The 277,109-nt window shown below is 63.0% G+C and overlaps 3 protein-coding genes and 1 long non-coding RNA gene across 4 annotated transcripts; 2 read left to right on the forward strand and 2 right to left on the reverse strand.

Annotated features, from left to right (window-relative positions):
• Nucleotides 1–2,076: 2,076 nt before the first annotated feature.
• Nucleotides 2,077–6,460, forward strand: LOC124960310 (uncharacterized). The gene is made up of 3 exons (XR_007104057.1): nucleotides 2,077–2,852; nucleotides 3,262–4,480; nucleotides 5,100–6,460. It is a non-coding gene; the product is annotated as an uncharacterized LOC124960310 (long non-coding RNA).
• A 7,256-nt stretch (nucleotides 6,461–13,716) lies between these two features.
• Nucleotides 13,717–20,721, reverse strand: Fadd (Fas associated via death domain). The gene is made up of 2 exons (XM_047519326.1): nucleotides 20,370–20,721; nucleotides 13,717–17,725 (listed from the first exon to the last, which is right to left on the reverse strand). Exons 1-2 carry the CDS (start codon nucleotides 20,653–20,655, stop codon nucleotides 17,385–17,387), a joined length of 627 nt encoding a protein of 208 aa, XP_047375282.1. The 5' UTR covers nucleotides 20,656–20,721; the 3' UTR covers nucleotides 13,717–17,384.
• A 4,919-nt stretch (nucleotides 20,722–25,640) lies between these two features.
• Nucleotides 25,641–154,024, reverse strand: Ano1 (anoctamin 1). The gene is given in 29 exon segments (XM_047516857.1): nucleotides 25,641–27,233; nucleotides 28,692–28,797; nucleotides 31,879–32,063; nucleotides 33,528–33,580; nucleotides 38,389–38,541; nucleotides 40,979–41,124; nucleotides 41,618–41,718; nucleotides 43,212–43,269; nucleotides 43,840–43,951; nucleotides 44,151–44,352; nucleotides 46,858–46,932; nucleotides 47,701–47,778; nucleotides 49,543–49,614; nucleotides 50,155–50,166; nucleotides 51,990–52,072; nucleotides 62,070–62,230; nucleotides 65,914–66,048; nucleotides 66,774–66,838; nucleotides 72,379–72,420; nucleotides 75,694–75,749; nucleotides 76,229–76,294; nucleotides 78,542–78,593; nucleotides 81,183–81,237; nucleotides 82,436–82,587; nucleotides 83,312–83,394; nucleotides 83,397–83,409; nucleotides 92,948–93,280; nucleotides 101,095–101,267; nucleotides 153,553–154,024. Coding segments are annotated over 29 exon segments (3,195 nt in total). The 5' UTR covers nucleotides 153,611–154,024; the 3' UTR covers nucleotides 25,641–26,918.
• Nucleotides 154,025–257,575: 103,551 nt separating this feature from the next.
• Fgf3 (fibroblast growth factor 3) lies at nucleotides 257,576–266,947 on the forward strand. The gene is made up of 5 exons (XM_047516447.1): nucleotides 257,576–257,795; nucleotides 259,687–259,790; nucleotides 263,987–264,474; nucleotides 264,590–264,700; nucleotides 266,716–266,947. The coding sequence occupies exons 1-5, from the start codon at nucleotides 257,576–257,578 to the stop codon at nucleotides 266,945–266,947; spliced, it is 1,155 nt and encodes a 384-aa protein (XP_047372403.1).
• Nucleotides 266,948–277,109: the final 10,162 nt, after the last annotated feature.

Here is a 277,109-nt window from a genome sequence, read left to right on the forward strand (position 1 = left end):
TGAGAAGCTCCTCCCTCCCACCCCTTCTCCTGAGGGGCAGCCTGAGGCCCCGGGGACACCCAGGAGACAGCAGAGAAGAGCCCAGCCGCTGGCACGCTGCAGGACAGCCACTCCCTGGGCGTGGGTGGGATGACAGCTCCCTCCTCCCCCTTTCCCACGGCCTGACCTGTAGCCTCTCAGCTCCCTGTGCGTCAGCTCAGGAGGGGGCTGCGTGGGAGCAGGGCTGGCAGGCCCCTCGCTGGCCTCGCAGGGACTTGCCCAGAATAATAGGCTTCCGTCACCCTGAGAAAGATAACGAAGACCTCTAATAAAAACGAAGAAACAAACAGCGGGACCCCAGCACCGCAGGCAGGGCTGGGCGTGGCCTCCCTGGTGGAGTGGGGCATGCCTGGGGACAGGAAGGGCAGCGGGCAGGCGGGCGGTGGTCATTCCAGAGGGGAACCTCCTGGCCCTCTGGCCCAGGGGCTCAGGCCACACTTGTTCTGTCCCTGAAAGCAAAAGGCAGAGCTGCCCAGGCACCAGGCAGGGCCAGCCACGGGCAAGAGCAGGGAGCCCAGGGGCAGAGGCCCAGGTCCAGCCTGAGCTCCAGCTGGTGCTGCCGGAACCCATTCAGCAACAAGCAGGGGTCCTCGGTCAGTCCGCAGCGTGTGCTCTGTGGGCACCGAGGTCTCTGGGGCCACCCACCAGGCCTGACCCTGGCTCCAACTCCTGAGCCTCGGGTTTTCTCACCTTGACATGGGTGTGACTGCAGGATGCAGCGTGCTGGCCGTGGGCTGTGGAACTGGACCAGCGGGTACGTGCGCCGGCCACGGAAGGCCTGCAGGCCGGGAGGGGCAGAGCCGCCCGCTGAACTCCTTACTGCTGCAAGGACCCTGCTGGCACAGTGGAGGCTGAACCTGGGCAGACGCAGGAAGGCGGCCAGGCAGAGCACAGCACCCTGGCAGGCCTAGAGCCCAGAGTCCAGCTCAGCACCTCTGTTACGCGGCCCACGGCACCAGACCTCTGAAGGCCCCTACCCTCTGGGGACCCTTAACATTGCTGAGGGCTGCAACCCAGCCCTCTTCTCCTCCCCATCTGCTCTTTCTGGTCAATCATATCCTTTCCCGAAACTGCAATTACCACTTAGATGCCGCTGGCCCCACGTTGGGGTGAATAGTGTGTCCCCCAAGTGCAGTGTCCACCTGGAAAATCAGATTTGGAGAGACAGCTTTTGCTGATGGAATTGTTCAATTGATTGTGGCCATGCTGCGGAAGGGTGGTCCTAACTCAGCGACTGGTGGCCTGGTAAGAGGCCAGGTGAACACGCAGGGGCGAGGCCACAGGCCACTATGATGGAGGGGGGTTGTAGAGGGGCAGCTGTAACCACGATGCTCCAGGACAAGGTGGCGGGACCCCAGCCTCTGCAGGGAGCTTGGTGCCGGCTCCTCCTCCATTTGGACTTCCAGTCTGCCGGACGGGCAAGAGCAGATTTCTGCTGCGAGCCTCCTGGCGAGTGGCCATGTTTCGGCAGCACAGAAGGCCAGCAGGCCCCTCACTCTGCCCCTCTGCCGCTGCCTCCTGAGCAGCCCACCCACACCTCCTCCCGCCTGTCAGACACTGCCTCCCGCAGCCCTTGCAGAACAGCCCTGCACCAGGTCTCTGCTCCTGGAGGCTGCACCGCCGGGGCCCAAGCTGAACCACCCGAGCCGCCCTCCACCCGAGCGTGGAGCCTGCTCATCCTCCTCCCCAGTCTGAGCTGGAGACCAGAGACCTCCCCCAAGGTGAACGCGGGGCTGGGAGCTCCAGGGACGCCTGGTTTCCAGCACAACGCCCAGCCCGAGACACACAGCCGCAGCAACCGGGACGTGGAACTCAGCCTGGATGGCAGATGCCACAGGGTGGCAGTGACAGTGCCGGTGGCTAGGAGGGGAATGTCCCCATTCCCGGGCGATGCCGCAGAGGCACCGGGGGACCAAGGGCTGCCGCGACTGCGCTGACCTTCGAATGGCTCAGAAACAGGAACCCGAGGCCTGGCTACCTGCTGGACGGCTTCCGACCCGCCCCTGACCACAGTGTGCCCCAGCTGGCTTCCTGCAGTCCTGAGCACAAGGCCGCCACTGCCGCGGTCCTCCAGCGGAACGTGCCCAGTTCCTTCCGCCTGCTCTCGGGAGGCCGAGTTCAGATTTCCTCTGTGACCGGTAGGGTCCTCCCGCCTCCCCAGCCCCTCACTGCACTGCGCCAGACTCCAGGCCGGCTGGGCGCCTCCACCGGTCACTCTGGCTCCGCCCATGGGCAGCGGGCCCCGCCCTCCTCCTCCAGGCCTCAACCTGGGCATCCAGTCCCTTGGCGCCCGCATGTGTGGCGTGAAGACTTTCCGATGGCGACGGAGCCCCAGTCCCCCTGGTCAGGGTGCTCAGCACTGTGACCAGAAGACCTGACCAGAGCGGCTTTAGAGGAGGGTATGTTTCCTGGACTCTCTGGGTTTCAGAGGGCTCAGTCCACGGACGGCCAGCTCCAGTGCTCTGGGCCCAAGGGAGGCAGGACGTCAGGGCAGAATAGTGTGGCGGGGATCAGCTCAGGCTATGGCCACCAGGAAGCAGAGAGAGCTCCCCTCAGCAGGGACAAAATGACCCCTGGTCCCCCCTCCTCCAGCCACACGGCCTGCCCAGTCACCGCCCAGCCATCCCTATGGGGTCAAGGCACCGACCAGGTTACGGCTCTCATAACCCAGTCACTTCGCCTCTGGACTCTCTTGCACTATCACACACGAGCTTTGGGGGACACCCGACATCTGAACCACAGCACCACCTACAAGAAATCTCCACAAAGTGACCGTCTGGACTGTCTGATCATCACCCCTCACCTGGCACATTGTAGGTGCACAACAGGCGGCCGACGGGGCAGCCGAAGGGGTGGGTGACGGATGGGGGAGGGACAGTGACGAATGGGGAAGGGCGGAGGGCAGAGGAAGGATGGATGATGGGAGGGTGGTGGGAGGGCCAAGGAGGGACGGTGACGGATGGGGGAGGGCAGAGGGAGGATGCGGGAAGGGCAGACGGGCCAGTGGGTGACCTGGTGCCCTGCACCTGCCTCAGCATTCCAGGAGGCGAGGCGGCTGGCCCGGGGGCAGCGCAGGTGCCCGCCGCAGGACGGCAGTCTGCTGAGGCTTAGCGAGCACTTCCTCCTTGCTGGGCACCAGCCCTGGCCCTTGGTCCTCGGGGCTGGGGGGGAAGCTGCGTGGCATCGGCAGCCGTCCCCTCACGCATGCCGCGACACTCACAGGTACGAAAGCGCGGACAGTGGTACACGGTGTTCCCGCCGCACATCCAAGGACCCTCGCAGACACAGCAGGCGCTCCCTGAACTCGGGCTGAACTGGAGGCCACTGTACCGGAAGTCAAGGAGGCTGGGAGTTGCCCGATGCCTCAGGAACCAACGTGTCAATAAAGTCACGCCCGCCGCCGTCCCAGTGCAGCGGGAGCAGAGGGCGAGGAGGGCAGCCCTCGGCGGAGGGTCCTGGGCCAGGGCCCAGGGGCGGGCAAACCACGGCACGTCTGAGGCCAGGGCAGACCTGGCTGGAGCCGAGGGCTTGCCTCGGGGAGGAGGGATGACCTGAGGCTGGCAGAGACGCCGCTGGCACTGGGACGGGCAGTCAGGGAAGAGCGCAGGGCAAGGGGCAGCCCTGAGGCGGGAGGCCTGCGAGACAGGGAGGCTGAGCCCCACCCGGACGGCTGGACCCAGTTCTACCTGCTGGTCCTCCTGCAGGGTGCTGAGTCATCCCCTGGCCCGAGGAGGGAACACGCCATCCTGCCACACAGCCGGCCAGGCAGCAGGGAGGGCCCGGCACGCCACCTCCCAGCTGGGGCACAGCACAGGTGCCCAGCCTGGTTTGACTCGCAGGAGCCCTGAGGGGGTGGGGCAGTGTCCCGGCCCCTCTGTCCTTCCTCCTGGCTTAGAATCAGGAGGCCTCGCTCCTGTCGGGGCTCCGAGCCTCCGTCCTCCCCTGTGTGAGAGGAAGGTGCCGCCGGTGCGCAGGATGCCAGGAGCAGGAAGCCACCTGCACAGCCCGGGCACCGCGAGCGCTGGCCCCGGCCTCTCTCCTCCCCGAGCCCGCGCCTGCACGCCTCGGAGATGAGGCTGTGGCTGAGGACGGAGGGAGGGCTGGGGTCCCCGCGGAGCCCACGCCAAGGCTGGCGAGCGCGGGGGGCACCCCACCACCTCTGCACAGGCCATCTGCTCCCCGGAGGACGGCGGTGGGAGGGGTCCTCTTGGGGTGTCCAGGCCCCGCCTCAGGAGACCTTTGCTGCTGGCTGCTGCCAAGCCCTGGACACCAAGGAGCAGTGCTCACGTGGCCAGGTGGCCCTGCAGGCCCGGGGGGCGTGGGCGCCAGATGACCAGAGGTCCCTCTCAGGAGGGCAAAGCGCTCTGGAGGCCGCCGTGGAGGTGCACTGGGGTCCTGGCACCGTCCAGCCAGCGGATGGGCTGGAGCCCTGCCCAGTGAGGTGAGGCCCAGGAGGGCCAGGGCACCCACTCCCCAGCGGCCTGGGTGGGCAGCAGACCCACGGGGTGGGGTGCGACCGGGCTGCGGGGCCAGCGGGAGTTGGCAGGCCACGTGGGGGACCACCAAGCACTGGGGTGGGTGCAGACGCGACAGGGGGCAGGCCTGGGCCCCGCGCCTGCCCTGCAGGGGTTGAGGTGGGAGGAGGAGGTCGTGCACCGTAGTTCAGGGAAGGGCAGGTGGCCGCTGGGCTGGGGAGGCCGCGCTGCGCCTGGCAGCACCGCCCACCCAGAGCCTTAGCGAGCTCCCCAACATGAGCGCCACGGTGCTGTTACGCACGAGTAGACAGTTGGCACTCCACTCTGCTTCTCAGGAGAGGGAGCGAGGCTGGGAGCAGGAAGAGGACCGGGCAGCAGGGCCAGCCCAGGCTGTGGACCTCAGGGCTTCGACTCCTGCTGCCCCCAGGCTGTCCACAGCTGCCTGTGATGTTGCCTGTGCCTGTGGGGAGGTCCCCTGTGGCCCCTCCCAGAGGGGACAGCACTGGCCCGGGCCAGGGAGCCACCTGGGCACCTGCTGCTCTGGTGCCGGGCCGCCTGCCCTCAGCCTGGCCTCCTTGCCTTCAGGAGCCTCACGTGGTCTTCTCCGTAAGGCCTGTTTCCTGAGCTCAGCTGGGCCCAGCTCCCAGCTGGGGCGCAGAAGCAGAGGTGAATCTGTGGGTCCCTGGTCCCCGAGGAAGACAGGCCAGTGACAGCCGGCCAGCATCCCACCACCCGCAAGGACAGGCTGGACGACGCGGGCGAGGTGAGGCCCCGTCTCGGCAGTGGCAGGAGGCCAGCTTCTGCCCCGGCAGCCCCTTGCCATCCTCCGGAGCCCCAGACCCCCTTGAGGGAGGTGCCTGTTCCCCCTCGGCAGGCAAGGAGGACCCAGGACCCAGGCCAAGGCGCTCGAGCAGCCCAGGCCCTCCTGGCCAGCTGACGTGGGGTGGCCCCCAGGCACGCGAGGGCCGGTACGCGTCTGCGTGCTAGACAGACAGACGTCCTCCAGTGGAGGCTGGGTGACACGGAAGAGCATGGCAGGACGAAGTCGGACGTGGAGCCCAGGCTGAGAGCGGCAACACCGCCTGCTGGACGCTGGACGCTGGGCACTGGACGCTCTCTGCGGCCTGGGAGGGCAGGCCCAGGGCAGGGGCGGGAGGTGGTGGAGGGCCTGGCAGCTCGGGATCCGGCCATGGGCCGTGCTCCCGCCAGGCAGGCCAGCTGGTGGTGAGGTGAGAGGCCTGGCGTGGGTCACAGGCACGTGGCGGGAATGTCCTTCCCGTTCCGTGCCAGGTGCCCCTCAGAACAGACCGAGGAGGCGCCATCCGGTGGATGACGGCTGCTGCCACCTGGAGCCAGCTAACAGCCCTGCTCCAGAGCCTGGATGGGCGTCCTGGACGGGCGTCCCATTCCACTCTCCCAGCACAGTCAGTTATTTTTATACCTGCTCCCAGGGAGCCCGGGTTTCGGTCAGGATCAGCTCTGGCAAGTGTCTGAAATCTGCGAAGGGCAGCGTCTTTCGGAAGAGAACTGCCCTTCCCTGGCAGAGTGGTCCCGATGGGCCCCGCGAGGGCTGGCGGGAGGCTTGGTCCTCAGGGAGTCTGGCTCCGCCTCCTCGTTACCCACATAACTGCCTGTGCCCCAGCTTTCATGCTTGCATCCCAGGGAAAGGAAAAAAGAACAGGGTATGGAAGGGCGCCCCTGCCTTTGAGGACACTTCTAGGAAGCCCCACACTCCGCCGGCTCAACTCCACGGGTAGAATTTGGTCAGGTGGCTCGGTTTCGGGGCCTGTCTGCTCCACATAGCCCCGGGGACCTGCAGGAGAGCAGGAAGCCGTGGACAGGGCCGGGACACGGGCTCTCTGGCCAGACTGCCTTCCTTCTGAGATGGAGACACTGAGCTGCTTTTCTAACCTAAACCTACCGAGGGCCAGCGTGGGGCCCAGCAGCACGGCACAGGCCAGCACGGGCCAGGCCCTGGGTTCCAGCCCAGCGTCTCGAAAGCCTGCATTAAACCAAGCTAACACGATCAAGGAAGAGGGCCACGCAAGCCAAGGCCTGGGTGGGACCTGGTTGGGGCCCAAGGCACCTGTGGACCGTCCACTCACTGGGCTTTGGGAAGCACAGGGGTGGTCACCTCAGTGGGGGCAGCTCGGGGTCATTTGTAGCTCTCTGGTCCCCAGGAGACAGGGGTCTGGGCAGGAGAGACAACAAGCAGGAGCCCAGGCGGAAGCAGGGATTGTTCTAGAAGGGAGGCCCTGGCCACAGCAGGGAGCCGGGAGGGAGAAGGCTGGGGGCACCTTGCTCTTGGGAAGGACACAGGGACAGGCCACACCAGGAAAGCTGCTAGGGTCAGGCGGGCACAGAGGGGGTCCTCCCTGCAGGACTGGTGGGGTGCAGGTTGCGGGGGATCCGAGGCTGCGGAAGGTGGGAAGCAGGTGGGGGCGTAGTGGGGCCTCCGGGGGTCCAGGCGTCTGTGGGCCAAGCCCTGTGAGCCCTGTGAGCCTGAGTGAGCCTTGTGGACGGTCGGAGGCGCCCCTCCCCGTGATGTCGGGAGAGCGTCCCCTGTCCCCACAGCTCAGTAAGCCACCACCACTCTTCCCTCTAGGAGGGACGCTGCTCCCTGCCCCACGCCGATGCCAACAGCAGCGCCCGGCACACGGGCGAGGGAGTGAGGCGAGAGGGGAGGCTGGCCTCCTGGTCCCACCAGCCACCTCCGGCTCAGCGAGGGGACGTCCTAGATGAAGGGGTGCTGGGCACACAAGCTGCAGCCAGCTCTCAGGCTGCTCCTGCGCCTCCTTGGAGGGGCCAGGTTGCACCCACCGCCTGATGCCTCGCGGTCTTGGTGCCCTGGCCATCTGGAGGGGACATGGAGCCGGCCTGAGGGACAGCGCCAGGCCCCGCCAGCTGACACGAGAGGCGAGCCCCCCAGAACTCTGGGGAGCAAACAAAACCAGGAGACTGCCGCGCCAGTGACCGCAGGCTCCCCGGGGAGCGGGAGCGCAGACCCAGGAAGCTGGCCGCTTGGGTTCCGCATTTTCTAAAGCCCAAGACGTCAGGCTGGGCTGCGGCTCAGCGGCAGAGCGCTTGCTAGCCCGTGGGGGCGCTGGTTTCAGCCCTCAGCACCACAAAAACCCACAGATAAAGGTACCCTGTCCGTCTACAGCTGAAGAGAAAGTTTCAAAAAAGAACAAACACACACACTGATTGTTAACAAAGGGGGCGCACTTAGCGTCCTGGTCCTGTTTGAAATTCTTTTCTGACTCTTTTTGTCTAAGAGGTGAGATCCAGGCCCTCCCTTCCCTCCAGGCTCCAGGTCCTCTCCTGGGCTTGCTGGAGCCCTTCCCACTAAATTGCTGGCTGCCCAGGGCCTTTGCACTTCCTTGCTGCTTTCTGTCCTGACCTGCTGGCAGGCGGGAAAACTCCTACCTATACTGCCAAACCCCACTCCAGAGGCCCTCCATGAAAAGGCAGCTTGGTGTCCTGGAGACAGTCTGGGACTCGGGATCAGGGGCTCCACCTGAGACTGGACAGACCCCTGCAGCTCTCAGGACTCCCTCTTGGCTGGCCATGATTTCCATGTTGGTCTCTACCAGCAGGAACTTCAGGCCTGGGAGCCACGTTTTGTTTGCCACCCCTGAACATGCACAGAACAGGGACCAGCAGACGTCCCTGGGCTCCTTTCTCTCTGCCCCGCTCTGCACTGGCCTTGTGCCATGGCAGCAGGGCGTGGAGACAGCAGTGCCCGTTTCACCCTGGGAAATGGAGGGAGGGCATCAGCACCAGCAGGCGCTCACCAGCAGGGGGCTGTCCCTCTGCTGGAAGTCCTCCACTCATCCGTGGGGACAGGAAGGCCAGCTAAGGGCCCGGCCTGCTAGGAGCATAGAGGGGGCACATGCCACCCCGGGAGCCATGTGGGATCGCCAGCAGGGACTGGGAAAACGACAACAAATCCACGGCAGAGCCCAGCAGACTAACGCACAGGCAAACCCACCCCACCGCCCGCTCCTGCGGGAAGCCTGCGTGCCTCACGGTCCCTGGAGGAGGAAGCAGGAAAGAAGGGCTCCCTCTTGGGTGCTCAGCACTCCCAGGAGCTGGCTGGCTGGGAGCCACACCTGTGCCCCAGGCCAGGGTGCAGCTGGACGGGAGACCACCCTGTGGCCTAGGCATGACGTGCACATCTCCTCATCTGAGACGGAAGATGTGTGACAGGTGGGTCTGGCCTGAGCAGGTGGTGGGAGGCCAAATAGGACAATTAATTCTAGTGCTCAGCAGGGATGTTGACATGGCCCTCAGCCCCGGGCAGTAGGGGACTGGTCCTGGCTCCAGCCAGGTCTGAGTCACTCTGGAAGAGGGGCTGGGTGTCTCTGAGCACATTTCCAGAAGGTTCTCCACGCGTCTGGCAGGCTGGGTGTGAGTGTTCTGGGGCGGGGCAGGCGAGGGAGCTCTGCTCTCACCCCCACCCCGCCCCCTGGCCTTGCCCCATCCTCACGTCCTCACAGGCCTGCAGCCCTGCCCCAGCTCCTGCTCCTGCCTGGGCCTCCTCCTGTCCAGCCCACTCTCTCGGAAGTGCTCCTGCCCGCCAAGCACTCCTGCGGGAGGCAGGGCCGTCCGAGGTGACCGCAGCCCAGGCGCGCCCTCACCCTGCCACTGCTGCAGAGTCCTGGCCAATGGCCCACACAAGGGCCCAACAAATCAGGTCCAACCCCAACGCCAAGCAGGAAAGGTCCCCGGGGAAGCGCGAGAGGAGCTTTAAGCCCGGGCACCTGGCCTCAGCCCTTCTAGAGGGCAGGGGGCCAGGCCGGGACCTGCGGCAGCCAGCACAGGGGATCCCCCTCAGGTGTGGCCCGCCCCTGGTTATCGCAGGAGGGGTCGCCTGGGGCCTCGCTCCCACAGGAAGGTTGCCATTGCCCCGGGAGGGCAGCTTCCTCCCTACAGTGTGGGATCCCTCGTCATCGGCAGGCCATGGAAGAGGTTCGGTCCTGGTTACAGCACTTCCTGGGGACTGTGGCCCCTTCGAGTATGCCCCACACTCGTGCCGAGCCCCAGGCACCCCTCGCATCTGCCCGAAGGCCCTCTGCACCATCACCCCACCACCCCAGGCACCTCAGACCCCGGGGACCCCTGGGCTCCTCGAGTCACCTGCAGCAGAGGGGCCTGGAGCACACACGCCCACCTCCACCACGCCAGCACGCCAGTGCCCGCTCCGGCTCCCAGGGGGAAAGCCCTGCCGGCGGCCGCTGCCTGGAAGGAAGAGCAGGAGGCTGCCCCGGTTCAGCAGCTCTCAGGGCAAGTTCTGAGAATGGCCCGGGCACTGGCCCCCAAATGCCACGGTGACCTCTGCCGTGCTGCCCTGTGAACGAGCTTCGCGCCCCACCTGGGCACTCCAGCCACAAGGAGGCAGCAAGCAGGCGGCGCATCCCCGGTGGGAAGAGGGCGCCTGTGGGGGCTGCTCGACCCTCAAAGGACTGCGGGAGCCGTGGGCGTGGCCGCGGCCCTGGGCCCTGTGCCCTCCAGCCCCTGCCTGCCTGCCTGAGGGCCCCTGCCTGGGCACCCCTGCTCCACCAGAGACAGCCCCTCCTCACCCCTGCCAGCCCACAGCCCTGCCCAGCAGCTCGGCGCTGTGCGGCCACCGTCTGCCCAGTCCTGGCCAGGTCTCCTGTCCCTGGGCACTGCCCTCCACGTGGCTGTGTGGTTACAGGGTGACGTCCCTCTCTCACACGAAGGGAGAAGCCCGGGGGGAGGACAAGGGGTGGGTCCCCGGGGACCTGCAGCCCTGGCCCCTAGTGGGTGCTCAGTGAGGTCCCTGGAGAAGCGAGGGGCAGTCGTCGGGGCAGCCTGCCTGCCCACCCTGCCTCTTGGCAACGGGACGTCCTGCGGGCAGGAAGGAGACTTCACAAGTGGTCACCTGCCTTGGAAACCGAGTCACGGTAACTTGGTCCAGTGACCTGCTTCTGGTTCTGCTGCTGGGCTGGAACCCACTGGCTGCCCTGCCTCAGCCTTCGAAGCGGCCAGGGGACCGCGTGGCCTCAGCCTGCTCTCCCTCGTTGGAAACCCAGGGCGCCTCTCCCAGGGTCGCGGCTGTGGCCCCACCCTGCCTGTCTCCTGCGCGTCTGGACTTCTGGCGGGGGCCGGGGGCTTTCCACCCGTGTGGGGCTGATCCCGCAAAACACCTTCTCACCACAGCCGCGGTCGCCGGGCCTCACTAGGGAGCCCGCTGCTGACCTCGGACAGCTCGGCCAGGCTGGCTGAAGAACAGAAGGACGGGTCTGCCTGCGCTGGGGCTGCGGGATGGCGGGTCCCCAGCAGGGCGGAGCTCCAGCCAGGCCCGGGGCCCTGCTCACGCTCACCCTGCATGGAACCCCGAGACGGCCTGCGAGGCCGAAGGCACGGCGCTGGGGGCCAGGGCCTGGCGGGGCGCGGGTGCGGTGGCAGTCCACCCTCAGGGCCGCCCCTCCTGCTCCTGCGGGTGCCCAGTGCCAGCCCCGCCCTTCGTCCAGGAGTGCCTCCCTGCCTAGCTCTGCTCGCTCCAAGCCCTCAAGTGCTGGAAGGCCCCAGGGCCCGGCCTGCCCTCCGGGCCTCTCCCCAGGCGCATCCGAGGCCGCTGCGAGCGGAGCCAACACGGCAGTTGGCTGCAGAGCCCAGCCTCTCCCAGGCACAGACCCCGTTAGCCCCACCTGAGCCCCTTTCTGCTGGCCGCCTGGTGTCCCCGCCTGCCATCTAGTTTTTGGCCACGTGAATTCCCACCTGTGCGAGATGAGGTCACTCTAGTTCCCGTTTCCCTAGCCGGCGGTTTGTGATCTGAGCTGCAGGTATCACTGGGGCCACATGCAGAAGGTCCCCATCCCACTGTCCTTTTATAGAGACCGTGGCCAGCAGGTCACGGCTCCCAGGCATCTCCTGCCTCCAGAGACCCTGGGATTTCACACCTGGTTGGTGCAAGGTCAGTTCTAACCCTGTGGCCCCTTGATGACAGGGGGGACCACGCCACAGCTCAGCCCCAGGCCTCTTCACACCCACAACAACCCTGGACAGGGAGGCGGTGACAGGCGAGGACGTGGGGCCACGCGAGGGGCAGTAGCCGCAGGGCCAGGTGGCCATGCACCCTTGGCCAGGAGTTCACTGCAGAATGAGACGGTGGCTGGGCACACGGCCGGGTGCCTAAGGGCCCAGGTGGGCACCTGGCAGCGCCCTGCCTGGGGGTGGCCCTAGGGGAGCCGTGGTGACCGAGAAGGTGGGACTCCTTCCTGGGGAGCCCGGCTGTGCCTCGCTGGGGCTGGGCAGTGTGGAAGCCAATCTCGGACTGGGTCACTGGGATGCTGTGGGCCAAGACACCTGTGGGGACATTCGGGGTCTGCCTGACAGCCTCGGGCTGGTCTTCTGGTCTCCTCTGCCCTCCCGCCCACGGGGAGCTCAGCCCCGGCACACGTGGCTGCAGGTGACTGTGCTACCCCAGCCAGTCTCCAGTCTGGTTCCAAACTCAGCCCACAGAGGGACACGCGGTCAGAAAGCAGTCAGCCCCGTGACTCAGCAGTCATGGTGGAAACAGGATGGGAAACTCGAACGTGCACAGAAAGTCGGTGGCTTCCAGTAGAGGCGGGGGGCTGTGGTCTGGCCACTGCCCGGCGTGAGCTGGAAGTGGGGAGGGCAGAGACTGCAGAATTCAGGAGGTCCCTCCCCAAGATGGTTAAGGAGGGGTGAGGCCCTGTGGGCGGGGCGGTGGGGTCAGGAGAGGCGGGAGGCCACGGAGGGCAGGCCCAGGGGCCCCGCGGCCAAGGGGAAGCGAGTGAGCCCAGGCAGAGGAAGGTGTGGCGGCAGGCCCGCCGGTGTCAGGACAGCCTGGGTGCGAGGGGCGAGGCAGAGTTGGAGGCCTGGTGGCCTCAGGGGTGCCCAGGCTCCAGTCCCCAGGGCCCGTGAGCAGCCCGACGTGGCTGACAGATTCTACACGTGGTTAAGTCGAGGATGGGGAGATTACCCCGGGCCACTCAGACACCCAAGCACCCACAGAGCCACCGTGGCAGGGAAGTCGGGGACCGGAGGACGGGGCGGGGCCGCGAGCTGAACGCAGGCAGAACCACCCAGCACCTGGCCGGCTACGGGGGCTCGGGGGAGGCCCTGCTGCCCATTTTTAAGGTGCCTGAGGAACTAGGCCCACAGATTCTGGGAAGCAACTGCTATTTATTGCCAGGCCCCGCAGGGCCTCTGAGGGCAGAGCCAGACCTGACGGGCGGCGTGCTCCATGGTGCCCACGCACCTGCCCCTCGGGCCGGGCCCCCCCAGTTCTCCACCTGTGGGGAGTGTCCTCTAAAAGCCTTTTTAGTTGTAGATGGACATAAGACCTTTGTTGGTGCACTTTTACGCCAGCCGAGGACCGAGCCCAGTGCCCAGGCCTCAGACGCAAGGCAGGCGCTCCCCATCGAGCCCAGCCCGGCCCATGGGGCAGTTTTTAAAAAATGAAAATGCGTCAGAGAAAACAAGAAGGCAGCATCCCCTCTACCAACGCTCGCCACGTGCTCTCCCCGCAGTGCTGGGGGCGGAACCAGGGCCTCGCAGGCCAGGCCAGCGTCTGCCACTGAGCCACGCCGGCCCTCACGCCTGCCCCTCCTGGGCTACCTTCAGTGGCACCCATGCGGTGGCTGCCTTAAGATGGCCCAAGGTACCGGCGGGCAAGACGGACTCCTGTGTGGCTCCAAGTCACCAAGCTCTCTGGCTCTGCCGCCAGGGGCTGGCCCACCTCCCTGTCCTGGTGGTGTGGACTGCAGCGCGGCCCAGCAGAGGGCTTGAGTGTGGGGACTCATCTCACGCCTCGTCCTGGGTGGAGTTGAGTCACAGGACTGGTCACCAAAGGCCCGGAGGGAGCCCCTGGGGCACAGAGGAGCCCGAGGGCAGGACCTTGGCTAAGATCTCAGCCCTCCAAAGTCAAGGTGGCACAGCAGGGGGCTTCCCCAAAGTTATACCTGGATGGCTGGGACAAAGAATGGCCACTAGGCTTTTTTTTGTTTTTTGCACTAGGGACTGAACCCAGGGGTGTTCCCCAACATTTCAATCTTGATGCAGGGTCTCACTGAATTGCTGAGGCTGGCCTCAGATCTGCTATCCTCCGGCCTCAGCCCCGAACTGGGGGGATTACAGTGTGCACCACCATACCTGGCTCGGCTTTGACTTTGATGCCTGTGTTAGTCAGCTTTTTGTCATGGTGACCAAAATACTTGACATAAACAACTTTGAGAAGGAAGTTTATTTTGCTTTGGTTTCAGAGTTCCAGTCCATCTTCATCTGAAGAAGCATCATGGTGGAGGAAAGGGGCTCAGTCCATGGCAGCTAGGAAGGAGAGCAAGGGAGGGAGGGAGGACAGGTGAGGGACAGCCAGGAGCCAGGGACAACACGCAGCCTCCGAGGGCCAGGCAGAGTGGCGTATGCCTGTCAACCCAGTGACTTGGGAGGCTGAGGCAGGAGGATTCGCAACCTGGTGAGGCCCGAAGCAACAGTGAAACCCAGTCTCAAAAAATCGTAAGGGCTGGGGATGCAGCTCAGTGGTAAAGTGCCCCTGGGTTCAATTCCTAGTACAATAAATAAATAAAAGGAAAAAAAAGCTGAGTCCCTCTTTCCCCACGCCACACCCACCTCCAGCTTCCATCTCCTCCACTAGTCCATCAGTCACAGATCTATCAGATGGAGCGCGCCACCCTGGAGGGCAGAGCTCAGGTGACCCAGTCAGGAGACCACCTCTGAAGGCTGCCGCCCCAGGACCAAGCTTCCAACCCACGAGCTCCTGGGAAGAGTCAGATTCAAGCTCTAACATCCTCCCGCCCATCCCATCCCGCAGGCCACCTCCAGGCCACTCCCTGAACCTAGTCTCTGGGTTCTCCTTTTTCTTTTTAGGACCAGGGATTAATCTAGGGCACTTGGTCACTGAGCCACATCCCCAGCCCTTTAATTTTTGAGACAAGGTCCCATGAAGCTGCTTCCGGCCTCCCTACACTGCCGGGATTACAGGTGTGCACCACCACACCTGGAGAATCCCCAGCCCTAACAACATCCGCACTGCTGAAAAGTCCAAGTCGCCTGAGATTCAAGGCAAACTCAGCTGTGAGCCTGCAAAAACCAGAGAAAACACCTGCTCCAGGAAGGAGGGAGGGCGCAGAAGGAAGGGCTGGGACCTAACGGGAGAAACCAAGCGTGGGTCCTGCGGTTCCAGGTCTGGCGCCTGGTGGCAAGGGGCTCCCAAGGGCACCCGGCCACCTGCAGCTTCCCTCGCAGGCAGCCCAGCCCTGGCAGCTCCGTCTCGGGTCTTCGCTCAGCTCTGGCTTCCCTTCACAGCGTCCCGCGCATCCTCCCGGGAGAAATCCCAGAAGCCTCCTCCCTGACCCCCGCACTCCAGCAACCGCGTGGCTGACGCCAAGGTCTGCCACCATCCTGATCAGCAGTCGAGCGTCCAGGGACCCTGCTGCAGCCACCCGAGTGTCTGGGTGGCTGGGCACGTTGTACAAGTAGGCGCCTCCCTGGTCTCATCTCATCTCTTCGCTCCCCTGATCCTGAGACGGGTGTGACCTTGCCAGTCCTCATGCCAGCGAGCCGTGTTCCCGGTATTTCCAGGTGGGACATTTAGCGTTCAGTGGCTGTATCGTCTTCCAGACACCTCCTTAGCCCCAGTTTTACTTGCAGTTTTCTGGCCAACCAGCAAGTTTTTTCCGAATCTTTCAGCTCTGCTTCTGTCCCTGATTATCACAATAAACTCAACTGGAAGCTGCTGGCAATACTCACGCCACAAAGTGAGTGCTGTGCTGCCTAGAAACTTCTGCCGGACTACAAAGTCCATCACCTTTGAATTCAGCCTCACAAAAAGTCTCAGGATTCAGACAAAACACTGGCATTTTCTTAGCCAGAGCACACGTATGGTCTCTAGACCAACCTCCAGGAGCCTAGTCGGTGCTGCCTGGTTTCTGAGCTCCCACCAGAATCACACATTATGTGATTACAACAACCTAAAACACTCCAGCTTGCATGGCTAAGCTTCTCAAAATTCCTCCCACAAATTCCAAAAGGCTCCAAAAGCTTCTGAACCACATGGTCAAGTAATCACAGCAACAACCCCATTTCTTGGTACCAACTTGTTTTAGTCAAGGCTTTTTGCCGCTGTGATCAAAAGACCTGACAAGAACAACTGCAGAGGAGGAGAAGTTTATCTGGACTCACGGTTTAGGAGGTCTCGATCCACAGACAGCTGACTCCGCTGCTCTGGGCTGGAGAGAAGGCAGGGGATGGTGAAGGGTGTGGTAGAGGAAAGCGGCTCAGGACAGGACAGTCAGGAAGCAGAGTTCTCTCACCAAGGACACAACACATACCCCAAAGGCACAGCTTGAGGAACCACCCGCTCTGGCCACTTGCCTGCTTAGTCGCCACTCAGTTAATCCCTATTGGGGGATCAACGCCCTGACTAGGTTAAACCTGTACAACCCGTCACCTCACCTCTGAACTTTCTTGCATTGTCCCACACGTGAGCTGGGGGGATGCTTCATATCTAAGCCGTAAGAGCCACAAAATGGGTAAATCCACGGGTGAGGCTCAAAGCCCTCGTTCCATCACTGCTTTTTTTGGTGCTGGGGACTGAACTCATGGGTGCCTAAACATTGAGTGGCATTCTTAGCCCTTGTCAGTGTGGGACAGGGCCTGATCACGTTGCTTCGAGCCCTGCCCAGTTGCTGGGACTGGTCTCAAACTTGCAGTCCTGACTTAGCCTCCCAAGCCCTTGGGATTATAGCCTGCACCACCACGCCCGGCTGATCCGTCAATCCTTACAAGCACCACCTCTGGACAGTGCTACAAGCCTTCAATGTGTGAGCTTTGGGGGAACGTTCTGGAACCACAAGAATGTCTCTCAGGAGCAGGCAGTTCCCACGGGTGGCAAACCTGCCTTCTAGCAGATCGCCTCTTGCTTAGCTCAGCACTCTTGCTCCTGGGGAGTGAGCTGTTAGAGAATCCCGCCTCCACTTTCAGCGGCAGGAACCAGGGTAAGCCACAGGGGTGGGGACGTCGGCTGTGCTGAACTTCTCAGAACACGTGAAATGAAGAAGCCACCAACAGGACCGGGGAATTCTCTGTGAGGGGAGTTTTCGGTACAAAGGCACTTGGTTCAGAGGCACTTGGAGGTTTCCAGTTTGAAGACACTCACTTTAATGGAAGGCTCGTTCAACTCCAGATCTCACGCCCCTTCCAGGACAGCGACCCTGACACAACTGGAGAATCACGAGACCCGCTCCTCACGGGAACGGGCCTCTGCGGAGCTGGCTGTGCACCAGTCCCTCGGGAGCGTGTCCAGGCCTCGCGTGGTCAGCCTCGTGGCTCCACCCACTCAGGGCAAGGGCCACTTCAGGTGCCCTGACTCCTAGACCAGGACAGCACCTGAGGCTGGTCTGCCCTGTCACCTCAAAGAATGGGACAAAAGGAGCCTTTTGTCAACTGTGGGGTTGGCAGTGGGACAGGCTGGTGAGAAGCCTGGGTTCTCTGGAGCCAGATGCGCTGCTACGAGTGCCTTCCCTCCAGCCTGGCCCCAGTGCGCACCCTTCCTCACCTGCGGAGTAACAGGTCTGACTGCTGAAGTGCACAAGTGCCTTCCGTGCCCGAAGCTGCGACCTTCCCCTGCTGGCCCTGCGTCAGGGAAGACCTGGAGCCTCTGTCCAAGGTGTGCTGAGGAGCACGTGCAGCTTCTGTGGCGGGTCCAGGGCCCAGCCCGGCGGAGGCAGCGCTCAGGAAACGCAGCTTTTCTCTGCAGCTGGAGCGGCTGAGTGGAGCTCTGCCTGGCTCCTGGGGACGTCACTGCGCTGGCACAACAGAGAAGCACGTCCCACGGTCCCCAAGGAGAGCGCGTGCCCGTCAGGGAGCTCCTGAGGGGTGTGTGTCTGGGTCCCATCGCATTGGGGACACAGCCTCACTCCCGTCTTGGAGCCCCCGGGCCTGCTGCTCCTCCTCCACCAGGTCGGCCACCAGGTTCATCTGGCAGGCCCTCAGCGCCTCGACCAGGCGGGCCACCGTCGCCTTCTCCCTCTCGCTGTTCTTCCACACCCTCAGCGACTCCCTCACCCGCTCCATCAGGTTGCGGGGGTATCTCTCCTCGATTCCATCCATCTTGGCATCAGGAACTCCGAGGCGGCGGGCCAGTCTTTTCCAGTCTTTCCCCACGTTGTCGCATATGATGTTGAATGCCGCATGCAGATCTGGGAGGAAAGAACAGGATGACTTACTTGAGGTTTGGGGAGCACCCCTGACCCCCACGGGCTTCTCAGGGCCAACCTGAGTGCTGGGCAGGCACGCTCGCCTGAACACTGGCCTGCACGGAGGCAAAAGCCAGCAAGCAGCTCAGGGACTGTCAGACCCAGAGCCTGAGAGCAGCCTCAGTTCCCCAGGCAGCCCCATGGGACGCGGGGAGCTGCCTGCTCAGGACAGGGCAAACTGAGGGAAGCCTGGGGAGTCGTGGGAGAAGAAAACACGGCCGTTCCCAGTCCTGCTCTGCTCCGAGGTGAACAGCAGTCTCAGAAGCTATGTAAATGTCAACTTATTTGGAAAAAAGATCCTTACACATGTAGGGGAACTTCTTGAGGAGTTCGCCTGGGTTACCTGGGTGGGCCCTACATCCAGCAAAGGCCATGTGACCACGGAGGCAGAGCTGGAGGGACGCGGTCACTAATCAAGGATGCCAGGAGCCACCAAGAGCGGGGAGAGGCAAGGAGGGATTGTTCCCTACAGTCAGAAGGATGTGGCCCTGGGACACCTGGCCTTCATATTACATGAGTGTAGATTCCTCTTGCTTGACCCCCAAGCTCGTGAGATTTGCCACAGCAGTCCTGGGACCACAGTGCACACCCCGATCCTCATTCTGGAAGCTGCACCGCCTACCACACTCCTCTGCTGCCAAGTCACTACTGAGACCAGGGAGCAGAACACTACAGACCCCCACAAGCAGCTTCGGGACTGTGGGGAGCAGGGGAGCCAACTCCTCCAGCCTGGGCACCCTGAAAGCACTTGTTACTGTGATCATTTGGACAGATGAGGAAAGTAAGCCACAGGGACATTAAGTGAATATTCTGATGTCACACAGCTAGAAATTGGCTGAGCTACGGTTCAAAACCCTGTCACCTGAGCTGGGAGCAGTGGCATATGCCTGTAATCCCAGTAGCTTGGGAGGGTGAAGCAGGATTGTGAGTTCAAAGCCAGCCTCAGAAACGGCGAGGCACTAAGCAACTCAGTGAGACCCTGTCCCTAAACAAAATACAAAATAGCGGATGTGGCTCAGTGGTTGAGTATCCTGGAGTTCAATCCCAAATACCAAAAAAACAAAAACCATAAAAGAGAAAAACACAAAACCCTGTCACCTGGTCTCAGAGTCCACCTTTGAGCTTGACGTTAAACTGCCTTGTGTAGGAAAACATGGATCACCCACCCCAATCTGTTGCCCACCTGGTATGCTTTCCTCCAGCACGCGGTAACGATATGACGAAGTTAAAATTCACACACAGATACACACGTGAGTCTAAAAAATCATTGAGTAGATCTTCCAGACAGCCTTTTATCAACTTTCCTCATTGTTAAACATCCTTGAAAACAGTCTGTCTGTCCATGACCCGGTGTGTATATAAAATTCTGACGGACAGCTCTGGACTGGCTGGTCTGTCTAGCTCACCACTGACAGGCGTCACAGCCACTGTGTCACCTGCCTATGCACTGTCTGGCTGAGGGCTGGAAGGGCCAATTCCAGTGTCTCTGCAGGGTATCCCTGGAGCACTCCTCAACCCCAGAACTGGCTGAGGGACCCCGCACACTGGTCTCTCGTACTCCTGGTATCCCGGCAAGCCACAGGGGAGAATGGAGAGGAGCACTCAGAATGGTCTCCTTCGAGGAGGCAGCGCAGAGCAATCCTCACCTGATTTCTGAACACCTGCCTGAGTGTCAGGAGGTATCCTAGGGAAGACCAAGCCAAGCATGGAACCCCCGTCCTCACATATATGCTTCCTATGTACCCCGGAACATAACACTAGGCAACCGTGCAAAGAATTTTGTGCATGACGTTTTCCATTTGTGGTATCTCAAAACATTCTGGATCTCACAGCACTTCCAGTTTCAGATTTTGGATGCAGGTGCTCAGCCTGCACCTCCCACCCCAGGCCAGACCTGACCTCAGGTCTGCTGTCAGCTGTGCATCTGGGCAAGATTCTTACACTCATGAGTCATGGTCCTCTACTCTGAAAAATAGCAATAAGAATAGGAAATAAAACTATTTAACTCGGGGCTGGGGTTGTGGCTCAGTGGTAGAGCGCTTGCCTGGCATGTGGGAGGCCCTGGGTTCCATCCTCAGGACCACATATAAATAAATAAATAAGTAAATAAATAAATAAAAGGTCCATTGACAACTAAAAAAACAGAAAGCGTATCTAACTCACAAATGAACGTGTCAAGTGTGTATCAGTGGCACATGGGAACGATGGGTCAGAGTTACCAAGGGATGGTCCTGGCCTCCCATGGCCAGGAAGGGCATCAGCTGGGCACAGTCCCAGAGGCTGACGACCCCGTGCAGCTGGCTACCTGACCACTGTCCACTTAGTCCACTTTACCCCACCGGGTCCTTCACGGTCCTTTTCCTTTCGTTGAGTTTTCTACTTTACCGGAGAAAGTGGGGTGGAGAAAACACTGAAGGTCAGAGGTGAGTGTCAGGGCCCTGCAACCTCGGGTGAGCTGACTTTTCTGGGTTTTGTTTTCCCCGTTTGCCACTCGAGGCCCGGAACACCTGGCAAAGATTAGGCGCCACTGGACTTGCAGCGCCCACTGCTGGGCTCACTGGCCCCACCTCCCCGCCCCGGCGCCCACCTGCCTCCTCGAGCGCGGCCCCCGCCGCCGCCCCCGCCTCGAAGTCGTCCAGGCGCCGCAGCAGGTCGTGGCGCCGCAGCGAGGTCAGCAGGCTGCGCAGCAGCTCAGTGTGCTCGGCCTCCAGGTCCTTCTGCTCCAGCAGCACCTCGAAGAGCTCGTGGCCGCGCTGCACGCGCTCCAGCTTCCTCTTGCCCACCAGCCCCTGGCACAGGAACTTGAGCTCGGTCAGCTCGCCGCTGGACAGGTCGGCCGACACCGAGAGCAGCAGCATCCGAAACGGGTCCATGACGGTCTCCCCTCGGCCGCTCGCGGAAGCCGGAAAGCCGTCCGCACCCTGGTTTCGAATCCGAACCAGGAAGTCCCCGCCGGCCTCTTGGCTCAACTTCTCGCGAGAACTCTGGGGTCTGCGCATGCGTGTCGCGCGCGCCGAAGCCGTTTCCTCCCCGACTGGCGGCGCCCTCTGCGCCTGCGCCCTGCGGGTCGCTGCGGGTCCCGGAAACCCTGTGCGAGCAAAGCTGAAGTTCGTGGGTTTGCAAAGCGCTGTGCTGCCCTACCGTGTGCTGGGAGGGCACCCGCGAGCCGTCGCGGTCTACCGTTGCTAGGTCACCAACATTTACGAAGTATTGACAATGCATTCCTTAGTGATCGGGGACACTTTCTGTGTGGGGTAGGGAAAAACACTACTCAGAGATTTCTTTGGTTTTAAGGTGTAAATATTTATTTTTAAAGTGATGGCTATTCGATAAAACACTTATTGAGCGCCTACTGCAGGGGCTGGGGAAGAATTAGTGAGTTCAAATCGCAAGTGCATTGGCTGAGAACAAATAAGAAAATCGTGCTGGTGTTTCATTGCACAGTGGGGTGACTTTATTTTTGAATCGCTAGAAGAGAGGATTTTGAATGTTCTCATGCCGACAACGAGAAGCCAACCACAGTGCTGGAAGTGACGGGCACACATTCGACGAGGTTGTGTTCGCGCATTTTTCTTTCACTTAGCGCGGTGCCAGGAAGGGAAGAGAGGAAGAGGGAGCTCCCTGCGGGCTGTGTGGAGGCAGAGGCCTCTTCTCTGCGGAGACAGCTCGGGGTTCTTTGTCCCCCTGTGCTGCCTCAGCGTCCCCAAGGCGATGCCTTCCTCCCTCCTGCTGAGGAGCTGCATTTTGTTTTTTAAAGAAAGAGCCTCCCACAGTGCGTCGGGACAGAAGAGCCCCCAGGCCCTGAGGCTGACTTGACGCACAGAGACAGATAAAGATGGAGGACTCTGGGACGGGAGGCTGTCTTGTCCTAGCCCAGTGGATCTGGTGGATCCCAAGTCTTCATAAGAGGAGGGACAGGGAGATGCCACCTTGAGGGGGACTCACTGCCAGTGCCTCCTGGAAGTTTTCCAGTCAAGGGCCGCACGTCCTGCGGCTGGGCAAGGCTAGGTGAGGGCTCTGCCCTGGGGCCTTCAGGAGGACCAGCCCTCGAGGCCCACGTGGGACACCCTGCTCCAGAGCTGCCCCGTAATGCTTTTGTGCTGTTTTAAGCCACAGAGTTTGGGGTCCTCTGCTGACCCATCTTGTCCCTCCCCAAGAGCAGCTCCTGAGGCAGCCAGCAGAGGGCGACAGTCACCAGCAGGAATAAGTAGGCAAGGTCATTTCTTCCCTGGACGTCAGTGTGGGGGTCACAGTTGGGTGCAGCAGGTGACCAGGAGGGACACAAAGGGACAGACACCTCTGGAGCCACAGCAGTCTGCTTCAGTCCTGGCTACAGACGCTGCTTTGTGTAGAAGTCAATTGCTGCACTCTCGGGATTGAGGGGGGGAAACAGGAGGGAAGATGGGAGAGAGGGAAGGGGAGAGAGAGGAGGGGAGGAAGGTGGGGAAGGAACAAGAGTCAATTCCTTGGTGGAACCGAGGAGGTCAGACCTGAGCGCCCACAAGGACACAGAGCCTTGTGCTGTGGCTGTGTTCCCGATGAGCCTTGCGCTGTGGCTGTGTTCCTGGCAGGCTCCTGTCAGAGGCAGCAGCACTGTCCCAGCTGGGGAGACCACAAACAAGCCTGTGCTGGCCTAGGCAGGGCTTCCAGGGCTTCCAGGCACACCCTGTCCTCCACAGGCTGTGAGCAAGCAGAGGGCCGTGTGACACAGCGCTGGCCTTCCATGTGCCCTTGTACCCCTCCCATTGGCACATCGGCTAACTTGAGCCTGAGTCCACTCAGCTTAAAGGTAGAAGGTCAAGTTGCCAGTCTATCTGCCTTCCACACGCCCATCCATCCATCCTTCTTCCATCTACCCATCCATCATCCATCCTCCAGCCATGCACCCACCCATCCATCCACCCACCCACCCATCCATTCACTCATCCATCCACCCACCCATCCATCCACCTATCCACCCATCCATCCATCCACCCACCCATCCATCCATCCACCTATCCACCCATCCATCCATCCATCCACCTATCCACCCATCCATCCATCCATCCACCCACCCATCCATCCACTCATCCATCCACCCACCCATCCATCTACCTATCCACCCATCCATCTATCCATCCACCCACCCTATTCATCCACTCATCCATCCACCCATCCATCCACCCATCCATTCATCATTCACCCATCCACCCACCCTATTCATCCACTCATCCATCCACCCATCCATCCACCCATCCATTCATCATTCACCCATCCACCCACCCCCCCACTCATCCACCCATCCATCCATCCATCTATCATTCATCTGGTCCCCATCCACTACTGGTCCATCCACCCATGCACCCACCCATCCATCACCCACCCATTCATCCACCCATCCACCCAACCACCCATCCACATATCCACCCACCCACCCACCCATCCACCCATCCATCCATTCTTCCATTCATCTATCATTCATCTGGTCCCCATCCACTACTGGTCCATCCACCCATGCACCCACCTATCCATCACCCACCCATCCACCCACCCATCCATCCACCCATCCACCCACCCACCCATTCATCCACCCATCCATCCATCCTTCCATTCATCTATCATTCTTCTGGTCCCCATCCACTACTGGTCCATCCACCCATGCACCAACCCATCCATCACCCACCCATCCATCCACCCATCCACCCACCCACCCACCCATCCATCCACCCATTCACCCATCCACCCACCCATCCACCTATCCACCCACCCATCCATTCATCTATCATTCATCTATTCCCCATCCACCCATTCTCCCACCCATCCACCCACCCATCCTTCCACCCACCCATCATTCATCTGTTCCCCACCCACTACTGGTCTGTCCACCACCCACTCGCGCCTTCGCTTCCTCCGTCGGCACTTTCTGGTGCCTCACCTGTGCCAGGCTGTGCCGGGGGCTCTCTCCTGGCCTGACTTCTGGCAAGTGTTAGCTCTTCTTTTTTGCTGTGAGGTCGGGTAAATGAGGGCTGCCCCTGTGGTTCCTGAGACCTGTGGATGAATGTGTGTGTGGGAGCTGGGGACTGGTGCTTTGGGCAGGACTCTGAGCCCAGCCTTGGGTGGACAGGCCTGACTGGGCAGGTGGGGCGGGGCGGCGGGGTGGCTGGAGGATGGCGGGTCGCGCCCTCCTGTCCGATGGAGAGAGACACCATGCTGTTGGGGCGGCTTCACAGTAAACATGCAGCTCTGGACTTGGGATGTATATGTCCCTGGTCTGAAAAACGCATATGGAAAATTAACTACAAAGTTAAAAGCGCTGAGCCCACCTGGGCCAGACGGCACCATCCCTTCTTCTAGGGTGTGTGCGGCTGACACCAGGCCACAGGCCTTGGGACCTGCCTCCCACCCACGTGGCTCCAGGCACCAGCCGAAGAGAACCGCGGTCCCTGGTGCCCTGGGGTCTGGACTGCAGGATCGCTGGGCGAGAGCAGCAGATGGCCGTCTTTGTGCCCATCTGAAATAAGGCGCCTGCTGGAGGAGGCTTTCATCGCCAGGTCCCGGGTCTCTGCAGCAGTATGGCTTTCCTGCACCCTCCGCGGGCCCTCCCGCGAGCCCCAACCCCCTTGCCTGCATTTCTGCTACCCCATTCTCTGGCCTCCCCTCCTGCTGAACTTCCACTCTACAGCTGCCATGCTGGCTCCATGGTTCCTAGCCCAGCCCCTGCTGGCGGACCACCACGCCCTGTCCTGCCCGACTTGGCTCCCCGCCAGCCTCCAGCGCCACCTGCACCTCTCCACACCCAGCACCTACCTCGATGCCACGGGCCTTTGCACAGCAGTTCCTCTGCCGGCCCCGGCCTGCCTTTCCTCCTTGCTCACGTCGAGGGGGCTTCGCTGACCAAGTCGGCTACTTTCTGACCCTCCGAGACCTTGCTGTTTCGTCATCAGCACCCCCTTCCTCACTCTAGGGTTAGTTTTCCGGTTCAGCCTCTGACTCCCTCCGCGGGGTCATCCCCCAGGGAAGGGCCGTGCCTGCTTGCAGCTCCCTTCCCAGCACAGCACCGCAGGTGCCCGGAGGTGTTCCCAAGCGCTGCGTCCCAGGCCTCTGCGTAAGGCGCAGGACACCCTCACCCAGCAAGTGCTGACCCTGGGGCGTCCTCCCCACCTCAGCCTCGCAGCCGCGTCCTCCGCCGCCGCGTGCTAGGGCGTGAGCTCTGCGCCGGCACAAGGGGGTGCTGGAGGCTCCCTGGTCCTGGGTTGAACGTGCCTCTACAAGTCCGTACTGCTTCACCTTCACCCGCGTGATGGCGATCACATGTGGTGGTCAGTGTCCCCGCTTGCCCCCGTGAATACCCTGGCAATCTTAGGTGGCTCCCCAAATGGTGTGGGAGATCTAACTCTATGAGGCCATTGGGTTGTGGGGCCAGGAGTCTGGAAGAGCCTGCTGAGCCGGCGGGACCAAGGCCCCTCCTGCTAGCAGACGCCAGAACATGCAGGTGTGCTCGGCAGGGGCAAATGCACACATTCCACCGTGTGAAGCACACAGAACACGCGCGTGCACACACACACACACACACACACATGAAGCTGCACGAGGGCAGGGAAGCACACACACGAACGTGCAAACACGTACATGCTCGCACACGTGCACACAAACATGCATGTGTGTGCAGACAAGCACGTGCAGCCACACACTCGCACACTCCCACACACTAGTGAAGTCCCAGGAACGCCGAGGACAATTCACCAAGGAAACACTCATTCCTGAGCTGGGGATCCTTCCCAAACGTCGGCCTCGACCCCGGCTTGTCAGGGACTTTGGGGACAGTCCTGCAGTTTCCCAGGGTCAAGGTCATGAAGACAGCATTCAAATAAGGAGAGCATTGTGTTTTCAAATTTATTTAAATGAATGTTCAGCCACAGTCCTCGAGGATTTGTGTACATTCTGGTTTTTTTAAAAAATGTTTTCCATAAAGGAATTTTGATAGTCAACTAATTTTTAATACAATATTTATATACAAAAACCCCATTTGAAACTACTCACTGTACAAGAGAAAATAGAAGCATCAGATTGCATGATTTTAGCAAACAATGAAGACCTGCGCCCTCTGTGGGCTCCGACCGCCAGTCAACGAGAGCAATGTGGGCATCAGGCCCGGACGAGACCTAGACGCACGGTGAAGGTTTTCTCCCTGGCTTCCAGGAAACGTTTCTTTTTGTTTCCTTGGTGCTTGAGAAATTTCAGATAATTGGTTAGTATAACCGCTACACATTGAGATCACTCATATCCTTTAGGAGACTTTTTTCTACAAACTTTTGAAATGATAATTGTCCAGCAGTGACATTCCTGTGAGTACAAATATAGAGAAGTGTTACCAAAATAGAAGCCTTTATTAATAAAAATCTTTGGTAGTAACAGTATTTTAAATTCCTCTCAATGATATTTGGTTAAATAATAAACTCCTTCCACCTTGAACTACAGAAAAAAAATCCTCCAGTCTACCACATCCTCCAGTTTAGTCTTAAAAAACTAAACAAAACCAAGAAGCATTCTTACGCTTCGAGTGGACGTCAGAGCCTCAGGACTTGGTGAGGCCCTTGCACCTCCTTCAGAAAGGCCTTCGAGGGGCTCTTCCCTGCCCAGCTCCCTCCACCTGGTCTCATTTCACAAAAGGGCCATCAACTGAGGTCAGCTCAGCGCCAGGGTGCAGGGGTGCTGCTGGGCTCAGGGACACCTGCGCAGGACCGAGGGGAGCGCGCGCCCCCGTGTGGCCAGCACCCTGAGCGAGAGCATCAGCTTCCGAGTTTGCGGAAGGGACGGAGGGTTCAGGTCCTCTGGCTTCTCCCACACTTGGGCGGCGCCCCCTTCCCCAGCTGCGCCACAGCCTTCTCGGCGCTGCGCTCTCCCGAGACGGGCACCAGCGCTGGCCGGCTGCCACGTGTGTGTGCCACGGTCAGAGGAACCGGAGGCTTTCGGGACCTCTGCTCTCACCCCACCGGCGCCACTGAGCGCTCTGCGGAGCTCCAGCCCTGGCACGGGTGCTGCCCACCACCAGCTATCACGTTGATCCACCTTGAAGACTAAAGATAAAAAAATTCCCTGCATAATGGTTTTGTGCAAAAACAGGAGAAAAACAGAAAGAAGGAAGAAAAATGTCCCATCAGAAAGTGGTCCTCCAGGGTCCCGGGAGCCGCGGGCCCCGGCGGGGGCAGGGTGCCCTCGGCGGGAAGCTACAGCACGCCCCCGCGGTGCCCTTGGTCGCCCTCCCGGCGGGGCTTGGCACCGTGGTGGTTCCTGGGCGCCTCCCCTCGTGGTCCTTCTCCATCCACGTGTCCAGCAGCTGCTGCTTGCCCTGCTCCTCCCTCATGAACAGCTCCACCATGAGCACCTTCTCCTTGTGGACCTGCTGGCTGATGTCCTTGGGGATGTCTGGGATGACCCAGTCCACAAAGTCGCTCATGAACATGACCAGGTTCTGCGGGGGCGAGAGTCAGCGCACAGGGCGGGAAGGGTGCCCTCTCCGCCCGCCCCGCCCACACGCCGCCCCGCCCGCGTGCCTGACCCGGCCTGTCCAGTGCGCTCTGCCTGCGCGCCCGCTCCACCCTCTTGCTCCTGGCCCTGTGCACACCCTTTGATTTCTCTGGGTGTCAGTTTCCCAGAAGGTAAAAGTGAGGCAATAATTACCCAGCAGGCCCTCCAGGAATTCGTGTGGACTTTTTTTTTGGGGGGGGAGGGTGGAGGTTACTGGGAATTGAACCCAGGGGTGCTCTACCACTGAGCCACATCCCCGTCTATTCCTTTTGTTTTGAGAAAGGGCCTCACTTCGTTGCTGAGGCCGACCTCCAACCTGTGACCCTCCTGCCTCAGCCTCCGGAGCTGCTGAGATTACAGGTGTGCGCCACTGTGCCCAGCCCGACTGGACTTTCTTGAATGAATATGGAATGAACTTCCTGAATAACTCTGGTGCCCTGGCTGGAAGCCTTCAGAATCAAAGCAATGGCTCACATGCCACCAAACCTAATGGTGAACATTAGGACCTTAGGGAAGCAGCTCAGCAGCACCAGCCTGCCTGCCGTGCCCTGGCCCCGCACCGCCACTGTGGCCAGCAGGTCACCCTGGTGCTTGCTGCCTCCGACTGGACGTTCTGGAGGCTAGAAGGTGGGATAAATTGGTTTTTATGAAAAACCGGAGATCCCGTTTGGGTTAAATGTCCCTCCAGCTGAAAAAGCGGCTTCCTTCAGGGCTGTGCTGGTCCCCCGATGCTGGTCCCCACCCGCCCCTCTTCTGGTTGGCACCCCCCGTGGTTAAGCCCCCTCCTAGCTCAGCCCCCTCCCAACTATGCCCCATCCCCACAGCCAGGGACCCTCGCCCGGCGCTCTGGCTTGGGAGTCCAGCCGACGGCCTCAGCAGCAACTGCGTGATGGGCTGACCAGGTCACTGAGCTCAGGATGCAAGGACCTGTCCACCCCTCGCATGCGGAGGGCAGAGCAGGCAGAGCCCGGGCCTGGGCTTCCTGACTGTGGGCCCGGGCCACCCCCTTGCTGGCGGGAACGTCCTCCGTGCCGGGACACCTGGCTGGAGCCTCGGCAGGGCCCGCCTGCGCCACGGTACTACGGCTGCTCCTGGCCTGGGCCTGCTCCACCGTCCTGTGGCCTCAGGAGTTTTCCCTGTCCCCCTCCCCAGAGACTGGCCGGGCCAGGTCCCTTTACTGCTGGCTGGGGGTCAGGGTCGCCTGTGAGCCCTTGGTCCCCTGTCCACCCTGCAGAATGTGGCGAGGAAGACGGGACGGAGGTGCGGCTCGTCTCCCTCACGCTCTCAGGAAGACCGCCCCCCTCATGTGCCTGCAGGGGTCTCCAGAGCCCGGGCACTGACCCTGGGCCGAGCGCTCCCCACCTGCCCCTCCTCAAGCCTCCCGGGAACAGGGCCCACACACCTGGAAGACGATGACAAAGGCCAGCCGGGCAGCCAGCACGGCCCAGAAGTCCTTGGAGACGTCGTACTTGTGTTCGGACCAGGGGGGCTCACGGTAATCCTTGTACCTGTGGAGGGAGGGCAGGTCTCAGGGGCGACCCAGGCGACTCGAGAGGGAGGCCTGGGTGGTGGCGCCCACTGAGGGGTGGTCAGGACCCAGGAGCGCCCTGGAGGCCCAGCTGTGGCCTCGCAGGGGGGAGCTCCAGGCCCCTCCGGTACAGAAGGTTCTGGACTTGGAAATAGTGGAGCCCTTTTTCCAAAAAGAAGTTCTCCCAGAACCCCAGGCGTCCCTGTTGAAGTGGGGTGGTCCCCTCCAGTCCATCTGTGGCCTCCTCCAAACTCCAGGAGGCGTCCATGAAACAGTTTGAGAACCACTCTCCATCTGCCCCGGCCTGGGGGGGACGCCCCTGAGGCCAAGGGACTGCAAGTTCATCCCAGCAGCCCCCGACGGGAACCCGGGCCTCTGCCTGGCCCCGGTCACGCCTTGGAGTCCCGCGGGGAGGCCCAAGCCCCACACCAGGTCTCCCCCGAGGCCCCCACCTGCCGACCCTTCCACAGAACGTGACCGCCTTCCCGAGGAACACTGGCCTGACCAGCACAGCGCTCCCTGAACCCGCCAGGCCACAGGAGGGCAGCGTCTCCCTGAGCTTGCGGTTCCCCTGGGCCTTCCTCCCTGCAGAGAGCCCAGCTGCCCGAGTCTGGGGCAGGGGAGGGCCCTCCCCACCCAGGGCTCCTCAGCCCCTGCTGCCCCCAGATCTGCCCAGCCACGCTGCTGGGGCCGGACACTGCCGGTGTCAGGGTTTCCCAAGGCTGGGCAGAGAAGACCAGGCCGGGCCGGGGCTCCCAGTCCAGCAGGGAGGCCGGGAGAGGCGGCCGCTCTGGACCCACAGCCCTGCCGCTGGGCCCACATGGACTCCCTCCTGCTGTCTCTGAGCAGCTGCTTGGTCTTGCTCCAGGGCAGGTGTTGACTGAGCAGCGACTTTGTGCCAGATCCCATTTCAGGGGTGGGACCCAGTGTGGCCTGGTGCCCACGGAGCTGGAGGGCATCTCTGAGGGCCTGCTGCCCCCAAGCTGCCAAGCCCAGAGATAGGATCGGCTGGGAACAGAGGCTGGAGCCACAGCCGGGCCGGGCCAGACGGCACGTCCTGCTCCCCAGGGAGACAGCGGTGGCTGTGCTCCCAGCCTCGGCCGCCGCGGGCACCTGTCCCACTTGGCCAGCTACGGTAGCCAGGACACTGTCAAAGGGTCCGGCTCACCGGCCAGCTCCCTGCTTCCCTCCAAGCCCACCTGCCACCTGTGCTGACCTCTCAGACACGATGCCCTGATGGCCCTGCCCAGCTCAGTCAGCCTGCGGCTCCTGGGAGACATGCTGTCCTGTCTGAGGCACACGGCTCTCAGCCACGCCCTGACCAGGCCGTGCTGTTCCTCTTGCCACTGACTCCTGAGGGAGGTGGCCGGACATGGGCGTGGCTGCGTGGGTGGGAGCTGGCGGTACCGCTCAAGACTGCCCGGGAAGGGGCAGGGGGTCCGGCCAGTCTCTGTGGATCCTAAGAGCCAGGGCTTGGCCTGGGACGGGCGCTGCTTCCCCAGCCAAGGCCTGGGACCCGGCCACCTCCTCTCACACAGCCATGTCCACCTAAGTCTCCAGTGATCAAAAAAGACGCGTATCTGCCGGCACTCTTTTTTCTTAGCTGTTATCTCAATTCTGCTTGAGCTGAGTGTCGGGTTTGCGCAGGTTCTCGGTGGGGACAGTCTTCACAGCACGGAGGCGCTGTGCCTTGTGCCGGGGAGGCCCTGGGCAGTCTCCAGGAGGCTGGCCTTCGCAGCCGGCTGCACACGGGTGCCTGGCGTACCCTCCTGGGCTCCCTGGTGCTGTCCCTTAGGCAGCCAGCAGGTGGCGATCTGGAGCTGTCACTGGGGGCTTTCCCGGGACTGCTGTCCGACAGGCCCCTGCCTTAGTGGGCGGCTCCCTGGACCGTCTCAGCTGTGAGGTGTGAGCACCACATGCACTGGGTGGAAGCAGAACCTGGGATCCCATCCTTCCCCTGCCCCACGGCCTGGGCTCCAGCCTCCCTGGACGCTGAGGGGCGTGGCCGAGCAGCAGCGGGGCGTTACCTGGACTTTGTGCACCCAAGAGCTGCAGCAGGGGGTGGGCTTTTGGAACTGGAGATGGTCCCCTTGCTGGAAGAGCTGGCCAGCGGGGTCCCTGGAGGGCCGCCCTGCCTGGACACAGCGCACGTGGGATAAATGTGTCCTCTTTTTTCTGCTTTTTGTGTCTGCCAGCACCACCGGCCCCACGGCCCTTCCCAGCCCCTTCCACGTGCTCCCGCCTGTGGACGGAGCTGCAGGAGCCGGCCGAGGTCCCTGCGCTCTGGACCTCAGCGGGCGGAGGCCGGGCTACCACAGGACCCTCTTCCCTGCTGCGCGGCCCCCTACGTACCCGCTGCCGGCACCTTTTGTCCGCGTTCCCGCCATCTCCCCTCCGCGCTGAGCTCCCCAGCACAGGTGCTACAGGCTGGGCGGGCTCTGCCGGCACCCGTCCTTCCTGGGCCTCTGCCCGTGAGCCCCAAGCCCTGTCCCCAAAAGGCCACTTTTGTCTGCCCCTCTTCAGTCACACTTCTTCAAGCCGCAAGCGCTCCGGGTTTCCTTGGGATCCCAGGGTTCTGACTGTGACCCCTCAACCCAGACCTGGTCAATAAGTGACCTGGAGCCCTGGCTGTGGCAATTGTTCAGGGACAGGCATATGGCCCAGGCTGGGCTGCAAGGTAACCCCAGGGCTTTTGCTAGGGGAATGGAGACGGTCTAGGTGCTGGAGGTGCAAAGCAGACAGACGGATGCAGAAGCTGCTGGTGGACAGTTTCTGCCCACCAGAAAATGCAGCTGGCAAGAGGAAAGCAAATTTAGGAGGCTGTCCCCAAGTGTGGCCTGACAGCAAACTGTGACTCCTGGATCCAGCCACGCCTGAGGCTGTCACAGACCCCTTGGTTACAGCCACTAGTGTACTGCCCCCTACCAACCTCCCGAGGCGTTTTTTAAAAACAAGTTTGTGTTGTTCTGTGACTCTCTTCTGAAAGAATCCTGGCTCAAATCTGGGTTTCCCAGAAACCCAGTGACCTGGGCTCTTCAAAGAGGGCCGCCGGGCGTGGTACCTGCAGATCTGCACCTCGTAGCCCAGGTCCAGCGGGTCGCTGGGGGCCGTGCCGTTCTGGAAGTCACTGACGTTGAAGAAGGAGAGGGTGTGGTTGACGAAGCCGTGCATGGTCCCATTCTGGCTGTACGTGTAGAGGTACACCAGGCGTGGGATGAAGTCAGACGTGAAGGAGATCACGAAGGCCTGGCCGGGAACAGCGGGTGAGCATGACCCCAGGGGGGACAGTGGGACGAGGATGCAGGGAAGGTGGGGAGAGCAGAGGAGGGGTCAGTGTGCCCGTCAGCTCCTGGCAAGGCGCAGGGAAGGGAATGCTGGCTGCCTTCTGCTGTGTGGCCCTGGGCAAATCCCTCAACCTCTCTGTGCCATCTTTTTGTTCTTATTGAACAAGGGCCCCGAGGACGGCCCTCACCTCCTGGGCTTGCTGTGAAAGGTGTAGCTCTGCCCAGGTCACTCCATCACAGAGCTTGCTCTGGTGGAAACACAAGTAGGACCCGAAGCCCAGCAGCCTCTGACTGGCTGTGAGGCTCTGGGGAAGTCACTTGCCCTCTCTGTGCGCTGGCTATACCACCTATAGGATGAGACCTAACAGTCCCCACCTTCGAGGGCTGTGTGCACACTGGTGGGTTGGCGTGTGGAAAGAGAACAGAGGGTCTGGCACCTTCTAGGAGCCCAACGACAGGTGCCACCAGCACTGGTCCAGGGTTCCTCAGCTGCTCAGAGCAACCCTGCGGCACACGGCCAGACCCGAGGGTCCCAGCCCTGTCACCCGTCAAGAGGAGCCCCCAGGTGGGGCGACAGTCACAAGAAGCACAGGCGAGCCCCCCTCCAACAAGGGCTTCGAGCCACCGTCTGGGGAGCAGCGGCCGGCAGGGGGGCGGCATGGCGGGGCTCCGAGGGGCTCTGAGGCTGCTCCTGCTGAGCGCCCTCGGGCACACACGGGGACCGAGTCCCAGGCCGTGCTGCCACTGTGCTCCGAGACCCACCCCTGCGCCTTTCCAAGGGGCCAGGCTGGCTGGAGGGTGGAGGGACCAGCCCTGGGGTCGTCCCCTGGGACACACAGTGGCTGCCTGGGGCCACGTGCCCAGAATTCAGTCCCGGTTTCGGGACAGCTGGCCAGGGCTAAGCCTGTGGGCAGGAGGACCAGGCCACGGGCAGAGTCAGGGCCACGCAGAATCCACAGGCCTGGCTGTGCACTGGGAAGGCAGCGTCCGCCATGCCCGGGAGGAGGCCGAGGGGCACCTGTCCTCCACAGAGCTGGGGGAGGCTGAGCACGCCCCAGACCTTTAGCAGCAGGCGTGTGCGTGCGTGTGCGTGCGTGTGCGTGCCTGGGTGTGTGGGTTAAGCCCAGAGCAGCAGGGAGCTTGCCAGGGAGGACTCGGCCTCTCTCCAGCGGGCCTCTGCCTCCCTCGCTCCTTCCTTCTCCACTCTGGGGGCTGCGCGAGCACCGGGAGGGCAGGCAGGGGACCCTGCAGCAGGTGTGCAGGAAAGGCTGGGAACTGCTGGACCTGCCAGCTCACGGCCTGGGATCAAGGGACGTTTCTAGAGACTGTCCCGCCCGTGGTTTGGAGCTGCAGCCGCAGGCGGGAGGCCAGCTCCGCCTCCAGGGGGCTCTGGGCTTGGGTTTGCAAGGTCCCCAGCGTCACTTACGTTGATAATGACGGCCAGCTTCCCGACGCCTCGGAGGATGTTGTACCAGATTCCTGGGGGAAAAGGAAGCACAGCTCTCGAGAGCCCTCTGCCCTCAGGCAGCGCCTTCCAGGGACGCGGGAGGGACACGCGTGGGCACGGGGCACTGCCTGGAGGTCGGGGGCCCAGCACCGTCCCTGAGGCCTCGGAAAGAGGTGCGCGTCCCGGCGGCCGGCGGTGACCAGAGCCACACCCGGCCATCCCGAGTCAAGGATCAACAGGGCTGCCGTCCCGCGGGTCACACGCAGAGTCCCGGGTGTCAGGGACGGGCCCCAGGTGGCTGTGGGCTGAGGACCCCAGTGGGGCTCCCGGCAGGGGCCAGACCTCGTCCCCCGAGCAATGACGCGGCGGCATCGCAGCCTGAGCTGTTCCCTGTCTGGTCGCCCCCTTGTTCTGTCACCCCAAATCACAGATGGACCCAAGGACCACAGTGCAATGCAGGGGCCCAGGCTCCCTGTCTCCCACTGAGAGGAGGCCAGGGAGGCCAGGGAGGCCGGGAGGCCCGCTGCTCGGGGCCTCGGCACTGTGCTTCCTGTCCAGGGTGCCCGTGCCCTTGGTGACTCCAGCCCTGTGGGGCCAGGTCCGGCCTGGGCCAGTGCTGCGAGAGAGGACGGTACGAGCCAGCGTCACCGCCCAGCCGTCTGAGAGGGGCGCGCAGGGCGGGCGGCCAGCTCTGCCTGGTGCTCTGACGACGTGGGCTGCAGGAGGGCCGCTCGCAGCCTCTCTGCCCCGGGACTCCCAGCCTGTTTTTGGGGTGCACACTGGCAGTCTGCAGAGACAGCAGAGTTCCGCGCCACGGTTCCCAGAGTCCCGCCGGTTCAGAGCAACGTGTGAGGGGCCCAGTTGGCTCCCTACCAGCCCTGGCCAGGGGCCGGCTGGGAGAGCCGAGCCTCTGATGAACGGGGCGCCAGCAGGCCCCCTTCTGGCCAGCAACCCGGGGACAGATCTCTCACTCCCTGTCTCCGCCGCCAGCCCTCGGGCGCTCCCGACAGACCTGGCAGGAAGTGGACGGAGCCGGGGAAATGTCCTGAGTGAGCTTCCTGATGGCGGCGTGAGGGCAGTCATGGCCACCAGTGCCACGCCCCCTGCGGAAGGCCGTGGGGCCAGTGAGCAGCCAGCGCTGGGGCTGGGCGGGCGGGCCATCCTCCTGACTTTTGACCATCATTTGACCTTTGACCTCCTGACCATCATTCCTGCGCTTTGGTGGCTTTGGTGGCTTTGGCCGAGGGCAGGAACCCAGCTTACACCAGCGTCCGCCACCGAGGGGCCAGGCGGCTGCGCTCTGCGCCTCTGTCTTCTGGGCTCCGCTCCGTGTCCAGCCCACAGGGTCGGCGCCGTCGGTAGATGTTTGCTGAGTGACTCGTGAACGTAGAAAGCCCTTCCCAACAAAGAGAGCAGAGCCCAGGGCACAGAGCAGGGGACCGCCCAGCTGTGAGCTCCGTGGGCCTTGCCGGGACTTGAAAAATGTCGACTGATGTTTAAAAAACGTAGACTTGCTGCTTCTGAAAGGCTCTCAGCTCTGGTCCAGTCGGCTGGCACCACCGTCTCCATGACGACAGGTCCCCATGACAACAGCGGGCAGTGGCCGATGGTGGCACCCCCTACAGGCCGGGCCGAGTACCACAGCGGTTCTCTGCACCAGGGAACCCGCCCCATCCCTTCAGTCCTGTCTGAAGAGCAGAGTATCACCCCAAACCAGATCCCCACAGGCTGGGGGACAGAGCGCTCAGGGGCTGGAAAGTTTCAAGAGACACAGCAACAGGCCTGCTGCCCTGGGCCCAGGAAGAACACTGGCCTCTCGGCTCCAAGTCTGAGGCCCTGTGCAGGCCTCAACTGGGTCCCGGGGTGGCATCCCTGGGCTAGGCTCCCAGGAGGCGGCGCCTGAGCTCGGGGCATCCTCGGGTATGTGAGGGGTCAGCCCAGACAGAAAGCAACAGGAAGCGGAAGGCAGGAGGCCGGGGCGGCACGGTCAGCAGGGGCCACGGCCTCCTAGAGCCCACAGCTACAGGTCCTCGGCACCGGCCGGGCCAAGCTCTTGGGCCTGTGGTGGGCCCAGGAAGCGCTGAGGAAAAGAAAGGCAGCCTCTCCTGGGGAGGCGGGGAAGCCGCCCGACCCTGTTTTCTCACACCTGCTGCAGGTGATTCAGACTCCGGGGTCTCTCAGTGAAGGGGGACCTTCTTCTGGAAGACTCTCGGGCTGCTTTCATGAAGACCCTCAAGGGGAACTGCCGCAGGTCCACCCGCCTTCTTCAAGGTTTCTACCATCCTGGGGACGCTAAGCCCCATTTCCAAGTACCCGACAAGGAAGTCCCTGGGAACCTGGCACCTGCCCTCCCACAGTGCCCAGGAGCTGAGCGCCAGTTGAGTTTCAACCAGCAGGCTCGGGAGAGCAGGAAGTCAGAGCTCAGGGCGGAGCTGGGGCCAGGTTCCCACACAGGCAGGGTCCCTGCGGGACCCGCTGTGCCTCCCTCCCCGTGGCTGAGGCCGGTGACGAAGCCACCTGCACTTTGGGGCATAGCATCCCCTGGCAGCCGGCGCCCGTGGGGTGCAGGTCGCAGGGGCCACTGGGCCCTGCCCCTGAGGATGCTGGCCCGGAGGCCCTGCACGGATCACAGGAGGAATACAAAAGCCTGTTGAGCGGCAGATGGCCGGGGAGAAGCCCAGAGGCCCAGAGTGCACCTCTGACCCAGCCGGGCAGGAACCAGGAAGGAGCTGCTGATCCGTAAGAGCCGGGGAAGAACGGGAGCCCAGGCTGCAGAACCAGGACGCAGGCCGGAGCGCTGCTGTGGAGGGAGGCCAGCGCCCCCAGGGGCTGCAGAAAGGTCTCTGTCACTGTTCACTGCTGTTCACCGGCTGGGTTTCCAGGTTTTTAGATGCCACCGCCTGGGGACAGCCAGAGCCTCTGACGCCAAGGTTGCCAAAGCAAATACACGCCCGCTGAGAGTTAGCCAGGGCCCCAGGGCACTGGGAGGTGGCCTCTGGGAGGGGTGCTGGCCGGGAAGCGCTGGGGGCAGAGCCCAGGCGTCTCCGGCCCGGTCAGGGTGCGCCCGCTGCTCCCTCTCCTGGGCCTCTGGCGTGGGGCTCACGGAGGAGGCGCGGCTCAAGTTCTCCAGCGAAGTCCGGTCATTGCCGGGGCCTCAGCTTCCCCGGCTGGGCAGTGGGACCCAGGATTTGCCCAGGCTTCCTCCTGAGGTTCCTCAGAGGACCCAACGGGCTGGCGGGTCCCAGAAGAGTTCACCCTGGACACCGTTCTCCGGGCTTGGTCTTCAAGCAGAGCGTGGGTGCCGAGGAGCTCCTGGGGCCAGCCCTCCACGCTCCCGACAGGGTGCCGCGGGGCTCACGTCCAGCCTGTTCCTGGCGGGCCCACACGACGGCCTCGGGGAGAAGAGGCGCATCTTCACACTCTGAGTCAAGGACGTTCACTCTTCGGCCTTTCACTGGGAGCAGAAGCAGGGACACGGGCTTGGAGGGTCCCAGGCCGCTTTTAGACAGAGTCTCAGGGCGGCCAGCAGGAGGGTCTGTCTGCCGCGTTCCCACCATCCAGACCAAAGGGACACGGGGGAGCCGTGTCGGGCTCAGGCCGTGCCCCTGGCTGACCTCCCTCCACACAGCCCCCTACAGCCACGCTCCCCACAGATCCCTCAGCACCCGCGAGAGGCTGCGGGTGAGCCGGTGCAGGGGCGGAGCTGGTGGTGCTGGCGCTGAACGTGCACTTCTGGTCCCTTCTGAAATATGGGGACCCCACAGAAGGGGGGGTGACGTTATCCTGGAGGCGGGAGATAGAGGCCCCACAGACCAGGTCGCCACTGTGACACCAGGGCTGGCCACGTCACCAGAGGCCCAAGTGTGGACCGAGGGGCAGAGGCAGAGCCACCCACCACTGCAGTTCAGAACCCCGAGCAGAGGGTGCGCCCTGAGGGTCCTCCGCTGAGAAGGAGCCTGGCCCAGGGCTGGAGAGGCCCGGCCAGGGCTGATGACCTTCCCACGGTGCTGCAAGGCTGGGCTTGGACGACATGCTCCCCAACACGCTGTCACTGCTGTGCCAATTTTGTTTTGGCAGAATGACAAATAACATCCCCGATGGAATTCAATCCTGTTTATTTCAAGAATCAGCAGAGGTGCTATTCTAAATAAAACTGCGTCGAAGACGAGATCATCTGAGCACCTGTTTCCACCAGGAGTCTGGGTTTCGCTTTAGGATGAGGTGCTGGCCAGTGACGGCTCTGGCCGCGGTGGGCATGGGGGGTCTGCAGCCCCGCGCACTGCTTCCCTGGCCCCCCATCGCCTGGACATCTCTCTCCTGGGATGCGCTGGTGACAGGGCACTCACTACTTCACGGGGAAGTCTGTCCACCATGGACGCATCCCTCGGGGCTATTCTCTTGCTCACCTTGGGGAGCACGGCTGCCCCAGCCCGCCACCCTCCTCCATGTGCCGAGGTACGTCCGAGGGACTCGGGTGAAATGCCTGGGTTATTTCACCCTGGCTTGACCTACATGGGGAAGTCATGCAGGGACGTGCGCGGTCCCCCCTCCTCCTCCTCCTTTTTGGGTGACGGTTAAGTGACACAGTGCTACAGGACGCAGGAGGCCCTGCTAGGTCCTCCCCCATGGCCCCTCTGTGCTCCGGGGCCGTGCACACAGCGTGGTAGGTGCCGAGAGCGGGTGTAAATGTGTCCTGGGACCTCCTGAGCACCAGGCGGTGACCACAGATGAGGTTCACGCCTAGGCTTCCCCAGGGGCACACCTTAGGAGGCGAGGAGCCGCCAGCTCCCGAGCCGCCACCCCGGCCAGGCCCCCCGACCTGTCCGGCAGCCCCGCTCACCGATGTCTTTGGCTCTGACGGCCACCGGTCTCCGGAGCTCGGTGACAAACTTCTTGGCATCCAGGCGGATCTCGATGATGTTGTTCAGCAGGGCAAACAGCGGGGCCAGTGGGAAGGACGCAACGAACAGGGTGACGAAGCCGAACTGGATGACTGCAGAGAGCCAGGCATGAGCAGCACGACCCCGCGCGCCCAGCGCTGTCCTCCAGAGCCTCCTGCCCCTCTGCAGCTGCCTGGACCAGCCCTTGTGACAAAACCACACGACCCCAGGACCTCCAGGCCAGGAGGGGACTGACAAGTCCACATGCTGCGCCGACGTCCGTGTTGGACGCTGGATGATGGCAGCGTTCCCAGGGCAGCCTCAGGAAACGGTCACTCACAGGACAAAGCCCCTGCCCCGAAGGCCCAGCCTGCACTCTCTGTGCCTGTGCTGAGGCTCCCTGAGGTCGGGAGGCCTGCCCTCACGCTGTCTTCAAGAGCCCCAAGCGTCCCCTCCCTGAGCCCCCGGCGCAGGGCACGGGCCCTTCTCCCCAGCAGCCTCAGCTCTGCCCACCCACTGCTGGCCACCCCGCTGTGAGCTGGCTCTGGGGCTTCTGGGGCCCTGGAGGACACAGGCGGCAGCAGCGGCCGAGCCCCCAGGGAAGGTCAGGGAAAGGTGGCTGAAAGGAGCCTGGGAGGCAGGGAGGCTCGGGACGGCCAGCAGGACCTGGTTTAAGGTTCTCAGTGCTGGGGGCAAATGAGGAAGCCGGCAGGTGCCACCGCGTGCCAGCCAGTGGAGTGGGCCGTTGTTAACGCTGGGTGGGCAGCACGGGCAGGGGACGGCGCGGGAGCCCTGGTCCCCATGGTCCTGGTGACTCCTGCTCACTCCCAGGGGTGGGCTCTGTGGGACGCCCCTGCCCAGGAGGGGACGAGGGGAGGTGAGCTGTAGCCTGGGCCATGACGCGGGCGAGGCTGCGGGGGCTGTGGCCAGGCCCAGGTGGGTTTCCCTCCGACGATGCTGCCTTCTCCGACTAATGGGAGGCAGGAGGGTGAAGGGGCGGCGAGGCCGCTGGGCGAGGCCAGGGGAGGACAGCCCCCTCTGGGCCTTCTCTTCCCTTCCAGCCGCATCTGCATGCCGGGCACCCAGCCCCGTCTCCCCGAGCACGGGGCGTGGCTGATGTGGTGCAGAGAAAGAAGGGCACAGAAGTGGGATTCAGGGTGGGCGTGGGCGGCCACACCTCTGTGCACACAGGAGAGGGACCCGTCCCTCCAAGCAGAGAGGAGCGTGGGGCATCTGGGCCTCCAGCCCAGTAGGAGGAGGGAAAACCCGGCAGGCCAGGGGTCTTGGCCTGGCCCAGGCTGCGCTTCCCGTCCTCTGGTGTGCCCAGGTCTCCCGCAGCAGCCCGGGCCTGGCCTTGCAGGCAGGGTGGCCCCCACCAGCTGGGGAGGAGCAGCCCAGGAGCTGCCCGCCTGGCCGTCACCCCTCCAGCTCACTCCCCTCCGGGAGCAGAGAGAGAAGGCCCTGGCACCACCTGCAGACCCTCCTCCTGAGTCAGCAGCAGGCGCCCTCCGTGCAGCCAGCTGGGCAGCTGGCAACCTCCGGGGACCACTTGGCCAGGCGAGGAGCACGGAGGAGGTGCTCGTGGGTGCGCGGGTGCTACAACCTGGCCCTGCCCCTCGCAGCCTCCCAGCTGAGGCTCAGAACAGTCCCCCTGTGCCCTGCGCTCACCCCGGCCCTGCCAAGGCTCACGGGGTGCTTGTGCACACTGCAGAGTCCCGGTGGCCCCCTCCTGCACCCACGGACTGGGCACCAGCATTGCTGAGATGCCACCTACGGCCCCAGCACTCTGGGATACCCTCTGAGTCTTCCTGACTGCCTGTGCTCATGGATTCCTTTAGAAACCATGTACTGAGCACCTGCTGTATACCCACGCCTGCTCTAGGGCCAGGGGAATAGGAGTGATGAGCAGTAAAGAGAAGGCCCCCCTCACGGGACTCCCGTCCATGGGAGGAAGACGGAGCAGAAGGGAGGAGGGACGGAAGTGTCTGTTGGAGACCCGCACCAGCGGGAGGGGCGGGGTCCCCCCTGCGCTGTGGGTGCTGCCCCCTACCATGCTCAGGGAAGACCTCTGCGGGGGCACATTCTGGGCAGAGCCCTGGAGGAGGGCCAGGCGTCCGGCAGAGGCACTCCAGCCAGGGCACGGCTGGTGCAAAGGCCCCACGGCAGCCTAGAGCTGGGGTGTGGGGAACCAGGAGGCCAGCGCGGCCAGAGAGAAGGGAGGCCGAGGGAGCGGGAGGAGCTGGGCCGGGAGGCTCCAGGGGTCAGCAGGCCTCACCTGGCCCTTGCCCGTCGCTCTTCTGTGCCCCTCAGAGGAAGAGCACCCTCCCCTGGCACGCTGCCCCAGACATGACATGGCTCAACCTCAGGCCTCCACATGCGGGGAGAAGGGGCAGCTGTGCGGCCTCCGCTAGGCTGCGCTGACGCAGACCTCACCGGGGACTGAGCTGCCTGCCCCCGGCCTTCGGACGACAGGCCCAGTCCAGCCAGCAGAGGGTGGGCAGGGAGGCGAGGCCCACACTCCCAGCCTCCCGCCTCGGCCTCCCCACTCACTCATCTCCATGTACTCGGGGGTGAGGCCGGCGAAGGGCTCCAGGTGGTAGTCGGCCTCGTAGCGCTGCTTCCTCTTCACGTGCTCCTCGTGGGCCGAGGTGCTCTGCCGCCGCAGCTTCAGGTAGCGGATGAACTTCTTCATTTTCCTGGGGAGACAGTGGGCAGCAGCTAGCTTTCGGGAGGGTGGCTGGGCGGGGTCTGTCCAGTGTTCCGTGATTAGCCTGGGGTCACTTGTAGATGGCGCTCGCGGCACTGCGGGCTGCTTGCTCCGCACCTGCCCCCTGCTTGGGGGCTTCATGAGGAGCGTGAGGGGCAGGAGAGCAAAGGGCCACCTAGGGCCAGGGGAGGGCCCAGCGGGCAGTGTGGTCGTGCCCACGTGGACACCGGCTGGGTTGGAGGGCAGCCCAAGGTTAACCCCAGGGAGCTGGCTGCCTCTGGGCAGAAGGGACCGGGACCCTGGTGAGCCAGCACATAGGTTTTGGGGGCACGTGGACAGCCTGGAGGGTCACTGTCCTCCCACTCCCTGGCTGAGAGAGTGACTTGTGCTCCATCTTCCGTCTGCCCTGGCCCCCGCCCTGCTTCTGGTGCCCCACCATGCCTGCCCCTCAGACCGCAGGAGCCCACGCGGGCGGGACTCACGGGATGCCGATCTCGAACAGGTTGTTCTGGATCAACTGCTTCCCCAGCATGATGATGCTCAGCTGGATGCACAGCTCCATCAGGCAGCCGCCCGGGGCACACTGCGGACAGGGTGGCCGTCAACCCTGGACGCCAGGAGAGGTGACCCCCCCCCCCGGGAGGCGCTCCTCCAGCCCCGGCTGGCTTGTGCCCTCCACTAAGCCACGTTCGCCGCCTAGTGCCTGGAAACCGCAGCGGGCAGAGGGTCTGCGCAGGCGCCATTAGCTAGCAAAGACCAGGCCGCCCCGGATCCAATGGCGGGTCCTCAGGAAGGGAGCACGGAGGGTGGAGGCAGACCCTGGAGCCGTGCGGGAGGCTCACCCGCTTCCCCGCAGCCCCCAGACGCTGCAGCAGGCAAGGCAGGGTCCTCCCTGTGCTTTGGGGGGCGCAGCCCTGCCGGCCTCGCTCGACATCCGGCCTCCAGGACTACGGGGCACATTTCTGTTGTCTCGGGCCCTCCCGACTGTGGCCCTCCGCTGGGTCTGCCCTCTGCCTGGGGCCATGGGGCTGGGAGGACACTGGGATGGGGGCACACATAGCCAAGGCCCACGGGGGACCCAGGCTCCTCTGTCTCCCCAGGGTCAGCGCTCCATCCCCTGTACCAGCTGCCCATCCACAGGCCCGGGCAGCACGGCAGGCTGGTGAGGCAGCCAGTCACCTGCTGAGGCCCAGTGCCCCTGCCCTCAGCAGGCCACGCCTCTGCAGGACCCCGGGGCAAAACTTTTCACATAATTAGCAAAAAATGTGTCCTGGATGACCATGAATTTCGTGAAAATCAAATCCTTTATTCTACTCTGTGAACCATCTTTAACCGTGATGGTCGATAAGGTTATCAGGACATAAAGAAAACACCATGCCCAAGGGGAGAGCGCGTCAGGGGCTCTTTTGCAAACACCCATGGCTGCTGAGGCGGCCGCGGGAGGCCCGGGTCTGCACTCAGGTGGCAGAACCTCCAGGCTGCACCCCGACAGCCAGATCGCTCTGCACCTGACGTCCACCAACTCCACACCCTGCGTCACAGGGTCTCTTTTGGGAATCCCACTCCCTTGCTTTCTTGACGAGCTGCATTATTCTGTAGTTAGAAATGTGGGCTGGTGACCCTGAGACCTGACCACTGACAGCCCGGTGTGGTCTGAGGGAGCCACTGGTTGGGGACGCCGTGGGGCAGGCCATGAATCAGCGGCAGCAGGTGGCTAACGCCCAACCCTCTGTGGCCGGCATGGCGTCTGAAGCGAGAGAGGAGGAAACATCTGGCCAAGTTCTGTTCTCCTCAGTAACTCGGCTTAGTCAGAGAGAGAAATATTCAAAGCTTTACCAAAGCGTCAAAGAAAAAAGAAAACAAGAAACCTTGGCGCGATCTGCTTTCTTTAACACCGAGAAGGCTTGCTCCTTTTAGGGTCACTTGGGGTGGACACGCTACCTGAGATCAAAGCCACCAGCCAGGTGGAAAGGGACTGTCCCCACCGCTGGACAGACTGGTGTCGCTTGGTCCCCCTGCCCACTGCGTGGACACACAGTGGCCCCGCGAGAGGCTGCTGGGGTCCGTCTCACTCACCTCTTCCATTCGGAAAGAGCGGAAGATGTACACGTAGTCGCCCGGGCGTCCCACAAACCTGGAACAATCGGGGAGGTCTCAGAGGGCGGACGGGCCTCCTACTTGGGGAGAGACCCCGGGGTGACCGTGCTGAGCTGTGGCTCCCCAGCCAGCCGCCAGCGTGTCTCTGCGGGCTCCCCTCCTGGTGTCCGCCAGGCAGGGCTGGCTGGCCGGCCTGGGCTCTCACTGCCTGGGGTCCCTGCTGCTCAAGGACCTCACTGCCTGGGGTCCCACTGCCTGGGGTCCCTGCTGCTCAAGGACCTCACTGCCTGGGGTCTCACTGCCTGGGGTCCCTGCTGCTCAAGGACCTCACTGCCTGGGGTCCCACTGCCTGGGGTCCCTGCTGCTCAAGGACCTCACTGCCTGGGGTCCCACTGCCTGGGGTCCCTGCTGCTCAAGGACCTCACTGCCTGGGGTCCCGCTGCCTGGGGTCCCACTGCCCTGCTGCTCAGCGGGTGCTGGTCCTTTCCCAAGTGTGTGGCTATGGTTGCCAGACTGCCTGCTGTCCTGGGCGGGCCTCAGTGGCCTCCCGCCCGCCAGGCAGCGGGGTGGGGACGTGGAGGGCAAGCTGGCACGGTGGGAGCCCTACCGGCCCTTGAAGAAGGCCACGTAGAAGATGGGCGTGTAGGAGTTGACGAACTTGAGCAGGAAGGCCTTGAAGGTCAGCCTCTCCTCGAAGCTCTTCTCCGTCTTGGGGACCTCTGGGGAGACGGACGTGCCAGGCTGACGCTGGCCACAGGCCACTGCACCAGTGCCCAGCCCCAGTCCCAGACAGGTGGCAGGGCCAGGGACGGAGGAGGAGCCCAGGGCCCCCCACGGGGCAGCGGCCAGGCTGCCTGGCTCTGGGATCGGCCCTGGACCGCGACCATGTGGCTGGCATGACCCGCATGTGGGCCTCACCGATGGTGGTGAGCCACCTGGCTATGCAGCCATAGACCTCGTCCAGCAGGATGATGACCACCAGGTTGATGATGACCGCAGTGGCCGTGACAGTGACCCGGATGTTGGACCGCACAGAGGGGGAGGAGTTCATGGCCAGGGCCGCAGCTGTGGAGATTCTGTAGATGATGACGCCGAGGACAATGGCGAACGTCACCGCGATCTGCACAGGGGGTGGGATGCACTGGGCTGTGGCCACGCGGGGCTCCCGCGGCCTTGCTGCCTCTGCCGAGCACGGCGCCTTCTGTCCCCCCACTGTCCCCCAGGGGAGCATGGCACTGCGGGGGGGCTTCTCCCTGTGACCTGGGTGACTGTGTGGAAGCAGTGACATTCCTGAAGTGCCACCCCAGGGCCACCGCACCAAGGAGGTGGAGGCCGGGCTTGGCTGGACCCCTCCCAGCCTCCCAGCAGCCTCTGGCTCCTCCAGGAGAGCAAGCCCCAGTGCCGGCCAAGCTCACTGTGGGCAGAGCATTCCAGAGGATGCAGGCTGGCGGTTGCCGGAGCGACGGGGGCGGATTCCTTCTGCCCACCGCTGTCTCTGGGCTCCTTTCCTCACACCCCAACTCCACCCAGCCACCCTGGCCCCGCCCTGTGCGGCGCTGTGGACGCCCCACCCCGAGCGCCCCCTGAGGACAGCACAGCAGGGCCACATGTGGCTCCAGCTGCTGTGTGCGGGCTCTGCGCCCGGGGCCTGGACACGGAGGGCCGGTCCTGCCGCGTGGTCGTGCGTGGCTCCTGAGGTGAGCCCGGACACCTGTGCTGGTCTGTCCCCCCATGACACTCGGGTGGGTGAGGCCCGCTTGTTGGAGGTATTTTAAACTTTGGCCCCTAACTTGCCTCTGCAGACGTCTGCTGGTGACTAAGTGGCGGCCACACCCACCCGGCAGCCCAGGCCGAGCCCTGAGGAGCAGCAGCCCTGCCAGGAGCCTGGGTTCCAATCCCAGGGCAGCTCCGGGAACCAGTTTTCCCTGGAAAACCCCGGTCCCTCCAAGAGGCCCCTCCCTGGCCTGGGGGACAGCCCTGTGTCCACGGGCCTGCGGTGACTCCGAGGGGAGGCCCTGCACCCTGCCCGAGCCAGCATGCCTGCAGCAGGGCAGCCCACGCCTCCCCTCCTGGAGCCACGCCCCTCCGGGACGACAGGACCTGCACTGGTCCTCAGACAGACAGAGTCGGGGACAAAGCTGTGTTCTCGCCGATGCATGAGTGTGACTCAATTGTGGCAGGGGCTTCCCAGGACGCTGGGGACTGGGGAGGAGAGCTGGCTGGTTCCCTGACCCACATGGCTCTGCCCTGGCTCCCGTCCGCCTTTCCTGAGACCACAGTGTGCTCACTGCTCAGCCTCTGCAGACTGGCCACAAGAAAGGGTCTGACTGAGGGGAGCGAGCAGAGGCCGTGGAGGGTCCCCACAGAGGGGCAGCCTCTGCTGCCACTTTATTCCCTCCCCCCAGACCTCCCCTGGCTTCCTGCCAGGAGAGTGGTGGCGATGCTAGAGGTGGAGCAGCCATGTTGTGACCAAGAGGGAGCCCAGCCGCAGGATAGATGGGCAGGGCAGAGAAGTCAGCACCCCTGATGGCACTGGGGAGCCACAGCAAAGCCCAGGGCCACCTTTGGTCCTTCCACAACCCTGCTCCTTCTCCACAGGAGTGGCTGAGCCTTGGGGCTGCCCGGACGTCCTGTTTCCCAGCTCTGGCCCCCACTTGGGGAGGGCAGCCTGGGCTCCTGTCGTTCTCTGCTCCCCCCAGTACCAGGGGGACACGCACCAAGGCCAGGCTGAGCCCACTCCCACCCTGGGAGCACCGCAGCCCCCGGCCCTGCCGGCTGGCTCCCCTCCTCCAGGACAGAGTGGGCGGTCTATGGCAGGGGTCTGGATCTGTCAGCCAAGGACCCCTGGGTGTGAGCGCTGAGGGAAACTGAGTCCTGGCTGCCTCCATGACTCAGTGGGGCGGCTCCCCACGCGACCCAGAGTTGGCACGACGCCGGCTCTCTGGGCAGGCCGCCCACTGCTCCAGTCCTGGTTGGCGTCGGGGCAGAGGCCCCACCTCGGGTCTCAGAGTCCTCAGCAGAAGGGAGGCGTGGGGACTGGTGGACGGGCCTGGCACAGGGACCTCCCCCAAAGCCCTAGGCATGGAGGCCCTGTTGCGGAGGCCAGGGGGCCTGGTCGAGGCTGCACCAGGCTCTGGTGGGGGCTCCCAGGCTGGATAGGATGGGGCCGCCCAGGACAGTGAGCACAGGCTATGTGCAGCCAGGTCCCAGCTGGGACTCCGGTCCCCCAGGGGGCCACGCACACTGGTGTCCACTCAGATCAGCTGGGCAGACGGTTCAGGGCCGGCTGGAGGTCCCTTGCCTGTCTGTGGGGCTTCTTTAGTGGTTTTCCTAAAGACCACTTGGATTTGTCCTACGGGACAGCTGTGCAGCCCTGGTCTGGACAGTAGGCCTTAAACAAAGGCCACCCTCACGTGAGCCATGCGTCACCACCCGAAGTCAGCTCAGCGTCCCTGGCCGTGGGGAGCCCCTGCGGGCCTCCACGGGGCCCTGCACCTTCCCGTCTTAGGGGGTGGTGGGCTCCCCACCTGCCTGCTGCCCCCATGGATGGGCCACTTTGTCCTGGAGGAACCCCCTTGGCGGCTGGATGCCTCCTGCAGGCAGCCAGCTCCCCCCCGGGACTCACCATGAAGATGATGGAGACCAGGTTGGTGAAGTAGGCCGGGAACCGGTCTCTCCAGGTGAGCTTCACCTTGTCTGTCTGCAACAGGGATGGGCTGGTCACTCGCTGGGGACCACAGAGCCGGACAGACACGCGTGCGGGTGGACGATTCCCACAGGAGTGCCTCGCAGAGCCTCAGAAGAGGACACAGCAGTGCCAGTCCAGGGCGCGAGGACGCCGTGGGGCCTGTGCCCGCCAAGCTGTGCACATCCACCCAGGGGCTTCCAAGGGCTCCTGGAAGACCCCAGGGATGGCTGCTCTCGGGGACCCTCCTTCCCCTGTGAGGCTCCCCTGAAGGGCTGCGGGATCTGAGGTACTCGGTCATTTGCCACTGGGCCATAATGGCAACTGCCCCTGGGCAGCAAGTTGAAATAGGCTGCTGGCGTCCCCAGTGGAAATGCAGACTGCCACCCGGCAATGTGGACGCAGGGACACGCGGCCTGAAGAGGCCATCGGGGCCCAGGTCGGCATGGCTGGAGGAACCTCAGGGAGAAGCTGGTCAGTACCCAGGCTGTGTCAGGTGGGGCTCTGAACAGGAAGACACACGGACAGGCCACAGGACAGGGGCACGGACATGGTGGCTGGGCCACTTGTTGAGGACCCCCGTGCTCAAGTGACCCTGGCCAGCACATGCCGGGAGCCCTATGTGAAGCCAGAGTGACCGCGCGCACAGACTGCCACAGCCATGCAGTGATGCAGCGGGCGCGGGCGGAGGCAGCGGATGTGGACGCAGCCGTGGCAGAGGACAGACGCATGGCAGGATCGCCTGCAAACAGTCAAGACTCATGACCCCAAACAGGAAAGTACCAGTATCACCCCTGCCATGGCCGTCTTAACCCTCTGCTTCCATTTGTTTGGTGATTCCTCCGGAACATGCCGGCGCTTCTGAGGGCGGGTGGGGAAAAGAGAGCTGTGCTGCCGGGCAGGTCGAGGGGCCGCTGGCCCAGTCCGGGACCAACCGGCCCGGGCAGCAGCTGGCCCTCTGCCGAGGCCACTGGGGCTCTGGGTGTTTCAAACAGAAGAGGCGCAGAGCCCACTCTACAGGCAAGGCTGCAAGAAAGGCCGGGGCAGCGGAGCTCGAAGCTTCCGAAGACTCTGGCACACCTGCTGAGCCCAGGCCCTGCACGGGCCCAGTGGGGACTGCCAGCCGCTCGTGCCTGGCAAAGGAGGCCACGCCCAGCAGCCCAAGGGAAGGTGCCGATTACTTGGCGATGTTTTCTAATTAACTTAGTGCCACATCTGGGGGAATCAAAGCCACAAAGCAGATGCTGGGAGCCCCACGGATCAGAGAGAGCGTAAAAGGTGTGGCCCTGGGGAGCAGGGCCTGGCCGCCCCCGGAGGGAGGCCGGAGGGTGCGAACACCTTGGGCCGAAACCACGCCCCGGGCAAGACGCGCCTTCCGCTCGGGCTGCCCCACCCAGGGCTGCGGCTTGCCGAGGGCCTGGACTCCCACCGGCCAGGCCACAGCCTCTCCCTTAGGAGGCGACGGAAGCACCATCGCGCTCACTCTGCCAAGCGTTGCCAGAGGCTGCGGGCCGGGGTCTCAGGCTGCGAGCCGACTCCTGGCAGCCAGGGATCGCCCTGGAGGGCCCTGGGAGGCAGGCGGGGCCTGAGGCCCTGCCCGGGTCGCGCACAGGAACACGCGGTCGGCCTGTTATGGACTGTGACCCATCTTCACTCAGGCGACGCTCCTGCCCCTGTGGTTGCTTGGTGCCCCGCCGCCCTGCCTGGGCCCCGGGGTGGTCAGGAGGCACCCCCTGCACTGTGCTGCAGGAGCTGGGGCCTGGCGGGGGCTGAGGGGCCACCTGCAGCACCCACTCCAGTGCCCAGATGGGACGCTGGCCGTGCTGAGCCCAGCCACTCCGCCAGCAAATTCCACGTACACGAGAGGACAAGAACAGACGTGCATATCTGTCCCGAGGGTCCCGGGGGCAGAGAGCACCCGGTGCCGGGAAGGCCTGGGTGCTCAGAAGAGCACGGCCTGTCCCTAATCCCTCCACAGCCACCACCAGCGCTGCCACCTTGAGGAGGTGGACAAGGCCTTGAGCGAGTCCTGCGCCGAGTGGACCCGTCACTCGACTTGGCCGAGACGCTGTGAGCCTGGGCTGCCACACCAGGGGCCGATCTGATGAGAAGTGTGGGCACGAGAAGGGCACTCAGAGACAGGGCCTGAAGCGCATCTCAGGGCGGCTCTGCTGGCACCTCGGCCCGCGGGGAGCAGGGGCCTGGCCACGTGCTCGCACCCACGCAAGGGGAGCAGGGGCCTGGCCACGTGCTCGGGGGTCCTGGACCACAACGCTCCCTCTTCCATCCACAGGGCGCAGGGTGGGCAGGGTTGATGGTGGCGCCGCGGAAGGCCCGGCAGCCACCTGCTCCTGCACTGCAGCCTCTGCTGAAGTTTGAGGTCACCCTCTGGACACATCAGGACGTCAGCTCCATAGCAGGGCCGGACAAACTGTAGCCCTCACCTGAGTCTGGCCCGTCTGCTCCTAAGTAACCTTTCTCTGGAGCCCGGCCAGGCCCATGTTCCACCCCATCTGTAGCTGCTGCCACCCGGGACGGCAGTCAGGAGCCGCCTCGCAGGCCCCGGAGCCTGGAGCCGCACTCTACACGAGGTGGACGTGCGGCAGAGCAGCCGTGGCCGCGTACCTCCTTGTTCTTGGACTCCTTCCTCAGCGACTTCTCCAAGACCCTGGCTTCATACTCGGCTCTGGGATGATCCTGTAAGGAGACAGAGGAGCTGCAGGCTGTGCTCAGTCCAGAGGCCTGTGACACGCGGGCAGCAGTCGGTGGATCTGCTCAGGCGCTGGGGCCAGTTCACGGTGGGCTGCTAGCAACATCTCCAATTCAGAAGTCCCTGTGTTTTGGCCTGGGCGGAGGCCCGGGACGCTCCCCGCGTAGGCACCCCAGTCCCGTGGGAAGGCCACGGGATCTGGCACTGTTCCTGGACGGTGCTAAGGCTGTGCCAGGCCACAGCAAGCATCCAGCCACGAACTGGCCCCAGAACATCCTACAGAGGAGCTGCGGGGACAGAAGAGACGCAGTAAGTACCAGCAAGCGTGGGCAGGCCAGAGGCCCGGGCCCGGGAGCCCAGGCAGGTCAGCAGAGGCACTGGAATGGAGAACAGGTGAGGCGAGGGAGGAAGCAGAGACCCGGGCCAGGCGCAAGAGTGAGAGCCGCAGGCAGAGACGGCGGGGTGGCAGAAGGTCCCTCTCCCGGGAGACAGGCTAGAGGGGGACAGAGATGACAAAAAGTCCAAACCTTGACGGCCTCCTTCAGGGAACCAGACAAGTGGAAACAAAAACAGAAGGTCTCATTACTCAGGATGTTTGTCGGAAACGGGACGCGTTCTTTACAGACGATCTCCTACCAGGGTCTGAACCCAGGGACACTTAACCTCTGGGCCACACCCCCTGTCCTTCTTATTTGGATTTAGAGACAGAGTCTCACTGAGTTTCTAGGGCCTTGTCAAGTTGCCGAGGCTGGCTTTGAACTCACGATCCTCCTCCCTCAGCCTCCCAAGCCCTGGGATTAGCAATATGTCCGGCTAAAGACAATTCTTTTAAGAATCGGAGTGAAGGTGATGGACATGGGGACCAAGGGTGGGGGGCAGGGGCCTGGGAACTGTTAAGTCCTTGCTACTTCAGGACGACCTGTGGACTGTTAACCTCGTGGCTCTATGTTTTTGCAAATTCCCAAGTTTAGTGCCAGACTAATCCCTTGACACAGCCAGGAAGCACGAAGCCACACCCTGGACCCAGCCTCCCGCTGGGTGGGCCCCAGCCTGGCTCTGGACTGTGGATAGCCTTGCACCTGAGACTGCTGCCTCCCGCTGGCCTGGGGCAGCCTGTGGCACAGGGTCGCCACACTGAAGTGACCTTTACAGCCATGTGTCCAGTGGCATAGGGTCACCCCCTGGAATCAAGGTCCCAAGCTGTTGGCACCAGGAGGTCATGGGTAGGGTGAGCGAAGGGGACGGCCCCCCTCCCCACAGTTTTCTCCCAGTCACAGGGATGCCAAAAGAACATTCTAAGCTGACCTCTGAAGAAGGTTCAAGACAGTGGCTGCCCGGCCTTCTATCTGAAGCTCGCTGGGACAGCAGCAAGCATGGACCCACCCAGGGGACAGTGGGCGGGCTGGGGCTGTCCTGGCTCCACCCGGAGGGCACCTCCTGCCGGCCAGGCAGTGCCAACCCCGGCTGGGTTTTGTGGAACAGGATGGTGGACCCGCTGGGAAGAGGGCTGGGACTGCCAGCAGGAGGGCGCTGGTGTGCCAGCCGTAGCCAGCTGGGTGAGCACTAATGAGGCACCTGCTGTGTGCTGGGCCTACTCTGAGCAGGCTGGGTCTACTGATCCGCCGAGACCCTCCCACACCCTATCAAGCGAGGACCACCCCCCAACGTCTGTGTGTCCAGGACACGGGGCACAGAGACGGAGAGCATCCTGCCCAGGTCACACAGTGGGGTCTGCGTCCGTAGAATGGACGCCGAGCAGCCCGGCACACTCTGGTCTGTTACCAACTGCCGGCAGAGCGCGTGCTGCTCCTCCGACTGAGGTCAGCCTAGGAGGGGCAGCTGGGGAGGAAATGCCAGAGGGCGTGCGGGAGGCCAGGGAGCGCCGGGCCGTGTTCTGTGAGACCAGGCGGCACGGCTGCACCCTAAACCTGAGCGCGGGTCGTCCGCTCTGTGCCAACTGCAGGAACTGACCCTGCAGGGCACTCAGGACGCCCAGTCAGTGCTCACGGGGCATGCCACGGCCGCTGGCCACCGCCAGGCCACCCCTTGGAGCAGGACAATGCTCCGCACCGCTCTCCCCTCTGCCGGCTCAGGGTGGGACCCGTTTCTCAGCCACGCCTGGCTGCAGGCGGGGAGCTGGCTCCGCGGGCGGCGGGGGCCCCTGGGGACCCACGGGTGGGACGCTGCCCACGCCCTCCAGCCCTCAGACGGCGCGAGGTCAGCGGCCAGCCTGGCCGTGCGCCCGAGGCATGCTGGTGGGCGGCGTGTGCGTGGGCACGGGGAGCAGAGGTGCTCTGGCACACGCAGAGCGGCCACCCTGGCCACAGGGCCCTGCAGTGCCGGGCTCGGCCCAGTCACTGACCTCCTCCTCCTCGAAGCCCGTGAGGTCCCAGCGGTAGTTGAGCCGCATCTGCTTCCGCTTCCAGTACTCCATGAAGGTGGCGGCTGCGGGAGGGAGGACAGTGGTCAGGGCCTCGCGACCCGGCGAGAGCGCGTCCCCGCAGCAACCCGGGAGCGCCAGGCAAGGACGTCCCGGGCATCCACCATTGGGACCCGTGAGCCGGGCATCGTCCACTTCACGGATGAGGGAGCTGAGGCACGGTCCAGCCCTGGCCAGGTCTGCTGGCAGCCAAGGTGGGCAGCTGGCCTCAGTCCTTGCCCTCAACACTCTGTTCCCCTGCCTTTGGGGACCCCGGCTCACGGGTGGGGGTCTCCAGGCGGGGAGTCTTGTGGCCGCCACGTCCTGCTTCGTACTCCCAACAGGCCAAGAGGTTCAGGTGCTGTCACCTCTAGGGAGTCACCAAAATCCCCCTCAGGGTCAGAAAATAAGAAGCAGCTCCTCACAAGACCTGCGAAGTCTGGGCTTGGCTGGAGGGTCCCTGAGGCGTCACTGGTTGAAATTTTACCCCCACCGCGCGGTGTTAAGTGGGCAGGAACTTGATCCAACAGGTGTTTCGAGGCGGGGCCTCTGGAGGTGGTTAGGGTCAGGGAGGCCATCAGTGGAGGCCCAAGAGGACTCTGAGTGGGAGAGGCCAGACAGACTGACACAGAGTGCCCTGTCTCTCACCACATGAGGCTGAGCACCACCTTGGGGCTGCCATCAACAGGACGTCACCAGGCATAGCCCTTGACCTTGGGCCTCCAGAACCTCAGCTAGAATGAACCTCTTTGCTTTCTAAAGTCACCTGGCCTCAGGCATTTCACTGTAGTATGAAAAACCGACTAATGCAGGCCCCTCCCCATGCTGACCCTGTCCTGCTCCCGTGCTGCCACCTTCTGTTACCACCCCCGTCCCACATGCTTTGGAACTTCTGGCCCTTGGGGCAGGAGTGGGGCCCATTCCTGTGTCTCCAGCACCTACCAATGCCTGGCACACACGGACAGTCACAGTGCTCGCGGGTGAACGAGTGACTGAAGGACACACAAGAGCCTGGATCACTGGTCAGGATACTCCCCACAGAGGGAAACCAGCAGAGGCCCAGGGACCAGTGAGCACGGGGTGGACACAGAATTAGAGCCCAGGAGTCCCGAGCCTGCGTGCCAGGCACGGTCCAACAGTCAGCACACGGACACCAGCCAGGGGCTTGGAGGGTGGGACGCCTCTCTGAGAATTGGTGGGACCAGGGCAGGGATCCAGTGAGATGTGGGACCCGGGACTCCAGTGCGAATTCACAGAGTCCCCGAGGGGAGGCCACGTCCTCTGGAGACGGCCAGGGTGGAGAGGTCAGTCTGCGGGGAGCTCGCCCCCATCCAGGGACGAGAGCGTGCCCCGGGGTCTGCACGTGTTTGTCCTCAAAGGGACGAGGCCCAGGAGAGCTGGAGGCTGGGGACTCTGGTTCCCCGTGGCGGGAACGTGAGTTGGAACAGCCGCCATGCAGGGTGGCTCCAGGGTCCCCAGACGGAAGCCGGGCCACCTGATGCTGCAGTGGCCTCCTCCCAGGGAAGGAAGCGGGTCAGGGGCGCCGCCCGCCGGCACCGGGCACCTGAACCCCATCCACGCAGTGTGGTGTTGCTGACCGCGAGCGGATGGTGAAGACGTGGCGCGTGTTCAGCCACAGGGATGAATCCCGTTGTCTTCAGCTACAGGGCCGAACCCAAGCCGGCCGGGGTAGGAACGGCCCGCACAGAAACGCCACAGGCCTGGCTCAGCGGGAGCTGGAGGGGCGGAGCCGAGGCGGAGGGCGGCCGGGCGCAGCCGCACCGAGGGCGGGAGGGCGCAGGGGCCCTGGCAGATGCCGGCTCTGGGCCTGGTGACCAGCCGGTGACGACAGGGCACCCTGGGTGCCAGTCCCCAGGGCTGGAGAGGGGACTTCCAATTCTCTCTGTGATGAAAAGCCACTTCCGCACCCAGGACAGTGACCACCCAGAATGCACCCAGACCCCCTGGGCCCGCAAGAACGCAGAAGCAACCTGGCCAGCCCTGGGGCCACGCGCAGCAAGGCCTGTGCACCAGGTGACCAAGAGGACCCGGGTCAGCCCCAGGGCCACGCGCAGCAAGGCCTGTGCACCAGGTGACCAAGAGGAGCCGGGTCAGCCCCAGGGCCACACGCAGCAAGGCCTGTGTACCCGGCGACCAAGAGGACCCGGGTCAGCCCCAGGGCCACGCGCAGCAAGGCCTGCGCACCAGGCGACCAAGACCCAATTCATTTCTGCTCGTCACCACGCCCCTTGGCCAATGAGGTGGCTCTGGCATGGGGACCAAGTGGGGACAAGGTAGGGCCAGCCTCCATCTCCCCCCACGCGACAGCCTCTGGGGAGCTGCCTCTCTGCAGCAGCGTGCCCTGCAGGCCGCGGGCTGTCTGAGCACAGAGACCACTCTGCAGGACTGAGAGGCCACTCTGCGGGACTGAGCCTGGCCCCGGGGGCTTGTGCAGGAGCTGGCCTGTCTGCCCCCGCCGTGTGGACCTGTCCAGCTTCAGGACAGCACTTTAGGGCATCGGCTAACCTCTCCTCGAGCTCCGTGTGCAGGAGGAACAGCAGCTCCCACTCGCAAGCAAATCTCAGCGCTGAGACCCAGAGGGCATGTGCTGTGCCCACGGCCAGCCAGAGTGGGATTCCAACCTCGTCCCATTAGTTCCCGGGTGGACACAGAACCACCACTCCGCGTGGACAGGGAACAGCAGTCATGGCCTGATTATAAGTTCAGTTTTTACAGCATTAAAGCATGTCACTTTGTGAATGGGAAAACAGAGGAACAGAGAGGTTGAGGAACTTGCCAAGGTCACAGAGCTAGGTACTGAACCCGAATTCCTGCCCTAGAATTTGCACGGTTCATTGTCTTAGGACACAGGCCCTCTCCTGGAGGTCTCTAGTTTACCGAGACTGGAGCCTAGAACACAATCTGGTGGCTGTGGGTGGAGATGACACATAGACATGCTTGGTCTCACTCAACCAGGTTTACAAAGGTAAAGACGTCTGATAAAACATTTGGCATTTTCTGCTTATTTAAAACCTGAGGTGCTGGCTTCTGTGGCTGGGGCTGAGCCTTGATCTGACTCTTGGCTAGGCCACAGACTGCGGGTCCCCTCACCTGCCTCTGTGGCTCCAAGCTGCTCTGGAGCTGGGCGTGGCTGCCATGGGGAGGCCTGAGGCTGCCCAGCACCAGCAGCTGGACAACCTCCTCCCTGGGCTGCGCGGAGGCGGAGGGAAGCCAGGCACATGCTGGCCGGGGTTCCCGCAGCCGTCCCTCCCGGGGCCTGGTCCCTGCCTGGAGGTGCCAGGCACACCAAGGCCCGCAGCGCCTGCCGCCGCCCTCCGCCCCACTCCCGTCCCCTCAAGGCCAATCACGTGCTCCATCTCAGAGACCCACGCGCCGAGGCTCTGAGGGCTCAGGGACGCGTTCGTGAAGGGCGGACGCCTGGTGCCAGGTCTTGCGATGTCAAGATTGGCCTGAGCCGGGGGCTGGCATCCCACCCACGGGTGAACTGGAGCCCCCATTAGGAGAGACACCAGGGAGCGGCTGCTGTCTCTTTCCAGCTGCCCCGTGAGGTCACTGAGGGAGGGCGGCGGTCTGAAGGCTGGGAAGTGGCCCTGACCAGAAAGCGAGTCCCCCCACGGGGTCCTGGCCTCTCAGTCCCCAGGACTGTGAGGAGGTGTCTGCGGTGGGAGCCGCGGGCCTCAGCTGACAGCAACGCCACATGCGGGGTCTCCCAACAGACTCTCGCGCGTCCTGTCCCCCAAGTCCCTGTGTCCAGGTCCTCGGCCCATGTGGTGCTGCAGGAGGCTGGGCCTCTGGGGTGGCCCTCACGGGTGGTGAGCGCCCCGACACAGGCTGAGGACACAGTGAGAAGGGGCCATCTCTGCGCCAGGGGATGGGCCTCCCCCGCCCTGCTGGGCCCCGCGTGGGTCCTGGACTTGGGGCCTGCAGCCCACTGGCGGAGCGTGATGCTCCACGCCTCTGCACCGGTCAGGGGCCTCGTGCTCAGCACGGACTCCGCCTTCGGGGGCCGAGGGCAGGCAGGGTGTCCCGGGAGCTGCAAAGGCAGAACTCTTGTCCTGCACAGAGCCATGGACACGGGGGCGCTGGCCTCTGCTTCTGCATGGAGTCACCAGCGCCCACCTCTTCATCCCCAGAACTTTCAGCCGGACCTGCCACTGGCCTTTAATCCCTGCAGCTCCCGGTAAGGGCCCCCCGCCTGCACCTGTCTCAGGTGCAGCCGGGAGGGGAGGGGCCGTATCTTCTCTGACGCTTCATTCAGAGATCACCTTGCTCCCGTGTCCAGCAGCTGGGCTGGACTCAAGGCATCCCCTCTGTTCTGCACGCAGTGATGAGCAGCTCAGACCCACTATCATGCTGCAACGATCCGAGCCAAGAGCTAAACGGGGCTCAGAGCTGCCTAACGCCACATCTTATTTGAGGCTCTGAAACGTCACACAAGCCGGCAGGATGGTCGGCTCCGGGGAAGCCCAGCTCCACAGGAGCGCAGGCCAAGCTGCCAGCACGGTTCTGGAGGGACTGTGCTGCCCAAGGATCCCGCTGCCCGCGGGCAGCACGGCCGGCAGGAACAGGTCTGGGGCTCTCTAGCTGTGTGAGTAGCAGCCAGACCAGCCGGAGGGCAGGAGCTGGGAGAAGCCCGGTGGGAGATGGGTCCCCCGGGCCAGTGTGGCTGACGGAGGGAGGGTTCACGCCCCGAGCTCTCTGCTGGTTGCAGGGCCCAGGGCCGGCTGGTCTCTCGCCTGCAGGCGGGCAGGGGGCGCAGCTCCCAGGCTCTGCCCTGCGGCTCGCGTCCGGACGGAAGGAGCTCCTGCTCTGGGGCGCCTGCTTCCTGGGAGTGGTCTGGTCTCTCTGGTGGCTGCTTCTGCGGAATGGGACCCTGCCCGCTGGACTGGCACTGGACTCCCCACTTGACAGAGGGGCTGGGGAGGCCGGGGTCAGCCGAACCCAGGAGGACGGACTCCTACTGGCCACTGTCCTCCCTGGGCCAGGGCTGGCCATTATCTTCGAGAGAAAAAAGTGGCTGGTGCTCAGTAAAGAGCAGTGAGCTGGGCAGGCCAGCATTGTTCCAAGCGTGACGGATTTAATGAATGTGATCTCGTCCCTGAGGGTCCTGGCTGGCTGGGCAGCCTTACTGCCTGGGTCACCCAGGCCCAGGGTCAACATCTGCTCCTCCAAGAGGACACCTAATGGGGACTTGGAGAATGTTTGGATAGAGAGGTGTGACCAGGGCACTCGCCTGGACTTTGGATCCTGATGGGCCAGGCCATAGATCTGTGATCGATCCGTTAGCTGTGTGACCTTGAGCAAGTCACTTAACCATTCTGTGCCTCGGCATCCCCATCAGAGGAAAAGAACCTGCCGGGGCTGCTGTGGGGTCCCTGAGAGCCTGTGCAGAGTGCTCACCGGGACCCGGCACGTGTCCACCCCCAGGGCTCCGTGAAGGAGAAGCAGCAGTTCGCTGGAGATGGACACGGAAGCTGTTTCAGACATAGATTTGAGGTCACTCAGGACATGCCCGTTGCTCAGCACTGGGGCGGGGCAGCGGCCAGGGGTCAGGCATCTGGGGCTCAGGAACCAGGATGGTGGGGTCCAGGTCTTGCCTCTGCCCTCACAGGCTGGCGTAAGCTTAGGAAAAGTGTCTCCATTGGCTCATCTGCTAAATGGGGCCACAGAGCCACTCATCTTGTCCGACCACTAGGGAGGGCTCGGCCCCCTGAGCAGGGGCTCTTCACCGAGATGAGGCCCCGACTCCCCAGCACAAGGGGAGGGTCCATCTGAGCCCTGTGTCCAGCCAGGGCAGCGAGTCCAGGTTCTTGAACCCAGTTCCCACCCGTACTGGTGACAGCAGGGACGACCAGCAGCAGGCACAGGCCAGGCTCAGTGCTGAGGACGTCATTCGACTGTCCCCACGACCCTGTGCGGGGCACCTTGCTGCCTCTCTTTATGAACAGGGAGTGTGGGTGCCTGAGGAGGAAGCAGCTGGCAGTGGACAGGAAGCAGATCTGGACAGAGGGAGGGGTGGGAGGGAGGAGGACGGAGCCATGGGCAGAAGGCACCTCCAGGCACCGGCGGGCACAGGCAACCTGCAGAGCTGCTCAGCAGGCAGCCTCCAGGGCCCCGGGGTGCAGACTCAGCAGGTCAGGCACAGTGCCCAGGAATCTGCATTTTTTGGTGCTGGGTTGAACTCAGGGCCTCATGGATGCTACGAGCTTTGCTCTACCTCTGAGCTGCATCCCCAGTCCTGGAATCTGCCCTCTAGCAAGCTCCTGGGGATCCCGGTACAGCACTCTGCAAAACCCTGGACAGACTGCCCACGGCATGGGGGCCAGGCACGCATGTCCTCCCCACGCAGCTTCCCTGGGTTCCTCCAAGATGAGGCAGACGCACATACAGGAGTCTGTTCCCAATGCCACATGGCTGGCAGGTGACAGAGCTGGGCTCGGAGCCTCTGCCTGCTGACCGTACCAGCTACTCTGCTCTGCAGTGAGTCGGAGATGGGTCCATCTAAACCACTGGGCTGGTGGCCACGCAGGCTGAGCCCACCATGGCTGACCCTTCCAGCTTGGAGCAGGGGCACTGGGAGGCTGGTGTCCAGCCAGGAGGTGTCCTGGCCTGCATGGGCCCAGAGGAGGTAGGCAAGGAGGGGTCTGACCACTGCTGAGGCCCCAGGAGGTCTGGTGGTGAGGAGCGGAGGGTGAAGGGGATGTCAGAGTTGGTTCCTAAAACTCTCAGGGCCCAGAGGGGTGGGCAGTGGACAGAGCACAGCCTTGGGGCACATGGGTGGTTCCTGACCCTGCCAGCGGGCCTCACTGTCCTCGTCTGGGAAACGGGGATGAGGCGTCCGCTGTGGGATGCAAAGGGTGAGGATCCTGTGGCCCAACGCCAGCGCATGCGCTGGGCTTAGTGACTGGGGACAACCCATTCTGCATTTCTAAGACTGAATCCCAATAGCAATGACCAGAGCTGGGTGCGGTGGGTGTCCAGTGCCCCAGCAGGACGCCCGGCCTCGGCTGAACTGCTCCCGGGATAAGCCCCTCTGCAGGGCCCCGCTGGCCCCACGGAAGGGTGCTCTGTGGGCTGAGCTTCGTGTGAGCCTTGCCTGGGGAATGCAGCCTCTGCCCGCTGAGAGGGACGGCGGTGATCCCAAGGCTGTGCTCTTCCCTGCACCTGCCTGTCCCCAGCCGGTGACCGGGGCCCTGTGGCGGAGCCTGGCTGCAGCCCATGGCTGCCGTGGCGTGGTCTGGAGGCAGCTCCCAGCTGAGCACCAGAGCCAGGACCCGAGGTCCACCCGGACCCTCTGCCGCTTGTCTCACGTACTGAGAGGGATGCCAGCTCCGGCCGAAGTTCCGGACCTCAGAGGAGGGACCCCCACCGTCCCGACAGACCCTGCAGGGAAGCCGGGAAGGTCAGGGCGATCGAGGGACCGGTGTCGGTTTGGATGGGGCTGGGCGGGGGAGTCAGGCGTCTGTGCTTGGAGAGTCCCTGAGCCTGGTTCTCAGGGCCGGGCGGCCGTGAGAAGGTCCTGCTGGCGGCCGACCTGGGTGCTCTGCCGGGCACCTCCCTCTCCTGCCGTGTTCTGGTCCGAGGCTCTTGTCTGGGGGGGAGCCCAGCAGAGGCCTGGAGCACCCAGTCTGGGAACCAAGGTGACGACTGGATTTTAAAGGCTTAGCCAGACCCTCTGTCAGACGAGCGGCAGGGCTGTGGGCCTGGTCCTGTCAGCCGGGACCCCCAGGCTGGGGCTCAGGGCGCGGCTGAGCCCAGCATGGAGGGACCGCACCCTCCCAGGCCTTTCTCCAAACCCAGCTTAACTAATCCGTGCCTCTCAGATGCAGCCACGGCCTGCGTCCCTCGGGGGCTGACCATGCAGGAGGGGCCCCCAGGAGAAGGCCATGCCGGGCCCGCGCTGCAGGGGCGCAGCTGCCCGTGTGCATCTGGCGGTTCTTCCTGCAGGTGGCGGGAGGCGATGCGCCAGGTGTGGGAGGTGACCTTGCAGCCGCCGGGATGCAGCAGCGCCCTGGGCTCTGGAGCCCCAGCCCCAGGCTCGTAGCAAAGGCGCACAAAGCTGGGGACACTCACAGCCCAGGTTCTGTCCTTCACCCAGCTCCTGCGGCCCTGCCCTCCCCTCGCAGGGTGGGCGGCGCTGGCCGGGAGAAGGAGAGGACCAGCCAGACACCTCAGGCGTCTCTGCAGCCACAGGAGACCCAGAGCCACACACCTGGACACCACCCAACGGTGGCTGCAGGGTCTGTGGAAGTGGACGAGTCTGCAGGCTGGCATAGCGCCTTCACCAGGGTACCAGCCCCAGGCCCGGCGACAGCCACTTCCTCCCCAGTCCCAAGGCAGAGCCAGGAGGGCACAGAACCTGGGGAGGGGAGACCCCAGTCTGGCTTCCCAGGGCCCTTCGGGAGCCTTTGGTGGCTGGGGCTTAGCTGGGGGCTCCGCAGGGCACTCTGGGAGGACCTAGGTGCCGCACTCCATTGCAGGGCCTCGTGGGCCGGGCCCCACCATGCGCCTGGGCTGGCGGCTGCCAGAGCTCCGCGCAGGAACTGGTGGGACGGTCGGGGTCTCCGGGGCCGCAAGAGGTGGAATAAAGGCAGGGATGAGGTGGTGAGCTGCCAGAGTCCCGAGGGGGACATAAAGCACCTGGCCACCTGGCTGGCCAGGAAAGGAGGCTCTGAGTGACCTAGTGACCTGGGCAGCCAGCACTAGGAGGGTGGCCCGTGTGCCACCAGAGGGTGTCGGCCCAGCAACCATGCAGGCCCAGGGACCCCAAGAGGGGCAGCAGCACTGGCTGGTGACGTGGGTGACGCTGCACTGAGGAGATCAGGGCTGCAGAGCCGTGTCTGACACTGGAGCCCGGTCAACCCTCCTCCTCCATGGCTGGTCAGGGCTTTTGGTCACAGCAACAGGAACGCTAAGGCGTCTGTTCCTACACGTGGCCCCTTGGCCACAACGCGGCCCCGCCACATCCTCAGAGCTCAGTGCGAGGGCCACACATCTCTTCTGGGAAGTTCTCCTGACCTCCCTCCGAGGGCTCCTGACCCTCTTCTCTGTGCTTGGCCCCATGTCCTGTTAGAGATGATGATGGGCCCAGGGACCAGAGTGGGGTCCAGCTGCCTGCCGTACAAATCTGACACCCAGCTGGCCAGGCGGCCATGGATCCTGTCTGCGGAGGAGGGAACGACGGGCGCCCTGCTGACCAAGGAGGTGTGCGGAGCCAACCTCCTACCCCGCAAGGTGAGGCCAAGAGGCAGGCGGGCTGGGACCAGGCCTCGCCGGGAGGAGGAACTCTGCTTGGCCTCTGGTGGCAGTGCAGTCCCGTGGTTAGGGCTCAGGCTTTGGAAGGTAGGTCAACTCCCGTCTTGGCTGCTTGGGAGCTGAGTGACCCCAGAAAGCTCGTGTCCCTCTCGGGGCCTCAGTGCTCTTTCTGTAAGATGGGGCAGGAAGACCACAGGGCCTGCAGGGAGGCCCTGAGGATCCAAGGAGAGCAAATGTCCAGCTGGACAGGTCTGCCTCCCTGACGGGGCAGCCGTGGGCATCAGACAGGGACGCTGCCAGCCCTTGCCAGCCCTCACCAGCCTCACAGCACCCCTCCTAGGCCAGCAGCCCTGGCTCCAGGGCGTCTCAGTGCGATGTGCCCCATGGGGCCTTCCGAGGGGTTCCCGAGGGATCAGAACGGCCCTGGGGCTTTCTGAGGGGCTCCCGACGGGTCAGAACAGACCCCCACCTTCCGAGGGGCTCCCGACGGGTCAGAACAGACCCCCACCTTCCGAGGGGCTCCCGACGGGTCAGAACAGAGCCCCGCATTCTGAGGGGCTCCCTGAGGGTCAGAACAGCCCCCCGCATTCCGAGGGGCTCCCTGAGGGTCAGAACAGAGCCTGCCCCTCTGGCAGAGCAGACCTGGTGCTCTCCTGGCAACCCTGCCTGCCGACGCCCAGAGACCACAGGCAGACGGAAGCGGAGGGGCCCCCGGTGGCGCTGCGGCTGCCCTGCGGCCCCACCTACCCCAGAGGGCCATGAAGACGGAGAAGAAGACGGTGGCCGGGTTGTCGAAGAGGTGGCTGGCGCGGGCGGTGGCGCAGGCCGAGCTCATCCTCCAGTAGCTGCAGGTCCGGTCGCAGAGCGGGCACATGGTGATGTTGTGTCTCTGGTCGCACATCTCCATGCTGCAAGAGAGGCGGCCTTGAGTCCCTGGCCGCACGGACGACACCTCGGGGCCCAGCAGGGTGGGGGACACTGTGAGGGCCATCAGCTGGGGGCAGCCGTGCCCCGGTCCCTCCCTGCCACCCAGGGCCACTTTCGTAGCGTCCACGCTACCAGCCGAACCAGTCAGCAGGGCCCCTGCCTTTACCGTCCTAAAATCCCCAAGGAATTCTGAACAAGGGTCCCACATTTCATTCTGCAAGGGGTCCTGAGACTCTGTCGCTGGCCCTGGATGAGGACCCACCCGGACTTGCTCGGGCAGGAGGGGGCACCAGGATGTTCCCCTCTGGGTGCATCAGCAATTCTGTTGTGAATGGAAGCCAGGCGTTCCCATGGCTAGGCCCTGGAAAGAGAGCCAAGGTGGCTGGGCACGGTGGCCATCCCTGGAAACCCAGTCACTGGGGAGGCTGAGGCAGGAGGACCAAGTTCAAGGTCAGCCTGGGTAACTTAGCAAGATCCTGTCTCAAAAGTGAAAAGGGAAGGGGAAACAGCTGTGCGGGGTAGCGCCCTGGTTCTACCCCTGGAAAGCAGGCTGCGAGTGCTTTCTGAGTCCTGTCCCCGACACCTAGGAAGTGGAGGGAGGGCACCCCAGCACTGCTCTCTGCAAGGCTGGGTTGGAAGGAACATCCCCCAGCTGCCTGGTTAGCAAAGGGGTCCACCTGGGGCGGCGGGTCCTGGTCAGTGCAGGCTGTTCTGCTGAGCAGACAGGCATGGAGGGGCACAGCCAGCAGCTACATGCAGAGGAGAGGGGCCAGCACCCAGGATCTTTCCTAGTCCACTGATACCGAGAGGCCACCAGCTGGTGAGCAGGACCCTCGTCACTGGCCTGCATGTAGTGTCCACCCAGCCGAAATCAGAATTGGAAATTATAGAATCACAGATGGGAAAGGAGCCCAGAGAGGGTAATAACTTTCTCAGGTCACACAGCACAGTGGACTTGAGCTCTGGTCTCTGAATCTTCAGTCTTCTCAGGGGCCATGGCGGGTGGGGCTCCCTGCCAAGGTCGGGCCCCTAGGTTGGGTCCTTGCTCCACAGTCCTATATTCTGAACCCTCGTCAAGCCATTTAGCTTCAGATTCAGGTTTTTTCTGGAAATTCAGGAGTGGGCAAGAATAAGGCCCTCCAGCTGTGGCCTGCCCTGGCCCCTCCTTCCTGTGAACTTGGCCTAGACCCTGATCTATGAATAGCCGCCTGGGCTGGAGCCCTCATCCCCGAGGTGAGTGGTTATCTAGGACAGAGCCCAAGTGGGGGTTTTCTGCTGTTTCACTCTCAGGTTTCTGGAGACACATGGACTTGGGCACAGACTCGCCTGCCCACGGCAGCTGAAGCAAACTTCTGCCACCCGCTCTGGGGACCTCCCTGTGCCAGGCAGGGGGCGTCTGACTCACTTCTGTTCAGTTGCAGTCACCGACAGTCACTTAAAACGGCCCGCGATGCACTGTCTGTGCCAGGCACTGCTGGACACAGAGGTGGGAGGGTGGAGGAGGGACACAGGGCAGATGCCCGCAGCCTCTGGGAAGAGTGCGTGTGCATGCGTGTGCATGCGTGTGCGTGGGGCTAGGCAGGAGGAGCCGACACACAGGCAAGAGGACACCATGTGCCCCGAACAGGCCATTCTGGATTTGCCTCTCTGATCCCAGTGGCCTTGGGCAGGTGGCTTGACCTCCTTGTGCCCAGGGTCCCCAGCTGTGACATGGGGTGCTGAGAATAACCAGCACTCGTGTTGGTGGGCTATTGGGAGGACAAAGCAACCACGGTGCAAGGGCCTCTGCGTCAGGGCTGGCGTGTGTCAGCTGTACCTCACCTAACGTCACCACCACGAGAGTGGCCCGGTGCCCGGGAGCTGCAGAGCCAGGGCCCGCCTCACGGGGTACACCTCTTGCCCCTTACTAAGCTTCCCTCTTCCAGGGCCTCTCCAGGGAGGCAGAGGGGAAGCAGGCATCTCCAGCCGTGCCTGACCTGAGCCCCTGTCCCAGGGAACAGGTGGGTGGAAGGCGCCCCCACGGTCTTCACTGACCCACGGCCACAGTGACCATCCGGACTGAGGGGTGGGCCTGGTCAGGGAGGGTCCTGCCTGCCTAGGCTTGTCTCCTCCCCACCAGCCTCAGCTCCCTGCAAATGCCACCAACCAGACACAAAGCCTGTTCCTGCTGGTCCTGAGCTCAGCCAAAACAAAGGAGCAGGGAGGTCGGAGGTCGAGGGGTGCCTTAGGGAGGTGGGGAGGGCAGGGCTCCCGGCAGCCAGCCAGGGGGCTGCAGCCAGGCCACACACCTCCCCTCCGCGCAGAGCCCCAGCTGAAGCTGGGGTGGGGACAGGCCGGGGCCCTGCTTGCCAATGCCCGAGTCTCTGTGTTCCTGACCTGGTGATGGTGGCCCAGCTGGCACGGTCAAGGGGATCTTGGACCCTTTCCTGGGCAGTCCACACCCCAGCTGGCAGTCTCCGCCCCGCAGGCAGGAAGGAAGGAGACGGAGACTCACCTGGCCTGCTCCAGGGCCTCCAGGAGACTCCCCACCCTCCCCGCTACCACTTCCCTGGGGCTCTGAGCTCCTGTACCCGAGGCCAGCCTCCATCCCCGAGTCTGGGCTTTGGAGATGGTCACCATGGCCAAAACAAGTGCAGGGGCCTCACATCATTCTCGAAAAGAAAGGACAAGCTTCCCCCTGCCCAGGACCAGGACAGCACGGGAGGGCACTGAGCCAGAGCCCCACAGAGCTTTGGTTCTGGGCGGGTGGAATATTTTAGGTGTTATTCATGGATGAAAACATCATCTTTAAACCCAACCGACCGGATACGGCCTATCTGGGCTTCTGAGAACTAGCCTCTTCACAAGCCGGAAGACTCGTTGGCTCTTCACTGACCGGAACTACGGGTGACTCTCCAAACACGGCTGTTTGAGAGGAAGCTGGCAGAGTCGCTGGGAAAACCACCAGCTGACATTAAGACTCTGCTTAGACCACAGGCTCCCAAGAGACCAGGGCAGCTCAGACTCCCAGGGCGGGCCTGAGCCCCTGGCGGAGGGACTGCACACAGAAGGCCCCGAGCACAGAGACCCCTCAGCATGGCACCCCCACAACTCGCGCCCGGACACACCACCACCGAGCTCGGGCTGGCTTTAGCCAACCTGGGCCGATGCAGAGGAGGAGAGGAGGTGCCGTGGGGGCAATGGCACCCCTGCGCCAGGCTGGCTGCCTCTGGGGTCCCGGCCACCTTCTCAGCGCTCCCAGGGTCTGGCATGGTCCTCAGCGACCACAGGGAGGCACGTGGGATCTACACGCAGAGACCTGCGTGTGCTGTGGGTGTGGCTCCTGCAAAATCCCCAGGGTCCTGGGGATGACAGGCGCCACTCGAGGTGGCAGGTGGCCTGAATCACTTCCTGATGGTACAACGAGGAGGGGACTTTCTTGCTGTATCATGGCCCCAAATTAAAAGGAACAAACAAGTGTTTCAAAGCAGGAAAACAGGCCTGGCCTTGACTTTACAGGCCGTTCAGCAGGGTGCCCAGGAGGGGGCCGCACGCTAAGCAGCTGTTCGCCCGCAGAGGGCGACCGCCAGCCTCCCCCAGGGTTCCTGGGGCCCGAGCAGGGGCGGCTGCATGGAGGCCAGCCTCCTACCGGACTCAGCTCCTGGGCAGGAGGGGCTGCGCCTACCTGGGGATGTTCTCGTCCACCGTGGCGCAGCCATAGAGGAAGACGATGACGCCCACCACGGAGGCGGGAATGAGCATCTGGGTGTAGGCGCCCAGCCAGGCGAAGTACAGGCCGATCTTCTCCCCAAAGTACTTCCTGCACCAACGCAGACCAAAGACAAGCCCGTTCTCAATCCACGCCGCCCGGGAGGCAGGCCCGTCCCCCCGCACGGAGGGCTCTGACAGGGCCACTTCTCTTGTCCAAGAAGCGGCCCAGGCTCGGGATGCCTGGTCGGGTGCTCTCTGCTCTTGCTCGGCATCACCTGCCTCTCCCGTGTCCTGGGAAGGTACATTCGGGGTGTGCGGGCCCACGCCAACGGGCACACCTGTGTGTTCCCAGAGGCACGAGCCCTGGATGGACCTGGGCCCGGAGGTGAGAAGACCAGCCACACCTGTCACCTGTGGGCCCCTTGGTGGCTTGAATCCGTTTCCACAGGCCACACTCTGATAAAGTCCCAATGGGACACGCTGCCCAAGCTGGTGGGACCCTCCTTAATGCCTCACGGGGACAGAGTCTTACACATGTTGAGGAATGCAGGAAGCCCCAGCCCAGACCCCCTGGGCCCAGCGGGGTGGTGGAGGCAGCGGAGAGGATGTGACACAGGACGCCCATCCTTCAGCAAAGATAGATGCTGCTTCCACCAGCACTGGCCGGGTGGGTCCAGTGCCTCCTACGCAGCCCTTCAAGTTCCAACAGGTTCCCAGGTAACTGAATGTTCAGAGCGGCTGAGTGGCACAGGGACTTCACAGACTGACATCCAGCCAGGTGTGGCTTCCCGCAGCCTCTGGCCCGAGAGGCCAGGCCCGCCTGAGCCCGCTTACCTGACCAGGTCGATGGGCTGGTACTTATAGAAGACCCCATAGCTCGCCCACTCCTCGTACAGAAGCTGGAGGGAGAAGTGGGAGGGGCAGGTGAGGGTGGCGCCCCAGCCGCCCTCCCCACCCGGGCGGGAGCTGGCCTGGGCCCGCAGGCTCCTCGCCCCGCCGTGAGCTCTCCTGGAGCGAGGCCTGCCTGGGTGAGGCGGGTTGGGAAGGTGCCCCTGGCAGCTCTGGAATCCCACGACCCTGCCCTCTGCTGCGGAACTGATCCATCGTGAGGCCTCTCCAAGCAGGTTCACCTGTCCCCCGCACGCACCGAACCACTCTATAAAAGGCGCAAAACCACCAGGGTTTCGAGCAAAGAAAGATCAATGGCAAATTAAAAAAAAAAAAAAATCTCACGGGTTGCAAAAATAGCTCGAGGTCTGTCTCCCGAGATGGGCCCTCGATTAACCATGTTAAACGCAATAAATGAAATCGACACGCCTGCTCCCCCCAGGCTCAGGGCAGGGACGGTAATGAGCTTGGAGGATTGGAGGCCTCGTGTGAACAGTGGGAAGCTGGCAACGGCGAACGCCCAGCGCGTGGGCGGCTAGCGGTCCCACCTTCGCCCAGCCCGGCTGGCAGGCCGCACCCGCCAGCCGCAGGGCGCATGGCTGGCCCTCTTCTCGGCTCGGGGTCTGTTCCCTAGGCCAAGCCACCTCCCAGATGGAGAGTCCAAGGTCACAGCTGCTGGGTGAGGGGCCCTCTGAAGCCCTGGTGACTTCTCACGGTCCCTGGAAGGCAGGAACTGGGGCGTGAGACCGAGCTGACGTGGCCTGTTGTGTTGGGCTCCTTGCTGGGGCCAATGTCCTACTGAGGCCTGACTGATGAGTGGGCAGAAGACCCCTGGCGCCCCCTGCACCCATCCCTGCCCCTGCCCAACCAGACGTGAAGGGCAGGTTCTGAAACCCAAAATGTGCCCAGAGCTGTGGGCCTCACCTGTGGCCCAGAGGCCAGAGGCCTGGCACGGTGCCCAGCATTACCCAGCTGGCAGGAGGGGAGCCTCTGTACCCCATAGCCACTTCGAGCAGGGCCAGTGGGGTTGGTGAGGGCCAGATTCACCATCAGAAAAGAATGATCGGACCAGAGGAAGGAAAGGGAGGCCCAGGTGTCCTCGGGGGCCACCACGGGCAGCGAGAGGCATCCAGTCTGGGCGAGGTGTGGGGACTTCCCAGGAGCCTTGGAGCCCTCCCAGGTGGGCTGGGACCACCAGCTTCCGGCCACCTCTTCTCTGCCTGTACCAGGTAGGAAGGCGGGGCTGGGGACTCCCTGTAAGTCCCCCAGCGTGACTCTTGTTACCACTTGGCATCTGTCCTCTTCCCCTGACGTTTAAATTTAAAAGCTGGGGCAGAGGGGGCTGTCCTCCCCAGATTCTGCCCTAGAGACGTGGAAACACCACCCCGGCCCTCCACTATGGGCCGAATGTATGGACCCTCAAATTCACACGTGGACGCGGACCCCCTGGAGACGGCACTTGGAGCTGAGACCTTCTGGAGGTCATCGGGGTTAAGTGAGGTCACGAGGACACAGCCCTGATGCTGGAACTAGTGCCCTTACCATAAGAGGGACGGCACCAGAGGTCTTTTGCTACCAGGGGAAGGAGAGGTCAGAGGGCTGGCTGTCTACAAGCCAGGAAGAGGGAGTCCCCACAGGGAACCAAGGGCAGCACCCTGGCCTTGGCCCCCTGGCCTCCAGAACTGTGAGGCAGTAAGTGTCGGCCAGCCCATTGGTGGCTGTGGCCGTGGCATCTCAAGCTAAAAGCTCTTGTCTGCTGACCCGGCAGGTCCAGAGCTGAGGACAAAGATTCTTTCAAGCAAGTCTTTGAGAACTGAAAACAGGTGAGCGGCCCTCAGATCAGGGAGCTGGCTTCCTGGGCATTTCTCCCCGCACCCGGGGCTCTGCAGCCTGAGAGGCGGCCCGCAGGAGAACCTGGCGCACTCCGTCCAGTCGGTGCGCACGCCTGAGCAGCAGGGAGGACAACGGCCTGGCTGAGCGTTTCAGCAGCTCCGGTGAGGCCTGCTGTGCACACTCTGTCAGGGGACGCAGAGAGTGCTCTCAGCTTCCGGGTCCCGAGAACGCGAGTGAGGCTGATCACTGGCTGGCGGTGACCCTGTGGCTATCAGGGGGAGCGGGGACACGCAGCGTCCCTACCCACCAGGCTGCCGGGAGCTGGCTCTGACGTGGCGCGTCAGCTCGGCTGAGCTGAGGCAGTGGGAGGCCTGTCCGTCATACTGAAGGATGAGGGGCGCGGCTCCTCCTCCCAGACCTGCGGGGACCGAGGGGTTCAGGCAGAGGCCTGGTGCACACAGTGGCAAGCCTGTGACGCACCCTAGGACGGGCTGCACAGGCGACCAGGCTCTGCTTCCCCGTGCCGGGGGGCCACGCGGGAGCTGGGCTCTGGGGAGGGAGAGTGACCCGCCCCCCACCGGGCAGCCTCCTCCAGCTCCTGGAACCTGGGCCTGCTTTACAGCAAGGACCACTGCCACCAGGTCACTGGAGGGAGGGAGGGAAGGAAAGAGGAGGGAGCACAGACGGACAGACAGAGATGGGGTTGTGGGAAGGAAAGTGGGGAGGGAGAAAGAGGGACAGAGAGTAGAGTAGGGCAGAGACACAGAGGACAGAGAGCGCAGGGCACAGGTTCTAGGAGGAGAACACCCGAGAGCCGTGGAGAGGGCAGGCCGCGGGCCCGCGCTGTGCACACAGCAGGCTCGCCGCCATGCTCGGATGGCATGTGGAGACCCCACCAGCTTCCCACACAGACCCCCAACCTTAGTGGCCTCTCTTCCTGCCAAGGAGAGAATGTCCATCGCCCTGCAGTGTCACAACAAAGAAATCCAGCAGGGAATTCACTGTTGCCATTGGAAGAAGGGCAGGGGAACATGGTTGCCTCTGTGAGCACCGGGAGGAGCTGGCCAGGCAGGCCGAGGATCAGGCCCAGGGCCCCTGGCTCCTCCATCCAGTGACCAGGACCTTCTAGCTGTGGACCCAGAGGGAGCCTGGCTCCACCCACGGGCATCTCTGTGCCTGGGCCTTCCTCCTGAGCCCAGGGGCCAGAGCTGGCCTCCGCACAGCACTGACACAGGCCTGAATCAGCATGTGTAGATGCCCCTTCTGGGTCCCCTGGAACGGGGACCAGGTATAAGTGATCCTTCTCATCCTCAGTGCCTGCAGCAGGGCTGGGGCCACTGGCAGGTCCGCAAAGAGCAACTGAAGAAGGGAGGATGTCAGGTTGAGCTGCGGCTCCCAGCCCAGCACGGGGTACCGCAGACCTCAACCCACGCCCTGGGAAACCTCCATGGCCCAGTAAGCCCTTCACAGAGGGTTCAGCTGTGCCCTGCTCCTGGGACCCTAGCTGGCCCAGCTTTCCGAGTGCTGGCAGGAGGAGTCAGCACCTGCCCACGGGACACTCTGCTGCACATGCAGACAGGCTTGGGCATCCCCTGGGCAACAAGCGTGGGAATCTGTGGGAGGCCCTGGAGGGAGGTGCACTGGCCTGAGGGCCCCACTGTCCAGGGCCCCAGGATCAGGCCCAAAGGCGGTGCTCACCTCGGTGGGGACTGTGCTTAAACATGACAGCCCCACCCAGCTCAGAGTGCGATTTCTTTTTGTCCTGCAAGGTATCTGGGGTCAGGGCTAATGGGAGCAGTAATGATGGAGAAGCCTCAGAACTGGTCATAGAAACAGCAAACGATTCAGTCAAGTCACTTAAGATGGATCCATCACGGGAGTGTGAGAAGTTCACCAGGGTTCTGAGTTCCAACTCATACGGCCCTTCCTCCTTCCCCATTCTCATCACCATGACCTGTCCATCACCCACCTACCCTCCACTGACCTATCCATCCTCCATTCACCCACCCTCCATCACCCACCCATCCATCCATCCATCCACCCATCCATCCACCCATCCACCCACCCATCCATCCATCCACCCATCCACCCATCCATCCATCCACCCATCCACCCACCCATCCACCCACCCATCCATCCACCCATCCATCCACCCATCCACCCACCCATCCATCCATCCACCCATCCACCCACCCATCCATCCACCCATCCATCCACCCATCCACCCATCCACCCGTCCACACTCTGATGACCCTGTGGACCAGGCCTTGCACTCTCTGCGGTGGCCCGACATTAACTGAGGGTCATTCCGGGCAGAGGAAACATCAGTGCTGGGGAGAACTGGAGCTGCGTCATCTGGGTCGGCGCTGAGAGAGCCCAGGAAGCATTTCTGAAATGGTGTCCTAACTGAGGAGACCATTGCCAAGTGATCCTGACATGGGAAAGCAACTGGAATTTGGAGGATTGGGGTACAGGGGCCTGTGACCCCAAAGACTGAATTCAGCCAGAAGAGGGTGGCAGATGCTCACAGAGGAAGCATTTTTAGGTGGAAGAAGGACCCGGCTATGTGGCAGGGTGCAAGGGAACAGAGGGGGCTGGACTCAGGCCAGAGTTGGTCAGGGCAGGCCTGTGAGGGGACGGCAGGGCTCCAACAGGATTGGACAGGGGTTCTACAAGCCACAGGGTCTCAGACAAATGCCAGATGTTACTCTAAAAATAGCCAAATATGTCATTTTTGTGCTAGATCAGATAGCATCTTCAGCTGGAGTCCTGGGCAGGCAAGTTGCATCAAGTACCAAAGCCTTCAAAACACACAGGGGGCTGGTGGGGGGCTGGAGATGGGGGACATTCCGTCCACAGAGGTTCCCGGGCCTGGGATTTGGGACAACGCCACCATTGTGAGGTTCTCAAGGAAGCATCTCCGCCTACCACCTGCAGAGGGATCAGCCATGGGGCGGGGGACCAGCAGGGTTTGTTTGGGGAACAGAGAGAGGTTGATGTGAGGGAGGCTGGTGCCAGCGAGGGTGAGGGTGAGGGGAGGAGGCGGTGTCCTGGGAAGCCCGGGGAGGGGCGGAGATGTCTGTGCAGAGGGCCTGCAGTGGACGGAGGCCATGGACGGACACCACAGAACAAAGGGTTGCTCGGTGTGTCCCCAAGAGTGTTCCATGGAACACCAGCCCGGCACCGTCGGCACGCAGAAGGGCTGCCGGGGAGGGTAGCCTGACACACGCCAGGCGAAGGCCCCCGGCAGGCTTTCTGGGTGTGCTGCGGGCCTGGCTCGGAGCAGCCGGCCACTCTGCTCCGCAGTTCTGGGCCCAGGGACAGCGTGGGGGAGGCCAAATGCCTCTGTGGCCTGCTGGGGCCCAGGCTTCATTCAGGTGGCAATTCCCAGAAGGCTGAGCCTCAACCCCAGCCAGGTGGGCAGAGGCAGCAGCGGGCGGCAGGGGCAGGCGCTGAGGAGGACGTCCTTCCTCCCACATGTCCCCAGTCACCTGCCAAGGACCGGGCTCAAGGACTTCTCCTGAAAACGTGGGAGGGGAAACGTGGCTTCCCTTACAGGCCTCAGCTCGGCCAGCTTGGCCAGCTCAGCAGGCGCGCTGGAGGGAGCCGCTGAAGCCTGCGCGTCACACGAGCCGCGACCTCCCCGGTCCTGCGCAGCCCGCCCAACACCAGACGCCGCGGCCCCAAAAGCCCATCTGCCGTGCTGGCCTCGACTTACCTTTCTGTCGTTGAGCTGGACACTTTCCCCTTCGTAGTCCCCCTGTAAGAGAGAGGAGAAGACTCAGCACGCGGCGGGGCTTCCCGTAGCCCAGACTCAGAAACTCCACCCAGACACCCCCAAGGCCACCCTGGGACAAAGCCGGGTGCCCAGCACTGCCGCCAAGCAGGCTCCTCTGCACTAAGGGGTGCAGCTGGCCAGCCTCCACCCCCAGGGCCCCAAGCTTCCCCAGGAGGGCACTCCAACCCACGGCCCCTGCCTTGGGCTTGGCAGCACAAGAGAACAGGGGAAAGTCCCCAAAGCCCCGTCCAGTGGGGTCCCCCACTCCTCTCCAGCATCCCCAGGAGATAAGTGATATGAGCACCATCATCTGGACCTGGGAGCCCAGCGCACCCATTTTACAGAGGGAAACACGGAGGCGCTCATTCCTGAGAAGGTAGAGCCACTGTTGCTCAGACCTGGGACTCACATCCAGGCCTCCAAACTCCAAGGAAGAGAAGGGTCTGAAAGTTGAAAGTGGCCCAAACATTGGCGACTGACAAAATGACCACACAGGCAGAGAGGTCTGACGAAGACCAGGAGATGAAGCCCGGGCCTCCTGGCAGTCTGCCTGCCTGCTGTCCCCTCCCTCACCAGCCACCGTCAAGACCTCTGTCCCCCACCAGGCGGGAAGAGGAGGCCCAGGCAAGCAGCCCAGCACTGGGGTCTCTGAGTGGAGCAGAGGGTGCGCCAGGCTCCCTGAACCCGCGGTTGCCCCTCCTGGCCACTCCTGCTTCCTGGGGCGTTTCCCAGCGTCCCTCTCCATGAATGAGCTGGTCACATGGTTCCAGGAGGCCTCGTTTACACCAGAGGCCTGCACACAGGTAACCTCCAGGCAGGAGATGCCAATCAGGAAGGAAGCCAAAGCCACCGAGCAGCCAACGTAAATGTCAACATCCTCTCAGTCGACACTGGTCGACACACTGGTCACTGGAGACTTCCTCGGGTCTCGCTGGGACCCGTGACTCTCACTCCACACCTGGCCCTGCCAGCCAGTTGGACTGGCTGGGAACAGCCCAGCACCTGGCCTGAGGGTCCCGTCGAATGAACAGGTGGATGAATGGGTCCACGCCAGGGGCCAAGGGGTGAGGACGCCGTGGGACAGGACCAGGGGGCAGTGAGCCCTGTTGGGGACCAACGCACTGGGGAGGAAGAGGACCTGGGAACCACAGAGCCAGGCGCGAGCTGGCTTCCCTTCCTGATGCCAGCCCCAGCATCTCTCTGTCTGCACTTTGCCTAAGGGTAGGGTCCACGTGGCTCTGGGGCACGAGCGGCCTCCAGGGTCTGCACCCCAGTTGGTGCAGGTGGGCAGGTGCCCTGTGGTCACAGGGAGAGTTCCTTATTCCCTAAGGACACTGGGAGTCACGCCGGGCCTGGGCTCCACACTTCCTGCATGGGCCCTGGCAGGCTGCCTGAGCTCTGCAAACCTCAGTTTCCCCATCTTTAAGGGGGTTGGACCCCACGTAACAGGCTCCCCCGTGTCTGGGAGGGCACATCAGTGACTGCACGTTGGGCTTCCTGTCCCCTGTGGGTCTGGAGGTGCTCTCTGTGGGGCTGGCGTCCGTCCACAGGCAGGGGTCTGTCTCGGACAGTCCTTTAGCCTGCTGACGGAGTCAGCTTCCAGGGCCAGAAAGGTGGGTGCCCCTAGCCTCCAGGAGGGAAGAGGTGTGGTACTTCCAGGGGACAGAGTAGCAAAGTGACAGCCAGAAAGGCTTTTGTCCCCGTGCCCCCCACAAGGGCTGTGTGGCCTTGGGCAAACTGCTAAACCTCACTGAGTCTCTGTCTGCAACAGATAAAGGATATACAGTCCCTATGCCCACAGCAGGTTCTCAGGGAAATGTCACTTCCTCCCTTTTCCCTTTTAAAGACTTCAAGGGTCTACGCAAAGGAGGCCGGAGGCCTGGAACACTTGGCTCCTGTGTCCCTGCTTCCCGGCAGGGCTGACCAGCTGGGAGGCGGAGGGGCTGGGCTGGCAGGGCTGCATCCCCCAGGCCAGCAGAGAATGGGGCTGACCCCCTGAACAGGCTGGGCCAGAGTCGGAGGCACACAGGGTCTGGGGGGTCTGAGCCCTGCCCTCAAGACACGTGGAGAGCATTGGGCCCCCAGCAAGGTGGCCCGACTCAGTCCCATCCAGAGCCACACCACATGTATTGAGCACCTACTAAGTGCTGTGTGCTGAGCCTCGTGAGTGGGGAACACAACAAAGTGGCCAGGCAGTAGTGTCTGTGGGACTAGGGGCATCGGAAGCCCAGCGTGGGGAGGAAGAAGACAGCGGTGCCAGGGAAGGAGCAAAGCAAGGCTTGGGGTGGATGCCTCTGCCTGCTGGGGAGGGAGGCAGGGAAAAGCATGGCAGGTAGGTGGAACAGCACTGTAAAGGGGCAAGGTGGGAGGCTGGGTCAGGGGACCCCAAGTCCTGGCCTGCAGTGCAGAGAAGGCCTAAGGCCTGGGGGCCGTGGGCGTAGGTTAGTCGAGCACCCTCCTGCCCTGGTCCATCTGCTGGTGCCTGTGCTGGTCCTGTCCAGGGTCCCTTCCTCAAATCCCCCTCGTACCTGTCTCCACTCTAACACCCACTGTGCCCTGGCCAGGAGACCCAGGGGCTGGCTCCACTGGAGACCAAGGAGGGTGAGCAGCCAGGACCGGGGTCTGGCTCTCCTGACGCCCAGGCCTATCCTTCCTCCTGCTTCTGGGCCCCTGGCCTTGGCAGTGATGCATGCTGGGAAAGCTTCAGAGATCCTCTGCCCGGGTTCCCACACTGCTCAGGCCCCACGGCCTGATCCCGGTGCCCTGCTGAACTCCAGCCCCTGTTTCCATAGAGACAATACGAAGACGATCATCCCTCTCCAGCCCAAGCCACGGTCACGGGCTATATTTATCAGGGGGATACCAGTGGGATTTGGAGATTCAGTCCAGGAAGCTGGTCACTGGCTCTGCAGAAATAGACACAGAGGTCTGGTGGTGCTGGAGTCCGGGCAGGGTGGGGGCAGGAGCCTGGCCAGGGAAAACACTCCAAAGACCAGCTGGCCACAAGGTGCAGGTGCGGCTGGCACCGTGTCCGCCACAAATGCCCCTGCTGGGGGGGACTGTTCTGCCAGAGAAGATGCCCTGTGTGTGACTCCTGGGTCCCACACGGGAACAGGGAGGCCTGTATGCGCTGACATTTACGAAGAGAGCCAAGCAGGAAGCCGTGACCACAGGATAATTGGAGCTCCCTGGGGTGCGGCCTCTGGGGCTGGGAGTGAGTGACGCAGAGGCGGACCGCGTGTCAAGGTTACTCACGTCGTGCAGTGGGTACGCGGCCGAGTACACGCCGTTGGCCAGCAGGCTGGTGATGCCTTAAAAACAGAGGCAGAGAGAGCAGGGATCAGGCGGGCCCGGCACCTCGGTGAAGTCGAGCGGCCCCAGGGCCGACGCGGCCACGCAGAAGTCTCAGAGCCCGAGGCGCCCGCCTCCGCAGTCCAGCTGCCTTCCTGGGGCTCCTCCCCAGGGTGGCCGTGGCGGCGGGGTGTCTATCCCTAGGACGTGATAAGGCCATGCTCGATTGGCAGGACCGGGAAGGGAGGAGGCCCCACGAGGAAGCTGAGCCCGGAGGAGAAGGCGCCAGCAGCACCCCTCAGCTCGGGAGCCCCAGGCCCGTGGCTCGCCCGCTCCCCGGCGGAGGGCAAGCCTGCAGACCGCCCGGTGGAGCGGCGTGTTAGAGAAGCTGAATCACGAGGAAACACGGACGCAGCAATTGATGGTGTCAGAAAACACACATACAATTTGGAGTCAGGGTCGAGGCTGATTGGAAAGCGGAAGGGGACCCCACACTTACCGTACTTCCCACATTTCCGCCTTTTACTTAGAAGGGCAGAGTCCTTCTTTCTTCCCTCTCCTTGCCCTGTTTGTACATCGGCTATTAGTTACGTGGAAGGGCCTGGAAGGGTGCAGCTGCACGGGGCGGGGGGGACGTGCTGGTGGCGGGTGGGTAGGCGGGGGGTTCACAGTGGCCCAATGCTGGGGGTCCGGAGGCACAGCCAGGCCCACGTCTGCCAGCCCAGGGCCTGCACCGGGCATGAGGCAAAAACACCACGCCTGCCACGCCTGCCTTGGGAAGAAGGTACTGGAAGGGGGCGAGCGTGGGGAGGGGGCTACCAGGGATCTGATCTTGCCGACACACGCAGGGACCACGCTGCTGAGGAGTTTCCATGAAACCCCTCACTGCGTCCGGACCCCCCTGCTGGCCAGCGGCTCTTGAGGTTAAGTGTGTGTCTGACTTTTCCTGGGCGGCCCACCCGTGGTGACCCCATTAGACCCTGGTGGGAAGAAGATTCCCTGAAATCCCTTAGAAACAGACCATCTCCTTGGTCAGTGATCCAGAATGGCTGGGGACCTGAAAGGCACTTAGGGACCCAAACCAGAGGGCGGCGAGCACGTGAGTGAAAAGATCGCCTGCCACAAAACGTGGAGCGGGGTTGGCTCTGGCCGAGGCCCAGGTTCTTGTTCTTCCTAGGCGGCTCCCGCGGCCCTCACAAGCGCATCCTTCTTCAAGTCTTTCCACAAATGCCCTCCTGCTGCTGAAGCCTTCTCTGACCATGGCTCCTAAACCTCCCCAGTCCTCAGTCCCCTCGCCTTGCAGCACTGTGCTCTGGCTCATCAGCACATTTGATCTGTTTCCTTCCCCTGGAATATAAATCTGCTGGGTAGGGGGCACAGCCCCTGGGACAGAGCCGGACGGGGACAGGAATCGGTCACTACCTGTTGCAAGCTGAATGGAGGAGCTTGGTGGTCAGCAGAGCAGGGAGGGGGTCAATGTGACGTGGGACTGTGGAGAAGGACCCTGACCTGCCTGTCTCCTCCCAGGTTTAGGGACCAGCCCCGCAGGAGGCTGGTGGGAAATCAGATCCTCCATCCTGGACAACCTGAGCCAGACGCCAGCTCTGCTGAGTGGCTCTGACCCCAGGCACTTTAGCGACCTTCGATCCACCACATGTGTTTCTATGGGGCGCCATGGGAAAGGGTCAGGGACCCAGCCCGGGCCTGGAGCCCCATAGCCTTCCTGCCTCTGGTGACCTGGTGGCCTTTCCATGGCTTTGCCCTGGCAGCTCTGTCCTGTGGAAGCTCTGGCGCCCTGGCTCCCGAGGCCACCTTCTTTCCCACCTCTCGGAGCAGGACCCGCCATGCTGAGGTTCCCGGCAAGCCCATGCGGTCCCTTCTCTGGGCTCCTCCTGACAGTGTAGGGCCCCTGTGCTCACTGACAGAGGACGTGGACTTCGAGACGTCAATGCCCCTGTGAGCGACCCTGGACCATGCTGGCCTGAGCCCTGAGAGGCCACCTCCCCGCATCCTGGCCTGTCCCCAGGAGCCCCCCGCTGAGCCCTTCCCTCTTTTGTGGCTCTGTTTTACTTCCTGTGGCATCCCTCCCTTCTCGGGAGGCCCTGGTGACAGAGTCTGGCTCTTCCCAGTTGGCTCTGACCTCTGTGGCCAGCGTCTGGTCCCTGCAGAGGTCTGTGTGACAATGTGGGCCTGGCCAGGAGGAACAGCAGGGAGGCTGGGAAGGGCATCGGGGCTCGGCTCTGGGGCTCATTGGGTTCCGTGATGGGTCCTCGAGGAACCCAGTAGAATCGCGGCATCTGCACATGGTGGCACCTAGTCAGCAGGGCACTGCTTTGCGTGGGCCTGGGGTGGGGTGGGCTGCAACGGGCCCCCTGGGGACTCTGCTACTGGATGCTGTGGACTCGGCCGGCCGCGCCCAGCCAGGCCTGCTGCCTCCAGCAGCCCTGAGGAGTTGCTTGGGCTGTGGGCCCCAGGGGTCTCCCGGCTCCTTCCAGCTGGACCGCAAGGCTCAAGGGAGGCTGGGAACCTGGGTCTGTCTCCATGCCGGCATGTTCCAGCAGGACACCACCCCACTCCCCCGTGGGACTCCACCGCAGGGCCATGACCACGTACAGAGTGGACGGGCCTCATTGTTTAAAAGTGCCAGCCATAAATCTGCCCCGTGGCCCCAGAACGGCCTTCCTCACTGCCGCCCAGCCCTCCTGTCTGCGACGGTCACACAGGCGTAAATCAAAACCCGAGAAAGCCCAGGGGAGGATGGGTGGCAAGGCTGCCTCAGGGGCCCTGACCACTGGTGAGCCCCAGGCCTTACCCATGCCGTACTTGGCCTTGGTACACGTCGTTCTTCTCAGAATTTCATAGACCTGTTGTGAGACAAGGAGGGAGGCGCGGTTACCGCAGGCACCTTGGCCAGCAGCACCGGCTCGCTGGAAGGAACCGGTCAGACACCACCAAGGACAGAGTGTGTCAAGGGAAGACGGCGGCCGAGCTCAGGGTTCCAGAGGGTCGAAGGTCTGAGGCTCCCAGGGACCAAGAGTGAACCTGAAGAGTCCTCATTGGTGGCATCCCAGGGCGGCCATGGCACAGTGCTGGCCACACCACCACAGCTGCCCTGGGGCCCTTTTGGCTGAGAGGTGAGCTGGAGCAGGTGCCCTCCTGGACACAGCCCCAGGTGCCCCTGAAGCCTGGGGCAGGGCCAGGGGTGACAGGCAGGTCTTGGGATTCCACCTCACACTGACGGGCATCACGGCGCCCGGGAAGAACCCTCTTGAAGGGACCCCAGCTCCCTAACTCCCGTGACAAATGAGACTGACTGGTGGCCCCAGGGCCCGGCTGGGGAGTCCGCCTGCCGGATCTGAGTGCGCAGGCCTCCTTGGCAGCTGTGGGACGTCAGGTAACTGGCTTCCTATCCTGCCTGTATCACCACATGCAAAATGGAGAGGGACAAGCAGCCCCGACCTGCGGGGGCAAGCTGGAGTGTGCCCCTCTGCTCCCCTCCCTCAGGTGAGCCAGGGCCCCTCTGATGCCCACCAGCCTGTGCCCTCCGGCCCCATGGCCACCCGGCTCCGAGCTCCGTCACTGAGCCATAGCTTGGGCTCCTGGTGGTTTCTCTCCTGCCCCGCGGGTATCCACATGTCCCTCCAGACCTAAACGGCTCCAGTGCCACACGGGCCTGCTGAGCAGGCCTCCCTCATCGTCCCCTCCCCCTGCCCGCCCCCCACCACCCCAGTGCTAATGCGCTCAACACCCGCCCACCAGCCTCAGGCACACAGTGGGTGCTCAATAAATGCCTGCGGATGAAGGAACCGCTCACGGCTGCTTCCACCGAGTCTCCCTGTTGTCAGACAATCTAACTGACCGCCCTGGCCCTACCTGGCTCTCTTGGGACCACGGTCACAGTGCCCATCACCACCGACTCCGTGACCCCAAGTCAGCCCCTGGAAATCACAGATCGACCACACCCAAGACCTTGCTGCACAACCTCCCAGGGCTCTCTGTACCTTCCGACAGCTCCGAAGACCAGGCCAGAGTGGCTGGCATGCGGGGCCCTCTCACCTCCACAGCACGGCCTGCACTGGTCTCACCCCAGCCTGGCTACAGAGGGCAAAGCCTCCAGCGGTCAGGTTGCTCTGGGCACACAGCAGCCCTGCCCCAGGTGAGGCAAGCAAGCCAGGGCTCAGTGGTATTCACTGTCCTGGAGCAATCGCTCTCTGCGACGTGGTGAGCACGCCGGCCATCACCCCAGGGACCACAGGCTGAACTTGGTTCCACGGCAGATGCTCCAAGGACGATGGCCTTGGAGTTTGCGATTTCAGCCACTTCCTGACGGCCAGGCAGAACGACACATCTGTGCCTGCCCTGTGCTTCCGGGGGTGCTCGGCAGCCCCAGAGGTGGCAACACGTTGGGGTGCACAGACATATTGAAACGTGGGCCCAGGTGACTATTCCACTGTCCCCAAGTCACTGTGAGGCAGAAGTGACCCTGTTGGGGCTGACAGCGTGGTGGCACTCTCAAGTGGCTGACAGCCGGGAGGCGGGCCTGCCCGAGCCCGACGGGCGATAGCGGTGCCTCGGCCCCTTGCTGCTCATTACCACCAGATGTGATTGCAAAGGTCGATCAGCAGCTCCATGAGTGGTGAGCCCAGGGGGCCTCGGCCCAGCGCCACACCCACCTGACGACGGAGGCGTCCATCAGGGAGCAGGCCGGACCCAGGCTGGCTGCAGGGCGCACTGAGGGCGTGCAGCACAGGGTGGACGGGACCCGGATCCGCCCCAGGGTGCCCTGTGCCCTGGTCCTGCTGCTGGCCGCCTGCCAGTCTGGGTATGACAGTGGTGAGGGCCGCTTATCTGTGCCAGGTCAACCTGGCAGCCTCCCCTAGGCCCTTGGCCTCTGCTGGCCCGCAGGCCGGGCGACTGGGCGGGGAGGAGAGGGCCGCCATGACTTGGCTGCGGGGCTGACTTCTTGTTTAGACAGAACCTGGGGCCCCAGCCATGCACAACCCAGCTTGGCCGGTGCACAGTTGGCGGCCGGAGGGTAAACAGAAGGCCAGTGCCTTGGGCAGAGCAGGGTGGCCCGCTCGGCTCAGACCTCGCTCTGCTTTTCTGGCAGAGGCCTAGAAAGAGGTCCCAGCCCATGAGCATGGCCCCCACTGCCGCACCAGGGCCCGGCAGCTGGGCGCCCGCAGACTCCAGGCCACGGGCCCTGCAGCAGAGGGACGGCAGAGGTACCCAGCTCCCTCCCAGCCCTCCTGCTGTGTGGCTCTGCCTCGGGCTCCTCCTCCTGCTGCCCCTCCCCTGGGTCACTCCTGCCCTCTCGGTTCATTATCCTAATTATTTCTGTCACAGACAATTAGAAGCTGCCTCCACCCAGAGGAGTTTCAGTGAAATGAAATGATCTTCGATGTCCCCAGGGCCACCCAGCTGGTGAGGCAATTCCAGAGCGCAAAACTTACTATGGAGCTTCGGGTTTTGCTGTCGAAAAAGGAATCCTTATCAGACAGGTCGAATCTGGAAAGACAGAAAGGAGACAAGGCCGTTCCAGAGACGTGAGACAGTTGGCACACCAGGGATGAGGGACAGGCTCTGCCCTGGACATGGCTCTGAGACCCCAGGGGAAGGTGTGGCCTGAGGCCTCCTGAAGACACCAGCCTGCCCTTGGTGACATCCTGAGCCGGCGGCATTTAAAGTCTCTGCTAAGGGCAGGATCATTCTACCTTGTAGTGTCATTCTACAACAGCTGGGGTCCCCACGTCTTGGACAGCACAGGGACGGTCTGAGGCTTCCTGAGAACAGAGGGGACCTGGGCGGGGGCCAGGGCCTCCCTCTCCATGGACTCTGTAGGCGAGCTCAGCCCTGGCCGGGTAGGGATGGTCCTGGGAAAGGGCCCTCCTGCTGGTGCCCCTGTTTTGGGCTGGTGGAGGGAGCAGGGCTGGGCGGCTTCCTTCCCTCTGGGCCGCCCCCTCCAGGACCAGGTGACACAGCTGAGTACCTGTCCCAGGGCAGCAACCCTAGTGCTGGCCAAGGCACCTGTGTGTGCTCCCTGCCCCTTTGTCCACCCGTGAGGCCAGAGGGGGCCTCTGTCCCCAGATCTCCCCCGCCAACATCCTGTGGGTTCCCAGAGTCTGGGGTTTGTGTTCCTGCCCCTTCCTAAGCTCCTGCTCTGCCCAGCAGGCTTGGTAAGGCTGCACAGTCACTGCGGACCCAGGTGGCTATGCCCCATTGCCCCTTGGGAGCAGGGGAGGATAGAAGGTCCCGGAACGGGCACAGAATTGCCAGGCAACACTGCTGCTGGCTGTGGGTCCCTGGGGCCTCGGGACTCCCACTGGGGAAGCTTTCCGATCTCTTCCTCCCTGGGCTGCTGGGCTTATGGCTGCCCAGGCCACAGGAGAGGCAGTTACTGACTGCTCAGGGCCCCGAGCAGGGCAGGAGGAGGAAGCCAGGGCCCCTGCTCTGGCCCAGGCAAGGAGAGCCTGTGCGGTGTTTTTTAAGCGCCACACTGGACCGTGCACCCCTCCCAGTTTCTCGGCAAGCTTGGAACCCACGTCCACTGCCCCTCTGGCTCAGCAACTCCAAAGCCCTCTCAGGACACAGTCCTCTAGAGGCCGGAGTCCCCCTGTTCCTGGGGGAGGGAGCATCGGTCTGCAGTAGTCACGCTGGAGGGCGGAAGCTACAGAGTGGGGTCCTGTGGGGAGAGGGCCTCACTTACAGGTGCTGCTTCTCCCGAGAGAAGGGGTAGGAGAGTCTCTTCATGGTCTGGGGCCTGTGCTCGGCCACCTTGGGCTGGATGGGGGCCGTGACCTTCTGCAGGACGGAGTTGATGGTTTTCAGGAGGCCGCGGGTCTCGCTTATGTGATACATCTGTAAGGAGACCAAGGCGGGGGCCGCTCACGCTGCAGAACCCCAACCTGGGGCCTATTCTTGAACGCCCCCAAACTGGAACAGTGCATCCTGGGGAGACAGCGTGCTCTGGGCCGGGTTTCTGAACCAACCCTCCATGTTTCAGGAGTGTCTCTCTCAAACTTGTCTTGTTTCAAAAGAGGTGACCGAGTGATTCCCGTGAGCTGAGAAGCCGGAGCTGCCTCCCCTCTGAGCCCAGTGTCGGCACCTGCACGCAGGTCAGTGGGGACTCCGGCCTCAGCCTCTCTGTCCAACAGCCCCCCGACACCAAACGTTCAGAGATTAAAAGGAAACATCCCGGCAAGCGAGAAATGTAATTAAATTGAATTTGATAAATAGCTGAGACCCCCACAAACATTAAAGTACCCAAGTGCAAGTTCAACTGCATTTGAACTTGTGATCCATCCCCACGGTGGGGAGGCAGGTTTCTGTGCCTCGACCTTCTGGTGGGATTTGGTCTGGGGTCTCCAAAGACCACCCAGCGCTGGTCACCCCCTCCATGATCAGGACAGGGACACTCAGGCACTGTAACAGCCGAGCCTCACTGCCCTTCTGGGGTGGCAGCCAAGTCCCCTGGCTTCTCTGAACAACTCAGAGCCCGGTTCATGGTAAAGACATCCTACGGCCAGACGTCTGTGTGACAGTCAGACCCGGTGACGTGCTGGGGAGAAATGTCACCACCAACCTTCTTAGTCGGCATCTTCAGTTTCAAAAACTCAGCCTCCCTGCAGAGCACATTCCAGGGGGCGTGGATTTTCACAAAGCCAACCCATGGATTTTCGTCTAGAAAGAGAAGAGTTCTCGGTCAGGGGGGCCAGGCCCACTGAAAACCCTGTTTACTTCTGGAGGCAGCCAGGACCTACGGAGAGGCTCCCGCACAGGCGGCCCGGGCCTGTCGCCAGCCTCACCCCGAACACACTTGGAGGGCTCCTGGGTCCCCTCCCTGCGGGTGGAAGCACAGGGCGCTAAAGGGACTCCCAGGTCACAGCAGAACGTTTACGAGTCCGGAGGGCCTAGTGTGAGGGGACTGGGGGTCAGAGACTCCCACACCCCAGGGGGAGTTTTCAGGGCAATGTAGTTGAGGTTTCCCAAAGCAGCCGGGCCACCGACCAGGGGCACTCAGGCCACTGGACCTCGGGGCACTCAGGGCCCCTAGTCCCCTGCTCATGCTGTGGCACCTTCCCTCCGTGGGCCAGGGCCACCCCCGGCCTGCTCGGGCCACCCCCAGCCTGCTCGGGCCACCCTCCTGGGAGCCACCTGGTGCAGCGGCTCCAGGGCAGACCCAGGTTCGAGTCCCGCTCCGCGCCCCCACCAAAACCTGGACTAGGGAGTAGCTGCTCCCTGGTCCTGAATGACAGTGACGAATAGCCAAGGTCACTGAGCACTGGTGGTGAGAAGGCAGCCCAGGTGAAGGCGTCAAAGAACTGATCCCAGCCACCTTGCACTTCCAGACGGGAACAGGGAGGCCGGCGAGGTCCCCTCAGCCTGCCGTCCCAGGCTCAGACCCCGCCGGGGGGCTCGCTCCCCAGGATGCCAGTCCCCAGTCTCTGATCCCCCTGGACTTTGCTCTTAGACGGCCCCTCATCCAGGGACTGGCGTTGGTGAGGGACAGCACTGTCCCCTGTGGCACCTGGCAGCCCCAGGCCTTCCACTCCCGGGCCCAGTACAATCGCAGCGGAGCCCGGGGCTCCTGGGGCCGGAGCTGCCTGTGGGCCTCGTGCCTGCAGCTGGGCGATACAGCCTAGGGGACCCCTCCCCTCCCCTCATGGTGCCGGGACTTAGAGGAACCCGTGCATCCACTGGGGCCGCAGAGCGACCACCTGGGGTTTGACGAAGTCTGCCTCACCTCCCACCTAAGGAGGGTGGACAGAGCGGGAGGGGACGGAGACCTGGTGTGTGACGGCTGTGGCAAGAAGCCGCTGAGCCAGGGCCACCGGGGAGGAGCAGGGAATCTGCGGTGTGCAAGATAAATGCACCCCGGGAATGGGGCCTGGGGGGGTGTGTCCCCAGGGGCTGGTCCTGATGAGCCACGCTGCCTTGGCGACCCCACGCCAACCCCACTTGGGGAAAGGACTCGTCCCTGACACCCAGGTCCCTCTCCTGCTTCTCCCATCCCTCCTCCGCTGACTTCCCGCTGGCGGGCAAGAGCTTTGCACAGGAGCCTGTCTGAGTGTAGGGACAGTGTGCAGAAGCGCGGGCCTGGCACGTGGGGCCCGCACTGCTTCAAGGTCGCAGCAGGACCAGGGCCCGCCAGGCCAGGGCTCAGAGGTGTACAGGGTGGGGCACGCTGGGGCCAGAGCCCAGGACTGGGCCGCAGCAAGCGTGGGCTTGGGGTCCCTTTGGGAACCGTGTGTGGCTCTTGGCATGGGCTGGAGGAGGCCTCCAGGGCCACTTAGGGATAGAGGCCCCAGGACTCCAGCTGCCCAGGCGGGGGCAGGGGCCAACTCCGGTTCTGCCCCTGTGTAGCCCCTGGCATGTGACTTGACCTCTCTGTGCTCTCTCCTCCTCTGTAAACGGAGCAATAAAAACCCCGATTCACAGAGGGGGCGCCTGGTGGCCTCAGCAGCGCCTGTGCCGCTGCCTGGCTGAAAGGAGGCTGAGCTAGGAGGCCTCTTCCCGACCACGAGGCAGCGAGACCACGCCCGCCTGCTGAGCAGTTCAAAGTGCTTCCCCAGCCCCGCCTCAGAGGGTCCCCGGTCCTGATGACTCAGACTGACATCACGGGACACCCCTGAGTCAGGAGAGAGGACCGTCCCCAGCCCACATGCGGTGGAATCCGTCTTCCTGTTCCAGACCCGGATTAATTTCTGTGTGCTGCTCACTGGCCAGCAAAGACCCAGACCCTGCCCTTCAGAGCTCACGGAGGCGTCTGTGGAGGTGGCCAGGACCAGGGGCTGCTGCCGGCCCCTCCCCACCCGGGCCATCGCGCTCCCTGCCTGCGCCAGCAGGGGGTCTCTCTAGGGAAACATCTGGCGAGACTTGGGAGGGGGTCCTGGGACGGGTTCAGAGAAAACCCACAGGGGATGTTCTGAGGCGCGGTACCCAGCCTGGCAAGCTCGCCCACCGCCCCCAGCTGAAGGCCCCAGGAGGAGCTTCCCACCTGGCCCCTGGGGTGGGAGTGTTTGAGGGGGTGGGGTGGGGTGCCACCTGGCCAGGTCCCAGGGCTGAGAGGGGACAGGGCCAGGAGCCCGAGTCCCCAGCCCACTGTGTGGGAGCCTGACCGCCCCTCCCCAGAACCGTTCCCAGCACTTTCCTCTCAGAAGAAAGAGGAAAATCACAAACAAAAACTGCAAGGTCCCTGTGGGAGAGTCACGGTGGCGTGGCCAGGGACGCCAAGGCGTCCCTCCATGGGCCCTGTCCCTGTGGGCCTGCACGACTTTCACAGGGTGAGCAGAGCGCTCCACGGCCTGCTCGGTGGCCTGGCATCTGCCTGCCCTTCCCGTTGGCACCAGCGTCCAGCACCTGGGGCAGGTTTGCCCACTTGGTTGTGTCCCTAGGATGGGGACAGGGCCTGGCAGGGCAGGAGCTCACGATATTTGCTGAGCAAGTGAAGGGGGCAGGGGCCCATCTTTACTGAGCACCCACTGTGTGCCAGCTGGTCGCCCTGCTTTCTGCCCTCCTCCCTCCTTCTCCAGCCCCCAGGGCTGGACCCAGGTGACCACTTCAGTCACGGGTGAAGGGCCCCCAGTGGGTGTGACAGGAACTCAGTGGGGGCTGCTCCCACCCTCCCCTTGGTGGCCCTCGACTCTGGACATGGGCCCACATGAGGCAGAGCCACGGCCAACAGGTGAGTCCCACACCTCAGTCACTGCTGACCACTCTACACTGCACAGGGAGACTGGCTTCCCATCTCAAGGCGTGGGACAGAGCTGCAGGGTCGTGTGGCACTTCCCTCAAGGAGCAAAAGCCCCTACCCCCTCTTGACCCTGTGTCCAGACTCAGGTCTCAGGGCCATGGGGACCAGCGGACGTAGCCTCAGGGGGTGGACCAGGTGTGCTGCTTTTCTCCAGGCAGGGACAGGCTGGGACACTTGCACCCTGAGCCCTCGACCTGGGGTCCGGCCCAGGCCTGCCAGACGCAGCTACGGCTACAAGACACGGTCTGTCAATCATAGAGGCCTCCACATTCCTGCCTCACTGCGGGCGGGGTGGCCGGGTCAGCCCCAGGGGAAACAGGACGAGATGCGGATAAAAAGAAGAAGACCAAATGCCGTGACCTTCAAGGCTCTGCAGACCCAGGAAAACAGCAGAGCTCATGGGTGACGTCATGAAGGAGCACCCAGCACCGTATCCTCCTGGGTACGTGGCCACCGGGGCTGGCCTCTGTAGGAGAGCCCAACCACGGAGGGGAGTGAGTTAGGAGACCTTCCCACGTGCAGCTGGGTCCTGGGGGTCACTGTGCGGTGCCTCGCAAAGGAGCAGCATCCTCCTCTAACTCCAGGGGCCCGAGCAGGAGGCAGGCCTGGTGCGGGTCTTGAGATGAACTGCGGCGGTCAGGTTCACCCAGTGGGAACCGGCAAAGTGACCATCAGCTCTGACCCTCCCACACACAGGTGGTCACTCTTGCTTGTCCTGAAGGGCAGAGGGAAGACAAAGGCAGACGAGGAGGGAGAGCAGCCACCGAGAGGGGCCGAGACTTCAGTCACAGCCGCAGTGCCACACTCTGCACAGGGCGCCTGATCCCAGGCCTGGGAGCCCCGCAGGGTCCACAAGGTGGGGGACAAAGCTGGACACAGCCGGGCGGGGCTGGGGGAACCAAGGGTGGAGACGAACCACGCACTCCACCTGGGATCAGGAGTCGGCTCCACTCGTCTCATTTGAAAAAACAAACCTCAAGGCAGAAAAGACAGTGAAGAAGAGGAAACGTCGGAAAGAGGAAAGACGGCACAGCGGCTTGGAAGAGAACCCAGGGAACTTCCGGAAATGGAAACGGAGCTTAAGGAGAACTGAGGACTTCCAGGCCCGGCTGGCAGACCGGCCCCGCCCAGGAAGGCAGGAGGCAGGGCGCTACTGGCAGTGGGGCCAATTCCCAAGGTGTCAGCGCTCCGGGCTGAGCTCGGCTCCGCAGGGTGACAATCAGCCCGCGGAATTCCTGACATAAGAGCTGGCCCGGCCCCCCGCCCCGGCCTGGACACGGACAGGCTCTCAGAACTGCAGCCAGGTGGCAAAGATTTCCCCTCACACCACCTGGGACCCCCCAGGTCAACGGTCCACGGAGAACCTGGAAGATACGGCATAAGAAGAAAAGTCCAGAATTCCCTGCAACAGAAGTGTTTCCACACAATCGAGTCAAGGCAGAGAAATCGCTGGGACAAGAGTCACGCATAGCTCTGGCCCTAGCAGAAGACCCCCGAGTCAAAAGAAGAAGGCCGCTTCCACGGAGATGGCAGGGCGGAGCTGAGTGGAGAAACACCACCAGGACCAGCCTGCTCTCCCCACAAGGGGGCTGTTCGGGGTGGGCTGGGCAGGGGCCCTGAAGGAGCCTGGGGCCAGGGGCCAGGCTTCCGGGCCAGGCCTGGATGGGGGCTCTGCCCCTCAGCACCCCAGTCCAGGGTGGGATCCCTGCCACGCCACTCACTCTGGGCTGGGCAGACTCAACTGGGGCAGCTGGTGCTTCCAGACCCCAAGCCCATAATGGGGCTCACTCTTCTCTGTCCTCAAAAGCCAGAGACCTGGCACCTATGCCATTGAGGCCCAGCCCCACCTCCTCCAGGCTTGGGGCTTCGAGGAGCAACCCCGCCCCAGGGCCAGGGCGACCAAGTCCCAGACCCGCCTCAAAATCTGCTGGAAACAGCAAGAACCAGAGGGTCCCTGCCTTTCCCGGGGCCATGGCCACCCTGCCCCTGCCCTCCCTGGTCACCGGGTGGAGGGTGGGGGGGGTCTCACTCCCGTCCGTCAGAACTGCCGTGCTGCCTGCACCCTGGGAGCAGGCGAGAGACACCTAACCCTGTGGCCTGGCAGTAGGCGGGCAAGGGGGCCGACTGCCCACGGCCAGCTCTTCCCACATGCCAGCCCGGAGCCGGACCAGCCTCTAACCCCGATCGCAGGTCTGGGGCCTCGCCACTCAGCTCCTCTTTACAGACTGGGAACAGGCCTAGAGAGGGCACCTCCTAGCTCAGGAGGCGCTCCCCCGACCCCAGCCACCTCCACAGCCAGGGCTGATTTCCCACCGGACGTGTCCCTCAGCCTGGGGTGAAGGTAGCCCCCTCCTCCACAGAGCCACAGCCACTAGCTTTTCAGGGGCAGCATCCTGAAAGACGGGGAGCACAAGTCCCCAGTGACCGACAGCCGGCTGGCCCACCAGCTACCTGCCGAGAGACCGCAGCAAACCAGCGGGCACAGGGGGTCCTGACAGCCCACCAGAGCAACAGACGCTGAGGGTGCAGGTCCAGGGCCCCAACAGAATCCAAGGAAACCAGGGTCAAGTCCAGCAACAGGGCAGTGTGGGCCCTGGACACCCCCAGCCGCACTGCCGGGATTGCAGCCAGCGGCATTCTCTGCAGTGACCCTGGACATAAATAATGTCCAGTGGGCTTTGAGGCGGACTTCACAAGCATGATGGATTTTCATTGCAAGAAAACACGCTGGCCACAAACCCCTGTTGTCCCTCTAATGGGAACCCTGTAAACTGACCCCACAGGGAGGTGGGGGAGGGGGAGAGGGCAGGAGGGGAGCAGGCGAAGGGATTGAGTGGGAGGGAGAGAGGAGGCAGAGTGGGGGGAGGCCGAGCACGGGAGATGGAGTGAAGGGGGGACGGGAGATGGGGTGAAGGGGGGAGGGGAGGGGAGACCCCTCCGTCCGGCCTCCTGCGTCCCTGCCATCTCCTCTGGGCTCTCCCAGAGGTCCCCAAGCCCTCCAGTGAAGCCAACCTGGAAGGCCACCCTGCGGGTCAGAGCGGCCAGCCCCCTCCTGCCCACCCAGGTCTCTCTTCAAGGCATCTGGGACTACGTCTGGGAGCTGCCACCCCGCCCTCTGCGGGCAGCGGGGGCCTCCAGGCACGGGGCTTTGGTGGACGCTGGCTCCTGGATCAGGGCCTGCACTCGGACGAGCCCTGGGGCCTCTGGTGCACATTCTGGCCCTGCAGCGAAGCCAGCCAGACCACGGCTGGACCAGCTGCTCCCCCGGCTGCCCGCTCACCCCAGCCTCCCTGGCCCAGGGTCTCCCCAGCGCAGCCGCTCAGCTGGTGGGGACTGCACGGTGTCCCCTGAGAGGTGCGCTCAAGCCTGGCCCTGGCACCCGCGACGGTGCCCTAAACTGGAACCAGCGTCTTTGCAGACGCGGCCAAGGTAAGGCAAAGTCATGCAGGACTAGCGTGCCCCAAATAGAATGAGGGCAGGCGCACAGGAGACCCAATAGGGCAGGCCCTGTGAAGACCAGGAGGGGACGGGAGCAATGGGGCCACGAGCCAAGGAACACGAGGCCACCAGGACCCGGCAGGGGTGGGAAGGGCGCCCCCTGTGGCCTGGGGGCCTGCAACACCTTGAGTGTAGACGGCAGAACTCCTGAGCTGGAGAGGATCTGTCACTGCGGACGACCAACAGCTGTCACCTGGTCCCAGGAGCTGCCCCAGGGCCCCTCAGTCAGATCATCTTCCAGCGGTGCCACATCCTTGTCACGGGAGATCTCCCGATGACACCCCTGCTCAGTGCCAAGACAGGCCAGGGCTCCTTCTCTGTGGCCTCTCAGCCCACTGGGCCCAGGGGTAACGGTGCGTCACACACAGGCACCTGCAGAGAGCTGGCCGGGTAGTGCCCGCACGCTGGAGCCCTCCCCGAGGCTGCCGAGCCACCGCCAGCACGGGCTGGGCGCGTGGACAGTTGGGGCGCGGCTGGCACCCCACGCAGGAGACCCTGGCCCCTCTCGGTTCTTTCTCCTTGCTCGCAGGTCCAGCCTTCCAAGTCGGGTGCCTTCAACAGGTGGGGGTGGGATCTGGCTCCCAGGGACACTGGGCAATGTCTGGGGACACTTTTGGCTTTCCAGGCCTGGGAGTTGCAGCTGGTCAGGCAGAGCCCAGGGTGCTGCCAAGTACTGAATGCCAGCAGTGCCAGGGTTGAGACCCCAGCTTTGGGTCTGAACTTGGGGGGTTTTGGGTGTTTGGAAGCCTGACCCATCTGCAGACTCCTCTCTGCAGAAGGGCACAGAGGCCGCAGTTTGCTTTGGAGGGGAGGCTTTGCAGGGGCTCTCCTGGAGGCCCTCTCAATTTCAAAGCCCTGGCTCCCCGTCCTCTGGCACAGCCCGGGAATGGTTCACTAGCAACTCTTCACCCGGAAGCGGATCCCACTGCAGACCACACGCCGCGGTGCAGGGCCCGTGTCCACACAGATCGGGTTCTGGGACAGCAGGCTGCAGCAGCCCCGGGGCCCAGGTCACCTCACAGGAAGCTCTGGGGTTCCAGGGGCCCTGGTGGAACACAGGGGAGCTTTGGAGGACTCCAGCTGGGAGGTGGGACAACTCACTTCAGCCACTTCAAAAGCGTGGTCTCGTCCCCGCCACAATCCCACTTCCACTCTTCAAAGGGTCCAGTCGACCTCCGAAAGGACTTATCTAGCTCTAGAGTCAAAGTATCTGTGAAGTTTCGGGGTCATTTACTGCGTGGCTAGACCTTTGCTTGGTGAGAGTGACCAATGTCCTGACCGTTTTTTATTTCAAAGCAGAAGAAAGAATGTAATATTTTACAAAAGACATTTTTGACACTGCACTCAGTGGGACTCGGAAAGGACCCTCTCTTCGGCACCGCCACCCCACCTGGCAGACGGCACGGAGAGCCTGGCAGGGGCTACCCATAACCACCAGCGTGTGGACACCACTGCCCTCTCCGTTCCACGGCAGGGGACACGGAGGCCTCGCATTCAGCAAGGACGGGAGGAGGCCGGGGACCTGCCAGGCGGTCTGGAGCACCAGACCTTGGAGGATGCTGAGCTGGAGAGCTTAAAGTCGTCATCAGGAAAGGGTGACAGAGGGAGGAGACCCCGGGGGAAAGACCAGTGCGGGTCAGAACCGCAGCTCTCCCACCATGGCAGCGACAGGCCCCGCTGCCTGCGAAGCAGCCAATTTGTTCCTGTTATAAAATGACATGTGAAATAAACTCTGCATAGTGGCTGCATTGTTCCCAAAGCCGCAGGGCGGGCCAGGAGGACAATGAGGAAAGCCAGCAGGAACCGACCTCTCTTCTAGAGAGACTCTGAGACTCCGAGGGACCAGCGCACACCTGTCCCGGCTCAGGTCCTCAGCCTCAGGGAGGAACTCGTTGGGTTTCGTGAGGACCAAATCGGGGCCTCAAGCCATGCAGACCCTTTAAGGTCCGCACAGGCCCGGAACCATCCCTGCGAGGACCGCGCACGTGCCAAACCTGGGCGGAGCGTGACCCAGAGAGACCTGGTGTCCAACAGGTTCCCTGGGTCGGCTCCAGCCCCTTCCTACCAGGTGGGTCCCCAGTGAACAGTTCTGGGTGGAAACGCTCCGCAAGCTTTCTGTCGCCAAACCAAGAGCACTAGTTACCCAAGGACACGGCGGTTCCTGCTGACGACATCCAAACCCGGCCAGCTTTCGCTTAACACCCACCACCCTCAGCCACTGCCCAAGCTTGCCCGGGACTACTGTTCCCCCACAGCCTGGGTTAGAGATTTCTGCTCGTTTCTGGTTAATCTGCACAGCAACAGCTCTGCAGGGCAGGCCTATCCTGCCGCGCTTCATCTTATCCACCCCCACACAGAGACGCAGAGAGGTTAAGACATCAGCCAAGGAGCACACGGCAGTCAGCCATTGAAGGCAGCACCTGCTAAGTCGCTGGCTACACACAGCTGAGCCTCCAGCAGTCAGCTGCCAGGTGTGGGCTTTGCTGGGGGCGGCGGTCCAGCTCACGGCGTTACGGGGTTGTGGATCTCAGAGTGGGCACCCCCACACCTGTCTCCTCATCTTACAGCCTCAAAAACAGAGGCCAGAGAAGGGCCAAGGTCACCCAGGAAAACCTCCAGGACAGTTTCGTCCTCTGTCCCTCTGAATGGGCAAACCTCCCCCCAGCAGGGACTGACGCAGGAAACGCTTTGCCTCTGCAGGTCACGGCTGTGTGGCCAGCGGGGCCAGCCTGGTCGCAGAGCAGATGCAGCCTGGACGGGGCGGGTCCAGGGCGGGCACCCCGGAGCTGCCCAGAGACGCCAGCCCACCTGCCGAGCACAGTGGCACCGACCTCTCGCCCGGGGCCTAGGGACAGGGGAGGGGCCCAGGGACAGGGAGGGACACAGTCCTCTCTTGGACCCAGGGACAGGAGGGGCACCGTGGTCCCAGGCCCAGGGACGCAGGGAAGGGAGCGGCGGGGTAGTTACGTCCTCATGGTGCTCCAGCTCCAAGCCGGCCTCCCGCAGGTTGCCCTCGTACTCCTCCCGGCGGAAGTGCTTGTCGTCCTCGCAGCAGTCCGCGGGCAGCCCGGCCGAGGCCACGTCCACCCGGCCCCCCGTGCCAGGCAGCGGGTGCTCCTGCTTCAGGCTGCGAGCCCCCAGGGCGGTGTCGCTGACCTGGGCCCGCCTGGCCAGCGTCCTGCCGCCCGCGGGCCTCTTGTGGTGGTACACCAGGATGTAGTCCACCTTGCGCCGGCCGTCCCGGAAGTACAGGCCGTACTTGCACTCGGCGTCTGGGTCCACTGACAGGGAGTTCAGTAGCTGCGGGGCAGGAAGGGGACAGCGGTCACTGTGGGGCCGGGCCCTGCGTCCATCCACCCGGTCGCACGCTCGTGGGGTCCGCAGGTCCCAAACCCACAGGCACCCGAAGCATCCGCCAACCTCAGGTGGGAAATACTCGGGAAGAAAACGGCGTCTGTCCCAAACACACACAGGTGTCTGTCGTTCCTTCCAAAAGGACACAGCAGAACAGCCACGCAGGAGGCGTTTTCCTGGTGCTGGGGAGTCCCAGCCATCTAGAGAGGGCCGCGCCTAAGCTGTGTGCCTTTTACCTAAGGGACAAGCATCCGGGGATTTTGGCACCTGGGAGGTGCTGCAGCCCATTCCCCACGGACACAGACAAAACCCCGCTGTGAGCCAGGTGCCGTCCCAGGACCTGCGACACCCAGGACACGGGCCTGTCCTCTAGGAATGACCTTCCAGAAGGCCACTTTTGCTGCTAACCACCCACGAGGAGGCCGAGTCACACACTGCCCCTCTGGTCTCTTAGCCAGAGCAGCCTGGGTGGGAGGGACCCACCTGGTCAGGTGTGAAAGGCTGCAGAACGCAACCTTCTGGGTAGGACCCTGGCACAGTCCAGCAGGGTCGGGGGGCAGGGCGGCCCTTAGGCGTCTGCAGGTGCAAATCTCAGCCTCCGACCCCTAGACCCTCGCATCATCATGGCCGGAGAAGGCTCTGACCGTCTCCACGTGGGCTTTCCCCAAACTGACGCCCCAGCAGGCGGGGAGGGGGCCGGCGGAGAGGACAGGCCTGCAGCGGGCAGCAGCTCCCAGAGGGTGACGCCGGGCCTCACCCACTCCTGGGGCGTCCAGTCCCCACGTGCCCACCTGCCCTGCCCGTGGCCCTCACCTGCCCAGCACAGAGGCTGCCCCTGGTGGAGAAGCAAGGGGCGGGGCTGGCAGTTTGGCTGGGGCTGCAGATGCCCTGGGGGTGACGGTGGCAGCCTCTGGTCTGAAGGCGCCGGGGCTGAGTGAGGAGGCAGCACCATCGGGCTAAAAGCCAGACAGTCGCAGGACTGGGTCGCGGGCAGCGGGAGCCCAGCCTGAGTCCCGGAGCCCCACGGCTGCTGCCGGCCCTCAGGACGGGTCAGTCAGCATGCTGGCTTCAGCCAGGCGGGGGCGCGGCCCGAGCAGCGTCGCCCGCCAGCAGCTGTCTCCAAAGTCGGCCGTGCCAGCTTGGCCACCAGGTACCCCTCCAGGCTCCAGCGGCTGCACAGACACTGAACCGACTCTCAGCCCCGAGGGGCGTCCGGCGGAGGACCAGGTCCTCTCTGTGAAGCCTGGGCAGGCAGGGCTGGAGGCCGGCCTCCACACGGTGACCAGGACTCCTGCTCAGGACGCCTTCCTGACCGCGGGCCCGGAGCGCCCCAAGCCTGTGTGGACCCCACCCTCCCTTCCGTGCTGGACGGTTTCCCCAGTGCACGAGAGGAGCTGGAGGGGAAGGGATAAGACCCCCGCCAAGACGGGCCTGTTGGGCTCTGCTCCCCTCCCTGGGACCACTGGCCCCTGCCCCTTCCCTACGTGCTGCCCACGCTCCCCAGCACAGCCCTCAGCCACCTCTGGCCCTCTGGCCCACCCTGGCTTGTCCCCCATCCCCTCTCAGGCCCCAGCTGCTCCAGGCAGGAGGCTGGGAAGGTCCCACGTTTCCTCCTTACGAAGCTCAGGCTCTGCCACAGCCTAGCAGGCAGCCCCGGGCTGGCCCTGGCCTGGCCACTCAGCAGTTTGGAAACCCTCCTGGGAATGCAGAGGAGTCTTGAGGTACGGGGCCCCCTGGAGCCCCGGAAGGGCCCCCTGCACAGCGAGCGACACCAAAGGGCTGTGCGTCCGGTTGGAGAAGCAGGGGGACCCTGCGGGGCTGTGGGGCTGCGGGGAGGAGGCTGCTCCCATGCACCGTCAGCATGGGGCTGGGGCAGCAGGGACGGGAGGACAGACACCAGGCGGACGTCCTGCCTGCTGGACTGCAGGGTGGGGAGCAGGGGGTCTTGGGTGGGGGGCCAGGTGTCCATGAAGGGGCTCTGGGCCCCTCACTCCTCCGGGGCAGGTGGCCTCGTGTCCCTGGATCTCAACGTCCCTGGCCCAGCTGCTGCCTCCAGGGGCGGCAGGGCCTCGTCAGCAGCTGAAGCAGCAGGAGGCTGGACTATCTGATCAAGTTTGATCTACAATAGCTCAGGGTCCAGCCCATCTTGGTGGCCTTCAGAGGGACCAGGACACAGTGTGGGAGCCCTGCCAGGCTGTTCCCAATGGGCCTCCATTTTGCTCCCTGTGAAGGACCCTCCCAGGTACTCAGGGGCCAGGACCACACCAGTGTGGACAGATGGCTTTAGAGGCTCAGGGGAAGTGGGGAAGGGCTAGCTTTGGAGGACAGGAGATGCAGCCCCCGTCCAGGGAAGGACTGTGTGCACAGGAGACCACACCTGCCACCAGCGAGGGGCATTTGTGTTCATGCTGGGGGACTGAGGTCCAGGGAGGCCAGCAGGCCTCAAGGGGATGAAGCAGGTGGAGGCTGAGCTTGGCCTCAAATCCAGCCCCCACCGGACATTCCAGCCCTTGACGGGAGCAGCGCGTGGGGCACACTTCCTGGGCACGGGCGCGGTGTCCCACCCAGTCCCCCAGCCGCCCCAGGAGGGGCACCCTGACCAGGTCCTTCTGACCCACAGGCACTGAGGCTCACGCAGGAGACACAGTCGGCCAGCTGCACGCCCAGGGGCCAGAAGGCCCGTGGCTGAGTGGGGCAGGAGCCTGGGCAGGCGAGCACAGGCAGGGGACTGAGGCAACCCTGGGTCGCGGGTCCCTCGGGGCAGGGGCAGGCCCAGGCCTGAGTCCAGGCCTGGACTTGGTCCCTCTCCGGCTCTGAGACCTGGGGGAGGCACCGGGCCTCTCTGAGCCTCAGGTCGGCCTCTGTTGGACGGGGAGGGAAGTCTGAGCTGCCTCCCGGCCAGGAGGGTCAGCTGGGTAGTTGACCGTCTGGACGACCCTGCTGAGCTCAGCAGGAGCAGGTCCAAAACGTGCTGGGACAGGCCCTGGGGGCCTTCCCCGTCACCTGCCTCCGTCTCCGCCAAGGGCAGACGTGCCCTCTCAATGTCTCGGGACGGTCGGGGAAGCGCAGAGTCACGGTGGCCAGCGACTGAGGTGCTCTCCTCGCTGCGCCGTGGGCAGGAAGGCCTGGCCCAGAGGCAGACCTAGGGGAGGGAGGCTGTCACACCCGTGGACCTGAGGCGGCCCGCTCAGCTCCCGGGACACTCCAGTGACCCCAGGGGCTCAGCCAGGGCCGGCCGGGGCCTCCCCTGCCCTTCTTCCCACCCTGCCCCAGGCCCTGCCTGCAGGAGGGTCCCGGCCCTCCTGGTCTTTGCTGGCACCATGTGCACCTGCCTTGGGCTCCTCCTTCCTTCCCAGCCCTGTGCAGCCAAGCTGGGCTTTGCAGCCCCACGTCTGGGATCCAGGGGTGCCTGCCAGCAAGGGCCACCTCAGAACCACCAGCTGCAAGTTCCTAACCCACAGAGGCCCCTCAGCCCCTGCCCGGCACACCTGCACCCAGAACGGGTTACCAAGACGGCTCGGTCCTACTGCAAGCCCATGGGACACTCCTGGTTGGCCAGGGTGAAGAGTGACACTGAACTAGTCCAGCAGGTGACCCTCAGAGAAAGGCAGGGAAAAGCAGAGCCATCTCAGCAAGGGCAGGGACAGTGCCAGGGAGCAGCCGAGGCCACTCTATAGTTGGGGCAGGAAAGACTCAGGCTCGACATGAACAGCCACTGCCTGGCCTCGGGAGGAGCAGGCTGCCTGCAGGGGAACTTCCCAGCCTGGGGAGGGAGAGGGAGCCAGAGGCCTGACCAAGGGTGACACTCAAAGACCAGCTCTGTCACTCACCAGCGGTGCTGCCCCAGGCACAGGGGCTCAACCAGTTTGTACCTCCACATTCCTAAGACCATCCACATTTAGTAGGACCCCCCCAGAGGGCTGGAAGGATTCCACATGCTACTTTTCATATTAGAATTACAATTGGCTCTGGCAAAGAGTGAGCCCTCTGCAGAAGTTTACTCTCACTGGGAACCAAGACACATGCCCAGAGAACAAAAGACAGAGGAAAATAATCTCATGGTCAGAGTGGACCACAAGTGAAAAGTGGAGCAGTGACAAATCAGATTAAGTTATGAAAGGAGCTGGGCAGGACCAGCAGGAGGCAGCACCAAGCCCTGGTGGGGATCCCCTGGACGCTGCCCTTGGTTTGTCATGTGGTCCTGGGTAAGCTGCTTTGTCTGTTTAGGTCTTAGTTTTATAGAAAGGGGAGTACGCCTACTTCAGCTAGGGTTAGTGGGCAGCAACCTCTAAAGAGAAAGTGTGGGCTCTCTTGGGGCTGGAAGGCCCCTCAGAGCACCTCCACAGGCAAGGTCCCCCAAGTGGAGCAACCCTGTGGCTGGAGGGCCCTTGGCACAGCAGGGGGGCTCTTCTTGTGCAGAACAGGGACAGACAAAGGCCTGAACTGCAGCCAGGTTGGGCGAGGCTGGGTGTCCGGCAAGCTTCGCGGGGCCAAGGCATCCTTACTTGTCTCTTTCACAGCTGTGGAATGAGGGGTGCGGGAGCCTGAATGGGCGGCAGGTGCTGGGTGGGGGCCCCTTGACTGCAGTGGCCACCAGAGGCAGGGATGTGGAGCTGACGCCCAGCCGGGACACCTCCCACCACCCAGCGCAGCGTCCTGATCTGTGGGTGGGCACAAGAATGTCTCCTGACCTAGGTCCCAGGATGCTCATGGGAATAGGATGTGGAGCCCGGAAGGCATTCCCAAGGCCTCTTCCGGGTATTGGGGGCGGGCAGTGCTCCTGGAAGGAGCTTCCCCAGGGGAGAAGCGCTCTCTAAGGGCCCGGGGACAAAGGTCCCCTTCACAGCAGGCAGGTCCTGACAGCCCCAGCCCCGTCCCAGGCAGCACAAACAGGCAGTGTGTGGCCCACATCTCGGCCACACCTGCCTCTCCTGAATCGTCCCCAACTGGCAGAGAAGACCAGGGAGCCTGTCTGCAGCCTGACCCCCCTGAGGTATCCATGCGTTCCGCTCTTACCTGCAGCCGGAGCCCCGGGGCTGAGCTCACGCAGCCTATGAAAGCCGTGGCCATTCTAAGGGAGGCGCCTGGGTTCTCTTTCTTGGAAAATGGGAGCAATGAACCCCAGAGACCGCAGGCTGCTGCTGGGCATTGAACCCAGGGCCTTGTGCACCCGGACACCGGCAGGCTGCTGCTGGGGACTGACCCCAGGGCCTTGTGCATGTGAGGCAAGCATTCTGTAACTGAGCTGTATCCCCAGTCCTGCTGTTGTTTTTGAGGTTCCTGGAATTGCAGACTGGAGGGGAACGTCCATTTTAAACTTCACTTTTATCTCAAGGACGTCTTTTAAATTGAGTCATCAGACTGTCATGCTTTGGGGCACGCTTGGTAATCTGTGAACAGCCCATCCCCCATGGCAGAAAAGCAGCGAATGCTCTGATCTCAGCAGGTGGGCAGATACCTGCGAGCCAGGTATTTCTGGGTGTCCGGCTCACTGGAGCACGCAGATCGCAGGCTGCTGGTGGCCCTCAGTTGGAAGGTGAAGACATTCAGGATTAATGCAAGGCCAACGTAAGGAAATAGCTGCTTTCCCCTGGCCTCTGGTCCTGGAGCTACTGCTTATTCTTACCACGGCATCGACCCCAGTGCTTTCCACCCTTGAACTTGGGGACGAAGGCAGACAGCCTGGGAAACCTCAGCCCAGAGGGGAGGGGCTTGTTCTGTGGCCGACACGTGCACACGTGGGATGCCCGTGGGGGAGCAGGACAGGAACCCTGGGGAACACAGCCCACGCCCGCTGGCGGAGCATGTACAGAGCCCCCGTGCCGAGTGACGGGGCACCGGCCAGCTGGGGCTGTGCTGGACAACCTGGGAGGCTCTCCCTACCACCCGCCTGCCCTGCACCCACAAGTCCCCAGCCCCAGAGCTGCCGCCGCCAGCCTGTCTCTGGTGACGTCTCCTTCCTGTAGTTGGGGAACCCAGTCCACAGTCCTGCAAGCCCACTGAAGAGAGTAAGCGCAAAGGAAGACTCAGGGGTCTGGCCCAACGCTCCCTCATGTTTCTGGACTGTGAAGACCTGAGCTGCCTCTTTGTGGACTCTGGGGGCCTCACCTGGGTCCGGGGAGGCAGATCTGCTGGGTCTGGATAAGCAACACGTCCCTGAACTGGAACACTGGAGCCCAGGGCCACTACTTCTTATCCACACCCAAGTCCTCCTGGGGCCATGTGGGGTCTGCTCCGCGGTGTCCAGAGCCCCAGTGCCTCCTCTGCTCCATCATCCTGTGCTGGCTGCCTGGAGTCCTCCCACGGACGTCCACGCCCCACCAGCCCTCCTGTGCCACCTGCCTGTCCCAGGGGCCTCCCTCGCTGCCCGCCCAGAGGGAGCGTGAGTAGGTCATCCGCCCCTCTGGGTCTCTGTCCTGGTCCACAGTAACAGCACCTACCCCACACGGTTGTTGTGAGTTACACAAGCCAAGACAGAGTGCTGCCCAGACTACAGAACTGTCCTTTGTCACTGTCACAGGTAACGGGGAACGTTCCCTCTGCAGCTCCTTAGGCTCAGGAAGGGCGGAGCCCAGGGGCCTGCGGCTGCACACGGCTGGGTCGGCTCCTGAGGCCGACCCCACTGATGGCAGGCAGCAGCCTCGCGGCCCACACTCCTGGGGATCGGGCTCCCTGCTGCTCTCTGCAAGCCTAGGTCAGGAGGAGTCCCATTCCTCACCTGGTACCCCAGGTTGGGACTCCAGGAGTGCAGGGTCTGCCCAAAGCCTAAGTCTGGCCTGCCCTGAACACGCAGCTGGGGCCTTGTGCATGCCCCGCCCTGCACCTCGCAGGGAGGCAGGGAGCACCCCTCCTCAAGCTCTCCAGCCCCCAGGCTAGTGGGACAGGTCAGGACAGCCCCCACCTTGGAGCAGCCAGGCTACAGCCTGGGTAAGGTCTGGGGAGGAGCCTTGAGGGGGCTGCAGCGGGCGGGAGGGAATGGGGAATCTGCTCTGGGATCCTAGCGAGCTGCCGCGAGCGCCCCGCCCCCACCCCGGCGGGTCACAGCCCTCTCCCCTTCTGGCAAACTTTGTCCTTTAAGTCAATCTCCTCGTGGGCGAACTGTGCCCCCGGGGAGATCCCTGTGAACTGCTAGGTCCAACCCTGGGGAGTGTAGTGGGATTAGAGAGGAACTCGGGATAGGGTCCCCAAACATGTGACCGGCTCTGCGCCACAGCCCCGATTCCTGCCTCCACCCGACCCGCTCACAGAAAGCAATTTCGACCAACCGGTGCCCGCCGGCTGCTCTGGGCGTTGAGTTCCCGTGGGGGGCTCAGTGCCCTGGGCACGAGGCGCGTCCCAGGCAAGTGGGGCCGGGCAGTGGGGCCTGGCGGCTGCCACCCTCTCCCAAAGTGGCTGCCAACTTGGCCTTCGCCCTTGCCCCCACCCCCACCGCCCCCACAGGGACCCTGGCCCCGGGTCTGGAGGGGAGGGTCCCCGCCACGGCCCGGCCGTGCGCTTTCGATCGGGGCGCGAACGGGGACGCGGGCCCCCGGCGCTGGGTTTCGCCGGGTGGGCGCCGCGCCCGTGCCGCGCGCACTTGGCAGGGGCAGGGGCGCTTTCCGCCGGGCGCACGTGCGCAGGTGGGCGCCCCCCACGCGTAGCGGAGAGGGCGCCCGGGAGCCGCGCAAGGCCCCGCCGCCGCCCGTCTGCCGCCCTGGACGCGCGGCGCAGGTGCGCGGCCCGCCCCGCCCGCCGGCCCGCCCGCGGCCGCCCGCACTCACCGTGCCCTCGGACGGCAGGTAGCCGATGTCCTCGATGGCGCAGATGTTGATGATGTGGACGCTGCGGTCCTCGGCCGGGAGCGTCGAGTACTTCTCGTTGACCCTCATCGTGGCCGCCTGTTCACTGGGACCGCCGGGCGGCGCGCCCTCCCCATCCACGGCCCCGGCGGCCTCTGCAAGCGGAGACGGCAGCGTTCGCGGCGCGCTCGCAGGGGGCCGGGCCTTCCCGTGCCCCGGGCCGCAGGGGACGTGGCCGCCTCCCGCTCCGCCCGCCGCCCTGGGCCCGCCCGGGCCGCGCACCGTGCGGGGTGCGCCCGACCCTCCCCCGGGGCCGACCGCGCCGCCACCTGGCTGCTGGTCCCGAGGGCCGCCCGCGCCTGGCCGGGAACTTGGACGCCCGCCTGGCTCCTTTCCTTAAAGATATAAGCGCACTCCGCCCGCTCATGGCAGGGGCGGCGGCCACGCGGGTCAGATTTTCCGTAGAAATTTAAACACAGGAAGAAGGTATTCCATTCCTGCGGGCCCCTCCAAGTTTTATTTTTATCCGGGGTAAGTGCCCCTTTGGATTTTCTTTCCTTTTTTTTTTTTTTTTTTTTGTATTTTTGAGGGCGGAAAGGGTTTTCAGACCAGCGGGAAACTTCCAGTAGCCCCTACCTTAAATCCAAGTCCCTGAGCAAGCTAGCTGCACACAGCTGGGCAGGGGGAGAAGGTTCTGAGACAGAAGCCAGGAATGTCCTCCCTGCCTCCCCCTCCACCCCTGGCCAACGCCTGCCCTCTGTGGGTTTTCACCTCCACCCTGGTTCCTTCCCACCGCAATCAGCTCTGCCCACTGCACCCCCAGCCGGCGGTACCTGTGACCCCAGCCCCTGATGGAGCGCTTGGTATTCTGTGACCAGGCACATGCAGTCCCTCCCACGGGTGGTGAAAGTGCTGCCAGCTCATGAAACCCAGGCTGCTGGGGCAGAGGGCTGCCTGGCACTGTGCAGAGGGGGACTCAGGCTGCACAGGCCAGGGACAGGCCCCTGACCCTCTGGGGCCGCCAGGGCTCCGCAGGCTGCTGCCTTGTTTGCACAGGGTTCTGCTGCCTCCCTGAGGGAGGGCCGTGGCTTGGCGCTCTCACCCAGGACCTAGCAGGGCCTGCGTGTGCCCAAGCCTCCCTCCCTGCACAAGCAGAAGGGGGCAGAGCCCATGGGCAGCCAGGGCCACACTGGCCACTCCTTCCCTGTTCCTCCAGGCGTCCTGTAGCTCCCGGTATGCTCAGATACCGCCTCCTGCAGGCAGTCGCCTGGATGCCACCCCACAAGCAGTCTGGCCTCCCTGTCTCATTGCTCAGAGCAGTTGCCTGCTGGACTGCCGGACTTCATGGCATCGTTCTGTCTTGCACTGGGGACTCCACCAGGGTTCTGCATCTGATGACCAGTAATGGCTTGTTGAGTGGTCACAAAGGAAGGTGTGTGGCCTGCAGAAGTGATTGTAAAGTTGTCTTTCAAGGTCCCCAGGGTAGAATCTAGGTGACCCGGATGGGGTGGGGCAATGGGTGGGGTCTGGCCTTGCAAGAGCTGCCCTCTCCTGACACAGGCACCAACGCAGGACTGCACCCCGCAGCAGGCTCACTGTGGCTGGGGCTGCTACAACCATGTCACCACTGCCCACTCTGTCACTGAGGCTCCCGTTCACGCACAAGGTTGTGAATTCTTTGCACTTGGAGAGGTACAAGGTGGCCTCGGTCCTCGGGCTGGCCGTGCCAGTGGGTGTTTTGTGGCCCTGAAGGAACCTTTGTTTGAGTCCTGGCCAGCAGGAGCAGGTTTGGAGAATGGCCCGAGCTGGCCAGATCCTACGGGAAGCAGTCCTCTGTGGCCTTCGCCATGCCAGGGGGACTAGCCTGCGGAGTTCAGTGTTCAGGGCGGGGAAGAATTACACACACACACAGGATTATGAAACTGCATCTTCTTAGCCTTGGTGAACAATCAACATTGTATAACTCCAGTGTTCTGTTCTTCTGTTACATTCAGGTGGGGAAACCTGCCAGAAGTCTTTGAGGAGTAATTTTTCAAAAAAGAGTAAAAACATGGTTGGTCAGAGCTGGGGTGATGCACAGTGGTTACTGCTTGTCCAGTTTGCATAAGGCCCTGGGTTCCATCCTTAGCACTGCTAAGCCACAGTGTGTGTGTGTGTGTGTGTGTGTGTGCGCGCGTTTGCAACATATATATAACTGGCCAATTCTGGATGCGATTGTGTTCCCAGTGTTTAGAAAGTGACACTGGACTGCTGACCCTGGGGGAACTCTGGGGCTGGAGTGGCCCTTATGGTGTCATTCCCAGGTCCCCCAGGGGCCGCCAGCTGGGAGCCAGTCTCTCGGGCACATTGCCCCTCCCCAGCCTGTGCCCCTTGGCTTTGCTGAGGAAGCAGTGGCCTCTCACGCCCTGGTCTACCCTGCGGCCAGGATCACACCTGCCCCACCCGGGGCTCCCGCTCCTCTCCCTGCCTCTGCTTCCTCTGACCCCAGGGGGACAGTGGAGTGATGCTTTGACAGTGGAGTGACCTAGGCCTGGGTTCTTGGGGCTTGAAATTTGGGGGATCTATAAAAAGTCACACAATAGCTCCCCCAAATCAGGAGGGGAGAAGAGGTTCCGCCAAGTCCAGCCGCCTCCACTCAACTGGTTTCTGGGGCCCCTCTGCTCCGAGCTGGTCCTCGCCAGGGGCTTCCGCAGGTCGTGGGTTTCTCCCTGCTGTCCGGCTGGCTGCTGGCCGCCAGCCCCGTCCACAGGCTCACGTTGCTGCTGTGCTCTCTACTTTCAGACTCAGGGATTTCATCACTCCGAGTCCAAAGGGACACATTTTGTCCACAGAACTCGTTTCTCACAAACTAGTTAAAAACATAACAGTCTGATCTGTCTGAACGGCACGTTTTACTTATGGGACGCTCTGGCCCCTGCACTCCGCCATTTTGCCACACCGACGTTTGGTGGCATTTGATTTCACGCACCAAGTGACACAGGTCTTTGCTGACATTTTAAGAGTCCCTGTGGGGCAAGCAGGCAGTGACATGGAGTGCCGGAGCGGAGACTGACGGAGCCGCCCTTTCCAATGCTGTGCCTTCCCCTCCTTGGCCCTGCGCTGGTGGAAGGCGCGTCTTCCCGATGCCCGGTCTGTGGCACACGTCTGGACACTCGCCCAGTCCTCAGTGACTCGGGAAAACGTGGAGGAAATCAAGCCGGAGGGAGGCCCTCTGTCTATGGGGTGCGGGGCCCAAGGGAAGACCCCAGCAAGACCCCAGCTCCCTGTTACCCCACGGTGGCCCTGGGTCCTCTTGGGTACAGAGGCATGTGAAGTGCCTCAATTCTGGATGCCTGTCAGGCCCCGGCCACGGTGAGTCCTGGGTCAAGGAGGTGCCAGCGGTCTTCCAAGGAAGTGTGGTAGCCTCAGCCGCGGCCCCGACGCTGGGGGCAGACAGAACGGTGCCCCCCACACACCAGGAGGCCTCTCCCCTCCTCAGGGCGAGAACGGAACTCTCCAGACATTGTCAAATGTTCCCGGGGCGGCGTCACCCCAGCTGAGGATGCCACCTCAGACAGGTCCCTTGGCTAGGGGCTCTCACGAGACCCCAGAGGCTGAGCCTATCTCTGTGCAGGGGTTGGGGCTGCCCCGGGTGGTGCCAGGGCCAGGACTCCGCAGGAGCAGCTCCCCGCCCCAGACAGACCTCTGCCTTAAGGCACTTAAGTGCTGCTGACTCACAGCAGCCAGAGGGTTGGGACAGCAGCACGGGAGAAGTGAGCTGCCCGTGACTCAGGGCCAGAGGGAGCGCCAGGGCCATCTGTCCCAGCTCCCACGCCCGCTCTGGCTGCTGGGCATCCCATGCGGGAGGGAGCCCTGCCAAGCAGGTGGATGACATAAGATGCTAAAAGCAACTTGGGTGTAATGATGTGGGGTTGCCTGGAATTCGTCACTGAGATACGGTGGCCGGAGACTGAGCCACTGTTCTTTCCTTCCCTGTGTGAGGTCAGAGCAGAGGCTGCCCAGCTGCCACTGGACAGGAGACTCTGTAGGCATGGACGCCACCAGCCACCAGGCGAGCTCTGGAACACGGCCAAGGCCTGCAGTTCTGTCGGGGGCGGGGCGGGGGTGGCCACTTCCTCCATAGAATCCAAGTGGGCTTCATTTCCCTGTGCCCAGACCCTCTTGGTGGGTTTGGCCAGCCAAGGCCAGCTCCCTGAGAATTCCCAAGATCATCACAAACACACCCAGGGCAGGTGGGAGCCCAGTCGGTGCCCACTCCCCCCCGGGGAGCCTTCTGCGGGACGCTGGCGGGCTGCCTGCCTGCCAGCCCAGCTCTGGCTCCCGCGGGCGCCTGTGCGCATCTGCCCACCACGTCCATCTTCCGCTGCATGTCTGCACTCCGCCCCTGCTGTCCTTGGCACGTGGTGCATTTTCTGTTTATGTTTATTTATTTAACAAGCATCCGCACAGTGCTGATGACAAGCCAGCTGCGCTAAGCTCTCCACAAATATTAAAGAATGGTGGGGAAGTGCTCGCCGCGGCCCTCCGGCGTGGCCTCGCGCGGCCCTCCAGGGCTGCCCTCGGAGGGCTGAGGAGGGTTCAGAGCGGGAAACGAGGCGCCCGGCCTGGCCGCTCCCCCTCCGCCACGGAGCGCCCTGCTTCTGCCAGGGTCAGACTCTCCCTGGACGGGAAAGGAGAGAACGCTTCCGCTCGCCCTGCCTTCCGCCACCCACTCCCTCCAAGGGAAGGAAGGCTCCCAGGAGGGTCCTGGGCCCTTCGTCCGGGTTTTGGCCTCTCTGGAGAGGCTGTGTGTGCCTGTGCGTGCCCTGAGCCTCCGGCCCCGGCTGGGTGCCACCCCCCGGCTGTGACAGTGCTCACTGCAAGAGCATGTCCCTGTCCCTCCAGGGCCGAGGCTCAAGGCCGTGGGCTGGGACAGGGCTCCGGACTCCAGCACGGTTGAGGGCACGTGAACACGTGAGAGCTGCTGTCACCTGGCCACCTCCCGGCTCCCTGCAGGGGCCGGGTGCACCGCCCTGCTCTGCCCCTTGGGCGGATGGCCAGCGAACACTCAGCTTCTCCAAAGACCATCTCCGGGGCCAACACCACAGGCGCTGGTGGCACGCAGTCTCACTCCCGAGCGAGTCCGACACGTGACCGCATCCCCTGCAAAGGTCAAGCGAAGCCAGAGCTCCCTGCCAGGACTGGGAGGCCCGGTACCCCTGAGGGAGCCCAGCGGTGGGAACGGCCCTCCAGGTATTTGCCAGGCCACATGTGGGCTTCTCACTACACGGCACGTTCACGTGATCTGGGGGACCCTGCCAGGTCTGGGGTCTCTGTCCTGCAGCCAGGTTGCTCTTAGGGGGATGCTGTGTCCGATGGCCCCACGGCTGTGCAGGAAATGAACCGGCAAATGAACCCAGGGCCACCCCACGACACCCAGGACCCAAGGCTGGGGTCAGAACCGGAAGCCCAGGTTCACCCTCCTGACGGAACACACCTGCGCCTGCGGAGCAGCTCTGCCCAACAGCACAGGGCGAACCACGCCAGCTTCCAGAGTCCGGCCTCGTCAGCCAGTGTAAGACAACAGGTCAGGCTGATCGCGCACGTAATGCGAGCTTTATGTGAAAAGAGCGTCTCCACACGCCCTCCACACAGCAGGGAAGACAGGAGGCTTTGATTCTCTGTCCTCCTACAGTCTGAAATCTGCTGTTGTCCCACCCCACGGCACACAGCTGACCAGCACGCGTCCAGGGCCAGAGCCACGAGTGGGCACTGACCACCATTCCCCCGAGCCACGGAGTTGTGGGCCATTGCTGAGGAAAATGATATTGAGGGGCTTCTGATTATTCTGTTTTCTAAGATTTTTGCAACAAACAGGACTGAGGCTGGTCACCAGGGAAGGGCGACTGGGAGCTGGACACTGTCTACTGTGCAACCTGGCGACTTGCAGTCGACCCGCCAGAAAGATGGCCGCCAGATTTTCATCTGCATCGCGCACATTTAGAGGAAGCTGCCTGGCTTAAAGGCCAGCCGGAGGTGCGGCCTAGGACATTTGACGGAATGTACCCAGTTACACAGTGGCCTCACCGACGGTGAAAGGACAGAGCCTCTGCTGCAACCAGGGGAAGTCCCCCTGGACACCAGCGAGCACCCTACAAGCCCCAGCGCAGGATGCTGACCTTCACCTGGCACAAAGGACGTCACCACCTGACCAGTGCCAGCTGTCGGGTGGGGTCAAACAGCCCGCGTCCTGGAGAGGCCAGAGGTCTGGACAAAGTAAGGACCAGGTGGGACCCAGGAGAAGGGGACCTCTCAGGATCATCCCCGGGTGGTCCCCTAGGTGCCCCATTCACTCCGTCAACACCCGCCATTCATGAAGGTGTTGAATCCCCTCGCTCACTCACTCACCCACCCACCCACTCACTCACTCACTCACCCACTCACTCACTCACCCACTCACTCACCCACCCACTCACTCACTCACTCACTCACACACCCACCCACTCACTCACTCACTCACACACCCACCCACTCACTCACTCACCCCCTCACTCGCTCACCCACTGGCTCACTCACTCAGTCACCCACCTTCTCACTCGCTCATCCTCTTAGCCCACCCTGTCCTTCCCCTTCCCCACAAGGGTTTTGCACACTGAACGTGCCCCTTCTCTGCCGGCGCCACTCCTCCGAGCCGGCTGCTGTCCGGGCTACTTCACCATGATTCCATGGCTGCGGATTCTCAGGCCCACAGGCGACAGCAGAAGTGAGCCCAGGACCTGCTCTCTCTCAGCAGGTGCTCAGGACGGCCCCGGAAGTGCCCAGAGCGCGGTGTCTGGAGCCCAGCCTGCGGGAGTCTGGCAGCTGGGCCAGGGTGGCGGGACTCACGGGCCAGGCGGCTGAGGCTGCCCCGCACGCGTCATTGCCGACCTGCCCCAAACCGAAGCCCAGGCCCCGCAGAGTTACTGGGAACAGCTGTGCACATCCCGAGAGCACCCAGCTCGGGCTACAGTGTGAAAAGGGACCCAAAGCCTGTGCCGCCCTGCTCACGTGGTTCCCAGATCCACCCGAGCTCCCCACTGCCAGGGTTGAAGTGTCCTGGTCACTGCCTGGACCCTCCAAGACTCCTGTCACATGCAACTGAGGGCCACAGGCCTTGTGGCTCTGCTGCCGCCACCCCCCCCAGGGCTGCCAAGGGCTCTGCAGAGACCCGGCCTCCCCGTTTCTTGAATACAACCCATTTCGTCTGAAGCCAGACTCTCGGGCAGCCCACGCCCCTGCTCCCCAGCCCCGGGAAGCTGGCTTGTTTCAACGCGGAGGGAGCTTCTCTTACACTGGCGCCTCCTTCCCGGGGACGGAGCGCCTCCCGACCTCCTCTGTCCCTCTGGGGACACAAGCAGGCTCCTCGGAGTCACATTCAGAAGAGGCAGGCCATCCTCCTTGGTCAGGGAGGCCTGGCCCCGTACTTCCCAAGAGGAAGCAAGAGAGAAGGAACCTGAGGGCCCAAGACCCCTGGGCTCCATGTGTCCCTCGGCAGAGGGCTCCCTGGGGCGGCAAGGAGGGCATCCTGCCACCAAAGTGGCCCACGCCAGCAGTCAAACACCACACTGTCCTTGTGAGTGGCGCTGAGAGACGTGGCTGAGCCCCCACCTGGGGCTGGGAAGGGGCCCCCATCTCCATGGGGACCCTGTTCCCTTAAGTCACCGCTGGGGACCTGGCACTCAGCGGGAGCAGTGGCCTGGTGCAGACAAGCGGGCACGCGAGGACAGGCATGCCGCCCCCCGCCTGCCCTCTCCCGCTGTCCCTGAGCTCCTGGGAGCTGGCAATGCCACCCTGGGGGCTCGGCCACTCCAGCCCTCTCTGCTCTGTTACCTGGTCTCCTCCTCCCGGTGCCTGGGAAGCAGGCCTCTCCTTCCCTGCAGGTCAGTCTTTATCTCGCCGACAGCCCTGCACCGCCAGGGAGGCTGTGGCGTCCTCACCCACGGGTTCCCCGGGCAGGCCTGCGATGTTGTCTTAACATTTCAGGCTGGTGGGGCTGCCCGGAAAGCCGTGCGGGCCGCTGGGTGCAGCCGCCACAAAAGTCCCATTGACAGCGGGCGGACGGGGCCTTCCCGTCCGTGGCTCCTGCCAGGGAGGGAGCCGCTGGGCTTCCTGGCAGGACCGTGCCACTCTTGGGGCTACCAGCATGCTTCCTAAGGTCCTACTGCGTGCCACCTCTGAGCTATGAGCCACCACAGACACAGAGGGAAAGACAGACAGCCAGGAAGCCAGAAAACCAACCAGCAGGTCACAGAAATGTGCAGGGAAAGAAGGGAGCCCTGTGCGGGGGAGCGGCTGGCTCCGCGGCTGAGCCCCGCAGGGTCCCGGGAAGCCAGAGGGTCGGGGGCGCGACTGCGGCGGGCAAGTGGGGCACGGGTGGGCGCAAGGCCGCAGGCAGGGCTCCTCCTGCATCCGTGGGGTGCCGCGGGGTGAGGCCCGGGGCCGGCAGCAAGTCACCGCTCCTGAGTACCCCGGAGAGCTGACGCCCAGCGTGGGGCAGGACGTCCACAGACACCAACCAGCCACACACCAGGCGACCCCAGCAGGGAAGAGGGGTCAGAAGTGCCCAAGATGCAGACACGGCGATTTCCCACAGTGACCAGGTCAGGCTCTCTGCCAAGGGGACACGCCCTGCCTCTCAGGACAGAGGACTCGGGACTTTGATATCAGCACTCCCTTGTTACGTGGCTGAGGGTCATCGTGATGTGCAGCGGCCCCTCCTGTCACGAGCAGTGCTGGGGACAGACCCAGGGCCCATTCCCACAGGGCAAGCGCTCCACCAGCCCTGGTGCCCTCCAGTCAACGGCTGGGTCACTCAGGAAGCAACGGCGTCACGTAGGCAGGGGATGGACAGGGTGGGTGCTGCCCGATGTCACCCCCGGCACCAGGGCACTGGCCTCTGTGTTGTCTGCTGCCTCCTTGGGGTGGGGCCCTGGCACCTCTAACAGCACCTGTGGGCTGGCCTGGGCAGAGCCCTCCGAGAGCCAGCTTGTCTCTTGTCCCTCCTGTCCACGGGGGCTGTGCTGGTGGCCTCTGGGGCCTTTTGACCCCCTGTGGAGTGGTGTCACGGAGTGAGTGGGGCGGACGTCTGACCCGACGTGTTCACACTCTGCTGCAGAGAGGAGTCCTTGCTGCGCCCATGGGGGAGTCGGGGAGTCCCGTCAAAGCGGAGGCTGCCACCTCCTGCCCCACGGTCCCCGAGTGCAAGGGGTCGCCGTGCGCTTGTCCCTAGGCACAGCGGCTGCTCAGCAAGTGTGCAGGAGGGGTGCAGCCCGAGGCCTGGTGGGCAGCCCTGCTCTGGCATGATGGAACCTGCCGGAGACACCAAGGACCAGAGCCGGGCACGGGCCGCCTCCCTCTGCATCCCACGTCCCCACAGGGCCACTCTGGAGGAGGTATGGAGGCTCTGGGACCCCACTTCCAACTCAGTCCCAATAGTGGGACAGGCCGTGGGGGTGCTGGTGAGGGGTCAGGGGTGAGTGGGGCAGCAGCCGGGCCGGCTCAGTGCTGGGCAGTCCAGCGCTGGCTCAGCTGTCGGTCAGGGACCCCGAGCCCGCCCCAGACTCAGTCACTCACACCATGGACAGTCCCTTGGTCACCTAATACTTCCCACGCCTGGCCCAGCACAGGGCCAGGCCCGCACAGGGGGCCCACAGACAGGTCCCTGTTCCCAGGCGGCCCACATTCCAGAGGGACTCCGGCCAGAAAGAACCAAAAAGGCAAGTAGGCACATCAGTAAGGGTCATCAGCTGGTGACGATCGCCATGCGCGGGGACCCAGGAGGCAAACCGGCAAGGGTGGGCTGGGTGGGGACCCCAGGTGGGTGGCTGGGAAGGTCATCCTGGGAGGTGACATCCAAAAGAGGACTGGGCGATAAAGGAGGTGGCCCTGGGACAGCCCTGGGAGGAACACCTTCAGTGGAGGCCATAGCCAGGTGGAGGCCTGAGGCTGGGAGGCTAGTTATGTGTGAGGTGGTTATGGAGGCAGTTGTGGGGGAGGGGGAGGACCAGGCCTGCAGGTCCTCGAGGGCAGGCAAGGACTCAGCCCCTGGCGGGCAGGAGGTCCCCACGGCCCCACAGGGCTGAGCTCCACCGCCAGGTGACGGCAGGGGCCTGGATGGGCCGGGGCAGGGCCTGCATTCTAGCTGAGGCCCCCGAGTAAGCATCTGGTCTGGCACAACCCAGCATCGTACACGGCTCCTCTGCCCACGCCTGAGCCCAGGGGCCCTGTCCCCTGTGATGGCGACCTCCCAGGCAGCCACTTAGTCCTGGCCAGCTCTGCCAGGCTCAAAGGAGTCCAGCCCCAGAGCCACGCAGAATTACTCCCTCACGAAGTAAAATAAAATAAAATAAGAAGCCAGGGTTCAGTCTGCTGTCTCACAAGACTCCCCGTGTCTTGCCCTTGTCCAGCAGGCAGGCCCATGCCTGCCACTGCTGCCCTTGGCCAAGCCCCAAGCCACTCCCAACCATGCATTCCCAAAAGTCCTTGTGCTGGAACTTGAGCAGCATGCACACCAAGCGAGTGCTGGGGTAGCAGCTGGCAATCTCCAGGGCTGTCAGGGCTTCAGAGGTCCCCCCAGAACTGCCGCCCCGTCATGCTGTGACTTCCTCAAGCGTCCACCAGGGAGCTCTAAGATGTTCATTCTCCAGTGAGACTTAGGACACAAATGTGCTGAGAAAATCGAGCTCTTGGTCTTATTTATGCTAAAGTGTAAATGACTTCCTGCTCCCAACTGTGCATCCAGCATCAGGCCCATGGATCTCTGGGGATGGGGGAAGTGAAGAGAGGGAAGAACTTCCCACTGCAAAGGGAAAGGGAAGCGGGAAGCGGGAAGCGGTTTGGAGGAAGAGGAACAAAGAAAATCTTTATTTCCCGCTGGTCTGTCCTGGCCTGACCCAGCGCTCTGACCCCTGCCCTGACTACGGAGGCCAGGGCGCCATGCGGGGGCTGGTGCCCATCAGATCAGGAGAGCAGCTTTCAAGTTCACCTCAGTCCAGGTCTGGGACATCCCTCCAAAAGTCTCTCCAGAGCAAAACCAGGGCAGAGAACAAAGGAGAGTGAGGTGAAGGGCCAGGGGCCACACAGGGACTGGGAAACCTGTTTCCAAGATAAGCATCTGGCCTCTGGGGCGGTCACCTTCTCATCTGCGCTGGGGCCAGAGAACCAGCCCTGGGGGGGGCGCGGGGGAGGATGAGGCTGAGCTGGAGCCAGGAGTGGGGGCTGGCCGAAAGGTCCAGGCTTCGGGGGCACAGGCTGTGAGAGCCCGCAGCACGCGGGGACCTGGTGGGGCTGGAAGAGCACCCTGGTGCTCCTGGGCTCCCTCCCTCTGTAAGCCGTAAATCCTCCCCGGGGCCAGAGAAGCCTCCGCACTGGGAAAACAACCTCCGCCTTCCGCCAAGGATGACGCGGGCCGCGCACCCCATGCCCCCCTGTCTGTCCCCAAAGTATGAAGATCCCTTCTCCAGATAAAGGAGCAAGGGAATCAAAGAGAGGGAGCGAGGGAAGAAAGGAACAAAAGACAAAAAACAAAAAAGAAAAGGAGAAAGCTGAGGAGGCAAAGGAGAGGGAGACTCAGACAGCCGAGGCCCCTCCAGGAGAGAGGGGAGGACACGCCAGGCCGGCAGGGCTCTCCCGGCAGAACTGGGTGCGGCGGTGACCTGGTGTTGACTCATCAAAAGAGGAAAGAAAGGCTCGGTGTGCATGACCAGGTTGGATTTCTCCAGAACAAACGGGATTCCGAAGAGGTGAGGGGGCTGGGGAGATAGCTCAGTCGGTAGAGCATCCTAAGGGAGCGCTCAGAGACGGGCGTCGTTCTTATCGCGGGTCACCAGACGCTTGGGCACAGCGCCACTTCCCAGCCGAGGGCAGCGACCATGCGGGAGGACATCACTGATTGTCCAGCGAGGCTGGCACCGCTCTGCTGAGGTGCCTTGACTGCCAGGCCACTGGCCACCAGGCTGCAGGGGCCGGCTCTGCTGCCGTTCCTCAGGTCGCTCCCTGCCCCTCGCTGCTGCTCTGCCCACCCCCTGCCTGCAAAGAAACTCAAGTCCTACCTGGAAGACACGGACACCATTCACAGCAGAGCACACTTGACACACCTAAACGTCACCTGGCAGGTCGGGACGCACAGTCAGATCACAGACGCAAGAGAAACACACGGAAGGATGCAGACATGAGCCACGGCAGGCCCCGCGCAGCAGCGTCCTCCCGCCACCAGGGGCCCGCGAGAGGAGGTGCACCAGAGAACTGGAGTCCACACAGAGGACCCAGCAGAGAGCCTCAGGCCAGAAACGAAGTTCAGAAGCGAGACACGACCGCAGATTAGGTGGTGGACGGGCCAGTAGGACATATGAAGACTGAATCCCAAAGAAGGCGACGTGAGACAGAGCAGACTCCGGGCGGCCAGGTGCAAGCACCTGCTTCAACTGCAGCTGGCGCTCGGGAGAAAGAGGAGACCGAGGACGGGCGCGGCCAGAACTTCCCGCTGACGACAGGCATAGGCCATGCGGAGTCGAGGGCAGGAGAAGCCCCGGGAACCACGCGGAAGCACGTCCCAGCCAGCGTAACGGGAACGAGAGCAAGGCGCGGACTCCACAGGGCGAGAAGAGGCACCGCTTCCAAAAGGCCACGACAGGCGACCTGCTGGCGCTTCAGCAGAAACAGGCAGAGTCAGGGACGTGGTCACGGTGGCTGAAGGGCGCGGACTCGTCTGGAGAAGCGCGTGCAGGTGTCCTTGTCACCGCACGGAGGTCACAGTCACGCAGACGGAGACAGCCACGCCAGGCCCAGGACCTCAGGGGCACTATGTCCCTGTGGGCTTTGGTTAAATCGCCATGCAACAAGAAGCTATTTAAATTGCTGAAGAAAACGACCGCCAACCTCGGGTTCCAGGTCGAGGGGACATCTTCCCAGCACGAAACTGGGACGGGGATGCTTCCAGAGGGACAGACGCCAACAGAAGCCACAGCCAACAGCGAAGGGAGTGCTAAGGCGATTTCAGACCTGAGGAGTTGAAGAGGAGGAGAGGAGGAAGCACACCCGAGCGAAGCCCGTGGTGGCCGGTGAGCGCCAGGGCGTGAGGGCACAATGACATGGCGGGCCTGGAGACACAGGGAATTAATACGACCAACCACACACAAGGCCGGGGAGCAGCAGGTGACAGGGGCAAGGCCCTCGGCCTCCAGCAGTGGCTGAAGCCCTGTTTTAAGAGGCTGAAGAGCCAGACGGGCATGTAATAAGGCCTAGGACAGCATGGAAGCAGAAGACAGGAATGCACAAGCAATCAGATAACAGCGGAGACATGCAGCTCAGGATGCAGCTCACTGATCAAAAGTAAGGAGCTGAGGAGTCATAACACAGGCATAAATACAAACAAGTACTGACGTAGTGGACATGAGCCCAGATGGAGCTGGGATTATAATAGATATAAATGGGCTAAATACTCTGATTAAATGGCAGTGACCACACAAGGTTTTAAAACCTCACCCATACACTATTCAAACTCATCATCAAAGACCCAGAATGAAGCCAGGCACAGTGGTGCAGACCTATAATCCCAGTGGCTCTGGAGGCTGAGATAGGAGGATCGCAAGTTCAAAGCCAGCCTCAGCAACTTAGGTCCTTAGCAACTTTGCAAGACCCTGTCTCTAAAGAAGAAAATTACAAAAGGGCTGGGGATGTGGCTCAGTTGTCCAATCCCCAGTACAAAAAAACAAAACAACAACAATAACAACAACAAAAAAAAAACCCCAAGAATAATGATTAAAAGTTGAAGGAGGGAAAAAAATGTATAAAGAGAAAACTGGTCCAGTTAGACTCATAATGAGTAAAGTAGATTTCAGAATAAGAAGTTTTACAAAAGGTAAAATGGGGCTTTTCATAATTGCACATGATTCAACAGAAAGATGTAACAACTCTAAATTACATACATGCACACTCCCCAGCCTTTGATGGGTCCCGTGGTCGAATGGCAAAAACCAGACTATAACAACAGAATACAACCTCTTCTCAAGCACAGAGACCTTGTTTGCATCAGCCCATGGCGGACCAGCAAGACATCTCAACACATTTCCAGGGAAAATAATGAAATCATGTCATCTGATGACGGAAATATAAAGACCCATCACAAAAAGACGATTATTAAAAACCCTCAATAGTTTGGAAACTAAATGATACTATTCTAAATAATCTACAAATCACAGAAGAGATCCCAGCAGTATTTTGAACTGGCGTGATGGAAACGTGGTGTCCCAAGTCGGATGGTCAGATGGCCGTATGTAGCTAGATCTGCTAGGATGAAGCCGGATCGAGATCTACCCGGATCCCTGGGAGAATTCCTAAACATCCCAGGAAGAGAGAGCAATGACCTGTCAGACTCTCCCAGGAACAGGGAGGGAGCAGGTCCGCCACTGTGATCCTAGCGGGATGTCGAGGAGACTCATCAGCACAGTCAGACCCAAGCAGGAACCTCTGCAAACCAAGCCCAGTAACGGGCAGCGCGCCGCAGCCAATTGGCTCCTCCCAGGAATGGGGGGTTGGCTTAACATTGGCATACAGGGACCCCCTCGACAGGTGTCACAGAAGTATTTGGTAAAACGTGACACCTGCTTATGACGCAGACTCAGGAAGCTAATGAGACACGGACTTGGAAGACACAGCATCCCAAGGGGGTGCAGGGAGCCTCCCCGCGGCTGCAAACGGGTGTCTGCATCTCCACCTCCAGGAACACTGCGCTGGAGCGCCACGCGATCAAGCAAGAAAAACGGTAAAGGCCCCTGGGTCAGGAAGAGGAGCAAACGCCACTCAAGGAAGCAACCGGGGCTCCCCTTCTGATAGACACCAGAATTCACCGACAGATTAGGAAGGCCATCGGATACTCGATCCATGTTCAAAGATCAATTGTCCTATATACGAGGAACAAACGGAATCCTAGACACTTATTCATTTATACTTTTGGTGTTAGGGATGGAACCCAGGGCCTCTCCCGCTAAGCACATGCCCCACATGTTAAATATCTGAGCACAAGCAAGATACACGCGACCTCAACAAAGAAAGCCACCAGACGCCTCATGGACCGTGCCGGGTAATGTTCCCCAGCGTGGCCTGGTGCTGGTGGTCAGGTCAGAGGCACGGGCTTTGTTTGAAGAGCATAGCTCTGTGACATTCTTACGAATGTGCCTTACTCCAGTAAAGACCGTTCCAGTCCCTAGGACGGCAGGAGGGGGCCTCTCACGTGGGTGCCCAGCACGGCTGCTCGGGTGATGCCAGCGTCCAGACACGCCCTCCCTCGGGTTAGGTTTCCCCACAAGCCCCCAGCATCCCATTGTGCAGATGAGGAAATCCAAGTCGGAGATGTGAATGAACTTGTCCCCGGCCACGCGGCCACCCAGCAGGCAAACGGTGGAGCAAGATTCAGACTCCTACCTGCAATGCTCATTCTGACTTTCAAAGTCAACCCCTGTCCCCTGCAGGGGAGACGGAATCGCCACCCTGGAGTACAGATCAAAGCACTGAGCACGGGCGAACCGCCTCCGGGTCCTGCTGTCTGTGTTCCCGAGGACGGAGGAGGAGCCTTGAGCGTGGTGGGGACAGCTAGATGGTCCAGGCCCACAGGCAGGGCAGGGCCGAGGGGTGGGCCCGAGGCCATCAGAGGAAGGGGCGGCCTCCAGGGAGGAGAAACGGCGGCCGGGCGTGGGGCCGACGTGGGCTCCGAGGGAGGGCTCTGGGATGGGGACAAGCAGAGCCACGGCAGCCCTTGTGGGGACGGGCATGGCGGGAGGAAGCTGGGGCGACCACGCAGCTTGGCCAGACTCCTGTGCCCCAGCCAGCACCGCTCCAGCCTCCTGCCAGCGGGACCCAGTCTGGTGGTGACGGGGACGGGGAGCATGCAGGTGGAGGGACGTGACCGGGAGGAAAGTCACCAGCAGAAGCACTTCGGTGCTTCTCGCTGATGCAGTCAGGGGAGGCAGGTCCCTCCTGGCGCCGGCAGGTGAGGCGGGACCTGGCCGGCTCATGGCTCGCTCTGTCCCTCACCGGCCTCCTGGAACAGCCCGCCATTACTCTTCAGGGTCAGTGTGGGCCGGCGACGCCAAGGCCAGTATTTGAGACCCATCCCTAGTACCACACTGTTCCCGGAACACAGTGCACGTTACCACCGCGAGTGAATGAAGCACCTGCCACACATTCCCAAGTGACAGGCCCTGCCCTTGCGCTGGCTCTCCCGGTTGACCCGGAGACACCTTGGGGGCAGGGATCGCCATCCTTTTGACGGGTGAAGAAACTGAGGATAGAGAGGCCAATTACTTGCCCAAGCCAGAATTCCAAAGCTGGTCTGTGGCGGCAGTGCCGGCGCACTTGGCCTTGAGCCCAGGAGCCCAGGGCTCCTGCTGCTTCCGCCGGGTGGCGGGAAGCAGTGACGGGGGCTGGCAGAGGAGCCCAGGTCTGGGTCCCAGCCCTGCCCGCCGAGCCCCGCCTGCCCAGCCGGCCTTTGGCACTTTGCGAACCTCGGGTCTCACCTCCAGACACCACTGCCAGCTCCTCACACTGGCCACCAGGAATCAATTAGAGGCCACCATGGGTGGCCATGGCCATGAGGGACCGCTGTGGACTGTCCGGGAAGCATGTTCCCAGTGTCCACAGGACACACACAAACCCAGAGGGACCAGGCAGAGCCCTTGACATTCGAGAAGAACCTGTTTCTGCTGGCAACGCGGTGCCCGCGATCCTGTCTGTCCACTTTCTGGTGTGTTGGCCCCAGGTCTAGAATTTCCTCACGAGAGAAACCAGCCGCCAGTTTGGCCAGGTGTCCAGCAGGCCAACAGCACCTAGTGGCTGGAGAGGGGACTGCTCATCAGGACCCTCCCGGGAGAGGAGGAGAGGGGAGGAGAGAGAGTCAGAGGCAGAGACGGAGGCAGAGATGGAGACAGAGATGGAGAGAGACAGAGGCAGAAATGGAGTCAGAGACATGACAAAGATGGGATAGAGACAGAGATGGAGATAGAGAGACAGAGACAGAGGCAGAGATGGAGACAGAGACATGACAAAGATGAAGATGGAGGTGGAGACAAAGATGGAGATGGAGATGAAGATGGAGAGAGAGACAGAGGCAGAGATGCAGAAGAGATGAAGATGGAGATGGATACAGAGATGGAGACAAAGTTGGAGAGAGAGACAGGCAGAGATGGAGACAGAGACATGACAAAGATGGGATAGAGACAGAGATGAAGGCAGAGAGACAGAGACAGGCAGAGATGGAGACAGAGACATGCCAGAGATGGAGACAGAGACATGCCAGAGATGAAGATGGAGATGGAGATGGAAACAGAGATGGAGAGAGAGACAGAGGCAGAGATGGAGACAGACAGAGACAGAGGCACAGATGGAGACAGAGAGACAAAGACAGGCAGAGATGGAGACAGAGAGAGACAGAGAGAGACAGAGATAGAGATGGAGATGGAGACAGAGACAAGGACTTAGGGCAAAGTTTATTTAAGGCCTGGGTTTTACGACCTTCAGTCTATCACCTAATCAATAAGCCATGCCTCCTCATTGCCTAACCTACAAACTTGACTAAACACAGCACAGGGAAAGGTTATATCTTCCATAACAATTTTTGAAGCAAAATTGGGAAGAAAAAAAATATAAACTGATCTTTAAAAAATTCTGCATGAACCTTAAACTTTAGTCAACCTTAAAACATCTAATAAATTGATACAGTTTATAAAAACTAGATAGATTATTAAATAGGAGAATGTTTACTATGTTTCAAAACTTCAAATCCACCAGCTCATCCGTTGGGTAAGTGTTTATGTGAAAGCTCAGGGCAAATTTAAACAGTTGGAATAAAATGGAATTAAGCCTTAACATTTTGTTTTACTCTGAGTACAGATGGAAGACAAAAATAATATCTCATAAAATGGAAAGTTTCTATTTTCACCAAAATATTTGGAAAGGGACTTTACCTTTAATTTGGATACCTAGGTTCAGTGTGGCTTCTGCAAGGGAGTTTCTGGAGCCCTGGGAGCCCCAGGCACTTGGAAACCGGCTTTGGTTATTATTTAAAGCATTTGTTCCATAAGACACAATCTGTTGCAAAACAGCATTGCCAGCCAGGAGCTGCCTGTGAATGCAGGACTGTGGGCATCCCAGGCTGGTAGCCGGTGGCTCTCCCTTGGCCTCTCAGGTGGAAGGCCAGCCTCATCTCTGGAGAGCTGCAGGGCTGCCTCACCTATGTGGGCTTATTTATTTATTTTTTATTTTCTCGTGATGATGATGATTGTATTCACACTCATCAGAGTTATTTCAAAGAATGTCATGGAACAGCAAGTGACAAAAAGGAGTCATTATAATCTGAGCAATTGTACAGAAAAGTATATCCTTCATTTTCTGTTGGGAAAGAAAACCTTCAGAGAGCCGAAATATACACAGAGTTGCCCTTAGGGGGGACCCAGGTCTCCGCTGCGCCGGCTGCGGGGGAGCCCCTGGTCTGGCCCCGTCTCCACCCTCCCTCCCCTGGCCTCCCCTGTCATCTTTCAGAGACTCTTCAGGGTGCCCCAACCTGTCACAACCACGCTTCTTTCTCTGCATAGGATGAAAAGCTCTTTTTCTTTTTACAATAGTTTTGGATTCACAGAACACTGAGCAGAGGGGCCACTTTCTCACCACAACTCCCTCCCGTCACTCACGACTGAGGTGGCTAGGGTGGCCTGTCCCTGTGCGTGAGCCCTATTCCGGAGTCGCACACCGCAGTCAGGTTTTCCCAGGTTCGGCCTCAGGTCCTCCTTTCCCGCAGGACCCCACCTGGGATCCCACGAGGCAGCATCTTCTGAGGCTCGGGCAGCATCTCATGCTGAGCTGACCCCGTAAGTTCAAGGACCCAGCCCAGCAGGATACCCTGGGTTCCTTCCGGCTCGCCTGGGACCTGACACCAGCCATCACTTGAAGAGTCCTGTGTGGTCTCATTCACCGTGACCCGGGAGAAGCTTGGACGAGCAGCAAGCGGAGGCGTCCTTCCTTCTTCCGAGCACTTGACCTGCCCTGTGATGTTCTTAGTATCTTCTTCATGTTCTTTTGCCCAGGTAAGTTCTGCTAAGCTCTTGCCCGAGTTCACTGCCTCGGAAGTCCAGAGATCTCAGAACCGTGTTGGTTCTCCGCACGCCCACCCCCGCGAGGACTCTGGACTGATGGAGGACCCTGCAGCTCTGGTCCATACCATCTTTGCCCTGGACGCCGAAGCTTGAACGGAGCAGACAGGGAAAGCGCCAGGCGACTCTGCAGGGGACACACGCTCACTGAGGAGAAGGTGATGCAGCCCCAGGCGCTGGAGCTGCTTTCCACCGTGTTGGGCGCCCTTCTCAGGCACCCCCAGCCTTTCCCATGACCCGGGGCCAGACTTGCCCAAAGCTGGGGTCCTGCTGATCCGGGGGCAGATCGCCCCTCCCTCTCCCTCTCCGTGGCCTGGTCTCTGGACACGGTCCTCCAAATCAACATGACAGGGATGCCAAGCCGGAGAAGACAGAGGTGCAGTCCCTTTCTTCCAAAGGCCAGTCCCCAAATGGACATCTGAGCCTCTCTCAGCCGTACAGCAGGGCGCCTTCTGTTGCCCACGGTGCAGGTCTGCAGCTGGGGGGTGCTCTGCTTCTGGAGGGGTTTGTACCAGAGCGCCCCGTGACACGGGAGCGGGACAGCAAAGGCCTTTCCTTAGAAGTCCTTCTGTCGTGCGATGCAGGGTGAAGTCAGGGGTGTAAGTCACGACCAGGCCAGTGAGAAGCTCCACTGATTGGCGGGGCGTTCGCCCTGGAGGCCTGGCCTGCAAGGCCCCCGGGTTCTTTGGCGGGTGTGAAATCCCGAGGCCAAGAGCTGGGCACTGCTGTCTCTTAGGGTGCAGATGCTTCCTATTGGTGCTCTTTCTTCATAAACAGCTTGCAAACACCCAGAAAGTTCCAGAAAATTTGCTTCCAGGCATGTTCGCCTTGGACTTCCACCAGTGAGAAATGAAGGGCAGGTTCCCGAGGGCTGGAGTCCTAAAACCGCATGTGTCAGGTCGGAGGTCATTGCCATTTTGCTGTGAACTCCAGGTTTGGGAAGGTTCCAGCAGTGCATGGGGGAAGTTGGGGCTCTCGACCTGGCTTCCTGGGTTGACGCTTCTCTCTCCATCTTTACCATGCCCAGTCGTTTCTCTTCTCTTCTTCTCTTCTTTCTAGCTTGTCTTTATGTCTGTCTCTCTAGCTTCTCACACCCCTCCATCTGTAAGCACCTCTGTGTTCTTTCCCCTCTGAACCATGAGAAGAAGCTGGAAACCATTTTCATAGTCACAGGAAAATGATCAAAATCAGGACATTTATATTAATATGATATTATGGCTCAATCTAAGGCTGTATTCAGATTCCATGGTTCGATAGTGTCCTTAGCATGAACTTTCCGGGTCCAGGATTGAGTGTAGGGCTGAGCGTCCATCACACTGGAATGTCTTCTTACTTCAGTCCCACTCCCTCGTTTGTGACCTAACAGGTGCTAAGAATATAGGCCAGCCACTATTTGTGAACTTCGTAATTGATAGCAAGTTTCTGGGGAGGTTCCTTATGACTTTAAGTATTCTGATCCTCATTGAGGGTTCACTGTCAAGAAGAGCTGTAGACTCTACTGAGGATTTCTTTCTGTTGAAGAATGTGTATGGCCACACATTTGGCTTCCGCTCCTGTTGATGTATTTCCATTTGGATTCATGGGTTGCTGTTTTACCCAACGGGTTGCAATCTGTTACTGCCATTATTTATTCTGGTGCTCAAAGAGTTCTAGACGTGGCTCCTGGTAGCACTGGCAAGCTGACGTCTCTGTCCCTTTTGTAGATAGCATACAACTATTGGGCCTTGTCAAACTGATAGTCTCTGCCTTTTAGTTGGAGTGTGTAGATTATTTACATTAGTGTAATTGTTAATAAAGTTGAGCAGAAATATACCATATATTAAGTATTCTTTGTATCGAATGGATATTTTTGATTATTCTGTTTTATCTTCATTTTTGGATCATTAGCTCTGCCTTTCTGTTTTACTTTTATTTGCACTTGCTCTTGAGTTTGCACCAGCCTACTTTCAGTATCACACCACTTCACATACAGTCTGAGAATATCTCAGTGACGTGTTCCCATTTCTCTCTCATCCTTTTGTCGTCATGCGTTTTATTTCAGTGTACACTCTAAAACCTATAATACATGACTATTACTTGGCTACAGTTGTCTCCTATGGTGATTAGACAAGAGAGAAGGTCTTCACATTAGCTTGTGCTTACTATTATTCATTCATTCTGGTGCTTTTCTTTTTCTCTTGTGTCTTGGGCTTTCCATCCTTTGGTGTAGATCCAAATCTCATCTGTTACCATGCTTCCCCTTTCCCAAAGAACTTCCTTTATCATTTCTTACTCTGTAAGTAGGCAGACTCCTGACTTGGTTCCTCTCTACCTGAATATCCTTTTGGACCACGTGATTCTGTTCCATAGGTCACTGCTGTTCTGTGTATTTTTCCCAGTGTGTTCTCTAGTGTCCTCTCTCTCTCTCTTTCTCTCTCTCCCTCCTTCCACTTAACCCCGAAGAGTTTCCATGGCTGTCTTTGACGTCGTTGATCCTCATCTGGCAGAATCCTAGCTATCCTTGACCCCGTTCTGTGATAATTCAACTGTAGGAGCTCTGTTTGGATATCTTCTTAAATATCTCCCATTTCCTCTCTTGTCTGTTCATGATTGCTCTACTTTATGAATGTACGGAGCATGCTTTTAATAATTTTAACCTGCTTCTCTTCTGAGCCCGTCATTTGTCTTATTTCTGGGTCTGTTTTATTAATTGATTTTTCTCCTGGTTATGGGCCATTATTTTCTGGCTTCTTTACCTGCCCAGCAGTTTTGGACTGGATGCCAGAGCTTGTGTTGTCTGCCTTTGGGTGCTGGGTTTTATCGTGTGTTAGACTGCACGCTGGAACGTGGCTAAGTTGCTTGGAATCTGCCAGAGCCTTCCCGGGTTTGCTTCTGTACTTTAAAGCGCAGGTCCCGAGCAGCCTCGCTGCTTGTTTTGGAGGCGCTGGGGATGGAATCCAGGGCCTCTCACAAGTGCTCTACCTTTGAGCCACACCCCAGCCCTGAGGAGCCTCGGACCCAGGTGATGGATTCCTGAGGACCCTGCTGCAGGACACCCACGTGCTATGGGAGCTTCTCCCCCCAGCTGGTCCCAGGCTCTGCTTTCTGAGGCATGTGGAGCATCCGTGGCTACTTGTTTGGAGGACAGGCCCTCAGATGACCACCTGTCAGCCTTTACAAGCTGCTCAAGTCCCTTCTATTGACCAGGCTTCCTGGAACATGCCACATCAATGACCTCTGGCTGAACCCCAAAAGGCAGCCTCCAGGGGTCAATTTCAATCCTTGTCCTCACTCCCACCCTCTTAAACAGAGAAGGAAAATTCCCCACTCTCTGTGGGTCAGGATTTGAGACCCTGCCATGGAACGAACAAGTGACCTTCAGCAAGTTTCCGAACTGCCTCGTTCCCCGTCTGTGGGAGTAACTACGCTCACCAGGGGCACCGAGTGTCAGGTGCCTGTGCAGGAGAGTCTGCACGGAGCCGGCACCTCCTGAGCAGTCGCCAAGTGCCAGCGGGCTCCATGCTTGCTGGCAGCGGTCTCCGGAGGGGCTCTGGAGGGACACAACTGTCCTACACCCATACGAACACACAACCTGGGTGACTCCACGTCATGTTCAACTGCAGGATGGGGATAGAAATTGTAATGGGTTGCACCCCATGTAGGTATAAGGCGTCAAAATGCACCCTGCTGCCAGGTGCATCTAAAGACAACTAATAAAAGCATAAAGTCAGACCATTGTTTGAAATGAGCTCGTTTCAGGTCTTCCATGAAACGTCCCCTGCCTGCACCTGACTCTTCTGAGTCCCTTCATGTTTTGTAGTTGTGCTACGCAACCCACCTCTTGGTCATCCCTGCCCTGCCTTGTTATTCAAAATGTCTCTTCTCATCCGTGTTCCCATTACACGCTCTAGCTTTTTTTGGAATTGAATAATACGGCACGCCTATGTAGCCGGGATGATATCAGCCAGCGTCTTGTGGAAGAGCATGTGCATTCCAGAACGAGCACAGCACTTCGGTCTCCTTGTTAACGACGAGAAATCAGCCCAGAGATGAAGTCGACCGAATTAAAAACGTTCCTTATTGATTATAATAATCTTAAAAGTAAGATGGTAGAATCCACACTACAAGACAATCTAAGAAAAAAATCACGTTTTACCCTTTCTCTCCAACCTCCTCTCCCGCTCCCTCTCCCTCTCGGCAGCTCTGGTGGAGCGAGGCACCCAGGTCTGCACAGGCGGTCTAAAGGGAAGCTCCCACTCATGTTTACATCCTGTCTAGGTAAGATGATTGGCATTCATTTGACCTGCATTTGATGCCTTCTTTACAGATGAAGTTTGACAAACTAATACATAAATAAATATCTCTAGTGAGTACCTAATTAAACCAGGATGCCCATTCAGGAAAAAATCAAAATAAAAGAAATAAAGTTGAAAAAAAAAAGTCTCTTCTAAAAACGGAAACCAAAACCAACCCAGAGGTGCGTTGGGTGTGTTACCTCAAGTCTTCAGACGGCTTTTCCAGAAGTCACAACTGGGAGAGGGTCCCTCCGGACGCACATGCAGGCGTGGCCTGGGGACGCTCTTCCCACCCACCCCTGGCCTCCTGCTTGACTGTGGGGACCCGGCCGGGGAGTCCTCTTCCTAGGTCATCAGTCTTCCCACTGTTCTGAGGCGTCATTATCCCAAATGCAAATCCTACGTCTCCAGAACTCCGGGCCCGTCTCCAGAGACGCCCCCTCCGCCCTAGGCCACCTCCGCCCCAGGGGTGCCCAAGACTCCACAGGCGCCTCTCAGCTGCCCACCTGCCGTGCAGCATGGTCAGGAGCCACCAGGCGCCCAAGCGGGAACGCAGGACGGCATCATGAGCCCTGTCTCCATCTCCAGCTCGGTAAGGGGGCTGGGACTGCGGGCCCACAGGCGGGGGTCGCACAAGCCATTTATATTCATCTCTCCACTGAACACAAGTTGGGGCAGCAGCAGGAGGGTCCCCGCCTTTCTGTCCTCATCCCCCTGAGAGCAAGAGTCCCTGGCTGGGTCTCCCTTACCAGAGGGCTGAGTGGTGGCCCCTGAAGAGCCTGGGCCTGGTCCCAACCCTGGACAGTGGCTGTGAGCTCATTTGGACAAAGGGGGATGGAGTGCGTAGTTAAGGATTCGTGGATGAGACCAACCTGATTATCTTAGGGGGCCCTCAACCAAATGGCAGTGGCCCCCACAGAGGACACAAGGGGAAGAGGGAGAGGCTGGAGGAGGCAGGGAGGAGCTCCCGGGGCTTGTGGAGGGAGCTGGCTCTGCACACGCTCTGGTCTTCCTCCCCGAGAGAGCACACTGCTGCCCTTTCAATCCGTCCAGTTTGTGGCCATTTGTTAGCTGAGCCCCCAGGAAACTCGCAGCAGGACTGGGATGGGACCAGGTCCCAGCAGGCAGCACGCCCCCGGCTCTGCTCTGCCACACGGGCCTCTGGGTGGTCTCTTAACGTGGGGCTGGCCATCAGCGGCTGATGGCTTCATGTGGGACTCAAGCTGCTCACAGACCCAAGACACTTGTCCCGCCCAGTTGCCCGGCAACCACGCAGGGTCAGCCCAGCAGCTGGAAGGCAGCCCTCCTCTGTACCGCCTCCCTCCACCCGCACGGCTTGATGGGCGCTCCCGTGGACACGAAGGGCTCAGCCGGCGGGGGTGCAGCAGGGCCGTGACTAACAGCCCTGGGAACCCGGATCCCTGGCACGAGTCCAGCGGTCGCCCAGAGGAAGGCGTGGCCCCAGATCCTGCTGCTCTGCTCTTCCTGGTCTAGGTTGCGGGGAGAACAATACGTTTATCAACTCGGCAAATATTTACTGAGCAGACAGAGTCCCTGTTGGGCTGCGCCCACTGCTTGGACCCCTGTGCTCTGGCGCCCCTGTCCGGACCTCACCTCCTGCATTCGGGCCCGAGTCCTGCGTGGTAGACACTGTGTGCAGGAACCAGGACTTGGTTCTGCGTAGGGTCTGGGGAGAACATTTCAGCCACCTGCTCAAGAGAAGGCTTTTCTCTTCCAGTGTGTGTCCTTTGTCCACAGCCATCCACAGAAGCAGCACCTTAAACCAGCCGGACCCTGCGGTGGACCAGCTGGCTTGCAGTTCAAAGGCAAAGTCGGGAGTGGACGGGAATCAACGCGTGATTGCTCCTTTCTCCTCCGAGATGAATAATTCACATCAGTTTGGACGCTGTACATGGATCAGGGCAGAAGAGCAGCTGGCCCCCTGCTAGCCTGCTGGTGTCCGCTGACCTCGTGGTCTGTGCATATCGCCTCCCTCCCACCTCTCGAGGTCTCCAGTGCTGAGGCTGCCGCTGGCCTCTTGTCTCTGAAGAGTCCCCAGCCCCCCAGCTATGAGGACTTGTCTGCCCTCTGAGGACCCGAGACGTGGCATCTGCCCCTTCCAGGTTGCATGTGGCACTGTCTTCCTTGAATCTTCCTGAGTCGGGTGCCTGTCCTATTTTCCCAACCAGGCATTGGCCAGTTTTTTCTAAGGGCCAGATAGTAAATGCCTTAGGCTTGTGTCACACAGATGGGCCAGCTGCACAGCAAGGGCTCAGCACAGACAAAAACAGGGTCCTTCTGAAGGAGTTGGTAGGAGGTTCAAGGTGGGAGAGCAGGTGGTCACCACAGAGATGTGGGGATCTCAGTCTGGGACCTATGCGACTGTACAAGGTATGTGCCCAAGAGGCAAACCCAGGTCCGTCTCTGGAGCAAGAACTCAGGTCTACCACACAATCAGTCAAGACCACGCAAATGAGGGTACGTGGTTATATGGAAATAAAACCTTATTTACAAAACAGACCCACAAATGGGAATTTGCCAAGTTGTGCTCTATACAACCTCAGTTGTTTGAAGGCAGGGTATCCCCACCCATGGACCCACCCATCCATCCATCCGTCCATCCACACACCCATCCATCTTTCCATCCACTCATCCACTCACCCACCCATCCATCCATTCATTAATCCATCCGCTCATCCATCCATCCATCCATCCACTCATCTATCCATCCATCCATCCACACACCCATCCATCCATCCATTCATCCATCCATCCATCCATCATCCATCCAACCATCCATCCACTCATCCATCTATTCATTCATTCATCCATCCATCCATCCATAATCCATCCAACCCATCCATCATCCATCCACCCATCCACCCATTCATCCACCCACACACCCACCCACCCATTCACTCATCCATCCATTCATCTGCCCATCCATCCACCTATTCACCCACCTATCCATCCACTCATCCTTCCATTTATAAACCCATCCATCCATTAATCCATCCACTCATCCATCCATCCATCATCTATTCACCCATTCACCCATCCATCCATCCATCCATCCATCCACATACCCACCTATTCATCCATCCACTCATCCACTCATCCATGCATCCATTCATCCAAGAGCTGCTGACCCCCCTACTATGTGCCAGGCACTGGGCTAATGCTGAGGCTACAGGGAGAAGGAAAGGCTGTTCTCTGCCTTCATAGAGGTCTCAAGTTCAAAGAGACAGATAAGCACCTTGCTGCAACACTGTCAGAGATCCCTGGCAGGAGCCTGAGGAGGAGGATGTGTTCTCACTTCCCCAGGTCCTCATGGGCAGGAGTGAGACACGTTGGTGGCCCAGTGAAGACGGAGTGCGAGCATGTTTTGCTGCAGACTCTTGGTCTGGGAGGACCCACAGGCAAGAGGCAGCTCCTCGCTGGCCTGCGCCTCCATGGCTCTGGGCAGATGACAGTCTCTCTAAGGCTCAGTTTCCTTCTCAGGGAGATGGTCTGAGTAGGTCCCTGGCAGGGGTGATGGGAAGAGGGAGTGGGGTGGCCCAAGTAAGATCCCAGAGAAGCAAGGTCTGGCAGCCAGACGGGTTTCCCGAGTCCCCTGCCCAGCACTTGACCCACTGCTTATTTCAGTCTCTTGACTGTGGCATATTTTATCAATTTGAGACGGTAACCAGGTCCTTGAGTAGTAGTGGCAGGAGGGACATTGTCACCCCACTGCCACCACCATCATCATTGTCACCATTGTCCTCAGGTCCTTATCATTACTGCTATCACGTAAATCCCTGTCATCACCATCATCCTCACCTCCACTACCATCACCACCATCACCTTCACCACCACCATCACCAATATCACCATAATCACCACCACCATCATCACCATCACCATCATCCTCACCACCACCATCACCATCATCCTCACCACCACCATCATCACCATCACCTTCACCACCATCACCATCATCACCATCATCGCCTTGACCACCGCCATCGCCAATATCACCATCACCACCCCCACGCTCACATCACCCTTGCGGCAGACACCAACCCCTCCACGTGCCAGGAGTGGCTATGGGCTTAATCCTCAACCACCTCATGGACTGAGATCTGTGCGGGGCCTTGTGTGGAGAAGTCTGAGGCTCAGTGGGGTGAAGCAACTTGCTCAGGAGCCGGCTGTGGTGCTTCAGCTGGGCCCAGTGGGGCTGCAGCAGCCCTCCAGCCTGATGGGCCCCGGGTCAGCCATGCATGGGCTCCCTCTCCCCAGGGAAGGGACGGCCTGCGGGTCTCACCAGCAGGCCGGTGCCCAGTAAGTCCCAGGCCTGGATCACAACAATCGGATGGACGTGGGAAGCACCAAAGAAGCGGGGCCGAGTGGCGGGGGATGCAAACAACGCAGCTGGGCCGCGGACCCGGGTCTGGGGGAGAATCAGAGCAATCCCTGGTTTAGTTAAAAATAGACTTTATTTTCCATTCTGTCTGTTTATCTCCTCTAATAGAGCTAAAAATAACCCTCCTCATTCTAAAAACTGAAACTTATATATAGCTCACAGAAGAGGGAGGGGCTCAGATGTGGGTCAAGACGGCCCTGCCACTGCGTCCTGGCACCGCCTCGGGTCGGGAGGACACCGAGGACAAGCCACGGTGGAGTCGAGCCCGCCTCGGGGAGGCAGCACTGTGCTTGGTGGTAGGCCCTTGCTCTCCCGGCCTTTCTGCAGATCCGTATTTTGTCCCTGGTCAGTGGGCAACTGTGGGGGCCGGGAAGTCGAGGATCGGGATGCCTGCTCTGCCTCGGTGGCTGGACGAGTCTGTTAAGTCATCTTCCTTCTCTGGGAAGTGACCGAGAGCTCCTGCCCTGGTGTCCTGCAGGAAGTGCCCAGCCCTCTGCCTGCATGCATGGCCTTGGCGAGGTGGCGCTGGCCCTCATGGCGGCCTGGTCTGTTTGGCTCGGTCAGCGCTGACTCGTACACGCTGTTTGTGAACCTGGGGAATCCAGGTTCGCTCTGGGTTTATTTCTGGATTTAGGTCTCTGCTCAATGTGGCTCTGTCCAGGGGCTTCCTCTGGTCCCTCCCGAGTGTCCAATGTGGCACCCCATGCCCAGCACGGTCCCCACCGGGATCTGTGTGGTAACAGGCTATCAAGATGCGGGGTTCAGCCTGGTGTCTCAGGGCTGTGGCGGAGGGCTGACCGCCCTCCTGCAGGACTCGTCGGGGACGCGGCCCCACCTCTGGGCTCTGCGAGCGAGCAGTGGAGGCCCCTCCAGGAGGGGTTGTTCAGCAAGGGTGCCTGCCTTTCCCCCACTCTCCTCCTCGCCCGGGCTGGGTGGGGCTCCTGGGTCCCCTCATGGTGTGACGGCTGTGACCGAGTTGGGGTCAGTCTGTGCCACAAAGGCCTGTCCAGCAAGCGCTGGCCGCAGCATCCTGGTCACAGAGTAGGGGTGTGCTGTGCCCCAACAGCAAGGGCAGCAGGTGGGGGTGGAAAGGGCTTCAGAGGGTTTCCTGCCGACTTAGTGGCCACTGTGAGGCGCTGTCAGGAGGGCCGGCCCCCAGCATCTGCCTATCAGCTGAGGTCCTCGGAGTCCCGGTGGATGTTCCCAGTACCCTGGGGCCTCGTGAACCCACGAACACCTTGAAGGACGTCCTGCCCTCCCGCCTCCTGCCCCCAGGCCAGCCCTGGAGGGTGCCAGGGAGGCCTGGGGGAGGTGCAGGGCTCTGCCTGCAGCTGGCGGGGCTGCTGGCAGGGGAAAGATGCTTTCCTCAGATCTCGCGGGGGACCCTGTGCTTTAATTATCCACAGGAGGCCATGTTTCAGAGATTAAAAGTGGCTGGGAAAACTTTTGTTATGAGATGACCAGAAAGTCACGGGGCCTGCCCTGAGTTACCCAAGGCTGGGAACAGACTGGCCGGCAGTGACGGGGGTGGGGACAGGACGGCTCTGGGAGACATGGATCAGACCGGAATTACGCTGCTTGCTGGTGGCCTGCCTACATTCTCCCACCAGGGTCCACTTGAAGCTGCCACTGTGATGTCACCGAATGCAGTCACGAGGGGTTCTCGGGGAGCTGGTGTGACTGTGTGAGCCAGTGTGAACCAAAGAGCTGGTGTGAGCTTGTGTGAGCCAGTGTGAACCAATGAGCTGGTGTGAGCTTGTGTGAGTCAGTGTGAACCAATGAGCTGGTGTGAGCTTGTGTGAGCCAGTGTGAACCAAAGAGCTGGTGTGAGCTTTGTGTGAGTCAGTGTGAACCAATGAGCTGGTGTGAGCTTGTGTGAGCCAGTGTGAACCAATGAGCTTGTGTGAGCTTGTGTGAGCCAGTGTGAACCAATGAGCTGGTGTGAGCTTGTGTGAGTCAGTGTGAACCAATGAGCTGGTGTGAGCTTGTGTGAGTCAGTGTGAACCAATGAGCTGGTGTGAGCTTGTGTGAGCCAGTGTGAACCAAAGAGCTGGTGTGAGCTTTGTGTGAGTCAGTGTGAACCAATGAGCTGTTGTGAGCTTGTGTGAGCCAGTGTGAACCAATGAGCTTGTGTGAGCTTGTGTGAGCCAGTGTGAACCAATGAGCTGGTGTGAGCTTGTGTGAGCCAGTGTGAACCAATGTGAGCTTGTGTGAGCCAGTGTGAACCAATGAGTTGGTGTGAGCTTGTGTGAGTCAGTGTGAACCAATGAGCTGGTGTGAGCTTGTGTGAGCCAGTGTGAACCAATGAGCTGGTGTGAGCTTGTGTGAGCCAGTGTGAACCAATGTGAGCTTGTGTGAGCTAGTGTGAACCAATTAGTTGGTGTGAGCCAGTGTGAACTGGTGTGAACTGGCATGAGCCAGTGTGAACTGGTGTGAGCCAGGTGAGCCACTAGAACTGGTGTGACTCGCACAAGCTGACTCCTGCACACCCAGAGAGCAGGTGAGCGGTAGGTCAGTGCCGGCTCCTGCTGCCCTTCAGGATCCTACTTCCTCAGGGTAGCAACTGCCCTGCTTTGGTTTCCTTAGGACACTCTCTCCAGTTCACACCACGCAAGTGTGTGTGTGTGTGTGTGTGTGTGTGTGCACGTGTATGTGTGTGTGTGCGTGTGTGGGTACGCGTGTGTGTGTAGGGCTGTGAATGGGTGAGGACTCTCCTTTCTGTCCTCTGCACCCCAAGGTGTGTGATAAGAGGCACCTGCTTAGCCCATGGCTACTCTCTCCACCTCCTCTAAGAAGCCCTCCCAGCGCCCAGTGAGGACAGGGCCCCTGCTACATGCTGCCTGGTGCCTACTGCAACAACATTTCCACATCCCCAGGTCCGTCTGTGTGCCCTGGACTTCAGGATCACCTCAGGCCGTGTGTGAGTTGACTTTCTCATTGCACGAGGACCTGCTGAGCCCCTCGACATGCCAGAACGTGTGCAGGAAGCGGGCAGTGGACAGTGCCCGAGCCCAGCCCTGTGGCCTGCACTCCAGTGAGCCGGGCAGGGGCGTGCCTCACAGGCCTTCCAGGAGTCCCGGCCTGGACCCCCAACTCTTCCACCAGCCTGACGCTCTGGGTGGAAATCCTGCAGCAAGGCAAAGGAGGCTGCGGGTCGGGTGGCCTGCCGAGGGCCCGCCACGTCACACTGCTCCATCCCTGGGAGCTCCGTCCTCGGCGTCCAGCCCCGCCTGCAACCTCTGACCGTGACCAAACCGTGGCAGCTGGGCCCAGGGCCTCATGCCTCCCAGCCTCCGGCTCGGGGGTCAGAGCACAGACAAGCCGTCACAGTGGCCCGAGGCTCTGTCCACACCACGACACTCTCAGATTTCACATCACTTTTGATCACAGGCAAACGAGAAAAGCAGGGGAGCAGCGCAGCTCGCCTTCACTCCACGACCATCTGGTCTGCAGAGCCCACGGCTCGGGACGGTTCATCACCTGGCCTGCCACCCCCTGGAAAGGGAGAGGGAGAAGGGGTTGGCGGAAGGTTCCCATGGCCACGCGGATGCTTCCCAGCCTCTCTGCTGGGCTATGTGAACCCCGCCCGGCACCTCTCCCAGGGTGGGACCTGGGCCTCCCGGGGCTCTGGGAGACATGGACCCTGGGAACCGCAAGTGGCTCTTCTCCCTGGATGCCACCGTCTTCTCGGTGACAAGCCGGGGTGGAGGCTGTGAGCTCTAGTCAGTTCAGGGCAGCTCAGCAGGCAGAATGGGGAGCAGGTGCGAGAACCTACGCGGGTGAGTGCTGGCCAGGGGGCGCCATGTGACTCTCGGTCAGGAGCCCAGGACACAGTGAGTGGGTTCTGTCCCTCTTGGCCTCCCTCCTGGTCGCCAGGCAGGCCCTCAGCATGTGGCCCTTCAATGATGCTGAATGAACTTTCTCTGGGCCTCGCCTGGGCCTCCTGTCTAGGAAGCTCATTTCAGTCACCAGAATCACCAAGAAGTGCCCCGCACACAGCAGGTCCTCAGTGAGTCCCTGGGAAGCAGGCCTCAGGAGGACAGGGGACATTGCCAAGAACCGACCTCGCTGGCACGGAACCTGCCGCTCTCATTGGTGCGAGGCTTCCAGGACTTTCAGGAAGCGATCAAGACGACTCTGGGACGGAAGCATGGAAACACGGCCGTGGTGCAGAGAAGCGCAGGGGCTTTGTGAGTCCAAAGCCCAGCGTGGCTGCCATGGAACAGGCACGCAGAACCCAGTGCCAGGCCCCAGACCGTCACGGCCTCGGTGTCTCAACCCTCAGCTACCACCCAGACTGGCCCCTGCCTCCCCAGACCCCCAGAGTGGCCCGCCGTCCAGCCTCCTCTCACCCTCCTCCCGGCTGAGGCCGGAGCAGCGGCTGCTGAGGACGCAGAGCCCGAGGTGAGGGAGCAGCAGGTGCAAGCGCTGCTTTGAGAAGTGGCGCGGGGCAGCTCCCTGGGCCCCGTGGCCCAGCGGGACGCTTCCCAGAGGCACCCAAGACCTGCAGAGCCCTAGCCCTACGCTGTCCCTAGCCCTTGTGACCACGTCTGAGGACAGGACCTCCAGGAGGCGACGAAGGTTACCTGAGGTGGGGAGGGTGACCTGGTGGGACAGGCTGGGGTCCCAGATCCCTTTCTTCCCACCTGTAGAGAAGAGGCCACCTGAAGACACGGAGAAGGCGGCCGTCTGGAAGCGAAGGAAGAGCCTCCCAGACGCCTGCAGGCACCTCCATCCTGGACCTTCCGCTTCCGGCCCCGAGACAGCGGGGTCTGCTGCTGCAGGCTCCGCCGCCTGCTCCAGAGACCAGCACACGCGCACTCCGCCTCTTAGCCTGTGCGACTCCTCCCTCCACACTGGAGCCAGCGGAACCCCAGTCCGTGAGCCTCTCCTGGCCTCTTGTAGCGGGGTCTTGAAGACCTGGCGGAACCCGCCCTGCAGCCTCTCCAGCCTTGGGCCTCTGCTTCCCACCTTCCGGGCCTCTGCCTGAAGCCGTCCTCCATATTTTTGCCTGACAAGCTCCTACGGGTCCTTCAGGCAGAAACGGGACACGTCTTTTTCCTGATTCCAAGCTGAGTCATCCCTTTGCTGTGAACCCTCAGGACACCTGCCTTCTTCCTTCCTTGCAACTGTGCCAGTTGGAAATGGACGCAATATGGTGACCTGTGAAAGCCTCAGCCTTCCCTGTTAGACTATGGACTCCCCGAGGGTAGGGCTGGTCTTGCTCTTCAGTGGGACCTCTGTGCTCATTGCAAAAATGGGATGGATGGAGGGATGAACGGGTGGACAAATGGATGGATGGGTGGATCAATGGGAGGGTGGATGGATGGGTGGATGGATAGAGGATTGATGGGTGGATGAATGGATGGATGAATTCAGAGGCATGGATGGATGGGTGGATATCAGTACTGGTTAGCGTATCTTCAACAGGTAACAATCCTACGGGCAACCGTGTCGTCCCAGCTGTCTCGGGCTTTTAAGGTGTACAGTCACTGCAGGAATGAGTCAGCACTGGGTGCTCTGCTGAATTTTAGGAAATGATCTAAGAATACACTTTTGAGGCTTTCATCGATGAGGCAAATGGTGGACATCTTTAAATATTTATGTCTTTAAAGTGCTAAGGTTTGGAGACACCTTGAAACTAAGCCTAAGGGTAAGCGCTGTCCTGGGCCACCATCCCGAGGCCTGCAGCTGCCGAGAAAGGCGGGAAGGTGTAAGGAATGGCTGAAGGGCGTTCACCAGCACTGGGGTGGGGCATGCGGAGCTCCTGGTCCTCCTGCCCTGGGTGCAGAGCAGCGGCCTGGGCCAGGGAAGTGGCCCACAGGGAGCACCTCTGAAAACGGCAGGCCAGGCAGGAGGAGTCCCATCCACACAGCTCACCAGGGGCCACACCTGCCTCGCTGCTGAAGATGGCCTCCCGCCCTCCACCCCGCCCCAGGCCCTGCACATGCCGTTCCCTCTGCCGCCAGTGCCTTCCCGCAGCTTCCTGCCTGACTCGCTCCTGCTCACCTGGGTGTCAGGTGTGGGCCGCCACCTCTAGGAGGCCCTCCCGGCCTCCTCCCACACCCGGCACTTCCCACTCCACTCAGTCTGCACTCAGAGGCACCTACTGCATGCAGACCCCTACCCAGGTGCAAGGTGGTCGCTGCACCAGGGAGCTACGCCCAGGGAGGAGGCCACCGTGGCCGTCATGAACATGCAGTGCCCTGCTCGGTCGGGTCCAGCAATCAGTAATAAAGCGGGGAGGGACCTGGAGGGACTCGGAGGGGCGGGAGGAGACCCTCAGGCAGGGTGGGCAGTGGGGAGGCTCCTGGGAGGCCCACAGCATGTGGCCAGCTGTGAGCTCCCCAGACGTCCATGTCCCAGGCAGGGGGCTGGAACAGGACCCCAGTGGGAGGGGACCTGGGTGTTGGAGGGCCGGTTGGCAGCCTGTGCCCCTCGTCCTGCGGCTGCCGTCCGGGCACCTCTCCCCTGACGGTGCTGTCTCTCGAGGCCCAGAGCCCCCGGCTCCAGCCAGGCACCCTCCCTGGCAGGCGGGTCCCTGGGCCTTCAGAGGGCGTCTGCGCTTGCTCTGTCCTGCCTCTGCCCTTCGTCCCAGCTGGCCCGGGCCGGGATGGAGAAACCCAGGTCCAGAGGAAGATGCCCCCTGCCGGGGTCAGGACGGACACAGCAGCACTGGGGGCGGCCGGGTGGCAGGCGGACCCCGGGGCAGCAGGTTTCTCCACGCGCGTCCCGAGCCTGCCCAGCTGCTCCGCAGGACCCTGTGCTTCCCCAGGGTGCAGTGCTGCCCCTCACTGCCAGGGAGGCTCCCGCGTCCCTCCCAGGCCCAGCCCTGCGGAGTCCACAGCCAGCTGCCGGGCCGCCAGGCTCCCAGCTGAGACCCCCCTCAGGGGCGTGGGGGCCCCTCCCTGCGCCCTTGTCCTTTGGTTTCCCCGCTGGTGCGTCAGAGAAGGGTTAAAACCAAACCTGCCAAGGACGCGCCCTAATAGGCAGCCCACCCGGGTGCGGTGGGAAACGCCGTGGAGCTGGAGGTCAGGCTGATCTCAGGGGCCGGTTCCCTGTCCAGCTGGGGAGCGTGCTGGGCCACGCTGGCCCTCTGGGTCCTTGTGTCCCCCACCCAGAGGAGCAGGACACAGGGTGGAGAGTGCCGAGCCAGGTGGGCCCCCGGACACAGCTGCTGCCCCAAGAGGAGAGGGAGAGCTTCTCACCGCCACAGATGCGCTCGGGACAGCGAGGCCTCCTGGCCACCTGCCCACTGAGGGGCGTGCGCGTCACTCAGAGCCGGAGGACAAGCTGAAGCGGCTGTAGGCAAGTTTTGCCAGATGACAGCAAACGCCTCGGCCCAGGTCAGAGCCGTGGGGTCAAACCAGGTGGCCGATGGGAGACAGACACCCGCCAAGGGGACGGGTAGGAGCCCAGGGACAAACCCTCGCACACAGTCACGAGAAGGTCCTGGGCGCCCAGGCCACCGTGAGAAAGGCCCGTCCTCCACGGCTGGTGCTGGCCAGTGGCGTCCACGAGCTCACGCCGCACGCGGCATTGAGGAGCGGCTCAAGCTCCCCGGGCGGAGGGCAGCGAGCCGGGCCTCACAGCGGCTCCCGGGCTCCGGCACCCAGGCGCACAGAACGACGGCTCCGGCAAAGCTCAGCGCTTCTGTGCGGCACAGGGGACGCGCGACGGGAGAGCGAGAGGCCGAGGAGGCGTCTGCGGGTGCTGCCCAGGTGGCCTCCAGCACACGCAGGGGATGGGCGGCCGACACAGCTGACCCCGAAGGACTAAGGACTCAGGTGGACAGTTCTCCAAAGGTGCCATGCAAACAGCCAACGGGCACCTGAAGAGACAGACGCTCAATGTCACCGAAGGTCGCAGACTCAGGAACGGAAGCCATGAGCTGTCAGGTGGCACCTGCTGGGAGAACAGCCCGGCAAGCCCTGACCAGGAAGGGGACAGCGGGGCCTGTGCGCGGTTGGCGGTACCAGGCCTTGAACCCAGAGGCACTTGACCACTGAGCCACACCCCAGCCCTATTTTGTGTTTTATTTAGAGACGGGGGCTCACTGAGGTGCTTAGCGCTTAGCTGTTGCTGAGGCTGGCTTTGGACTCAGGATCCTCCTGCCTCAGCCTCCTGAGTTGCTGGGAGTACAGGCGTGCCCCCCACACCGGGCTTGGTCACACACTGTACAACGGCTAAGGAGGCAAATGTCACGTTACATAGCTTTCACCGTAGGGTTACTTTTTTCCTCGGTACTGGGTTCGACCCAGGGCCTCGGGCATGTTCCTGGACCCTCTGCCGCTGAGCTGCACCTGCACCCTGATCCTTTTTACAATGCTCAGTGAAGGCTCCGGAGGGCCCAGTTTGCAGGGCGGGTGCCCTGGGGCAGAGCCGGCAGCGAGGAGGACGAGTAGCTTGTGAGGCCAAGTGGGCATGCGGGCAGCGTCCACCCCAGGTGGTCCCTGACTTGCAAGCTGGCCCTCCAGAGCCAGGCTGGGGAGAGTGGGCAGGCAGGAAGGGCCACGAGGGTTCAGTGATGGCGGGAGGGAGAAGCCGGGCCGTGTGGGAGGGCGCTTGGCCGACCCGTGCAGACCCGCCTGGCACTGGGAAGCCGGCCTCCCCGTGGCTCCAGGACAGAGGAGGTGTGGGCAGAGACTGGCCATCTCCGGGCAGGAAAAGTGCAACGTCAGGTGTCAGCAGTGCCAAACGGGCCCAGCGTGACCTCTGCCCACCAGGTCACACCAGCCAAGAGTGGCCGGTCTCTGGGTGCCCTGGGGCCAGCTGTCCGAGGACCGTGCCTGGCAACGGATGTAGCGGGCCGCCCCGCAGAGCACCGCTGTGGGTTAATAGTGACAGGCCTTCCTGGGTAGCCCCTGCCCAGGGTCACCACCCGAAAGGTCGAAGTCCTCCTCGGAACAGGACGGACAGAGGCTTGCTGCCAACGGGGCATCTAAAGCCACTGCTTCGGTGACCGTGGTGGAGAAGCACGCTGGCCTGCACCGTCCCCGCCGGGCCACTTTCCATGTCGAGTCCTTCGGGACTGTGAGCTCCTCCGATTGGTTGGCTCCCTTGTGAATCGCACACAGGAAGTAAAGGAGGGGGGAGGCCTGGTTTTATTTATAGAAACCTCATTTTGCTATTCATCAAAAAAATAAACACGACCCACCTCACACTAAAAATATGCATCTGAGGATCAACAATGAGGCCATGTTTGGCCGCTCCACAGAGATGTCAAGACGAAGGGATTTCTCAGAGGTGCCCTGGAGTAATGCGGGACGTGTGCCAATGTGCCCTTCTTTTCACTGACATTTTAAGAGACATGTCACCTCTTCCCTGATTATGAAGCTGGCAAAGAAAAGCCTTGTGTTCTCATATACTAGTACAGCTGTGTGACCTCTGCCAAGTTATTCAACCTCTCTGAGCCACACTTGCCTGTAGAATGTGGGAAATGGTACCTCCCTTTCAGCGATGCTACGAGGAATGAATGAAATAGTAAATGCTTATTAAAGCTCTGAACACCGAGCAGATGTGCAAGAAGCAGCAGCGATGGTCACCAAGTCCCCGCGAGAGGAATGTCCGAGTCATCGGTTCTAATTCTGCAAGTCAGGCTATTTGCAGACACGCTGGGGCCGGACACATAGCACTGAAGGCCTGTCTGCTAGCCTGGAGGACCCAGCTGTCAGGAAAGGACATTTCCATCGCTCTGCAATCTTTTCTAGGGTCAGAGCCCGGCAACGCCAACGGCCACAGGCCCAGCGAGACGGCGTCACGTAGGATGGACAGGCGCTCGGAGCCTGGGAGCCCCTCTTCCCAGCCCGGGACCTCGGATGCTTCCTCGTCTGTACAGCGGGCAGCCGCAGCCTTCCCTGCAGGTCAGTGACCAACGGCAAGAGGGTCCCTGGACAGCAGGACAATCAGCAGCTGGCAGTCGCCGCTGAGGAGTGGCCACCGAGACAACACCAGGGGTGGCCTCCCGGGCATGCGTGCTCCCCTGTGTGCTACCCTCCGCCTTATTCACTGCCGTAACCCCCACGTCAGCACACGCAGACGTCAGAAAACACCTGGCCAGCCCTGTGCAGACAAGGGGCAGCGGGGAGCCTGCGAGGCCTCTGCACAGGGAGCCCCACTGGGCCCCAGGCCCCATGAGCTCCTGAGGACAGGAGGGTGTTGGGAGGAGGAGGGGAGGCGCAGGTTCAGCACGGGGGGAAGAGCCTCAGTAGGGCGACTGCCCAGAGGGATGTGCGTGGGGCTCGCAGAGGGCAGGGACACACGGCCTCACACCGGAGGTGTCCACAGGCATCCTGCAGCCCCCGCCAGGAGCGTCTGGGCTGTCTCTGAGTTTTCACTGTTTTATCTAGAACAGTCTTTGTCCACCTGCTCCACTGATTCCTGAAGATGTGCTTCTAGGATGGAAGTGATCGCACCCAGTGTCACTCATTTACTCACTCCATCCCTCATCTGCTCACCACCCACCACCCACCACCATCCACCACCACCCACCATCCACCCATCCATCATCCATCCACCCACCCACCCACCATCCATCCATCCACCCATCATCCATCCACCACCCACCACCATCCACCACCCACCCACCCACCATCCATCCATCCACCCATCATACGTCCATCCATCATCCATCCCTGCATCCATCACCAATCCACCCATCCATCATCCATCCACCCATCCACCCATCACACATTCATCCATCATCCACCCATCCATCCATTATCTATCCACCCAACCATCATCCATCTACATACCCATCATCTACTCATCCATCATTCAGCCCTCCATCTATCGTCAGTCCACCCACCCATCCACCCACCCACACATCCATCATCCATCCATCCATCTACCCATCATGCATCCATGAGCCACCCATTCATGATCCACCCAGCCCTCCATCCATTGTCCATCCACCCATCATCTATCTACTCACTCATCCATTATCCATTCAGCCATCCATCATCTACTATTCACCTATCCATTATCTATCTACCCATCCATCCATCCATCCATCCATCCCTTCATTCCTCCATCCCTCCATCCACCCATCCATCATCCATTCTTCCTTCCACCCACCAACAATTCATGTTGCTCCAGCCCCGTGTAAGCCCCGGAGACAGAGGTGAGATGGTCCCTGACACTGTCCTCCCAGCACAGAGGACCTTCCCTGCAGCCTGTGGAGGATTAGGGGAGGAGGATTCCATACGAGAGTTGCTGCTTGTGGTGGGTTCACAGTAAATCTGTGGGACCCACGGGTCACACACTGCCAAGCTGTCCTGACAGGTGGGGTGCCAGCCAAGAGCTGTCTGTAGGAGCTTGCTTTTGCAGGCCCAGGCTCTATAACTTTGTCAGTTACAGGCAAAGAAGAAAAAAAGGCATCTTGGATATATTTCTGATTACTAGTAGAGCTGTCTTTTCTAGATATTTTGCCTTTCTTGGGGCAAGTTGACTATTTCAGTCTTGTGCCGATTTTCCTATTGTACTGGTTGCTTTAATTGCTCTGTAAATATGTTAACTTTGGAATGACAGAAATAAGCTCCTTTTGGATATTCAGCAAATAATTACCCTCAGCTTGTTGTTTTTCTTTGTATTTTATTTATGGCACTTTTTTCTCTAATCTGCAAAAGTTAATTTTTTTCCCTTTATACTTTTGAGGTTTAATATTGTGCTCAGAAAATCTGTCCTCAATACAGCATAAATGCCTGTGTTAGGGTTTTCTAGAGGAACAGAATCAACAGGAAGTATGATTATAAGAGGGGCATTTCTGAGATTGGCTTACGGGACCAGACAACTGCAAAGGCCGTCTGCAGGCTGGAGAGCTGGAGGAACCAGCAGCTGCGCAGTCCAAGACACAGGAGCCCCAGAACAAGAAGGTTCAACAGTGCTACCCTAGTCCCAGACCAAGGCTTCTGGAAACTCCCTGGAGAATCACTGGTAGAGTCCATTTTGGAGGAGTGAAGGAGGGAGAGTCCCACGTCCTCAGATGATAAGCGATCAAGAACCCCTTCAAGAAGAGCCGAGCTCCCATCTGCATCTGCTTCCTTGTTCTTCCAGCTTCTATTCCATCCCAGTCAGCACCCTACTGGTGCTTAGATCTTGGATTCTTCAGGAATTCTGTCAGACGGGGAGGGATGTGCTTGCCTCCCCGTGGCTGTTCTGCAGGTGGACGGCCCCTCTCTGTGTGCAGCTCACCCAAGGTTTCTTCAAAGCTGCTTCCTGACCTGCCTCTTCCATGTGGAAAGTGGGATGGAGTGCGGGGCCCAGGCTGTGCCCGCAGGGTTCATCCCGAGCACTTCCCTGATGCCCTTCTGCGTTGGGTCTCTGGCTGCTGTGACTTCTGGCACGTGAGGTGGGTCCTGGTGCCTCCTGGGTTCTCTTCCCTCCTGCGCTTGGGTTGCGTGTCTGGATTTCTGGGGGAGGCAATCCTTCCGCCTTCAGCCAGCGCCCATTTTAGTTTCATCTTTATAAACGATATAATCGTTATAGTCCCATTGTCTTGCTCAGTAATGCATTCTGGAAGGTTCTGCACCTTTAGGAGTAATGGATGATCACGTGTTCTTGGCACGTCCTGTCTTTCACGAGCCCACTTTCAATGCATCACTAGGACACGTGGGCTGTTGGCTCTTGGTCTGAAGCGGGCATTTTTAATCCTGTTACAAGGGTGCACAGAAACTTCCCTAAAGAGCTTTTAGGGGCAGAAGGTGCTGAGTTCCCTCAACGTCCTTTCAGAATCAAGTCAGGGAAGTGGGGAGTGTGGAGCGGGGAGGCCCCCCCCCAGCTCGTCCTACCCACATGGTTCACTGCGTCCTCTGAGTGACATGCTGCTGTGTGGTGGCCTTGGCGAGTTTGGTGAGTTTGGTGAGACAGCATCAGAACTGGCTGCCTGGGAGTTTACCAGGTTTAAAGTTTGCTTATGAATGTCTCACAGCCTCAGCCCACGCTGCCTCAGTTTGGAGAGAGGATGGATTTTCTCAGGAACCTTCAATGGCCAGAGGAGAGGGACAGGAATGTCCTAGGGGAGGACACAGTGGCTGGCATGCAGGAGGGCTCAGGGCTCCACAGGCACTGGCCAGCTGATGATTTTAGTTGTGCAAGGCCAAGTTCTGGCTGCTGGGGCCTGGGGACAGTTGGCTCCATGCAGCAGCTGGTCACAAACTCAGCCAAATGAAGCATCAGAAACTGGCTGACCCACAGTGGCCCCATGAGAAGGTTCTAGAGAGGGGAACTGAGGCCTTGGCCTGCAGACTTGAGGACGCCATCTTGGAAGCGGACCCTCCAGCTCCAGTCCAGCCCGAGACGAGACTGCAGCCCCTGCTGGTGGTGTGACCGCACACCTCGTGGGCCCGTGCCAGAAGCACCCGCTAAGCCATGCCTGAGCTCCGACCCACAGCAAGAAACCGAGACAAGAGAGTGCAACTTTGACGCCACCAGAGGCCACTTGCTCCTCAGCAGGAGGTAAACAGAGCCCTGGACGGCGGCTCTGGATGTGAATGCTGGCCCGCACCGCCGGTCCTCTCTCACAATGGCCGGGTCTGGCTCCGTCCCCACCCCAAACGCCACAGGGACAGACCTCTGCATCTGGGGCATGTTCTGTTCTCAGTCGCTTCGCGCACAGGAAGCAGGTGGTCTCTGGCCACCGGAGCAGCCTACACGTTCCCAAGGGGCCAGGGTGGCCACAGCTGAGCTCCCCAGGGAGCCTGGTGCCTGTTGGCCAGCGGCCACCCAGGTCGGTGGCAGGAGGTGCGGTGCAGGAGGCCTCCCGGCTGAGCCTTCTTAGGCGGCAGACGCAGCGCTGGGTGCCGGCGCCGCGTCCTTCCTGTTAACAGCGCCTCCTGGAGGCCGGCACGCGTTGGCCGAGGCGAGCGCACCGACCCGGTTCTGCTGACCAGCCCACCCCGCAGGCGGCTCCCTGCTGGGCTGCCTGGCCTCACGCCACGCCGCACCGATGGCGCCAGGCAGCCCCCCTCCAGGCCCTGCCTCCTGCTCCACGGGGTGTCTGTGGGCTCGTCCCTCTCATTGGAGCGGGTCCAGGCCCTTCCTGCCCACGGCAGCCGGGCTCGTGTCCCCCTCCTGGGGCACCTGGGGATGACTAGTGCTGCTGGGGCACGTCTGCACTTTGGTGGATGTGTGGACTCTCCACCGCGATTGCTCTTAGCGTGGATTTGCCTGCCCCGCGGGAGGCAGGGCTGACAGTGAGCATCTGTACCCCATTCCCTCCAGGGTGGCTCTGCGTGATGCCAGGCTCCCCGTTCTCACCAGAGTGCCCGACCGCCGGGTTCTGCATGGAGCCCGCCTGGGTGCTCCTGCCCGGGGTGCTCCTGCCTGGGTACTCCTGCCTGGATGCTCCTGCCTGGATGCTCCTGCCTGGGTACTCCTGCCCGGGGTGCTCCTGCCCGGGTGCTCCCACTCAGGGGTGCTCCTGCCCAGGTGCTCCTTCCTGGGGTGCTCCTGCCTGGGGCGCTCCCACTCAGGGTGCTCCTGTTCAGGGTGCTCCCACTCAGGGTGCTCCTGCATGTCCTGGTGACCAATGAACTTGAAGGCCTTTTCACATGCTGCTCAGGCCCCTTCTTCTAAATGGTTTTTTAACGCTCTGATGGGAGCGCCTGCCCCACCTGCAGCTTTCCCGTGAGGCTGGGCACACGCTCCATTTCCTTCCTTAAACACCCGGATAAAACATGCAGCCGCTTACTCATAGGAGGGGACCATTTTTTCCAGGGACTCACTGGGAGGCTCCACTTCAATACGCAAAATGCTGTCTCACTTGGTTACAAATGTTTCCCCAGGAAAGTCCCCTGGAGTTCACTCTAAGTCCCTTTCCAAGACAGTCTCCGCGAAGCCAGCACCTGGTTACAGCTGCTCAGAACCTTTTCAGAATAAAACAGTGCCTGCAGCCTCCACAGAGGTCACCCTGGGGCCTCCCGACCCTTTGTCCCAGGCGGGTTCTAGGAGCATCTTGGAGTGGTCGGGCTCACCCTGCTCCTGCCCTCACTGGCCACGGTCACAGAAGGCCAGGGGCGCCAGCCAGCTTGCTCCCAGCAAGGCACACGGGTCCTGGCTGGCGGGAGAAGAAAATGAACTGCAGCACAAATACGCCGTTCATTTGTGAATGTTTACTGAGCACCTACTGTGTGCCAGCCCCTGCGCCATGTGTTGAAGGTTCAGCAATGAGCGAAAGCTGCAGCACCTGCCCGGGAGGAGAGGCGGCGTAAGTAACTCAGTCAACTCAGACCCAGTCACCACCCCCAGGCTGCTGGTGTGCTCAGGCACACTGGCGGTTCCTAAATGGTTCTGCACACCTGTGTCCCACGTCCAGTCTTCTGGCTGCAGGTGTTTATCAGAGAGATGACACATGGTCACCAAAGCTTTTCTGTCCCTACAGCTTCGTTCACAAAGACTCCAACCTGGAAGCAGCTCTGGGTCTTCCTAGGACAGGGGATAGCCACACTGGCAGTGTGGCGGTAGAGAGGAGACTGCACATGCAAAGGCCCTGGGGTGCGTGGGGAGGGCTGGGGGAGCCTTTCTGGGGCCGTGGCCTGGTTTTCACTTCCTGGCCCTGTGGCCTGCAGGACCGGCAGTCTGGCTTCTCAGAGCCCAAGGTGAGCTCCGCCTGCCTGCCGCGCCCGGAGACTTTTTCTTTCCTCTAACACTAATTTAGTCTATTTTCTTATATTTTACTCACACGGCAGAGAAGCTGATTAAAATCTCTCACTGTGTGGGTGGGTGAGAGGACAAGAAGGGATCTGCAGGAGTCAGAGCTGAGTGTAAAGCAGGACCGGCCGGGTGTGCTCGGGCACGCACACGCCCTCCCCGCTATGTAAAGCTCACGGATTTAACAAAAATGCCCCCAAATACCAGTAAAGAGAGCAAAAGCCTAAACACTGCAAGTGGCTGCACCCGCCCCCCAGGGAGCAGACCTGAGGGCGCCCAAGTCGGGAGGGAACCCACTGTTCCTGCTGTCGCAAGCCCTGCCTCTCAGCAGGCGGGCACCCCCCGCAGCCGGGATCCCGTGTTCACGCTGCCCACACCCAGGCTGAGCATCCAGCCACAGAGCGGGGCGGGGACACGCCTGTGCTAACCCCGTCCTAAAGGCCGGCCTCAGTGCGTCACTCTGCGGGTGTTTGAGGATCGTCACTTTAATTTATTTGGGAGTAGGAGAGAGAAGGCATGTGCACTGGACACGGGGTCAGCATACCTGGGCACTAGTCCCATCCACACCACCAAACCGCTGTGTGACCTTCGGAATATCACTCAACCTCTCTGAGCCCAGTTTCCTCCTGTTACCGCTATACAGAGGAGCTGGGCCAGGGCTGTCTCACTCAGGGGTCTCTGGAGAGGATCCAGGACATCCATTAACTTCTCTAAGGGCAGAAACATACCTGTTCCCATGATTATTATTAAAATCAATGGCATGATTATTTAAACATTTCCTGCTGTGGCTGGAAGCCGGGGAGCCTCTGTGGGCACATGCAATGTGGGTGGACGTCAAGTTCAACTTAACCTATCCCTCGTCCCCGAGCCTGGGCAGCGTGGCCAAGGGAGGACTGGAAATGCTTTTATTCTTAGTCAGACGCTGTTTGATTTACAACCACAACAAGCTGCCATGGCATGTGGCCTGCACCCTCTCGGGGGAGCCAGAGGCAGTAATTCAGCACCGGCTCAAGGTGTTTGCTTGAGTTTCATAAGTGGATGCTTCTGGCCTAGAATCTTCTGTGGGCTGGGTGTGGCTCCGTGGCAGAGGCTGGCCTGGCACGCCGGAGGCCTGGGTTCCACCCCAGCACTGTGAGGAAGGAATACAAAACCCTCGAGGCCCTTTAGAAACATCCGGGCCTCAAACACCAGGGCTGACTTCACGGGGGAGCTGGCCCCCTACGCCGGTGCCCCAGAGGCCGCGTTGACGGTGACCTTGCTCCTCTCTGTGACCTCTCCCTCAGACGGGCCTTGAGAAGAGTCCCGACTGCAGGGCAGTCCACACCGCCTCTGACCAGCACTCCTGGACACCGTCCAGGTCCAGAGGCCAGCGTGTGGGGACTGTCACAGCCCCCAGAGGCCACGTCACAACCAAGCCCGCCCCCATGTTCTGGGTGGAGCTCTGGGACAGAGAAGGGGCTGAGGTGGCACGGGGGCCTCCAGGTGAAGGCGGGGGGCCTCCAGGTGAAGGCGGGCGGCCTGCGATGCGCTACGTGAGCTGTGAGCGAGGGACCGGGCGTGGGCACCCGGGGCCTCAGCACCACCTTTGCAGTAATCCTGAGACTAAAACTGTGGCGAAGGGAAGATCTGCTCACAGAAACGACGGGGGACCACAACCTGCCTCCAAGGACGCTGCGGGGTGGGGCCCTGCCCACTCCTGCTTGGTCCTGGAAAGCAGGAGGAGCCCACGGGCTCAGGCAGGCACCAGAAACAGGCAGGGGACACATGGCAAGGGCTGGTTTCCAAAAGCAGCGCACATGTCCATGGAAGGAGTTTGGGACTATTTCTGATGCGACAGTATGAACCAAACCAGTCTTCCTGTGTCTGCAGTAGACAAGTCAGGCCTTCTCTTTGGCAAGTATTAAAGGGTTGGTTAATACTAACAGGACTAACATGCCAGACTAAATAAATGAAAAATCACATCGATACCAATAGAGGTTACATATACTACACAAGTCTCTCTCTCCACCATCCACCCACCCACCCACCCACCCATCCCTCTATTCATCCATCCATCCATTTATCCATCCATATACCCACCCATCCATCCATCCATCCACCCACCCACTGATCCATCCACCCAATCATCCGTCTATTCATCCATTCATCCATCTATCCATCCATTTATCCATCCATATACCCACCCATCCCTCTATTCATCCATCCATTCATTCACCCACTGTCCCATCCTCCCAACCATCCATCTATCCATCCATCCATCCATCCATATACTCACCTGTCCATCCATCCATCCACCCATCTGTCCATCCACCCACCCACCCACCCACCCATCCCTCTATTCATCCATCCATCCATCCATCCATCCATTTATCCATCCATATACCCACCCATCCATCCATCCATCCACCCACCCACTGATCCATCCACCCAATCATCCGTCTATTCATCCATTCATCCATCTATCCATCCATTTATCCATCCATATACCCACCCATCCCTCTATTCATCCATCCATTCATTCACCCACTGTCCCATCCTCCCAACCATCCATCTATCCATCCATCCATCCATCCATATACTCACCTGTCCATCCATCCATCCACCCATCTGTCCATCCACCCACCCACCCACCCATCCGTCTATCCATCTATCCATCTACTCAACCACCCACCCATCCATCCACCCACCCATCTATTCACCCACCACCTGCCAGCTGATCGTCTCTCACGGGGAGAAACAGGCACGTGGTGCCAGCCTTCACTCATGGACACTCCTCCGAATGAAATACCTTTGATGTAAAAACGCATCTTTACCCGCACAGAAGTGAAGAGCATGGCAGCTTAGTTCTCCTGAGACCCAGAGCCCTGGGAAAGGGTTCCTGGGCCCCGGCAGGACGCCGTTAGCTCCTGCTCTGCCTGGGTCTGGTTGCGAGGAGTTTGGGGACAAGCAGGTGCACAAACTCAAACGGCAAAGTCGAGCTCCTTCCTGCCGTCTGGAATTTTGTCAAGTGCAGGAGGGCCTGCGCGGGGGACAGAGAGGGCAGAGCTCCAGCCTGGGGTCTGCCTGTGCCAAGACCTGGGGCCCTAGGAAGGGGGACCAGGGCTGAGCAAGGTCAGTGGGCCCAAACAGGGCAGGAGCAGGGCCCGTGGGGACCCTGGGAGGCAGGGACAGCTGCCTGTGCGTGCCAGGAGGCCCTCTGCCCACCATGGGGGGCTGTGAGCGAGCCCGGGAGCAGGGGGGCTGGGGAGCGCAGCGGGCAGAGCAGAGCACATGGAAAGGGTCACCGGCCGTGCCAGGTGCTGAGCTGAACGTGGGGGCGTCCATCAGGGAACCACCCCGGGCCTGAGTTCCGAGAGGGACCGGACGTGGACGGGTCTGGGGGCAGAAGTCAGGTCAGGCAGCTGATGCTGTTTGGGGGCCAAACTCTGGCACAGAAGCCCCTTGACAAAACTGCCACCAGCCGCACAAGCACCCAGCCCCCTCCACGTCCCCACCTGCCCCTCCTCTGGCTGCAGGAAACAGGATGTGATAGAATGTTGCCAATTACACCTGGCGGCCGACATCACCGGCTCCATTTCCAGCGACCCCTGCACGGAGTGCCGCCCTAGAAGAGCGCCGCAGGCCCGTGTGGGCAGAACGGGTTCCAGGCGGCAAAGGGAAGGCATTAAGTCTTGGGTGATGACAGTGTGTGCACACCACACCCTGGGCAGCCGGGGGCAGCTGGAAGTGGGCCGCTTCCCCAGAGGCCCTGCGCGGGCCTTGCGGGTCGGCCGTGCGTGGGCTGAGCCCAGCCGAGTCACCATGAAAGGCTCAAGGGAGCAATCATCCAGTGGCTGCAACAACAAAAGGCAGCGGGAATTACCAGGCGGGGCGGCCACGGTGCACACGGGTCCCTCCAGGGGCCAAATGCCGAGCCTAGTAATCTGTCTACCTAGTGGCCAGGTGGCTCCGTCGAGCGTGGCTCCGAGCGGGGGGAAGGCTCTCGTTGCTTCATTACGCAGCGCGCGAGCCCAGGCACGTGAGCCCAGTGCTGAAGACAGGGCCACGCCCAGACCGGGTGGGGAGCGAGGCGAGGCAGAGACAGGCGCAGCGAGGGCTGAGGAGCCCGGCCCGCACCTGGCAGTGCCCGGCAACCAGAGGACGGCCTTCGCCGCAGAGAGCTGGGGAGGTAGCAGCGGAGTTAGGGGCCCCAGGCCTAGAGCCAGGAATGCTGGCGTGGGATCTGGGCGCTGGGCTTCCCCTCTGCCTGGCCAGCACATTCACAGAGCACCTGGGCTGTGTGATCTCAGCATGCTCCTCACCCTCTGTGGGCCTCACTGTCCATGTCTCCCCCAACATTACCAGCCTCACAAGTGTTACGTGAGGGGACATAAGCAAAGGCTCGCGCCTCAGTGGCACAAGAACAGAACATGTTGGCAAGAGTGTCAGCCACCCCGTCCATCCGTCCCTCCACCTGCCTGACTTTCAGTGAGCCCTGCCGTGGCGCTGTGCTAGGGCCAGAGAACCAGTGAGACGTGGCTTTCCCGAGAGGACCAGGGGCATCGGGGGGCAGAGGTGAGACTTGACCTGCTGCCTGCTCTCTAGGAGGCGGAGCTGGTCCCACTGCCCACGGCAGCTCGGGTGGGGGTGGACTGGTCCTGACACACAGCTTAGTTCCCAGAATTAGAAACCCTGGCCATGTAAATCACAAGGAAAACCAAAATGGACCATGAACTCCAAGAGATCAAGGACTATGGCTACACTTTACCCCAAGTTCATGGCAGGGTGGCTACATTGTATCCCAACACCAGGAAGGTGCCACTGTTTAAGTTAGTATCCAGCTGCAAAGGTAGAAGGCAGAGTATTCACATCGAAGTACAGCAGAGAAATTCACGCGTGGCTGTGTCCACGGAGACTCGGGTTCTGCCCACAATTGGTTCTTGCCCGTAGCTCCAGGTGGCCTGGTGTCCCGGAGCCCAAGGCCCCACCCAGCTTCCACATCTGCTGCAGAGGGAGGGGCACGCTCCTGTCCAGCAGCTCCTCCTTCCCTCTGGCCTTCAGGTTAGCATCACGTCTCTACCTCCCTGCGTATGTCCAGAGAGCACCCCAAACTCACTGCAGTCAACCTGCCGCCTGCCCCGAGTGGCGGCTGGGGCTCTGGGTGTGTCCCAGTGCCGGCCTTTGTGAATTCTGTTGTTACTGACATGCTCAAAAGCAGACCCCTGAAGAACAGGCTCTTCAGCAACGCACCGTAGGACACCCTGGTATTCACAGGCAAAAGATGAAGCTGGGCCCCACCGCGCTCCACAAGTACAAGTCAACTCAAAACGGATCAACGGCTGAATATAAGAACTACACCCACAAGACTGCCAGGCAAAAGCAGGGCTAAGTCTTCTGTGACCTTGGATTTGGCAATGGATTTGGGGGGTTGATATCCAAAAGCAAGAGAAAGTAGATAGATTGGATGTCGAAGGACATTATCAAGAATGTGAGCAGGCCCCCTGCAAAGTGGGAGAAATGTCATCAAATGGCACAGCTGAGCCGGCTCCGTAGTCAGGCTGCGTCGGATACCCTGTGACTGATGATGAAAGACAAGCACCCAGGGAAGGCACGGCCCTGCCAGATGACACTCCCAAGGAGATGCACATAAGCCTGTGGTCGTCAGCAAATGCAATCGAAGCCGCAGTGACGAACTCCCTCACATCTACTGGGATGGTTGCAAAAAAAAAAAAAAAAAAAAGTAAGGCTAAACAACACACATTGACATTGACGGGGGGGGGGGGGGGGGGGGGGGGGAATCCGGACGCGAGTCCTTGCTCAGCTCCGTGGTTCCACGCTCAGCAACTTCACTCTAGGCGTTACACCCGGAAGGACTGGAAAGGGTCTACAACCCACTTACGTGCAAACTCCATCGCAGCAAAATGGTCCAATGGTGGAAATGTCCCAAGTGTCCGTTAAAGGACAAGGAGATAAAGGCATGTGGCCTTTACCCACACTGGACTATTGCTCAGCCTCCGAGCAGAAGAAGAGGACACCCCGAAGGCACCTTGGAACCATTCAGTGAGGTGTTCCAGGCACAGAGAGCACATGTTCACGGTCCTCCATACCCGAGGCACCTGGCCAGCGAGGGCCAGAAAAGAAGGTGGACGAGGGCTCAGAGGTGGGAGAGGGACAGGACAGTCGCCTACAAGAATGGTTTCCATTTGGGGCAGTGAAGAGGTTTGGAAATGGCTGGTGGTGGCTGCACGCTGTGAGTGTCATTAATGCCACGGAATCTGCACTGAAATTGACACAAATGTTGAGTGATAGATTTTACCACAGTTAAAAAAAAAACAACCAAAAGTAGCCCCCACCCATGCCGCTCCCCGCGGTTCCTTCCTCCTCGCGCTGCTCTTCTGCGACCCCAGAGCCGTCCGACTCCTCTGGCCCAGACGCCCCGCCTGGGCGAGTCCCCGGAGCTCCACTCCAGCAGGTGCCAGCGCCGGACCTGCACCGCCCTCGGCCCAGCAGGTCACTCCCAGAGCACACGAGGGCCGCTGCTGTCCTTCACCCAGGAGGCACCGAACCAAGCCCGCACGTCCCTCCGCTGCCCCGGGCGCCTTCTGCCCCCACTGCTCCGGCCTCCGCGCCTCCCGGATCCCCCTGCGGCTCGCCCTGCCCGCCCCCCGACTCTGGGTGCTTGCCCCCGTGGTGCACACCCTCTGACCGGCCCACTCCTCCCTCTGCCCCAGGTGAGCCTTCCCACACCACCGGGTGACGAGTGGCTCTGCCACCCTCTCCCCCAGCAAGACGCGCCCCTTTCTGCTCTCCTTTCCCACGCGGGACACACTGCCAACCTGCCCACTAGACACTCGGTCAGCCACAGGCTCCAGGGCATTTCGTGACTGCCAAGATTGCCCTGGCTGGTGCCCAGCACCAAGGACACAGAATAGGTGGGACCTGCAGCACGGTCACTGCTGAGCGGGTGTGTGTGCTTCAGGAGGGACAGCTCTTCCATCCCTGGGGACGTAGCCCAGCAGCTTGCCTGGGGGTCCAGTCTGCCTTGGCCACTCATGGGCTGTGTGCCCCTGAGTGAGAGCCACGAGCCTCAGTTTCCTCTGCCATCAGGCGGAGGACCGCAGACCCACTTCTCGGAGAGAGGGGGTGCAGGCTGCCCAGGTGCTGCCCGCCGCCCCGCTCAACAGCTCCATCTCGCCAGCCCACTCCTCTCTCAGGCCTGCCTGTCCTGCAATTCTGTGGCTTCCTTGCTTCTCTGTACCTGCAGACACCTGTGACCGGGCCTTGCTCACATCGAGAGCGCCGCGGCGTGACAGGCCTGCCAGGACTCACGGGCACCGTGCAGGCTGCTTCCTGTGACGCACCTGTGGCAAGCCCAGAAGCCGAGGTTGGGCACCAGGTCCAGTCTTCCCCCTGACACTGGGGACACCCAGAGCATGGGGCGGCGACAGGGGCCTCTCCACCACACAGCCAAGATGCAGGCAAGGAGCCCGGATGGCCGCTCCCCAGGAGGGGAGGCTGTGGTGGTCATCTGCCCACGATGACAGTCAGAGCTGATGGGTCAGATCCTCCCCACGCCCGAGGCACCACCTGTGCAGACCGGAGGTGGGCCTCCACAGTACTCTCCTGTGCACAGCACAGTCCCCGGGCCGGCTCGGCGGCCTGGCTGGGCTTCTGCCTGGGGTGGGGAGAACCAAGAGCCTCACGGAGTTAGACCCAGGCATTCCGGGCTCCAGCCGTGGTCTCGGCCCCTGTTCACTGTGTGACTCTGCTACTCTGTCTGTGAGATGGGGACATTTAGGCACCTACCATGCAGGCACTTGACTTCATGCCCTCAGCCTAGCCAGATGTTCCTGAGTGGTGGGTTTGGGGCTGCTTTTTCCAGCTGGTCACAGAGCGGATCTAACGTTTCTACCCACGAGCCCAGGAAGCTGCTCCGGAAGTGCCAGCCCCAGGGGCAGCCTCAGGTCTGGTCGCCTCCCTGACTGGGGGCATCTCTCTTTCTTTCTCCTGGGCCTTTAATTTGACAAGTGTACAATGTCACTTCCACGAAGAAGCTATATCATACTTTTTAAGAAGTACACGTCAGAATAAGTTTCTCCATGGAAGTCCAAAGACACTGGGGGAGGGAGAGGATCGCAGGCCGGCTTGCTATAGTTAGCAACTCCGGGTCACGGTGGCTTTCTGATTGCAGGGCACAGAATCCCAAACCAGTAGGGCAGGCTCAGCTGTGTCATTAAACAAAACCGAGCGCTGCTGCAGCCCCCTGTCACCATCTCGCTCCGCCGTTTATTTAATAATCTCCAAACTGGGAAGGGGAAATCATCCAGGAAACCTTGCCTGGGTCATTTATTTAAAAATTATTGGTATAAAAATATCCAGGGTCGTGATTTATGTGCAGGGGAGACTGAGGAAGTAGGGACTCCCCCTCCCGCCTCCCGTCCAAGCCCCATCCGTCTCCGCGGCTCCGCAAGGTCCTCTGCAGTTTCCATTATGACTTCAAGTCGTACTAGTTATTTTATATCGCAAATAAATCTCCAGAATAGCACGGAAATTTTATGTATATTAATAGCGCCTGTAAAAACATCCGAAAACTCGCATCCGCCGGAGCGCTGGCCGCGGCCCGCGTGGAGACGCTCCCTTGGGATCCGGAACAGCCCTCCGCCCGGTAGATGCGGCTTCTGCTGGGGCGCACAGGGGCCTTCCGCGCAGCCCCCAGCCCCAGCCCAGCCCAGCCCAGCCCCGTCACGTCTGCCGTCGTGTGCTGGTCGGCGCCCCAGTCACCTGCGACCCACAGAGCCCTCTCTCTCTGGTCTTCACTGGGGAGCACTCGGGGACACACCGTGCCACCGCAGATGGGGGTCCCAGCCCTGCCCCTTCTGCGCCCCTTAGTCCTAGGGGAGTCGCTGTCCTGGAGCATCGGAACGCTGCTGCTACCGCGTTCGGGGTTCCTTCCACCCACCCGCCGACCCTGGATACTCACGGGCTTCAGGGGCTTTCTTGGGGGACAGCCCCTCGAGACCGATGTCGCCCTCCAGCATGGCGCGGTTCGCTGCCCTGCTCCGGGGCGCTCTGGGCGCTCTGGATGCACGGGACCCAGGACGGGGACGACGAAGTCTCCTCCGAAGCTCTGCGTCGGCTCTGAGGGCGGGGGTCGGAGCCCCCTTTCCTCCCCCGAGGCGGGACGCTACGCCGCGCGGAGCGAGCTCGGCGCCCTTGCGCACGGCCGCACTGCTCCTCCCCCTGGGCTTTTTGGTCTGGGGGTCCCGCGCGGTCTCCCCGCCCCCGGGGGTTACCTGCCGGCGCCGCCCTCGCCCCGCCCCGCGCGTAGCGCGACTCCCCTGCGGCCACCCGGACGCCTGAGAGCCGCGCGGGACGCTGGAGACAAGCCGCCGCTGCGCTCGCTGGCGGGTCCCGGCCCGCCCCCGGCCTCCCGCTGCGCGGGGCGAGTCTCCCCTGGTTCCTGGGACCTGTCTTATCTGTCCCGGCAGGCGGTGGGGCCCTGGGTGGTGCGGGGCTGCCCCCACCCAGGGCCCCAGGGGAGGGTACTAAGCCGGCAGCCCCGCAGCCCGGAGAGCACGGGCGGAGGGGCAGGGGCCGGGGCCGTGCCGTGGTCCCCTCCCCCGGGGGCAGCACCCTAACAGCTCACTTCTCCAGTTTTGTCAGATGAGGAGGTTGAAGCCCAGAGATGGGAGAGATTTGGAGGTCAAAGGTCAGTGGAGGCCTGAACTTGAACCCAGGAATATTTAGCGCATACTCCCCCACCCAGCCTGCTGACCACACTAAACCTAGCATCTGGATAACTGAGAACTGCCCAAAGGAGGAGGAAAAGACTGAATTTGAAGGTTCCAGTTAACAGAGGCTGAGAGAACTTGGCTGGGTCTTCGGACCTACAGCCTGTGTCCTTCCTACTGTCCCCACCCTGGGCCACATCAGCTGCAGCCCAGCTCAGGGCAGGCAGCCAAGGAGACCATTCTGCAGGAGAGGAGGCTGTGGGGCCAGGGAGTGTGCAGAAAGGCCCAGGCTCCTCGTGTGTCTGCAAACCTCACACTTGTGACATCTCCAAATAAATACCATAAATTCTGAAGCAGAACAACCTTAAACAAACGTCAAGCTGCTCCCTGACCACAGGAGGGGCAAGGCGGGCAGGGGCTGCCAGCCTGATGTTTTGAAAGATTGTCCTATAATTTCTGCACCCAGCCCCCCGTGGGGGAGGGATGGGGGGAGCTGAGCCGGTGCCAGGACCCTTGATCACCTGCCAAGTTTACACCCCACACTGCGTGCTTGCCTGGACCCTGGCGGAGACAGACCCAGCAACCCTGGGGGACGCGTCACATCCTAAGGGAGGGGACACATGCTTGGAGGACGAGCCTCCTTGGCCCTCACAAAGCCTGGTGGGATGGGAACCAGGTGCACTGCGGGGCCCTGAACACTCTAGTGGGACCATGAACGAGGTCCCCTGTGGGTACTCCCTCCAGCCTCCACCCAAGTACTGTCCTGGAAGAGGGGCTCAGGGACAGGGAGAGAGCGACCTGCTGTCCCCTTGTAAGAAACGAACAAGAATCAGGAGCCAAGGCATCTGGCCGGAATCCTTCCCGGCGCGGTGAGCTCACCCAAAAAGCCCAAGGTGCTTACTGGGAACCCCGACCTCTGCCCAGGAGGGCGAGGGAGGCCAGACGGGATCGGGTGCCATGGTGGTCCCTCCCGGGAACCGCCTTCACGTCCCAGAACTTTTCCATCTAACCAAGATAAAAGCTCATTTTTCTTGGAAGGGTCTGATAGCTAATGTGATACATAGCAATAGCTCCGTTGTGTAAATACACAGAGAAAATTTTAGAATTCTTACCCCTGGAATGATGAACTATAAACCAAAAAGGCTCAGGGGGAAAAAAATGTAAATACATACAGGGGCTATTTTTAACTTCATTGTTTACCTTTTTGGGTAGGGTGGCCTGTCGGATATTAGCCAGCCTTAAATCGCACATTATTTAATACGTTATTATTAGCAGAAATATGTTCAACGGCCACTAATAGACGTTGATTCATTTCGTCTTCATTTTCTTGGCTCCAGTGAAGTTGCTTTCGGATAAAACCCTTCAGCTGCGTCCAGCGTTGGCGGAGACGCCCGCCGCGGCCCCAGACGCTGGAAATGATATTTTAGTGAATACCTGAACCAGCTCCTTTTAAAAAGGATGGGTCTCGCTGCTATTTTGGTCAGTGTGGTCACGTGGGAAGGGTGCCAGGCTGGGGAAGGCCGGCTGCCCAGGCAGCTTGGAAGGGGATGGTGGCCGAGGAGAGACACTTCGGAGCCCCCTCTCACCTTCCCAGGCCCCCAGGCTGCAGAGTCGCGCCTGCACCCCGCGCATGCCAGGGAGATACTTATGTCAATGGCAGAGCGGGCAAGCAGACTGCGGGAGGCGCACCTGCCAGTACAACGCCCGGCCATCGTTAGAGTGCAGCAAGCACGCCGCACAACGCCTGTGATCATGGAGACTGCTTTCCTCCTGGCGAGGCGGTGAGGTCGCGGGGAGAGAAGGCAGCTTCCATGAGGCCGGGCTGGTGCCCACCCCTGGGCTTGGTCCAGGGTTAAAATAGGATTTGCAGGGTGAGGCCCTGGCCCGGCTCCCACAGGCTCGGCCGCCCTGCAGCCTGGGCCTTATCGGACATCGGGGCGTGCAGGACTCTGAGCTCATGGTGGACTCTCCACCTCTACTGGGCTCTCTGAGCACCTGCTGTGGGTAGGGCTCTTCCCTCAGGTTGTGGGGGACACGAGGGGCAGAGGTGGGCAGTGTGGAGACCCAGCCTTCCAGGGCTGACCTGGGTCTGCAGGAAATAAGCCCAGAGCCTTGGCAGCTGCCCCGAGAAGGGCAGTGTCCTTCTCCATGCCTCAGTTTCTGCATCTGTGGAACGGGCCTGGCAATAACCATCTGACGGAGTTCTGTGGAGAGGGGTGATCCCACCCCCAGCCCAGAACTGGCGTTTTCTGAGGACCGAGGTCACCGTCATTGGCGTCTCGCCGGCTGGGTCATAACCTGGAATGCAAACGGAGCCCCTCCACCTAGCGCAGATTGCAGCTGGCAGCAGCCCCTGACCTGGGCGGCGGGAGCCGTGGGCCAGGCAGAGGCTGAAGGTGCAGAGGCGGGCAGGTGGGTCCTGGAGCACCTGGAAGCAGAGCTTCGAGGCAGGTAGGAGAGGAGGGGCTTGAGTGGCGGGACTGAGCAGGGCTGAGGCTTTTATTCTGAAATGTTTTAATGAGAAGAGTCATGGAACGTCAAGTTTGCCGTTTTAAAGTGTACGACTCACCAGCATTGGCACCTTCACAGCAACCGGCTCCCTCTTCCACCTGGAAGAAAAGCCGGTACTCCGTAAGCCGTCACTCCCCACCTCCTGCCCTGCCGCCTCCGCCTGCTCCGGTTTCTGGGCTGATCTGCTGCGCTTCGGGGACTTTCCTGTCCAGCCTCCTTCACGGTGTTTCGAGGTTCGTCCACATGGATCTGAACTTCACCTCTTTTTTGTGGCTAAGTAATATTCCATGGCATGCGCTTCTTCATTGGTGGACTTTGGAGGTGTTTCCCAGGGGTCTTTTTAAAAGAATGGAGAGATCCTGCCCAGGCGCCTGCAGGGCCGACGCTCCCTGGTGGCTGAGGGCCCTGCAGAAGCTGGGTGGAGAGCTCAGTGGTGGGTGAGGCAGGCAGAGCAGGAGGAGGGCTGGGCGGCAGCAGGCCGGGGGTCCCCTCGCCCAGGCTCCTGGCAACTGCTCACTGCTGGTCCTGGGGCGCTGGCACTGGGTGTGCTGAGCGGTGGCCCCCACACGCTGGGTGCTGAGGGCCTCTGTGGGGCCGTGGGCCGGGGGCCAGTGTCCACCTGCTGCCCCTCGGGGAAGTCTGTTCCCTTAACTCTGCACGGGGAGCCCCGATGGATCCCGGGCTGCGTGCCGAGCGCGTGGACGTCGGTGTGCTGATCCTGTGCACGGCTCCAGGCAGCATGCGCACCCTTGATCCCACTTTGCAGATTAGGACACGGAGGCTCACGCAGGCTGGGCCGCTGGCCTGAAGTGACAACCACAGAGCCCTGGGAGGCGGCGGCCGGTGCTCCCCGGCGGGGGCGCCGTCTCTGACCCGCCCCGCCGTGATTACTTGCTGGTTTTCTTTAATCCAACTCACTATTTCAAAATTCATTTCAAACGGCAGAGTGCACACGGCACCAAGTTCACCCGAGACCACGCGCAGTGCACAGCTCCCGCTGGACACGTTGCCCTGCCGCGGGGCCGTCACCGCCTCCACCTCCAGCCTGGGACTCGGTCCCCTCTAGGCACGAGTCCCCAGTCCTCCCAGCGCCCGGTTCCGCTTGCTGCCTTCTGTGCCTGCAGCTCTGATGGCCTGGGGCCTCCTGCCAGTGGCCTCCAGCGGCATCTGTCCTGCGCAGTGTCCGCAGGGTCACCCTTGCTGCCGTGTGTCAGCTCTTTAGTTCTTTGTCAGACTATTTTCGGAGAACCCAGTGCCATTGCTGGATCCCAGGGCCCGGCCGCAGGTGAGTTCAGACAGGCACAGGTGGATACAGCGCTCGGTCCTGCCTGGAGGCCCTGCACCGGAGCGGACCCTGTGGGCCGGGCAGAGGGTCGGGCAGCGCCGGCCATCACTGAGACAGTCCCTCCACATCCTCCAAGGACCAGCAGGAGGTGAGAGCGACTGTCCTGGACGTGCGCCTGAGTTCCCATGGCACGTGTAGCGGGTCCCTCTTCCAGGACACCCGGGGGAAGAGCAGGAACAGGTGTCTCTTCCGCGGGTCCTTTCACGGGGGCCCAGACTTGCCTTTCAAGATGCAGGGAGGTGGCCAGGCTCAGAGGCACCCAGAATTCAGTGCTGGCCTTGACCTCTCCCTGCCTGACCTCAGCCACAGGACACACGAGTCACCGTTTCCATTTCCCACTGGGTCTGGCCTGCAGGAGCCAGGTGGGCCGCCCACGCCCACAGGCCTGCGAGCACAGGACCCGGTTCAGCCCAGGCCCAGTGGCCCTAGTCCACCCTGGGCCTCGCTGCAGCTCCATACGACCTTCCGTTGACCTCTCTGGAATTGGATTGAGCACGCTGGACACCCCCAGCCCATTCTGGCTGTGACGCGTCGTTACCAGGAATAGCGAGGTCACGGAAACAATGGGGGCGACCCTCTCAGGCCTGCGCCCTGGGCACCTTGGCATCTCCTCAAAGGTTGGCTTGTTTGCGGGGATGAGGCAGGTGAAAGGCCCGGGGGACCGCCGGCCTGGAATGTTCCAGGTACAGCTGACGTCCAGCGGCCTGAGTGCCCTGGGGGGCAGCCCGTCCTGCCCGAGTGTTTGGAATCAAGCAGGTTCTAATTAGTGGGGCAAATATTTACCAACGCCCACACGCCCCCAGGGAAACACGGCCGTGCTCTCGGGAGCCGACACACGGACGCCGAGGCTCGGGGCGGCTACCGGGGTGCTCTCCACTCCACACGGACGTCTGGACGCTGGAGGAGCCGCTCCTCTAAGGGAGCTCACGGGAGGCTTCCTGCCCGGCCGGCCGCAGGCGTGCCCTGGCCCAGGACGGCCCTCAGACTGCACCCTCGGGAGCCCGCGGGGTGACGCCCGGCAGGGCCAGACCCTTCACGTCCAGTCGCTGGAAAACGACAGCCAAGAAGGCGGCCGCCATCAGCCGGCGAACCTGCCTCTCAGACCCGGGCCTTTCTGAGGAGCTGTGCCAAGAGGAACCGCCATTCCCACCAGACCTCGAGGAGGCCTAGGCCCCAGCCCCTGCTCAGGACCGGGCCAAACGCAAGGCCACTCAGGTTCTTTGGTAGGAGGTAGCAGTTTGTCGCTGGCCCTGCGTGACTTTGGGCCATGGGATTCCCAGGGAAAGAAAATACGCATCAGGCTGCCCCGGGGGCTCCCCTGACCCGTCCCGTGTGCGATCAACACCGCTTCAGACGGTGGCTCCCGCCCGCGGCCTCTCGCGGCCTGCGCGTGTCCTGACCACCCCTCCTCATGTGGCCCCCGTCCTGTGGACTCAGGCCACCCTGGAGTCACACAGGGCCCAGGGCCCCGCAGTCGGTGCAGATCCAGGACAGGGCTTGACTTCTCGCTGAGACGTGGCCCCGTGAAGGGACGTCAACAGCGTGTCCCAGCCAGCGGGCAGGGGGACCTGCGGACATAGTCCCTGGCTGGGCAGAGAGCAGAGCAGGGCGCCAGCAGAGGCTCTGCTGAGGGAAGGGGTGAGCGCTTTGTCCCCCGCTGGACGCAACACGCTAAGCCAAAACGGAGTAGCGCCAGCTGCACACGGGTCCCCTGCCATGCCCGCTGGTCAACAAGATCCAGGAGCAAATGCTGAAACATGCACGTCCCCCGTCTGGCAGGTGGCCACGTCCAGCTCATGGGCTGTGTTCTGCCCCAGCCAGAGCCCCCGGCTGCTGGTGGAAAGAAGCTGTGCAGGTCCCTTGGGCCCTGCCAGCCCCGGTCTCGGCCAGAGGAGCACAGACCACCCTGGGGCCTGTGGGCTGGCTCCGCCTCGGTCGGGGGCCTCAATTCCACAGAACCGCACCCGGGCCCCAGCCCCGCTTCAAAGAGACTGTGGTCCTGGTGGACCCTGGGCAGCTCTCCTAAGAACCCTCTGGGGGCTCACGTAGGGTAGGTCCGTCCAGCACCCACATCCTCACCTCTTGGGATCTTCCCTGCAGTCACGATGGGGGTGCAGAGCCCACTGCATGGGAGTGGGGAGGGAAGCCCTGGCCAGCGGTCACGGCATGTGCCCGGGCTGGGCCCATCCAGTGCCTCCGTGAGCAGCCGTGGGGCAGTGGGCGCTGGTCAGAGGCTGGGACGCTCAGCGCCCGGCAGGACCTGCACCCTCTCCCATGTCCCCCGTCCTCCAGCGCCTTCCCGCGGGTCCTCGGGTGGAGAGCAGGCGCGTCCACTCGCAGCCGGAGCCTGGCAGGTGGGCAGAAGGCAGGGCTGGCTCCCACCTCCCTCCTGAGCGCGGGTGGTGGCGCTTCCTGCTCTCTGTGCACTGCAGACGGGCGCGTCTCCCGGGGACGGGAGGCTGGTGGGGCTGGGGTCAACTCGGGCGGGGCCCCAAGCGGGCGAGGGGCTCCCTGTCCCAGGTCCTGTGCCAGCCGAGCCACGTGGTCCTGCTGGCTGGTCTGCCCACCCGCCCCCATCTGCTGGCCACGGCTGGCAGGAGCCCTTCCTCTCTGTGCCTCAGTTTCCCTATCTGGAAAGCGAGAGTCCATTCCAGTGCCCCAGGGGCTGTCGTGGACAGTGGGTGGCCGAGGCCAGTGGGCCGCCTACCTGTCTCCAGCAGGTGTCCAGCGTCACTTTCAACCCCTGCCTCCTGCCGTTCCCCGGCGCCTTGTCCCCCTAGAACATCCAAACTGTCCCCTTTCAAGAAGGAATTTAAGCCCCTCAGACCGGAGGAAGCTGTGGCTGTCGTTGGAGGTGACGTGCCATCTGCCACCGGGGGGCAGGGCCACCCGCACTCGCCACCCCGGCCTCTGGTCTGTGGCAGAGTCCATGGGGGCAGTGGACAATATTGAGAAAAGTGGAATAAAAACCTGGCTAGGCCCTTGATGGGCCTGCAGGGGTCCAGCTGTGAGGCCCAAGTGTCCTTTACAACGTGCCTGCTGTGGGGGGCGGCTCCGTGGTGGGGCCCTGGGCTCCATCCCCAGCACCACCAATAAATCATGGCTACGAAACCCAGTCTGTTTGTTGCACTGTGGGCAGTGGAACCAGGGTGCTTTGCCACTGGCCACGTCCCCAGCACTTTTTATTTTTTATTTTGAGGCAGGTTCTCAATAAGTTGCAGAGGCTGGCCTCAAACCTGCAATCCTCCTGCCTCAGCCTCTTGAGTGGCTGGGATTACAGGTGTGCACCACCCCGCCTGGCTGTAAGTTGTATTTTTATGGGGGAAAGAGAATAAACAAATAATATAGTCCTGGATAATAAGGAGGTTTTGAAGAAAACTGAAGCAGAGGACAGAGAACGGTAAGATGCTGTGGACATGTCAGGAGGGTGTCCCCAGGGACAGGCAGCTCCAGGGGAGGTCTGAGTGGAGTGGACAGGCGGTCTGGCCCATGTCGGGGAAGATCACCACAGAGCAGCCGTGCAAAGGCCCTGAGGGCAGCTGGCTCTTACTGATTCTGCAGGGTGACCTGGTGGAGGGCCCCTGAGGCCAAGGACATGGATCCTCCTGGGCTGATGATTCACATCTTGGGCACGAGTGGGTGAATGTTGGTACAAGGCGTGTTCAAGAAAATGCCTTCTCAAAATACGACACCCAGAGAGACACCCAGTGGACCGTGAATTGCTTAGTGCCCCAGTGAGATGACGCACACGTAGGAGTCTGCACTCGATGGCTTCCAAAGGGAACAGCACGCGGCAGGTGTGAGCCAGTGACACCACGGGGGTGGGGGGTGACCTGCTCTCCAAACACAGCCCTGGGCCGGGCACTCCAGCCTCTTCTCTGCCGCCTCCAAGGCTCTTCCCTCCAGGACGTGGGCTCCTTCAGGAGGGGAGCCAGTCACATGCACGTGGGGAGGCTGGCCTCCCCAGAGGTGGCGAGGCGACCTCCGCATCAGCCAGAACCTCCCCGGGTCTGGGTGGCGAGCTGCAGGGTTCCTCCTGCAGGCCAAAGCCGTGTCCCAGGAAGCAAGACGAGGAGGCGGCCAGGGAGGAAGGAAGGCACCTGAGGAAGGAGGAGGAGGAGGAGGAGGAGGAGGAGGAGGCGGAGGCGGAGGAGGACGGGGAAGGAGACGGGAAGGTGCTTTTAAGAAGAGAGGGAAACGGCCAGCAGCCTTCACACGGTTCAGGGACTGCTGGACACCAAGCTCCCGGGCAGTGCAGGCCCCGCTCCAGGCCCCTGGGACCCCGCCCTGCAGTGCCCAAGCTGGAAGACCCCGAGACCCCAGGGACTCTCACTGGAAGGGCCCAGAGACCCTGGGCAGCCCCCCTTGCACACACAGGAAAGTGAGACTCGGAGGAGGAGGCAGAGCCAGCAGCACAGGACAAGGAGCTCTGTCCTGAGCCTGGGCCAGAGGCAGACGCTCCCGGGGTTATTCTTCACCTTTTTCTTACCACGAGATCCCCTAGTAACTGGCCAGGATGAAGACCGCTTGTCCCGGCCTCCCTTGCAGCTGGTGTGGCCAGGACTAAGCTCAGGACACTGGGAAGGAGGGATAGCATGTGGACAAGGGAGGGGCCACAGCTCAGAGGCGGAGCACTTGCCCAGCGCGCTGGGCCGTGGCTTCATCCCCAGCACTTGATTCCAGGAAGGAACAGGCCCCTCTTTGCCCACTTACTTTCCTGACTGGAATGCAGATTTAATGACTTGAGCACAAGCAGCCTTTCTGGGCCATGGGGTGGATGACTGTGCTGAGCACGCAGAGCAGGTGGAGACGGGAGCCCTGGGTCTCTGAGGAGGTCATGAAGCCCCTGGGAGCCCTGAAGGGCTGGAATGCCGACCTATGGGCCTTTTTTGTTTGTTTGTTTGTTTTGCTGTTGGGGATTGAACCCAGGGATGCTCGACCACTGAGCCACATCCCCAGCCCTTTTTGTTTTATTTTGAGGCAGAGTCTTGCTAAGTTGCTGAGGGTTTTGCTAAGTTTTTGAGGTTGACCTCAAACTTGAGATCCTCCTGCCTCAGCCTCCTGAGTCTCCAGGATTACAGGGGCTGGGCACAGGGTACAGGTCTTCTTTTCTACAAGCAATGAACTTTCTGAAGGTGGCGTTTCTACCCCTGCTGCAGAGTCGGCAGAGGCCTTCTCTGGTTCCTTCCTTCCTGCACGGTGACCGCCCTCCCTCATCCTGACAGAGGACAGCAAGCGGCCTCAGGAAGGGGCATGCCTGCCCGAGTCAGGAGCTGCTCTTTCGTAAGCAGGTCGCCTCACCTGCAGGGGATCGGGATCGTTGTGAGCACACGCTGTCAGCAGCTCCGGCCCCACTTCCCAGCAGGACGCTGGCTCCCGGCCGGTCCGCCAGGCTGGTGGCACCTGGAAGGCCTCACTCAAGGCCCTGGCGGCTGCTGGCCCTCCCTGTCCTCCCTCCCTGCAGCACGTTCAGGGCCCTGACGTCCTGGGAGGACGTGGTGCACCCGCAGACGTTGACTGCACTGGTCCCAGCGCGGCCGCGGGGCTGCCTAGGCGGGGCTGCCTGCCCCTCCCTGCCCTCCTGGCCCTTCCCCTGACCACCTGCCCCTCTCGAGACAGAGACCGGCCTTGAGGCCCGAGCATCCTGCACCTGGCCTGCTGTCCCTCTGACCTCGGGGACGCTGTGAGGAGGAGTGACAGGATCCTCCTGGTCCCATGCCTGCCCCCGGCTGCCTCTCTGAGGTTCTCAGTTCAAGGAGGAGCTGAGGCGTCGCCACAGAGCCCCTGTCCCACCCCACGTCAGCACAAGCCCAGGGACGGCGTTGCCACATGCAGACCGTCCAACCAGAGCCCCGTAGCAGCTTCACGGAAGAGGAGGCCAAAGCTCAGCGGGCCCAGGCACGTGGCCTGTCTCGGAGCAGGCGGGAGCCACCCCTGGGGCCGGGGGAAGACCCTGGGCCTCTGGTGAGAGTGCGGAAGGCGACGGCCAAGCCCTGGCAGCCGTGTGTCCCGGCATCAGAGACCCTCCCGTGGGCTGTAGCTCTGGCCGTCCCTGGCCAGCCCTGGCCGTCCCTGGCCGCTCCACGCCGGGTGCAGCCTGCTTCCCTCCAGCCAGCAGTCCCGGGAAAGCCCGAGGCCAAGCTGCGTGCAGTGCCCTGGGAGATGCCAAGGCTCGGGGACCGGAGCTAGGGACCAAGCAATGACGACGGCAGCGCAGCTCCCAGCGGCACGAAGAGGCCCTCGGGTCCAGCCCTGAGCCGCGCGGCAGGTGCTCAAGGCCAGGCCCAAGTCTGTGGGCCGCGCGGGTGGCCGAGGAGTTCCACTCCCCGCAGCCCTGGACGCACCTGCCCCGAGTGCGGGCAGAGGGGGTGGCATCTCGGTGCCCCTGCCCTGTGCCCAGGCCCTCGAGGCGGGAACAGCTGAGACGTCTGCCCGTCCCGTCAGCGGGTCCTGGAGGGACGCCGCCCGCCTCCCTCCTGCCGCCAGCAGATCAAACGCCTGGGCACGTGCTCAGCGACCAGCGATTCCCAGGGATCCTGGGAATCCCTCCCTCCCGGGAGATGGCTGAGCAAACACGAGTGTGATGCCACCATCCGTCCTGTGTGGCCGTCCAGGGGCCACTGAGGAGCCCAGAGGTCACAGCGGGCCCAGGCCACCCTCCTCTCCCGCCTCGACTCTCCGACACTCAGCGCAGCAGAGGTGGAGACGACCCCTCCAGCTGGCTCTGCAGCTCCCGGGGCCCCGAGGCAGAGGGACCATCCTGGGTACCAGCCCAGGAGGCCTTTGGGGCCGCCTCCGCCCTGAGACGCAGACCCCGGGGGCCTGCAGTGTCCTCCCCAGAGAGGACGTCCCAGGTGTTCTGGGTTCCTGCTGGAGGGCCAGGGACACTGGTCAGCCTCCTGACTGTCTGTCTCTTCACACACCATTTGTTCGTTCAGCAAACATGGGGCTAGAGGACGGGCTGGCCTGATGGACAGTCCTGGACGTGACGTGCAGCTCCCCTGAGAGGGGAGGACCTCGTCCTCAGATCCACCCACCTGCCCCCGTCCTCCAGCCAGTCCCCTCTGAGGAAGGCCCTCTCCAGGCCAGCCCGGCGTCACAGCCTGCCCCAAGCCACCAAGCCACCCGTGAACGGCGCTGGTGCAGAGTCTGGGCCCTGGGGGGACCAACTGCCCAGGTCACGGGCAGGGCAGGGCAGGCAGGCCGGTGAGGGGCCGCGTCCCTGGGTTCCCGTCTCCCTGCCAGCATCTCCCCCACGGGGGCCTTGGATGTGGTCAGCCCCTCACGGCCCTGTGTGGCCTGCCCTGTGCCCCTCGGCCAGAGTCCATTTCCTGTGTTCAGTGGGGTCGCGGCAGAGGGAGGGGAGCAGGGCCCTTGGGGCTCCTCTGAAGCCCCTCTTGCTAATGAGCACAGAGAGGAGCTGCAGCTGCTCTGGGCGGCCCAGCAAGGCCCTGCACGGGGCTCCGAGTGCCAGGACAGACCCAGAGGATCCCCGAGGCCCACACCTAGCCTGGAGGCTCAGTCTGTGGACACTGGGTCGTGAGGACAGCCGGGCACGCTGGCCTCCAAAGCTGCCTCCGTCCCCTGCACACGTGACGCCCGCGATGAAGCGTGGGGCACCTGAAGGTCACCCGAGCCAAGGAGGAGAGACCCGGGAGTGTGCCCCGTCCTCAGAGCGGCCTTGGCCATCCGGGAGCTGCCTGCGTGGACACAGCCACCCTGGGCGCCACCCTCGCCCTCCTCCCCGAGCCCTCTGCAGGGGCTCAGAGAGACCAGACTGGCCTGGCTGGCAGTGGGCGACATCCCTTGTCCCCATCAGGGCCCTGGGACCCGCGGCATCCTTACTTATCAGTGGGGGGTCCAGCGCCATCTCCTCCCTCGGACGCGGCTGCTCCATCATGCTCAGCTCCCTCGCTGGCCGCCTGCTGGCAGGTCGGGAGCCAGGGTCAGGCACCGGCCGCTCCCAGAGCCAGCGGTTTGCAAACCGCGTCAGTGGACAGGAAGGTGGGGCCCGGAGGCCGTGGGTTAATCATTACCTCCTGGACACTTTCCCGGGGTCCCAGCAGACCCCAGAGGTCGGGCCCCCCTGGCCTCACCCTTGGCCTTGCCTGTGGTCACAGGCGACCTGTGACCTCTGATGGCACCAGGGACCCTCTCCCTCCATCCTGTGGCTTCTTCTGAAGTGGTGGGGCCCTGGCTCACAGCCCCCTCGGCCTGGCCATGTGGCCCTCCGAGTGCCCAGCTGCGATTCCCAAGCACCCCGGCCCCCCAGCGAGCCAGGCCCTGACCCCATGGCCTGGGCTCTCACCAACCCTCACTGGAGGGCCAGGGAGGGGCCGGGCTGGGGCCGGCTGGGCGTGAGGAGGGACAGGGAGGAGGGACAGGGAGCGGCGCTCCTGTGTGCAGAGCAGCCCGGGAGTGAACGCTGGGCACGCGGAGCCCGGTCCCTGCACACAGCAGGTGCGCGGCCAGGCCTGGTGGCTTCTCGTGAGCCCAGGCCGGGGCTCGGGAGGCCAAAGTCCCGGCGGAGGATGCGCGGCTGTGTCGGCTTGCGGCCGCGCTGGGTAAATATTTGTTGGCCGAGCGATTACGCTGGGGACGGGACCAAGGTCGCGGAGCCACAGACGCGGCCAGCGGGGCTGACTGACCCGCAGGGCTCTCTCCTCAGGAAGCCCCCAGGCCTGGGCAGCCTCCACCTGGGAGCGGCTCCTGCAGGGCAGGGTCAGACCCACGCGGCACCACAGGCTGCCTGGCGGCCCACCCTGGGCGCAGCCCCGGGAGGCAGGCCCGGAGGTGGGGACGGTAACGTCGTGGGTACAGGGCTGCTCTTGTGGGAGGAGGGGCCACCCTGCCACATCTCCCTGTGCCTGGGGACAGGTGAGGATGGCCGTCCCTGGCGAGGCTGATGCCTGGCGGGTCTGTGCCCTCCCGCTCTGGTGTGCTCTGCGCGGGCAGCTGGGCCTCCCGGGCCTGCCGGCCAGTGCGAGTCCCCTGTGCCTGGAACCTTCTTAGCTTGGAGACCCTCCCGGTGTCCATGCCAGAAAGCCGAGGCCTGTGTGGCATTCGAAGCCTCTGACGGGCGTGAGCCTTTACTCCTGTCCCATCATCAGCACCGAGTTCCAGCACCCGCCCTGCTGGCCTCTGGCACCTTGTAAATGCGCTGGGGCCGGAAGGTGGCGCGGGCTCCCTCAGGAGAAGGTCTGCCGTGCCATCTCGGGGGAGAGAGAGCCGCCTCGGCGGCGGGACCTGCCTCTGCGGCAGCGTCTGTTTCTGCTCAAGCCCTGGAATGACCCTCCGGGGGCCCCTCTGGGATCATGCGGCGGGGGCTCCGCAGGCCCTGCTGCCTCCGGGCGTCGGGTGCCGGGCCCAGGGGCAGCCCTGGGTAGTTCCATCTAGAAGTGACAGATGGTCGTTTCCGTGAGGAAATGGCGACGGGTTTGACAGCCTGGCGGGGTTGGGAGCGGACAGGCACGGGCCGGGCCGCCGCCTCCGGGCTGCTATAAACAGCCCATGCAATATTGCCTTATTTGGTCACGGAGCCCACTTATCGCTCCCAGAGACCGCTGTGCCTTTGACTGTGTGAGAAACAATTAATTCCCAGCCCTCCTCCACCAGGCGGAGGCTGCAGGGCTGCTCGGCATCTTCTGCCGGGGACCCTGGCGCGCGGGTCCCTGGGGTCAGTCACCAGGGACCAGCCAGTGTCTGTCACCTGCGATCACAGACGTCGGAGCAAAGGAGCTGGCCTCAGCGCAGAGCAGGGCCTGGACGTGCCTGGGACTCAGGTGGGGTCCCTGGTGTGCACCAAAGCAGGCGGGAGCACGGCCATCGGGCTAGGCTGGGCCCCAGGTGCTGCCCTGGGTACTGGAGTGGGTGGCCCTCCTGCTGGTCATGGACTGTGGGCTTCTGCCGGGGACTGCTCTGCTGGGCCCTGGGGCTGAGCCTAGAGCCTGGGGCAGCGAGCAGGGCGCTGTCCCCACCCCAGCAGAGCCGAGGGCCAGCCACAGGGCTCAGTGAACGTGCCCTGCAGGGCCAGCTGCCTGGTCCCCTTGGTCCAGGACAAGTGAGCCCTTTGGCCCTTGTGTGGAGTCCAGCCTCCGTGGCAAAGACAGGGACTCTGGAGGCCACCTGGCCCGAGGTCCCCTGCTAAGTGGGCCCTCCTCAAAGCAGGGACTGTCCCGGGCCCAGCCCCCACCGCCCCACCCCTGGGCATTCCTTCCAGGGGTGATCTGCGGTGGACGCCGTGAATCACAGGAAACGGGGCTGAGTCATGGGTGACCCAGACGGGGCGGAAGTTCAGGAGCACAGTGGTGGGTGGGGTGGCGAAGCCAGGCCCGCGTCCCCGCGTCCCCGCGTCCCCGGCCCTGGACCCGGGCTTCCGCCTGGCCTCCGTCTCCTCATCCAGCTCCTCCTCCGTCCACTGCAGGTCCTCAACATGCTCAGGACCTGCCCTGGAGGACGGTCATGGACAAACGACAGCAGAGGGGGCAGGCAGTGCGCGTGCTAGGCGCTAATATCAGTGGGATTGATTAACTAGTGGAAGGAGCAACTCTCACCTGAGATTTCCAGAATGTTCTATTTTCACCTTCAGACCATGATGGTGGCCCCTGAGTTGTGAGTGCTAGGGAGTCCGGAGAGAGGAGGCCGCCCTGCTTCCCTCTGGCTGATGGCCGGAGCAGCGGCCGCCATTCCAGACCCTGAAGTGGCTTGGCGTGGAGGCCTCGCCACAGGACGGCGAAGCGTCAGAGGCCTGGTCTCTGAAACGGCCCCAGCCTCACCCGAGAGCCCTGGGGCTCTGCTTGGAAAAGAAGCCGACTTCCGCTTTGCTTGAGGCGGCTCAGAAAAGTGCTCTGTGCACTGTCGGGACCCCTCCAGATCCAGCGTCCAGGCTGAAGGACAGGTCAGCAGGCCTCTGCCGCCTGTTCCTCACCTCAGACGTGGCCACCTTCCGCTGTCCTTCTCCTGCCTTGTCCCCTGGCCTGCCACAGTCCTCAGGCCGACTTTGGTCTGCTGGTGTCCCCACCCCGTCCCACTGTGTCCTTCCCCAGGCCAATCACCACCCCTCCCTGGTCAGACCCAGCCTCTTCCAGAGCCTGGGATTCCAGGGGAGCTTGGGGAGGAGGCGCTCCCGGCCCCGCGGCCCTCGTGGTCTGCCGGCCCCTGACGTCTCCCAGGGCTGAGCACCCTCCACTGGGGTCGCCCTCGGGGACCAGGAAGGTCCCAGCTCCTCCTCCGTCTACTGCAGAGGGCTCCGCTGTGCTGTGTGCCGGGAGCTGGGGGCAGGGACGGGGAGGGTCTCTCCTCAAGGTGCTGTCCTTGCAGAGGGGCAACCCGGGCACAATGCCCGGGGCAGGCGGGCGATGCTGGGGCACCAGCTGCGAAGCTGCCCTCGCGCTGTGGAAAGCGGGTGGCTGCAGGGAGCCGTTGGACGTCCCGGCTCGGCGCTGCTGTCCTGCATCTGGGGATCCCCCGCGCCCTGGGTAGGGCGGCATGCGCTTCCTGCGGCTGCCGTAACAAACTCCAGCAAGCTGGGCAGCTCCAGACAACGGAAACTCATTCTCTCACAGTTCTGAAGGCCAAGGTTCCAAGTCACCGTGCCAGCGGGGGTCGGGGCACAGAGCTCCGAGGAGAAGCCGCTCTGTCCCTCCCGCTCCCAGTGGCTGCTGGAGCCCTGGCGACTCCAGGCCTGCCTCATGGCTGCGGCTCCTGTGGGGGTGCAGGGCCCGCCCTCCTCCAGGACGACCTTATCTTCAGTTTCCTGACTTAGTTGCCTTTGCAGAGACACTTTTTTCCAAATAAGGCCCCATTTGCAGGCCCAGGGACCAGGGTTCCAACATGTCTCTTGGGGGCCTCCATTCACCCTGTTGTACTGGGGGACAAAGTTGTGCCACACTGAAAGGACAAGGGCAATTTAACTAGGTGAAGGAGTGAGGGGTTCCAGGCAGGTGCAAAGGCCCTGGGGCGGGGAGGAGACTAGCCCAGGAAGGATGGGAAAGGAAGCCGGTGTGGTAGGCAGGGAAGGAGCAGACCCCGCCGGCTGTGGCCGCAGCTGAAGCCCCTGCTGAGACCAGCCCTGTCCCTTCCTCTTGGGCAGAGCCAGGCTGGCCTGGGGGTCAGGCCGGGAGGCGAGCTGCCTTGCTCTGCTGTGGGCCCTGGAGAAGTGCTTTGCCTCCCCAGGGGCTGGTTTCCTCCACTGCCGATCAGGACACTGCCGTGGTCCCTGATCCTGGGCTGTGATCACAAAACAAAGGAGAATCCGCGTGTGGCCTGGCACAGGACCGGGCCCTGGTGGGCAGCCAGGGAGGGCGCCCTGCGTGTCGGCCCCAAGCGCCACAGTGCTCGGGCCCCCCTGCCTGGGCCTGGAGCAGGGCAGACAGCAGACGGCAGGCCTACCCCTGCCCGCTCCTCGGCGAGGTCAGCGACCGGAGCCAGAGTCACCCAGAGCTAAGAGGGACTCTAGGACCCGACTTCACCTGTCCCAGTGCCCAGGCCCCAGGGGCGTCTGAGCCTGGGGAGGCCGGGCCCTGCCTCCGCCCCAGCAGCCAGAGGAGAGGCCCAGCCGGCTGGCCCGGCTCTGGGGTGAAGAGGGACGCTCGGTTCCCAGAAACAGCTCTTTGGAAAGTCTTAAAAATAATAGTCACTAGACGGCTCGGTGGCGGGCCCAGCGCGGAGTGGACATCTGATCCCAGAGTTTGTTCCTGTTCCAAAAATCCTTCCACTAAGAGTGGATTTCGTTCTCCCCATTAACCCCAGCCGCTTATCATCTTGACGGCTCCGTGCTCATTCTGAATCGCCGGCAGGAATGCCTGGGGCCCGGGCCTGGCGGGCGGCCCTCAGACGCTGTTGTTTGGGCGCAGAGATAGGATCGAGGCTGTCTTACAGCGGAGCCCCTGCAGACCCCAGCGAAACCCAAGCCGGGTGGTTTCCTTCCTCCTGAGATGTGGTGCGGGTTCCACTGTCTGGGCTGGGTTCCTGGGGAAATGCATAGAAGCCTTATTTGGGATCATCGAGTTCCTCGGGTTTTATGGGCGCTAAATACTTGCTCTGAGCGCTGCGTCTGAGCTTGGGTTTCTGCAGTGGGCGGTGGAGCCCTGGTGTTCCCGGTTGCGAGTGCAGGACAAAGGCAGTCTCCGAGCCCTCGCTGCTGGCCTGGGACTGATCCCGGCACTTCAACGGCTTCCTCAGGGCTCACAGCAGCCCCATGGAGCAGACGAGGAAAGTGAGGTTCAGAGAGGTCTAGTGACTTGCTTGAGAGCACACAGCCTTGGATGCGGAGCCAGGCTGGAGCCCGGATGGGAGGCTGTGTGACCTTCCTGCCTGCCTCCTCAGTTCCCTGGCTTGGGCTCATCATTGAGTCTTTCGATATTTGAAAAGCCAGCCAGGAATATTCAAATGTTCTTTTCTGGGAATGTAAACCAGTGTGGCCTCTATGTTAAGCAGGGTCACCAGGTGACTCAGCAAATCTCCTCCTAGGTTTATACCGAAACTAGCCACAAATGGTTCAAACAAGGCCTGCGTGTGTGTCCATGCGCCATCGTCCATAAGAGCCAACTGTGGGAAAACCCAGTGTCTACCCACTAATGGACAATAGGCAAAATATGGCCTATCACCCAGGGAGCATTACTCAGCCCTGAAAAGGAGTGGGGCACGGCACATTCCAGCCTGCTGCCAGACCAGCCATAGAGGCCATGGCGCCCTCACAGGGACTGTGCGGAGCGGGCAGCTCACAGAGACAGAGTGCGGACCAGGGCAGGGCTTGGAGGGCTGGCAACAGGGCCGCGGAGGGCCTGGCTCTGTGTTGGGTGGTGACAACGTTCTGGTGCGACTGCCGGCTGCCACCCAGGGCGCCCTCAGGGAGCCAGACCCCGAGGTCCGTGACGTCCTCCAGTTTCGAAATCACTTTGGTTGAGGGTAGTTTTGATGCTTGCGGGTCGGATGGAGCGGAGCTCTGGACCTGGGCGAGGGCTCCTCCTCTGAGCCGCGTCCTCAGCCCTGAAAGCCGCTTTCAGATGGCGGAGCTGAGGCCTCCGCAGCCGCCATGCCCGGGGAAGCATGTGCAGGTCGGGAAGAGGGCCAGAGGGCCAGGTCCGGGGGCCAGCAGGACGGGTCTCGCCCAGGACGGCTGCAGCTCGGATTTCCCTGGCTGACCCGGTGACGCAGTGGGTCCCTGCTCTGAAGGGACGTCTAAGGCTTTGGCCACGTGGGCCCTGGGAAGCAGGCGCTGGCTGTCCAGGGCCGCTGCTGGCACTGGGCCTCCTGGCCCCGAGGAAGCCTGTGGACGTCTGTGCTGGGGGCCGAGGCGGCCGGTGACGGGCCCGAGACCGTGCCTCACAGTGCCAGGGGTGCAGACCCCTCCGCAGACCCCACTGTTCCTGCTGCAGCTGGTGCCGCGGCCCCGAGGCTGCACCTGTGCTTCCGCCTGGCTTCCCGTCCCCCTGCTCTGAGGCCCAGGGTGGGCTGACCTCTCTCTTCTGCTGCAGGGTGAGCCGGGACCCAGGCCTGGCCTTGATCCTGGAACCCTGCACCTCAGTCGCAGGCAGGGACGGCCGTGTGACCGAAGCTGGCCTGGGAGTTTGCTGGTGTCCCGGTGAGACCTCCCTGGTGGGGCCAAGGCCTCCCTGCCTCCCTGGGTGGACGCACATTCCTGACTGGCTGCAGCTGGGCCTGAGTCGGAGGATCCTGTGAACTTCCCAGGGCTCTGTCGGGTTTCTGCCCTGCAGCCAGGATGGACGTGGAGCGGCAGGAGAGGAGCTCCAGCTGCCCGGGCCACATCGGGACCCTTGGGCCAGCCGGCTGGGAGCCGGGAGGAGGGTCGGCGGGAATTTTCTAGGGAGAGACAGAGGGAGCGCGTGGTCACCTTCCTCACGGTGACCCCCAAGGTGGGTGTGGCTCCTCCCCACGAGGGACCCGGGCCAGGCCCTCACCTGCGAGCCGGGCACCGAGAGCCCTTCCCGCCGGGCCTCACCTCTCTGGCCTTCGCCCGGCTGCTTGTTCCCGTGAGCAGCAGGTCACCAGGCGGCCTCCTCCTGGGGGCTGTGCCGAGGAGCTGGCACCGCCTTGTGGTCAGCAGTGCCAGCCCTGTCAGGGCTGCGGTGCACTTGGAGGAGACTGTCCCTGACGCTGGCCACAAAGCACCGTCACATCCGGGACCCTCTGCACCACCGCAGAGTTGCTCCAGGGGAGCTGCTCGCCCCCCAGAGCAGGCCCATCTGTCACCTGGTGACAGCCGTGCCCGCGGCCCATGCCGGGCTCTGGCGTAGCTGCCCAGGAATGCGCGGGCCCCCACGTCAACCTCTTCTCAGGGACCTCATGATTTGGGCTGAAAGGATAAATAAATGCCGTAAGTGTGCTTGGGCCGGCCACCCCGACGCTGGCGTCTGCAGGAGCCGCAGGCTGGTGCCGAGCAGCAGATCTGACTTCTCCCTGATAACGGGGCTGGGAGGGAGCCCGTGGAGGCCAGCGGCCTGGTGGGCAGCATGCCGGCTTCCCTGCCCAGGACCCCTGTCGTGCAGAGAGCAGCCGAGGAGGGCGCCCCGCTCCCTAGCTGGATCTCCCGGCCGCCGGCTGCGCTGCCCTGGGCTCTCCGTGTCCCTCCCCTCCGCCCCACGCCGGCAGAGCTGCTGGGATGTGCGCGGCTCTCCAGCTCCGCTCCAGGGACTTGGATGCAAACTGAAATTAAAATCAGACCCAACTTGGTCTAGAAATGTTGACGTCAAAGGAAGAGAATGGTGTTAAATTAAATCCGTGCCCCTGATTTTACCCCATGGGAGGTGACTGTGCTCATTACCCTAGGAGCCCATCGGACCCAGGACCTGGACCTAGGTGGGCTTTGCTGGAGCAGGCCAGCCCACTGAGTCACACCTGGGCTGCGTGTCCCGCGAGGGGACAGGACGGCCTGGTCCCAGAGCCCTGCTCGGGCGTGCGGCCGACGCAGCCGCGTGGCCTCGGGCACCCAGACGGGCCGGGGCTTGGTCCCGCTCTCAGAACGCCTCCGTGTTCTCAGTGACCTCGAGCTGGCGAATGAGGCGTCCTGGAGCTTTTGCACCAGCGGTGACGTGGGCCACACGTGCGTGTGTCCCTCGCGGCCGCCCTTTTGAAGACCACGTGAATACCCAGAAGCACAGAGCCCCGGGACCCACACCCCTGGGTGTGCAGGGAAGGCACAGGGCACAGCCAGCCGCTGAGCAGGAGGGACCCGGACACCCCTGGAGCCAGGACGCACTTCCACCCAGACTGACAGCAAACGCCAGTGGCCAGGGCCCCCACCTCCCGCTCCTTCCTGGGCTCCGCCTGGACCTCCTTCCTGGCCTGCCAGCTGGTGTCTGTGGGGGTGGAAAGGAGCCGAGGCCAGGCTGCCGCGCCACCATCGCGACTTCCCCGTTGCACAACTGTGAACGGCAGATCAGAACCCACCTTGAGAGCCGAGTGCCTGCAGGCCTCGCCCCAGGGCCATCTCCCGCCTTCCCCCGGCCGTCTTCATTTCAGGAGGGCCGCCCTGGCCCCGCAAGCCTGTTTCGCCGATGGCCCTTTCTCCCTGCGGCGGGCGCCTCTGCGGTGACGCCTGCCTCACGCCCCTCGACCCAAGGCCACGGGCTACCTGCATGCACCCCGGCAGGCAGGTGCCCGAGGTGGCCGCCCCTCCGCCTCGCCTCTGCCCAGGGTGACGGACAGTCTCTCTCTTTGCTGCTTTTATCAGCGGGCCTCGTGCGACACCCGAGCAGGGGTGCGGTCCCCGGCGGTCCCTCAGCCCTCTGTAGACCTGGTTTACAGAGCCCCTCTGCCGGGCTCGGCCCTGACACTCCCCGGAGGCAAGCTGAGTCCCCACCCCACCTGCAGATCCGCCTCTGTTCTCAGGAAGGACGCTGAGACTCAGAGGACCCAGGGGACGCACTTCAGTGCGCCTGGGATCTCCTGGACCTTTGGACAGGCCTGTGGACGGTCTCCAACAGGCCCGTACACAGTAGGTGCTTCATAAATGTTGGTGGGACCCTCGCTCTCCTGAACTGACCTCGATGTAGGGGAGCTGTGACACTGGCCTGAGCTGACAGCAGGACACTTCGTCCGTCTGGACTGCTGAGACCACGGGTGTGGGGTGTGGGCTGTGCCCTGTCCTCCGGCACCCTGAAGGCCCGTCCTGCCGGAAGCTGCCCGGGTCTCCGGGCTCCGTGTGTCCAGGCAGGCCCGGCACGAGCTCAGCCTGTGTCACCAGGAGGCACAAGCCCCGTGGGGTCTCCTCCAGGGAAAGGCGGCCCTGCCTGCTCGGGCGCTGCCCCAGGGTGCGGAGGCTCCGTGACGGCAAGTGGGTCACCAGACGCTGGTCCCCGGTTGCTCAGCTCTGTGAGGCCAGCAGGGGCCTCAGGGTGGTGCTGGCCTCCCCCGACCCATCCAGAACTCAGTCCCTAGGGGTCTCAGTCCCCGCTGCCTTTCCACCACTGCCATAGGGTCCCCTTCCTCGTGGGGCTGGGACAAAAGCTTCAGCTCAGGGAGGTGGGTGGCTGGGAACAGTGTGGATCCAGGAGTGACCCGCTGTGCCCTCCCCGAGGTCTGCACTCCACACTGCCCGTGTTGCTTGGGCTCTAGGACAAGTGCACAGGCCACCGTTAGTGGACAGTTAGGCTCTTTCAAAGAAAGTGCTCATACATCTTGGAGGCTCAGCTGTCTGTCAGCCACTCTCACTTTAGCAAGAATTAGTTTGTTCACAGAGCTTGTCTACTGACACCAAGCAGGTGGGCTGGCTGAGGGGGCAGGGTCTCAGGTGCATCTGGGGTCCCTGAGCACCGTGGACATGAGTCCTGCCTGGGGGATTGGGCTGGGGGGCCTTGGCACAGTGCTCAGGACCCCAACTCCAGCTCCCTGACTGAGCAGAAGGGTGTGGGAGCAGGACTGCCAGGCCAGCCCTCAGCTGCCCCGGCAGGGACCACCACCAGCACGCCAGCAGGCATTGCCAGGGCCCAAGCTGGGAGTGCCCGCCCAGAGTTCATTGGTGACACTGTGGGGTGGCCACAGAAACCTTGGTCAAACCTGGGCCCCAGGCCACAGGGACAGTCCGGACTGCAGCCCAGAGGCGGCACTGGACACTCCACTTTTCTGGTTCACCTTCCTGCTGACGGCCAGCTGCATCTGGGACCTGTGAGACCCTGTCAGCCTGCACAGGGGTCATGACCTCTCAGTGTCCCCCAGAGCCCTCCACCACCCTCCTGGTCGCCCACCTCCCTGAGCCGAACTGTGGGCTGGTAACCAGGCTCTGGCCTCCGTCCGGCCCTCCTGGGGCCACCTCCACCTCTGTGGCCCCAGAGGCAGAGCCCAGTCCTGGGCACTGGGAAGGGAAGTCCATTCAGACTCAACATGTCCCCTGGCTCAGGAGTCCCGCCCAGTTTGTCATGCAGGGACTGCCTGGCCGCTCCAGGATAGGCCGTCTGACATCCCCTCGACGTGCAGGGCTGCTGGGCCCTTAGCCTGTGGCGCTGCCCTGAAGGGCGTCCAGCCTGAGAGCAAACCCCGGTGACCAGTCCTGCAGGTGCCCGCATCGCCTTTGGACCTGCTGCAAAGGTGCCCGCGGCTCAACCCCAGCCCTTCCCTCCATGGACCTGAGAGGCCAGCGAGAGCCTCTGGTCCCCCTGCAGCCCTCCTTGCTTGTGGCGGCCACTCTGGTCAGGGTGACGGGAGGCCTTGGGCTGGGGAGGGGAGGACTTTGCCCCTGGCCCCTTCCCGGCTGGCTGCCCCTCTGGGGGTCTCTCCTGCAGCCCCGCGTCAGCCTGTCCTGACCCTGTCAGGTCTAGGGACACGAGGACGGTACCGCCAACGTGGCCAGCCCTGGGGTCCCTGGGACGCCCTCCTGTCGGCCCCTCTTCCGCTCACACCTTTAAAGCTGCTGGCAGGTCCCGCCTGCGGGGCGGCCCTTTCGGTGGGGGGCTCAGCGGGTCCTCTCCTCCCACGGGGCTCCTCACCCCGCGGAGTGGCCCCTGCTCTGAGCCGCCCCGTCCCTCGGCCTGATCGCCCTGAGGGGCCGGGCCACCCTGCCAGGCCCTCAGGACCTTGTTCTCTGTACACACCTGGTGACTCGGGTCCCCTTGACGACGCAGGCCCAGGCGGGAGCTCGAGCCCCCCAGGGGTGTCCTGAGTGGCGGAGGGACTGGGACCACAGGGAGGGACCTGGAGCCCAGGCCAGGGCGGGCGGGGTGCCCCTTCCCACTTGCTCGGGGCAGGTTCCAGGGGCCTTTCCCTCCTGATGGTCCAAAGGGCAGTGGGTGGGGTTTTCTGAGGGTCTGTTTGTCAACTTGGAGGTCACCCTTGTGATGGGTCCTGGGACGTCATGTGCTCAGCCACCAAGAAGGACAGGGCCTGCCCCACAGCCAACAGGACGGCAGCCTCCTGGCCACAAAGATACCCAGAGGGTTTGTAAAACGCGGGGCCAGGGCCCTCTGCAGACCTGCAGGTCCGCCCACCGGGGGTTCTGGAGGGTCTGACGCAGGAGGGCCAGGGCGTGTGGCCAGGGCAGAGCTGCCTCCAGGCAGAGCCACAGCTCAGGCGGGCCAGGCTGGGCCGGGCGGGGTCCTCCCAGAGCCAAGGAGCGCCTGGGTACACTGGATCCTCGTTCCTGAGGGGCAAGCTCGGCCCCGGTCACGTTCCCATGAGCACCCCAGATAATTTCTGGAATATTCCACAACATTTCACGTTTGGAGGGACCACCAGCCTCTTGGAGTCCCTTCTCCTTAACGTAGACAATCGGGACAGGAGAGTCGGGGCCCGGGGCCACCCCTGTCCCGGGCTGCGGGGCTGGGTCGGTGGCCGCCAGGAGAGACCTCCAGCCCTGAGATGCCCTGCTGGCCTTGGAGGGAGGGTCTCCTTCCTCAGACGCCCGGTTCCACCCAGGGAGGTGCCAAGACGGGCGTGTGGGCCGAGGAAGGTGCGCCCTGGAGCCAAGTGGGCGTCGCCACGGGGAGAGACGGCGGCGGCAGGGAAGCTGAGCCTGGGCTGCCGGCTGCACCAAGGGGGCGGCGGGAAGGGGAGGTCTCGAGCGAGGCCCGGGACGGCTCGGGGCCCTGCACCCAGACGCGGAAGACGCCCCCTCCGCCGTCCCCCGGCAAGCCTGCCGCGGGAAGTGGCCGCCTGCACCCGGCCGCGGGCTCTCCCAGGACCCGGCCGCCTGCTGGTCCCCTGGTCCTGGACACCAGCCTCCAGAGCCAGGAGGAGCAAGTCTCCCTCCTAAACCACCAGCCTGTGGCGGCTGTGAACCAGCTGGAGCTGAGGACAGCCGTGTCCCCCGGCCCACCCAATGCTGCAAGTGTCCCCTCTATCCAGGCCCTGCCCATGGCGGCCAGGTCCCTCCTTGCCCATGTCCTGCAGCCCCAGCACAGATAAAGCCTGCATCGGAGGCCCCTCCAAAAGGACCCCGGCGGCTTCACCCGCTGCTCCTCCCGCTACGCGGGCACCCCGGCAGGGGCTCCAGGGCGCAGGACCCCCCAACCCCCGTCACCACACGGAGGAGCCCGAAGAACAGGATGGACACCACAGCCACCGCGTACGTGGGTCGGGCAGCGTTTCGTCCACCGTTCTCATGAGCGTCTTTCTCTACCATGGGGCTCTCCCCTGAAGCGCCCGCGAGCCTGGAACCCGCTGGCTCACCCTGCACTCAGCCATCTGCACGCGCACCCCTCCACCCACACACCCCTGACACCCGTCCATCAGCCCTTCACCTGCCACACACGCCACCCATCCATCCTCCGTCCACCATCCTCCGTCCACCATCCTCCGTCCACCATCCGCCCTCATGGTCACCTGAGCATCATCCATGCATCTCCCATCCAATGTCCATCCACCCGCCCACCACTTACCCTCTGCCCGCACACGGTCCAGCCGTCGTCCACCCCACCACCCACCTCCCTCCCTCCCTGGTTCACATCCTTCATTTCGCTCGCCTGGCAAACCCCTGGTGGACGCCTGCAGCCCTCCTGTCCCTGCTCATTATTGACTATAAAGAGTTTTTTTGGACTGAGGTTCTTCAAGTCCCCAAGTGTCAACGTTCCAAGGGGCGGACGCCCGAGCCCGTGACCCCACGGTCCCGAGTCACGGCCGCCGCCTTGCGATGTGCTTCCTGCTGAGGTTCTGGAGGAAGACCACCGGGTCTCACGGGTACCTGGCTGTGGCTGGCCGGGGTCTCTTCTGTTACCTGGCTTCAGTAGACGGGACCCCCTGAAAGCGGGGAGGGTGGACGGCCCTGGGCCCAGGTGGGAGCCGAGGGGGGGCCGGGGAGCAGGAGGCGCAGGGAGGCTGCGGGTGGGGGGACCTAGGCGGTGCCCGCCTTGCTCCGGGTCCTCCAGGGCCGCAGCACAGGAGGCCTGGGGAGGAGAGGCAGGTCCACGCTCGCCTTCCCCGGCCTGTGGGGCTGCCGTCTCTCTAGCCCTGGCCCCTCTGGCCAGAGGAGGCCAGAGCGTGGCCCCCGAAGGTGGTCCGTGGCTGGTGCTGCTGCAGGCCAGTCCAGCCGGGCCCGGCCCTGAGCCCGGGGAGCCCGGCCTCCTGCCCCGTTCCTCTCAGAGCCCCAGACCCCTGCCCTGGCCCGTGACCTTACGCGTCCTGGGGTCTGAGGTCTCTGCTCGTCTGTCAGCCGTCCCACCCCAGGTGGTAAGCACTGGGCACCAGGGGGCACAGGGACCCTTCTGCTGTGAGTGGTCCTCTTCCAGGGTGGGTCCAAGCGGGGACCCTGCTTCCACGGGAGGTACGATGCCTCATTGTCACTGATTGAGGACACACTCGATCACCAGGGGACACGGGCTGAAGCCTTGGACCTGGTCATGACCAGAATGGGCTCCTTGGGCCGGGTGAGTATCCTTCCCAGCAGGACGGGGTGACCGGCCTCTGGGCCACGTGAGGGCAGACGCCAGTCTCCACGGTGTCCCTTCTCCTGTGCCAGGGCCGGGAGAATCCGGAAGGCCCCCAGGGTGCCCGCCTTCCCGCGTCAGCCCACGGGGAGGAACCACCCAGCGGTGTGACGTGGGAGGTGTCCCAGGGTCCTGAGGCCAGGCCTGGAGGAGCCTCCTCGGGCCCGCGGCTCCCCTGCGGCCTCACAGCCTCTTCCGGGTTTGCGGGTCGGCCCCTGTACTGCCTCCCCGGGCCTGGCCTGGCCCTGCAGCAGGTGGAGCAAGGGAACACGGGTCGCCAGGTGGCCACAGGGCCTGGCCGCCCCCTCAGGTCCGCGTCCCCGGGGGAGGTGGCCGCCTGGCAGAGCTCGGTTTCTGCCTTGGATGGCACGCCACACCTTCTCCAGCTCCACACTGCAGAGAGGCAGGGGCCTCGGGCTCAGTGACGTCACATGCAGAGTCCCTTCCAGGGGAGCCTCCTGCATGTGGCCCAGGACCTCGGTGCAGACCCAACTCACCGGGGCCAGCGGCAGCCGGACACACCCTCAGCACCTCAGAGACCGCCGACCCCTCCTCCTGCGCCCTGCGGCCGTGGGGGCTGCTTGAGGTGCCAGTGGCTTTGTCTGGCCGCGCAGCTGACCCTCCCGCAGCAGCTGGACGGGTCCCGGGGCTGAGTGCATTCCCCAGACCCCCGAGGTCCACAGACGGCTCCTGTTGTGTGCAAGGGATGCTGGGTCCTGCCTCATGGAATCGAAGTTCAGCGACGGTGCTCTCAGGGTCCGGGCCACTGACCGACGCAGGGGCCCAACAAATCAGGTCCAACCCCAACGCCAAGCAGAAGGGGTCCCCGGGGAGCGCAAGAGGAGCTTTAAGCCCGGGCACCTGTCCTCAGCCCTTCTAGAGGGCAGAGGGCCAGGCCGGGGCCTGCGGCAGCCAGCACAGGGGATCCCCCTCAGGTGTGGCCCTCCCCTGGTTATCGCAGGAGGGGTCACCTGGGGCCTCGTTCCCACAGGAAGGTTGCCATTGCCCCGGGAGGGCAGCTTCCTCCCTACAGTGTGTGGATGGGATCAGACCCGTCTCTGGACTCCAAGAAGCAAAGGACGCAGAGCAGGCAGAGATGCGGAGGCCACAGCCCGGCTGTGGGAGCCCTCGGTCATCTGCAGCCCGGGAAGAGGCTGGGTCCTGGTTATGGGGAGATGGAACTGGTCAAAATATCACTCACGAGATGACAGCTGGGATGCGTGGAGACGGGTGGCCCAGGTGCCCCTGGGTGCGCCCAAGGGAGAGGCCGTCCTGCTGTGGAGGTCTGGGGCGGGACAGAGCCACCTGGCCCTTCCGCCAGGGCATGGCAGGCCGGCCGCTGGGGGCCGGGGGAGGCGGGCGGGCAGGGAAGCACAGGTGGGAGGGGCAGCTGCTCCACGGAGCTGGGCCCCTGCCCTGGGGTGGCGGTGTGTCCTCTCTGGCCCAGGGTCCTCCCCGGCCTGCTCGCTGCTGGCCCTCACACTGGCTCTGCTGGGTTTCAAGGGTCACTGCCTGTGGATTTGGGGTCTGTGAGAAGACCACTGCTTTCCCGCGGTCAGCCGAGCAGCCTGGCCAGGGGACACTGCAAATCTCACGGGAGGCTGGCCTCTCCCCTGGCCCTGTGCCCTCCCAGCACCGGCCTTTCATTCTCCAGCCCACCTGGTCCCTCGCCCGCCCTGCCTGACCCAGGAGGAGCCCCTGCCCCTGTCCCTCGTCCAGCAGGAGGGAGGGTGACCTGCCGGCCGGGGGCATCGGGAGGCAGAGCTGGACATCGAGGTCACTGTGGGCCCTGTTCTCTCCCTCCCTCCTTCCTGTGGGCTGAGGACAGCTGGCCCTCCCTGGGGACAGACTGTCGGCCACTCGGGGACACTGAGCTATGTCCGGAGACATTTTGGGGAAACAGGGCCAGCCCCCCACAACCTGGAGCGTCCTGGCCCCAGAAGTGAGCAGCCGGGTCCTGGGGGCCTGGCCGGGCCTCCCTTCAGGGTTGCCCTGGACGCTGGCCTCCCTGTGGCACCGCCCTCCGTTTCTGGTCTCTAGGGAAGGGCTGCGGTCGGCACAGGCTGCCCTTTGGGAAGACGAAGGAAGTGGAGCCGGGGAGGGGGCTCCCAACAACGGGGCGGCCGGGCTCGGAGACTGGTGCGCCTTCACGGCTGCTGCTCCCCGGGGTCGCCTGGCCCAGGGCCATCCGGGCGGAAGGGCGCGGGCAAAGGCCCCGAGGTCGCCGCGGAGGGGGCTCTGCGGGAGCTGGCGCCCTCTGGCCTCCACTTCGCTATCTCTGGAAGAGTGCGCTCGGCAGACCAGCTTCAAACAGGAGAGACGGCCGGTCCTGGGGCCACCGGCCTGGCGGCACCGAGCGGAGACATGAAAGCCAGCGCCCCCGTCCCCCCCTCGGCCGGAAACCCACCCGGGGGCCACGCTAATGAGCCTTGGCGTCTGCCCAGGGCCTGGCTGTGGCCATCCTGAGGTCTCTCCCAGGACCGTGTGGACCATTCACAGCCACAGGGAGGGGACCGTGCAAGGGGGTGACTGGGGCCCCTCCTCCAGGACCCTGCGGCCGGCCTGGCCCCTCGGGCGGCCAGAAGGGCCTGAGACGCCGGGCAGGGCCTGGGGATGGCACGGCAGGGATGTGTCCTCCCTGGCGGGGACACCAGGCTCCAGGCTGGGCAGCGAACCCCCGGGGGTTATGGGCGCCTGGCTGGTGGGAGCCAGGTGGGGATCCTGGTGGTCAGACGGCAGCCTGCAGGCATCCCGAGCCTGACCGTCTGAAGTCCACCCACGGCCGGGGCCTCCGAGCCGCCGGGCCTGGGCTCGTCCTCCAGGGACGGCGTGTGCTGAAGGCGGAAGAGGACGCAGAACTTCCCGGCTGGCACAGCCTCCGCAGCGCGATGGGCCTGGAGCCGCGGGCCCTCAGCACGGGCGACAGTGATCCAGGCCGGTGACCGTCGTGGCTCCCGCGTTGCTGTTCTGGAGAGACCCAGGGAAGACGCAGGAAGGAAGAGCAGCGGAAACGGAAACCGCGACTTCTGGAGTCACTGCCGCAATTGACAGTCAGGAAAGAGGCCGGGACGGCGGCCAGGGCTCATCCTAGGAGCCGGCGCTGGCCCGCCGCACCCCGCCCGCGGGCTCTCGCAGGCCCGGGTTCCTGGACGCCGTCGGGTTTGCGGCTTGGTTTTGGAGGGGCAGCGCCATGCTCAGAACTCAGACGGCAGGAAAAGCAACAAGAGCACCCGGACAGGAGAGGGGAGGCCATCCCTGCCGGCCTCAGGGAGAGGCCAGCCGCGGCTGCCAGCCTCCGCTCTCTCCACCAGCAGGTGGGCAGCGTCCACAACACCAACAGGAGCACCTGGAAGCTTCCGCGCAAGGGATGGAGGCGGGTCGACTGGGCCTCTGACTAGCGCCTTGGAAGACAAACCGCCATCATTGGCCCTTGGCAGGAGCCTGGCGCCTCGCCCAGGGATGCCCTGGAGCCTGTGCACAGAGAGGCTGTGCATTGTAACTGGCGTGGAACAGCGAAGTCCTGGGGATGTTCAGAAGGGAGAGGAGTGGAGGCGCACCCCGCCGCCCGTCCACGCAGCCGGGGCTCCAGGCGGCAGGGCAGAGTGCGTTCCTGATGCGCGACAGCCTGAACAGACGTCAGGAAACGGGTCAGCTGAGGACAGTGAACAAAGACGGCCGCAAACAGGCAGATTTCCACCTGCGCACAAGTCAGGAGCTGCGGCTGGATGTCACAGCGCGAGGGCACGGGGACCTGCGAGCAGCAGGCAGGACGCCCACCCGGAGAGCGCTGGTTAGCAGAGGGCAGCGTCTGAGTGAGCTGAAGGCAGAGAGTGTCCATGGAACCCGGATGGACTTGTGATGTGAGCTACAAACAAGTCCCTGTCCTTCGAAGCCCCTTTCTTCCTGGGCTTTACTGCGAGAGCGTCCACAGAGCTGCATAAAGTGATCCAGGTTCAGTTTCAGAATATTTCCATTGTCCCAAAGAGCAGTGGGGGCCCACTGGCCATGCCTGCCCTTCTTCCCTACCCCAGTCTCTGGCGTACCAATCCACCTTCTGGCTCTGCAGGTGTTGCCCATTCAGACAACACGGAATCGCGTACTCTGACCCCTTGGGACTGGCTTCCTTCACTCAGCATCAGATGTCTGTCGTAGTAGGAGTTGGTGCTCCATCCCTTTTCATGGCTGAATAATATTCCACTTACCCCTTTGCTGGACACCTAGGTGCTTTCTGCTTTTGGGGTGTTGGGGCACTCATGCAGTTTTGTGCTGAGGTACATTTTCACTCCCCTGGGTCATGGGGGTCGCTGAGTCTTGTGGTGGCTTGACCGTTGCTTGTGTTTTTGCTGCTGCATGTAGAACGTGCAGCCTAAGGCCGCGGGGTGGCACCCTCCTTTCTTACGGGATTTTACCTCTCGTGCCCACACCCAGGCTTCGCACTGAGGGGACTTTCCTGTCTGGTGTGCAGAGGGTCCGGCTGCGTTCCTGAGGCCGGGGCGGCCCGCTGTCCCAGCCGTGTTGGCTCAGCCTCTCTCCTGGGCAGAGAGGGGCAGGGAAGCGTCTCGGGCCTCAATCTCCCGCCCCACTTGGATGGGGACGGCCTCTTCCCGAGAGCTGGAGCCTTGTGGTCCGTGGACCCACCTCTTGCTGTGTCAGACCCAGCGAGTGCCCCTTGCTGGGCCTGCGGGTGTGGCCGGGCACCTGGCCGCCCTGCTGCTGCCTCCGCACTGCAGGGGCGGCCGGCCCCCTGCCGCCCAGGAGGCGCGTGCTCGCCAGGCAGGGGCCCGCTGGCTAGGGGACCGTCCACCACGGGCACCGAGCCACTTTCTTCTGGGTGACGCCCTGGCCCTGGGACATGGTTGCATTGTGCTCTCCTTGGTGACCTGAGGCCAGGAAGCCGGCCTCTGGTGAGGGGCAACAGGTGTCAGGCACTGACAGATGGCCTCGGGGCCTCACTGAAGGCCAGGGGTGAGCTTTGTCCCTGCTCTGCTTTCCCAGCGGTCTGTGCCGGCCCTTGGGCCAGGCCACGGTCCCCGCGGCCTCTGTAGGGGGCAGCTCTCCCCGGCCTCTTCGAGGCCCCGCTGGTGGTTCTGGGTCTGTGGGAGCCCAGGTCGGCCCGACAGTTTCTGCAGTGATGAAGACCCAGCTTGGATTTTGGCGGAGATCGCTTTGAAAAAATTTTTTTTAAAGAGGAAAAACCCAGAAGAATATTAAAAAGAGGTGGTCGGGCCGCGTGTGTCAGCGAGACGCGCCTGCTCGGCTCGGCGTGGGCTGCCATGTGCCGGCGGGAAACAGCTTTCCTCGGTTTCACGTCACAACGTTTTGAGGTGTTTTCTTGAAATTTTTAGTTCGATTTCACTCCCAAGTACTTTATTCTTTCTGCTGCTATTACAAATGGGGCCGTTTTCATCTGCCTGTTTCTGCTGCTGATTTTCTTGCCGTTATCTCAGTTGCCAGGATGGCAGACGTGGCGGGCAGCTCGCGGTCTTGAGGCCCGTGCCAGGAGTGGCCGACTCCGGCTGATCAGCGTGCGTTGCTTCTCGTTCTGCCCCTTGCCCACGGCTGTTTGCTTATTTCTATAATATTCATGATCATTCTTAAGAGTTCATATTAAATTAATAGTTCAAAATATTCATGTTTTGTGATGTCAGGAGGTCATGATGCTTCTCTTGGCACTTCCAGATGGTTCCTTGCTAGCACGCACGAGCACGTTCTTGTGTACTGATCTTGTTTCCAGCCACGCCGGCGAGGTCACTTGTCAACCTCAGTCCCTGCAGGTGGATCCTCCGGGGCTTCCTCCGCACACAGCAATCTCACTCCTGAGCAGGGGCGGCTTCACTTTGGAAACAGGCGGCTTCACTTTGGAAACCGCCTGGCGGCCTGTTTCTTCTCCCGCGCACCCTGGCTGGCGTCTCAGGCAGAGTGAAGGTGGGGAGTGGTACTTGTCTTCCTCTTGGTCTGAGGTGGAAGGTGTGAGCGGGGTGCTGGGGGCTTTGCTCGGATGCCCCTTCTCGGGGGTAAGAAGTGCCGTCTGTTCCCAGCTTGACGGCCGTTTATTTAACCCTGAAAGCACGTTGGGTTAGATCCAAAGCTTTCTCTGCCTCTCTCACGTCTGCACTGCATTTTATTCAGACTCTTGAATCGATAGACTCACGAGATTGGTCTGCAGGTCCTTTTTTGTGCCATCTCTGTTGAACGCCGTCAGTGCCACCCTGGTTTTGTCTAAGGATTTGGACACCATCCCCTTTTCTAAGGCCCGAAGCAGCTTAAGTGGCGTTGGATTGATCTTTTTCCCCAGTTGCTGGCCTGGAGCTGTCTGGGCTTGGGATTTAAGAGCATCATTATTTTTTGGAGGTAATTAGCGTGGTATTTTCCTGTCTCTTCTGGGGTTAAGTTTCGTAACTTACATTTTCTTAGAATTAGTTTCATAAATTTTCAAGTTCATTTGCAGAGAGCTGGTAACACTCTTGCTTCTCCCCGATGCTGTTTCTCCATCTGTGTCTCTTAGTCTGCCTATTATAGGTCCGTGCTCCTCGATCTTTTCTTGTTATCTTAACTGGTTTGACTGCATTTTTCCTCCCAGCGTGAGCTCGGCTGAACTCTCGTGGGACCGACCTGCCAGGGAGCCCCCGCCTGGTCTTCTTGCTTCCCCTCTCCCTGCACGTGCGTCTGGTCCACGTGGACCGACGCCCCGATCTGTCCTGCTTCCTCCCTTTGCTGTCAGCTCCCCTGAACGGACATCAGTTTGCATCTGGCTCTCCATGAGCTCCGGACACTTCCTGGTGGTGACGTGGATGATGGACCCTGAGGGGTGAGCAGGAGGCAGAGTTGCCTGCCTGGCCGTCTCAGCAGTGGCTGGGGATGGGACAGGTGGCGGGTGGGGAGGGGACAGCGGGTCCTAGAGCCCTTTGGGATTGGCGGGACACGGGGCCAAGTTGTCCGGCCTGCATTCTGCCATTTCTTGCCTAGGCAATTCTTCCAGCACGGCAGAGCCCAGGCCGAGCTCCGGAACTAAAGGCAGGGTTGAGATGGCCGTTCGCGCTCTCTCCATCTGCCTCAGATCCCGTCAGATTGCAATGGAAGCTCAGCCAGGACGGGAGGAGACGGGCGGCACGGGGAGGGAGCCGGCGTTGTTGGAGGGGCCTGGTTGGGCCAGGACCCCCCGCCAACCCCACTGCTGACCCGGTCCACAGAGACTGAGGGTCTGGCCAGCCCTGGTGTGACCTGCATGTGTTGCCTGGACCTGGGGAGCTGAGTTGGGTGGGCTGTTGCCCCAGAAGGCTCAGAGGGGGCTGTGCCTCCCGGTCCTCCCCCTGCTGTGTTCAGCTCCCCCACGGCGTCCTGTCCTCTTCTGTGGGGGTGGAGTGGACAGAGTCAGCGGAGACCCCAGAATCTCTCCTAATCACTTGTTCCTAATCACTTGGCAGAGGAGGGACTAAGAGGGACCAGTGGTGTCCCTTCTGCTGCCCAGGGCCTCCACGGGCAGCTCCGACTCCACTGGCCTCCTCTGCTGGCCTCCTCCACTGGCCTCCCCCACGCTGTGCTCCGGCCAGCAGCACTGTGTCCTGAAGGCCAACAAGGATCTGGCACAGACGTGTGCTCATCCCCGGGTTCGACTGACCAACAGAGAGGGCGAGCCCCGCGCACACGTGGCCCCTACCTCCCGGGCAGGGGAGACGGGTCCTCGCCCAGGGCCTGGAGCCCCCAGGGGACCCTCCTAGAGCAGGCCCTCAGCTCCGCCTTCATTTCACGGCTCCCGTGCCCTCTCGGTGTCCAGCACGAGCAGCAGGGGACTCTCGGGGACTCTGGGGAGGACTCACACAGTGGAGCGCCCGCCTCACCCAGAAGCCCAGCCCTGGGACACAGCGATTCGCTCCGGCGTGCGGTCACACCCGCCTCCCGTGTGCAGGATCCACAGCCCCCAGCAGGAAGGTGAACCGTCCTGAGGCTCGTTCAGCGACTGGCTCTCCTGGGGCCACCAACCCCACCTTCATCCAGCCCCGACGGACGCCCTGCTGGCCCTTTATCAGAAGCGGCTTGTCCTGATCAGCTAGGACTCCACCAAGGCCCCGGAGGGCTGAGCCCTGTTTTCCCAGAAATAAGCAGCCACCTCCGAGGGATGGGCACACCCGGGCCACCCCACCTCCACGCCCACGAGTCCCACCCTGTGTTACTCCCTGCCCTTGGGCATGGGCAGAGCCTGTGAGCTACTCGACCTGACAGAAGTGACGTGATGGCACTCCCCTGAGGATGTTCAACTTGCTATGCTAGAGGACAAAGATGAAGTGACTTTTCCAGATGTCATTAAAAGCCCTCCATTGTCTTTCAGTTTGTCAACAGAGCCACCCATGGTGGGCCTGGACTAATCAGGTGAGACCCTTGGGATCGGCCCAGGCAGTCCCTGAAGTTGGGTTGCCACACTGCAAAGACCCCTGCCTGGCTTGGAAGAATCACGCTGCCATGAGATCTCCAGGTGCAAGGAAGCGAACTCCGCCGATCCTGAAGGAGGAGGGGCTGGGCCCTCCCCTGTCCAGCCCCCAGGTGAGAAGACAGTCCAGTGGCCCCTGATCTTGGCCACATGAGGCCCCAGCAAGAACCCGGCTGATCTGAGTTCGCACACCTGTCCTGGGAAACTGGGGCCTAGCAGGTGGATGCAGTTCGAAGCTGCTTAATGCACTGGGATTTGTCGCGGAGCAAGAAGTAGCACTGGAGTGTTCTTTTCGTAGGGCGAGCTCCCCGTCCCTGTGTGAGCCTCGGGCACTGCTGGTTCTGGGCAGCATGTCTGGCCTGGTCCACGTAAAGTCCGGCCGCACGGCCGGCCCAGCGCTGCTGAGCCCTGGCTGCAGGGTGAGGGGCAGGGACTGAGCGGCTGTGGCCGTGTCCACGGGGCGGCTGGCTTGCCACACACAGACCCATCCTCACACTCCCGAGGCCGGAGGCCGGAGCCCAGGAGTCAGAGGGCAGCACTCCCTCCGGAGGCTCTGGGGAGGGTCCTTCCGGCCTCCCCCTCGGGGCTCCAGGCCACGCTGGCTGGTGTCGGTGACCCTAGCTCTGCCTCCATCTTCGCCGGGCCTCCGCGGGTGTCTCAGACCCCCACCTTGTCTGCAGCGGGGGGCCTGGCCAGTCGTCAGGCGACGCCGCAAGACCCGGGGTTGGACACAGTCCCGTGCCTGGGTGTGGGATCAGGCAGGACCGGCCCGAGGGCCGCCTCTCCTGCCCCGTAGCCCTGCTCAGGTCCTTTCCTCAGGGGAAGAACAGCCCTGAAGAGGCACCAGGGAAGGGTGACAGGCGGTGGACAGCAGAGGAGCGCCCGGGTGTGGTGGCGGGCAGAGGCCCCAGCGGCAGACCAGGAACCGGGGGGCAGTGGGGAGGGGACGAGGCGGCTCCCGTGGACTCCTGGAGGGGACGGGGATGCGGGACTCGGGGATTCCAGGCCTGGCGTCTTGGGCCGCTGCGACCTGCCCGCCCCCGTGGGCTCTGGAGGCGGTGGCCACTGAGCCTACCTCTCTCCGCTAGACGCTAGGACCCAGGGAGGAGGGTCAGGAAGGTCCCCGTCCACCACAGCATCTCTGCCCACACAGTCACCACCACAGCGGCCTCTGAGGAGCCACCGGCCACAGGAGCTGCCTGGGGCGGCCGCTTGCTCCACGTGGCCGACTCGGTCCTGCGGGCCTCTGCTGAAGGCGGAGTGGGTCCTCCTGGGGAGAGCTGGGCTGGCCTTGCCTGGGGGCCTGAGGTCCACCGGGACTCGGGGGCCTCCAGCTCCGCCTCAGCCGAGGGCAGCGCAGGGGCCAAGCCCCACCCCGGGTCACCCAGGTGTCCTTTGTCCTGGCCAGGTCACTGGTCCGCCCCAACAGGAGAGCTCTGGGTCCCGGGCGGGGCTCCGGCAAGCCGACCGGGTCCTGCCCGTGGACGGCCTCTTCCCGGCTGGCGACCCTGCCCCCTCTCCTTCCTCCTCCCTCGCCTCCGGGACCGTTTTCTCTGGTGGCTTTTTGACGGGTCAGGACACCAGAGCCACCCAGGCCCAAAGTCTGCTTGCGGGAGCCCTGACTGTGCTCTGGCCACCAGCTCCTAGTGCTGAAGTGACTGTGGTGTTAATAGCCGAGGGTCAAAGGTGACTTCCTGCTCATGTCACCTGGCAAGGCCAGCAGGTGGCGGGAGGGGACTCTGCTCCACAAGGTCATTTAGGGACCCAGGTTTCCTCTGGCTTGTGGCTCTCTCAAGGCCTCAGGGTCCTCAGGATCTTCCGCTGGTGAGAGAAGAGGCAGGCACAGGGACACAGGGGCCTTCTGTGGGTCACAGCTGGACGTTTCCAGCTGCCACCAGGGCAGTGCTACCTGCAGAGGCTGGACATGCAGGCTGGCCACGGCCATCTGTCCCAGAGCTCCTATTCTGTGTGCGCCAAGGGCGCAGCTGGATGCGGCTTGTTCTGGGCACAGACGGGGAATCCCCGGGGGACTGCGAGCTGAGCCCGGGGCTAGAGGCGGCTCCCACGGCCCCTCTCATGAGGAAGATTCTTCTCAGGGGACACGTCACCAGCCTCCTCTTAGTCCCTTCACCCACGGTGAGAAGGCTCCATTCTTTTCGTATTAAAATAAGCGAGCAGGTCAGTTTCCAAAACAGATTTCTTTTTTTGCCCCTTAATTTCTAGTCGGCCACACCCTATTGGGAAGGGCAGGCTCTGGGGCCCGGGTCCCCCAGCCTGGGGCCAGCGCTGCTCCGGCACTGTGTCTGGAGACTGAGGCTCCCGTGGGGCCACCGTGGGGCCCAGGTGCCTGCAGGTGCGAGGGCCCTTTCCTCTGTCCAGAGGAGCCTGGAGGCCTGGGTCTTGGACAGACATGGCCCTGGGACTCGTGTGGCTGGGCTGGCCTGAAGGCCCACGGCGACGGGCGCCTCCCTCTGCGAGGCCAGCACGGGTGGGCTGCCTGCTCAAGTCCAGGAGCCGCCTGTCCCCAGGCTCTGCTGATTTCCACACGTCGCCCGCTTTTAAACAGAGGCGAGACTCACAGGACGTACGACTGACCCTCGTAACCTGGAGATCCAGGCATCTAGTGCGTCCCTAGACCACCACCTCCAGCCACTTCGAAGACATGTCCCCACTGCGGAAGGAGGCCCGGTGCCTGCCGGTGGCTGGGCCCGTCCCTCCCAGGCCCAGCGCCTCCTCCGCCCATGTGCATTTCAATCCCTGGCTGTTTCCCGCCAGCAGGGTCCTGCGAGGCCTTCCTCCTGGCTCGGCAGCCCCGCTCCTTCAGCCCCGCTCCCCCCTGGCTTCCCACAAGCCCTCACTCCTCTCTGCTGAGCGGGGCTGGGCCCGGCCCCGGGATGGGACTCCGCTTCTCTCCTGCATCCTGCCCCCCGGGGAGCTTCCGGGACAGGAACCACGGATGCATCTCGGATGTCAGGGCGGATGGAGGAGCAAGCCGAGGGCCACGCATGAGGGGCCGGCCACCTCCGCCCTGCAGCGCCGAGGCAGCGCGTGTGCCAGGATTCGGACGTCTATAAATAACCGCGTCCTCCTGAGACAGAGGCTCGTCGCACGTGGGGGGCCCTCTTCCTCTAGGCAGGGGCGCCGGGCGGGGAGGAGCCTCGATTCCTAAAGGAGGGGCCCACCCACCTCCTGCCCCAGGGAGCGCCCAGCCACCTCCCTCTCCTGCCCCTTCTTCTGGGACTGTCACGGGAGGCCCTCCGACCACTCCCTGGGCTGGCAGGGTGTCCTCACGTGGTCCCCCGGTCACCCTACTTCTTCCTGCATTTTGAGTCATGAGGGGCCTGGCAGGAGGTTGGTGGCATCCCGGTGCCTGGGGACAGGCCGGGTCGTGGAATTTCCGCGCAGCAGCGTCTCCCCGTGGCTGCCCTTGCCGGGCCTTTGCCGGCCGCAGGTTCGGCTGCTCCTGAGTCGCACCCCCGCCGTGGAGAGGAAGCCGTTCATCATCCCGGGGAGATCTGGCCGCTGGCGTGTTTATCTGGAGGAAGGAAATGGGCTCTTCTCACCTCCTCCAGGCGGCGTCTGGCCGCTCTGCCGTCCATCTGTCAGCGGGGTTTTGAACCACGTGACCCGCACTTGGCCGTACCATCGCTCCGGGTGTCGCCCTCTGTTGCTGCTGCCTCCTCTACATAAATTTTGTCATAAATTCATTTTTTGTCAGAGGACAATTTAGGAAACTGTCCCGAGACAAGGTCCAGCAAGGCCAGGCGGAGTTCTCAGGCCGGCATGTTCAGAGGGGGCTGCCCGGGTGCCTGGGGCAGACGGGGTGCTGGGGGCGCCTGCTGAGCCTGGCAGGCACAGCCCTACAAGTGGGGCCAGCGCTCTGTTTCAAAACTTTCACGTCAGGGAGCAAATAGTGATGAACCCCACGGTGTGCAGTTGCCTCAGAAACTGACGGAGCTTGATCACTCAAGCCTGGCCACCTGCTGAACCATCGCCCAAGTTTGGCCACCTGCGTCAGCCGGGTACTTTTGGGTCATCCAGCTAGGAGTGCCCCTGAATTAAAAACCATAGCACTGTAGCTCCAGCAAGGAGAAGCAACCAGGAATGAGACTATGCTGAATTATCATCCACCCACCCATCCATCCACTCATCCATCCATCCATCCACCAATCCACTTACCCATCCATCCATCCATCCATCTACTTATCCATCCATCCATTCACTCATCCATCCATCCACTTATCCATTCATCCAACCATTTATCCATCCGCTCATCCATCCATCCATCTCTTCATTCATCCATCTATCCACTCATCCATCCATTCATCTAGTCTTCCTTTTTTCCTTCCACTCAACCACCCATCGACCTATCTGTCTGCCCACCCAACCATCCATCCATCCATCCATCCATCCATCCATCCATCCATCCACCAATCCACTTATCCATCCATCCACTCACCTATCCACTTATCCATCCATCCATCCATCCATCCACTCATCCATCCATCCATCCATCATCCATCCATTTATCCATCCATCTAGTCTTCCTTCCTTCCTTCCATTCACCCACCCATCCACCTGTCTGCCCATCCATCCATCCATCCATCCATCCACCCATTCATCCATCTATTCATCTAGTCTGTCTTCTTCCCTCCCTCCCTCCCTTCCATTCACCCACCCATCCATCTGTCTGCCCACCTATCCACTCATCCACCCACCCACCCAGCCACCCATCCATGCCTTCATGCATCAGGGATTTATTGCCCAGCTAATGGGTGCCAGGCCATGTGAGGATGCTGGGGACCTGGTGATGACAGAGACAGACCCTGCCTACAGCAATGCTCACAGAATGGGAGGGGACATTGAGTAATCACAGCAGCTCAGGAGGCTGAGGCAGGAGGATCACAAGTTCAAGACCAGCCTAAGCAACTTAGCAAGATCCTGTCTCAAAATAAATTATGAAAAGGGCTGGGATGTGGCTCAGAGGTTGAGCTCCTGTGGGTTCAATCCCTGGTACAAAAAATTAAATAAAGGATAAGGCCATGTTAGCAGAGCCGGGGAAGATGAGAGGGAGGCCTTGGCCTGGGGTCAGGTCTGCCAGTCGGGATGAGTACGAGCACAGAGCCTGGGAGGAGGAGGGTGGTCTGGGGGCAGAGCAGAGCTCCGAGGCCAGCAGGCTGGGAAGAAGGCTGGCAAGCCGGCAGGCCAAGGTCGCGGCCTCCTGGGCTGCCCTGAGGTCAGGAGCGGAGAGAAGTCTGCTCCAGGACTGACCCTCTGCACACACCACGGAGGCCCGGACTGTGGGTGCAGGCCAAGCAAAGGGCAGCTCCAGGGGCTCCAGCTCAGGGAGGCCAGAGCCAGGACAGCCCCGTCCCCCAGCCTCCTGCTGCCCTCACTGGTGCTGGTCCCCAGGCAGCAGCAGCCTTGGGGACCTGAGGACCAGGGTCTATTTGAAACTGTAGCCAGTGGGATTTACCACGGAGTGACGGACAGGAGAGAGATGAATCCTGGGTTTCCGTTGGAACCACTGGAGGTGGAGTTCCGGAGCCGGCAGGGCAGTGGGTCAGGGCTCAGCTTCAGGCAGGGCTGGTGGAGAGGCCCCTGGGGCCCTGGGCAGCTGAGCAGGTGCGGGGCAGGGAGGCCTGCAGAGAGGTCGGCCTGGGTCACGAGTGCACAGGCGGATCCAGCCCTGGGAGCTGGGCAGCTGCCCGGAGAGGAGAGCTCGGTGGCCTGGGCCGGCTGGAGGGAAGGGGGACAGGGGAATGATCAGAGTCCTACACCTTTCTGTCCCGGGAAAACTAACCCGGGCACGGAGCCAGGGCGCGGGATGTGCCGGGGACGCACTCGGCACTGAGGCTGAGGCTTCCCGGGGAGCCCTGGAGCCCGGCCAGCAGGCAGCCCCTCTGACTGTCCTCACAGACACATTCCGGGAAGCCAGGAGCTCTGACCTCGGCGCTGGGGGCAGAGGCGGCCTCTGATGCCAATGGTGTGGACAGGTACCCCGGCTGGGACCCTGGGAGGCAGATGCTCCTGGTCAGAATGGAAGTTGGGTTTTATGGCCCAAAATTTCATTGAACAAAGGAGCACAGAGTAAAGGCCCCTCTGGAAGAGCCCTGGTGTCCCTGGAGGGGAGCTGCAGGCAGGGAGCCAGACAGCGGGGCGTCACCCCCACTGGGGCACGGGTGGAGGACTCTGGAGCCCACCCCACCTGCCCACTGGACCATGGTCACCATGGAAGACCCTTGGGCTGGACACCTCACAGGCCAGCCCGAGGGAATGACGGCCCAGGAACCTACTGACTGGGAGAGTGGGGACTTGGTCTTGGGGACAAGCGGGTGGGAGGGAGGGTCTGGGCAGCCAGGCAGGAAGGAAGCTGCTGGGAGCAGGCCTGGGGTAACCAGCCTCAACAGGGGTCCCCGCCTCGGCTGCATGGATCTCCTAGGGTCGCATAGCGAAGTGCCACGCACACAACAGAACCGTCCTCCGGTGCCGAGGCAGGAGGAGGCTCTGAGCCTGACCTTCTGGCTTTGGAGGTTCTGGGCTCGTGGCTCAGCTCCAGGGCTTGCTCCCTGCCGTCCATCTCCAGTTCCCCGTTTCAGAGGGCCACCGCCCCACTGTGACCTCCCCTAACCAATTGCACTGGCAGTGACTCTTTTTGAACAGGGTCACGCTCTGGGATCCTGAGGTTAGGACTTCCACGTGGCACGATTCAGTGGTAACACCTGCTCGGGCTGCTGTCCCCCTCAGCAGGACACCTGAGCCTGAGTGCCCGGCGCTGGAGCACACGCCCGCAGGAGCGTCCCCACTGCCAGAAGCCGCAGCATGGTGGCTTCCTCCCGCCCGCTTCCAGTGGCCCCGAACTCTAGGGGGCTTCAGGGGGCTCTTGCCTGGGAAGCAGGGCAGGGCGCCAACTCCACCCGCAGCCCAGCTGCTCGCTCTGGCTGTCCCCAGGCCATTTCCAGCAGCCTCAGTCCCGGGCCTTCCTGGTGTCCAGGTTCCCAGAACAAACCAAGGACGCGGTTCCTGGAAGGGGATCCCTGGGCTGAGCCTCAGGCCTTGTCCTGCTGTGTCCCTGCCACAGGAAGGGGCTGCCCTGCCACCCACAGGGAAATGCACCCTCAGGAAGCCCCGGGGACCCAACCCCGGCTCTCCCCGTCCTCCTCTGCTCCGGGTTGTGCTCCATGGGACCGGTGCTCCTGGAGCAGTGAGGGGCCCTCCTGGGTGCCCTGTCCCCTCTATTGGTGGCCCTGGACTTCCAGTGCCCCCGGGCATTGGCCCAGCAGCAGGGTGGCTGTGTCCTCTTCGGCACCAGCTCTCCCTGCCGCGGGGCCTTCAGGTCTGTGCAGGCTTCTGGGAAGTGGCCAGGCTGCTGAGGGACAGGGTGAAGAGAGAGGGCAGGCGCAGGGATGGAGCTCAGGGCGGACTCTCCCCGATGGAGCACTCCCCGTGGGGGACCCATCCCCAGGAGGAGGACTCCCCAGGAAGGGCACCCGGGAGGCAGCTTGAGCGGCAGGCTGGAGAACCTGCCCAGGAACCCTGGTGTGGGCGCAGGTCACGCACGGGCACAGTGGGGGTGTCTGCCCATGGTGAGCCTGGGCGTGCCGCATGCACGTGCACATGAAAGGACTGTGTGCACACGGTGTTGCCACGTGCTCTGGGTGTCTGCACAGCACAGGGAGCAGAGTCTGTGGGTGACATGAAGGCGCAGGAGGCGCCCAGTGGCCCCGGAGTCTGTCACCCTCACGGGCACAGGTGCAGGGGTGGCCCCATCCTTCCCTGGTCGAGGGAGCCATGAGGCCAGGGCCAGGGAGGAGAACAGGCGGTCAGGGAGATGGTGGTGGGTCCCAGTCCAGGATGTCACAGAGTGGAGGCTCTGATGTCCCGTGGCCAAAACACGGTGGTGGGATCTGACGCTGGGCTGGCTCCTGCTCAGGCTGTGGGCGCGAGGCCGGGGCCTTGGGGGGCCACACGGGGCTTTGCCCTGCCCACCGCGTGCACCCGTGGGGAGCAGGCAGCGTCCAGGTGCCCAGGAGGTGGCGCTCAGGGCTGCTGCCCCCTCTGCGGGACAGCGCAGGCCCGTGCCCGTCTGTGAAGTGCTGACTGCCCAGCTCCGCCGCCTCCTCCGCTCAACGCTGCAGCAAGACGCTCGGGTTCAAGTAGAAGGCGCGTGACCCGTGAGGCTCCCCACGGAGGCCAGCGCCCTGCTGAGGCTGCACTCCCTAGGGAAGACGGCTGCCAGGTTCCTGGACATTGTCACCGTCATCGCCTCCAAGGCAGGACTGTCCCCCTCTTTGCAGAAAGGATGAGGACTCTCAGGCCTGCCTGCTCCAGATTTGAATCCTGGTCCCTCCGCCTGACCCCGTGGCCCTGCTCTCCGTATTTCTTAGAGGCAGAGACTGAGGCAGGTGGGGTGGAATGGCCGACCCAGCTCTCAGCAACGGGCGTCACCCGTCCCCACCGCTCAGCCCTGGGGAGCCGCAGCCTGACAGGCGTCCTCTGAGGCGGGCGGGGATGGTGTGGCCACCCAGGAGAGAGTCCGGGGGCCCATGAGCCTGGGGTCAGTCCTCGGTCTCCACGGGGAGTCTGGGTTCCTCTGACCGGGTGCCGGGCCTTACTGTTCTCCTGGGAACCAAAGCGCCCAGTCCAACCTCTCAGACTTGGTCCAGGTGAGACCCTGGGAGGGCGACGCCCACCGAGTCGGCTGCTCACTAGGCTCCCAAACCCTGGGGCCACCTGTCCTGGCCTGTGGTGGGTCAAAAACGGGCCCCTGAGGAGTCCACATCTGAATGCCCAGGACCAGGACTGTGTGGCTCGCAGGGCACAGGTGACCTGCAGTGAGAGGACCTGGAGGGCCCGGAGGAGGGGAAGAGGCTGGACTCTGCAGGGGCCCTGAGTTAGCAGCCCTCATCAGGGGGACAGAGTACAGAAGAACAGCCCTGAGCCGCGCACGGGGCTCTGGAAGCCGGAAACCGTGCTCCCCGGAGCCCCCAAAGGACCAGCCCTGGCCACACAAGGCTGCAGAGCGGTGACCTCCGGGACTGGTCCAGGGGTCTGCAGTTCCACAGCAATACTGCAGCGGCAAGAGGAGGCCACCTGGTCCTCTCCAGGGGTGGTCTTGAGCCTGTGAGTGAAGCGGTCCCTGGGGACAGTCTCCACAGTGCGCGCTTGGCCAGACCCCAGGCAGGGCCGGGACAGAGGGCTGGCCCAGGCCTGGGGATGGGACCTCCCAGGAGCCACCGCGGGGCCCCACCCGGGGCTCTGGGGCGCTTCCTCTGCCTTGGGTCTCTATTCCCATCACTGCCCCGGAGTTCGCCTCAGCGTCTCAGGTGGAAAGAGGCCGGGCGAGGAACCTCCCCAGTGTGTGCTAAGTGGTCACAGGGCACAGCAGGGTCCTTCCTGTTCACGGCCCGGACCCACGCCGAGGGGCCTGCCACCCATGTCACTTGCTGGTGAAGCAGCAGTGCAGGATCCAAGCCGGGGCACCGGGAGCGGCAGCCTGCCCTCTCTGTGCCACCATGCTGCCCCCCAGAGGCCGTCTGCTCTCCAGCGAGCGCCCTGCTAGCCCGAGGCTTCCCTGAGGGGCATCCCTCTCGGCTCCTGCAGGGGACACCACACGTGAACCAGGGGACAGGGCCTGTGCTGGGCATCGCACAGTTGGTCACCAGGTGGGGTGGCCGTGAGCAGAGCCCCCGTGGGGGTGTGGGCTGCATGTGGGTACAGGAAACAGGACCTGGGTCACAGTTTAATTCAATGAGAAAATAGAACAAGGAGAACTTCCTCGATTGGTTCCCTGAAAATGTCTTGAGTCCTACTATGCGCAGGGTCTAGAGAGTGGCCTCTCCATAGTGGAGGGTCAGCCGGGAGAGGAGATGGCAGACGAGAGGACACCGCATGACCAGACCATTCCAAAGAGCTAAGATGATGGGAGGAGGCCTGGCAGGGACAGGCGGCGGGTGCCCGAGGCCCAGCCCAGGCAGAGGACCAGCAGGAGCCCGAGGAGCACGGGAAGGTCCGTGCGGCTGGTGCAGGTGGGGAGTGGATGGGGTGGGCAGGACGGGAGGGCAGGGCCGGGTGGGGTAGGGGGGTGAGGGCGAGGCTGGGACGGACGTCGAGGGGGAGGTGGGCACTGTGTGGATAGAGGGCAGCTGGGCAGGCCTGGACGGCCTTCCAGAATCCTCAAGCACCTTGGGGTGCAGACGCTTTCCTGCAGGCGAGGGGCGAGGCGGAGGACCAGCGCCTGGAGCCCGGGTGCACGCCCTGACTGGACGGAGGGCCCACTCCTGCCCGACCCCTCCCGCCCAGCTCCTCCCCTCTGGGTCTGGGCCTCCAGCTCTGGGCACTGCCTCCCTGTGGGGAGCTCGCTGGCCAGCCCCTTCTCTGCGGCCCCCATTCCAGCTGTGCAGGACCTGCAGCGCCCCAGACTCCAGCACCAAACGTTCAGGGACACGCAATGGGCTTGGGTTTGGCTGGCCTGGTGTCCCGCCCTCTGGACACGGTCTCTGCAGCTGGAGACCTTGAGGCCACCCTCAGGACTGCCTCCCAGTGCCAGGCCCAGGCCAGCACGTGGTGATCAGTGTCTGCCACAGGGAAGAATGGATGAACCCCCACCTGGGCCCACACCCCCTGCTGGGTGACACTGTCTGTTTGGGCTCATTTTCCCTGAAGAGGAGGACTTATGGCAGCAGTGGGGACAACCCGGGCCACTCTTGGGTCCTGTCCGAGGTCCTGCCATTAGACCAGCCCCTCACCTCCACCTTCCTCCATCTTCTTTCCCCTTTGCCTTGGCTGCCAGGAAGCTCCCACCAGGCTACACAACCAAGGGCTGAACTGGCTCTCCTCGCCCTCGGGGCCTCCCTGCCTCCCATTCTGCTCCTGCCTCTCCTTCTTTCCTCTCTGACTCCATGTTATCACCGCCTGCCAGGCCAGCGCTGCCCTGCCGATGAGGAGAGATGGGCTGGGGCAGGCCTGGGAAGCGGACTGGGCGGGGCTGAGGCGGGGCTGGAGGCAGAGGCCACGCCCCTCCCGCAGTCCCTTGGCACCCTTGATGGCCCACCTGGGCCTCCCTGTACCTCGAGGTGCCAGCTCCAGAATCAGCCAAGGACGAGTGATAAGATCTCACCAGATAAGGGCCCGTTGACCCTGCCCAGGAAGAAGAGGCCCGAGCCCGCCCGGCATTCTCCGGCATCGGACTCACGTGGGAATGAAAGTCCCAGGTGCGGGCGGGTGTGGAGCCTCTGGAGAGACTTCCCAGCCTGGCACCGCCTGGCAGGGGACACCTCCAAAGGTGAGGAACAGCAGGAAATTCCACACCCGGCCTCACCCACTGGCCTCCCCGGCTGGCTTGCCTTCTGTTCCCACTCCTCCATCAGCCTCGGGCCTCCCTGGGCCTCGGTGTCCTCCATGTACAGGAGCCTCTATGAGCCCCGCAACCCGGGTGGGCGAGAGGCCGTGGGGGCCGGCACCTATCCACAGCCCCTCGGGGGGATCCGCTGGCCCGCCTGCCGTCCCCAGCTGTCCAGGTCCTCATGGCTGCTAGTGGAACCTGGACGGGTCCTGGGGAGGTGACTCCCTGGGCCAACCCTGGGCCCTGCAGGGCCCTGGGCCCAGGATACGGGTGCTGTGTTGTGGGTGTGGGCTGATTTGTTCCTGCGAGGGACTTCCCGGGCCCGTGGCAGAGCTGGGGGGCTGAGCTGCACTCCTGCTTTGAGCTAGGCCAGGAGCTGCTAGAGGGCTGGGCCCATGTCTCGCTGAGGTGGCTTCAGATCTGCGGTAGGGCAGTCACTCTCTCGGAGTGCAAGGGTCTCATGGCCCCTGTCCCCACCACGCCCTGCTGCTCCGAAGGCGCCCTTCCTGTTGGCTTGGTCTTGCTGGCTCGGGGGCCTAGCCCTGAGGGGGCCCGGGGTCAGCACCTCTCTTCCTGTCCCCCATGCCAGCCTGTGGCCCCACTCACCAGCAGATGACACCACATGGGTCCTGGAACAGCCCCGGGACTCCTGCCTCGCAAGGGCCGTGGGAGGTGGGGTATGGGGACGCCGGCCCCTCTGCCAGGCCCAGTCCCTGCTACACAGAGCCAGTGAGCGGACACTGCCCTGTGAATGAGTCACGCTGCCCCTTAAGAGAGGGTCTCCCTAGAGGATTTTGGGGGCCCATTAAGCCTGAGGAACACTTTGAGGGCGCCTGGAGGTCAGCGGGCCTCGGGGGCACTCGGGGAGTCTCCTGGGCAGCAGTTGACCTGCAGCGAACAGCCCCTCTCTGGCCCCAGGAAGCAGGTTCCGGCAGGGCCCTGGTCTGTCCCTGTCTGGATGCGGCTGCCACGGTTCCTGGGCTGACCTCCAGGGGGCAGTGCCTGCCCGGGGATGGACTCCCTCTCCTCTGCACACTCGGCACAGCTGGGCCCTGGAGGTCCTCTGGCCTCTCCTGCCCCTTTGCAGCCTAGGCCGGGGCCACTCCCAGGGCAAGCTGGACCTGGGCTCAGAGGGGGGTGGCCCCTCTCCCCACTCCTGGGGGTGGCTCCCTCTGGGGGCCTCTAGGCCACACCGTGTGTCTGCTGGCCCACCTCAAGCTGAGAGCGGCGCCTTGGGCAGTGGACCTTGGGGCGCAGGGCAGGAAGGGCCTGGAGGGTGCTCAGGTAGCAGCCTCCACAGTCAACCCTGCCGGGGGCCGGGGTCTGGCACCACACGGGTGCTGGGACGGCGGGCGAGCCGGGCCCGGAGATTTGGGGTCCTGCTCTGGGGGGGGCAGGTTCCCCCCGGTGCAGAGCCTGTGTGACCCTGGGTCTCCTCGTCTGTGTAGCAGGGACAGGGAAGCTTGACCTGCCTACCCCCCGCAGGAAGCAAGCAGGGTGGGTCCAAGAGGGTCCCTTGCTGGCCTGGCGACCCTGGAACTGGGATCTCACCCAACAGGCCTGTTTGAGGAGAGGTGTGACGGGGGCCCACGTGGCAGGCGCTGGGCCCAGCTGGCAGCCAGATGCGTGGAGGCCCGCCCACCTCCTCCAGCTCCCAAGCCCACCAGGAAGAGGGGCCGCCCGGCAGAACCCAGGCTCTCGTCACTGCCAGGAGGCGGCCGCCCCTCCCTGGGCCCACATCCAAAGTTCATGAACCAGAAGCCACAGGAGGCCTGGCCTGCCTGTGGGGGGCGGGGGTGAGCTCCTGTCCAAGGGACATCAGCTGGTACCCCAGCTCCTGCTCCCTCCCAGGGTCCAGGGTAGCCAGAGGCCAAGTCATCTCCCCTGGCATTTCTCTGGCCTCCGGTCTCGTCTGGGAGGCCTGGAGTGGCCTTCGGCAGGTCTGCCTCTTCAGCGTGACCCTGGCCTGCCAGACTCCCCCGTGACTTGTGCCATCCGAGACCAGGCACATAGCTGGTCCTCCCTGTCCTCTGCTGGGCTGGGCCCAGGGGGCTTCTGACCACCTCTTTCCTCTGCCTGGACTTGCAGCCTTGGACACACAGGAGATGTTTGGGGACAGCGGCCAGGTTGAATTTGGGGGTCCTGGGGCCGTGACCTAGAAAGCCAACTGCTTTTGAGTCTGGGCCAGGCCAGGTGGACACCGGCTGGTGAGGGCCGCACATCCTGCCAGGGCCCTTCTTGGTGCAGCGGCCTCCACTGGCCTCCACAGAGAGGCACTCCTTCAAGAGGCATTTATGGTGCACCAGCTGTGTGCCTGGCAAGCCTGGGCGTGACCCGGATGCAGCCACTGCCCATTTGGCATCACAGTCAGGTCACCTAGCCTGTGGGCTGGGGACAGGGCCCCTCGTCCACTTTCATAGGGAGACATGTGACTCCGAGTGGCAGGGGAAGGTCAGAGTGGGTCAGCAGAGCCACAGGAGAGGACAGGGGCTGAGGCTGCTTCCCCAGCTCGGGGTCAGGCGTCTAAGTACCCACGGCCAGTCCCACTGGGCGTCTAAGTACCCACGGCCAGTCCCGCTGGGTGTCTCTCTGAAATCAGCTGGGCGTGGCCAGTGTGGAGCCAGTGTCCTCCCGCCAGCTGACTCCCCAGCAGAAAGCTGGCCAGCGCTCCTTCCCTGGACAGGAGAGAGGCGCCTCCCCCGCGCCCCCTCCTGAGCCCCTCCCTGGGCACTTGACCTCTAAATCTGAAGGTCGCTTCTCACCACTCCCAGGTCCTCCCTGGTTGTCTCAGTGGCCCCCAACGTGTCCTCCCAAGTGACTTCAGAGAGGCGGCGGGGCTCTGGCCCAGCCTCCCCTGCTTGGACTCAAGTGCCAGGGGCTCTGGTCCCCTCCCTGCTCCTCCCCTCCCTGCTCCCAAGGAGACGCCCCGGCGGCCTCGGGGTGTGCTGGGGAGGGCCCGGTGACCACCTTTCTGGAGCTGCCCCCTGGCACCCCTCCGGGCCACCACCTGGGGACTTGGGGAGAACGTGTCTGGGCCCTGCTGTCCCCAAGCTGGTGCCCAGCACGGCAGAGCTCCGGCTGCACAGACCCCTGCGCCAGCCCCCGGGCACCCCCAGGGGCTGTTCCTGGTCTTCCCGCTGAGGGGGGGTGGCTGTGGTGGCTCCTGCTGGCCGGGTCAGGCAGCCTGGTGGAGGCACCGGGCCCAGCGGACGGGCGGGGAGCTGGCAGCCGGGCCGGGTCCTGGGGAGGGCTCTGCTGGTCACTGGAGCCTCGAGGCGCTGCCAACCACACCTCAGCCTGGAGTCTAGCTAAGGTCCCAACGCCCCGGATCCAGGGCTGGGGGCTGCAGAGGTGGGGTCACTGTGCCAGGTCGGGGCTGCTTTCCCGGGCCACCAGGGACACTGATCTGCTGTCCTTGCCACAAGGACTAAGAGGTCACAGAGGTGCTGCGGGGCGAGGGCCTCTCCTGGGCTGCCAAGGAGGTGGGCCCAGCCGAGGGAAGCAGCCGTGCCTTGGCCCACTTCCTGCCTGCGCCAAGCAGCCTCCCGCCACACGCTGGCCACCTGCCTCCGCCAGCTCCCCCCAGGCAGTGTGGCTGCCCACTGGCCAGTGTCCCCACTGCAGACGCCGCCCCTCGCTGGGCCACTGGAGATTCCTGAGCACTGACCGTCAGCCAGTGTGGTCCCAGTGCCCCTGCAGAGCAGGCGGGGCAGAAAGGCCTGTGTGGCTCTCGGGGTCTGGCCCTTGGGGGCCTGTCCAGGGCTGTCCTGAGAGGCCTGCCTGGAAGCAGCCGGGAGACCCTCAGATGCCCAGGGCCCTCGGCTGGCAGTACGGCTGGATGGCACCGAGCCTGCAGCCCGTATGGAGTAGAACCTGGGGTGGGGGCTCTCCCAGGCAGGATGGGCCACAGGGAGACCTGCCTCCCTCTGTGTCACTGTCACGGCCCTTTTGGGACACGGCCCTTTGTGTGGCACAAACATGGGGCCTGCTGGTGGTCCCATGCTGGGTGTCCTGGGCCGGGCTCCCCTGGACGTGGCTGGGTGACCAGCAGAGTCTTCTCCCGCGGCTCCCCAGAGGGGAGATGCAGGCACCAGTGGTGAGTCAGCCGAGTTGGGGAGGCGGTAAGGCCAGGAGGGAGGGTCCCTGCCACGTGGGAAGAAGAAGGAGGGTCCCAGCAGTGAGGAGCAGCAGGGCCTGTGTGGGTGGGAGCAGGCAGGGGAAGAGGAGGAGGGAGGAGGCCTCAGTGGACCCCTAGACCAAGGAAAGCCCTCCTCTGGACAGCTTGGCTGCCTCGCCTGGTCCCACGCTCCCCAGGCCTCACAGGACACCTCCCCAGTCCTGGGCTTGCACGTGGCCCTGGTCTGGCCCAGGAGTAGCCCAGATGGGGGACCCAACTCCACTCCCAGGGGCCCAGCGGCTGCTGTGGCAAGACACTGCGGTCAGCGGTGGGTGGCCAGCCCTGCAGGCTGAGGGGAGCCCAGCCGCCATCCGACACACACATCTGCGGGCCCCAGGGGGCCGGGAAACCACACCGGGGCTCTGCGGGAGAGCTGGGGGCGCCTGCTGCCTCCCAGCCTGTGTCCAGGAGGGCCTGGACGAGGCTGCCAGTCCCTCCAGAGCCTGCCTGCGGGACCCTCTGAGGAGGCGCAGGGTCCCTCTGCAGCCTGTCCTCCTCTAGGCCACTTCACGACCACAGACCACCCTCCTGTCTGAGCCTCCTGCTGGACGCTGCATGAGCCAGGCTTGGCCACTGGCCAGGAGCGTGACCCTGGGCATGGCTTCACCAGGCTTGGCCACTGGCCAGGAGCGTGACCCTGGGCATGGCTTCACCCTAACCCTCAGTTTCTTGTCTTAAACAGCAAGAGTGTCACCACCTCGGTCCCTCCCCGGGGGTTTGTGACAATTACCTGAGTCACATCCGGAAGGTCCTTACCCCCAATAGGGAGCGTTCTGCAGATGCTGGGTGGAGCCTGGGGTGTCTTCTAGGGGACGCAGCGCAGTTGCCCGAGCGTCACACACAGCGCAGGATGGAGGGCACACCTGCACCGTGTGCCCAAGGCTCCCTGGGGGGAAGTGCTGCCAGTCCCCCGTGCGGCCAGGTACTGGGTCATCGAGGGACCAGGACACCGGCTGAACCGGCTGGTCCTTCGGTGTGCCACTGACGTCCAGGCTGAAGCCAGGCCTTGGTCCCCCAACCCTCCAACACAGGGACACACACTATCTGTCCCTTGTCCTTGACTGCTGGGCTGGGCATGTGCACCCTGGACCACGTGGCCAGCAGAGCCAGAGAAGTCCACTCTCTGGCCCGTCCCTGGATGGGCCTGCTGTCCCTGACCGGCACGTCTCCAGTATCTAGACCACCCCTCGGAGCTCCACAGGGGCCAACTGCACCTGGCATGTCCCCACCCTTCGTCTTGGCGTAACCAGGAGCCTCTGCCCTGGGCCTCCTGGCCTCCTGGCCTCCTGGTAAAGAGCAGGCTCTGGGCCTCAGTTTCCCCATCTCGAAAATGGGGCCCGAGCCCCTCCTGAGTGGCAGCTCTGAGTCAGAGGCTGGGTGCTCAGCCCCGGCCCGCTGCCCTGGCGGCCGACCCGGCCCACATCCTCCAGAGAAGGCCAGCGCCCCCTCCCGAGGCCAGCGAGTGGCTCCCCCTCCCCTTCTCTGCACGGCCCGCCCTCGCTGGGTGGCAGCAGGAGCTGGCTTCCTGGCTCCCCTGACCCTGCGGGCGGCACACCCAGCAGCCAGCACGGCTTTGGAGATGCAGGTCAGATCGGGCCTCTTCTGGGATCGAGGCCCCCGCCCCAGCACACCGGGGTCAAAGCCAAGTGCGTCTGCCGGCCAGCCTCCCCCGATCGCCCTCCTCGGCGCTCTGCCTCCTCCCAGGCTCACTCACACACCAGGCCCTGCCCCAGGGCCTCTGCACTGCTGGGCCAGGGTCACTAGGTCTCCCTCCCTCATCTCCTTCTAGTCTCCACTCAGGTCTCCTGAGCACTGGACTGGGCACCGAGGCGCCACCTGACCTGGCCTTGCCACAGGCCCTGGGGCTCCTACCCTGCACTTCTTCTCAGGGGGAGTGAAGCAAGGAAACGGAGACAAGGGGCCTCGGGAGCAGGCAGGCCTCCAGGATGGGACAGATGGGAGAGGAGACCTCTCTGTAGACCCTGCCACTTCCTGTGGTCCCCACAGCCACCCGGCAAGCTGGGCAGTCCAGCATCTCACAGGGAAGAAAACTGAGGCTGAGGACAGTGGAGACCCAGAGTGAGGCCCACAGCCTCCATTCTCCACCCTCTTGGGTAGGAGCCCAGAGCCCAGGCCCGTGGGGTCAGGTGCCCTGGTATGGAGCAGGGGGTGACAAGACAGGGCATGGGGACCTCCCTCCCAAAGGCCCTCTTTTAATGACCTCTCCTGCAAATCCCCAGGGCCCAGGCTGGCCGCTGCCCCATGCGGCCTCCTCTCCTGCCGCCCACCCACAGGGCTTGCCGAGCCCACCGCTGCTGAGCCGGCACTGGCACTGGGCCAGGGCTTCGGAAGGAAAGAACCTGCTGCCCCGCCACCCGCACCTCGGAGACGGCTCGGCCTTCCCCGGGGAAGCCAATTAGCCTCGTAAAAGCATAAACCAGAGACTGCTGTGCGGCGGCTGGAGATAAGGCCACCCTCTGTGCCCAGATAAGCCAACAGTGGCATCTGGGCCCTACCTGTGGTCCAGCACAGGCCCAGGGCGGAGGGCTTGCCCAAGAGAGATAAGAGGGAGACCCGGGCCTTCCTGGGCACGAGGAGTGGGCCTGGGTGGCAGGGCCGCAGGCTGGGCGGAGCCGCTGCCCAGGGCTCGGGCCCAGGGGGCTTTGCGGCTTGTTTTTCATGGTGGCGAGAGAGCCTGGCTTGCTGGTTTCTGTCCTGCCTTCCCCTCTGCCTCTGCTGGCCTCCTGGGCAGACACCTTCCCGGTCACCCTGCGGGAGTTCCCGAGGGTGCCTCTGCCGGCCGCCTTTCTTCTCTGTTTTTTCAAGGTGAGGAGAGGAGATAAGAGCGAGGTCACCCAGAGGCGAATGGCCTGAGAGGCATCAGCATGACCCCGGGGTGGCCACGGGAGCCCCAGCACCTGAGTGGAGTGACCACCAGGCTGGCCCTGCCTCTCCCCCACCTGGCGAGGTGGGAGTCACCATCCCCATTTGACAGGCCGAGCAGTCGAGGTCAGAGGCCGTGCCAGACCCCTCATGGTAGGGGTGGGCCCGCACGCCTGGGGGTCTCCTTGAACCCTTGCTCCTCTCTTCTCAGCGGGCCCCTCCCCCGGTGCTGGCCGGGTCACCTGGGCCAGGTTCCGGGCATCCCCAGGGTGTGGTGGCGCAGGAGGCATCGAGCTAAGCTTGCCTGGGCGGCTGACCCCACGCTTCCAAACCCCACGAGGTGTCAGTTCAGCCCCACTCCGGGCCCGCAGCCCCGCGCCGCCTCCAGAGGAGCTTAGCTGGCCTCGGGCGCATCTTCCAGCCACAGTGGCTGCAGACAAAGCCACCTGTGCTCCAGGTAGCGGAGAGCAAAGCACCCCTCTCCTCTGTCCGAGCCTGCGGCTGCCGCAGCATCTCCACAGGAAGAGGTCCACTGTCACCACCGAGTGTCCTGGAGCCGAGGCGGCCTCTGTGCCGGTGGCCATGTCTGTGCGGGCAGACTTCGCTCAGTCTTTTCCACCCTCCTGTGAGCATCTGCCCCGTGCGCTCCCAAGACAATCGGATTCATCCCAAAGGCGGGGAGCGCTTCGCAGCTGCCTCCTGGGTTTCCCTGGGACGGGCGAGGGATTAGAGTCGGCTCGACTTGTTCTGTGAAGTGGTTTCCCTCGTCCAAGGACGGATTCGTATTCGTATCCACTCTATGACGTTAGGAAAGTAAATACCTTTCTTTTTGGTACCTGGGGTTGAACCCAGGGGTGCTTGGCCTCTGAGCCACATCCCCGCTGGGTTTATTTTTTATTTGGAGGCAGGGTCTCGCTAAGTTGCTGAGGCTGGCTTGGAACTTGTGATCCTCCTGCCTCGCCTCCCGAGCCACTGGGATGCCCGGCGTGCAGCGTCGCCCCCTGGCAAGTAAACACTGTTTTAAACTCTAGAAGTGAGCCGCTCCGGGGCCGAGTGGTCAGTGCTGGCCAGGGACTGCTGCTTTTCTACAGTGATATTCAAAGGAGATTGTAAAAGGCCCCAGGCGCGTTCTCTGGAGGTAACTGGTCGTGTGCGGCAGCCCCTGAGCCCGAGTTAGCTGGGGCTGTGACCGACAGGTGACCCGGGAGCCAGACTGTCAGAAGAGGGAGGCCAGCCCAGGCAGCTGCTTCCTGGTGAACGGCCTTGCAGTCTGCGCCTGTGACTCAGCGGCAGCTACCGGGCACCCGGAGCGACAGGGACCTGCACCTCCGGGTGCTGCACTGCTGGGCAATGACCCTGGCTGGCCGGCCGAGCCTGTGCTCTGCAGCCTCCTGGGAGCCCCCTGTGCCCTCGGCAGGCTGCGGGGCACTGCCAGGCTCTCTCTCCCGGGCCTGGTCATATGAGTGGCTTAAAGTTTTCTACTACCTCAGTTTAATAATAAGTAAAAGGACACAGGCAGAGTTTAGTTTAATAACATGCATTTTTATTTCACCCAGCACCTAATCAACATGGAAAAGCGCCCCTGAGGTATTTCCCACTCTTCCTTGCGAACCTCAAGATCCGGCGTGTCCCTCGCCCACTGCTCCGTGGAGTTGCTGCCGCTCAGAAGCTCCTGGGCCACAGGTGACTGCTGCTGCTGCAGAGGACACCAGGGTCCAGGCGTCCACACCTTCCACAAGGGCACAGGAGGAGCAGCCACAGCAAGACCAGGTCCAGGAGGCCCACCGTGGCTGACCTGCAGTGGCACAGGTGGGCGTTCAGGTGACGTGCAGGGGCACACCTGAGGCTTGGCGTGGACGCGCCCCGGAGTGGTCTGGACTGGACCTGCAGAGCTGAGCTGGCATCGCCTCCTGTCTCACCAGCTCACAGGTGGCCCGAGGGTTGACCTCCGGTGAGCTGAGCCGGGTGCTGATGGGTCTGACTCTTGGCACCTGGACGGTCGCCTTAATATAAAAATCACGTCCTGTGAGTGAGGCCCTTGGCAGCTCAGGAAGACCCTGTCTCAAAATAAAATTAAAAGGGCCGGGGCGGGGGCTCAGCTTGAAGCACCCTGGGCTCAATCCCAGCACAAAAACAAACAAATAAACAAGCCAAAACACCCATCAAAAGGGAGGGGCTGGGTGGCGTCCACAGACAAATCTTTCACGTGAATTAAAAATCTCCTGCAGCCTCTGCCTTTGGCTCAGGTGGAGTGGCAAGGACGGGGTCACCCTCTGGCCGGAATTGCTGGCAGGGCATGAGCGTCAGACCCCAAAGGACGAGGGCCCAAGAGGTGGGAAGGGAAGCGGGGAGCCAGGGTTCCTCGGCTCGCCTGCAGAGGTCCGGGCTCGGAGCAGGACAGACACCCAGACTGGGCCATGGCCCCCGGAGCCGAGGGGCACGAACCTGGAGGAGCCTGTGGCCTGGGCCCCCGAGCATCCAGCAGGGGCCGTCGGCCTGTGCGCGCAGAGAACTGCTCGAGGCGGCAGAAGGAGCCCGGGAGTCTGCGCGAGCAGTGAGCTTCACGGCCTCTGCTCAGTCCCGCTGGGAAGGCTCGGGGTCCCACGGTCAGCGTAGAGGATCTCCAGGGGTCGTCCTCACTCAGGGGCCAAACTAGTCCTGGACCTAAACATTTTGAAAGCAAAACCCAAAATGAGGAAAACCCACAAACGTGCTCCTTACTGTAGTCCAGGGCGAAACTCAAGGGCCTTTATAGGAATCTAAAGGCAGCCAGCAGCAACCGTGAAATTCGCAGCCTCTGGTGCCCTGTGGTGCCGGCAGGTCAGGCGAGGTGACAGGCAGGGAGAGGAAAGCCAATCACCTGAGCCGCCCAGAATGCACGCCGCTGTCGGGGTCGCAGGTGAAAGCATCGGAAGAGCGACTGAGCCAATCCCACGAGCTCGGGCTGCAGGAGAGACTGGCGTCGTCAAGCAGGGATGAAGGAGGTAAGGAAGGGGCTGCCCCGCATCGACGCTGCGTGACAAATCACCCCCAAACTCCGTGGCTCAGAGCACTGAGCACTGAGCACCGGGTGCTGAAGTCGGGTGTGGCTTAGCAGGGTCCACGGACTCAGGGACACACACAGGCTGTGGTCAGCAGGGGTCATTTCAAGGCACAACTAGGGTGGCAGCCTAGGTCCTCCCTGGCCTCCGCTGGAGGGTCAGTGCCTTTTCTGGGTTCCTTGGCGGTGGCCTCCCCCAGGGCAGCTCGCAGCACAGCATCGGGAGACAGTGCAGGAGAAGGCAGGCCGGGCGGGGTGGCAGACGGAGCCAGTCATGCTGTCCCCTAATCACGGGAGGGGCTGTCCATCACTTTGGCCTTCTCGTGTCCATAGAAGCAAGTCCTTCCTCCAAGAAGGGCCTTGCACCAGGGGTGAGACCAGAGGCAGGGCCACCGGTAGCCACGCAGAGGCCGCTGCCCACGAAGGCCACAGCAGCTTCCAGGGACAAAGCGGGCGGCGTCTGAGATGGTGCCACACTCGATGGCGTCAGCAGGTTGGATGTCACAGAAGAGAGGACAAGTGAGTGGAAGGTCCAGCGGCAGGAGCTCTGGCCAGGGGCCATGCAGAGTATGGAGGGACAGGGGAGCTGAGCACCGTGAGCCGGGCCATGACGGGGACTGCCGTCGCCCCTGCATGACCACGTGCTTAAACCAGGTGACAGAGAGTGGCGCCAGCCGGCCTGAGCGGGAGGTCGCCGCGGGAGGAGGAGAGAGCCTGGCCCCGCGGGCAGTGCTGCACACTGAGGGCGGGAGGCCCTGACCCCACTGAGCGCCGGGCCCCTTGGGACAGGGGCCAGGTCTGGGTCATTCACCACCTGGGCTCTGTGCCCAGCAGAGTCTAGGTGACACCAGCAACTGGGGACAAGCCATCTTAGGAAGTAGCCCCCGATGAACACCCGTAAAGGGCCAGGCAGCCAGAGTCCACATGCCAAGGGCTGTACCCCTCCCGGGGTTAGATAGGTGTGGTGCCCGCCGGGGGGTTGGCATACACGTCACCCGCAGCGTCGGAACCGTCTCTCTCTGGCCTGGGGCCAACGGGTCGCAGGTGCCGGCCACGCCCAGGAAGCCCCTTCCAGCAACACCAGACTCGCGTTTGAGCAAACACTGACACCGGGCACCTGCGCTTGGCCAGGGTGACCGCAGAATCAACCCTTGCAGGGCATAGCCTGGGAGCTGAGGAGCCGGGGTCAGGTGCTGCCTGGACGGTTGCTTGGCCAGCCTGACCTTCAAAGGCAGGCCTGTGGGGGCCACTGTGCAGGGAGCGTTCTGAGTGGCTGGCACGGTGACCCCACGGTGCACCTCGGGTCCGGAGCCCGCACGTCAGGAGCAAATGCCGGACTTGCTGGAAGAGGGCTGAGCCCTGGGGGCAGCCTGGCTGGGCAGGCTTTGGGGCCAGCGCCAGGGCCGAGGATGGCCACAGCACGTACCTGAGCCCTCGGGCAGGGGCGTGGGAGGCCCGAGGCAGTGGCGGAGGCTGGAGGGCCCCTGCTGCTCGGGCCTGGTGGGGCGGAAGCGGGTGGACAGAGCCCCTTCCCGATGGCGACCCTCCCTCTGGGGGCGCTGCTGCGGGGTTTGCAGCAGGAAGGGGCAGGATCTGTGTTCCGCAGAGTCCTCTGGCTGCCCCGAGGGTGGAAGGGGTGGGGACGGCAGGCCAAGGGGCTGGTTTCCTAATCTGCTGAGGGGACGCTGGCTGTGGGGACAGGGACAGGAAGTCAGGGTGTGCGGGAGCCTTGGTCCCAGGACCTGGGGATCATTGGGGGTGGGAGCAAAGGTGGAGGAAGGTACCCTGGGGTCTCACTCTCACAGACCTGGTGGCCCTGCTCTGAGTCCGTCCCACCACCACCTGGACGCAAGTTCGGCCCTGGCCAGGCCAACCCTGAGGTTACAGCGCAGCTCCCGTGCCCACACCCGAGCCAGTTTTCCAGTTTGGACTAGAGGTGTCTATTGGTGGGACCCCAGATGCCAAGTGGGAAGGACTGCAGCCCCAGGGTGGAGCCCTGAGCCAGGCGTGCGTGGGTGACGTGCCTGCAGCTCTGGGACTGACCGGAAGCATGGGCACCTCGGGCAACTGTTCTCCGGTTTGTAAAAAGTCACTTGTACCCAGCTTGGATGACCTGAAGTGCCCTCGGTAGTCACACACACCCATGCACATGCACACACGTACACGTGCACATGCCCACGAACATGCACACGCACGCACACGCATGCACATGCACAAGAAAGCACGGGCTCCCTCGGCCCTGCAGATATGGTGGCCCCCATGGAGAGAGGCAGCCAGGGCACCCAGTTCCTGGTGTTATCTGGCCTCGGGGAGGGTCTTCTGCCTGACGGTGGCTGGTGCTCATGGCTCCTGAGAGGTGGGGTTCCCAAGAGAGGGGTGCAGCCACGTGGCCTGGGTGGTCCTCCAGTGGACTGTCCCTGAGGCTGCCGCGCTGGCCATGCCGCAGCGCCTTCTGCTGGCTGTCACTTGTTGCTCCTGTCCTGGAGTTATTGACTAAGGCAGGCCCAGCGCTGCTCAGGAAGGCCGAGGAGGCTGCCGTCTCCGTGCATGCGGTGACCCAGCACCCAAGGGCCCGGCGCGAGGCAAGGGCTGGACGCAGGAGCTGTTCAACACCAGGTTTGGGCTCCCAGGCCCCTGTGGCCCTTCCTGGCTGTGCAACCTGGGGCCTGGCCAAGGGAGGGCGTCCAGTTGGGCAGGCGGGGGTACAAACTCATGGGGCACGCGGCTCTCTGCCTGCCCCAGGGCCGGCCGGCCGCCCAGCCCTCTCTTCCTGGGTTCCATGGCTGCTCCCCCTGGCCCTCTGGCCTCAGGACCATAACCACCATGACTGGTTCCCACCCGCCCACAGCTCTGGCAGGCCATCTGCCTGGGCTGGACCCCAACAGACACACGGTGACAGGAACTAGTACCACACACAGCGTCGGCCTCCCTAGCCCTGGTGGGGCAGTGGCAGGTTCTGTGTGCTCCTCCGAATGGCTGTGAACAGGCGCTTTTCACAGATGAGGAGACTGAGGCGTGGACGGACGGAGGGTCCCTGGTCCATACGGCCCCAAGTCCAGGACTCCAGAGCCGGAGGAAGCAGGGACTCCTCTGAAGCACAGTCACCCCTGGGCTCCCAGGGGGCCTGGTGGGGTCCACACCTGGGGTCAACACCACCAGGCGAGATGCGGGCTGGCCACTTGTCCCATAGGTGGGATCTTGGTGAGTAGCCGATGGACATCTCGACCCTGGCCTCTGTTCAGGCCCCCTTCAGTCAACGAACCCACGTCCCCAAGACCAGGTGATGCGCCAGCTGTGACTGGGTGTTCCTGGTGGCGGCTTGACCTCGGTGACCTGTGTGCTGCCCCAAGTTACCCCAGCGCTTCAGCGACAGGCGACTCACTGTTTCCTTTCCATTCAAACAGAAGATTAAAAAGGAAAGTCGGTGAACTGAGGATAAAAATACTCTCAATAAACAAACAAACCAGGTCAGCGATCAGAACCCATGAGACAGCAAGGCCACCGTTTATGGCCGCAGAGAACGCCTTGCCCGAGATAAAGGGTGGCAGTGTCACATGGGGTGATTCAGGAGAAAGGACCCACTTCAAGTCACTGACCTTTCTCAGGCCTTCCTGGAAAGGCCGGTGACCCCGGCCGCCAGGGCAGCCAGGTGGGTCACACAGTCCAGGTGGCATCTCCTGGAGCCCATTGGCTCTGGGCAAGGTGAGGAGGAGACGCGTCGGGCGGTTTATGGTTCAGACCGCACGGGACGATCGTGCAGCCTTATTACGTAACCGCTCTGGGCCATGTTATCAGCTTGGACTTGGGAGGGAGCAGTGCCCTCCCAGCTGGGAGCCGATACTACCCGGCAGGGAGGGCCACTCTGCCCCTTCCCCAGGGAGACCAGGCCTTGGGCAGCACCAGAAGTGAGGGTCGATCGTTTGGGTCCCTGATAGCCAGACGTGGGCCCGCAGTAGACACCTGGTCCTCCCGTGAGGGCCCCAGCGGCCTCAGGAGGGAGCGGGCTCTCCCTGGCCGTGGTCTGCCTCCCGGCTGGACTGCTAAGGAGACGGCAGAAGACCCCACGGGAGCAGTGCTTAGCAGTCCGTCTTGGTGACGGTCACTGTGTCTGTCATTAGTGGGCTGCTTTCTGCTGTCCTCCTGGGCTTGAGGTCAGAGCAGGGAATTGGCCTGCTGCAGGTCTGTGGGTCCCGGGTGCCGTTAGTTCCCTCCCGTCAGGCTGCCTGATGAGCCAGACCTGCTTCCTGCTGGCCGTTAGCAAGTTCCTGCTCTGGGGACAGTCCAGCGCCAGAGGGAGCCAGGAGCCTCAGGACGGGCCGGGGACTCCCTTAGAAGCAGCCGGGCACGGTGAGGCCTGGTGGGGCAGGGAGGGGACCGCAGGGCAGCCTCCTCCTGGACTCCCATGGGGAGGCTCACGGGCAGAGCTCTGAGCCCCTAGAAGGGGCTCGTGTGTCCTCGGACAAGGGGCAGCCTTCAGCCGAGAGCCATGGGGGCTGGCCGTGAGAACGCAGGGGCAGGGTCCAGCAGTTGCCTGGCCTAGGGAGGGAGCTGGCCCTGCTGGTTTGCAGTAGAAATGTCTAGAGCCCAGGCTCTCAGCCCCCTGCCAGAGCTCTCTGGGTTCCCAAAGGAAACTTCCCTTCTGAGATCCCAGAAGGATATGTAGCCCGGACAGAGGACACTGCCCCTGCAGACGTGTCCTAGCCTGGTGGTGGCCGTCCCCCCATCTGGCCGCACATGGGGCCACCGCTCTCCAAACGTCTCTCGGTTAGAGCTCAATGGGCAACTAGCAAATGTCTCCACCTCCTCCCTGCGCGGCGGCACCTCAGACGCCAGATTGCTGCCAAGCTCCCGTCTTCCGAAGCCTCTTTCCAGGGGCCTCGGGGGACATGAGCACTGTGCCCGCCGAGGAGATGGCCGTGGAGCTCCGGAAGGCCGGTGCGCCCGGGGAGGGACCTCAGACCTGCTCCCGGCGACCCTGACGATAACTGGGGTGGAGTGAATTATGGAAAGGCGAGACGTCGCGCCGACCGCCTGCATCTGTGAGACCAGGGTCCCTGGTCACACCCGGTCCCCAGCAGGGCTGCAGGAGCCCCAGCCTCCGCCCTTCGTCCTCTCTGAGATGCCTTCTCCTCCGACCCTGGAAATGAAGCCCCACATCCAACGTGTTTAGGGTGGGCAGCTGGAAGCAGGCGCCGAGCCCCTCGCCACGTCCGCCCAGCGCTGACGGCACCCCAGCTGCTCCTGTCCCCCGAACAGTCCCGGGAAGCAGGTTCTGTCTCTGCTCCACTGCCGCCTACAGAGCCGGTGTGGGACGGCTACGGGCCATCCAGCCAGGGTTGGGCCCAGGCCACCCTGACCCCTGCCACCAGGTGCGGTGCAGGACAGCTGTGGTCCCCGCTCGGCATTCCTTCACGGAATGGGAGTGAGCCCTCTGCTGCAGGCCGGGCTGGGCACAGGTGGGGACGGTCCCTGCCTTGGAGTTGGGGGTCTTGCGGGGAAGGGGAGTCGTGCTGCAGGGAGCTCGCGGCTGCCCAGACCCCCACCATCTTGTCAGGTGCAGGTCTGGGGCCTGGGAGCTGGACTTCCTCCCACTCCCTGGTGGCCACTAGCATGGTGGCCACACGGGAGCCGCTGGGGTCTGACTCCAGCTGCTGTCTGGTCTGCCTGGTGGAGACACCCGGGAAGCCCCCGGTTCCGGCCTGAGGTAGGGGGCGGCCCAGTCTGTTCACGGCGTACCCCAGGGCTGGAGAGAGGGCTCTGGACACCGTGGGCCCGGGCTGGGCGGGCACCGATGCGTGGCCCCATTTCCTGAATCAGGCAAGTGAAGCCCAAGGAGAGAAGGAGGCAGACGGCCCAGGGACCCCAGGCCAGGGGCAGCCAGCAGGGCACCGGGTGGGAGGGACTCTGGTCCAGAGCACCCCAACTCTCCCAGTAAAGGGTGACTGAGTGCCCATCCCAGGGCTTTGTGCTGCCTGGGGTCGAGGCTGGTGCCAGCCCTCCCGGAAGCCAAGCGGAAGTGCTGTTCTAGGAAACCCCCACCCAAGGAAGGAGCTCGCCTCCCGCTCCCGCTGGGGCCCACGGCCTCCACAAGATGGCGCTGTTCTGTAGCCTCCGTGTGCGCACCCAGGGGTGTGCGCGGCGCCTGAGCGTGTGCCACACCTGCCCGCGGTTCACCTGCACGTGAGTGTGTAAGGTGTGTACGGGGGCAGGTGTGTGCTCGTGTTGGCTGGAGAGCCGCAGCCCCAGCCTCCCTGCCCTACTCCAGCACGCGACCCTCACCCTCAGGGCCCAACTCGGAGGCAGCCCCAGGTGCTTGCCCGGCTGGCTGGCAGCCTCCAGGGCTTCCACAGCCCAGGTGCCCTGTGGCCACCCTCACCCGCCTGTCCTGCCCACTCGGCTCCGAGCCTGCTGGGAGAAGGTCTGGGTGCGTTCACCCAGGGCCGCCCACTCTTGGCCCCAGGACCTAGCCTGTAGTCCACAGCTGCCTAGTGGCCAGTCTGTGCCAAGTACTGAGTGGGCGCTTCAGCTCAGCCAGGTCTGGTTGGAAGCATCTCTGAGAACTCAGTTACTATACCCTGAGGCAGGTTCTAGGGTTATTCCACCTTATAATGAAGAAACTAAGGCTCAGAGAGGTTAAGTGACTCATCCAAAACCACCAGCTAGGAAGGGGCAGAGCCAGTATCCATCCCCTGGTTCTGTTGTGAGCTTATGGTTGAGACAAGTAAATTATCCCTTCGGCCTGTGCGTGTTTGGACAGTAGCTGCTCGATCTGCAGGCAGGCAAACCTGCAGGGCACAGACCCTCTGTGCCCAGAGCCGGAGTCTGCAGCTCAGGTGCCTCTTCCCCCAGGAAGCCTTCCCGGCTCTGCTCCTGCAGCCTTTGGGCCTCCGCCTGCCGGTCTCAGGGTGCACAGGTCATTCACTAGCCTGAGACCAGGAAGCCAGGGAGCCCTGACCCCACTGAGGGTCTGAAGAAGCTGCTGGGAGCTCAGGAGGGGGTGGCACAGGCACACAGGAGGACGGCCCTGGGGGTAGGATCCTCGTGACTCAGGCTCGGTGTGATGCCTCAGGCCACAGCCCTGAGGTGAAAGGGACACTGTCCAGGAGTAACCCGCCGGCAGTGGTGGGGACCGTCTCGTTCCCAGGAGAGGGCCACACTGGGAGCCCTGGGCTCGGGCTCTCTGCCAACACTGCTGTGGCCCTCGAGGGCCACTCTGCCTTGGGAGGGGCTTGCTGTCCCCCAGGGGCCCAGGAGCCCCCACCTGTGAGCCACTGGGGACCAGGCCCCTTCCTGGCAGTGGTGCCCACCAGCCAACCAGTGACGGCCACTGTCCAACATCCAGAATGGCCGGAAAGGGCTGCAATGACCCAGCATGCCCGGCGCAGGACCTGCTGCTGTTCTGCCCACTGGCGGATCAGGGTGCCCCGGGGGCTCGCTGTGCCTGGGGGGCCAGAGAACTCTCCCTAGGAAAGGGCTTCCTCCCCGCGGGACCCCAGGCGGCGCCCCTCCCTGGGCCTCGCGCTCTGCTCCTGCCTCTGCTGAGCAACCTCAGCCTCTAGTTGAAATCCCAAGGGCCCAGGCAAGATGCCCGGGCCTCCGTGCCAGGGGCCACGCCTGTCTCAGGCAGCCCTGTCCCCAGCCTCAGTCTCTCCACTTATAAACAGGACCCTCACATGGACCCCAGGAGCAGGGCTCTCAGATGCAGGGGTGGCCCTGTCCGCGGACGGCGGGTAGGGTGGTGGGAGTCAGAGAGGACCACACACAGGCTGGGCAGAGGCAGCCAGGCAGCCCGGCTCCCGGTGAGGCCCAGGGCAAAGGCTGGGTTTAAAAAGTAAAGGGCATTTCCCAGGAACCGTCTGTGAAAAGCCCTCTCGTTCTCTCCAAGCGCAGCCCACAGCCTGGCCCCCGGCTCCCTCCCTACCCCAAGGTCCTCCAGTGGCCCCAGCGGCTCAGACGCTGCTCAGTTCTACGGATTCCGTATCTGTCGCCCACCAGGCTCCCCCCGATGCTGGGCAGACAGGGCTGAATAGATGCTTGCTGGGTTCGAAGCCAGTGTGAGGAACCCAGGTTGTCCCACAGGCCCCTGAAGGCCGGGCTCCTGCTGGAGTTCCGGCCTGGACGAGGGTGCACTGTCCTGGGGCTTCATGGGCAGAGGTGGAGGGCTCCCCAGAGTCGTCCTGCTTGGGGCCCTTGGAATGTCCCAGCTGGTATAAATGAGTGGTTTGGGTGCACCGAGTACTGTGAGGTCCCCTTTGGTGTAAGGAAAGAGACCAGCTAAACTGAGATGTATTCTGACTCTGGACTCAGAGGCATTAATTACTCAAATGAATAAGTATTAAATCAAAGGCCTCGCTTCAAAAATTAAACTCAGATTAGCCCCTTGCTTGGCTTCCTGTAAAATCAAAAACATTTGGTCAAAGAATGGACACCCGGGAGGGGGTGCTGAGGAGGGAGGCCTGGGGCCGGGTCCTGCTGGGGCCTGCGGCCTCCCCAGGGACTGCTGGGCGGAACGGGAAGGCCAGGCTCAGCCTCCACTCTGGGCTCCGGTACCCACCAGGCCTGGGGGTGCCCGTGGAAAGTCGGGGGGAGGACCTGGTAGGGGATTCCAGGTCAGCTCAGAGGCAACCCTGGCGGGGACTCCTGGGCCCGGAGGATTCTGGGTAGACCCCAGAAGACAGGTTCACAGAGAGAAGACCAGAGACCTCCTGGGTCTGCACAGGACCCCCGGCCAGATCCGCTTCCGCTGGAGCCTTTGGGGAGCCTTTGCAGGGGCTCTCTGGTCATCTCTCATGACCTTACACCCAGAAGTGAAGGTCCCCTCACATCTCAGTCAGACGCATTCCCGGCCCCAATTCTTCGCCGGCGAAATTTCCCAGCCGCTATGTGTATCTCGCTTCCCACCCTTGAAATCCCGGCCTGCGGCCCAGAGGCTCCAGCTCCTCTGCGAGCACAGCCCAGCGGCCCCGCTGAGGCCCAGCCTCTGCTCTCCGTGCTCCTGGGCTGCCCAGCATGGTCCTCCAGTCCAGCTGCCCTGACCCCTTCTCTTCCCCCGTGCGCTGCCTCCATGAATCCAGCCCATTCCCGTTCCCGGCTGGGGCAGCCGTGCTGGGTGCTCTTCTCATGCTGGCCCGTACGTGCTGGGCAGTCCTGTGGCTGTGGAGTGCGGGGTGCGTGTGGCCGTCCACCCCAGGCGGCTCCAGGTCGGCGGCACCTGCAGCTCACCACAGAGGGGGCCTGGGGAGGGTGTCACCGGCGGCAGGTGAGCCTCAAGGGCTGCCGGGCCCCAGCCCAGTTGCTGGCCCCCAGCCCGGCCTCGTCAGCTGCCCTTGAGGACAGAGCTGGGTCCTATTCTGTTTCCGGTCTCTGACTCTGGCAGGGGCACAGATGCCCCAGGGGCAGAGGCCACGCCTGCCCTGGTCACCTCTGCCCTGTCCTTTGATGGGCTTCCGGTGCCCTCTGGGAAAGCCGCCACCCCAGACTCCCCGCTTCTGAGCTTCTGCTCTGGGCTTGGCCCTGGTGGAGGCTGGCTGGCGAGGTCGGTCTCAGAGTGTGGCCTGGTTTGCAACAAGGGACGTAGGAGGGCAAGGATGTCGAGAGGAGGTTGTCCGGGTGGCCCTGTGTGTCCTCCCAGGGGACAGGGAGGGAGGCCCCGAGGGGTCTTGTGAAGGCGCGGCGACGGGTCACGAAGCCGACTGGACAGCAGGGAGGAGGTGCCCGGCGCCAGACGCACGGGGGCAGACGCTGCCCTGCGGGCCGGGCCAGGGCCATCCTAGGAAGGCCGGGCACCCCCTGCTCCCCTGCTCTCATAAAGCCTTGAGCCCTGGTTTTTTAAAGGGCATTTTAGGTCCTTTGAGAACCTCTGTCTCTTTTCTCCCAAAGGCCTCAAGGGAGGCAGGCCCGCATCAGGGCCCAGGAGGGGGACCGAGGAAGCCTCCTTGCCCTGGGAGGGGCTGTCTACCCATGGTGGTGGCAGCGGGGACAGTAGGGACAGTAGCTCGGCCAGCAGGCCTGGGGAGGAGGGGTGTGAAAGAACCTGCCCGCCCCTTCTTGGGCCTGGGTCTCCACAGGACACCATGCCTGGGTGACCAGGGGGATCCCAGTGTCCCTCCCTCCCCCAGCAACGCTGCCATTTGGCCCATCAAAGCCTTTCTGTCCCTGGCTGGGCCCAGTTCACACCTGGCTGTGGCCACGGAGGCGAAATGCGTTTAGGGTGGGCAGGGTGGGCGGGGCAGCCTGGCCCCGGGAAGCCGGAGCCAGGGAATCGGCACCTTTTGGAGCTGTGGGTGGGACCCCTTCCCTCTGCTGGCCCCACTGGCCAGTGGGCAGGAGGCCCTCGGAGCCATCTTCCAGAAGGCAGGCCTGGGACGCACCCTCCTGGGTGCCAGTGTCCCCCTCTGTCCCAGCCCAGCTGGTCTCAACGGAGCAGCCGGAACAGCCTCTCCAAGGGCAGGAGGACCACAAGGCCCTGGGCCTCAGCCCTCTGGCCTTCGGGGCCTCAGCCCTGGCTGCCCTGCGCTGGGCCCCTCCCACCTCTGCCCCCGCTGGCAGGGTCCACTCTGCCCAGCGCATGTCACCCCTGGAAGCCCCGCCCCGGCTCAGTTCAGTGACCGCCTCGCAGTCCGGGCCCCACAGAACGGGCCAGGTCTTCCCGGTCACTCCCTCCCCAGTGCCCAGGTGCCCTGCTCCAACCAAGAGGTGCCAGGTGCCAACTTGACGGACCCCCGCCTTCCCGGCCGGCCCGAATCCCTGCAGGAGAGCCCCACCTGGCGTTTGTCCAGCTCTGTGTCCCTCACCCCATGGCCCAGACCAGGCAGAGCAGGCGTGATGAGCAGAGCCAGGGCGTGCAGGTGACCGCACTGTCCTGGTCAGCCACTGTGGGGCCGCCAAGGCCTGCTCTGCTCGGAGGCCCTAGGGCTCCGGGTGCCCAACGGGAGCCTTTCCCTGGAGGACGCGCCTTTGCTGCCCCCTGGGAGGGGTGTGCCTGGGGCTGTGGGAGCCCGTGTCCTGGCGAGGGACCTCAGTGGTCTGCGGGCCGCGATGGCCCTTCCTGGGCAGAGTGGGGGCCTGCAGGCTGGCGCCTTGGGCTTCAATCTCTGCAGCGTCTCAAGGGGCCACCACCAGGAGACCCGGGCTCAGAGGGCCTGGCGAGGGCACGGCCCTGGGGGTCTGAGGCTCTGGCCGACAGGCTGAGGCCCGGGCTGCTGAGAGACGGCCACAGGTTTGTGGCCTAAGCCAACACACACGTGTCCTCTTACGGTTGGAGGCTGGCCCCGCGGTGCTGCCGTGCAGGGAGGGCCAGCCACGCCCGCCCTGCCCTGGAGGCTGCAGTGACCTGAACCCACACGGCTCCCCCACGGGGCTTCCCTCTGATCTGATCCCCGCCGTCCACCTCAGGAGGACCCAGTGACCACACTGAGGCCCCGGGGACTCCAAGGTCACCACCGTGCAGGTCTCAGAGACCTAGGCACAGCCACGACAGCAAACCCTCCCCGTGCTGACCCCGAGCTCCTCCCGGAGGTGGGGCGGCGTGGAGACCCCGGCACCCGCTTCCCAGCCCCGCCTACCCAGCACCACGGGGTCAGCCCTGCTCTGCCGAGGGTCACAGGCCGCGGCTCTCGCCAAGCCACGCTCTGCCACACGAGGACACGGCCGTCCCCTCCTGGCCTTCGCACAGAGCCCAGCTGCGAAGATGAAGCTGGGGGGACGGGCGGAGACTCTGCTGGGGAGGGACCCGGGACACCGGCCGCACCCCACCGCCCCACGTCTGCAGCTTCAGTGGAACGTGACCCAGCCACCATGCCATCCCCACCAGAAGCACCGGCTCCTGGTTTTGGCATGTTTAGAGTCAGGCGGCCATCGCACACTTTGAAGACATCTCCATCTCTGTGGGAGAAAACCCTCCACTCGGCCATCCCTCTCTGCTAGTCCACCTTCTGCCCCATTCTGGACATTCCCTACGCATGCACTGGTCATACAGCGGGTGGTCCTTCATGACCAAAGCCCTTTGTGCCCCAGTCTTCAAGGTCCATCTGCAGGGTAGCCTGTGTCAGTGTGCTGTTCCTTTTCAGGGCTGAGTAATAATCCATTGTGTGGCCAGACCCCTTGTCAGGCCACGGACACATTCTTGGCCCCTCCCTTTGGCTGTTGCGGAGAAGGTTGCTGGGAGTATCTGAGACCAGTCTCCATGGACACCTGCTTCCCTTCCTCCTGGGTGTGCAGTAGCAGCGGGGTCACCGGGTGACTGTCTAACTGTGAGGAGCTCCAAGACTGGTTGGCAGGGCAGTTGAGCCTTTTTCTCCCCTGCCTGGCCCTCGCCCTCGCCTTGCTTCCGGTGGTCAGCATCCCCAGGGGCATGAAGTGTGAGGCCACCCACCCAGCAGGCTGCTCGCAGGACGGTGGCTCCCTGGCCCAGAGTCGTCCCTGACGTCAGGCCGACCGGAGTCTGCTGGCCTCCAGCCTTCGTCTGGTCGACCACAGAGGACCAGTGCCTCTGGTTGCCCCGTGGTTGCCCGGGGCTGAGGCTCCCCAGGCTGGTCTCTGACCCCGGGCAGACATGCACGCTCCACGCCTGTCACTGGGCACCGGCTGCACGTCCCCACACGCTCTGAACCTGGAGGCCCGGGTGGACGGCAGGGCCAGGGCGCCCAGGCAGGTGGACACGGGAGGCCATCTGCGCTGACAGCAGGGCCTCCCCGTCCCTGGTGGGGGCGAAGAGGGGTCCAGAGGGCGTCGTGTGACCAGGGCCGGGGTGCCTGGATGCGGTGGCCTTGGTGACGGGGGTGGACGCCCGGGTGTGGACTCCGAGGTGAAACCGGCCGATTCCATGCAGCCAGGCCTGTGAGCTGTGGGCTGCTCGTTCCCGAGCCGGAGCCCAAGCTGTGTGTCCGAGAGGAGGTGGCCTGGTGGACGGGCCTTTAATCAGGCCGAAATTGCTGCGGCCGTCCCTAGAGCGAGCGCACGGAGGAGCCGCGAGGCGGCCCGGCCATTAATTCCAGCTTCAGCCAGTTTAATAAATAGCTAAATAAAGCAGCTGAGAAGGGCCTCGCAATTAGCCAGATTCCTCACTAAGTGGTGGGTGGTTTCCCTTCTCCTAAAATAAGGATTTTTCCACTGCCTGGTGGAAGGCGGCCGAGCCCTCCGCGGGCCAGCGCCCTCCCGGCTCAGGACGCGTCTGTGGAGGAGGCGAGGGTCCCTGTGGTCTGGCGAGAGGCCGCCTGGCTGCTGAGCTCTCTGTGGTTAAAAGCAAACAAAACCAAGCGCACACCCAACGCTCGGGACCCAGCCTCTCCCCCGCACCGTGAAGACATGTGCCCCGGGGACCAGGAGGACCTGTCCCCACGCCGCCTGGGGGAGCCGTCCAGCCCCTCCAGGAGCCCCTGGCCAGGTGCACGGCAGTGGGGGCAGGTGCAGACCACCCTGCCCCACATGAGTCTGGCAGAGGTCCCCGGGGGTTCAGCCTGGAGGCCGGGGACTCAAGGCCAGTGCAGTGAGGCCGGCGAGGCAGGGTGGCCCCCGGCAGGCCTTCCCGCCCTGGACGGTCGCAGTGGGAGGCAGATCTGGGCTGGGGACTCGGCCCTTCCTGCCTCCTTCCCAGCGTTGCTCAGAGGCCAGCTGATAGGAGGATGTCACCCAGCGATGTCCCCAGGTCTCCACGGAACCCAGAGAGGACTCCACAGATGGGGACCAGGGACAGAAACCCCAGGGCCACACGCCATCGGGCGCACAGGGTGGGCCTGGAGAACACGCGGCTCCTGCCCCAGGACGAAGCCACGCTGGTCCTCCAGAGCCGACGCGGCTCTGCCGCAGGCCGGGCGGTGGGTGCTTCAGGCTTCTGCTGACTTCACGGCCGAGGGGTCCCTGGGAAGTCCACCCGGGGGCCTCACGGCCAGCACCTCAGAACGTGGCCGTGCTGGAGACGGGCCTGTAACGAGGTGGTCAGATTCAGACGAGGTAGTGAGGTGGACGCCCATCTGGCCGCGTCCTCATGGGAGCTGGGGTCCACACGCAGAGGACCCTCTGAGGCACAGGGAGAAGCCAGGGAGAGGGCCAGGGGAGCCAGTGTGTGCGCCTGGCCCGCGGCAGCCGCCTGTTACAGAGAGACCCCAGCACCGGGCGTGGGCTTCGCTGGGCACCTGAGCTGACTGATAGTTTTCAGGATGTGCCGACTACACTCTCCTTAACCCTGAAAGGATACTTTTCACAATCAGCACAGAGAGGGTGAGTAATAGACCCAGCCTCACACAGCACCTACTTCCAAACTCTGCCTTCCAATCTCACAGCAACCAAGAGCAGGGCAGGTGAGAGGGGCCTGATAGGGGTCTGGTCCCTGGGCTGCCCTTTCTGGAACCGTGAGGAGGGTTCATCTCTTGCAGTCTCTCGGCACCTCGATGCCTGTGGGTACATCTGACCTGAGGCAAAACTGGGTCTAGAAGGTTCTAGAAGCTCTGTCCAGCCAGGACAGCACCACAGGCACCTGAGCAGCATGCCCATGAGTTGCTGGTCGATGAGCTACCTGTTAACGAGGGGCGCCGCTCGTTGATGGTAAGAGCTGAAGCAGGGGGCAGCTGAAGGTGACCTTGGCTCAGAATCAGAGGCCTGCCCTCCAGCCAGCTGGAAGCACAGCTGCGACGAGCCAGGACCTCCACCCTCAGCGTCCACCCAGCCCGGGCGTCCAGTCCTGCTCCCCCGCACGCCCCTCCTGGTCAGCAGCTGGCACAGACAGGACCGCCCAGCAGGGGTGCCCAGGGCTTCCTGGCCGCACTGCCGTTGGCGCCGCTGATGGCCAGCGTCCTTCCTGACGTGGGGCAGCGGCAGGTTCACCTCTGGAGTGGTGGGCTCCCTGGGCCTGGCCTAATGGGCAGCGTCCTGGCCAGCGTCCCCAGACGCGCCTCCGTACCCTGCAAGGCCCCAGCTTTGCACCACGTAGCAGCCAGGCTCCAGGCAGCTCCTGGCCAGGTGGACCCGTCCCAACGCACGCTCAAAATGACCCCGTGCGAAGAGGCCAGGCTCCAGGTTCGCGCCTCGCACCTGGGTCGCGGGGGGCAGGGGTGGCCTGCCCTGTGCCCTGAGCCCCTCCCTTCACACTGAGAGTGGGTTTCCCACCCACCACTTGGTGGCTCTTCCTTCTCCCTGCCTCCCGGTCACTTCTGCCTGTTCCCCGGGAGGGTCAGGGCTGATTCCCACAGGTGGTTTAGGGCCTGGCTGGGCCGGCAGCAGCCCTTAGGCGGTTTTTCTCTTCCCCTTCTTTCCTGCCTCCCTGCCTCCTCCTCTTCCTCCTCCTCCTTCTTCCTTATGGGATTGAACCCAGGGCCACTCTACCCCTGAGTTACACCCCCAGTGCCCCCTTTTACTAAATTTTATTTTGAGACAGGGCCTTGCTACGTAGCTGGGGCTGGCCTCAACTTGCGATCCTCCTGCCTCAGCCTCCCACGTTCTGGGCTTGCAGGCAGCCACAGTACCGTTCCGTCTGGCTCCCAGGCTTCGTGTCTATAAACCCACCCCGACCCGGCCCTGGCTGCGACCACTGGCTGTACCTAAAGGAGATTGTTTCCAAAGCTGAGCCGGGTGCAGCTCAGTGGCGAGCGCTTGCCTGGCGTGCACAGGGCCCTGGTGCAAAGAGGAAGCAGCAGCTGTTTATTTTGCCACCTGAGAGGCGGCGGAGGCAGAGGAGGCCCGGGCGCCATGGCGGGGAGCAAACAAAAAGGTCCACCTGCCTCAGCCCAGAGGCGTTCCCAGCGGCCAGCCCGGTGCGGCCGGACCTCCAAACCCTCACGCCACGCGAAAGGAGACCCCGCAGGCCACCGCCATCCAAGTCCTTCCCCGGGAAGAGCCCGCCATGCAGGGGGAGCTGGACGCGAGGCCCGGAGCCGCGACTGGACGCGCCCTGTGCTGGGGGTGAAGCGGCTTGTCCTCTGGCAGAAGGAGCGGCTTCCCTCGGGTGGCCACAAGCTACCAGTCACGGAGAGGCCGAGCCTGGCGGGGCCGTGGGCACACAGTCAGCCCGCGCAGCCTTGCTGGGCGGCTCCTTCTGAGGCGCGGGCCCTGGGCCGGTCCCTGCCCTCACTGGCCTCGGACTCCATCTTGACTAGGGGGCTTGTGCTCCTCCTGCTCCGCCATCCGGGGCTCTGGGGCCCATGTGCGGCCCCTGGGAACACAGCCAGGCAGGCACCGGGCAGAGCCCTGCGGAGAAGCGGCTGCTGGCTTCTTTCACTGCCCTGGAGAGGCGTGCAGCCGGGCGGGGCGGCACCGGGTTCTGTGGCGGTTAGAGCAGCGAGGGCGCCGGTGCCTCCCGCAGGGTCCCCGGCGCTGGGAGGGCTGCGGCCTCCAGGTCCTCGGGCGGGGCGGCTGCCGAGGACGCTTTTTTATAGACACTTATTTTAGCCGCAGATGGACGGACGCCTTTATTAACCATGAGCCCGGCCTCAGGCGGCCCGGCCCCCGTAGTGCGTTGAAATGGCTGCTGGCAGCCCGTCCTCCTCTGGGGCTCGGGAAGGGCTGGTCTCCGGGCCCCTGACCCACCGTGACAGCCCCTGCTACCCAGCTCAGGTGACAGTCCCTCCCACCCGGGTGCCCTGATGCCCAGCCACCAGGCCCAGGGCAGCCAGGCCCGGAGGATGGCTCCGCGTCCCAGTGAGCCAGCCCAGCCCGCTGCAGGGATCATGCCTGTCCTGTCAGAATGGTCCCCTCCCTCGGACCTGCCTCCTCACAGGCAGGTAGGTGGACGCCACACCCAGGCAGCCTGGCGGGGAGGCGGGGAGGCGGGGAGGCGGGGAGGCGGTCGGGGCGAATATGGCCCCTTGGCCTGCAGGGGGACCTGTCACCCAGATCTGTCTCAGGACCTGGGCGTCCCCCGGGGTGCTCAGCCGCTGAGTCCCGGCTACAGCCCCAGCTGTGCTCTGTGGCCACAGGACTTCTGTGCCTGCTGGCTTCTGGGTCTGGAGGGACCCCAGCCCCATCCTGGCCCTCGGCCTGTCCACGCCCTGCCCTCTCACGAGGCCCGGCTGCTTGGCTTCCTGTCCTGTCCCCGAGGGCTCCCCTCTCACCCGTTTCTGTCGCTGCGGCTTCTCCCCATCAGCTGAGTGGCGGGTGAGGACCGAGGCGGGCGCTGCTCCTCTGGGGCCCCGGAGGCCGGGAGTCAGCTCAGGCTGCCCAGGTGGGGGTTTGGGGACGGCCGCTCTCGAGCAGCAGCCCCTCCCCTGAATCACGCAGGTGGCAGTGAGGCAGGAGCAGGGTGTCACCACGGGCCGCGGTGACGGGGGCCCTGCCAGCCAGCCGGGAGCACAGGGGAGAGGGCTTGGTCTCCGAGCCTCCGTTCCCAGCCGTACCACGGGGTGGCCCGAGTCCCCGAGGAATGACCAGGCTGTGTGCGAAGGTGCGGCCCGTCTGCGGCTCCCGCTGGAGACACCCTGTCCCTTGGCGCAGCCAAGGACGCTGTGCAGTGGGGACGATGGGGTGCCTGGCGGTGGGGCTGGCAGGTTGCTGGCAGCCAGGCAGAAGCTGCCCCACCTTCCCGCGCCAGAGGCGCCGGGCCTGCGGCTCTGTGTTCACGGTAATTTGAGGGCGTCACTGGGGGTTCCCGAGCATTTGATGTGGCAATTAGCGAGGGGACGTTTGTCTCCGGAAAGACCATCGCCACTTCAATCGCCCTGTTTATGCCCCGGCGACAGCTCGCAGTGGACTTCAAACGCTGCAGGTGGTCGAGGAGTCGCGGCCGCGCAGTCCCCGCCCCACAGCCAAGACCTCCCTCCTCCCGTGAGACATTCCGACGGGGCGTCAGGTGACAGAGGCGGGCGCGTGGCCACCGGAGCCCCTTCTGCGCGGTACCTGGCTCCGCACGGGGGCCCCGCCCTCCTGCACCCCGGGAGCCCCGCCAGCAGCAGGTTGTGCTCTGATTCTGACCCAGCTCCTGGGGGAGGGTGGCAGTGTCCTCGGCCGCTCCTGTGTGTGGACGGGGCACCTGGCACGGCCTCCGACCCCGGGCTCTGCTGGCTGGGAGGAGGTCTCGGGCCGCCCAGGTCACGCTGGGGAGCGGAGCGTGGCCTGCCCATCCTGCACCGCGGGCTCTGGGGCTGGGGACCTTGCGGAGCCCTGTCCCTGAGAAGTGGCACCTGTGGCTGGCACCCGGGTGCAGAGGCCTGGCCCTCGCCGGCACCTCCTAACGCCCAGGAAACACCTCTGGCCCAGCTCCCGACCTGCGTGGGGGGACAATTGGAGCCCCAGGACGCCTGCCCCCACCTGTGAGCCTCCTATGTGCTGGACACACCTGTCCCGACACCTGGAGCCCCAGGCTGGCCTTGTGGGGCCACAGAACAGGTGAGGGAGGAGTGGCCGTTGGGACCCCGGCGGCCCCAGCGCCAGCCGGGTGCTGCCCCAGGTGGACAGGGCTGCCCTCCTAGGAAGTGGATCCGCCCTCTGCCTGGCCCTGGCCTGAGAGCCCGTGTGCTGTGTGCTGTGGACGGGCCAGTGGGCAGCACGGAGCGGTGGCGCCCACAGGGAGCCCACGCCTGGTGGGAGAGGCGAGGACACCGAGGGCAGAGGTCTGGGCTGTGGCCAGCGCTCTGAAGACAGTGAGGCGGGCCGGGAAGGAGCCGGCAGGAGGCTCCCGGCAGCTGCTGTGCAGGCAGCCGCTGTGCCGGCCCGGGGGACCTGCAGGAGGAACACCCTGGGCCCAGGAACAGGGAGCGTGCCGCGTGGCTGAGCCTGTGCTGGGGACCGGCAGGCGTGGCGGCCTGGTCAAGGAGGCCTCGCCTCCCGCAGATGGAGCCTGCCTTCACCTGACGGCACGGGCCAAGATATGGTTCCAGTCTGGCCAGGCTTGCTCTAGAGCCCTCAGTGGCTCCCTATGGCTCCCAAGAAACTTTTTCTTGCATTGACATTTAAGGCCCTGCACAACTTGGATCCAACACCCTTCGTGGTGGAGACTGCAGACCGCACAGAGCCTGCCTCGTCCCTAAGTGTCTCCCGCAGTCCTGCTCAAGCCAAGCCTCCATCCTAGAGACTGAATGAACGCTGCTTCACCAGCAAGGACTGGACCACATCGCAGCCTGTGGCTTCACCTTCCCAGGAGGCTCCCCAGAGCCCGGCCCAGAGTCTGCCCCAGTCCAAGCTGCCCGGGGTGGATTGCACTGGCACCTGCTGTGCGGCTGAAGGTGAGGTGTCACCCTCTCTGATCCTTCTCTGTAAAGGGGCATAATAGCAGTACCTCTGCCACAAGCTTGAGGCTAGGGTTAAATGAAGGTAAGAGAGACTTCCGGAAACGTACTTCACAGAACACAGGACACCACTGATAGCACGGCACCTCTGGGGGCAGGGCTGGGGTCCAACCACTGGGCACGCCAGGAGGGCCTTCGGGCCACGTTCGAGTTCTAACCACAGGAGGCTGCTGAAGTCTGAGGCCAAGGATGCGGAGGAGGCCAAGCCCCAGTTCCCTGGAGGCAGGTGGGGAGGGCCTCTGCCGTGCCCTCCTCCCCGAGGCTCCACAGGGCCCGCCCCAGGTGGACCCCGCGGCCCAGGCTCTTCCTGTCCCCTGCTGCCCAGGCCCACCGCCCCACCACTGCTGTGCCCCTGGGCACCACCTGCGGGCGGCTGGCTCCTCTCCAGCTCCAGGCCCTAGGCCTCCCTGCGTGCCCTCCCTGTGGCAGCGGCTGGCTCGCCCTTGCCCGTTTCCGACGCCACCCGGCCTCAGCTCCCAGCCTCCCAGCCGCTCCCCGATGCTTCGCCCTGCAGCCAGACCTCCACGGTGCCCCCGAGGCTGCTGGAGGGGGCACGCAGGAGCCCAGGGCTGCGGAGCTGCTCCCGGGCCCTCAGACCCAGGGAGGGGTCGCTCCCCTTTGGGAAGTGAGGGGGCAGGGGTTTGAGGCCCCCACAGGAACAGTCCCCAGCAGCAGAGAGGACAGGGCCATGCCCGGGCAGCCAGGGACCTCGCTTCCCGGACGGCAGACCCCGCAGCGGGCTCCCGAGCAGGGCGGGGGAGAGCCGCGCGGCCTCTCTGGGCCACAGGCAGGGCGAAGCCACACAGCGAACAGGGAGGCGAGTCCCTGGTCGGGGCTGGTCACCTTCGGGGTGCAGACTGGACCTGGGCCCTGGTGGGCGATGGGGGCGCCATCTCCCAGCAGGTCCCCAGGCAGGGTTGGTCCAGCCTGCCGCCCGTCCTGCCAGGGCCGGCTCACCTCCAGCTCTCGCCCCTGTGACATGGGGAGATGGGGAACCCAGCTCACAGCCCTGGTGGGGCGTGCAGGCCGGTGTGCCCCCCATGGGGTGGAAGTGGTCAAGCCTGCGTGGGGAACAGGGTGCGAGGGCCCCGGAGTTAAAACGGAGCTGCCATAGGACCCCTGCTGCTGGGCCTCATCCAAAGGAAGAGAAGCCAGCATTCCAGAGAGACTTCTGCAGGCCCTGCTCAGCATGGCACTATTCACCACGGTTAGGATGCGAGGTTGGCTTGGGTGCCTGTCCACAGATGAAGGGACAAAGGACCCGTGATGTCTATCCACACTGGAGTACTAGTCAACCCTGAAGAAGGATGAAATCTTGCCATTTGCAGCAAAGTGGGTGGAACTGGAAGACGTCATGTTAAGTGGAAGATGCCGGGTTCAGCCAGACAAGTGCCCCGTCCTCTCTCAGATACAGAAGCTAAAAGAGGTGACCCGAGAGCAGAAAAGTGATCACCAGGGATTGGGAAGGGCTGGGGTTGGGGGGAGGAGGTGGAAGAGACCAGACGGAACCTCACTAATACCTACGGTTAATGTGTGACCTTAAAGAGAGGAACAGGGACAGTGCTGCCGGCCTCCGGGGTGGTCTCCAGGAGCACGTGAGCAGAGGGTTGCTGGCTGGCTGGTGCTTGGAGCCCCCGCCTCACCCTCGTGTTCCCGCCAGGCCCAGGGCTGGGGCGCGGCTGCTGCCTGTGGCTCTCCTGAGGTGCAGGAGCCCGGGGAGGAGGCCTTCTCGGGTGCTGGCCAGGTGGGGCGGCCGGGGATGCCCGCGGGTGCGGCCCGGTCAGCGGGACGCCTTGAGGCCACTTCCGAAGTGGCAGGGTTTGGGTGTGGGTGGGATCACAGGGCCTGGCAGCCAGACCCCAGGGAACCAGGGAGTTGCTGGAGGTCCTGTGACTCCCAAATGTGCAGTGAAGCCCCCTGCACTCGGCCAACAGGAGCCCTGGGGACAGGCCCGGACGCCGCCATGGACACGGGCTCAAGCGGCAGGCCTCTGAGCGCCTCTCAGGATGGCCAGCAGCCACCTCAGCAAGAGCTTGATGGATGAGCATTGGCGGGACAGCCCTCGGGGGAGGACAGGCGGCGGCCAGAGAAAGGCGGCCGAGTGCACCACGGGCGTCCTCCTGCCGCCCGGTGCCCTGACAGGCCCTCAAAGGAAATGCAGTCACTGCAGAAGCAATTCACACTCGGGTCTTTGTTGGTGGCCGAAGAAAGGGCCCGGCTCCCCGTTGTCCTGGGAATGCTGTCCCCAGGGCCACCAGCTGCCCGGCCAGCATGCACCAGGCCTGTCTTCATTGTGGCAAGATTTCAAGAGGTCCTGGGTGTGGCCGGGGACACTGCCGGCCTGGGTCCAGTGTCTGGGCCAAGATGGAGAGCCAGCTGGCCCTGGGAGCCAGCTGGACCTGGAGCCACCTGGACCTGGGAGCCAGCTGGACCTGGGAGCCACCTGGACCCAGGAGCTAACTGGACCTGGGAACCAGCTGGACCTGGAGCCACCTGGACCTGGGAGCCAGCTGGACCTGGAGCCACCTGGACCTGAAGCCAGCTGGACCTGGAAGCCAGCTTGGGCGCCACCCTCATGGCTGCCTTGATTCCACAAAAGGGAAGGGGCTCCTCCCGTCTCAGCTGTCCTGCTGGACAGTAGCACCTGTACCTGCCACGTGGGCACCACATAATGAGTGGCCCCGCCCACTTGGGAAGAAATGCATCCCATGCACTAAACCTGAGTGTAGTAAGTGACCAAGCACAGGAAGGGACAGCTGCTCTCAGGAAAGAATTCCAGGCCCTAGGGGAAGAAAGAATTAGGGAAGGAGACAATCACCAGCAGGGCCAAGACCCTCTGAGCCAGCGAGAATTAATGCTGCTGGGTGGAGGAGAAACAGGATGTTTACAGGTCTGGGCCCAGCGAGTTGTTAATTGCAACAGGAAAAAGTAAGTTTGTAGCAAAACCCTCATCAAATAGCAACTCAGCAATCTAGGATGACGTCACCAAGTTAACACCAGCGACATGAGGTCTGCGGACACCTGACCTGAGACACCAGGAGGGAACCGTGTTTCCAGGGCGTTCTTGCTGACCACACGGCTGGACCGCGGCTTGAGAAGACCTCAGGTAAACCCCAGCTGAGGAACAGTCTGCTCGAGCCCTGAGCCGGGCCCTTCAAAAGTATCAGCACATGAAAGACAAGGCAAGGCTGGGGGCCGTTGCCCACCACGGGGACTAGGGAGCCAGGGAACGTGAACCCAGCCTGGCATCCTTGACTGGCAGGGCACAGCGGCACAAGGTTGTCATCCCAGGGGCTCGGAGGCTGAGGCAGAAGGATCGCGGGTTCAAGGCCAGCCTCAGCAACTTAGTGAGACCCTGTCTCACAATAAAAAATAAAAAGGGTTGGTGGTGTGGCTCGGGGGTAGCACATCCCTGGGTTCAATCAAAAGACATCAGCCATGAGACTTGAAATAGTCAGAATGTGCAGTCTCAATTTCTTAGCTGTGTCCTTGTACCTAAGACCCTGACGCTCCAGGCAACCGGTGAGAGACCCGAGGTGCTATGTTTTGTCACCTTTCCTTACGTTGAAAATTATTTCCAAAGTTGGAAGTTAACTGAAAAGAGCACTCTGTGGAGCGAGGGATTCTGGTTTCAACGGTGCTCTGCGATGAGTAGTAAAATACTAAAATCGCCTATCCGCTGTGAGCAACTCTAAAGTGCGACAGCATATCAGAAACTATCTTTTTAAGAAGTTGGAAAAGGACAGTGCAGGGCCGTTTTCCTGGGCGCCCCAGCCTGGGGGGAAAGGGCTGTTGGAGGAGCAGTCACGAAGCATAGGAGGACTGTTTGGCGGGACAGAGTTGCTCCCGAGAACCAACGGCCTGTGTGGGGGAGGGACCTCTGGGCAGTCTCCAAAGGAGGGCAATGGGGTCCAGCCTGAAGCGGCACGGCATTCCCAATGTCCAAGACGTAACAGGAAAATCACCAGATATGCAGAGAAGCAGGGAAATGTGACCGGGATCAGAGACCCAGAGACGACAGCAGAGCGCTAAAGCAGCCATTGTAAATCTGCTCAAGGATTTAAAGGAAAAATGATCATAATGAGTACAGAGGTAAGGAATCACAGCAGATAAATAGAGACTGAAAAGGAAGTGAATGGGAATTCTAGATCTGAAATATGCAATATCTAAAATGAGAACTTCACCGGACGTTCATCCAGATTTGACACCGTGAAAGAAAAGATCATGAATGTGAAGTCGGCTCGGTAGAAATTATCCAAACAACAACAGAGATAGCCAGTGGCGCATGCAGGTCATCCCAGCAGCTTGGGAGGCTGAGGCAGGAGGCTCACAAGTTTGAGGCCAATCTCAGCAACTTAGCAAGACCCTGTCTCAAAATAAAAAATAAAAAGGGCTGGGGGTGTGGCTTAGTGGTTAAGCACCCCTGGGTTCAATTTCCAGTGCCAAAAAACAAAAGTGAAAAAAGAACAGAGATAACACAAATTAAATAGAAACAGTAACAGTTGCTCTGGGGTTGATAGCATACAGAAACCCAACAGCCAAGACGAGGCTCGGCGGGGGCACGCTCCTGCAAGACCCCTCAAGGGGCATTGAGAGGCACCACGCAAATCCAGGGTGCGTTGGGAGAGGCTAAGGACGCACAGCGTGGCAGCTAGAGCAACGGTAGAGGTAGCCAAGACACGGATGAGACAGAACCTTAAAGGATGACCGGTTGCTTCAAAAGAAAGATGGAGGAAAGAGTTAGAAGGACAGGTGCCGAAATGGAAGCCACTAGCAAGAGGTAACCCACTGCGGGTGTGAAGCTGAAATCTTGTGAGTACTGCCATTAAGGAGGTGAGGTGCTCGCCTTGGACAGAAACCTGGACTCCATCGTGTGCTCTTTATGAAAGGTGCACTTTACATATAAGGCAGACCAAAAATGAACCAAAGAGAGAGGCTGCGAGAGAGGAGCGGGTGAGGGCAAGCAGAAAGACCACAGCCATGGTGGACAGGGGGATGTGAGCACGAGGCGCAGCAAAGAGATGCGGGGGTGAGACGAGCTCATCAGGAAGCCTTAATAACCCTAAATATGTATACACCTAACAACAAGCTTCAGAATACGTAAAGCCCAGCACAGGAAACCCCCGGCAGATGCGCAAACCCAGATCAGAGTCGGAAGTTTAAACTCCACTAAATAATTTTCAAACAGTAGAAAAAACCCAGTATGCAAGGAGATTTAAAAGATGCTATCGACCAACTTGAACCAACTGCCATTCACAGGGCACACTGTCCAAAAAGAACCAAAGACACTTGTGTTTGGGGGACACTGTCACTAAGACAGCTCAGAACTCACTTGGGGCCATAATTCTCAGTGTCTATAAAGGGATTTGAATCACATAGAGTATGTCCTCCTGTCCTGATGGAACTAAATTTTAAAATAGTAATAAAAACCTGTTCAGAAATTTACCACCTGTTTGGAAATGGAGAAAGGCTTCAACGTGGCAGACACACCCGGCTGGCCCAAGCGCCCCGAGCTGCATTCACAAGGCCACGCGACCCCTCGCCACCCACGTGCAGAGCCTGCTCAGCCTTCCGAGCCACAGCCGCTGCCCGGCCCTCCCCTCGGCCCTGCCCAGGAACCCCACTCCGACTTCTGCCTGCACGGACTTGCCCTTTCCAGCCTCACCTGAAGGACACCGGGGCCACCTGTCCCCTGGGCTGGGCTTGCTGGGGGGACACCTCTGGTTGGCCTGTCTCGCAGCAGCACCCAGCCTGGCTCTCTCCTAAGCCTGGCCCTGTCCCAGCCGCCCGCTGACGGGCCCTGGTGCTCCCCTCTGCCCAGCGACAGTGCCGCTGCCGCCGTGAACACCGGGGTGCGAATTCCGGTCTGAGCCCAGCTGTGCTTCCCGGGTCTGTGCCCAGGAGGGGCCACGTGCTTCTCGCTGCCCCGCGAGCTCTGGGGTCCCTGCCCCTTTCCTGTCTCTACAGGGCCGTCCTGATGGGCGGGCGCGAGGTGCGCTCCTCCAGGGAAGCGGGCATTTCCCTGCGGCCGCGGCCCTGCGTGTGCCGCCTCTGGAGCGACGTCCCTGTGCCAGCTGCGCCCTTTCTCGTCTTTCCTCTCCATCTGGTCTAGTTAGTTCTAGCCGGCAGCGGAGCGCATTTGACATGTCGCACTTTCAGGGGGTACAACGTCCCGCTCTTCTGGCTGCAGGTGAGGTAGGCTCACAGGCTCTTCTGGCTGCAGGTGACGTAGGCTCACAGGCTCTTCTGGCTGCAGGTGACGTAGGCTCACAGGCTCTTCTGGCTGCAGGTGAGGTAGGCTCACAGGCTCTTCTGGCTGCAGGTGACGTAGGCTCACAGGCTCTTCTGGCTGCAGGTGAGGTAGGCTCACAGGCTCTTCTGGCTGCAGGTGACGTAGGCTCACAGCAGTGCAGGCACGTGTGCACCCGGTCCTGACGACCCCCACGCCCGCCCCCCTTGCACCCCTCGTCTGGTCCCTTCTCCCCCATCGTGAATCAGCACGATGTCAGACAGGACCTCTGGCCTTTGGTTCTTTGGGATTGCTTTTGAACTGGGTTGTTTGGGGGATTTTTTGGTGTGAAAAACAAACAAACAAAGCCACACAGGAAGGGGGAGCGTTTCCTGGGGACCGAGCTCATTTAGAACGTGGAAGCATCCTGGAGTGGGACGGCCACCCGGCCACCAGTCCTTAGCACACAGGCCTCTGGGGGACACCCAGCATCTGCACTGAAGCAGCCCCGACCTTCAAGCGTGGACATGTTTGAGGGTGAAGCAACGAGAGGAGAGAACCATGACCAGCCGTCCCCGGGGACATCACTGCGCTGGGCCACATCCACCTCGTCTCTGTTCCCGTGGCTCCACCTGCCTTCTGAGTACGTCAGAGGCTTGGGGTCAAGCACTGGCGGGTTTGTGGTTCCCACAGTCAGGAAGTTCCGGGCAAGGTGCTCCCTGTCTGGTCTCTTGCATGGCTCATCTCCTGGCCACTAACGGACGCTGGCTGTCAGCCACACCAGGGAGAGGCACTGAGCGCACAGCAGACACCAGCCTGCAGCCTCCTGCACCTGGGACTTCCTGCCTCCGGAAGCTGAGATGCCCAGCTCCGCAGTTTGTGTTCTGCTTCGGCAGCTCAAGCTGACGAGGGACATTCCATGCCGTCGGCACTGAAGTATTTGCCTATTAGTTTCTTGTTGCTGCTGTAACAAGTTGCCACCAACTCAATGACTTCAAACCACAAAATGTATTGTCTTCAAGCTCTGGAGCCAGAAGTCTAAATCCTCTGGACTGGAGTTGAGGTGTGGGCAGGGCTGGTCCTTCTGGAGGCTCCTGGGAGAGTCTTCTTCCCTGCCTCTTCTAGCTTCTGGAGGCCTCACGTTCCTTGTTCCCTTCCTGTGTCAACCTCCACGCCCATCCTCCCAAGTATCCTGCCCTGGTCTCTGCCATTCTCTGATGAGGACACCTGAATAATCCCAGATAATCTCCCCATCTCAGTATTTTTGCTTGATTTCATCTGCAGGGTCCCTTTAACCTTATAAGGTCATGTTCAGACCTGGCTGTCACCGGGGACCATGACACAGCTTGCCTCTCTCCCTGTCACTACATTATCCACAAAGAAAGTGACTTTTCTTTAGGTAGTTTGATGACTTCCAAACTGAACAAGCTTGCATTTATAAATCAGGATGTTTCTGGCACCCGGAAGTCTCCCTTGGGAGGCAGGGGCTGGTGTCTGCCTGCTCATGGTGGGTGCCACTGTGCTGGGAAGAGGGCTGGGCAGAGCAGCACTCAAAAAGCACTTGGAGAATGAGCGGGCGAATTCCAATATTGTGAGAGGCAATGTGACAAAGGACGTTCATGAGTCAGCACAAGTTGTCAATTCTCTGGGCCTCAGCTTCCTCTTCTGCCAGCGGACGATCTCAGGAGTTCCTGTTTGGCACAGATGTGGCAAGAATTAAGTCAGTGGGGCACAGAGCCTGGCACGGTAGGTGTCAGCATGTGATGGCTGTCCTGCCTCTGAAGCTGAGGAGCACAGGGGAGGCAAGCCCAGTGCCACAGGGCAGAGGCTTTGGGCATGTGAGGCATGGGGCACAGTGGAGAGCGGCTGGCCAGTGCCAGGACCCCTTGGTGCCCTTAAAAGCTCCCCAGCTGTAGAGTGAGCAGCAGGCTCCTGAGCTCAGAAGACCCTCCAGACTCAGATTTGCACTGAAACTAGCTCTCCCAGCCTGTGCGACCTAGATTCCAAGTTCCTTCTCTGCTGCTCTGTCCTGCCCAGTTCCTCAGGGATGTGCCCCAGCTGCTTGTCTGCCTTGATGGTTTTGATTTCACACCTCCTTTGGGGTGGCCGAAGGAAAGTCAGTTTTCACCCACAGCCCACAGTCCCCTGGGTACTGCACCCACCTTGGGTATCTACTCACTGGAGTCAGGAATTGACAGGTAAAGAACCGTGAGGCGTGTGCAGACGTGCAGAGAGAGGAGCAAGGAGGGACTTCAGAAAAATGCTCTCCTTGTCCAGCTAGCTTTAATGGTGGGAGATTTGCCTCCTTGCAAGCCTGAAAAGGCCCTGAACCCCAGCTCCTCTATGAGAGCCCCCACCAGCTGGCTTTTGTGTCTTAACCTCTGGCCTTTGTCCTGCTGGAGCTCCCAGTGTGACTTCACTTGGTTGCTTTCCCAGGACCAGCTGAGCCCAGACTCTCTCGCACCTGATGGGGCTGCAGCCTCCCTGGCCTGCCGCTCTCCTTCCCTGGCCTTGCTCACCGGAGCTCCCTGGCCGGCCTGCCGACTGTTGTAAAGCACCGGGGTGTTTCCACTTCCCCATTCAGAGTCCTGTTGGCTGAAAAGGAAGGGGTTTTGTTTCTGTATGAACACCTCCCGCCCAGTTTTCCAAATATTTACCCACAGCTCGGTCTCTGCCCTGGAGGCCACATGGTCTCTCGCTCTCCGCTAAACCACGCCTGGTCCTTTTGACTGATCAGAGGGACACGGTCACGCCCTTCTCTCTTCCCAGGGCACTTGGCACACTGAAGGTGCCTGGTTGGTGTGGGACCTGAACAAGGTTCCTTGAGACCTGGGGACGCAGGTGTCTCCTACCTGGTTTCCGCCCCCATTTCCAGAGACAGGAAGCACACACCAGACGCCACAGTCACGCCTTCCCTTAATTCTCCAGTGGCTTCTCCCAACCTGGCATGAGGTCCGTGGGGTGCCGTGCGAGGCCCTGAGTGATCGGGCTCACCCCAGTCTCTGACCTCGACACCCGCCATTTCCCTGGGTTGGCCTTCTAGGGAGGCCGTACCAGATGACCCCAACCTGGGTGGCCCGGAACAGTTCTGAGAGTCCAAGCTCAAGGGCCGGCAGGGCTGCAGTCCCTCTGGGGCTGGAGGAGGGGCCTGCTCGTCCCTGCTGGCCTCAGGGGCTCCTGGCGGCAGCACTGGCCTCCTGCCTCCTGCGGCCCTCCTCTCTGTATGTCTCTCACCAGCAGACTTGAGATGGCACGCAGGGCACCGGGGACCAGGACCAGCTCGCCCCTCAGCCCGTGCCCCCTGCAGAGTCTGCAGTGAGGTGGCACCACACTCGCCTCAGAAACCCGTGCCCGCAGGTCTGGGGACAGTGGCCTGCACATGCATCTTGGGACCCACTGTTTGGGCCACGCAGACCCCAGTGCTCGCAGGAGCTCAGCTCCCCTAGCCGTGGCGCCCCGCAAGCACAAGGCCGGTGACCCCCACCGTGGCCCCAGCCGACCAACCTCAGTGGCTTCCCTTGGCTTCACCGCCACCTGACTAGAAGGAGCCTCGTCGTTGTTTATTTCCTGTCCCCCTGGACCAGTCCAGATGTCCCCGAGGGAGGGCCCCGTTTCTGCAGGCAGGCCCTCCAGCAGGGGTGGGGTGTCCTGCGGCATCAGGCCCTTTCTCTCGCCTACCCACCCAGCCTGTGAGCTCGCTGCACGTGGCCGCGTGGACCCAGCCGGCCGCCCCCGTTCTGGCCAGCCTGCAGTGCGCGGGCAGAGGAGGGAACCTAGGGCCTCCTGAGTGCCAGGCAAGTCCTCTGCCCCAGGCAAAGTGCTCTTAAAACATCTCGCTCAATAGCATCTCACTGGCAGACCTTGGCCACGTGGCCACACCAAACTCCAAGGGCCCCGAAGGGGAACGGCAGAGGCAGGTGGCAGATACGGCCTTCCTGGGACCTAAGCCCTAGCCACCCACTGTGGGTGGCCCTGAATCCCAGGAGCCACTCGAGGATAGAGCAGGTGCTTCGACTGGTGGTGGGATCGGGGGAGCAGGGGCACGGGCGCTGGGCCAGGAGGCAGGAGCCCGGCAGGGCCGCTCCGCCTCCGTCGCTTTGCGGCTGTGGGTCGTTCAGGCCCTGGTCTGCGCCTGCCAAGGGGGAGCTGGGGAGGTCGGCAACAGCGGCTGCCCAAGCCACCTGCTCCACCTCCGCCACTCCACCATGACACCCTGTGTCCCCTGTCATCGCCACGGACGTCAGCCTCCTCATCACCTGTCACCCCCGCCAGCCAGTCTTCTGCCCGCTCCTCACGAACGTGGGGCCTTCACCAGGTCACCGTGGCCATCGCCACCCTCCCCATCATCCGAGTTCATCCCTGGCTCCTGCAGGACCTGGCCCTGTGCTGACCTGTCCCCTACGTGGCCCCTTCTCATCCTCACACGTGTCAGCAGGTGCTGTCCTACAAATGAGGACACGACACTGAGCACTCGAGGGCTCAGCCACCTGCACCCAAGCACCCAGGCAGTGCATGCTGGGAAGTGCCAGACCTTCACAGCTCCAGAGGCCTGTGCCCTGTCCCCAGGAGGTTCCACCCTCACCTGCCACCCACTCTGACCCTGCGCAGCAGAGCTGAGCTTCCCCCAGTGCTGACGCACAGCTCCCAGCCTCCAGGAGCCCAGGAGCCCTGAGCCCTCGCCCTGCCCACTCCTTTGTCCCAGGCTTGAGAGCCCCTGCTCTTCCTGCCTCTTCAAAGGCCTCCCTGGGCAGGGCCTGCCTACTGAGGAGGCTACATTATCAAAGGCTACATCAAAGTGCCAGGGTGGCTTTCAGAAAGGCAATTTACAAAACAAAAGACGCCCGTGGGAGGGGCCGGAGGGGGCCTGAGAGCGCTGGAAGCTGCTGCTCGGCTGCTGGAGCAAGAGGTCGCGCTGGCCCCTGGGCTCGGCTGTGCAGCTGGACCCACCGCAGGCTGCCCTGCCTGCAGCCCAATGGCCGAGGGCGTCGCTGTCCTGGCAGGAGCAGGCGGAGGAGGGCTGGGGCTTCACTGTGCCTCCAGGAGCTCAGGAAGGGACCTGAGGCCCCTGGCCCAGCTGCCAGTGCCCAGGGGACAGGACCTGGGGTCTCTAGGACGAAGGCCCTGAGGCTCACTGTAGCTGCCACCTGTCCCCTTAGGCCTGAGACTTGGTCCCCACTCTGGGGATCTGGGAGCAGAGGTGTAGGAGCTGTTTCTTGGCCATGTGCCCCTCAGAGGCTCCTGCAGAGCTGGGATTTGAAGCCAGGCAGGTGTCCCCAGAAGTCCCAGGTGAGAGTCCCAGGCCGGCTTTCTTCGGCCTGCCTTGAATCTTCAGGGCTACTAAATTAGCCAGCGCCTGGACAGTGCCGAAGGGCGGATTTCCCCGGGGAGTCTTTCCGTGCGGGGCCCAGGGTGAAGGCGCTGGTTGGGAGTTCGTCCCCGGAGGCGTCTCCCTGGCTGTGTGCGGGAGGCCCTGCTGTCCTGCACAGGAAGGGGGCCTGGGCAGCTTTGCTGGGGGCGTGGCTCCTTCACGTGCCAGCTTCCTGCTGTCCACTCTGGGGACGGCCTCTTTCCAGCACAAGTGCTGGGGTCAGCTGGCCTGTGGCCCCGATTCTGGGAGGCTGGTCCCCCAACTGCCCCTCTGCAGCGTCCTCGTGGGGACCACGGCAAGGACTGGAGTCTGGATTGAGAAGCCTGGACGCTGCTCTCCCCGCTCATCCTGCACCAGCTAAGGTCACGGGCCCAGCCACTTACCTGGGGCCCAGCCTGTGTGGCCATGGCCTCAGCCATCCTGCTCTGCAGATGGAGACCCGGGTGGCGGGGCTCTTGCTGTGCTGCTGCTGTGACTGTCCCGAGGTCTCTGTGTCACCTGCTGCTGGGGGAGCTGGCAGCCTGGGCACTCCATTCACCTGCCCCGGGCTCTGGCTGCCCCGTGACCCACCCCTGACCAGCCAGCCCCTCCTCCAGCACAGGGGCTCCCAGCGGCCCAGGGCTGTGGGTCGTGGTGCCGGGCGGGGCTGCTCTGCCAGGTGGGCACGCGGTGCCCTTCAAGGTGCGCCAGCCGGCAGCTGTCCCCGCCCAGCCCTTTATTCTCCTTGCTTTCTCTTCAGCCCTTTTGATTGGGAACAAGGCCCCTTTATGTGGCGCGGCCTCGCGGGCCTCCGTCCCGCCCGTGGCTGGGGATTTCCTTTTCATCTGGCGCTGGAGTCCTGGCTCGGAGCGCGGCTGCAGGGGGACTTGTGGTGTCACAAAACCCGGGTGACTCAGCTTTCAGTGGGCCATTGTGGCCCCGCAGCTTTGATATTTTTAGGTGGGAGTTGCAACAAAGGGGAGGCTCGGGTGGCGGCCAGGTAAAGCAGCCCCGAGTGCTCCCGCCGGCCGCGCGGCCTTCCCGGGCGGGTCCCCTGAAAGCGGCCGCTCCCAGGACGACTATTCCCTTTCGGCGGGAGAACTGGCCTCTGACCCCCGACTCGTAAGGACCACTTTGTGCTGGGCTGCCGTCTCTGGGGCCAGGTGAGGGGTCGGCCGCCGCCTCCCCACCTGCCCTCAGCTCCTGGGGCTTCCCACGGGATGCACCCCCGCTGCTCCGGCCAGAAGTTTCCAGGTAGAAGGTCACTTGTCAGGCCATCAGCCCAGGGCCAGCTGGGTCAACCAGTGAGGCCCAGGATTTCAGGGTCTGGCTGGGGGTGAGAGCCTGAAGTGGGGCCAGACAGCCTGGGCCTCAAGGCTGATCCCAAGGGAGGCCACAGAAGCCTCCTGTCCCCTCGCCCATCACACCTGCCTCCGTGGCTGTGAGGCCTCCGGTCAGCTCCAGGTGCTCTGCTGTTTCCTCCTGGTGGAGCCCGCGTCAGCTGGCACTGTGGGGACGGACTGCAGATGCCACGCGGGGCTCAGAGAAGCAGCTGCCCAGTAGAGTTGCCAGCCACCTGCTGCCGTGCAGGGGGTGGAGGGGCTGGGACGAGGCAGGAACAAGGACCAGGCAGCCCCTGCTCAACCCTGGCCGGGAACCCGGGGCCCTGCTCAGCCTCCCTCGGCCCAGGCGCCCCCTCTGCTGAGAGGGCGAGGTGACATTCGGGTGAGGCCCCGGGAGAGGGTCTGTGCCGGCTGGGCCCACTCTCCACCCACACCCTGCTTTCTGTGACAAGGACCTTGTATATCCAAGGGGAGGGCAGGCAGGGGTCTCAGAGGCCTGAGGCTCTGGGGAGTCACGGCTGCTTTCCGACCCTGGGCTTCTTCCAGTTGGCCGAGTGGCCTTGGGGGAGTCACTTGTGTCTCTGAGTCTGGTTCCATCTCTGGGAAGGGAGGCCTCACGGCGCTGACTTCTGCCCTGGAGCCTGGATGCCATCGCACCGGTGGCTCTCAGCACCAGGCCACTTGGGGGTGTCAGGGGCACCTGGGGTCAGAGAACCCTGGGCGACCTGCCTCTGAGGCCAAGGGTCCCTTTATCAGGCAAGGATCCTCTCTGGACAGACACCTTGTTCTACGGAAAGGCTGTGGGTTTAGGAAAGGCAGAAGCTCACGGGAGGAGCCTGGAGAGACCTCGGGGCTCTGGCTCCTCAGCGGGTGCCCAGCCCACATGCAGCCTGCTGTGTGCGTGTGCATGCGCGGTGCCGGGAATGAACCTGGGTCCCAGCAGGCCGGGCGAGGGTTCCACCCTGGAGCCACGCCCCAGCGCCACGCCTGCGGCCCTAACAGTGTGCTAAGCAGCTGTCCTTCACTATGTCCCTGAGGAAGAATTGTCCAGGTTCCCCTACCAGCGAGGCCCGAGGCTCAGCATTCAGTGTCTTCCTGAGTACAAGGGGCTTCACACTGGGGCCCGTGCTGGATGAGGGCAGCCCAAGCCTGGCTGGCTGTTCCAGGGATCCAAGATGCCCCGCAGCCAGGCTGAGGGAGGAGCGCCCAGGACTTGGAACACTCAGACCACCCCGTGGGAGACAGAGGGCAGAGTCCCTCAGGACGCCCTGGAGGCCAAGCCAGGCCTCCAGGGGTTCCAATTCCCTGGAAGTCTGGAGCCTCTCCATTAGCCATGTAAGACCTGGTGCGGGGTGTGAGTCCCAAGGCGCCTTCGCAGCTGCTCCCCGTGGGGTTCTTGGGAGATCTTATGAAACGGCCAGAGCTGAGCGTGCCTGTAATCCCAGCCTCTCAGGAGGCCGAGGCAGGGGGATTGCAAGTTTGAAGCCAGCCTGGGCAGCTTAAGGAGACCGTAACAGACAGACATAGAAGGGACTGCAAAGCAACTCAGGGGCAGAGCAGCTGGCTCAGTCCCCAGGGCCAGGGGCAGGGCCCGGGGCGTGGATCCTGGCAGACAGATGACGAGAGGCCCGATGACCGAAGCCCTCTTTGTCCCCACGTGAGGAAGGGGAATCTTCACCCTTCTCACTAGCAAGGTGCCGGGGCTGGGGACAGGACAAGCACAGTGGTTGTGTGGGCAGGGCCCAGCTCGGATGCTGGTGAAGGGGTGGTGGCTGAGGGCTTCACAGGAGGGCACACAGGCCGCACTGCCCACCCCTCACGGGGACAGGGTCAGGGCCTTTGCAAAGGGAACTGGTTAAAGTGAGGTCACTCAGCTGAGCGACAGGTGTCCTGATGAGAAGAGAGAACAGTCCTGGACACCTGGGGAAGACGGAGGCCGAGACTGGAGGGTGCAGAGCCAGGAAACGCCTGGGAAGGGAGCCGGCCCCGCCCAGGGCAGGTCTGCCGCACCCAGGAGCTTGGGAGGTTGACTTGTGCTGTCCAAAGCCACCTGGGTTGGGGCGCTTTGCTGTCACAGCCCCAGGGAGCTAGGACAAAGTGTGGGGACCCCACACCCCACACTGCAGCAGCCTGTGCTGGGCACAAGGACCCCGAGGTCCTTGGTCTCTAACCAAAGCAGGAAAGTCCGACACGGGCCCTAGGCGACACTCCGCTGGCTGTGGGCTTTCCACCATGGCCTGCCGTCCTGGCCAGGGGAGGAGACCCTGTTCTGGCCGCTGCTTCCTGCCGGCTTCTCCAGGGAGGCTCAGGACACAGCAGCCGGGTCCCAAGTAGTCCCCCCTTAAGACTCTTCGTGGCCCCCGCCTCTCCCGGTGCTCAGGTCAGCCCTCTGGGGCCTTTCCTCTGGCCAGCCTTGAGGATAACTGATGTTTACAGAGCACAGTGTCCCTTTAAAAGCAGACAAGTGGCGGGTGGGCACAGCTGGAAGCCAGACGCCCCCCGAGGGGCAGTGCACTCAGGCCAGGTGGGGCTGGGAGGCAGGGCAGGGAGGCAGGGAGGCGGGGAGGGCAGGAGCAGAGGGCAGGGTTCAAAGTGCTCCCTGGCCAGGTGGCTCCACCCGCCCCACCTGCCTCTGCCCGTGAACCTGAGCATCCATGTGATTATTTCACAGCCCACCCCGCTGTGGACCTTCCGAAGTCTCTGGAATCACACAGTGAGGGGCTCCCCTGTGTCTTCTCTTTCAAGTTTTCTCGTCCAGGGCTCCTGCTCAGGCAAAGGAGAGCGGGCACCACGGGGGAGCCTGGCTCCCGTTAGCATTTAATAATTCCAGTAGGTTGAACTCACTGGCTCTTCTGGGCGGTGCCGGGATGGACCCGAGCCTCACACGTGCTAGGCAAGCAAACCACTGAGTTCCACCCAGGCCTTGAACTCACTTTTATGGTTACATTTGATTTGGGGCAGGTGATGTTTGTTGAGTTCTACTCTTGATAAGTGTTTGGAGTTTCCTTTTAAGTAAATTTAAGTACAAAATAGCAATGTATCCATTTGTTTATTTATTTATTTGGGGGGGGTGGTACCAGGGATGGAACTCAGGGGCACTCGATCACTGAGCCACACCCCCAGCCCCATTTTGTATTTTACTCAGAGACAGGGTCTCACTGAGTTGCTTACAGCCTCACTTGCTGAGGATGGCTTTGAACTCTTGATCCTCCTGCCTCAGCCTCCCGAGTCGCTGGGATTGTAGGCGTGCCCACCGTGTCTGGCCCATTCATTTATCTTTACCTATTTTTTGTACTGGTGAGGTCTTGGGTCCTCGTAGGTCACTGTAAGCTTCGAGGGGGAGAACCTACCACGTCCCAGAAGCCGGGTGCAGCGGAGGTCACTCATGCTGGGTGGTGACAGTGTGGGTCAATGGCCCCCAAGGAGACATGGGACTGCCACTGCCAGCCCTGGGCTGGTTCCTTCCGGGAGAGAGGGCTGCAGGAAGACAGGCCCCAGCCCGATGGAGTCTGCGGTTGCGTGACCTCTTCCTTTCCACCCTTGCCGTGTGCCAAGCTCGCCCTAAGGTTCGTTGTCAGCAACACCCGCGAACCAAGTGCAGCGTGCCCATCTTCCCATGAGGAAGCAGAGGCCCAGAGCTGGTCCAGAGGGGTCGCTGGGCCCCACCTGCTTCTGAAGTCCTGTGCTGTGCTGGCCACGCGGAGGGTCCGGGGTGCTCCCGCCTGGGAGCACGGTGGCTTTCCCACGCCATCCCTGGCCACACCCCCACGGCCGTGACCCAGGGTCCCCCGGCCCATCAAGCCCTCGCCAACAGCGCCAGCGGAGTGGAGGGGGGAGCGCTGCCTGGCTTCTCTGCAGGTGTCTACCTTTGTCACCCTTCGCACCCCAGAGCTGCCAGCCCTGCTCCCGGTGCAGCTGGTCCTCGGAACGGTGCTCTGCCTGGTGCACATGCGCTGTCCTGAGGGTCTGGAGCGGCCCCTCACAAGGCCAGCCGCCCACAGCCGGGTTGGTCCCTGCCGTCCTCGAGCTCTGGGAGGCGGGATTGGATTACACGGGCCCAGCGGAGCCACCGGGGCTGCTGAACCGCGGGCTGCCCCGCCGCCGGGTCACGGCGCTTCTTTGCGCGGGGTCTGGTTACCCGCCGCCGTCCCGGCACTCCTCTTTTCAGGTGATGCGTGCAGAGCATCAAAGCCCCGCACAGCCGGGACCCTGTCCCTGCGTCCGGGATCACGGGCCCCCTCGCCCCTGCAGGCACCTGGCCGGGCCTGGGGAATCCAGAAGGAATTTTGAAGTGACACTTGAAAGAAACTCATTCAAGGGGAAATGAGTTATTTTTGTTGTGGAGACAATGGGGTTGTGGACATTAGAGAAAATAGAGGAAAAGGTCAGTCTCCACCCTGGCCCTCCATGCCAATCACTCTTGGGTCCTGGGTTTTGCGTCTGCCCTGGCCACAGGTAATATACAGATATTGTATTTTCATATAGGTACACATCTCGTCTCCTATTTGCAAACAGAACATAGGTACAACGCTGGATCCTGCTTTTTCTCACTTGATGTTTTATGTGTTCGCCATAAGCTGTATCGTCTTCATAATCATCTTAAAGTTGCCTGATAAATTGTCCTGAGAGAGGCAACGAGGCCTGGCATGTCTTCCTGCCCGTGGATCCTAGCTTTGCCCTCAGTGCTGAGCGCCTGCTGGCAAGTTGCTTGGCCTCTCTGTGCTTCTGCTTTCTTACCCCTGAGATGGGGCCATCAAGGGTCCTTGGCTGCCGGGTCGTTTGGAGGATTACGTGAGTTCATCTCTGTCCATCTCCAAGGGCACACAGGCAGAGCCAGTACTCACGCCAGGGCAGGCCGGTGTTTGCCTTTCATTGAGCTTTGGCTCCAGAGGGCTGCAGAGCTCCTGGACCCGGCTCCCCGCTCCGCCTTCTCTCTCGTGGTTGCCGAGAGGGGAGAGCCCTGGGGGGGTCCTGGACTGCAAGCCGCCCCCTCCCCGCCCACCGTGCGCTCCCGCAGTCTGCAGATCTCCTGTGCCTCAGCTTCGCGGCTCAGGTGGGATGCAGAGGGGGGACCTCAAGAGGGCAGGGAGGACGGGGTGGTGGCGTTTGTGGTGTCCAGGGACGACCCTGGCCAGGCGGGTGGGGGCCTTGCTTGCAGCCTGCCGGGCACCCCAGGCCTGAGTGGACCCGCTGCCCTAGCCGCCTGCTCCTGTCTGCAGGTCCCCACTCTCCACGTCTGCGATGCCTGTCAGCCTGTGTCCTCAGTTCACGGCTGGGCACCAGGCAGCCCAGAATGCCGTGGGTGAGGTGAGCAGGACACAGTGGCCAGCGGTCAGTGACGGAGGTGAGGGCCTCGGCGGGCGTGAGGGTCTCCAGGGCAGCTCTGGCAGACAGGGGCTCCCATCTTCCCGCGGCAGACCTCGCTGCTCTCCCGCCAGGACAGCTTTCAGGTCTGCGGCCGCCCCGACCCCAGGGCCCGTGGCGGGTCACATCCAGGACAGAGCCTCGGGACCCACCCTGCCCACACGCCTCGCGCCTGCCAGTCTAGAGGCTGGGAAGTGAGCCCTTGCCACGGCCCCTCTCCTCCTGGCTGGCTGGGCCCTCGAGCGCGGCTCTGCTGGCCAAGCTGCAAAGTGGCAACGGCAGCTGTGAAGCCCAGCCCGGCTCCCAGGCCCAGTCGGACCAGCTACCAGATGCCAGCGCACTTGTGGGGGTGGGAGGGCACCTGCCCCAGGGGTCCTCAGGCCTAGCTGACCTGTGCGGCCCGTCACAGGACAGTGCCAGCCTCAGCTCGGGGCTCGAGGCTCCCCAACAGGACAGAGCGGGTGCCCACACCTGGACCTTCCTCACCCAGGTGCACACGGGGCCCCAGCCAGCCTGGCAGACACCAGCCAGCGGGGCCTGGTCGGTGGCAGGGGCTCACCTCCCGCCTCTGCTTAGTGGTTTGGATGCTCAGTTGGAAGGCTCCCCGCCTCTCCTGGGGGGGTGGGTCTGAGGTTGGTGGGACCCCCTCCCAGGCACGGCTGCAGTGGGAGGGAGCGGGGTGGGGAGAGGGGCTGGTACTACGTCACCCCCTCAGCGTTTGCCACCGTGTGTCTCTTGTGGAGCTGTTGTGCCCTAGAAGTGGGGAAGGCACGTCCCTGCTGGCTCCCCATGTCTGGGGGTGCAGAGGAAGAGGCTGCCCTGCCCTGGGGAAGCACCCCAACTCCCAGCTGGCGCTGCTCAGGGGACAGAGCCGACTCTCAGGAGCAGACAGATGTGGCCCAGACCCTGAGGCCTTGGGGCCTAAGGCAGCAGCCAGCTGACTCTGCACGCAGAGGGGGCCCTGGGGTCCGTAGTCCTGCTGGGGACAGTCAGGCGGAGGCCGGCAGCTCTTAAGAGCCTCCCTGCAGGCCCCTGATGCTGGCTTCCGGAGCACAGTTCAAAGAAGTGGCCAAAAACCCTGTTGTCACCACAGCAGCTCAGGGCCGGGGGCCACCAGGTAACGTGCAGTGGGTGGTGCTGGGTGCTGGGAGGCTGGGGTGCTCTTCTTTGACTCAGAAGGAAGTTCCTTCAGTCACAGAAGACCCCCTTCGTGTGGTCCACCGCGTGAAATGTCTGGAAGACACACGGGCGGAAAGTCAACGGGAGATTTCAAGTAGCCGGGGAGTTTGGAGAGAGGAGACCGCTGAGAGATTTAAGGGTGCCCGGGGTGATTAAACAGTCCTGAGTGGACAGGGTGTGGGCAATGCCACTTCATGACTCTCCAGGACCCGGCTGAGGCGGAGGGCGTGCGTGGGGGAACCTCAGGGCTTGTGATTGTGTCCCAACAAAGCCAGAGAGGTTGTGTCCCCCAGGGAAATGAGGGCAGTGTCCACACCTGCCCAGCGAGGGCAGTGCCAGGTGGGCAGCACAGCCAGGCCTTCCACCCTGGGCACCAGACAGCCACTGTCACAGAGCAGCTGGGACCTGTGTGTCGTTGCTGTGGGGCCAAGTTGTCCAAATCTGGCTTTGTCGAGGTGCAAAAAAGACCTCGTTAGGGTCCACCAGAAAGCCTGCATGGAGAAGTGAGCATCCTGCTGTTTGATAAACGAGGCCACCACAGTGACAGAAGAAGCCACCAGGATGCCCCGGAGCTCCTCTTGCTGTTCCTGGGAGCTCCGTCCACAGGACACCTGCCTCCCAGACCCTCCTGGGAGCCTGCAGGCGTAGAGGTGAGTGGCGGGAAGGTTCGAGGTTCTGGGCCGAGTTCTCTGGAGTCCCCGTCTCACTGGGCCACCAGCCCGCAGCCTGGTGTCCTGGACGGGCCTGGGGCAGGCCCTGCAGGCCAGGTAGGGCAGGGTTAAGGCTGCTGAAGGGCCCTGGAGGGGCCATGGCTGCTAATTCGAGGCGGGCAGGAGGGGGCAGCTCCTTCCCTCCTCGGTGAGATCAAAGGGGAGGCAGATTGGCAGGTGCCTGGGAAAGCCGGCAGCCCAGCCCGCCTCAGACGGGCACCCCGAGAGAACCCCTTGAGAAGAAGTACACGTGGGGTCAGAGGTCGGTGCTTGACTTGGATTATGGTGCTGGCCTCTCAGCTGAAGCAAGGGAGCCAAAGAGCAGGCTAGGAACCTTCCGGATGGCGTGCGGGGGTGGGAGGGAGGCACTCCTGTGAGCTGTTGGAAGGGCTGACCGTAATGAAATGTCACCAAGCTCAGAGACAGTCTTTCTATCTGCGCGAACGTCCCCAGGAGACACTGCACCTCTAAACGGCCCAGGAAGGGCCCGGCCAGCCCTCTCCCACCGCCTAATGACTCCGGGTGAATTCAGCCCATTGTCGGGCAATCTGTGGTAAAAGGATTTAACACTCAGGAGAGAACAAGGAGGGGGCCGATGAGCTACATTGTACAGGCCTGGAACCAACAGGTAGGGCTGCCTGCTCGCCAGTCCCCCTTAGGTCGAGTGGGGCTTTGCCTAAGCTTCTCATTGTCCCCGGCTGGATCCAAATTGACCTTTCAGGGCCAGTTTTGTTTGCTGCAGCAGAGCCGGTCTGGAGGTGGGTGGGGGCTTGGGGAGCCTCCTGGGCCTGGGCCCCAGCTGGTCACCTGCCAGGCCCTGGGGGGCGAGGGAGGCTCTCGCCTGTTCTAAGACATCAGGCTACTGTAATCCCCATGGTGCCACCAGTCATATGGGACTTTCTGCTCCCAGGTCTGTGTCCCTGGAAGAACCCCGGCCTCCCGCCTGAAGCCAGCTCTGCAGTCCACACCCCATGAGCCCCGCTGTCTCCCTCTGGTCTCAACGCCTGCAGTCCCTCCAGAGAGAGCCCGTGCAGAGCCAGGGCAGAGCTCCTTCCTGGCTCCACGGAGGCCAATCCCGTGGGCACACCGCCCGGCCTGGGGGCCTCACCAAGGATGCCTTGCGCTGGCCTCTTCCACCCACACGAAGGGTGCATCACCCCCGTGGGGAGGGGGCACCACGGGTAGAAGGGGAACGTCCCCCTTGCCCACGTCCTCCCCCACAGAGGTCTCCCCTCCTGGGTCCTGCTACCTTCCAGATCCTTCCGTGCATCAGGCCGTGCAGGAAGGCCAGCAACAGCAGGCGCTGCCCTCTGACACTGTCCCCAGTGCAGTGCTAACCCATTCAACCTCACCATGACACCACGGCCTGTCCCCGTTTTACAGATGAGCAAGTTGTCGCTGGGCGGGGAGGACCTGCCCACTGCACACGGGCTGCAGGTGGCAGAAGGGGTCTGGAGCCTGCAGGTGACGCGGGGATCATACTCTGCAGCCCGCACCGCTGTGTGTGGTCTTCCCTCAGGGCCCCGGCTCTTCCGAGGTCCCCAGAGCTGTCCCACCGTGGGGCTGCTGGTCTCCAGGGTGGGGCTGTGGACTTCTGGGGCACGTGTCTTTTTTAAGAATATCTTTTTAGTTGTCGATGGACCTTTATTCCATTTATTTAGATGCGGTGCTGAGGATGGAGCCCCGTGCCTCACGCGTGCCAGGCAAGCGCTGCACCCTGAGCCACGACCCCGCCCCTAGGGCACAAGTCTTATGGACCCGAGGGGTCAGGTGCCAGGCACGGAGTCCCTGGAGCCAGAGGGACTCGGTACAGTGCTGCCTGAGGTTCCCACGATGGCAGTCCCAGCCTCCACGCCCTCCAGCACCACAGGGACAAGCTCAGCGCTCTTCTCTGTCCTGCTGGTCACCCTGGGGTGTCTACCGGGCGGTGGCCTCCAGGGAGAGAAGTGCCCCTGGGCTTCCCGTGACTAGTTCTTCCCGATCGTCTTCCCGACGACCCTGGTCCTGGAGTTTTGTCAAATCAGAGGTTCCAGAAACCTCTGTCCACCCTTCTGGACGGTCCCCAGGTGGGTGGCCTGCTGTGATATCTCCCCCTACTGCCGGCCTTGGCAGGACCCGTACAAGGGCCTTTTCCTCCATTTTTCTCCTGAACTGACCAGCTGGGTGGAGCGGAGGGCGCACAGGCCGTTTCTGTCGTTCGTTCACGTGTTCGTCCACTCCTGCCCACTCTGCAGAGGGCACGGCGCCACCACAGTCCTTCGCGGGCCTTGAGAAGCGGAGGGAGGGCTGGTCTGGCCTCCTCTGCAGCCCGTGCCCACGTCAGTGGGCGGCGTGGGCTCTGCCCGGAAGACCAGGGCCGGCTGCACAGGCCCAGAGGCCATGGAGGGACCCACTGCTGAGTGGGACGCGGCCATGTGGACAGCAATGCCCAGGCAGCCCGTCGGGGGCGTGAAGGGGTCTTGCCGTGGGGACAGCGAGGCCCGGCCTCATGGTGGAAGGCTCCGCAGCCTCTCCTGCAGCCGGGCAGTGTGTCCGCCCTCCTGACTCTCCTTCCTGACCGCACTCCTCGGCCTGCCGGAGCGGGCTTCGTGGTGGCCTCCCGCACGGCCCAGGGGCTGCAACGCTTCCCTGCGGCAACCACATCTTAAGGACCTGGTGGACGTGCCGAAGGTGGGCCAGGAAGGGCGTGGGGCCTGCACTGCCGGAAACCGCCTGTTGTCTGGGCGACGGGACCCCAGCCACCTTGCAGAGCCTCAGACGGGGTAGGGTCCCTCCCGCCTCCAGCGGGAGGGTGCGTGGGCTTGTGGGTGTGGACTCAGCGGGAGGAGGAGGGGTGTGCCGGCCCCACGTCCCCCTCACCGCCCCACCCACAGGACGGGGCCCACGTCACCTGGGCACTTGCTCCGGGCTGCCTTGAGTCTCCCAAAATTCCCCGGAGAGCCCCTTTCACCCGGGACCTCAGGAAGGACGGCCCTTGCAGAGAGGGCCAGGGTGTCCTTGCCGTGCCCTGCGAGGTGAGGTCACAGTGGCACCGTCCTCCCGCTGGGCGTGGGAGGGATTCACTGCGGGCTGCGCCGTCCCCGGACTCACGCACCTGAGGCCCAACCCACAGAACGCAGCCACCTGGAGAGCGGGCGCCTGACGGGAGGCTGGGGCAGGGCGGCGGCACTAGGCTGGCCTAGCCTACGGCTGGGGTCCCTGCAGGAAGGGGAGGTGGGGGAGAGGCGGGCTGCCTGGAGGCCTGGGAAACCACTCCCCCAGCCTCCACACGCCTGAGTGCTGACACCCTTGACTTGTCACTGCTGAGGAAACCGAGGCACGGAGGCCAGCAACATGCCAGTCATCAGTACGTGGACAGGGGACACCACCCTAGAGGCTATGCTCTTGGCCATACAGCTACTCCATCCACATGTGGCCCCAGGCAGGTGACAACACAGTAGGGGAACAGGTGTACAGTTCAATGTGTCTGTCTCTTATCCTCGGGGCCCTCTGTCCTCTCTTCCCTCTAGCCAGAGGGAATTCCTCCCTTACAACTCTGCTTAAACCATGCATACCTGTAACCCCACTGACTAGGGAGGCTGAGGCAGGAGGATCCTAAGGCTGAGGCCAGCCTCAGCAACTTAGTGAGACCCCGCTTCAAAATAAAGAAAACAAAAGGGCTAAGGATGTAACTTAGTGGTAGAAGGCCCCTGGGTTTAATCCTAGTACCAATAAAAAGCAAAAAAGAAAGAAACTCCCCCTTGGGGCTTCACAATAGCCATATAGTCAGGAAATAGCCCAAATGTCTGTCAATGGATGAATGAATCAACAAACTGGCCTACTCCCACATGGAATATTACTTGGTCATAAGAAGGAATGAAGTTCCCGCCCACTGCAGCAAATGACCCTGGAGACCTCAGGCTGGGTGAGAGCAGCTGGCCTCACCCAGGACACGCTCAGCCAGATTCCATGTACGTGAAATGGAAGACGCGTAGACAGCAGGCTGGCTGGTGCTGCCCCGGGCTAGAGCCGGCGGAGGCGAAGGAGCAGGGACAGAGGACATGCAAACGGGGTTCTTTGGTCGTGGTGCCAGGACTATCCCGGGGTGCTCTGCCACCAGGCTACGTGCCCAGTCCTTTTTACTTTTTTCTTTGAGTCAGGGTCTCCGTAGGCTGCAGGCTGGCCTTGCACTTGCTGTCCTCCTGCCTCGGTCTCCAAGGTCTCTGGGCTGACACCACGTTGGCAGATGGGGTTTCTTTGTGGGGTGATGAGAGGTTCTTGAATTGTCGTCCACCTCCACTTTCACAGCTCCTCAGCTGAGAATTTAAACAACCACAGATCAAAAACATCAGGGCAGGGGGCGCAGTGGCCCTCGCCTGTCATCCCAGCGGCTCGGGGGCTGAGGCAGGACCAGGAGTTCAAAGCCAGCCTTGGCAGCTTAGTGAGGCTCTAAGCAACCTGGTGAGGCCCTGTCTCAAAATAAAATCTAAAAGGGCTGGGGATGTGGCTCCGTGGTCAGGCACCCCAGATTCGGTGCCCAGCTCCAAACAACAAAAAATCAGGGAGCACTTCGTGTCTGTATTGAGCATATGCAGACTTCTCCTGGTCATTAGCCCCTATTTAAGCAGCATCTGCAGGGCAGGGGTGTGGCTCAGTGGTAGAGCACTTGCCTGGCATGCCGGAGGAGGAGGGGGAGAAGGAGCAGGAGGAGGGGGAGGAGGAGGGGGAGGAGGAGGAGGGGAAGGAGGAGTGGGAGGAGGAGGAGGAGGAGGAGGGGAGGAGCAGGAGGAGGAGGAGGAGCGGGAGGAGGAGGAGAAAAATACGGGGCCGCGCACTGGTGGTATTCCCAGTCGAGGAATGGGATGGTCGAGGCATGGGGCGAGGGCAGGTGGGGCCTGGAGCAGATCCCCCAGGACCCGAGGCTGCCTGTGTCCTAAAAGCTCTTGAGCCTACCCTGTACCGGGTGGCTTCTATCTGAATTAATCTGATCGGCATTAGAAGTGGACATGCTGAGAGACGCAAGGCCAGCCTGTGGGGCTGTCCCCTGGCAGGGCGGCTCTCCCTGGCGCCCCTCTGCGCCCGGTCCCCCCCTCAGGGTCTCCAGGCCTGGAGCTCAGTGAGGACGGGGAGGGCGCTCCTCTCTGCCCCACAGCCCTCCTCGGCCTTGGGCACAGGCAGGTCCAGGGTTCCAGGGACATTTGGCAGTAGGGAGGCCCCAGCAGGGAGCCCGACCCACCCCAGCCGCTGGGCCCCTGCCTGCGCTGGGCCAGCTCCGCCTCCCGGGAGTGGTGGTCTTGCTCTTCCGGGGTCTGGGTTTTCTTCTCTGCAAGGTGGGAGGACCTACTCAGGCTCACCGAGGAAGAGAAAGTGGTTGTGTTCCTCGGGATGTCCTGTCCCGGAGTCGCGGTCCCCTCTGTGCCTGACTCTGTGTGGCCTGGGTGGGACCCTCCTTGGCCCCTACTGGATCTACCAGGCAGGGACTGACCCTGTGGGTATCACCCCTGTCCTGCTGTGGCTTCTCCCCTTGTCAGAAGCCAAGGTGGTACTGAGGGGACCCGATGCTTAGCCTCTGGGCCCCACGGCCTGCTGGACGATGAAGCCAGGTGCCCTAAGCTGAGGCAGGCATGTGGGGATTCCAGTTAGCTTGCCTCGTCTTCTGGCTGTGTGGCTCTGGGTAAATCGATTCACTTCTCTGAGCCTCCATTTCTCATTTGTAAGGTGGGCTGAGCAGGCCAGTTCCACAATTCAGGGGACCCACTGGCCCCAGCCAGCCCACAGAAGACTGGGTCTCTCTCTCCTACTGCTCTGGGGGGGCATAATTAGAGCAAGTTTGGGGCCCAGGGCCAGTACCACATCTGACAGTCCCTGGTTGGCTGGGACCACATCCCCTGTCCTTTCTCCTCCTCCTCCAGCTCCCTCTCCAGGGGAAGGGCTGGAGGTGGGTGGCCTGGGCTCAGGTACCAGAGAGGGCTGGGGAGGGACCCAGAGCAGAGGCCCTGGACTGGTGGTAAGAGGGCGTGGGCCAGGCCTGGGGGTGGCCGGGTCAGGGTCTGGAAGAGACCAATTAGTCAAATGGCTACAGCTGACCATTTGGAAGTGATTAACAGGGTCACTATTAATGTACCCCCCACCTGGTTCTGTGCAGGAGGGGTAGGCGGAGGTTGCTGGGTGGGTGCCCGGCCTGGCCCAGCCCAGGCCAGCAAGACTTTGTGCGAGAGACCCACCCTGCCAGGGAGCTGGGCAGGCATCAGGGCCTCTTCGGCCAGCCCCACACCAGGGCCTGGCAGGGGGCGACACTTAGTCAGCCCAGGCCTGAGGAGGGATCCAGCAAGTTCATGCCCCGGGAAGTTGGGCGATTGATATAAAGAAGAGAGCATGGCTGGGTGTCTGAGGCCCACGGGGCCCGTGAGGAGTGGGCCAGGTGTGGGCAAGGGGCCTCTCTTGGGGAGCAGGCCACTGTGGGGTCCGGGACTCAGGGCTAGGGAACCTGGGGTTTCAGGTCACTCCCTCCAACTTCGGGGTGCAGGGCGGATGGAAGGGCCAGATGTGTGGCTACGTGGGAGCGGGAAGACCCCAGCCCAGGGACTCTGCTGCCTGAGGTCCCTGGGGAGAGGATTGCACGATGAGCCAGGGTCTCGGGGGGCTCCCAGGGCCAGTCCCTACTGTTGGGGCTTTCCTGAGCAGCGCCCCTTCCCTCAGGATCCAAGCTCACGTGACGACCGTGGTCCTTCACCTGTGGGCTGCTCTGTGTTGACGCCGACCCGTGGAAGATGCAGCTGGGCCAGTCCATGGAGGCTTGGTCCTACATGTGGGACACCCCAGCACGAGAGGCCGGAGTCTCAGAGGGCTGTGCTATGCGGCCAAGGCCACCAGGCAGGCAAGGAGCAGGCCAGCCTCTCGCTCAGGAGTGTGTCCTGGGAGCCTGAGCACCAGGCTGCCCAGAAGACCAGAGCTTAGCCAGGTCAGACCAGCACATCTGTCCTCCACAGTGTCCCTCCTGTGGGGAGCACTCTGGGCCCAGCTCTAGGGCAGAGCTGCCACACAGTGGGCGGGGCTGGAGACCAGCCCAGGGGCTCCCTGGGAACTGTGGGTGGGGGGTGGAGCAGGAGAGAGGCAGTGGGCTAGACAGGGGCCAGGGTTCTCTGGCTCCTTCTGATCTTCCGGGAGCACCTGCAAAGGGGAAGCCCAGCCTGGAGAGGGAGCGCTGTTCTCTCCCCTGGACCAGCGATCCCCGGGTCAGGGCGGTCCCTGAGGGGCACACGGGGAGCGCTCTCCTCTCTCCCTCACAGGCTGCTCCAGTTCCTTGGCGCTCTTCCTGGGGACCCTCGCTGCTCTCTGGGTCTCCATCTCTCTCTCCTGCTCTACCTGCATCTCCAGGGCTCCATCTCTGTGCCCACTCTTCTGTCCCTCCCAGCCCCTTTTCAGGACCCGCGGGGACAGCAAGTCCGAGGCCTACCCCAAGTGCCCAAACCTCATTTGTGCACCGCGGTCTGCCGGGTTGGAGAGCGACAACCACCCCCGCGGGGTCCTGGCACTGCCCCGGGGGGCAGAGGACAGCGCTGCAGCTCCCGGACGAAGCGCGGGTCGCAGACTCAACCCCGGGTCCCCAACGCGCTCAGGAGCGCAGACTTTCCCCTACGTCGCCCTCATTGGTCCCCGTCATTATGCGCAGCCTTTAATGGGCGTTTGTCAGCCCGACTTCCCCCGCAAGTTGTTTTGGCGGACATCAGTCATCCCGGCGGTGCCATTGTGCAGGGGGATTGATGGGGGGCGGGAGGGGGTGACAGGGCCTGGGGCGGCCGCCTCAAGGCCTCGGTCTATAATTTTCCGAGGCATAATTGGTCTGGGGGCGGGAGCGGGGGAGGGGCGGGCAAGGGACCTTTCAGCGCCAGGAGGGCGTGAGCGGGCGCGGGGCGCGAGGCCGAGCCGAGTCGCCGCTCGACGGCGGAGCGCGGGGGGCGAGTGTGCGCAGGCGGCCCCCGGCCTGAGCCCCGCGCCCCGCCGGGCTCGCGCCCCTCCCGCGCCTCCGCCCGGGGAGCACGTCGGCCTTTTGTTGGCGAACCGTCTTTTCTTCCAGCGCTTTGCGCAGCAACGGAAATTTCCCCGCTCCTGGGTGGAAATTAAAGGTTCTCCCTCCTCCCTCTCCCCCCCCCCCACTTTTCCTCTCCCCACCCCTCTTTCCCGCGGAGCCGGAGTCCGCACCGCCAGGCGCGGGAGCCGTCTTCCAGCGCCTCGCCGCGGCCGGGCTGCCGCGCCTTCCATGGGCACCGCGCTGGCCTGCAGCCACCGCGGGGCGGGCGCGATGCCACGATGGGCTTGATCTGGCTCCTGCTGCTCAGCCTGCTGGAGCCCGGCTGGCCCGCGGCGGGCCCCGGGGCGCGGCCGCGGCGCGATGCAGGGGGCCGCGGCGGGGTCTACGAACACCTAGGCGGGGCGCCCCGGCGCCGTAAGCTCTACTGCGCCACCAAGTACCATCTCCAGCTGCACCCGAGCGGCCGCGTCAACGGCAGCCTGGAGAACAGCGCCTACAGTGAGTGCCTGGCTCGGCGGGGGCCCCGGTGGGAGCAGCGCCCAGGGTGCCCGCCTCCCTCTGCCAGAGGGCGGCCGCCCGGATGCGCTCCTCCGCCGCCTCGACCGGGGAGAAAAAGCGCGCTCTGCAGTCGGGGGAGAGCTGGGAGGGGGACCGAAGAGAGCGCAGCAGCCTGGGCCAAGGTGGGGCGAGCTGGCAGCACATGCCCCCGCCTGGCCGGCTCCTCAGAGGGGGCACGTGGTTGGCGACTCCAGACCGCGCTCCGCTGCTTGGCAGTTCTGACAAGTTTAAGCTCTTTGAATTTGTCGGAGAAAAGGATCTGGAGGAGGCATTTATCATTCTCTTTATTATTTTGAGGACTTCTCCACCTCCTGTCGACCCTGGGTGCACCGCGTTCCCCCTCTACCCTCCCTCCTCTGGGTCGCCCAGCCGTTGCCGCTACTGAGCAGGACACTCGCCTCCCAGAGCTAGGTTGCAGGCTGCTGCCCTCAGTCTTTTCCCTGGGCTGGGATCCGCACCCCTCAGCCTCAGCCCTTGCCCGCAGGGGTGGCAAGAAGGGTGGGGGTCCCCTCTGTGGCATGGGGGTCGTGAGAGCCAAGGCACATCTTCCTGGGTCTGGGGGAGTTCGAGATACAAGTACGCCCTCCCCGAACCCAGGACCAGAGGCCCGGGCTGCGCTCACTGGGCAGTCCCCAGGTTCCGCCGAGTGACTCTAGCCACTGGGACCTGAGGCCGGTGCTGAGCCTCCTTGCACGGAGAGAAAGCTGGGAGACCCTAAGCAACCTTGACCGGTGGGGAGCAGGCGGGCGCTCGGACCCGGAAGGACCGCAGTGGGGAGCGTGGGAGTGTCAAGCACCGCGGAGATCCTGGCTTAGGGCGCTGCGCTTGACTCCTGCCCTGGGCGCAGGAAACCGCACGGTGGTTCAAGGTGGTAGCGGAAAACCGCAGCTTCCTCCGGGGGAAGCCGCAGCCCTGCGAGGGCGTGTTTGGAGGCCATCTGAGCACATGGTGGGGACGGCGATCGCCAGGGGTTCCCTGTGCGCAGGACTCTTCTTGCAGGCACCCCACACAGGCTCCCTCCAAATTCAGTCTCCCTGGGTCGTAGAGCATCTAGTCTTCCTGGTGCAACCCAGGTGGGCCGCTCAGAGGCAGGGAGGGGCCACTCACAGCGGTCTCAGCAGGCATCTGGACCTGAGCGCAGCTGCTCCCTGGGCTGGCGCTGGGGAGCCTAATGACTGTACCCCACACTTGAAAGGCCCGCAACACACACACGCCCTAGAGTGAGACCTCAACTAAGTCCTGATTTCCAGGTGATCCGGCCATGCAGGTGGCGGACACCAGCCCTGGACTTGTGCCCCTGGAAAGGGTTGGAAGGCAGTCCCAGGCATCCTGGAACCCTTTTGGGGACATGGCCCTATTTGGGAACTTTGCAACCCCAACCCCCAGAAGCTCCCTAGTGTCCACAAAGACAGGCACCAGAGTGACTGGACGTCCTCATCCACTGGGGTGTGGGCGAGCCCTGGCCAGTGTCCCTCTGTGAGCTCCAGATTCGGCTTTCGCCTCACTTCCTGTATCCAAGGACCCTCTGCCTGGGACATCTCCCACCCAGATCCACTGCCAGCTTGGCTTGGGTGGCACCCTGGTGGGGTCACATCACCCACCCGAGTAAATGCGAACCTTCCCGCCCACTCCTGGGTTCAAATTACTCTCCTGGGCGCAGCCTTCCGAGGCCGACGCCCCTTCTCCTCTCCAGCGGTGCTTTCTCCCTCCCTTCCCAGCCCCTGCCACCTGTGGGGCGTGGGTGACCTTGCCATTGTGAACTGGGTGGTGCTCAGGGCTGGCCTTGGTTCTGTAGAGGCAGAGCGACTGACGGGCCTTCCAACTTCCCCAGGCATCCTGGAGATCACGGCGGTGGAGGTGGGCGTTGTGGCCATCAAGGGGCTCTTCTCTGGGCGGTACCTGGCCATGAACCAGAGGGGCCGGCTCTACGCTTCCGTGAGTCCAATCTCTTGCATGGGCGGGCACTGATAGAGTAGCCGCCGCACTGGAATACCACATCAGGGGACGGAGGGGTCGGAGGGGACAGGAGTGCAAGAATGCTTTGCTAGGAGTGTGCAGGACTCACACTGGACCGGGACTCTGGGCCTGTGAATCGGTAGCCCCGAGCTCTCGGGGGCTCCTTGGGGAGGCAGCCCCAGCAGATGGGCCTGCGGGGAAGTCGTGCGGGGGTTCAGAAAGCGATCACATCATTATTAGCTTCCCTGAAGAGAGCAGAGCGCAGAGGGGAGGTAGACCCCCACGTTTCCACTGAATTAATGGGTCCAAGCAGACTTGCAAGCAAATCCGGGTCGTGTCCCCCCCCCCCCCCCCCCCCCCCCCCCCGCAAAGCTCTTCTGCTGGGCGGGGCAGGGCTCTGGGGGAGGAGCAGGGCAGGCTCAGCCCTTCGAGGGGCAGGGAGTGGAAGCGCCAGCCGTCAGCGCTTGGGGGGAACTGAGCAGAGCGGACGGGAGGAGGGAGCCCTGTCCAAGGCCACGGCCCGAGCCCAGGTGCACCACCCCCTCTACCGATCCCCTGGTTCCGTGGGCATCGTCCAGGGAACACCTGGTGTGACACACACCCAGCTAGGAAGTTTGCCACTTCAGCTGATGACCACGTGCCCCATGGCTGACACCTCCCAGGCACTGAGAGGTTGTGCACCCTTGTACAGTCCAGACGTCCATCTTGCCTGTGTTGAGCACCCCTCACCTGCTCACCTGCCACCTCTGGCATCCGGTGATCCATTTTCAAGTGTTTTGCTAAAAGAAGTGCCAACCTTGGGCCTGCCGCACCCAGGGGCCCTTGCCAGAAAGTGCGTCTGGAAGCAGAAGCTCCCGGGTGGCCTTTCTCAGGCCTTCCGTGTCCCCTCCCCGCTCAGTGATGAACGTGCCCCCTGCTGGGGTCGGGTCTGGCTGAGCCACCCCCGAGGCAGGCCTGGGGCTGTCTGGAACCCGCTCCAGTGACCGTCTTGGTTGTTCCTCCTCCTTGGAGTGAGGGGTGCCCCAGGAAGGAGGTTTGGTGGCCTCCACTGATGGTACTGCTCTTCTTGACCACAAGGAAGGCCTCCTGTCCCCACCAGGGGACTCCCCAGGTAGAGCGGGGAGGGCAGACCCGGGAGGACACGGCACTGCCACTCAGTGGAGGACCCAGGCGTGTCTGGTGATCCCAGTGTGTGGGCCACCTGTGGCTTCCGTCCCTCGGAGCTCACAGCCTGGTCTCGGGAGAGGCAGGGCTGAGGTTTACGGTCCCACTGGGGACCACGAGGCCAGGGATGGACTGGCAATCTAGCTGGATGCTGTGGAACTTGGCAGAGCACCCAGCAGACGTGGACTCACTGCCCTGCAGACAGCATCAGAGGGAGGCAGCTGTGTGCCGCCCTGTCGCGTTCCCCCGCCAGCCGCCCGCTGGTCTAGGAGAGCTGCTTCACCACCCTGCCCCGCCCTCGCTGCTCGGGTGCCCTGACTTGGCTGGCATCCTGCCTCTCCCCTCCGCTGGCTGGCTTGTCCACTTCTGTGGGCAGGTGACCACTGGCTTGCACCCCAACACCCCAGTGCCAGTCCCAGCTTCCTCTCTAGTTATAGATCACTCCCCGGGACACCCCAGCCGCTCAGGGACCCCAGGTGAGGGCAGCGCAGCCACTGGAACTCAGCAGGCTCCTGACCCCCACCTGCACCATGGCCCCCAGCCTCTCATTTTAGCTGGAGTCAGCTGGGAGCCTGGGAACCCTCCCTCTCTGAGCCCCACATTAGGTCTGTCCCCAAGCCTCAGTCCACACCCCACCTCCCCACAAGCCTTGTTCCTTCCTACCTTGGGACCAACAGCCTTGGGACCAGGTGTCTGGCCCAAGCCTTTCTGTCCTACAGCCCAGTCAGCCGTCCTCACGCTCACCCGTCTGTCCCCGCCAGCTGTCCACCCACCCATACCTGCGTACAGTCACCGTCCATCCAGCCAATCATCCCCACACAGGTCCGTTCGCCCCCTCTGCCTGGTGGTCCATGGACTCGCCACCCACCCATCCATCTGCGTCGCCCTCTAGCCATCCACATACCACCCACCACCCAGTCACCCACCCATCCGTCCACCCACACACACATCTGTCCACCACCATTCAGTCACCCGTGAACACACCGTCCCTCCACCTATGTGCCCACCCAGTCGGCCATCCATCCATCCATCTCTCCAGCCAGCCAGCATTCATTCATCAGTGTCCCCGACACTTACCCTGTGACATATTCTGCTAGGTACAAGCCGAGGGGTCACCCTAAAAAGCACATCACGGCCCCCAGGGTCCCCACATCACCCACACGTGCTCACCAAGGCACCCAGCTCCTCTCCCGCCTCTGACCCACAGCTCCCACGCCCTCCAGACATGCTGTGCCCTGCCGAGCCGTCCCCTCCTGCCCCCTCCTCAGGACACTTCCCACCCACGCCCTGTCAGCAAGGTCTCTGAGTCCACTTGGTGTGGTTAGGAGGGGCTCTGGGGAAGGGCCTGGGTGGGATGGCAGGGTCAGAGTGGCCTGGGCACTGAGGCCATCGAATCTCAACCACAGCCGCATGGAGTCTGTGGCTCTGGCCCTCCCTGGTCATCTTGGCTACCCATGCCCACAAGGTGCCAGCAAGTGCTCTGTGCCCCCCACCCCAGGACCCCACTTGGCAGGGCCTGAGCCTCTTGCCCTTCGAGGCCCACAGGCCTCTGTCCTTCATTTACCCGCCACGTCCCTGAAAGACAGAGCCCACTGCCTGGCTTTCCTGGCCCAGGGGACACACCTCCGCCAGGACCACAGACCTGGGAAGAGGCCGGGCCTGCCCCAGGTCCCCATGTGCCAGGGTGGGAAGCAGGTGCTGGCACAGCCTGGGGGACCCCAGCCCCGGGGCCCAGGGCAGCATGGAGTGCAGCCCAGGAGTCAGGCAAAGGCCAGGACCATGCCCTGTCCCCGTGGGGCCTGATGCCACCCCGGCCTCTGTGTCCTCATCACAAACCAGGGGGGTGGTCCTGGGCAGGGCGCTCCACACCATGAGGCAGGAAGTCCTGGGCACCCACGGAGCGACGGGGACAGTGAGCGTCAGGGTGACACGGTGTGCGGACCCCTGCCCGGTTCGCCCTGAGCCCCCTCCTGGCATCTCCCACACCATGTCCCTGCCAGGTCAGTGCTACCAGTCCTGGGCCTGGACCCCACAGCCTGTGACCCTGGAAACAGGCCCAGGGCCCGCTGGGCCTCCTCCACTCCAGAGCTGCCCTTCCCCCTCCTGGGGCCACCACGCCCCAGAGGGAGAGAGAGGGAGAGGGCTCCCTTCCCTGCCTAAGGCCCGTCCCCGGGGGAAAGGAGAGTCCTCCAGCCCGCCTGGTCCCGCCCCCGGCTCAGCGGACCTGGGCAGGTGCATCCCCGCCCTCCTGTGGCTGCGATTGGAGCCTCGGTGGGCTTCCCAAGTCCTGCCCACCCACAGGGCATCCACCCACAGAGGCAGACCCCACAGGAGGCCCCGCGGGAGGGCCTGTGGTTGGGCCTCGGGGCCCTGGTGACATCTCCTGCACAGTCCCCAGTGGTTTCTGGGGACGGGGTGCATGTCCTCTCTGCTGTGGCGCCTGGGCCTCTGGGCCCCTTGGGGAACAGCAGTGGCCACGTCCCTCCGGCCAGGCTCCAGCCGGGCTCTACCTGCCGGGCGGGGACCCTCGTGCCCAAGACGTGAAAACCGCCTGCACCCCTCCTGTGGTGGCATTTCCTCCGCCGGTTGCTTTGGTCTCCCGAGTGGCTGGACCACAGGCCCGGCCGCCAGGGCTTCCTTTTCTTCTACGCCATTTCTTCAGGAGGGCTCTGGGGCGCCCCCTCTGCCTTCACCCAGGCGTCCAGTCCCTGCTGACGTGAGGCCACAGAGGCCCCCGGGTGGGAAGGCCCTGCCTCTGCCCCACAGCCTGTCCCTACGCCGGACGCACCGCAGAGGGGCATGGAGGCCGCAGGGCCCGGAGAGGACGGGCAGGGAACACAAGCCTCCAGGGGCTTAGGAGGCCTCGGCAGAGGGAGACGCCTGGAGCCCCCCGAGGGCCACGATCACCAGGCCCGGGAGGAAGGGCGTAGGAAGGGTGCCCGCAGCCTCCAAGGACAGGGAGGTGTGGGGGTGCCCTGCCAGCCCGGCCCCTGACGTGCCTCTGCCCGCAGGAGCACTACAGCGCCGAGTGCGAGTTCGTGGAGCGGATCCAGGAGCTGGGCTACAGCACCTACGCCTCCCGGCTGTACCGCTCGGCGCCCGGTGGGCTGGGGCCGCGGCGGCAGCCCGGCGCCGAGAGACTGTGGTACGTGTCTGTGAACGGCAAGGGCCGGCCCCGCCGCGGCTTCAAGACGCGCCGCACGCAGAAGTCCTCCCTGTTCCTGCCCCGCGTGCTGGACCCCAGGGACCACGAGCTGGTGCGGCTGCTGCAGAGCGGCGGCAGGAGAGGCAGAGCCGGGGAGGCCCCCCGGGAGCGAAGCCCTCGCACATCGGGGCTCCGCGCAGAGTGTCCACCAGCCGCACAGACGACAACTCTGTTCCCTGCCGTCTGGGCGCCGAGGGACACGTCGCCCGCCTCCCTGTGCGCTCAGACGAGGTCACAGGGAGCCCCCAGGCTGGACCGGGACTCCAGGGAGGGCGACTCTGAGACACTTGTGGGGTGAGTGACCCAGGAGCCCCCAGCAGCTCGCAGGGTGGACAGCGTGGGCGTCTCTGGACATTAAAGTATTTTATTCTGTGTTGCTGTTTGCCGGATGCCGTGCTGGTGCGGAAAGCCCGCGGCCTTCCCGGTACATCGCCCTGTCCAGCAGCCGGCCAGTGCTCCAGGAGAGGCCCCGCATGCTCCGAGAAGCAGCTGAGACGCGGCTGGGCCAGGCGGGGCGTGGGTGGGAAGGGGCGGCTCCTGCCTGCCGGCGGGTGCCTGGGCCTCGAGAGCGGCCGGGAGGACACGTGTCCCGGTCTCCGTGCTGCGCTGCCTCTGTGCGCTCCTGGCTCGGGTCTGTGTCTGCAGGTGTGGACGGAGGGGAGGCAGCTCTTCAGGGAAGGGCGTCCCACCAGGCGGGATCTCTCCTTCTTCATCCCTGAGACCCACCTCGGCCCAGCCCGTCCTGAACAGCCACTCCCGGGCACTGTGACTAGCTGTGGGGAGCCATGACCCGGCTCTGTCTGACCCCAACACCTGCCCCCCGCGGGGCCCATGGGTGGCTGGCCTGGTCGCCCAGGGGACAGCCCGAGGCCCAGGTTGGGCAGGTGCCCGGGGAGGGTGTGGCCTGGGCGTACAGCCCCAGAGGACAGTGCTCTTGTTCCCACTGCCCCCGCCCGGGTCAGAGAGCCCCAAGCAGCTCAGACCAGACCAGCCGGACCCTCGAGGAGGCAGAGGCGGGCAGCACGGGGCAGGCCGGGTCTTTGCCGAGCTGCCCCAGGATTGGGCGATGTCTGCTGAACCTCCACCCTGAGGCTCTGAGCACTGTCCCCTGCAGAGGGACGTGAGCAGAGGCAGCTCTGCTGTCCCTGTGGCCGTGTTCAACCAGAGGCGATGGGCAGATGACACGATCATTCCCAGTCTGCAGGTGAGGAACGGGGCTGGGCAGGGCACCTGCCCCAGGGGTGTGGTCACGGGTGTGGCGGTGTCACGGACGTGTCAAAGCTGGTCCCTGATGAGGGCTGTGGCCATGGGGGCCCCTAACACTGAGGCAGATGGGACCAGGCCAGTGGGGGCCCGGCCTCTGGGGGCCCACCGTGGCCGTGGGCGGAGCCTCTGCATCGTCACCTGCAGAAGGAGACCAGGGGCTCAGATCCCTTGAGAAGGAAAGGGGCTGGAGGGGCGAGAAGCCAGCCCACCTGCTCTGCGGGGAGCCCAGGGGCAGGGGCTAGATGCTGGGCCACCTGTGCTCATGGAGGACACCCTCAGAGCTGGAGCAGGGGCCCAGAGGCTGCAGGGACTGTGGCCTCTCTCCTTGCATTTGCCCAACCAGGACAGAAAAGAGGAGGCTGAGGGGAGAGGCCCAGGGGACAGGGCAGTGAGTCTCGGGGACTTTGGGGCAAGAATCTGTCAGGAGCAGGAACGTATAACGGCGTGGTCACGTGGAAGACAGGTGGTTCCTGCAAAGACGAACACTGTCACCACGGCGTCCAGCAGTCCCTGGGCCAGGCAGTCCCCCAAGGACTGAAGCAGGAAGCCAAAGGGGTGTCAGCGGGTGACAGCATCGTTCACGGTGGGCCAGAGGCTCATGTCCACCCTGGGAAGGAGGAGTGAGCCCGGTCCACCCACAGCCGGACGTCGCTTGGCCTTGGGGAGATGCCCACAACATGGCCGAGCCTCAAGGCCCTGGTGTTGGCACGGCGAGTGGCCCAGGGACTCTGCAGTGTGACGGAGAGTGGGCTGGGAGCCCGTCCAGGAGGGCAGCAGGCGGGCGTGGGGAGCTCTCCAGGAGACCCGCGGCTGGGGGGGCAGGGCTGAGGCGTGACGGTCACCAGGCTTAACACCCAGGCTGGGCGCCAGCGGCTGGAGCTCTGCAGCGCCTGACTGCAAACGCCTGTCATCCTGGGGTCCTGGGGTCACAAGTGGCTGGGGAAGGCGCCAGAGCAGTCAGTCAACAGTGCTGACCGCAGCGGCCAGCAGGTCCAGGGCCTGGGGAAGGACGGCGGGAGCAGAGCCGCCTGTGCAGTGGGCCTGGGCGGGGCCCACTCCCCACTGCCCCCGGGCCCTGGTGAGGCACGGGGGCTCCGAGCTGCTGCCGGGCCCAGAGTCCCAGCCTGGCGCTGCAGGACTCTCCGCGGGGCAGAGCGGGCCCTGCAACCTGGCAGGCTCAGAACCACCCCCTCCCCGGGGCGAAGGCCTCCGAGGGAGAGCCAGCAGGTCTGAGGCTGGCACCCCTGGACGGCCACCTGGCCTCCACAGCCCTCCAGCCGCAGATCCGCCGAGAGCTGGCCTGCACCTGCGACTGTCCACACCCAGAGGGATGGGGCTTCTGGGTAGGAGAGCCCCGCAGGCAGCACGCCAGCAGCAGCAGATGTCCCGGTCACTTTTGCCGCTGGACAGGGACACAGGGCTCTTCCACCTGGTGGTCCAGGGCCAGCTCCTCTCCCCTGTTCACGGAGCTGCCGTGGGGTCCACTGAGGCCATCCAGTGATGCTCTACAGTAACAACTGCAGAGGCCGCCGGGCAGGGCCAGGTGGAGGCCGGCCAGGAGCCGCGCTGGGGTGAGGGGCTGGGAAAGAGGGCAAAGTCTGGTGCTCACAGCGGCCTGGAGACCCTCAGGAATCCAGGCCTGGGCGGCTGCTCCAAGACAGGAGTTCAAAACTCCTCTGTTACCACTGACCAAATAAATGCACTTACAAGTGTGTCTGCACTAGTGTCTCCCATAGAGCTCAGGAGGCAGGACCGGAACTCTCCCTTCCTTCCTCTACCTGCCCCGCCCCCACCCCACCTCCCCAAACCCCACCCCACCTCCCCAAACCCCACCCCCACCCCACCTCCCAACCCCAAGCTCCACCCCCACCTCCCCAAACCCCATCCCCCCACCCCCACTCCCACCTCCCCAAACCCCATCCCCCCACCCCCACCCCACCTCCCAACCCCAAGCTCCACCCCAACTCCCCAAACCCCATCCCCCCACCCCCACTCCCACCTCCCCAAACCCCATCCCCCCACCCCCACTCCCACCTCCCCAAACCCCACCTCGCCCACCCCCACCTCCCCTGCCCCCAAACCCCACCTCCACCTCCCCAAACCCCACCCACTCCACCTCCCCCGCCCCCAAACCCCACCCCCACCCCCATCTCCTCTTTCCCGCCCCCAAACCCCACCCCACCTCCCCAAACCCCATCCCCACCCCACCTCCGGACCCCAAGCTCCACCCCCAACTCCCCAAACCCCACCTCGCCCACCCCCACCTCCCCTGCCCCCAAACCCCACCTCCACCTCCCCAAACCCCACCCACCCCACCTCCCCCGCCCCCAAACCCCACCAGCTGAGGGAGTAGGCGAGGCCACAGCCTGCGATGCCCTGCAGTTGGGTGTCGGAAGTGGCCGCTGCCCTCCAGGGCTGAGGGAGCAGGGACAGGATCCGGTGGGCACAAGACTCCTTCCAGAGTGACGTGATGGGGACGTCCTGGAACAGGCCCCTGCCGTGCCCAGGACAGCACGCCACCACCAGGCCACCGCATGACTCTGCCCTCGCCCCAGCGAACGTGATGGCCCAGCCATGCAGAAGCCTTCCCAGGAGGCTGTTCCTTTGGGAACAGTTGGGGGAGGCTGGGGGCGGGGTGGTCCCAGGTGGTCTGGGCAGGCCCCCCACCCGGTATGCAGTACTGCAGCCCACCAGCAGATGGCAGTGGTCTCGACAAGCGCCAGGCGTGGCCCAGTCTGAGGACCCAGGGCCAATCCGACCCTGCCTGTGGGCAGTGGGGACTCTGCCAGTGACAGCAGGCAGAGGCGCTGAGGCACCCTAGGTCAGGCAGGAGGAGTGAGGACAGGACTGTCCAGCCACCCCACGGGTCCAGAAAGACATGCTGGACAGGGAGGACAGGGGTCCCCTCCTCATTCGAGGGCTGGGGCCTGGCAAGGAGGTGGCAGGGGCCTGGGGCCACTCTTGGCACTGGGTGGGAGCAGCGTCCAAGGACTGGGACCACCTGGGAACCTGTCCTGTGCTCTGGGACCTTGCTGGGCCCATGTTCGGGGCCCTTGGTCTATACCAGTGGTTTTCAAGGCATGGTAGCCTGGCCTGGTTTGCCCCACCCTGGATCCCGTGACGGGGCCCTGAACAGGGCCCAGCAGGCTGGCGGCCTCCGAGGCGTCCAGGACCCCTGACATAAAGAGACACCCCAAGGACTGCCCACTCTCACTGAGTAGCTCGTGACTGGGGGCTTTCTACCCCTCGCCACTGGATTCTCCCAGCAACCCTACAAAGCTGGCCATTGTGATTCCCACCTGCAGGTGGGGAGACTGAGGCTCGGGGGTACAGACTTCCTAACTGTGGGACGAGCCAGGACAAACTGGGAGCCGGGCCCAAGAGACCCAGGCGATTGGCACCGCTCCTCAGGGACCCAAGCCCCTCCAGATTGGCCATGCTCCCTGACCTCAGTGACAAAATGGCTGCCTGATTCCAGCCACGCACTTGTGTCCCATCCGCTAGCAGTAAAGGAGACGGGCGGGCCCCAACTTCAAAGGGCAGCTTCCAGAAGTCACAGACACCTGGGCCTTACTTCCCGTTGGCCGGACTCCAGTCACCTGGTGGTTCTGAGCTGTGAGGGAGGCAGAGAGGTGCAGTCAACGCTCAGGACTTCCATCACCAAACAGAAAGGCAGACGGGCGGCCAGGTTTGGGCACAGCCCGTGGGGCGGGCACCGGCCTCCTCACGCACCTGTGCAAGCCGCCCAGGTCTTCCTTCCTGGGCGGCTTCTCCAAAGCCGTAGGAGGAGGTGCCTGTCGTGGTTGCCCAGCTGCTGGAGGGGCTGCCGGGACCCAGGGCCAGCCTAGCCCGAGGCCACCTGCGGAGGGCAGTGCCCGCCAGGCCCACCCAGGCCTGGCCAGAGGCTCCCTCCCCAGAGCCCACAGAGGCCCCAAGGTTTTTCCCAGCATGTCGCTGGGTGGCCATGCAGAGGTCCTGCCCTGGGCAAGGGAGGACGGTGTGCCTCACCGGTCACTCACGCTGTCCCCAGGACCTAGAGGGGACTGGCCAGACCAGCACCCTCCTCAGAACCACCACTCCAAGAGAGGCAGGGGGCTGGCCAATCCCAGGTGGCTGTGAGCGGACACAGGAGCCAGGCCACATGTTCACCCGCTGACCCCACCCTGGGCACGGGAGCTGGTGGTCCCGCCCCTGCTCTGAGGGTGGGGTGAATGGAGGCTGTCGCCCCCCAAGGCCCCTGACCCCTTGCACAGGGGTGGTGGCACTGCAGGCACCCAGTGTCCTGGTCAGTCACCTGAGGGAGCCCGCCAGGGCCAGCACTGGGCACGGGCAGGTGCGCGCAGGCCAGGCCCCACGGGACCAGGGGAGCCCCAACCTGGCGTCCAGCTGCCAGGCTGTGCCACACGCCTGGAGACCCCACAGGAAGGGTTAGGGTGTCGGGGGCCAGAGCTGAGGTTCCAGGCTCAGGGCTGCAGGTCCTGGGCGGGGTCTGACCCCACGGTGACCACACCAGGATCTGGCCCGGGGCCAGCCACACAGGCCTTGCTCGTCTGCAGGCTGCTGGCCGAGCCGCGCCCGACGCGGGCTCCCACTGGACCTTGCCGCTGTGCTACAGGCCGCCTTCTCTTTTCCTCGTCCCCATTTTTCCAATGAGAGAACAGCTCAGAGAAGTGAAGCCATCTGCCTGAGCTCACACAGGGCCAGGGCTGAGGTCCAGCAGTAAGGCAGGCCTGAGGTTGAGCCTGGCTCAGTCCAGTCTCACCTGGACAGCATCAGGACAGCCCCTTTGTCCCCCTGAGCCTCCACTGCTCCTTGAGAACAGGGTGCCAATGCTTGCCGCTCCCCCACCCAGAGGGCCCCTTGTAACCAGGCAGCGTGAGAGACCCCAGGAGGCCTCCTGGCCATGGGCAGGCAGGACCCGGAGGTCGCTGGCTCCATCCCTGATCTGGTGTCCGCAAGATGGGCCAGGTGGCCTCTGGGAGGGCCCCTGGCCGCCAGAGTGGGAGGTGCTGCTGGGGGTGGTGAAGCTGGACCTGGAGCGTCAGCGGGAGACACGGCAGGGTCCAGTGCCCGGCGACCTCCCTCCAAGCCTGCAGGCACCCCCGGTCTCCGTCCTCCTGGACGGTGCCATGTGGTGGCTCTGGTGGCCTGCCCTGCCAGGCTCTGTGCAGCCAGCACCATGAGGCACCAGACGGGATGCCAGAGGACAGGGACACTCCGGTGTCCTCTGGTCAGCCCAGAGTGGGCCGAGAGCGAGGCGGAGGGACAACAGCACAGTCCTGGCCTGGGAGCCCTGCTGGGGAGGTGGCCTCCAGGCTGGCCCCGAGGGACAAGAAGGAGCCACCCTCCAAGGAGGCCCCTCGTCCAGTGGGACAGGCCTGGGCCGGGCCGGCCGGAGCCAGCAGAGCGCAGACCAACAGCCAGGCGCCGGGCGTGGCTCTGAGGATGGTGCCACGTGGGGACCCTGCCCTTGGCCCAGGAAAGAGAGCTTGCTGCTCTCACAGGGACCTGGACGCTACCCCTGGCCCCAGATGTCCACAGGTCTTCCCCATGGAGACCCCAGCAAGGACCATGGACTAACCAGCTGGTGGGAAGCCCCTCTCGTGAAGACCCACAGATGTGCCCAGTGGGCCACACTTATGAGCACACTTATGACAAGGGACACTGGGCGAGGACAGGGTGATGCTGACCCTCTTCACACCTTCCCTAGAAACCTGGAGCTGCTCTAAAATAAGAACAGGTTAAGATGAGTCACACGGGGCACAGTGAGTGTGGTGGCCCACACCTGTGATCCCAGCTGCTCAGGAGGCTGAGGCAGGAGGATCACAAGTTTGAGGCCAGCCTCAGCAGCTCAGTAGGACTCCGTCTCAAAATAAAATAAAAAGGGCTGAGGATGTAGCTCCGTGTAGAGCACCCAGGATCCATCCCCAGCACCATGAAAGGAGAAAAGAAGGAAGGAAGGACAGAAGGATGATTTGAGAATCAGGCCTGTGTGATAGAGTCGCAGGGAAGAGCAGGAGCCGGACAGGCGCGGGAGGTGGGGGAGGACAGGTAGGAGGCCGGCCTCCCGAGTGCTGTGTCCGTGTGAAGGGTGCTTTTAGGACCATGAATTTATAGTCCAAATCCCTGTCTGCGTCCAGAGATTCCGTTTCTGGAGAAAGCATCCCAGATTCAGAGTTTTCTCCTTTTTCAGAGCACGAAGCTGTTCCGCCCAGCGTTGCTGACGAGGGGATCAAACGCGGGAGCCGCCTGGCATTGGAGCGGGCGGTGGTTGAAGCTGCAGGACGTCAGAGCCGCCCTCCCAGCAGGGAGAAACGGGTCACAGGACCTGTTCTTCCTGGGACGAGGGCAGCAGGAGGCCAGGTCGGGAGGCTCAACCCAGGTGCCAGGGCTGGGGAGCCAGGGGGCTAGGGAGCAGCCAGGCGCCCGGCTGCCTCTGGGAGCGTCTCTCAGGAGTCAGGTTCAGGCTGCCCCCGCCTCTGGCCTGCCCGCCCACACTGTGGCCGGACCCCTGGCGGTGACCCTCGCCCTTTCTGTGTGACCACGGCCAGGCAGAGGAAGCAGCCCCTCCCCCCAGGGCCTATCAGGCCTGCATCTCCTGGGGCCTTTCTGCTGCCACATTCCTGGCCTGGGTGATCAAGATGGACCGAGGCTGGGCCCCTCGGAGTGCCACGGTCACTGCTTCTGGCGTGTCCACATCCCCTCAGCCCGCGCCCCTGCCCTGGGACCACAATGGCTCATGAGAATCCAAACATCCTCTCCCAGGGCCCCCGGGCCCCCGCCTGCAGCCCTGGCTGTGGGAAGCACTCGGCTAGGCCCCGGCTGACAGGGAGGGACAAAGAAGTCGCCGTGACCGGACAGGACCCTGTGGCTGCTCCCAAAGGCGCCAGTGGACGCAGCAGGGACTGAGTGGCCAGCCCCGTGGGACTTGGCCTTCCTCTTCCACAGAATCGAGAGGGACTGAGGCTCGGAGTGCGGCTGACCACGGTCACCTGGTGATGGCAGCGCGGGGCTCCCCGGTGGCCCGTCCTGCAGGCCCCTGGTTGGTTCTGAGATGAACAGCTCAGCCGTGCCCAGGCCAGCTGCTGCCCGGAGACCGCGGCTTCGCTAACCCCGCCTCGCAGACTCGCCGTGGCCCCCACTTCCCAGACAGGCTGGCCGATATCCTCGACCCCGGCCACCGAGGGCCAGGTTTGTTCCCGAGCTGGCCTTGGCCGTGGTTTGCTTGCAAGGCAATCGGGAAACTAAAGGAATTTTGAAGTGCCCGGAAGAGATGCTAATGCAGAAAGGGCCAGCGTTCCCACGGAACCGCTGTCCACTCTGGAAGGACTCTGCAGACAGGGTCCCTCAAAGCGATGGCCACGGCCAGGGACAAGACGAGGAAGGACGAGGAGCCAGGAGCCAGGCGCTGCCTCCATGGCTGTGGGAGCGCCTGGGGCCCCCGCCTGGCTCCTGCACCGTGCCGTCTTCCGGGCCGTGCGCACCCTGTGGCTCTTTTTGTGCCCCTTGGCCCGGGCCCGTGTCTGGGAGGATCCTCGCCAGCAGCATCGCCTGGAGGACGGGCCGGTTGCCGCAGCTCACAGGCCGTGGCTGTGCCCTTGCGGGGACGTCCGCTCCTGGGGCTGGAAGGGGTCTTCCTCAGGAGGGGCCCAGGCGCAGAACAGCCCCCGAAGGTCTGGAGGCAGACGCGGCTCTCGAGGGTGGGGCTGTGCGCAGAGTCCTCCCCACAGCCCTCCTGGCCACCGGCCACCTGCCACCTGCCACCTGCATGGGGAATAACACTGCACAGGCCACCCCGTCCCCCGACTGCTGTCTGTGGGCTGGTGACAAGCAGTGGGGACAGACATGACTCCCAGGCTGAAAATATTTCCCGTGTGACTCTAACCCTGGCGTCCTCCCCGCCTGCCCTGCACCCTGGCAGTGGCCACCAGCTTTCCAGGGACACAGACCAGGCTTCTGCAGGGACACTGTCCAGTTGCTTCTCCCTGAGAGGCCTTGACTGACCTTCGTGGCCAGCCCCTCCCTGCCCAGCTGCCACCGCCGGACTCCTCCAGTGTGCTGTGGGGCAGAGGCAGGTGCCCAGGCCAGTCCTTGGGAGGGGCAGGTCAAGGTCAAGTTCAAAGGCCCACTTCAGAGAGGAAACAGGGCTGGCGCCCTGGGCACCAGGTCTTTCCAGGTTTGGTTCAGTGTGGCTGGTGGAGAAGGGTGTGTTCTGTGCTAGGAGGCGGGCGGCTGGGAGGGGCTCGCGTGGCCACAGGGCTCCGCCTGCACGGGAGCGGGCTGCCCCCGGCTGCCTGCGTGTCCCGCGTGTCCCCCAGCCAGGCCTCCCTGCTGTCCGCTCCAGGCCCTGGCACACACTGCTCTCTGCCAGCCACTCGTGGGGGCTGCCTCCCTGACCCCAGGCTGGGCTGGAGCTGCGCAGGCCTCCATCAGAGCCCCCGAGGGCCCCTGCTCCCTCTTCTCAGTGCCGTCCTGCAGGTGACTCGGCGTGGGATGTGGGGACGGTGGCCCTTGTGCGGACTGCCTAGAACAGAGCCTGCTCGGGCAGCAGCTCCACCAAGGCAGCTGATGGCTTCCGGGCGTGGACCTGGCCGATGCGCCCAGACACCAGCAGACACCCGCTGGGGGCGGCGGGAGGGACAGCAGAACAGAGAGGCTGCGCAGTCCACGCCTCTGGGGCCTCAGAGCTGCTGGGGCTCCCTTCCCCCCGCCCCCTGCCGAGCCCCCAGGACTCAGGCTGCTGCTCCTTGTCATCCGGACACCTGGCCCACCCGACCTGCGGGCGGACCGGCCTCCCGAGTGGGTGTGAAGGGGCAGCTGGTCAGCCCCGTCCAGCAGGGGCAGGGCTGAGGCTCGGGGGCTATCCCGTGTGAGCACCGCCGGACCTCGGGCACCAGGTGAGCATGGGCCTGAGCCACGTGCAACCAGACGCCACTAGGAGGGTGGGCGCATCCTCCGTGAGATTCCGGTGCCTCGCCTGCCATCGGGGGTCCCTGGCGCTCTCCCACCAGCACGGCCGCAGGCGCCTTTTCTGAGATGGCCAGGCAGAGGTTCAGGAGGGACCCACACCGCACCCTGCTTCATGGGCGCTCTGCCTGCCTCCTCCAGCTGGCCTGTGATGTCACAGAGAAATCAGGAGCATCTGGGCCACCGCGCGGCCTGGGCCCACCGCGCAGGCCGCAGTTTTATTTTGGGTTGTGCACGGCGCTCTCGGTCGGTATTTCCGTCGAGCCCCATCGCAGCTACAGATGCCAGGGGCTCTATTTAACTCCAGGGAGCCGCGGGAAGAAGTCCGGCCGGGCTGACCTGGTGCTCAGGGATGACCCCTGGGCTCGGAGCATCTATTTTAAAGGAGGCTGCCATTTGGTCTTTGCCAAAATAGTTGAAAGAAGACCCCAGAATAGCAGGCTGGGTCTGCCCTGGCTTAGGAGCCGCACGGCGGGCTTAGAGGCAGGCGTGCGGGTGTCAAGGAGCAGGCTGCAGAGGCGGAGAGGGGCTCTCTCACCGAAGCCCAGGGCCCAGGGGTGGCCCCTGGGCTGCCTGCAGGCTCGGCGTCCCTGGCCTCACGGGAGGGAGGCACTCGGGCAGCGTCAGGAGGGGGCTGCTCCTGCTCCTGCCGCCCACCCCAGGTCCCCAGGAGGCGAGCGCACCACAGCCCCCTCCACAGAAGGGCAGACGGGCTGAGAATCTGCCCGGGTCACTGCCAGACGGTTTTCAGGACCCGAGGCTGCATCAAGCCCCGGGGCTCCTGCACTCAGTGGCATTAGTTGACACAGACCGAGTCAGGACGGAGCCACTGCCCTCCCTTGGGGGACCCACCTGCTCTTGCCGAGCCCTGCAGGAGGCTGGAGAGGGTGCAGGGAGCCAGCTCCCAGGTCAGGGCCTCCTTGACCTTCCCCAGAAGAGATCTGTGTGAGGCCAGAGAGTGTCACCGGTGTGGCTCCCGGGGCAGCCGGCCTCCCCTCAGACACCAGCAGCTGCCAGGGAAGGAGGAGTGGCCCACGGGGAGCAGGAGCCTCTGGAGGGCAGAGGGCCACCAGGCCTGGCTTTGCCCCTGCTGATCTTGGAGGCCCTTCCAGTGAGGAAGCCACCACCCAGCCTCGGCCTCCTGGATGGCGAGAAGGATGCTCGCCGCTGCTAGGGCTGTGGAGGGGTGGCTGAGGAAGCGGTTCCCACAAGAGGCTGTCCCGGAGCAGTGTGGCCACCTGAGGGCCACGCGCCCCCCACCACCAGGCCTGGCCGGCGTCCCACACCCACCCCTACGGCCAAGGCAGCCCATAGGCCGGCCACCAGCCCCTGGCAGGGCCCTCGGGCTGCTCAGGCAGCTCTGGTCCCCTGCTGATGCAGGTGCCCGGGCACAGGGGAGCCGCTGAGCCCCCTGGGCAACTCAGGGCTGCTCCTGGGGCCAGGAGGCACCCAGCACGGGCACAAGGGCACGGCAGGTAAGACCACTCGGAGCTGTCCACAGGAGGGGGCGGGAGCACCCCCTTTCTCTCCGTAAGGCCCTGTTTGGACTCCTGAGTGGCCACCTTGTGACAGGGGATTGGACTTGAAGTCAAAGCGTCCCTGAAAGGTCAAGGTTGAGCTGGGGTCTGAAGGGCAGAGGGGGCAGGGACAGTTCCCCAAAGCTGCCCCGCAGCCCGGCCCGCAGCCCAGGCCCGTCTCCTGCTGCCAGTGGGGGAGTGAGCCGCTCCTCTCCTCCTCCGCGCCTGCTCCCTCAGGCTCCTTCTCCCGCAGGTCAAAAGCCTCAGGGCGCCAAACACAGGGCAGTGAGCAGGGGACCCTCCTTCCAGCCCTCCGGGGCCTGCAGAGCCCCCTGGGTGAGGGCGGCAGATGGGGGCATGGCCTGCACTGGAGGCCACTGGGGTCTCTGGGAGAGGAGGGCAGCGGCTAAGGGTGCCTCCAGCGCCCTGGGTGGGGTGGGCGAAGAAGCCACAGGAACTTTAGGTGCAGGTCCCGGGAAGAAGACGGTCTGCTCCCGTCCAGAGCCAGGGATCACTGCCACCGCGCCCGCGACGAGCCCTTGGCGACTCACGCAGCTCCAGAGTCGAGGCTGCCCTGGGGTCACTGCCAGCCCTGCCAGGAAGGAAGAGGAAAAGCAGTTCCTGACAGCGGACGAGACCGTCCCGGGCATGCGCAGGCGTCCACATTCCTGAGCGGCACGTGCCCAAACGCCGCTCTGTGGACTTGGCTCCTCTGCTTCACCTCTAGGAACAGGGCTGCCCTGGGCGGGGCCCAGCCACCCAGCCCCGGGGTCCTCAGGGGATGCCCACCCGGGGCCAGTGGTCCGCGCCCACCACAGGAAGGGCCGGGGAAGCTGTCCTCTGTGTGCCGCGCCCAGCGGGCTCACTCGCGTCCTGTCTCTGGGCATTGGTGGTGCGCTTCGGGTGGTGTGAGCGCCCATTCCAGGGCACGGGCGGCGCGGGCAGGGCTGGCAGGCCCAGGGGCGCGTCCAGAACCGTTCCTTGCCTGCGACTGTCCTGGCCGTGGGAGTTGTGCTGCTGTGGTCAGGAAGGGCTTCTGACCGAAGTCCTATCAGCGGTGGGTGAACCTGGGGGGACAGAACGGGAAATAAACGGAGATACAAGGCGAGATTTGGGCGATTTGGGCTGTTGGAATAACACTTATGCACCACTTATGCACGTACTTAAAATGTTGTTCTT

This window comes from Sciurus carolinensis, chromosome 11 (genome assembly GCF_902686445.1).
Source record: "Sciurus carolinensis chromosome 11, mSciCar1.2, whole genome shotgun sequence".
Taxonomy (NCBI): Eukaryota; Metazoa; Chordata; class Mammalia; order Rodentia; family Sciuridae; genus Sciurus; species Sciurus carolinensis.

Bases quoted from the DNA above. Each gene is read 5' to 3' on its own strand.
- Fadd (XM_047519326.1), bottom strand. From the start codon at position 20,655: ATGGACCCGTTTCGGATGCTGCTGCTCTCGGTGTCGGCCGACCTGTCC. The intron at 17,726-20,369 runs GTGGGCGCCGGG...CTTTCCTCCCAG, and splicing joins GGCCGCGCTCGAGGAGGCAG to ATCTGCATGCGGCATTCAAC.
- Fgf3 (XM_047516447.1), top strand. From the start codon at position 257,576: ATGGGCTTGATCTGGCTCCTGCTGCTCAGCCTGCTGGAGCCCGGCTGG. The intron at 264,475-264,589 runs GTGAGTGACCCA...TGGTGCGGAAAG, and splicing joins GACTCTGAGACACTTGTGGG to CCCGCGGCCTTCCCGGTACA. The intron at 264,701-266,715 runs GTGGGAAGGGGC...TGGCCTCCACAG, and splicing joins CTGGGCCAGGCGGGGCGTGG to CCCTCCAGCCGCAGATCCGC.